This window comes from Chiroxiphia lanceolata, chromosome 1 (assembly GCF_009829145.1).
Source record: "Chiroxiphia lanceolata isolate bChiLan1 chromosome 1, bChiLan1.pri, whole genome shotgun sequence".
In the NCBI taxonomy this organism is placed as follows: domain Eukaryota; kingdom Metazoa; phylum Chordata; class Aves; order Passeriformes; family Pipridae; genus Chiroxiphia; species Chiroxiphia lanceolata.
Genome location: NC_045637.1, coordinates 12,104,219 through 12,392,576, shown reverse-complemented (window position 1 = coordinate 12,392,576; position 288,358 = coordinate 12,104,219). Strand labels below are relative to the sequence as shown.

Sequence of the window (288,358 nt, the reverse complement as noted above, 5' to 3'; positions counted from 1 at the left end):
CTGTATATTACCATTATCAATTTTATTATTACATATTATTATAATCTGTTAGAATGACATGGGCTCCACCACCCCCATCTAATTAAATTACATGATTTAAATGAGGGTGCTCAACTTATTATTGTCAATAAAGACTTTAAATTACAACTTTGGCATTAATTTAATATCTCTGCTTCTAAAAAAATGGAAAATAAGAGATGTCACCAGCTCATTTGCTTTCCCCTGCAGCACAGTCTCAAACCAGCAGCTCTCTCAGAAGACTACACAGAAGGTGGGAAAAATGGGAACAATTGCAATCACAGGGCAAAGACAATCTTATTCCCATGTGGAAAGACCTGAGTTTGATGGTGATGCTGATGCTTTCAGGGATCTCTCATGATTTCAACTCTCCTTTGTTTCATTATTCACCACTTAAAAATAAGAGGTCAGGAGCTGTAGGTATCTTACCTTTATGTTTTTCCTAGTCTAAACAAGTCAAGATCAGCCTCTGCCTGTATGAAAAAATCTGGGAACAGATTTGTTTTAAAAGTAAGCCCCCTCCAATAATTCAGTGGTGAAAGTTTCTTGCAGAAGACTTGCACCTTATTCTTATTGTGTTTTAAAATTTAGAGCAATCCCAAGGCACTCCTTCCTCTACTAGTGATATATTCCCAATATCCTCATTAGTGAGCTTTGGGAGAAATAAAGCAAAAAACCTATTAGGAGGTATAAGAGGGTGAAGACGGAAGAGTACAGAAGAAGCTCCAGCCAAAAAGCTAAGAATAGCAACAGTTTAGCTCAGGCTAAAAATATCTCTGTTTCTGGTGACGGAATCCAGATGTGGAATAAATGCCAGTTTATGTCACTCAGCTCTGACCCAAGCAAATGCAGTGAAGAGTGTAAGCAAAGAAATGACAATTAAACAGTTATAAAACAGACTCATGGGATCAGAAAGCAGTGCCATTTCAGTTCCCACGGCAAAGAAACCCAGCTAGTTGGGTTCACTGGTGATAAAACAGGCCAGTGTTTTTTATATCCGAAAGCTTTAATAGCTTGGGAATGTCAAACATGCCTTTGCCCAAAATTAATCTCTGCTTTCCAAACTCCTTTCAGCTCTTCGTGTCACCTCTGAGCTGCCGAACTCACTACAGGTTTTCCTGCTTTTCTTTCAGCAGAGAGCAGAGCCACAGAGCTACAGCAGTCCTGGCCAGCTGCCCCAGTGCTCCCCCACCCCAGACAGCTCAAAGGAATGCTGGAGAGGAAGGTTTGAGAGGGCAGAAGAGCAAGGGGAAATTTGTTTTCCTAAAAAATATGTTTGCTGACTTGCAGCTTCCCTATGCTAATGTTGTTATTTGCAGCACAGCCATGGGCCTGATGAATACAGGTCAGAAGCAACTACGGTGGGTAATAATTGCAGGGTACACATCCTGACAGAAAAGAGGAGGGCAGGAAAGGAATATAGCCTTGCTAAAGTCACCCTTGGAAAGATGTAAAAGCGAAATCTAAATGCTTCAGCTGCAAAACCCATTTGGGTACACTCATAGGGACTCCCTGCCTGAGAGGTGTGCCCCAGCAAGACCTAACAACCATTTTAATAGAGCTTTGCTTTAGCAACTGTGCCATGATACTGAGACAGAAAAATCAGAAGACCAACTGACTTGGACTACAGTGAAAGGTAGAGAGAACCCAGTGGCATGGGAGAGCTCTGCTTGCTTCCTCTTCCCTACTCTCCTAAGGAAGAAGCTTGAGCTTTTACTGTGAACTTCTATGCTCTGTCTCTGAACACATAAGGCTGTGAATAAACTGGGAGGAAAAGATTGCCCTACCAATGCACTTCTGGGAAATAGAGAGAACTTCTTGTGACTTCTCTTAGTCCTTCAAGAAAAACTTCTGGGGCTGGAAGATGATCAAAGGAGCAAGGGAACACTCGCTCAAAAGTTGCTACAAGTCACGTTGGGAGGTGACCTCTGGTACCCTAATCCAGTAATTGGACTCAGCTGAATTATATGGTGACAACTGCAGCTGTGGGACATAAACTCCTTTGCATGGACATATTCTGGAGAACTGGCTGCCTGCAAACATTAGGGACCAAAATATGGACAAAAGAGATGCCTAAGTACCACTTTTGGGATACTTAAATGCCATTTCATGATCCTTTTGGTGTCTTGTTTGTTGTTTGTGAGCTTTTGGGGGTTTACAGCATCCTGGGGTAAAGGTAGGCCCCTGTACTTATGGAAGAAAGACCTAGAAAACTGAATAAGGAGCAAGCAGGGTGCTCAGTGTAATGCAGTATCTCACAGACTAAGGACGATGACTGCATCCATCATCAGGGAGACAGGGTTGTCAGATATGTCCATGAGTCCAGTGTTGCTGTTCAAGTCATACTAAATTGTCAGTCTGTGAGCAGAATGATGCAGAGAAAAAGCTTGGGATAGCCAATAAAAGCAACCTGTACTAACAGGGAATTAATCTGGCACATCATTTCTTGCTTGTTGAACAAGTTACCTTTTAATTAGATGCCATAGAAGCTTGATATATACTATTTTTAGAGTACCTTAATTGCACAAGGAATTGTTTCTCTGAACCTGGGCATGGCCATCTAGCACACAAGATATAAACATAATTTTTTGGCTTGCTCAAGGGGTAAAGAAAACCAGAACTACGAGAACAGAGGCTCCAGGCAATACACTCATGCTGCCCAGTGTCCTCACACTTGCAGAAAGTTGGTGAGTCAAACCAAGCAGGTAACCAAGGAGCTCACAAACATCTTCACTGCCACGGTGAGACCGACTGATTTCTCTCTTCTCCATCTCTCTGAAACTCACTGCCATTTACTAAATTCCAGGCTCCTTATCTTTGTCAAGACTGATGAAAAAGATGGGTTTGAGAAATATTGGGAGGCAATGACTCCCTGGCAGACAGATGAAAATGCAGTTCCATAAGCTTTGTCCTATTAGAAAAAAGGCTTTAAAAATCCTGTCTACTACCTTCTTTGTTATTACCAAAATCTCTTCAAAACAAGATAAAAAATTAATATAAAGCAAAAGTGTCTGCTGCTTAGAAGAAGTTATGTTGGGTGTTTCCCCCTGTATTTCAAGTGACCAAAAGCCTTCCAGATTACAAGAAAACTTACTTGTTAGGAGGTTTAGGCTGCACCCCAAAAGCAGACAAAATGTGGTTCTCTCTGGTGATAAACACTGTGACTAACATTGGAAAGTGCATCCATTCTCTATCCAGGTTGTAAAATTTAGCTGCTCTAAACAGTAGCAGCCAACCCGGAATTTTGCTAATTGTAATTAATTTGTTTATACAAGAATTATATCAAAACTCTTTTTAGGTCTTTTGACCTAAATCATCTTTCCATTTACAGACATCTAAGTGGTTATTTATGGAGTTAATCATGTGCCAGAATGGTCATGAATGATATACTTCAACATAACCTTCAACGTACCTGAACAACATCCCTGGTCATAGGAGTAAGACTGCTAGAAAGCACCTTCTTCCTCATCAAATTAAACTTGATTTTCTTTTTGTATCACAAAGACTTCATTTGACTGTTCAGCCCTTTAAAATACATGAACAGCTAGTGTCAATCCCTCCTGAAGTGAATGACCCAACAAACAAGCAATTCAGCATCCTGCTAAAACCTTTAGTATTTTCCCAATTCCTCTGTTTAGCTTCTCCCTGGACACTACTGAAAACTTAATGGTCCCTCTAGGGTCTCCAAAAGGAAAATAAAGGTCAGAGTCAAGGAAACACAGAAATTTTTCCCATGTCTTCTCCGTTTTCGAGACTCCAGTATGTGAAAAGGTAAATTGTCATGAAGATCAGCACTCAGTAAGTTGACATCTCTCTTCATTGTTTCTAAATGACATATGTGTCGTTTGGTCATTTTTTCCCTACAGAGCATTTGCTGGCACAACACTTATCAAAATGGAAATTTAATAGTCGCTGTGTAGCTATTTTGAACACCTGGTTCCATCCCACGACATCCTCTATGCCAAACCATTCTCATTTCAAGCTGTTTGAAACACTTGTATGGCATATACCTGTGTCCTGGACTACTCTGACAGCTGCTTTCTCAAACAAGGGGGATCAGCCCTTATTTCTGTGGAAAGAAGGCAAGAATAGTGCTGGAAAACAGCACCAGGAGGAAAAGACAAAAAAGGCATCACTGATTATGCTAGTGCTCAGCACTGAGGCATTTCCACTTCCCCAGCTCACCCCAGGCCAACAGGCTTAAAGTTATGTCAGCCCCTAAAACTGCAATTCTAAAGGATGTTAAAGCTGCCATCCAGATTTTCAGGCCCAGATCACCCTGCCTGCCTTTTTAAGGATTGTAAAGGGGATGCTTTGTTGCCTATCACACTAGAAAGATTCAGAGGAGACAGGTAGTGCTGTGTTCAACCCAGGAACCTTTGTTCTCTGTGATCCAGCTGCCTGCCTGTAAATGAAAACATCAAAAAACCTCTTTCTTCAGGCTAAAACTGAAGATAGTTTTACAGAATGTATATATACAAGTAGGCAGGAATGTGGGCCAATAGTATTAATAATTACTGACTAATGGTCTTTGACATAGTATCAGAAGGGAAGAGGTAAAGGCTCAGTGTGGTCCATTAATCTACCCAAGCAGAGCACCCACAGCTGCAACACTGAATTAACTTTTTCTGTGGCATAGATAAATTGGGGAAGAAAAATTTCAGGCCAGAAAAATTACTGTTAGGATATAGCACTGCCAGATCATCCAAGAACTACTGAATTTTCACCTTAATAAGCAAATTGTGTATTGGCCTTTATTTAGCACTTTTCACCCTTTTGGTTTCAAAATATTTTGCAAAGTCAGCAACTTCTGAGATATCTTTAATTCAGGGAACACTTCACTCATGACTGAAATCAGGTGGTGTGTTGAATAGAGATGTAAAAACAAGACCCATAACTATGATCTCTCTCTTCCTGCCCAGGAGAACAAAGGGATACTACATAGGTGGGATGGAGCCACTCAGCTGTGATGACAACCACAACACATTCACATGATGAGCACATCATAGTTTCTATTTTTTTGGTTTTTGTCAGGCCTTTTATTTAGGCAGGATATACAGCAAGCAAGCGACTACTAGGTCAGCTTCACCCCAAGTAGTGCTCACAGTCCAGTCCTCCATCTCTGAGAAAAGCCATCTCTGGAGAATCCAAAAGTTAAAGAACTGTCCCCCAGGGTTGTAATGCAATAATTTGCTCTGAAAAATGGTTTCTTTCAACCCCATTTCGGATATTGATTTACTTGTGACACAAAATTATGAACTAGAAATCTATTGCACAAGGGGTTTCACTCTGTCTAGTCTGTTTGCAGGTACTGCTGTTATCAAGACAATTGCCTAATCTTTTCCTAGCTCTTGTTCAGTTGTTCAAAATAGCTAAGCCCTTGCGATATCTTGTGGATTCCTCTGCAAAAAGCTTCGCAGCAAGGTCAAGGATAATTTGGATTTCTGCATACTCCCTTAATATATGTCATCAATATTGCTTTCTTATGAGGGTAACAAGAAGTCCAATCTATAGAAATTTTGATTAAGCATTTCTTTTCATAGGATCAAGGATTTCAGTCTTCAGGTTGTATACTTTATTCCTACATGTTCAAGTGTCCCTTGATTCTGGTTGCTTTAGCATCTGTATTTCATGTAGACTTAGAGCACTGCAGAATGTGCTGGGCTTCCTAGAGTTGTGGAATAATTTGCTGTTCATTTCATGTCAACCATCTGCTCAGACCTTACTTTTCTCCCACATGCAGCCTGGTTGAAATCAGAATTGATAGAATCAATATCTGTGGGAAAACCAGAGACATCAGTAAAAGAGTTAAAAATGCAGGGATTCTGAAGGCAGCACAGAGTTGCTCTGCTTTCCTGCCAGCTACTTTGTTTCCACAGCATTTGAGTTATAGTCCTCAAAAACGTGTCTACAAAAACATCCAAGACCATTTTGTTCCAGACTTTTTTTGGCTATGCAAAGAAAAGTGATCAACTGGCTTTAAAATAATAGCTCTATATATCTTTTCTGAGGTATATGCCTGACTTAAGCAGAAACTAAATAGTCTGAGTATTGACTGAAAGGTGATTAAATTGCATCTGCTACAGAAATAATGCTAAACCACAACTCACAACAGGAGGCTGCCTGAGGCTGCCTCAGAGTGTCTTGAGAGTGTCTTCCATCACTCTCAAGGCAGGCTTCTGCTCTCCTTTGAGCTGGGGGTGGATGCTGACTACAGAGGGTTATTCCTGGGGTTCTTCTCTGAGCTTATTGTGCCACCTGTGGCAAACACCTCTCCCAAGTTATGGGGAGAGCCAAATGCATCAGGACTTTACCACAGAGCTGGTGGATTCCCAAGCCAGGACACAAGCATGTACAAGAGAAGCATTTTAAGAAATTAATATTACTCTGGTATAATTGTAAACTCAGAATGTAACTTGTAGGGCAGTGCACTGGGACTGTCTCTTGTGCTGGTATCTAACCACTGTGTCTCTTCAGCTGTTCCCTGTAACACTTACTACTGGGATTTTTCTTTACGGGTAATGGGATCAGCCAGCCTTGCTGTATTTGAGTTCGTTCATTCCCATATAAAAAATATAGGCATTTCAGAGGTGAAATAAGAGGTTCCATCCCCTACCTCCTAAAAGGAGAAGGTTGTACCTGCCCACATCTCTGTCACCTGGCATCATGAAGCTATGCCACTTAGTTGGATGGGAAGAGGAACTGTTGAACAGAGGCCTCTTCTCATGAACAATATATTTCTGCAGATGTCTCCTCACACAGATATTAAAGATTCCTAATAAACACCCACAGATTCCTAACAATAAAAACCCACAGTTTAAACAGTGGGTTTAAGCAGCTCATTTCATCAGTTCACCAACACTGTTCATCAGCTAATGCTATGGTCAGGGCTGCATGCCTGACTGCCATGGGCTGCATGTGGTGTTGGCAATGGTCATGTGCACAATTCTTGTCCCAGCAATGTAACAGAAGCAAAATATGCAGAAATGACACCCAGTGCAAAGGCAGCACAAATCATTTTAGTGAGTATGGGTTTTGTTATCTGCAAGGAGGAGTTACATCTTACCAAGAAATGGGCAATAAAGTGTGTGCTTCAAAGTAGCTGCCTTGAAGCTCAAAGCTGCCTTTATGGCAACACATAAAATAGGCACGTGCTGAACACTGGGGAAAGCGTATGTGTTTGGTCAAGTACCAAAAGAAGAAAAATGTTCCCAGCTGAACAAAAAGCAGAAAATAAAATAATAGGCATCAGCCTCCAAGTTTTCCAAGCTGTCTACTTCTGCTGTTGAATCAGGAGACAGAAGGGACCTTTCATTGTCTGAAACTCATTCCTTGATCTTTCAGCTGTGTAACAGGGAAGAAAGAAGGGTAGGACAAATAGATCAAGCCAGAACAATATATCAGACTTGGCTACAAAAAGTGCTTAGCTAGCTAGAAACCTCAAGGGTGTTTATGTGTAGAAAGACCACAGTTTTCATACAGCAAATTTGGGATAAAACTATATCCTTGCCTGAGTGGGTAAAAAGCCTATGGTGTATATGAGGACAGCATCTAGTAATTCTATACCAAATCCACTAATAGAAAACATTAATAGCTATTTCTAATTTAGCTGAAAATGTCATGTTTGATGGACTATCACTGGTTCAATTTGTGATTAATCCAGCAAGTACTCAGCTGTAATTACTTGTGTCTGGGTAAATTCCAGGAAGGTTCTATGTGATTAAAGGCACTTTAAGTCTCTTTCCCAATAGAGTTTCATGCTCCTTCTTAGTTTACCAACAAATACTCACAAAAGCATTATTCTGTGACCTCATTAATTTTTTTAGTTGTTGAAGTTCAGTACCACGGGGAGAGATGTTTATAAAAACTTGAGAAATACTAAAGTCTTGCTAGCGGTGAGACTAGAAATTCAAACTTTCCGTAAAACTTATTCATGACAATTTTGCTCTGTACAACAAACTTAGTGTCACATCCCATTCAGAAATCTCAAACATCTCCTGGTTTCATCCTTTTCCGTGTAAGAATTTAGTATCACCTTTATTATCCTTCCTCTCAAGTTGTTCTATAGCAATTCATATTTATTTAAAATCCCTATTGCTTTCGATTCAATTAAAAATTCTTTCCTAATTTTTGCTACTTCTCACCATTTTATCATAAAACTCCTAGTATCTGATGTTTCATTTAAAATCTCTGAAATCACATGATGATGTGAATACTTATGGTTAAAAAGACAAAAACAAAAACAAAAAACACTTCTCCCCCATAAATAAAAGAGAGTAAAACAATGAAAACATTCATATGATATGTTTTAGAACTTGATTTACAGTTGAAACTTTAAGAGGGGGAACCTTTTCCCAGCTAGGTAAATAAGTATTTGTATTAATAGAAATAAAACAAAAATATTGTTTTCCTCAGAGGTATTTTGAAAAGGAATTACTTCTGTCATCTTTGTAAATCACACCCATTTTTATTATGACCTTAATATTTGACTGGCCATCCTGTTCATAATATCTCAGCCCCTGTTAATACTGACTATAGGGAGGTCTACAATAGAAACTTATTAGCATGCTCAAGATTATTTTCAGCTCAGCATGAAGTAGGATGTCTTAGTACTCACTACAGTAGCACCCTGCTGGGTTTAAGTCTTGATTAGTAGTTGATAAAGCACTCTCAAATCTTGAGGTAAAAGAAGATGTACTCTTCCTAAATATTATTACTGATTTGCCTACTTTTGCATTCCTTTATGATCATCTTTTACTATTACATCTTTTCTTATTTTAAAAAGAAAAAGCATGAAAAGGCTGTTAAATGAGCAAGCTGAGCTCACACTTGACAAATATTGGTTGGTTTACTCCTCAATAGCATTTTATGATAACACCAGCTGCACGTTTCTGTTACAGCTATTTTGAAATACTGACTTCACCTACTGGTTTGAAGAGCTAGTTCATAAAATTACCCATAGAAGCAAAAAAAAGTGGGAAAAAATAAGTAAGATTCCTGAATAATTCTCATATGAAATGATCAATTAATGAGCCAAAGGAAATCAATCTATCAAGAAAATATTTAACAGGGTCAAAATAAGAACTGCAGTTACAGTGCTAAATAAAGCCTAAGTCAGTTTTGATTTGTTTCTCTATACCCACTCAGGTTGTAAATAGAACTAGGGAGGAAAGAAAGGTCTAAGGTACTCTCTGTATCTATGAACTCATGCCCATACCCTGGCACAAACAAAAGGTCACATTACCCAATGTCCTTACATGTGCTAGTGCTTGTGTCCTGCTGCTGCTAAGAGCCTGAATGTGTGCTAATAATAACCACACAATCTAACCTTTCCGAGTGAGACATGGAGGAAAAGTGCTAAGTACCAAACAACAAGGTCCAACATACGCAATGAAAAAAAATGGGCTTAGCCAGCCAGGCTCCAGCATCAGCACTCCAGTGGGTACCAAAAGCAGAGGGCACTATCAAACCAAAAAGCTCATCTGCAGTAAACTGATGAAATGCTGCCAACAGAGAGCTTTCAGCATCCTTCTTTCTGATGGAGTGCTTCCTACTTGATACTTTTTTGGGGCAGCCCATCCTCCTGGGACATGACTGCAGTGGGAATTCCCGGGGTGAGTGGTCTCCTGGGACACTGAAGAATATGTGTGATTCCTCATGTCTTCAGGCTGGGGAAGCTGTGCTGCTACAGCAGTGTGCCCAGATCACCTCACCAGCCTCCAGGCAAAGAAATGACTGGTATTTCTGCTCCAGAGATCAGCCACAATGGTTTGCTGTTGGGGGGCATTTGTCTTGGTGTTGGACAACTCTACAATGAGTGCAGCCATCATCAGGCATGCAGAACCACGTGGTGTGCCTGGATGCACTGCATCATGATTTTGGGCAGAGATAACAGACCAGGCACGTGAATGAGGTTTCTCTTTCCATTGCAGAGTGAAAAGTGAAATATCTCCTGGCCCTACCTCCCTACCTCTCCTCCATCTCAGGCTCTCAGTGCACATTACCATGGCTGCAGCACTGACAGGTGAGAACAAACACAGTGTGTGAAACTAAAGCTTAAGGAAACTTGTTATTCCATCCTGATAATAGCCAACAGCAAGTGCTCTAGGAAGAAGGTGGCCAGGCAACCAAATGTTACAGTGTCCTGGAGAACTCCAGTAAATTGCTGCTCAGGGACTTTAGGAGCTGAAAGTGAGGTTTGGGGGCTGTGATCCATATTTCTCTATCTTCAAGGAAACACTTGTCCAGTAACAAAGATAATAGTCTGCAGTGAGAGTCCCACTGTTCAGCTGTGTGTTGCAGAAGGTAATCTCTCTTGTTTCCTTTGAACCTATGTAGTGCTCCTCATTTGTGCTCTTAAGACAACTCAATTTTTGTTTCTTATTTGCTTCTTTTGCTTGACCCATGATTTTAGGCTTCTGTCATACAGCCCAGCAGATTTACAGGTAATCAGGGAAGCAACACTGACACCAGGAATGCCTATGCCCTAGTGGCCCCAGGGACACAAAATGTTTTTGAAAGCTTTTGGCGAGGATATTTTCCTCCAGGCCAACATACTCATCCTGGCAGTGTTGCTGTGTTAACTGTGTTTCCTAAGGTCCTCCATATTGTCATTTCCTTGGAAAATGAAGAAATATCTCAAAGATAAGAACTGTCCTGTGGCAAGGAGAGAATATGCTATTAAAGGAGCAGATGCTGGGTGATCACGGTGTGAGCCTCTGGCAGTTTGAATGCCCAACTTGTATGAACAGGATAGAAACTACTCATTTCTGTTATCAATGTACACCGTGTTTTTCATGATGTTTGAGCAGCCAAGAGAGATGTGCCACTGTTGGGGACATGGGGATGAGTCATCTCCTGATTCCCAGCAGCCAGCTGAGGGACAGGCACAAAAACCAGCAGAAGTGCTGGGAGTGCTAGGACAGCCTGCATCACACAGTCTGACGCAGCTGCTTATGGCAGGTATTATGCCAGGATGGGCTGTGTGATTTGAGGGAAACATAGTGAATGAATTTTCTGATGTGCAATGGAGACTATGATGGATATATCCTGGGGGGAAAACTAGACGACAGACGGATGTCTGAGACAACTTGTGGCTGCCCACCACCACCATATTGTAATGACTGTCCCTCAACAACCCATTCTCTCCAAGATTTCTAGGGATTTGCATAGGAAAGGTCCCTTGAGCTGTTACAGGAACAGAGCAGCTCTGTGTATGCTCATCCACTCTGTAAGCAAACACCAGCTGGGTGAAAAGTTCAGGAGGGTTTTTCCAAAGGACCTGGAAATTGTTCAAGCAGAGATAAGCCACAGCTTTTACAAATGACAAAAAGCTGTGATCCCAGCCAAGTTACGACCCTTCAGCAAACCAGGTATGAACTGGTCTGGCTGTTTTCAGAATCTAACTGCAACATCCAAATAGTGTATTACAAAAACTTGCATTCAAGAAGTTTGCAATCCTTTTTTCTACAAACTCTTCTGGTCTGGAAGCCCAGTTACTGGTTATTCAGAAATCCTTTTCTAATTCCAGCATATTTCTTTTAGCAGGAAGATATCATCACCACAGCTCTGCTGAATGCTTCACTACTGCTCTCACATCAGGGAAAGCTGATTTATTCATCTGAAATGTGTTTTGTTGGATTACATTCTTGCAAAAGCTTGATTTTTTATTTAACAAAACTGATTACGAAGTATTGACGTGGGAAGATATTTTGGCTGCTCTCTCTCCTCCTTTTACTTCTTCAGTTCTCCACTGTGCTGCCAGGTCATGCACTCAAAATTAGTGAGTTATTTCACAGCAAAATTCTTTTTGTCCTTGCCAATGTACTGTCATTTTCCAACCCAGTGAGGAAAGAAAGTGAATTTTTGGAGACTCTGAAAAACACTTGAAAATTAATGGATTCAGTGAACCCTGACCCTACCTCTGAAGGTAATTTGTCATTCTGTTCGTCTGAGTATCAGTGAGGTCCTGGCTCTCTGATGATTTGCATCACCTCCCTCCAGCCAATTCTGATGCCTTTGCCTGGTCTTCCTGGAAAGTAATTGTGTCACTGAAACACTGTTTTTTCCCTGAGCACATGCTAAGGGGAGCTAGCCACCATCTGCAAACAGCATGAGGCACAGTGAGGGACTGAAACACTTCCAGGCACCACAGATTCTGAGCAGGAAGGTTCAAGTGTGAACAAACATGTGGGTACATGGACTGTGAGGTTCTTACTGGAGGAAGACAAGCATGGCTGCTCCAGCAAACAGCAACACTTGGGGCTTGTAGGAGGCATGTTTCACCCAGAAAATGGGTTTAACATCCCTTGGCAGCACTTCAGTGAGCTGTCAGCTTGACTCAAGCTGTGTGTTCCATCTCAGGAGGACACCAGTAAGGCTGGTGCAAGTTAGTAGGGCAGGGCAAATCTGGGTAGGGTGTTATCCGGATTCCTGTAAAGAACATGCCTCTGGTACATCCATATCAAACACCTTGTAATACAGAACTGTAGATAGAAGGCATGATCCAAAACTTCTATGCACAAGAGGAAAGCAAACAGGAATATCCATCTGCTTAAGCCATATTAACAGACTGAACCGTGGCAGGTGTTCAATAAAACATGGGCCAGCAGCTGAGCTGGTGTGAATCCATGCACATTAGCATCACTGAGATCAGTGTTCCTGACCTATTGACTGTACAGATTCTGCTGAGTGTATTTTGAAGAGTTTAATGGGAACAGGATGGTAAAGAAAGACAAATATCTACATAAAGTCCTTCTAAATAAAAGCCAGGCTTCCAAGGAACCACAAAAATGAAGACCTGTAAAATCACATCCTGTAGTTCGGTTTCCTCAGTCTGCAGACAGGATCCATTTACCCTAAAAAATTTAGATATCAGAAGAAAATTCATGCTGTCCTAAAAACAGTGCTTAAATCATCTGGGGTGATGGTCCTTCAGATATACATCTGCCTCCTTTAGCTATCCCTAAAATTTTAAAAGGCTGAAGGCACATGAGATAATTCCCATGCTAAGAGTGAAACTGTATGCAGCACCTTAGCGGATTTAGGCAGAGGATGAGCATGCAGCTTGTCAATATTTTATCATTCTGGCATCTCAAGATGGTTAGCTGTCAGTGTCTGGGCCAGCAGGAGCCCCTCCTTTAGAGAGGTTTCCTCTCTAAAAGCTGCATTTTCTGTGGAAAATGTGCTGGCAAACAGGGACAGAAAAAGCAGAGAAGCAGTTTCAGCATCATTTTTCAACACGCAGCCAGACCTGGGATGACAATGACATAAGAAAGACCTCCCAAGTCTTAAACCCACAGATCCCAGAAATGTGCTGTATGTTGCCTGGGGTATTTGATGAACAGGCTTCTGATCCACAGTCCTTCCAGCAGGTCTATGGGGAACAACAGATGGCAGATCTTCCAACAAACAAAAGCACAAGGACCTGTCTGGCATGAACACCCAACAACCAACCCACATACAGCAAGAGGGACATTTTGATACTGTCAGTCAGCTCCTATTATTCTGACTCTTCTGCCTTACAGAAGAGGAAGAAACCCCTTTGTACAAAGAGACAGTTGTTTTAAGCCAACAGGAAGCACATGCCACCATACCACAAGCCTAGGTGAGTGTCTGCCAATGCCAAAGTAGCTGATGTCATAACAGGGAATGATCCACTCAAACTAGGATCACACCGCTGGTAAGAAACTTCAACCAAATAGGGCAGGATTGACCAGAAGCCTCTCCCTGACTTCCTGAGGGATTTCATATGCAGAGGGAAAACACTAGGAGCACTTACGCATCTTTGGCTATCCTGTGCTGCTAAATTGAATGCAGAAAGCAGCCACAATTCACCAGAGATGCTCAGTGCTTTCTTTCAGAGCCTGAGGCATGGGTAAGGGCTTTTTGGGGGAGTGAGGGGTTTGTGGGAGGGAGGTGTATTCTGTCATCTGCTTAGGCAAATCAAGATATCTCAGGGACTCACAGGTCAATCTCTCTTTTCATTCTAAGGAAGGACACCTGTAAATTTTAAAAAAGGAAAAGCAAGAGCCAACAATATCAGGAACTTATGCTTTATCAACAGCCAGTCCCATAATGATTAGAACTACCTCCTTTCAAAGCCTCTGAAGTGGAAAGCTTTCCCTTCATTCCCCACCTGCCTCATCAGTTCCACAAGATGTTCCCAAGGCCTGGTCATTCTCTCAATCATATTGTACAGACCAGTCCAGGTCGAAGTGGGGTTGTTTGTAGTTGAGAACATTCAGAAGCTGAATCTCTGCTGTTAATGAAAGCTTGTCCTTGGACACCCCAACCACACCAGAGCCATGTACCAGTCTGGTGTGGATACCCTGGCAAACAGGAGCGCTGCCTCATTCATACACAGGACTCCAACAGCTTTTGGCTGCTTCAGTCACATAAGAGGAAGGGGAGCTCAGTTTTCATTCTCCCAGTTGCACCTTGACCAGAAGCACATGGTCTTCCTGGAGAATCTGTTTGGCTTGGTCCCTCCAGCTCTGTGGGACAGATCTGTAACAGCACGAAGGTCTGGGCAACATGAAGGTTATGAAGATTTGCCAGTCAGCCTGAAGTCACACAAAAAATCTGATGCAGTACCTTTCCACATGGTTATTGGACTATATGATCTTCAGAGGTCCCTTCCAACCCTAAGTACTCTGTAATTCTGTGATTAATATAAGCAGAATCTGGTTCTACCTTGCAGTAATCACAGCTCAACCTGATGCACCAACCAGATCCTTTTGTTGTAAATTTTAAAACTAATTACCATGGCTAAATCTGCACTTCAATGTGGGCAGAAGTCAAATCAATCCTATTTATGCTTACAAGATTTTATCACCTGAAGGCTCTTGACTAAGGGAATTAGCCTATAGGGGGGTGAGAACAGCATTTGGGGGTCTCTGAACAACTCATGAACTGAATTGCCTGGCTAACAATTAAGTCCTTGACGATCCCTTTGGAGATGATTACCTTCCACTGTCTAATAAGACAACACTTGACAGGATTATTTACCACCTCATTACACCGATTTGTCTAATTCAGCTGCTCTGTTTTCCACATTAAGCACTATTACAAAACATCCACTTTGTGTCGTTGGTGGTCTAAAGACATCCACAGGCTTCCAGCAATGGCGTGGAAGGATGACAAAATACCAAACAACCTCTAATCAAACACAACTATCAAGATACATAAGGCTGCATTTTGGCCAAGCACCACAGTCACTGCTGGACCTCTGAGAGTATTCATAGCAGATTTAACTGTACCCAGAAGGGATTTGCCTTGCAAACTGGAAGGGAAATGAATGCCCGAGCCACTGCTTTTATGATCAATGAGTATCTTATACAGTCACTTTCCCACCTTGAGGATAAAAAAGTGATTTTTAAATCAAGACAATAACTTAAAATCTTGAGGGCTTGAAACTGCATGCCAAAGAAAGCTTGATGTCACTGGAAAAATATTTTGGTTTGATGTCATATTGCATTTGTCAAAAATATTAGCTTAAATGAATTAAAAGCCATATTGAGCCATAAATATCATATTTTTGGGTTAAAAATATCACTAGATCATTTAAAATTGAAACCCTTGTCGAGGCAAATATTCTCCTGGAAAGAACTTCAGTTTTGACAAGTATTATTTTTTTTAGCTATTTATTTATTCAAATTCTAAATGTGTACATCTTCTGTAAATTGCTAATGACCTTCACCAAAGAATCACTCTCAAATTCTTCATATACAGGAACAAAGCACCTACAGAACCTATCTGGGGAACATTTCAGAACAAAATCTGTTTTACCTTATTTGCAGTATGTGCTTGGAGATATTTAACGTGCACAAAAGGCACAGACATTTATCTTAGTAATGTGGCTGTACATTTTGATCAATCACAGTTTATATTCAAAGCTTATAAAAAGTGAACTATGTGCACTTCCTAAAAATCCCAGCAGCCAATATTTCTATTTCTGTTTCTATCTAATTTACATTCATTTTACATTGACTAATTAGTTTCCACTCAAGGATTAGAAGGCGGTGGGCTGGTTAGGTTATAAGTGTAAACACACCACGTAGCAGTATGCTGATCCCTGCTTTTGATCAGAAGCTTTGAGCAAAGCCACTGCCTTGAAAAAAGGCCAATCTGTCAACTTTTTTTATTCACACGTGCTAAGTTTCATTCCAGCTCAGGAGATATTCAGAAAGAATAATTGTTTCTTTCCAGATGTTTGCTGACTTCCACATATATTTTGGTACTGCGAGGCAGGTACTTAATGCTGCAAATGTTATATTGTTATTTCATGACTAGAGCAGAAAAGTTGTTTGGCATCTTAAGATGAGTAATTGTATTAAGGCAGAGCTTCATTTGCATTTAAACAATTTTTTTTACATACTTCGGGTATTTATTGCAAATTTGCAATAGCTGAAGAGTTAATATTATGCTGTTTTCACTGAACTCCTGCCAAACTCCTGCAGCTGGTCCTGGGGATGGAATTCATAGAGTTTGGCTCTGAGTGCCACAGAGTTTTACATTTGATCCAGGAAAATGGTTCCGTCCGGATATTTGACAAAAACATAACAAAATTATTAATAAGGCCAGCAAAATGAATGGACTTGTAGCTGAATAGTGGCCTCAGGAGTTAAGCAAGGAAAACTGAGGCTGTATTTGGGCTCTGAAACTTCAATATGAGGTAAATTAGCACAACTCAATTTTTCCTTGTGTCAGACTGATAAATCATCACTCACCTTCTCAAACGTGCTGTGGAGTCGATTGCTCAAGACAATTTTTCTAGTCCTAAGAAGCCCAAAGTGTTGTTAATGATTATTCCCACAGTACTGTCAATCACCATAAATCTAAGTCATGAACTAGGCCAGACCAAGACAGGATTCCAGGTATTCCTGAATTCAGAATCTAGTAATTAGAGTAACTTATCATACATCCTTCATCAAATCAGTTAGATCCAGATTGAAAGAGATATTTTGGTACTTCAGAATATAAATGACTGAAGTCAATGTTGAAAATGGAACTGTGAAGTTACTCATCGCAAGGCTGAATGAAGAAAAACCATCTGAATTCTGTACTTTGCCAAGCAGGAAAACTGAAGCCTATCCACTTGGGGGAAAAAAAGAAAGAAAAAGAAAAGAGAGAAACAATATATGCAAAGTACTTTGAGAGTTTAATGCAGATATACAATGTATTACCTATTAGAGTCATCACAGAGTAATACCTAAACAGAATAGACATTGTTTGGCTGAGAGCTACCCGAGACAAATGTCTGAGAGAGAATTCAGGGCACAGGCAGACATACAGAGAAAAACACAGGGGTATCTTTTCCTTTTGGTGAACTTATGAAGGATACTTATCCTGCAACAGAGAGAATTGTTATAGCAGCTGGAAACTTTATACTGACCCTGGGTCCACATGCTGTGGCTTTTGGCACCTGCAGATGCCACCTCTGAATGGTGATGGTGAATCTGCAACAGCCTTAGGAGCCAAACCTCAAATGCAAAGGCATCGGTATTTAGACCAGGACAGAGAAGGCATTCCCAAGTCACACTGAAAACAGTTTTACTTCTCCTCGAAAACTTCTACAGGACATGGTCATTGCCCAGTCAATATCCAAGTTATCCTGTTTAATAAAGAAAATAATTTCCTTTATTACAGAATCAATTACAGTCAATTTTTCATCTTCCTTGGCCCATGGAAATGCCACATGTATTACAAAACTTATCGTGACTTCATTAAGGAGAAGATCATAAGTTGCTCTGTTTGCCTGGGGCAAGGTTAGATTGTTTAATGAAGAAAGAAAATATTTTGTGTTTTAGAACCTCTCTGACAGAGTTTGCACTGTGCATACCATAATTTATAGACTTTGTGGAAAGGGATGGTAAGCATCATTCCAGAAATGCGAAATGAGACAAATCAATGGAAATGAGAAAACCAATAGCCCATATAGGTGTCAGTAAACTGCTTGATTACCTTGGCTTTGTTTTAATGAGATTATCTAATGAACAGCCTTTATCTTTAATAGCCTACTAAACAACCAACGATTATGAACTGGGTTGTTTTGGGATTCTTTAACTGGTTATTTCAAATGAAACGCTCCATTTCCTTGCCTTAAAAAAATGGTGCAGTTTTGCTCTGATGGCTGCACCATCAAAGATGGCACCAGCTTTGGGCCACGGCGGCTCACATCTACTAGCCAGCCCGCTGCTTGAATGGGTCTCTTAAGAGTATGAAACTCAATAGCAGAAGCCAGAAAACTTCAATGCAATTTCAAGGAAAATACTGCCCATTATTGATCACAGCATCATTGCTGTCTGGTTTAGCTCAGTTCATTTCACAAGTATAAATAATAACCTCTATCACCCTCTTGCTGCCCTTTCAATCAGTTACACAACAGGGCCACCCAGACATGGCTGCATTATCTTACTTCCCAAATAGTAAAGGTATGGCAGAGAGGTCTTGTCCTGCCTGTACACAGGATCAATCTTCACTGCACTTGTGCCACAGAAGCCCACAAGCTCTGAGCACATGTGGTTATGAGGCACTGCCTATCACCCATGGGATGCAGCACAAGTCCTCGAGGTCCTTGGAGATCTGCCAGCTGGAAGTAGCCCAGCAAGAAGCACGCAGACAAGAGATTGGAGTGTGTTGCACTCTTGCAACCACCCCCTGGAGAGAGCAGGCACCAGGGTTTAGCTGGGGAGGGCCAGCTGGGAGCTGGGACTGGCCCCACTGGCTCTGCAGTAGCTTGGGCACTCCCTGGGGCAAGTCCTGCTGTTTTCTGGTGCTTTGCTCTGCAGTAGATTTAAAAAGAAAAAAAAAATCCCATTTGCAGTAAAACCTTTGGCCTTTCAAAAGGCTTGCAGATGCTCCATGAAAGGCAGTGCTTGGTAGCTGAATCTGTCACCACTTCTAACGGGATCTTTTGGCCCCTTGGGAACTAATCTGATGACCTGAGATCCGTAATTGCTGCTCCCTGAAGTTCCAGTAGATAACCTTATACATAAATCACCATAGCAATCCAAACATCAGAAAAGCACCACTTTTTTTTTTTCTGCCTGTCTAACAGCTCTCCCAGTTTCCAAGCATGACATTCGAAAAGGAAGATGAAGGTCAGGACAGACTAGCAGGAAAAGAGTGTTTTTGCAGGGACTTTGACCAAAACGTTCTCACTACTAAGCTGTACAACACAAAGAGAGTTGCATTTGTGCATTTAAAGTGTTAAATATTACAGCTGGTGTCTCACTGAGAGCAGCAAGGACTGCTATGGTTCCCCTAAAGTTGCTTAAAATTATGTGTTCCTTCACAAAAAGCCAGGAAGCTCATTTGACTGATGGAGAGAAGAGAACCCAGGTTATCCCCCCTGTAAGACAGAGGCAGGAGTTGCTCCATTGCTGCAGTGGGAATTGTGCCGCCATGGCAGCAGCTGCAAGGAACAAAACCAGTGATAGCACATCTGGCTGATCACTGCACAGATTTACTTTTCTTATTAGGGAAAACCCTTCTCAGGTACATCTAAAAGCATCATAAAGCCCTTTCTTCAAGTCCTTGTGGTGCTCAGCTGCTGCTCTAGTCTCCAGGAAGCAATGGCATTGGCATCTGCTACCATCACACTCTTTTACTCGGTTCACTGAATTCAAGGAGTCCAAACACACATCAATTTGCAGCTCCAAAATCCCTTCCATCAGGCACGTATGTGTCAGATGCTCTGAAGTTTCAATCTCCTGTATATTATATTTGACTCAAGCTGCCATGGGCTGATAAGAACCTCAACAGTTGAGCAAATGTTCATGCAAAGCATTCAATTCTCTTTTAAGAGATCATTTCCAGAATAATTCTGTCATTTCTGAGTGGCCAAAACCATTAGAAGATTCCAGTGTTTAAAACCTTGTTTAATATGAGTTGCCAGTTCCTGAAATGTAAACCACCTGGATTAATTTTAATCACATTCATTTCAAGAATGTGGAGGTCATCATGGCTGGGCTTCGCGAACAAAGATTTGGGAAGGGCTCTATCCACGTTTGTTACAAGCGCGTTGGTGGCTAAAAAGGCCAATACGAGATAGACCTCTGATTGCAAAAGGCACAGCAGAAAGACTCCTTAACTGGTATATTCTGCAAGGTACAATTCTTTCTGCATTGTCTTTTCTCCTCAAGAGTGATCCTGCGTGGGTTCTCAAAAGCATCAGCAGTGTTATAGATAGTGTGTCTCCAGACCCCCCGACTGGAGCTAATTGGTTGCTAAATCACTGAAGCAAGTGCAATTCATAAATAAGTAGTAACAAGTGTTCCTAGTTACTTTGATGAGGATGACAGAGAAAAATAGAGGCAAACCTGCTTTTTTTCAGGTTTTTTTTCCCTAAGGGCTTGTGTTTTGCATGGAAAGCACATATTTACCCTGTTTACAAAGACAGTTTGTTCACTGTCCCAATATTCATGCGGTCCAAGTAATCTCTTTTGTTAGCCTGAACAGGCATATTCAATCTAATTCAACGCATGGAGAAAACTCAAAGAACACAATTAAAACAGTAACAGGGATACAGACAATCTTTCCACATCAGGATAACACTTCTTGAGCTGCAAGGCAGTTTATATGTCCAAGGTAAGTGTGAAGCAGAATCCTTATTGACAAACCAGCTGGCCAGAACTGCCCTTGGAAAACCTGACTTTACGCCATGAGATGATCTGCTCTGCTGTTGGGCTGTGTGCCTGTCTTTAAGCCAAACTATTGCAGTGCCCAACTGCAGTGGATCCCACTGCCTTCTTTGTAGGGTGAACTTACTTCTAAACAAACCAAGAAGGTAGGGGAACTAAGCACATAGTTCAATAGAGAAAAATAAACCTCTCATTCTATGCTCTTCCATGCTCTGGTATTATTAATGCTTCCACACTGAAGAGCTATTTGATTGCACACAGCCTGGGACTCTAGATGCTTGTTAAAGTCCCGACTCTTCCATAGATTTCACACCCAACACAATCCTTGAAAAATCTATTTGAAAGATCTTTAGGTACTGAAATTTCATTTATATAAACAACAGGAAAATATCAAAATAATTTGTGGTCATTATTGATCTTCAGTTGCCATTATAGATACAATTTTGCATCCTATCTTTTCAGAGTGTCCACAGTAAGGTGAGGGGCATGGCAGAGCCAACTGATGACCTCTGGAGGACCCTCCCAACCAGCATTTTGAATCTATGACAGTGTGAACTGGGCAGATGGTCATGTGAACCAAGACCTTCTTCACAAGTCAGAAACATGTTGTGGACTTCCTCAAATCCTTCAATGCCTTCTCCTATACAGCTGTTTCTGCCTCACACAGCTGGGAAGGCTTTCTGGTCAAAGTTGTCCCCTCTTTCCACAGGGAAAAGCATGCCAATCTTTCCATATGGACATGGAAACCAGCTCACCTCGTCCTGCAGGGAGACTACCACAGGCTGCCATGCAAACAGCTACTCCCAGACAGCCCACGTCACAACCAGCATCCAGCTTTACCCACTCTGTCAACAAAGTTCACAAACACCATCTGACATTAGATGATCAGGATCAAGGAATTCCTTTCCTAACCCCTGTAGGAATCCTGAGAAAACCAGCATAAGTCAAGACAATTCAGTATCACCCATCTCATTCTGAAATATTCCTCAGCAGAGAAGAAGAAGAGTAGGTTTTTTGCTACCTTCTCTTGATGACTGATGGTCTCAGAGAGGAGGGAGCTCTGATTACCCCAGCTTTCATTGCAGCCTAATATAAAATACTGAAGTCTGGGGTTTCCCAGTCGTCAGTCTCCACTCCTGAACTTGCCTGCTCTGACCTTCAAGAGCCAGCATGTCCTACCAAGCCCCACCAGCTCTTCTCATTGAAGCGATTTCAGCAAACTCTGTATAGGGTTTAAAAGAAAGAAACTGGTACAGGCATTCTTCTGATTTGTATCAACTTTTGCTCAGCTTCCTATTTCTTCAGGGCTTTATTTTATATCCTTCTACTTGCCTGAGTAGCCACATCCTATTTTATGTGTGATATATGTACAACTGCCCTCATATTCCCATTCAAACTTTTCCATTACCTTTCACACTTCTTCATTCATTTCCATCTTTTCCCTGTACATAAATCTACCCTGACCATCAGCTCAGCTTTCCTCCCCTCTCAGTTTCTATTCTGTGGAGATGCAATACTGAGTGACCACTCAAAGTGGCACTTGGGCAAAGTTGGGGACTTTCGGACACTTGAGTATGAGCAGCCATAAAATCACAAATGAAATACATGATCTAACTATAGATGCAGCTATGGTTGTGTTGGTCATCCATAACTCCCTTTCCAGTCAATACAGGTGTCTTTCTTGGGGGTCCTGTGTAGGAATCCCTGTTTCCCTTGACTGAATGTAAGGGAAGGTAGCTACCTCCTTGAGCCCATGTCAGAGACATCAGTCAGATGAATTCCGCTCAACATATATGCAGGCACTCCTCAACTCTGTTGGACACAAAATCAATAGTCTATAACTTACAATGTGGTGCTGCAAGAAATTGCCTCTTTCTCCACTTTCTCACAGCTCATTTATTTGCTCTGTAGCTCCAGACACATGGCATTTGTGGCCTTATTTGTCCTACCTGGATTAAAAAATAAAAGAGGCAGTCAGGTTATTATTTCTTCCAATCAAGTTAGGAAAACATTCTCTCCTGTCAGGTAGTGTTTGACAATATACTCACAAAGGTCTACAGCTCTACCCTCAATGTTTGGATTTACTGCAATTCCCAGCTGTGCTCAGTGAGATTGCAATTCAGACAACCAAAAGAGCAGATCATAATTCTCTTCTTCCATCCCAGACTGATAGCCCAGATTGTATCTTTGCTCCATGCAGACTATGTATTTATGCATTTTTAGTATGGCTAGATTTTTAATCTGCAAGAGAAATACAGGTCAGAAAATGCAGGGGCTGTTCTGAGTTATGATGATGTTGTTACCATTGGCAGCTCTTTGATAAGAGAAAACAAGTGTGCTGGGTACCAGACAAATATGAAATGAAAAAATGAGTCTGAACCCCACGAACTTAGAGAGACTGCTGCCACATCCTGTAAATGATCATCCCCTAGTAATTACCTTTCACTGCTCAGCACATACAGGCCTGGGTAAACCAAAAGGTGGGATTTTACCCTTTGCTAAGTTGTGCCAAGCTGTGCTAATTAGGAAGCTGCAGTTCTGTTTCTGCTTCTTCTACCAAATGACTGAGTCACCTGTGAGTTATTGACTGGTGCTTATCCACCATGTGTAAATATTCAGAGATCTCACACTGGAAGACATTTTAAAGGTAGGTATTAGTAATTCCATGCAAAACTTCAGAAAATATGAAGAGAGCATGGTACTTGGGCAAGATTAATGGCAACATTGAAGATGGGCGTTTAAGTCTTACATGTAGCAGAGGAGGGGATCCAGGTCTGCTCATTGCTTTCTGTCCTGAGTTTTGCCAGGCAGCTCTCAGCTCAGATAAATCTGAAAGCCATGCCAGGAAGGACTCATTGTAATGAGGATGCTGCCAAAATGACAAGTAGGGGATGAAGTTTCAACCTTTAACAGTAGACAGGATGACTGACACAATGACTCAAGGTCTGTGGAGCAAGGACAGGGAAAAGCAGATTCACTCCAAGGAAGTGTCAGGGCAGCTTCCTCAGATAAGTCAAAAAGCTTAAGTTTGCACAGAGAAGTTTTATGTATTTATGCATAGAAAAAGCTTCCTAGCTTTCAGGATAAGGAGCCTAGAGGCTTTTACAGAGTCGGAGAACCTTGAGAGGATGTTTAGAAACAAGATTCCTGGCATTCTCTGCTCACAGCACTTTGGAAATTTGGAAATCCAGTGCTGTATGGATGCTCTGCTGCTCCTGTTCCTGGAAAAGTGTGAAATGAGAAAATCTTTCTGGGAAGAAGAGTAATCAAATTACTCTCAAAATCACATGAAAAAGAACTTAAATTTGGGTCAGTGAATCACCATTCCTAGCAAGTGGCTTTCACATAAGTCGCTGTTTGGATGCTTTGGTTTCAGTGACTCAGCAGCTAACCTTTGATACATAGCTGAGCTTCTGCCACCAACACAAGGGAGGGACTACATAAGGCACAAGGGATTTTGCATGACAGAGAGTGCCCTTTTCCAAAAACGCTTGGATGGCAGTGATGATCTCACATTACCCCCCTTAAAGAACACATACACATGGTAAACACCACTCACATCGCAATTATTACTAGAGTTTGAACTCTTGAAAATACTGCACAGTAAAGCCTGTGCTTCTATAGCAGCTGTAAAATGTACATAACTATAACATACATTTTCCTTTGCTCCTTCCTGCCTGAGTGTACTTTGGCCCAGTCATTTCTCTGTGTCAGATGCCATTAATCAGCAGCAGTAAGTATAAAACCAGGCACAAAGGAGAAGTGCATAAGGTCAATCAGCTCTGGGTGCCCAGAGAGACAAATCCAAAGCTTTCATTGGGAGTTATAGGACTTGGCATTGTCATATCATACCAACTGCTGTGTGAGGCTGCATACCTTTGCCATTTGTAGTTCTGTGGGCCAGTGCTTGTTGGTTTATTCTGCAATATGAGCTGCACAGCTGCTGGAATAAATGCAACATATGTCCCTGATTCTTTTCCATGCCCTGCCTATAAACAGAGAAAATGGTGAGACACACTTGGCTTTTTATGAAAACAGAAAGAAATAAAAATATATTGGATATGAAATTTTATTATTTACTTGGCATCATTACCCTTCCTGTACAGCAGGAGTAGATGAGGAAAAGCATCCTTGAACTGCAGAGCAGCTGGACTGGATCTGCTAAGTGTTCCTGCAGAGATGCTGCCCACACACCACTTCCAGCCCAGGCTTCAGCCTCAGGACCAGTCCAGGGTGAGGGAAGGACAGAGGACAACAGAGTAAAAGAGGTCCATACCCTTCAGAGCCAGCTCACACTAAGAAGTGGAGTCCATGTGTGTCATGCCCAGGTCTCCCCCTTCCCCAGCTCAGGTCCATGGGGCATCTCTTGAGGCTCCCGCTGATGGAAGACGTGTAAGCTGACTAGCTACAGGCAGTGGGTATAATGTCAAGTTTGAGTATCTTTTTCCACATGTCACCACATCAGCTCCACTGTGATCTGCCCACTTGACTCATAGCAGGACAGAAGATACTCCTGACTTCCAGCTATTTAATGAACCCCATGAGTTCATGGAGCCTCCATGGAGGGGAGAACAAAACCTCAGCACTGAGCAGATGAGACTGAAACTTCTGCTACACGAACAGGTCTGAGACAAAGCACTGGAAAAAGCTCTATTTTCTCACCATTCCTTCTACATGTGAAATTTTCTGAACAGTGTCTTGCAAATGTTGCATTTCAGCATCTCACCAATTATTGAATTTTAGTTGGGTTCTTTTTCCAATCACTTCTTAAAATATCTTTGAACACTGAAGATGAATAAGCTGTTTTGGGAACACTGATGGTATGTGGCTGTCTTGAGTCAGATGTAAAACTGTTCTGTTTGTGGTTTATGCATACCTCTCACAGAATTTTCCTGCCAATTAAGAGAGGCATAAAACAGATGAAAATTTTTAAACTATATAATTTGTGCAGTATAATAATAGACCAGTCTGAATATTCAAGTTAAATCAGAGCACTGATTTTGGCAGAATAACTCCTATTTACAACAACAAAGACATGCCATGTGTATTTATCATTATTCACCTCCTCTACTGCTTTCACTTTGCTCACCATTCCTCCCACATCCGAAAGAAAGCAACCTAAATTGATATTGATTCTGATTAACTCTGATAAAAATTAATCCCTATGAAGTGTAGTTCAAATGCAGCCTGTATGTCAGTCTTCACTTGGCAGCACCATGCCCTTGTTTAGTAAAATCCCAGAAGCACACAGGATTCAATGCAGAGTTTTTTCCCATTGTTAGTTCTGGTGCATGATGAATGAGCCTGGGACTTTCACCTAAATGATATGGGCAATTTACGAACTCTTCCAGGACAATATTTATCAATTGGGTTCTTGCTCTTCTATTTTGCCATCAGTTGGTTCCTCTAAGAAACACTAGCTTTGTTCTTCTTATTTTGAGTACTAAAAGCTTTCCAGTAAAAATACAGTCAGTTTTCTTTAGGAAATATGGATGCCTGCAATGCAGACATTTACCTCTGTGTTAATCATTACCTCCTCATTTCAATTAGCACAGAGCTATAGAGTCTTTCAGTGTTCTGGCCATCTCATCATAATGCAAAGGTCTAAAATAAGTCAGACAAGCCCTTGAAGTCCCTCTTTCTCTCCAAAGCTTAGAGAGTCTTCATCAAAGATGTTTACAGCCAAATGGGAATAATCACAATATCTTTGCTCATATGCAGCAGTACATATCCATTTTATAAACACATAGATACATGTATTTCTAATTCTAGTTAATGAGATCTAATGCCTTTCTACATATATAGTTTTACTAGCAAACAGTAATAAAATAGTATTTGATTGTAATATCAATACGGTCAGATACAATGCAACAACTCTGAATCTAACCAATTGAAAATATGTCCCTCTATCTTACTGAATGTTGAGATGGTTATTAATGGCTCTTCTAAGCCTCAAATATTTTATTCCTCAGTGGGATTTTGCAGCTATCTTTTTTTAAGTATTCATCATTGATTCATTGCTGTCCAAGCCAGACTGAGCTATGATAGTTCTTATGACAGGCTGGATCAAACCAACTTCTGTTGATACCATCAAGGAGGAAAAGACTCCTGGTCCTGCTCTCAATGTGTTCTTTGATGTCTTACCTAGCTAGAAAAAACAGCATAACCTCCAGTTTTCCAGTAACACATTGGAAAGTTAATTAATTAACCTGAGCTGAGTGGAAACTAACCTGACGCTAAGCTCTGATTTGCTTCACAATTAACTTAATACACAAGTGTAAATTTATTCCATTTAATTAGTGCTCTGAGTAACTCACCTGACATCCCCTGTTTGCAGAAAAGGGTTTTCTTACACAGTCACAGGAAAAAAAGCCATCTGTTCACCTCTGTGTAAAACCTAAAAAGACACCTGATAACTGCATTAGGTTAGGGGATTACTCAGCAAAGCCTCAACAAAATAAATGTAATAGGTATTTTTATACTAACAGAGTGCAGTCAGAGATTAAAATGGGATGGTGATTAAAATGTTGAGGTTATTTTAATATTTGCTCTTGCCTTCTTCTGCAGATTTTCTCTTATTTCTTTCTTACATGTTTTTGGAGGCTTTTAAAGGTCTCTTGCCACCAGCACTCACCACTCATCAGTGAGGATTTAGGCTGTTTTAGCCTTTCCACTTGGACCCAGGGAAAAGGTCCAAAAAGTCCAGTTACATCTGCTGATGGGTAAAATCTGCAACCTCCATAAAGACATGGGAAGAAACACCCCTGTTCCCATAGTATTTAGATAAGGTGCAATTCATTTCATCTAATGCCATCATAAAATGATGCAGCCAGAGTTCCTGAAACTCCTCAGCAATTATTTGCTTCTCAGCAGCTCAACTTTTCCTCTGTTGCTTATTCTACAAGCTTGTTTGTAATCTCAGTTAATCTGTCCACATAGAAGTCCAGCTCTAGTCTGAGAGACCCACCTCAGCACCTTCCATTTGCTGATGGGCACTTCCAAAGGAAGTGGTCATTACACTTTGAAGAGAGTAGCCAAGGAATGTAGAGTTCAATAAGTTCCTATCTCTTTCTCAAAGTTATACTGGGACTATGTAAAACTAGTTTAGAGGAAATGGCTAACTCTTAGATAGCTGAAGATGGATGGAGTGTCTCCAAGCAACAGGGGTAGATAGCATCCTGTAAGGATTTAAGAACAATTGCATCTTCCTACTAACAAGTATATGGTTATCAAGGACTTTCTGGGTTTCATAAGTAGGGTAGAGCTTGATATAGGGAGACATTGCCCACCACTTTGAGTTGATGTGGGAAAGGAAGCTTCTCTCTTGCTATCAGGAGATGTGATGAGGCAGGAGAGCCTCGAGTGGAGAATCTGCCACCTGCTTTGTCCCAGCCTCTGATCTCACATATTTATGTTGTGAGCTTTCTATAGCATGGACCGTCTCTTGCTATACATAGGGGCACTCTTGTCTGCTGCAGGGAGATCCTGTTACTAGTACAGACCTCAAAGCAGTACAGTGGTTCAAATTATTAATAATGCTGATGATAATGATGACAACAGATAACAGAAAGCTTTGGGAGAAGAGTCTTTGGAAACAAGGCTATGTCCATCTAGCTTTTATGCGGAGTTCCTACAGATGTTCTCAACATCGTTATGTCAAATTTTGCCTCCTAAAATGGACAAATGAGCCTGAAGCACCGACAGTGCTTAGTGCCAACAAATCTGTAGTATAACAATCATCAGGATTTCAAAGCTGGACTGACCTGTGGGGAAGATGCTAGTACTGCTCACAGGACAGGAACAAAGCGTTAGACCAAGGGGACGCTTTTATTTTCTAATTGTGCTCTGGGAACGGAGGAGCTTTTATTCTGGAACATTGTTATCTTAGAAAATATTACTGACTTGTTGGTTGGGGATACTAAGGAGGTCAGGACAGCTACAGAGCAAGTTCATTTATAACATCTTATGAAAGGTTTTTATTTTTATACGGCTTTTGACGTCAAGTCTAAAGGAAATGTCAATCCCCACTGTAATGAGAGGTCCAGGGAATGCAGACACATCAGAAATTTCCCTATCAGCTGCAAGACCTTTAGAAGTACACACAGACTAGCAGGGCTCTCTCTGGTGCAGTATGTTAAAGATAATTAACAGACAGATTTCTTGTCAGCAACAGTGGAGAGAAAATGTTACTTGCAACATTTTTCTTTCACCTGCCCAGGGATGAGAGATGAAACACAAGTAGACACCTGAAAGAAGGGGAACCTGGGGAAGGGCATGGACTGCTCAGGAGGTGGAATATTTCAGCTTTGCTGTGTGAGCTCAGTATACCGTTTTGGTCCTCCCAGTTCTGTTTGATGGTCCCACTTGTTCAGATAACTCCCTCTTCCTGCAGGGAAGGTTTTGGGGCAGTGACCTGCAGCTTTCCCTTGATGCCAGGCTCTCCTCTTCCTACAGCAATATTAATAAGCTTTCTGGAAATAGAGTTGGTCAGACCCTGGAAGGAAATCATATTATACCAAAAGTCTCTGTCTTAGAGGCAAGTGCTTTTATACCCCTGTAGCCTTCCCCTGGCACAGCAGGTGCTTCTGTGCCAAAACCTGACCTTGTAGCACTCAGCTCTTTTTGAGAAGTAATACCAAACCCCACACTTCTACATCCCTGTGAAATAAGTAGAGCATTAATAGCCAGGCTGTGCCCTGTACAAAATTTAGCTGGGATTCTTTATGACTTTTCAAAATGTGTTTTGTATCTAACAACATCCTGAAATCCCAGTTCCCTCTTCCTGCAGCATTATCCTCTGATCTGCAAGCTGTTGACTGACCTGCTTGTTACTCTCAGAAAATTAAAAGACCATGAGTCTGCAGGGAGCTGGATTACTGGTTTCAAGGCAGTCATGTAATTAGCAGGCAGTCTACCACCATCACACTAAAATCAGAGAATGCTTAATAGGAGAGAGTTTTCATCCCAGGTCTTCAATGCACTTGGCACTAGCTTTATTTTTAAATGAGATAACAAGGCCCTGAACATTCACACTTCAGAGAAGTAAACTATCTCAGACATCCTGAGTTCCTAAAATATCTCCACAGTTCCTAAAGGAGAGCAGGGCTGTAGCTCCAAATACTTTGCTTGTTTTCCTGGCTAGCATTGCAGCTCAGGGAATTAAACAAGCAGATAGCAATGTGTGGAAGGAAAGCAGAGGCTCTCCCCAAGGATCCCACACAAGATCTGAGCTCTTGGCAGGGGGTTTCCCTCTACAGTGGGGCTGCTGAGGATGGAAGGACCAGACACAGCATGGGAAGGCTGGTCCCTGCAACTAACCTCACTCCCATCCCAGCAGAGCCAAGACCAAGAAAATGGCCTTGCAGAGGGGGAACTCCAGAAAAAAATTAAAATGGAAAGCAGAAAAAGACAAACTCCAAAACACACAAAAAATGCAATACCAAAACAACTGCTGGGACTCACTGAATGGTAAATTAGTGCTGTTGAAGGCAAATGTAATTGCTTGAGATTTGTACTAGGATTTGTGAATAATGATGAAAGTGAGGCTTCCTCCCAAATACCCAACTGCAGCAGACCCACTACAATTTGTTGTATGTGTGGAAAAAGTCCATGTCCCCTTCTCACCCGTTCTGGTTCATGACTTACCTTTTCCTCCACATCATGGGGCTTTGTAAAGACTGACCAGCCCTGACTACAGGTCAGGCTGGTGGGATTAAGTGACTCTTTGAAATCTTTGCTGCAAGCTGATTCCCTTCTCAGCACACTGGGAATGTAAGTAGATTTGGAGCTGGTTTAATTGGCAAACAACCCAAAAGCTGGTTGCCTACGTGTTCACATCTGTTTCTATTTGCGTAGGAAATACCAATGCACATGCAGACTTTTTCTCTGTTTTTCAATATTCCTGCAACTCATATCCTTGCCTTACGTAAGGTTTGCCTTATTGGCAGATGTCTGCTGAGATTTATTAGGAGTGGCACATTTTTTTTAAATTTAACTGCATCCTTTGGGATTTTTTCCGATGCATCTGGCGCTAAAATAACTCTGTGTGCATTTTGGCTTTCTATACTCAAAACAAGAGAGTTTCTTCTCTGACTTTTCAGCAACATAATAGAACACAATTACTACTGGAAATTTGTCACTTCCAAATTTAATAGAAACTGTCTGGAAAATGATTACATAGTCGTTAAACTAAATTCTTGTGCTTGGAGATTTCATGTAGAGAGAAAAGCTAAAATAGAAAAATCAGTTTATGGATCCAGAGAAAAGTCACCTTCCACAAGATTGTTTGATCTCTGTTTTTGCCTCTCTTCCAATCCACTGAATGAGTACACTTTGACTGCTTGATTCAAAAACTGACATGAATGAGGTCTCTGGTACAGAAAAAGACCCAGGTAAGGACAGGTTTGAAAGTCTAGCTGAACATGGGAACTCAGTTCACTTTTGCAAAGTGCTTTTTCCTTCTAGTGTGAGAAAGGATTTTGCTTTGCTTTGCAAAGTGACAGATAAAGCTGGTTTTAGCAGACTTTTCTCTCTTCTGAGAGTCTGTAAAAACAGACAACTTTTACAAGTGTGCATCAGGATTGAAGATCATTTAATTGTTCTTCCTTTCTCCCACTCCTATTCAGCCTTTACACCTCTTCTTTGCTTGCTTTGTCTTCCTCTTCTTCTCCTTCTTCAGCCAACTCCACCTCCCCCCATCACCCTTATGGCAGAGGTTGTCCATATTGCAGCACAGTCTTACCCTGCAGCTGCCCGGATTTCCATTTTAACTCCTTATGAAGCTTTATGAAGCAGAAGAGCATTTGCTGTTAGATTCTCATTGCTTTTCTTCCCTTTCTCCTCTTCCCCACCAACACCCAGGCCCCCACAGTGGCTTCCTGCTGCACTGAATCCACTGTGCCACCTTTAAAGGAGAGTTCACCCCTTATAGCCAGCCTTGGATCACTTGCCCCATTTTAAACAATTTCAGTCAATCCCATCAGTGCATCTCAATGTTCAACTCACAAATAACTTCAGCATGAAGGTTTCTCTGGATACCTGCCATTCACAGTAGGTATACATGGATTGCTAGGAAATGTCCCAGTATGTGACATTTAATTCCAGTGTGGAGTAGCAAGTGCCAATGGACTGGTCTTACATGGCTTACCTCAATTCACAAGTCTTCTGTAAATATTTATAAGGTAATAGGTAAGAGATATAGACTAACATTCACCTGCAGATCCATGCCATCTCACCCATTTGTTATCCAGCCCTCTCCAACTATATCTTCCCAGCTGAAGACTAGAGCAGAAATGATGCTTTATGAAGCCCTAGAACAGACAGGAAGCTTTATGAAGCCCTAGGACAGAAATGATGCTTTATGAAGCTGACCTAGTTACAGATTAGGAAGCTGGTGAAACCTGCAAGAGGGTAAGGATAATGAATGGACTCAGTGCGCAGCTCCATCCAAACCCCAGCCTAAAGAGCCTCAAGAGATCACATTAAGATGGCAATTTAAATAAGATTTACCACCTTCAGCTCTGTTCCTGGGGCACTGAGGGCTGTGAAGGCTAGTCAGTCTGCTCAAATCACTGCAGGTACCTCTGAGCTTCCTGTGTGGTCTGGTAGAAAAGCAGCATGGTGGGGGGAAGTGATTGGCAGCAGGAAGACATTTTATCAAAGAAAGGTAATGCCAACCAGGGGAAGGATCAAAGGAAAATGCACATCATCATTTATGCTGGTCCTTCATTCCTGCCAGCAGAGAAATATCTAGTGGGACCAAAAACCCTCTGGGACAGGGACTGTGACCTAGATCTGCAAATACACAGATATACTGAATTCCCACTGGCATTTCTTTGACTATTAGGGGCCTAAATAACTTGCTATAAATCCAAGCACCTAAAAAAGTTTCTTACAATGAATCTCATAAATATGCCTTATGCATATACATGTGTGTGCACATTTGCAATTTTAGAGCTGGTGATGTAAAGATGTAAAACCCCAAGGGAAACATTCCCTGGCACAGGAACTCAATTTTCCATATTGTTAAATTGTTACCACAGTCCTGGCACATTTTTGGCCCTCAGGCCAGCAAGCAGATAATCCCCAGACATAGCTCAGGGTTGCACATGGAGCAAACACCACTGTCAACACAGTCTGGATGTGGTCATGCTACACAGTCTGAAGTTTGCCTGGAAGACATGGGCCACCCCACACCAGCTGGGCTCAGCGGCAGGGAACAGGTGTCTTTAACCTCATCCAGCCAGTCACTAAGCAAACTGGCCAGGGCCCCAGTAAAAATCTGTGGCAGGAGAGGAAACCTTATGTCCAGGGCCCTTGGTATAGGCAATCCTTCCCATCATGGAGCCAGAAAGACCTGTGGGGTGGCCCAGCATCTGCAGTCCTCAGTTCACCCAGAGCATTAGTGAGAGACTTGGACTGTTTCATAATTAAGCTTTGCTGCTGTTCCAAATATATTAGAATCTGAAGCAGTCCTAACCAAGCACAAATGAAAAGGTTGATACTCCTCTGCCTTATTTATAATCTTTTTATTATCAGGAGTCAAAATGCTTTGTAAATGAAGCCTCCCATCTCCAGATGACAACACAAGACATGTGTGGGAGCCTCCATGCCCTGAGCAGCGGGTCAGGATGATGTTCCTCTGCCTTCAGCAATGCTGGTCTACTTGCTACCACATTTGAGTTTGCAGTCCTGTGTGACACAAGGCATAAAGGAAATAGATGGAGATTTCAAATCCACTTGCTCACTTATCTGAACTCTGGTCTAGAGCAGTTCTTGCAGCAACAGCTGTGACTTGTCCTACTTCACCTTCTCAGTGAAGGTGAAGTGTTTTAAGTAGTGGTGAAGCACTCAGGCTCTGACTCAGATCTGATGCTTGAACCACTGAAAAGGATTTCTTCTCATGGTTTAAAACCAGGCTGAGCTTCTCTGTTCACACAGTTTGGCTTCAGGATGCCTTTGGGCAGCTGAAATACAATGTACTGTGAGAACCAACTGATGAGATTAGCTGTTTTTTCACAACCCTGTATGGCTCCCATGTAAATGACCTGTCTGATCTTTGTATCACCACTTCTCTCCAATTTTCATCTTCTGTTTTCTTATTTACCCTTAGTGGGATTTCACTCCCCATTCTTCTGCCGCCACATGTTGGCCTAGAGGAACAGGAGCCCTAAATTAAGATTAAGCCCCTGCTCTTGCCCATTGCTATAAAGAGCTCATCTAATATAGCTCCCTACCAAGTTGATATTCCTACTGTGCTAAACAATTTGTAAAACCATGTAAGAGTTTTCTGCTCCCAAAAGCTCACAGAAATTAACTGGTTGCTCAATATTTATATACCCACAATCCTATAGAAAATGGCGAAATTAGCAGCAATTTATGCCTCTTGACTTGACTTCAGCGCTCCCACCCAGAGAACAGTGCTGCCACATGGCATGGAAAATGATGACTCCTCTCCCGTTCAAGTGCTGTCTAGGCACCCTTTGACTTTAGAGATGGAAGTGGAATAAAGGTGCACACTGTCATGATATTCTCAGGCCACTGAGTCTCTTACCCGTGCTGGTGGGGCAGGATTGTGTCTGCAGCTCTTACCTAACACACACCAGTAATAGACTCCTTGGGAAATACTTCCTTCCTGCTGCCAGACTCTGTCACTATATATAACTCCACTGCTGTCTGTGAAGTCTAGAGGGGGTAGAGTGAAAATCAATCAACAGGAGTATTTGAACTGTATGCAAAAATACCTTTCAGAAATAATTTTTGAGGCTGGAGGGGAGGAGTTTGTTTATATAACATGTTATTTTTGATTTAGCAGATGATTAGTAACAATCAAACCTGACTGTACAAGCAATCATTTTAAAGGAAGACTACTATCAAGCTTGGTAAAAAAATCAGTTTAGGTTTTGTATTTAAGGTGATCCCATGTGTTTTACCAAAGGAAAAGTGGGGAGAATCAACAAGGCACAGTGTTCAGCTGGAAAGTGAAGAAAATGGGGTCAGGAGACAGGCACACACTGGTACAGTCTTGGTCATCTTGCAAGTACATACACACACAAAGAGCAGGATCCTGGGGACGCTGCTTCCACAGCTGCCTCAGCAAAGAAGACAGGATGGAGATTCCTGGATACAGCTTCATCCCCATCAGTATCTCTGCTTATAATAATGGCAAAAGACTGGCAAAGTGCTTGGCAAAATCTTTTCATTCATTCTGTGGCACAAACTAAGCTACCAAGCAAGCTCTATTGCACACTCTCCTTGTATGGCTTTGCATTGGAAAGTCAATTTGTTCATTCAGTACAGATGGCTGGTTTGGGGCTTTTCTTTAACTGGGTGCTAGAGTTAAAGCAAACCTGTTGATAAATAACACCTGATGCAGCAATAAAGCTGGCCTGATTTTCATTTCCTGATAAAGCTCTGCCCATTTTCTCTCCTTCTACTGGAAAGAAGTTGCAGGATCTGTTGATCTATGGCTAATTTTAATTTTCTGGTAATGTCATTGCCTTATAAAAAGTGAAATGATGCTGAAAAATATTTGTATAGTATTTGATGTGTGTGTCAGATTAGGGGGAAAATGCATTGCAGCTTTCTATCTTATATACGAGATGATACGCATTTACCTACCTCTACACACCATTCTCCATATTTTATGGACTGAGTGCTTACAACTCCCATCAAATTAGTGAGAGTTATAGGTGTCCTTCACATCTGAAGTAAGTAATCTCATCAAAGGAAACTCATTCCAATATACAGAGACTTTATGGCAGCACAGGGCACTCATCAGGTCCTTTTCCAGTGACATTCCAGTAGTAATCCAAAGTACAGAGGAAAATTTATGTGCAGGGAGTTAGACTCTGTGCTCAGGTACAGGCAGCAGCTTGTGGAGCAGTTCAGACCACACAAAAGACTTTTCTGAGCTTAATCTCTTGTTTAAAAGAATGTTTTCTAGGTCAGGTAACAAGTAGGCAGCATCATGGAACCTGCCCTGAAATATTTGCTCTAATTTCTCTGAAGTCATGGCTGTTGCTTGAATTGCCTCTTCTGTACAAAGAAAACAAGTAGATCTGCACTACAGATCTTGTGGTATTCGTAAGCAGACCCAAATCTAACGCACCACCTTTGCTGTCTGTCATGGTACTGCTGAATCTGCAAGGTGCCTCAGTTTTCTGAGATATTTGTCTAAGAGAAATGTATGGACAAAAACTCACTATAACTTATTTTTCAAGTGTACCAAAATGTTGACAAAACATTTCCAAACAGGTATCTGGCAAAATTCATGTTTCCTTATTGCCTTTTCCTATGTAATTCCCTCATAGTGGCAAGAGACAGAAGAAGAGCTACATAGTCAGAGAGAAAATCCTAGCTACAACCAAACTGCAAACTTTTTGCACTAAAACATGTTGATTTTGGCAACATTTTGACATTAAAATCTTCAGATCAGCTCTCATCAGGTTTAGATGTGTAGGTTTAGACAGATAGTTGCCAAGCTTGTTGTATAACTGTTTAGCTTTCCAGTTCCCATAGGACTGTGAAAAATATAGTACACGTTAGTACTGGTTTATGCCACGTAGGTACAGATTGTGCCATACTGGTCCTGCCCCCTGTCCTGCTGGAGGCTATGGCAGGGGAAGGCTGCCTGCCTGTTTGACCTGGGAGCTTTGGTCCAGGCACCACTGATCCTTGAGCAGGGCTCCTGTGCCTGGTGTGGAGCCCACTCTGGGCTTTGGCTCGCCCATGCCAAACTGTAATTGAAGCAGAGGGATATATTTAACCCATATGATGTTGGTGAATGTGGTGTTCAACCCACAGGAGGAATAGAGGAGGAGGTGAGGTGCCATCTGCTAAAATTTGCCGACAAGAGCCTTAGAGAGAGGAAGCAGAGATGTTTCAACATCTCTGGGGAAACTAGGAAAAGCACCACAGGGCTGAAACACTGCCAAAGCTCCCAGAGAGGAAGAACATGGTGACCCCAGGTATTGTACATTCTAGGAAGGTTACCCCAGATCAGTAAAACAACAATTTAATTTAGGATCTAGATCAGCAGATCCGAGGGATCACTGTAATTCAGCATAGGTTTGTAAAAGGAAGGTTTGGGTATTTTCCCAAGAAGATTACAGATCTATACACTGTAGATATTCTTAGATATTCCTAAGACACTTGACTGTTATGCAATATTGTGCTGCTTTTTGTCTGGGATAGAGTTAATTTTCCTCATAGTAGCTATATGGGGCTGTGTTTTGGATTTGTGCTGGAAACAGTGTGGTAATACAGAAATGTTTTTTACTACTGAGCAGTGCTGACACAGACTCAAGGCCTTTCCTGGGGGTGCACATGGAGTTGGGAGGGAACACAGCTGACCCCAACTGACGCAGGGGATGTCCCACACCTTTTGGAGTCATGCTCAGCATACAAAGCTGGAGAAGGCGGCCATGGACCCATGACGAAGCCCGGCTTTCCTGAGAGTGACTGAACACCTGCTTGCCCATGGAAAGTGGTGAATGAATTCCTTGTTTTGCTTTGTTTGAGCATGTGGCTTTTGCCATGTGTGGGCTGAGTTACTGGCTGGGGTTAAACCACAGCAGGTATGTTTATTGATCAACATGCATGAGAGAGGTGGAGACATCAGAAGAAGCTTTAGACACATTCAAGGGTGGGTCAGGGATGGGTCTTCAAGTGTGCCCAAGCTCTGACAGCATCAGAAGGGACCTGTTTGGTGCAGGCTCCTGCAGAGATCAGACCCTGAGCCAGCATTAAAGAAATGCTTTGACTGTGACACAGGCTTTTTGCTGGTAAAATATGCAGCAGATGACAAGATCAGGAAACTAGGTAGCAAGCAAGAGAATGTCTTACCTTTGAAAACTGATCTGGACTGCCCGGTAAAATGGCTACAGTGTAAAAGTATACATTTGAATATGGGAAATTGTGTTTAAGGACCAGTTTCTTCACAATGGATAAGGAAAGCACATTTCTAAGCATGGCACAGTGAGATTGATGGTTCTTTAACAACAAAGCATCAAAATGTGCTGACATCTGTTGGGTGTCAGAGAACAAAAGTTACAGCTCTTAGAAATATTCCTTAGCAGGCTGTAAACTTTAGTCTAAAGGGTGAGATCTGCGGAGGCAACATGCTCCACCAAAGAGTCCCCCTTGACATTTCCTTGACAGCAAGAAGGAGCAGAGAGCAGCTGCCTGTCTTAGATTTCATCATTGTAATTGCCCCGACATTAATGAAGAAATACGTGGCTTTGGACATGTACCACACCAAAGATTTGTGATAAGTTCTTGGCTGACACAATTAACTAATGTAGAGAATTAAGAGAATGAGAGATGCCAGAAGGGCAAAAGTATATGTGCTAGTCAGAAAAGATATTCTGACTAACAAAAGCAGTTCAGAGCATGGTATCAATATTTTGATTTCCAAAGGCCCCAAATGAATGACATTAAACTGACAAGAAAGGTCTTAAACCAGCAACATTTTTAACTTAATGGCGATTTGATCTATTTACTCTGTCTTTTCCTAGTGGAAAATAAGTTTTCCAAGATTGATGATGTAGCCTGCATCAGCAAATGACCTATGATGCAATGCAATCATCATGAATATTTATCTCATAAGTAAGTGATTGGGAAAAAAACAAACTACTCCAAGTAGCATTTTAAAATATATGTTTCAAGGAAGCAAATGTCCTTTCTGAATAAGTTATTGGCAGTGGACTTCAGAACTTCCTGTCTTTGCTAACTACTGTATCCCTCATCCATGAACCCATGGTGAGAATGGAGGGCAAGTCCTCAGTATGCAATTTTCTTTCATCTCAGATTACCAAATACATATTGGCCTCCCTGTGGCACCAGGCCCAGGCATCTGGGGCCACGTGGCAGAAAGGGCTCAGTTCAGGTCAGGTATCTCTGCTGTGTCCCCTCCCAGCTCCTTGTGCACCCCCAGCCTCCTTGCTGGTGGGGTGAGGACCAGAACAGGCCTTGACTCTGAGTCAGCACTTCTCAGGAATAACAAAAACATCAGTGTGTTATCAACAGTTTCTAACACAAATCCAAAACACAACCCCATACAGCTACTATGGGGAAAATTAACTCTATCCCAGCCCAAACCAGCACAACATGAGACTCACTTCACTGAGCTTTTTATCTCTCATTCTTAGCTGTCTTTATGGTAAATGGAGGGAAACAGGCACCTTCTAACTATGTTTAATTTTAAGTATTTCTAAAAGTAGTTTAATTCTAAAACTGTAGAATGACGAGAATGAAATTCTGAAAGTTTCAGTTTTCCCCCATGAACTGTAAAGGGGATCTAGACACCTTACTCAGATCAGATGTGTTGCGGTCACAAGTCCTTGTATAACAAGGAAATAAACTGCTCCTCGTGTGGTGTGGTGAACAAAGAGACTTTATTTCAAAATCGGCGCGGTTTTATTCCTTTACACCATGTGACTTCTTTAACCAGCCAGGTTACTTATGTCGGGGCATGCCCTCTTGGGCTTTTCTGCCTCGGCACATCCCTTGTGCCTTAGACATGCTTCCCACACAGATGTACATTCGGTGGGATGAATCCCAGGAATGGGATCAAAACACAGTGCACACAAAATTACAGGTAACACATCAGCAAAACACACACCAGCCAACTTTGAAGTCAACATCAGTCATGGCAGCCATGGTGCCCTGCACAGAGGAACATCATCCCCATCACCTCCAGTGGGTGGGATGTGGGAGCAGAAGGGTCCCACCACCACCTGGGCAGTTCTTTGGCAGGACTGTGTGGTGCATCCACTTCAGCAAGTGGTTAATCTGCTCCCAAGTGGTGACACAACCCGGACAGTCTCCACACCACGCATCTCTCTCAGGGCCTGCATCTACTGCTATCTACTGCTCCCAAATGAGGCTCTCTCAGCAAACCTTGCTTTAACACTTTCTCAATTACATTAATGTGATGTTGTCCCTAAGCAAATCATCCTCAGTGTTTTCTTCTTCACAATTTTCTGCTTTTTTTGCCTAAGTTTGGTGTTACACTCACCCTCCTACACAGTGAGGAGACCAGAATTGATGCCAGGATATTCTGAGACAGCAGAACTTCCTGAATATTTCCAATGATGCATCCAAAGGGATAATAAAATGGTTTATGTGATAATATATTATAAATAAACATACCTTCTTCCAACACTGCAGACACTAAAAACTGACTTCTACACTGACTCCTTTTTAACAGGTACCTAAGCCATGCCACATCTCCCAGCTCTTCAAGACTCAAGAAAATTACCCTATAAATAGTTATGAAAGCCATTATAAACCTTGGTGCTTTTCCTTGTGTTTGGTTTTGTTGTTTTCTTTCTAGCTGAACAGATTTTCTTGCACAGTGCCTGGGGATGAGATTCCTTTATAGTATACATACCAGTTAGTTTCTTCAGGCTTTCTTTGTGGTCCATGGAGAGAAGTGAATCAGTGACCCGGGTCTGGCTGGCACACCCATGATCTTCAGGGCCACGTTGTCTACCATGGGTGAAGTGATGTAAATTTAGGACAAGGCAAGTGGAGCTGAGTCTGTCCTTTGGGGTGACTTTGTAGTCCTCCTTACCCTTGCACTCTGACACTGTGTCCCCTGGAACTTAGTGGAGGCCTTGCAAACTCTCTACCAGGTAATCCTGCATACAGCTAACGATTTTTGGCTTCAGCTTGGCTCCAGCCCATGCCTGAACAGAACAGCAGCACCAAACAGAGCACCTACCTCCTACCCACACCATGACCATCACTGCTCTGACTGACCTCAGAGACAGCAAACCCCTCTCACCATGGTGTCACTGTTAGTTAAAAATGTTTATCTATCGTTAACTCTCAGAAACATGAGAAGAGTGTCCCTTGTTCTGAGGGATGCACAGGCTTATGACAGAAGAGACATTTGTGCTCTTAATAAAGATCATTCTCTTAAAATAAAGCCCACAGTCCATCTAACCTATCAATTTTTTTAATCAAAGAACACAGGCTTTCGACCCTTATTACTCAGCATTTGAACCAAGAATGATCTGAACAAAGAAGTCTCCACCTCTGCTTTCCAGAGATGTTTCCAAAACAGTAGAACGAAGTTCCTCTATAAGAGTGAGTATTCCTTATTAATACCTTGCCATCAACAAAGGAATTTCTTCCATCATAATTAGTTCTACTCAAAATGTTCTATATAGTGCAAGGAAATAGTGCAATTGCTTATTGCTTCCTTTAGCAATTATTTTCATGGAGTAATCAGAATTATCCATATCCAAAAAGAAAATTTGTTTATGTAGGACTGTCCCCTGTATCAGTTTGCTGAAACCTCTTAAATTCTAAGAACATGAATGTATTTTTCATTCTGAATTCTGTGTTTCCATTCTCTCCTCCTGCCCCAGGGGAAGTAAAAGAAAATAGCTCAGTTTGATACCTTAGTTAGAGAAAATGAATCAAGTAGAAATTAATACAGATTTTGCTACTGTGGTGAATTGCTGAAAAAATTAAATCTGAAATTGAAATTTGTGTTCCTCTTCCAGAGGAACTTTCTGCTCAAAGTTCAGAATACATTTCTACAGATATTAATGTTTAAAATAGGCTCGCTGGGCAAGAATTTTTAAATTCTGTTTTACAGTTGAATAAGCAGAAGTAGAGAGCGACAGAAAGAAGATTACTGATGTACTGTAAATGTTGGATACATCTTTCCCCCCTTGGTAGAAACAGATACTGCATATATTTCATATTTAAGAGAGCACCAGCAGACCTGTTGTAAATTAGCATTTAAATGCAAGTGTCCCTTGAGGAATTTGGCTACTTTACTATTCAGAGACAAGAAGTGACAGGTCAGCTATGAAAGGTCACTCTTCCCTGAAGCTGATCTGAAACAAGTGACATTCATTGCTGACTTTAAGCAAAGCCCACACAACTGCACAGTAGCAAAAACACAACAAGAAATCCTAGTTTTTTTCTAACAACCTGACTTTGTATCTTCTCTATCACTTGCCTACAACCCAAATCAAAAGACATCACAGTCAGTGAGAGGGTTTCCAGTGAACATACAGGAAAAAGAGTCTATCTTTTAGGATCCTATGGAGCTGTTTATAGGGAGGAGAAAATAGAGGATGGATAGCTGTTTATAGTGAGGACAAAATAGAGGATACATGTGAATGAAGCATAGAGAGCAAAATATAGGGACAGTTTATATGTGAAGATAATATTTATAGAGCTAAGGTGCAAACAAGATCTTTTCATTTAGCTTGTAAGTGGTTTCTACGCCCTAAGAAGAGGCTGAATCACATTTAGCAAACTCATCTTTGCCAGCAAGTACATAAGTATGTGTGTGCATTTCTGTGATGCTGATTAATGTCTGGGTTAATGCCATAAGACATCTAAGAACTCTGAAATATTTTTGGTTTTTTAACGTTTTCTGCTGATGGCAGCTTCTCCCTTGTCCGACTGCTGGGTTATGGGTGAGCCATTTCCTACCCCAAGGCCTCTGACACCACAGTCTGCAAAGAAATGGTATCTGTCAACTCGTACTTCATCTCCAACAGACAATGTCATACACCTTTCCTTGGTCCACATAAAAGGTATTGAGAAAACATGAATTCAGATCAGAGGCATCTGACTACAGCAGTATTCTTAGGATAATTATGAAAATAAAGGCAGTGAGACTCTCAAAAGCAGCCGGCACAGGTTTTTGTAGTCCTATTGAGTTCAAAGAAATCAGAGTTCGCTCAATACAGACTGAAGTTCTGCTTCAGAGAGACTAATTTCAACTCGGTAAATTACTTTTCCAATCTCTGCCTGACAGATTTTGCTCATCCTCTTCCAGATTTAGGAACTAGTATTTGTAGACCATTCGGTAAATCAGAGTCTCAGAGCTAGGGCACATCCAACTACCATAAAACACAGCAAAGAGGATGGGTAACCCTGATATGACTCATCTGAGACAGAATCAGCATGAATCGAAAGAAGTATCCAATCATAAAATCACTTTGCCTCAGAGATTCTGGCAAACAGACCAGCTGCTAAACAAGAACTGCCTCTCTCCTTTTCACACTGTTGTGGTTTAAGCCCAGCCGGCAACCAAGGCCAAGGCAGCCGCTCGCTCCTTCTCCCACCAGAGATCAGGGAGACAATTAGAAAGGTAAAGCCAGAAAATTCATGGGTTGAGGTAAAAATAGTTTAATAGGGGAAGCAAAATCCATGCACCGAAGCAAAGCAAAACAAAGAATTGATTCACACTTCTCATGGGCAGGAGGGTGTTTGGCCACCCCCAGGAGAGCAGGGCCCCGTCATGCGTAATAGTTTCTTGGGAAGACAAACTCCATCACTCCAAACCTCCCTTCCTTCTTCTTCTTCCCTCCCCCTCCTAGTTTTATATACTAAGCATGATGTCATATGGTATGGAATATCCCTTTGGTCAGTTTGGGTCACCTGTCTTGGCTGTGTCTTATCCCACCCTCCCATGCACTCCCAGCTTCCCTGCCACCATGGCAGTATGGAAGTAGAAAAGGCCTTGGATCTGTGTAAACACTGCTCAGCAATAACAAAAACATCTCTCTAGTATCAACCCTGTGTTCAGCAAAAATCCAAAACACAGCCCCATACCGGCCACTGTGAAAAAAATTAACTCTATCCCAGCTGAAACCAGCACACACACTCAGAGATTTGCTGCTTTTCAAACACTCAAGTTCATTTTTTCTCTTAATATTGTTGATTGATTTGATACTGCAGATAGTGGGTTTGTAAAGAGCATTTTCTTTGTACCCCTTCCTCACATGCATCAGCCTGTTATGGTAAAAGATTACACAGTATAATCATCTGTTGGTTTCTACTCATCTTTTTTTCAACAATATGGCTGATGCACAAACCAACCCCACTTCTATTACTTCTAGGTAAGCTGATATTTTTTCTGTTCTGCTATTTTCTGTTGGAGACTATTTGCTGGTCTACTATTTGCTACTTTTATTTGTATTTCCAGGCAATCCTGGAACATCACTCCATTTACAGAGGTAACAATTTTTGGCATAGAACCGAGCATTTCGTTTGTGGGATTTGCTGTTTAGGTCTAAATTCTTCATGGTGCTCTTGCAATACCAACACACATTTAGGAGCTGAAGTCAATACAGGAAGGCTGAAATCCTGATTTGTATGGGGAAGGCAGAGGTGGAATACAGTGAAAGCATCTATAAGTTTCTCACACAGGCTGTTCCTTAAAGACAACCTCTGTGTGATTGTGTTGTCTCTCATATGAACCTAAAGTTACATATTGTTAAAATGCTCTTAAACTCCAGCTTCAGATTTATTTCTAGTAATAGGTTGTAGGTTTCCAGCATTGCACATGTGTTGCACAGACCCCATTCAGCAACAGCCTCCCAGGATCCCCATGGGATTAATACACAAGCTGAAGAGCTTCACCCACTGATCTCTGCCTGTAGCTTCTTCACTGCAGCATGTCCCATGGGAAAGCTTTTAGTCCTGACGGGCAGATTCCTAGTGATGGGGAGTGGATTTTTCAAACAAAAAAATTCACAAAACAAAAATAAAGCAGGTGAATTGGGGGTGTCAGCTGTTACCCTCAAAATTCACTGCTCCACTCTGCTACTGTAATCAGCATGTTTTTACTGTAATTAGTTCCCTGCAGCTCCTTATTCATGAGTAACCACGGGGAAAAAAAAAGAAAAAAAAAACCAACCCACTATTACTTTTGGATGCAATGCACAGGGGGCAGAAGCTGAGAGCTTCAGTGGTGTGACATAAAGCATAACAAGTTTATCCCTCTTCCTCTGTCATTTGTAGCCTGGAAATATCAGCAGTTTCCCATCTCTCCCCCTCCTCCCATCCCAGTTATTCACACTATGAACTCTTTGGAGCCACACCTCTACTTTGGTATGTATTCAGGGTGCCAGCACAGCTCGGCCACACGCACGGAGCCGCATCGGTACCAAATCCCTGATGCAAACCAGGGAGGAAACGTCATTCCTGAGAGCTGCCAGCTCACCTCTGCCCCACGCCTGCCTATCCTTGCCTCTGCAGGGCAGGTGGGGCACAAAAAAATGCTCTCAGTCTTGAGTATGAATCCCTGAGTAAGTGTGAGGTTTCTCCTCTTCCAGACCCCGCAAGGAACTGGAGGTTTTCACAGTAATTTCATTCACTTTAGATTTCAACTGAGCACCTCAAAATAAGAGTGAGAAGTAAAAATTACTTATGTTATAATTAGATGTGCCAGAATTAACCTCACCTTTTTCCTGACACTGCTTAAATTAGCATTCATTGGGCATAAACCACAGTGAATAAGCTAATGAAATGATTCATTAGTTTATTTGCCTATGCATGTTGATAACTATATGTCAAGAACCCAACGATTTTTTTTAACACCCTCATTTATTTTAAGGAAGCTGCTGTCATTCATAAAGCATTGGCCAGCTGCCAGCTCCAACCCCTCACCTTTCCCTGCTGTCTTCATAAATCTCTGATTAACTTCTTAAGCATCTTAGGCATTTTTGTGAGAACAGCAGCATCTGTTCCATGACAATTGCTACTCATCTGCTCACCTTGCAAAGGTTTCTTGGCCCCTGCCCCTTCCCCTGTCCATGAGCCATGCAGCTCATTACTTCCAGACTGCACAGACATTTCTCACAATCATTTGATGCTTTGGCATTGCTCTGTATAGGAGAAGAGGAAGCTGTAGCTCTCCTCATCTCTTAACCAAGCCGATAAGTGTAGTCATAAACCAAATCATTTGCTCTCAGTGTGTTTTTGAATGAACCTGTTATAAGTTGCCATTTTTCTCCATTAGATAGAATCTCCAGTCTCCATCAGACACACACAAGAGTTGTCCTTCTGCTACTGAATCTGGCACAGAGGCTACAAGAAACCAGTGACTGGCAACTTTCCCATTCACAAGCACTGTTGGTGCTTATCCAGCCTCTCTGGATATTTCGGAGCATCCACGTGAAACAAGTGAATCGGTGCCATTATCTCATTTTAGAAGTGGGCTCTTGAGGCACAGAGCTGAAATGGTTGTTGAAGGTCACCCACAAAGCCTGATCAAGGAATGGAGGGTGTGTTTTCCCCTCCCTCAGATTAGATCAAATCCTTCAGTTTTGGGCAGAAGTCAGCACACTGGCCCAGTCTGCTCCTAGAGTCACAGGAGGTTTCAGCAGAATGAATTGAGATGGGTCTATCTTGGGAAAATCTTCCCTGCTTTCAAAGCAGGTATCTTCAGGTTTTTTGGTGGAGCACAGTGCTGGGGTCACTAGGACCCACTGTCTCAGGTTCAAAGGAGGTAACAGTCCTAGTATACACAGAGAAGAAGCACTTCTACATCAGTTGCACAGATAAGTAGTTTTCTTTCCCTACCCTATAGGTCCTTTCACAGCCAACCTGCAACAGCACAGTACTGACGAATATGGCAGGCTCCATTTCTGCCACCACTGAGCAGCATTGTCACCATCTGCCAAACAGTGTCACACAGTTACGGGTCTTATTTTGCATTGCAGTAGTTTTCAAACTATGTCCCATGTGCCCTTGAGGTCTGTTAGCAGTCTGTAGTTGGCAGATTTTACATATTAAGCACTCACACTTACAAACCCACCAATTAGAAAGAGGTTGGATGCTATGGACACCTGGCAGTCCAGCAAATGATGCAAGGGTAACAAATGGATCAGCCCCAAGGTGGTTTGACATTGTCTGGATCTTTATGAATAAAAGAAAAAATATCTGCATCCTAGCTTGTGTTCCAGGTTTGTTTGTGTTATCAAAATATTTATAAAATAGCAGAATGATACTGGGCTATGAAAAGGAGCTGAGTGCATTATGAAGGAATGGAAAATATAGAGCAAGGGAAGAAAGGAGCCATAATGGTGGAAAATCATGAGAGACACTTGTAGGATGCAACTTTGACATCAGGTTAAGTGTTGGTTAAATCTGGTTCCCTTTCCCCCCGTGGCGTGGTGGGGGCGACCCAGTTCTAGTTCCATTTCCATCTGAGGAACCATTCTGACGTCTTGAAGGATAGGGAAAGGGAACTCCAGCATCAGGAGTTTCTTCAGGTCCCGAGCCTGGAGGGGAGAGGTGCCCTCCCCTCTCTCCACCCACGTGGCTCCATGGCAGGCACAGAGACAGCACACCAGCGTGGAGAGGAGGCAAGAGAGAGTTTATTGTTGGGGGGGGTTACATTTATAGGGTTTAGGAGGATTCACAGAGTAACCAATTAGAAGTCTCAAGGGGCTTACAGGAACACCCAATCACAGGAAGGGGTTAACAAGGTCCAATGAGAAGATCTTAGGACATCTTCCCAAGACATTCCTGCATGGGAGATAACAGTTGTTGTGGTGGGTGTTGGGAAGAAGAAACATGTGTTTGCAAAGAGACCACAAAAAGCCATTTTAAGACATGTTTAAACAACAGTTTTCCCATATAATGCAGGTTTAGTGCTACAGTTAAATCCTTATTCGTGTTTATAGGAATGAGGATATTCCCAGGCCAGGTGTACTCAGAAGCATCCCTTGGTCTGGATGACCTCAGGAAATCACTCTACACTTCAGGTCTCCAGAGTGAGCTCTTGACCTTCCCCTGGCCCTTTCCGTGCAGTGCTGTGTGCTGCAGTCAATCTGTACTTGCAGTGGCTGCTGTGAGACCAGCAAGGAAGGGTCTAGCAATGAGAATCACAACACCCTGGGACCAGTGAAAGTCTCTCCTGCTATTTTTCAGTTCCCTATCTAGGTTGAAGCAACACATGTTCAATGACACTGGTGCAGTAAGTGAGACTGGAGATTTGTAGTGATGACTCTGTAGTCTCACCAGCTCACAAATACAAGACTGATGAATAGCACTGCTGATCTTTATCCTGAACACCTCTCCTTCATGTTGTTTATCCCCCATGTGGTACGCATGACTAGGATATATTTGGAATGAGAATCAGCAACCTGCACAGTGCTTTAGCTGCTTGGTACGGGATATACAAATGTTTGTTTCTTCTTCTGCCACCTCCCAACTAATCAGTGTATAAGGCTTCAGAAATAAAAAATGTTTCTCATTTCATTAATGATGTGTTGACCTCGTGTTGTGAAGCAACCAAAGGAAAATTTAATTTCAACTGTGCAAAACTGAAGTGTGGAAAATGATCGAAGCCGATAAGATTTGTGCTGCTTGGCTTTCTATCAAATAATGTTGAAATTACTCCTGCACAGGAACAACAGCAATGTATTTCTCTTGACTCCCCTTATACTGTCTACGTGGAGTTGCTCTGGCACATGCTGGTACGGGGACTCAAATTTGCAGCAGAATGTCTCTCGCTGCTATCTTTCAGCAGCAACTGTGCCCTAAGACACTGTAGTGCCAATTCCGCAGAAAAGTTCTATCAGGATAATAGGCAGTTGGGCTCCCACATACCCACATCCAGGCTCATGTCACCTAGGGCTATTGCTTTTAGAATCATAGACCAGCTCAGGTAGGAAGGGATCTTGAAAGGTCATCTGGTGCAACATTTTGTGGAAAGGGGAGCCTGGATGAGATTACCCAGCCTGACGTCCTATCACATCTTGAAAACTGCCAGCAATGGGGACTTTGCCACATCCCTGAAGAGGTTGTTCCAGTGATTGATTGTTCCTACTGCAAAAAATTTCTTTGTTATACCAAGATGAAATGTGCCCAGTGACACTTGTTGACGGCCGCATCAGAAACCCATTGTTCTATTCATTTTTCCAGTGCGCTGCTCCTTCCGACTTCTACCGCAGCACATCAGAACACTTGGCAGACATTTGGGTTGTTGAAAGTAGCTGGTACCTGCTACTCCTGCAGCAAACAACTGGCTTCCATCTGGCACCACTCCTACAGCAGGGTTCCAGGGTATGCAGTGAAAATAACTTTCCAGCACTAAACATCAGTGCAAGATTTCTACAGTCACATCTGCATAGTTTCATTGTCATTTCATTTTCAGACATAAATGCTTTTGTTTATGGAAGGATCTGGACTGCCACTAGTTGCAGCCCATCTGCCCAGGGACAAAAGCTCAGCTATACTTCCACACACCACAGCCCAGCTCCTTCCTAAACCTCTTCCTGCTTGGATGCTTAACCGCCTGCATTAGTGTCAATGCTGTGCACAAGGACAGAGGGGAGGAGCTCCTCTGGCAAGGACAACAGCAGAGACACCAGGTGCTTGTTCACATCTGCCTTGTGCTTGGGCCCCCTCATTGTGCCATGTCCCCTCTGTACAGACGACAACTCTGCCTTCTGCTACTCCTACGTCTAACGGGGCAGCTGTGGCTTGTCTGACATCCCTCCACTGCCACAGCACTGACAAGGATCAGAGACACATTTAGGTTATAGATGTGAGTTGTGACCATCACATTAATAGGGCTAATTGATAATCTTTCATCAAGTGAGCAATCAGGTGAGCCATACATTAATTAGTCTCCTCTACCTGTCCTGGTGGTACTTGTAGTTGGTTCCCGGTGGTGACAAGTTTTGGCAGCCCACGCTTACCAAAAAGCAAAGGCTGTATCCTCCACCCAGGGTAAGCTTTTCTGTTTTACACAGAGGGATATAGGCTTTCCATCCTTGCCTAGTAAATCAGATCCTAAAGCAGATTATTAGAAAGCTGAGTTTTAGTATTTTTAGAGCTCCTAGAAGGACTCATCTCTATATATTTCCCAATCTCAGCAGCCGGATTCACGTTACTAAGCAAACTAACATCACAGCAAAAAGATACAAGAGAAAGTTTTGGTAAGGAATTTTAAAGTCCATCCATTTTCCTGTGAAATAAAATGGAGATGTTTCTTTAGGAGCACCCATATAATTGACGTCAATAAAATATTTATGCCAGATACATATCTGAAAAAGAGAAACTAAACTCCTTAAATTTAATGGAATTCAAATGATAACTGAATTCATTTGAAGTGGGTACCAGTAAAATGCTTTTTTATGTGATTCTAAATGAAATTTTGTTTCATTTTGATAGCTAAATTTGCCTACAGGCAGGGTTTATCTCACTGAGATTTAGTTATTCCAAAAGACAAGCATGAGTCTGATAGTTATCTGGGATCCTCCAAAAGCAGATGTTGCCCATCTTAATGCAGGGACTCATGCAGGTGCAATAGCTCACCTCTGGAGAGGTCTACCTTCCTCCCCTAAATATTTGGGGAGGGGGGAGGGTGATGTGGTGAGACACCATGAGTCTAATTTTACCCTCAATTTCAAAAAAGTAATGACAGGCAAACATTTTTTAGTAACAGCAAAATGAGCTTGAAAAGCATCTTCCTTGAAAAAGCACAAACTATTGATCAAAGGTGTTATTGGTTCATTTATTCCTTTGTCTGCCTCTGCCAGTCCTGTAGCTTTGTTTGACAAATTTAAAAAGTCAGCGTGGTTTCCAGCATAAACCACCAAAAGTTGTAATTGTTCTCAGGTTTTAAATTATAGAGAGTATTACCGTGCTGTATTACTACTGATTTAATGATGATTCATACCCAAAAGAGATTCTGACTCACTACAGTTCACCTCAACCAACCAGATGACTTTTATTTAACAGGCTAGAGAATTAAAAAGTGAATTTCAAGGAAATAATTTATAACAGACATAGTTCAAGCATTAAATCATTTGGATTTAACAACCAGAAGGATGGTTTCTACTTATAGAAATTATGCAGGCTGAAGTACCAAAAGCACAAGGCTAAGGCAAACCAAATGTGACCTTTCAGGAAGACCTTTTCCATAAAATACCTGCCACTCCTGCAGAGTAAATAGTGAAGGAGACTCTTCATGACACTGTCACCAGGTCTGTTCAGAAGCTGTCAGCAGCAGAGAAACAACTTCAGACAACAAAAGCCAATGCTACAGATTTCATGCAGAATATGTCAAGAGCTTAATTTCCATAAGATGACATCAACATTCAGTGAGTTTCTGCACACAACATCCTACTTCAAATCCAGGTGGAAAAGGTCAGAACAGTCAAATTCTGAAAGGCAGCAGAAGAAAATAAACAAGTCCTCAAAGGACATTAACCCCACGACTGCCTTTATTTGGCAAGGAACACTCTCACCATTGCTTGATTTCCTCCCAGTCTCTCCCCTCAGCCCACTGTTGATGAGAGCAGCCAGAGGGTCCTGTCACCCTCACAGGATTCATGGAGGAGAGCACTGCAGCAGGGCTGGCAGGGGGGGTTAGGATTGGCCTGTGTGGATTGATCCATAAAAGAAAGACAAAAGAAAAAAGTGCACTGGGAAAGTTTCATCATATGAAAACGAACTGCAAATAAACATCTTATGTTTAAACTGTTTAAACTATTCATCCAGGTAGGAAAAAAAAAAGAGACAAGTAAAATGCTGGAGGTCCAGCATAGACAAAGGACTTAGTATTTTGAGAAGTTATCCCAAGAGTCCATCAATCAAACTTTGCCTTTGAAACACAGAGGTGATTAAATCCAATGTTTGCTCATAATTTTTAATGGCATAATAATAAGTCATAATAGGAAAAGAAATTATTATTTAATCTGAAAGGAGTTGGCAAAAGACTTAAATCAGACTATTTAACAGGAATTCTTTTCTGTATGGGTGACCACAGAAAAGCCAGATTAGAATGGATTAGCTATATTCATGTTTAACTTGAAAATTTCATTTGTGAGATGTGTTTAAACCCTATTTAACCTACAGAAAAACATTTTTTGTTTTGTTATTTAACAACCAGTTTAGGGCCCACGTGATAGGTAGCTAGGGAAACATAATGAAATACAGAAAATTATTTTGGTTATTTTGACTATTTGGAATGTTTTTAGTGCATAATGCACTAAGCTCAGAGCAGAAGATTTGAATCAACGAGTATAAGGTATTTAAGGTCACCTTCACCAGAGAGAAAATAAAATTACAAAATTACAGATCCTTTTGAGAAAGTCTTCTCAAAACAGCCAAGGTCCTTCTGGGCAAGAGGCCCCAGAAAAGCTGAGCAATGAGATCTTTGTTTTAGGTGGATGTCTAAGAGCTGTAAAGTGGACATGAGCAATATGCTGAGGAGTCCTGAATGACAGGTGTTAGCAGAGTCATTTGAGATCCAGTTAAAAAGTATAGATTTAGCACTGTTCCTTCAGACCATGCCAGAGATAACTGCAGCACCTTATCAGCGTGAGAAAGGCCAATTACCCACACTGGCCTCAGCCCCGCTGAACGGGCCACAGAAATCCCTGGGGACTTCTGCAAGCGCAGAAGTCTTCCTGTGTGATGCCCATCACCTGTTAGGAATATGACAGTGCAGGTCTGGAAAGACCTTGAATGAAATCAGCTGAATTTAATCTGACTTTTGCTGTGGCTTTTTTCAGCAAGCTCTGGATGGGATCCATTAATATCAGGGAGGGCTTCACCCTGGGAAGTAGAACTAGTAGAGCCAGAGGTCGGTAGTGTTGTCACTGTATCACAAAGAAAGGAAAAACAAAAAAGGAACAAAAGGGCACTTTTATTTCCCAGTTTAATTTAATGATTAACATACAATGTTTTGTCTTGTTCTACAAACGATATTTTCTCACCCAGCAGTGATTTCCCCAAAGATACCATTTATCTCTGACCACCTCAGCAGCACTCTTCCCATTTCCAAGTTTGACAGCTTGCACACATGCCACTAAACATTGGGAAAGGGGATACCTTTTACATCGACCACCAGTTCAAAGAGACATAAACCTAACCCGAAGTTGTGTATTTATGCAGTTAGAGAACATGCCATGGCTTCTGAGAAAGCAGATACACATTTTAACCTGTTTTCATTATTTATGTTTTCTTTCATTTAATACTGTGTGCATAACTGGCCAGTTCACCTTCTCCCGTTACAAGAAAATCCTTACAGTTATATCAGGAAAAACAAGAAAACTTTTTCACAACGGATTTTAGGAAATTATATATGAATTCAGATGTTCATCTGGCAAAAGGCAAGTACATGCTTCACATTAATTGCATAATATTTATGCCAAATGAAGATGTGACCCACTCTGTAAGGAAAGCTTTAAAAATTCAGTAACCCTGAAAATAACACGTATAATCTTTTTTTTTCCCCCAAGGCATGGAGTATCTCTTTGAAATTCTGTAAATCTCATTTGCAGGGTAAATAATGTTCAATCTTTAACAAACACCAGATGTATGCTACAATCTCCGGACATGAGTTTCTTACTGCCATTTAAATTAAACATCCACCATGGCTCATGCCACCATCAGGAATTCCCAGACTCGTGAGGAGGATCAGTGGTGAAGCCAAACCACACGCACTGTCTCCTCCTCATGGCCCACCTGTTCACAGAGACTGAACCACAGTCCCTGTGAGCACCCACTGCTCCTTGAGTCATCTGCTGCTGGTGATGCTCTTCAGCAGCACCTGCATCTGCTGGCAGCACCCACAGCATGCAAAGAGGAGGCAGCACCATGTGTGTGAGCAGAGAGATCGTCTTGGTATCCTACTCTTCTCAGAAGGAGATAATTGAGACATTTTCTGCTCCATGAACAGACAGAACAGCCAGAGCAGGATGGTCCTGCTGCCATCTCAGCTACCAGCACATGCCACACGACTTTTAGACACCCTCCCTGAGCTGCTGGAAATGTGGAAACAAGCTGCAACACACTATCATGCAGTCATTGATCAAGAATAACCATTGATGTCTCATTATATACATATTTTTATGCATCAAATGTTTGTTTTCCTCTACCAAGCCTATAGAGAAAGAGCTGCAACAGCTAGAGGGCTCTGGCTTTGCAGGCTGTGGTGTGTGGTAACTTAGTGGTGCTGGGTTTTCCACACTTGTTCAGCAGGCTCTGAATAATTCAGTGGTAGCTTTGCTTCTTGTGAATAATGTACTCAGTCTTGAATCTGAGCCAGTAAAAACTTACATTGCACCACCGTGAATTTTCTGCTGTGCACAATACCAGCACTGATGCTTACAGATAAATGCCTAATGGGTTTAGGGCATGAATTTGCTCTGCCTGTACTCCAGAATAGTAATACCCTTACAAATAACACCTGCTTACCATTATTTAAATGCTCACATGACACATTTGACTAGAGCTTTTTATACCCCCAACCTGGTTGCCTGAGGTGGCCTGGAAATCCCAGAATTTTCTGCTCTGTCCTCTTCCTACTAAATCCTGGGCACCTCCTCTTGTTTTTTTGACCACTATTGATCAACCGAGCCAGTGTCTTCTCTACACAAACTATCACAGCCCAGGTACATCACTCCTCCCTGGTAATGGTCAGCTAAGAGCCAAACAGTGTGTACATGACATTAGGACTGGTTTTTGCCACATGTATATCCCTGTACAATGACAGGTATTGAATCTCATGGTTTTCTGCCCAGTCACGGTGCCTCCAAAGATCCTCCTGGATTCTTCACACATAGTCTGATTTTTTTTACCGCCCCAAAAACTTTACTGCCATTATTATTCATTCCCCTTTTCAGTCTGTTTTAAATATATTGAACAAAGCATTCAGGTGCCTGAGCCATGAAATCATTCCCTCCTTCCTCATGTTATTCATTCCTCCGCTCCATTCAAGTCAAAAGAACTGAATTTTGGAGAAAGATGAAAGACAGAAATTTCAAAGTCAAGGTGTAGAAAAAATATGAGCAGAAAAAAGATTGCATGCAAATAAATAGAGCTGGGAAAGGAGGAAACTTTCCTCCCAGCCTTATCCTGTCTACCTGGGACACAACTGGGCCTGGGTAGATCCCATGTGCAACCCTTCTTGTGCTGTGGTGAGACAGCACAGAGCCACCTCTCTGCAACCCAGCTCTACACACGTGTTCATGTGTGCCTGCAAAGGGGACAGCAGCATCTCAGTGCACCCGTGAAGGGGGGGACCTTGGTGCTGAGCAGTGTCCTGAAAGGGAACTATCCTGCTTGCCAGCAAGTGAATTAATTTGAACAAACAAATCCACATCCTGACCTCATCCAGAGCCCAGCGTCTTTGCAACACTAGTTGCTTGGGGCTGATTGCTGAACGTTGTCCCTTTGGCATGTCAGGTCCCATGTCTGCTTCCTGGTGGTCCAGAGAAACACTCAGTGGCCTCTGAGACCCGGAGGCTGAGAGAAGGCAGTCTCCAACAAAGCATTTCTGCACCACATTCTCCATGGCAGGAGGCCTGGGGCCCTCCACTCATCTCCTCCACACCAAGGAAAAGAAAGTGGAGGTAGATGAAGCTCTGCAACGTGTGCCAGATTCCTCCTCTGTGCCTTGGAAAAGCACTAGCCTCTCACATGCATCACCTTGCTCACTTCTTGCATTCATTCATTCTCCCCCTCTGTGCCCAGGGTTTGTCTGCCATGATAGTGCACCCCAATCTATTCAAGCTCCAATAAAATGCATCAAGGGTCAGTTTAAGGGAATAAAATACAGAATTTAGAAGAGAATAATAAAATGAAATTCCAGGAATTTGTAAGATCAGACTATGTAACCTCACAATTGCTCCAAATCCTTAAAGATAAAGCTCCCAAATACACCATCAAGCACCATCACAGCCAAGGTACGTTTTATTTATAATAAATTTTCCTAAAAAATGTATTATTAATCAGCACAAACATTGCCAGCAGTGTCTCTGACAAGAAACTTCAACACTTTAGGTTTCCTCTTAAATGTGCATTTCTTAGGGAATAAAGCCTGCCTCTGCTCTTTCTGGTACTTTTCATTTGCATCTCTTCCACTCACTCAAGTTTGAATACCATATTACGCCAAAGGGAATACGATAACCTCTTTACAGACCTAAGTCTAAATGAAAGACTTAAGCATTTCAATGGAAGAAAAGAGATATTCCAGTTAGAGATCCATAAAAATCAGCAGGTATCACGTAAACATTTCCATTTTGATGAAACCACACTCTTCACTGGAAAAATATTCCACCCAAAGATTGAATTTATTCTAGATAATAGTTAAAGATATCTGTGAACTGCTGCAAAATACAAAACATTTAAAATGCCCACATGCAGGTGATGACCATTTAGTTCTGGTCATTCACCATGTGGGATGTCTGCCTTGCAGCATAAATGCAGGAAACACCTGGATCACACCAATGAAACCTGCCCATCAATCTCAAAAATGTGGAAGAGACTCTCCACATCGGATTTGCGGGTGTGCTGTGTTGTCTGTGGGTCTGTCCTGAGGGCTCAGCTGCTGAGCAGCCCTGGTGCAAATAGCCTTGTATTCCAGGAGAACCTGCTAGTGAGACCCAGTAGACTGCTCTCTCTTCCAAAACTGTAACTAATGGTTTAAGATTTTCATTTTGCCCTCCTGTTTGCTATTCAATAATTCAATTTTATACCAAAAGCTCCCAAGCCATGCCCAAGATTTTACTGCAGCCCTCTCAGAGGTTACAAAAAATAGGAATAAAATCTAATTGCTCACCAAGCTGCATAGTCCTCATTTTCCTCCAAATCGTATTTGTTCTCAAATCCACCTTATGTAAAAGGCAAGAGATGTGATGGGCATCTCTACCAGGTTCAACTCAGTAACACGTCTGTGTTTGGTCTTACAGTGCACTGAAGACATTCTCTCTGCCAAAGAGCAGCTGCTCTGAAGCGATCTCTGGAAGTCTCCCTTCACCTGGCTCCTTTCCCTCCTCCCGGCTTTCAAGCCCAGGCTGTAACCAAGCCACTGACAGACAGGCATCAGCACACTGCTCTGCCATTCTGCATGGCTCACTAGATGCCTGACTTCTCTCAAATGACAACTAAGTCTCATTATTCTCTTTTCTAATCATCACAGACAGCTAAATACTTCTTCTATCAGCATCCTTATTAGAGCAGGGTGGTCTGAATGGGTGACTCCTGCTTGTGGTTTCTCTGTAGGTAATGCTGCTGGTCTTGTGGGCTCTCATTTCTGGTCTTTGTGTTTCTCTTGACCACTGCTGGGGTCAGGTTCAATGACAACCTGAAAAGCCTCTGTACAAAGCACAGCAGAAGATACCCCAAGTATGAAATCCTTCATGAAACGGGAGGTACCAACAGCCCGAAGAACTGATTGCAACACAGTTTTGATTCTCTCTAAGCCTAATATTTACATTTACTTTTACAACCACAGATAGGTACCTGGCTCCCTATCATCTCTTGTTTGTTTACACATTGTTGCAAACACTTGTCAGCAACAACTTTCCTGCGTTTAAAGGATCAGCCTAATATCATGCTGAATTTTGAGTGTTCAGAGTCCAAGGCATCCTCAGACACCAAGGGGAAGGAACTGTCTCCAGCAGTTCAGCTCCCATAAGAGTGAACTCGTCAACAGGAAATATCAGCTCTCCCTGTGACTGCTAATGGAGGCTTATGCTGAAGCAGTTGGCCCCCGGGAAACTCTAAGGTTACAGACAAAAGCCTTCGTTAGCTGAAGTTCCTCTGAGTTTCAAAATTTCTGGAAATCTTCAGTTTTCCTCTCAATTTCAAGTTTAGGTCCTTGTGGGTACCCAGAAGTATTCAGGATCCAACCCTGACCCACCCTAAGTGAGCCTCCCACCAGGCCAACTATTATTCATAGCAATCACTGACTGTTTCTCCATCCTCTGTTCTCCTGCATTTTGGACCCTGACTCTTCCCTTTTACTACCTCCGGTACCACTGCTGAGTCAAAGCCTCCCTCAGAGTCCAGCCTGAGTCCAGAAACAATGGCTCTCTGTGTCAGCTTGAATGTTATTTGGGGTACCAAGGTGGTGCCATAGTGTTGAGCATCAGCACAGTCTAAGGAAACACAGGGAAATGAGTCCATCCTGAACCCACTGGAAATGACTTCTCATCACTCATCCCTGGAGCTACTGGGCCAATGGCCTGTCTTTGTCATGAGTGCTGTGAAAGTCAGGGAAGAAAGGGTCCACCTCCTTTCATCTCTGCAGGAGTAGCAGGCTTTCTTTCTTGATGGAGTAATCTAACCCTGCATCCCCAGGGGCAGGGATCAGCATAAAGTTTCCACTGCTCACCCGGAAAATCCTGCAGAACAAGCATCATTTTATATACTCCCAAGGTATATACTTCAGGTTTACTGCAGGATCTCTGCTTGAATGCAGACTCTGGTATAGTGAATTCACACTATTTCCAGAGGGGTACAAAGCCTTTGACTGTAAAGGAACCTGAGATCCAGGAGTCTATCACACAGCTGGAAAAAGAAGTGTTTTCATCATGTCAGAGTTGTGCATTGCCCAAGGTCACCCTGTGGCTCGGAGTACAACAGTTTAACCAGAACTTGTCAGCACAGCTGTCTGATGGCCTCCCCCACACTGCACAGAAAACTTAAAGCAGAATTCCAGGGGAAATGAGGGTTGATTTGAAATTAAATTAACAGCCTTTATGTTTCCAATAGTTCCAGTCCAGTAGTTTTTACATCTCATTGTGATGGCTGTCTCTTATCTAATATTTGCATAAAGCTAATAATGTGCGACACTTTTATTAATAAAAAACCACCTCCTCTCCATTTTTTATTCACAATGATAAATAAATTTAGAAGAAAATTCTTTTCTCCAGCTGCAGCCCCACAGCCCCCTCACACCCTAATTACACTGAGAGTGCCTGTAACCCATTATTACTATTCAGCACATGGTACTTCAGAAGCTCCTGTTGCTAACATTCTTGTTCACCTACTACAACCAGTCCTTTTCCTTATGCACACTACCACTCAACTGCAGATTATATCCTCTCCCCAGACCCTCTTAAATTAATACCAAAGATTGTTTAGAATAAAATTCTTCAGTTTTCTTCTCTCCTCTCCAGACAAAAAGAAATTCCCACTCCCATTGCTGCCACCTCCAGTTCAGACAGAGCCCTCAACACCTGTCAAGTTATTCTCTTCAGTGATCAATATTCTCCAGTGTTGATTAGAAGAAAATGGCTTCAGATGGAGAGAACGGCCCAGAGGGTAGGGATAACATTCAGTGGTTGCACTGAGATAAACTTGGCCCTGCAGGAGAAGAGCTATTTCATGCCAAACTCTGCAAGCTACTAAAGGATTAGGCTGCATTTCTCACGTGCGTTCCAAGAAACTCATTCCAGAGAGATCAGACCCTGCAGCTGTTGTACCCCCTGCCAAGTCAGAGCCAGCCAAACTAAAAAGCCAACACCTTTGGGCATATACAAACAAAAAGGGAAGAGAGCAACAAATGAGATGTGCATTAAAAAGCAATAGAGGTCCTGGTCTGCTTACTGCTGGTAGGGAGGCACAGAAGTGGACAAGCTCTTCTAGGAATAAACCCCTGCCCCAGCTGTGGCATATCACACACAAAGGTAACACCATGTACATGACACATTATTTGCAGGAGTTCCTTCCTGCTAGGAAATTCAAAGTAACTTTTTCCAAACCAGGCTCCACCACCAATACCCTCCTAATGTAATTCAAAACAAGTACCGTCATTCTCTTCCAAGGCCAAGTTGGGTGGGTGCCCTGAGCAACCCTGATCCAGGGGGTGGCATCTCTGCCCATGATGGTAGGGGTGGAACTGGACGATCTTAAACATCTCTTCCAAACCCAAACCATTCTCTGATTCTCTGACAAGAACAGAGATCCTGTAAAAGGTTAAAACATGGACTTGACCGTAGCAATGTTCTAACTACCAATGGACTTTTTTAGCTACATAAGTGCTTTTTTTCTCCTATTCTCCTATTTTTCACTGAAATCCTCTGAACAATTGCAGTTTCATTCCAGTGAAGAAATTTTTTTTCAACAGGATAACAAAAATATATCCTACTCACAGAATCACATCATGGCTGGGGTGGAAAGGGACCCGAAAGATGACCAAGTCCAACTCCTTCTCAAAGCAGTCACCTAGAGTATGTGCTCAACTCTGTGTCCAGTCAGGCTTTTGGTATCTCCAGGATGGAGACTCCACAACCTCTCTGGGCAAACTGCTCCAGTGCTCCATGACCCTCACAATGAAACACTGGGGTTTTTTTTATGTTTAAATAGAATTTCCTGTCCTGACATTGGGAACCATTGAGAACCATCTGGCTCTGTCTTCTTTACCCTCACCCCAAAGAAATATTCACATGAGCAAGGTCCCCTTGAACCTTCCCTTCTCCCGACTAAATGAACCCAGCTCCCTGAAGCCTTTTCTCATATCACAGGAATATGCTGAATTGGAAGGGACCCATAAGGATCATTAGCCCTGCAACAGGACAGGTGCTCCATTCTTATCCATTTTGTGGCCTTTTACTGGATTTGCTCCAGTAGTTCGTGTCTCTCCTGCACCGAGGAGCCCACCTTTGGGCACAGCTCCCAGAGGTGTCTCACCAGGGCTCGAGTAGAGTAGAAGGAACACCTCCCTTGACCTGGGGGCAATGCCCTGCCCAGGGTATGATGGTTCCCTCTGCCACAGGGCAATTACTGTCTTATGTCATCTTGGGGTCCACTAGGACACCAAGAGCCCTTCCTGGGGTCAGCTCTAGCCTGTAGCAGTGCATGGGGCTATTCCTGTGCAGGAGCAGCACTTGCCATATCCCTTGGTTGGACTCCATGAGGCTCCTGTCAGCACATTCCTCCAGCCTGTCCAGGTCCCCTGGATGGCAGCACAACTCTCTGGTGCATCAGCCACCCCTCCCAGTTTCATATTATCCACGAAGTGGATAATTCAGATAATCCACAGAGTGCTGACAGAGCACTGCCCAATAATCCAGGGTCATTAATGAGGAGGTTAAAAAGTTCTGGCTGCAGTATTAAACCCTGGGCCATGGGGCAATAGAGACTGTCCTCTGGCTGCACATGGCTCTGGGACCAGCCATTCAGGTAGTTTTCAGTCCACTTCACTGTCCACTTGCTAAAGGCAGGATATACAACATCCATCACCCTCTGCTGAGCACATCATCTCTGCAGAAGTTTAACCAATTCAGTGAGAACTAGTGAGAAGAGACACATAGTACACAGGACAAATTATGTTATTTTAAAGTTTAAATAAAAATGATCCTTGGATTGTGACTTAGTTTTTTGTTCATCTACAACAATACATATTTATGCTTTGCCAAAGACAGCTACATAACATCAGAGTGAGGTTGTATTACAGTCAGGTGAGTAGCTATTCCTCCCATATCTCCCCTGGAAAAGTACATTTGCTGGAGCTCCAGCAGGGATGTCATCAAGATAAATGTGTTCTTCAGTGAAAAGAATATACCACAGCCATTCATATGCTGACTTAGCCTTGTGCCTTAAATCTATCATCTATATTAATGATGAAGACTAAGTATGTGTTCTGAAATATGGCATGTTAATGGAGGTGGCTTCATTTGAAACCAGATGAGAGGAAATTTCTTTACTTTATCTGCTATTCAGCTATACAATTTTTTCTCCCCCCCGTTTTATTCAACATCCATTTTGAAATGAAAAAAAATGCATTTCAAAACTTGTCCGGCAAATTAAGTCATAGAACATTTCCAAAACAACCCTGAGATCATAAGGAAAACCATGCAGAGTGCAAACCTTTCAAGCAGAAGAGACAAAGTACAGTCTCTGAAGCTCATCAACCAAAGCATCTCTGATTTTCTCAGCAACACCCCACCATCAGAGCCCAAAGAGTACTTGAAAGGTGCATTGACTGCACTCCTGCTGCCTGCCTTAATATTCATAAAGGACCACAGACCCCCATGAGGTTTTAATATGTTGGTTAATCTGATAACATTTTTGAAGCAGCTTTTTCTTTACTTCTTTCAATTTCTTAGAAGTGAATTTTCCAGTCCTCCTTCATTTGTCTGCTCTCGATCCTGCTGACTCATCACTTCCCTTCCTCCATCTGCCCAAACACTATTTTCTCTCTCACACCTCCCTGTTTGACCCATCCATCCTTTGCACTCCAAGGAAAGGCTGACAGCAGCATCCATCCCTCACGCACACATCACATCCCTGTTCAAAGACGCTTAATATCCCATTTCAACCACCATGACTTTTCAGTGCTACTTTACTCCTGCCTCCCCCCTTCCCCACTGGCTCCACTTCCCTTTTTTTTTTTGCCAGATGTGGGCTTCTGACAGTTCTTTAGGCATCTCTCTGACAGCACCAAGCATTCAGCATGAGCAGCTGGACATTACTACTGTGCTACTACGACAGTTTGTTTTTGTGTCCAGTGTCAAAATGATTTTTAAAAGCATCAACAGCTCCCTGTTGCAGCGTTGAACCCAAACATCTCCGGGTGCCAGATTTGGCTGGTATCAACCCTTTTGCTGTCACTGATGCTGTCTGCCAGCAGCCTCCCTCAATGAATGAGTTCTCCAGCAGATTTCTTCACCCGCATGACTAGAGGCCAAAACATCAGGTCAGCAAAAGGGTCTGCAGCTGTGAGAGGACAAGTCTATCCAGGCAGCGGACCACCTGAGCCGGCAACAGAGACCCTGGTTCAAAGTCATGACAGAATCTGTCCCACTTTTCCCTGTCATAAGGAGAACCTCTTATTTCATTTGGTTAAAATAATCATGTGCCCACAGTTAAGTCCTCATCTTCCAGATGAAGGAACATTCAGACCTTTACTTGGTGTTGGTGCTGTACCTCATACACCATGAACCCCTTTACCCCAGAACATTTCTGCAGGGAGACATTGAACTCTATCTTCCCACACCTGACGATTCCAGCCTCCCAGACTGTACCCCTAGTAGTTACATATGTATTTTGATGTTAAAAGCCTAGTGAATTGACAAATAAAACACCTATACATTGCAGAGGGCAAGAATGCACTGTATCTATGGTTAGATGCTGTATCTATGCACACATCTTATAAGCCCAATCAAACTTAGCTAAAGGGCTTGCCACCAGAAATAAATGTGCAGGGCCTCAGCACAGCACGAGTTCTACCCCAGGCAGAAATGTCCTGTGCACAACACAGGTTCTCATCATGTTGGCAGCTGCTCAAGTCTAATGGAGCTTATGCTCCAGGAAGAGGAGGTCTCCCCACTTACCCCAGAAACCCATATGTGCCATATTGTCATATAGACAAATACTGCCACTGCTATCTGTGCATCTCACATGGTGGAGAACCAAGACCAGCAGCCATGGACTGAGGCCCTGCTGTCTATTCAATGAATTTCACAGAACTCTTTGCAGTTTCCATTAACTAGTGTATTCTGAATACAGCCCTGACAAATCTGCTTCAAACTGCCTAGAAGGCAGCCTGATACACCATTGCCAGCATCTGTTCTGGCCCAGTTTCCCAAGCTGTACAGAGAACTAGGGGCTGGGAAAGCAGTTTAGCAAAGAATCTGAGGCTTTCCAAAAGTCACTTGATTTAAAACAATGAGGCAAGTCTTCAGTATGGATGAGGAACCATATTTTCTTCAGGCCAAGAACGTAACCGTCTCTCTCTTTTCCAATGAAGGACAGCAGCTCTTTTGATGTCTGCCTACAGAAATGCCAGCTCTGCCAATCCCACAGCACAACCAGAAGTAATGCCTTTATTTTCAATTTAGTAGTGTCTACTCCTGAAGGTGAAAGACTTTATTATGGCTTGAGTTTGCTCAAGTTTGGAACACAGTTGTGTTAAAATAAATTGTTCTCATCCACCACTATTATTTTTTCTCTTCATTTGCACTGAATTGCATAAAGTCATCATCTTCAGACCCTACAAGCCATGTATCAAACCATCATACAGCCAAGAGTTCCAGGAGTCAGGGGAGGATGAATGTGGGACAGCCCATAGGAGGTATTTATCACATCTGCGAATGCCCATTTCACTGAGCGGGTCATCGCCATGACTCAAATGTGCAATAGTTTCTTGCTGGCTCACCTTCTCCCAGGATTCAAAACAGGGAGAAGCGCAAACGTTCAAACCCAGCCCCCACAACCTGAGTGCTGCGAGCACAGGATCCAGTCTTGAGGAGCCAGAAACTGCCACACAGTTCAAAAGCACAAGGTGCCAACACTGATTTCTCTTACTCCACCCACAAGTCAAAAGTTGGGGTATAATTCATGGTTAGTCAGCTATTCTTCCTCTTGGAAGCAGAGGGCTACACATCCCCAGGGATGCCTGTCTGATTCCCCACATGGCTCAGCGGGATGTGCAACTTCTAACAGCCCACAGTTAAGTGAGACAAATCCTACCCTGGAAACAGAATGAGAAGCTGACATGCCATAAGCCCCTCCAGTAATGTTATTAAGTGACAAAACTGCCAGTTTCTATAAATTGATCACTAAGATCAGCAAAAGCAGAGTTTGCTCTCATGGGTTGAATATTTAATAGTTCTTGAATGTGATGAGAAGAAAAAAAAGGAAAAGAGAGGCACAAAGACTGTGGAGAAAACTGCAAAAAATATTCAGGGTTTTTTTGCATGGGTGGCCAGTAATGCCAAGAATAATGACAGTTTGACTAACTGGCATTTAGAAGACAGGAAGCAAAATTAATAAATAACTAAATAATAATAAATACACTTTCCACTCAACTACTGCTTATTTTTGCTAGTGATAGGATACTGTAAGAAGGATTCAAAGAAGTTAGGAGGAAATTCAAACATTTTAAATATGAAATAAAATTCAATTGCACGTGCTGAAAAAACATTCAGAACAACACGAATGTTCAGAGTAATCAGTTTGAAATTCAGACATGAGAGAAAAATGAAGACATTTGCTCTGTGACGTCATGGAGGCTGACAGTTTTGACTGCCCAGACAGTAGTACTGGAGGAAGGGAAAGTAACATTAGTAAACCTTTCTATTTGTTATAGCTATCTTGTGGCAATTCCTGAAATACTTCATCCTGTGCTTAAAGCACAGGAAAATGATCTTCTTTACTTGCAGAAAGGATACATGAGATTAATGGATATATAGAAAAGAGCAGTTATGTTCCAACTAAGTGTGGCTAAAAGAAGAGACATCTTTTCAACATATGAATATTTTTCAATGTGCATAGACATGTACCATGGGGAGGACTTAGTCAGTATGACACACTGAGGAGTACTAATTCAAAGCAGCAATTGGAGAACAGTTCCAAATGAAATTAGGGGGAAAAAAAAACAAACAACCACAATTGAAAGCAAAATATATCAAAGCTGTAGACAACAGTTGCAAAAGAGCTACGGCATCCACCATGCCTGCAATAATCCAACACGATACTGTCAAGTGGAGCCAGAACAGTCATTCATGGACAGCAGCAGCAACAGGTATGGGTGGGGGTTTTTATTTTTTTCTAACATTCACACATCTCCCAGATCATCCAGCAAATTAAAAAGCATGTGAAGCAAGGAGAACCTTCTTTCACCTTTAGTTCTAACCCTCATGGCATCACTGCTCCATCTGCATTTCCTTAAATGGAGGAAATGAGAGCAATCACCCATCACCAACATAACAAAGGAATTTACCAAAGATAACAAAAGGACGTTACCAGCAAATTTACCCAGAGTAGGATTAGATAAGGATGTGAGATAAAATTTGCCAAAATCCACAGTGCGTACTCAGACAAAAACAGTTAAGACACAGGCAAGATCAGGACACAAACCCTGGTACGTTTGGTGTACCACCACTTGTCCTGCAGCCGACTGTTTCTTTCTTAAATAGGTGCTTCCTGGCAGCAGGAACTTTCCAGTCTCTGAGTTGCTGTCCTTGCCCTCTGCTTGGGCTCTGCTCACCACAGACTATGTAAACTATACCTGAGTCAGCAGTCATCAATGTATCCAGGAGTCAGACTCGATGACCCTTCAGGGCTCTTCAACTCAGGATATTTATGATCCTCAGTGGCAAACCTCAGGGCCTGCAGTGGCACTGGTACAACATGGACATCATGTTTCCTGTCTGCTATGCCCCAGCCTACAGACTGCACATGTGTAACAGTTCCAACCCATCCTCTCACAGAGCTGGGTCAGATGATTTCCTTAATACTTCTTACAAAAACTACAGGAACCGAAACAGGGATTCATGACTCGACTAGACCACATCACGAGCGTATCCAAGAGACTTATATTTAAAGGGCTTTCATCAGAACTTTTTTAACTTGATTTGCACCTCACCAGGACATACAGAAGATCAATGCCCCAAGAAAAGGAACGGGAGGCTGCATGTTTAGTTCAGAGAGCAAGAAGGAAATAGAATTTATGAAACCACACAGTGAACAAGTTGCTACCATTGTATTTTCTGTCATGGCTGAAGAGGTCTTTTGAAGTAAAAAGTCAAATCATAAAGTGCACTAGTAATTGCCATCACCTACTCAAAATGAAACATAGACTGTCATTAATGGGGAAAAGAAAGTGATCCTAACAACTATTCCCATTCTTGATTCAGTAAGCAAAGAAAATGTTTATGTGTGACACCATCTTAACAGCATTTATACAACTAGGATCCATATAATAATAGTTTCAAAATATGTTCAGTATTATGTTGTCATATAGGAAAAAACCCTACACTCTATTATTCTCAAAAATCATTTACAATAAAACATAAACCAGAAACAGCAACTCTTGCACTTTCACAGGCTGCTTGCACATATAAGAAGTTTCCTAATTTACTAAATGGGAAAATAGGATTAAGAAATAAACCATGCAAAATCCATAGTTTCTGTTTACTAGGACTCAGTTTAAATCAGAGTAAAGTCAATACTGGACCTGCCCCAAAGGAGTTTTCATCATCTGATACTCAGAAACCTTTTACTTTTGCAACTATCAGTGGGACTGCCAGAAAGAAAGTACTAGTTTCGACTGAAATACTGCTATTGTCGTTTATTCAGGTATTTTAATGAAATTAATAATTTGTTTGTATTTCTTTGAAGGGAAGGTTTATTTCCTTTCTGTGTTCTCTTCTTTTGCAATTATATTTTTCAATGTTCATTATGTGCCCCCACATTGGCATCAGAAACCACATGAGACTAAGGGGAGCCATAAGAAAAACCCGCACTCAAAGGGAGCAGCCTGCAGGTATTAATGAAAAAAGTGATATTTTTTTTTTTTTTTTGTTAGGACACAATTCTTTAATGATTCATCAGTAACACTTTTTTGTACATTACACCATTGGCTCCCTTGTGTAACACTAACCTTCAGCAACACCAAGCTGACAGATTTTAGCAGCAGGTTAATTGTAAGTATGCTTTAAGTTCCTCTTTGTTGGACAATTTGTTTCTTTAGCAGGCTTGCATTTTTTAAGCAAAGTAATTTACAACAGAGATCCCTGCTGCTGTGCGACACGCAACATTGGATCATTTGTCACGGCAGCTGAAATAAACCAACACAAAAAAAATAATTCTAATTGCTGCCGACACGGAATCAGAGAGAACAGCCATGCAGAAAGGAGCAGCTCTCCCTGCTGGAGAGTTTCTAAAGAAGTCATTGTTTCCCTGTCACCCCTCTTTGCTACCAAGCTGCTCCACTCGCAGTTAAAAGTCGGTGTTGCTTTACAACAGTAAGCAGTTTCAATCCAATGAACTAGTTATTTCACGTAGAATAAAAAAACTCTTCCATTTCACGTACAGACTGCACAATTAATCATTCCATTGACAAAAAGCAACATGGTACAGGCCAGCTCAATCAAACCTGTGCAAACTCCAGGCAAAAGGCAGGGCTGAAACTCCAATTCACCCCCAAATACTGACCATAGCTTCGAGAATATCAGAAGACAGTAAGAATAACATTAACACGCATGTTTGGTGGAGAGGCTGTAAGCCAGTAACCTCCGCCTGCAGCATGTGAGCAATTCCACCCTGAACTGCAACACCTACATCAGACAAAATACACTCTGCAGGGCTGGTTCTACCATACACAAAGGGATCACAAGGTATGTAACACAGATGAAATGGCCCAGTTGCAAGATGGAAATCCTACACTTAGGCAGATAGATCCCATTTCAGGGAATCCCCCCAAACATATGAAAACTGAGCCTTGAAGCCTGCAGGATTATCCACAAGTGACTGAGTTCACAAAGTACCCAAACCCCTCACACATCATCTGGGTGACCCATAAAACACAACACACCTTTTGGCTTTTCCAGGACCTTACAGTCTGCCAAAACATACAGCCAGAGACAAGGAGATGACTATCCTACAAGATGTTAAAGGTTCCAATGCAGGTCAGGAGGAATCTCTTCTTTTTTTAACATCTGCATGGGGGACAGCCCTGTTCCTCAGCATGTCAGCACAATAACCCTTGCCATAAACTAACACAATCCAGCAAAATAACTTCTTTTCCAAGGGGATCTATCACTGTCTGCCTGCCTTTACAAGGCAACTGAGGACTACAAATGAAGATGAGACTGCCTCTCACAGCATAGGCTCTCCTTGGAATGTTTTCCTACAGTGGCTCTGGTTGCTGACTCTTCCCTTGACCTGCCATCCTTTAAGAAGATTTCAGGCTCTCAGACAGCAAAGTGTATAAAAAGTAACCCTTAATAAAAAGTGTATAAAAGTAACCCTTCAATGTTCCTACACAAAATGAGGCAAGCAACTAACAGAGGAATCCACGCAGAGAAAAATCACTTGCAGACCTGCATTACAGCCTATCTGAAACTTCACCAAAAGGGGCTGTAGTCCGTTCAATATCCAATTGGCTTTTGATGTGGTCTCTGGTAACTTGGCAGTTGTATATCAGAGGTAAATCACCTGCAATCATTCTGCTCTTCCTATTCAAGGATGTCTGTGTTCAAAAGGGCGCATTTTACTGTAATTTTTCCTTTGATAGCTATTCCTATGATTCAATAGCTGAGCTGTGCAGAAAAGCCACTCGGAGTGTGTGGGGGGAAGCCTTATGAGCTCTTTCTTCCAATCTTTCTGCAGGCTAAAAGCACTGTCAGGGCATAGGGAACAACAGGAAAGTACCATAAATACAAATCATAGGTTTTTTCTCTTTTAATAGACCATCTATGCATCTCCATGTAGGGAAAATGACCTGGAAGAATCTCATTCTCCTCCATTTCCTCTTTTTTCCAACCTGGAAGTAACAAGACATTTCCAGCAAAACTAGATAGGATCACCATGCTATGAACAGATCACCCTGCCAAATCCAAGCAGTATTGCTGTGCAAAGACAAGTTGGTACTCCATGTTATCGTCCTAACCGGCTCAGTGGCAACCTCTGCCCAATAGGAATGGCAGCTCTAGGTCTAGTATGGCAAATCTTACACCCTTTGGATCCATATTTTCTAAGCAGTGAATGGTCCCATCCAGTACACTTCATATTCCACAACAAGATGATCTATTTTCTGATAGATAAATCAATATGCTCATGTTTGAAAGAGCTTAAACCCTCCAGGTAAAAGCATAAGGTCCTTTTCAAAACAATAGACAAGCAAGACACTCTGAGAAGCACAGTATCAAGAACAGAACATAAAAGAGGCACAAAATGCATTAAGTTTAAAGTCTCAAATAATTTAGGTATTTCACAGCAACTCATGAGGCTGTGGAGCAGCATTCAGAGCTGCAGTGTTCTTTAAGCCAGTTGCTCACATACCATTGAACTACTAAGGTGAAGACTGTTAAACCAGAGCTGTTTTCTGTCTGCAAAATGTTTTTATCTTGGCATCATCTACTTACAGAGAGGTACTACATCAGCACTCCAACACACACACACATACACCTGTCTTCCAAAATAAAACAAAAAATCCTTCTGCCTGGCTTTTAAATTCCAAGTTTGCGCAAACCCCTCCACCCACATCCCCACACTCCCATCCCCCACAATACTATTTGGAAGCAACACTATGGATGACAAGGGTCCTGAACACTGAGACAGGGGTAAAAGCCTTAAGAAACTTTAATTAAAGACTAAAATAAGAGCTTGAATTCATGTTATGAGAGCTCTAGCTATTTTTTCTTAATATTTTAGGTTGAAAAATTCTGGAGGCATATGACTCTCAGAGCAAGACGATAATTTCTCAACTTTATTAAGCTCTTTAGTTTATATAGTGATGCTCTATCAGTTTGTCACTAGACCATGTAAAAGGTCAGACAGAGAAGAGGGAAACATGTTGAGTAGAAGTGTGGCAGACTCTCTGAACAGTATTTACAAAGAGTTCTACAGCACAATGCAACCAGAATAGAGTAAAATAATAGCTAACCTATACAGGTTGTCAAAATGAGATAAGACCATCCTTCCAGTACAGATGTTTCCTCACAGCACTTCTTCATGTGCAGACATCCATAAAAGGGACTGACCAGGAAGTGAAAAAAATGTGAGGAGCTCCAAAGTCCAGGAAATTCAAAATGGCTTACTTTGCACACAAAAAAACCTGTTAATTCCAGAAGTTCAAGTGCAAGTGACTTCTAATATTATCACAAACACCATCAATTTACCATGCAAACATTTAATTATTTAAATCACTCTCTTCCAAGCATGAAGAGACAGAAGTACCACTCCATGGTAGTATCTCCTGTGACAGTGACAAAGGACCACCTTCTTATAACTTAAATAATAAATTCCTGTTTTGTATAACTGAGGCTGAATACCCACAGGTATATTATTAACATTTCCCCTCCAGCATCTGGTCTAATAAAGAAACACAGAACAGCTTTGCTGTAGTACAAAAGTTTACAGAAAGTTCAACAATTTAATTAAAGACAATACAAAGTATGTTGTCTGAATTCAAATAATTTATGTAAAAGTACATGCATGAGAAAATATTGGCGAGAAGATTTGGGTAACTGTGTTATCAGATGTTCTTTGTTCCTGGAGATAATATACAGTCAAAAATACATTTATATTTTAAGTTACAATAAAAGACAGGCATTTTAAACACAATTTTCAGGTCTACCGCCCTTAAGGAAAAAAAATTCCTGTTAACAGAGGATAAACCAATAGTATAAAAAAAAAAATGGAGCAATGCTGAATTCACTCTGAAAAAAACCTGCAGTGTTTGTTTTTTCCTTTACCAAGGAGGGAGAAGACACTAGAAACAAAGGGGACTCAATCTTCTCTGTTAAGTTTTTAAAAACTGTGATCAGTGATTACACTCATCCATACACCCCAGAAAAAACACCCTCCTTGTGAGAAGGCAGGGTACAGATCAGGCACAGATCTTCCCTTCCACAGAAGCAGTACCAGTCCACACAAGCGTGGATCCTGCTGGCAAAGCAAGCTACCCCATGGTACTCAAAGGGGCAGCCGGGCCCCCAAACACCCTTTCTCAGCCTCCAGCAGCACCACCAATCCTCCCAATCACAAGTTTTTAAATTCTTCACCTTTGTCAAAACCCTAAACACCTGAAGTCACCTCCTTGATTATGTACCTGACAATAGCCTGAAATACCAAAGATTTCTACCATTGGTCACTTGCACTCCACATTTTTGTGGTCAGTTAACTAGTTTAACAAGACAACACATGATTAACTTCTTTCAAGATATTTTAGTTCATTGATTCGCAATAAAAGCATTGGTGCAGTACACACCGTTTGACATACAGCAACAAAAGGTATCAATTTACAATGCACAAGCTATTAACAATAATACAGTCTGTTGCATTATGAAACAAACACTACTGTGACAGTTGGCACAGCCTTCCAGTTGCTCTTATGAGCTCTAAAAAAGTGATGAAAACAGTGTTCCAATGGTACAATGCCAAAGAACAGAGGTTTGGCCACTGCTGAAAGATTCCAATCAAGATGCCAGTATCATAACAGGAAACAGTGTTGGAATTACTGTAAAAACAGCTACAGAAAAAGTGATGCAAAATTTCTTTGATTTGTACTTCAATTTAAGAAAAATGCGTGTGGGAAATACACAGAGCTTTGTATAGAAACAAAAGCATATGCAGAAGCATGTTTAAGGCAAGACAAATGTGTGGATGAGTAAAAAAAAAACCAACCTCTCATCATTTAACTACTATAAACCTGTTGGGGTAAGAGTGCATAATTGCCTATCTGGATTGGTTTTTGTGGTTAGAGGGTTTTTTTGTGGTTGTTTTTTTGTTGTTTTATTTTACTTTATTTTAATAAAGCTTCCAACTTTGAAAGTGCAAGACAAAACTCCTCTGCATTTGTGTTTGATGCCTGGCTGAGCTTTTGTTCAGCTTTATAGTTTGGTCCAGATTGTCATGGTGTAATGTACAAACTACAGCACATGCTACTAGGACAACTCACTCCCACTTTTCAAAGTCTGCTTCGCAAGAAACAGAGACGAGAGTGTCACCTTCACTATAAATCAAAGTTTCAGTACTGTTGTTAGGGGCTTCTAGAAATGAGAACAGAGAAGTCAGATTTATGATAATGAGCTTATGTAAAACATATGCCACAATAAGACTTTTCCTACAGCATATAAAGTCATCAGGGGACCTTAATTTTTTGTTAAACATTTCTTTATAGGTTTCATAAGTGCTAACAATTCCAGCAATAAACTTTCAAAATGTCCTGGCTGTGCCTCTTTTTAGTGTCTTTTCCAAATGGTATTCAAACAGATAAGAAATCTTCTCCTCTAAGGGACATTATCAGTTTAGCATTATGCTATTGGCAAATCAGATCCTGAAATATTATAATATTCCATAGCTGTCATAATTTTATCCATGTCCCTATAAAAAAAGCACAGTTACATGAGACTGCACTGTCAGATCTATAACACACCAAGTAAGACTGCAAAAATAAAAGGCAAAAAAGTAAAAAGGCCTCAGTGTCCTTTTTTGTTTGGTTTCTTTTTACTGTCTCACAGCAAAAAAGAAAGTAGCGGAGGCTAATCTTAAATACAAAGTTATCATCAGCAAATCAGGTCCTCTAATCCAGAATGATGGTACACTTATCATTTCAACCAAACCACCCATTATAAACTTGCAATGCCAGCACTCATTCATACCTTGAAACTGTTCCCTGGCCTCATCTACCCAATCAACTATTCACACCTTATTTTAAGCAGAACAATTAAAAAGTTGTTTGTGGTTTTGAAAAACAGTTGGTCTGAATTCTTTAATATCACACTCAAACACAAGAATACAAATTTAAGGATATCTCAATTCTCAAAATACTGTTTACAAAGGAAAAAAGAGGCATGAATATGGAAGTACAGAAGGTGTTAAAACACCACTTTTAATGGACTTGGTAGAGACCCTATACTGGAGACACTTACCTTGTCAAGCAATCAACCTGATCTCTCAGAAGACAATCAGAGACACTTAGAATGGGGAAAAAATACAAACTATACTGTCAAGATCACTGAAATAACTCAGCTAAAGGCAGTGCAAATGATGGCTAGTCAGGGGCAACCAGTCATCTTGCAAAGTGAGGGACTTCAAATTACTCATCAATGACCTCCATAATAATCTGCATTGAAGGACCTGATGAACACAGTGATATTTCTGTCATGCAATTACAACTGTTAAGCAACCAATATGCAACCTCAAGAGTGCTACTGTCATCCATGGTGGATTACTGAAGGTAATAATCCATTAAAGAATAAGATCTAAGGGGAAAGTGGTAAACATCTTGCCATAAGTGAAAACACTTCAAAATTTACAATTAATAAAAGTTAGATGATATAAAAAGAAGTACTGAACAACAACAAGCCACAATAATTAGTGTTTCCATAAAACGACATGCTGAAGGTTTTGTTCCCAAGTCTATACATTTTTTACTGTCTGTTAATTCCTAAATATTGACAGCATAATTGAATATTGAGGTACAGTAGTTTACATTTGTATATTTCTTGTAAAAAGGTTATTATTTTTCTTCCAGTTTTTCTTCCTCCTCGCCAAAGAACAACAAAGGAAACATTCCTAATATGCAGCCAATGGTCACTCCAATAGCTTTGCCCTAGAGAAAGGGGGAAAAATTAAGTTTCTCACTGATCAGTTGCTACTCATTGCCGTGTACCACACAACCAGAAAAACATAGCCCTTGTTCTAGTTTCAGCTGTGAGTCACATTTATCTTAGCATGCAGACTGGAAATACGATCCATGAGAGAAAGACAGTTATGACAATGTTACAAACAGTGTTTGCTGTGATAAAGACAGTTCTGAAGAAAGAGAAGAGCTGCACAAGTCATAAGGGAGGAGACTGAGATTCAAAGGATTAGTAGGATGGCCAGAAAGACAGGGAAAAGAAAAAAACTAAACCAGAAAAACCAAACAACACCTGCACACATTTTAGGTGCAATTGTAAATGTATCTGGTACTGCAAATTATCAAGTCAGGAATAAGGAGTGCCTTGCCAACATCATGGCACAAGGCACAAGCCAAAGACAAAAATACAAAAAATGGAAAACATTTCACAGTTGACCTGGATGTATAAGTCAAGAGGAGAGGAAATACATAAGAGAAGCAACATCCAAATCACATCACCAGCAGCAGGTGGAGAACGTTTAGAAAATTGAGACAGCAGGTAAAAAAATGAAAAAAAATGCTACCATAGCAAAGGTGCTCAGAAGAGTTTTCACAGAAAAGTGCTGTGGTGAACTGCAGTGCAATGACAGGGTTTGCCACAAGCTCAGCTTCCACTGAGAAGACTCTTACACTGGGACACTATCAGGCAGCCCCTTGACAATATGACAACCCTTTGCTGCTTTGATCTATCACTGCTAAACCTGACTTTTTTCCCCTTAACTTTTCCTCAGCAAGTGCTTTTTTCTTCCCTTAAATCTGCATGAATATTTTCCTAATGAAGGCTCATTTTGGCAAAGTGAAAGAAATATCTGTTCTTTTTACTCGGTTCTGATAATCTGTTTCTTTAATCAAAATAAACTGAAAGCATTTTTCATTGCCGAAACGTCTGACCACTTCAAATGTTTAAATGTTAATTAAGCAACCACCCTGAAAATGCATCTGCCCGATGAGTGTCCGGCAACTGTAAACACAGGCAGTAAATATTACTGAAATGCTAAAATCTTACGCAGGGGAAAGCTAATTTTATATCCAAGTTAATTATAGAATACTAGAAATTAATACATACCCGTGCAGGTATATAATTAGCAAGCGCTTGACAAAAAATGTGTAGGAGTAAACTACTAAGAAGTCATAACTTTCAAGTAAATTATCACTATAACCAGTGCTAAACTCGGTATCTGCACAGCATACATGAAGTCATTGCAGAGATTTTCCACATCACAAGCCATTTGTGGCTCACTGCATTAAAAAAAACATCGAAGCCCAAAACAATCCAGTCTCATGATGCTCCCTGATATGGGCTCATAACTCAGCCTTACAGGAAATGTAAGCACAATGCTGGCGGTCAATGAGTTAATGGAGAAAGTGACAAAAAGGATTTATCATTTACTAGTTTAAGCAGAAAAAGCTCCATACCAGCAGTGCCTACCTACAGGATACTCACCAAGTGTGCACTGAGACGCGTTTGCCACATGTCAGCTTGTTTGGGTGTCAGGTCAGGGATTGACAGACCCAGTCGTGAAGCTAAGGCTTCTACGTAACCTGCAAGACTGGAAGAACAAGAAAACAAGAAAAAACAATTGTGAATCAGATAGTGTTTTCTAGTGAGGATTTTGAAATATTTGAACTTAAAATCTATAGCTTTTCCTTCAGCATACTGATAAAGACATTGACAGATTAATATGGGAAAGAGTTTAGACTTCTAAAGGTCACATTTTGCAACATAAGTTAATTATCTCGCTGATTTAATATGAAACATTTCCATAAAAACTTTATGCAGTGCAACAAAACTAGTGTGATTGTTACTGCACTTTTGTAGAGTTTGTAAGTAACCTTTAGTGGAGGAAAGGTCACACACAGGCTAGTTGGTAATAAGCCTTGTTATTTGCAGAAAACAAAGCATTAGAGGGAAAGTGTGAAAAACAGGCATAACAAACAGCTTTACTTTCAGCAATTACACAGAAATTTCCTTTAAAAATAAAAAAGTCACTGTATCTGTTTATATCAGAAATAGGTATGTCTAGATCTAAAGACATTTCAGATATATAACTGTTTTATCTGAGGAGAAGGAAATGTCTTCATATCTGGCCATAACAATCTGAGGACGTATATTAAGTACAGCAATATTATATCACCAAAAAATGTATTTTTCCACATTTCATCTCAGTAAATGCACTTAATATTCTTAATACAAGCGCATACATACCCCAGTCCAGCTAAATCTGAAACAAGGTTTCCTAAAGCTGCAGCTGGAGGGAGGAAGAGGGAAGAAAAAAAAGGCAAAGGATTACTTTAGTTGTGAACAAAACCAAGCAACTCCTCTCCCTCCCCTCCTAGTGACCCTCACTATTCTCAGTATATACAGGATGAGAGACTAGAACTAGGGTCCTCTTATTTTAGAGTTTTTATTCTGACCTTATTACAGTTTAATAACAGCAAGAGACTAAAATAATAGGAAGTGCAACTGTTTTTCTTGACTTACATGAAGAAAACTTGACAAATATAAAAAAACCCAACACTAACACCTGGAAATCAATATAACAGCTTTTCAGATGAGAGTTAAGAACAGCTGTGTGTGGCTGTCACTTCCATGGAGCTACTGCTGGACACCAAGCAAAGCCTTCCAAGTGCCTGAAGAGGCACAGGAGCAGTGGAAGTAGAAGGAGCTGTTACTCAGGTATGTAGCTTTGATAAACATTTCAACAAATCCACAAACTCTGTCAGTTTAGCAATGGATACTGTCCATGAGTGAACAAAGCTATACACAAAATACATGATTTCACAGCAGATCTTACTGAGATAAGCTTGACTGTGACTGTCTCACACTGCAACAGAGGACTGCACATTTCCAAACCATTAACTCACTCTGCTACAGACACTTTCACTTGAGCTCTCTACATGCTTTCAAGCAATGCTGCCCCTGCAGTTAGTGGACCCACGAGCAGGTTTTTACCCTCTGATGTCGCAGAGGCACCAAAACTGTCAAGCAGAGCTTATCAGTTTTGGCCCAGTGCAGGAGCAGGGTTGCTCCTTGGTCTTCCCTTATCTCATGGAGGCAGAAGTGCCACCAAGAACAGCAGCCAACACAGTAAAAGGACACCAACACTGATCTCCACTTAGCACTGCAAGCAAACAGCAACGTACAAATACATACATAGACACACATCAATACGGGACCCTGGGGAACTTAAAAGCAGTTCCATTACAGAAATGCAAATACACTTTCCCAAGTGACACAGGATTTGAACTATTAGGTAAAAACTGACAAGAAGCATTTCAAAAGCTATTTGAACTGAAATTCCATTTCTGCAAATGGACTATGTCCTTGTTTCACCCACAGGTTGCTTCCTTATTAGGAAAGGCAGCTGCAAGACTGAGGAAGAGCCATTTCCAGCCCTGTGTGCCACTTTCAGCCTAAAATATAGGAATGTGTCATATTAGTCTAAACATGCTGCATTTTTAATACTTGCCTGCCATAGTTGAAATTCCTAAGACAACTCCAATTGACAATTCTATTTGGGTTCCCTGAAAAATAAACAGTTTTGTCATTATTTGAGGGATTTGGAGTTAAATTATATTGATACAACTGACAGAAGTATTGCTTAGTGCTTGCCTATGTTAAAACTGAAGGGATAAATGGACATTACTTCTACTAGATCTGAACAAATCCTATCCTCCTGGTATATATAATTTCCCCTTGGGAAAAGAGCCTACTTCTGATACTCTTTCAGTATTTTATACTAGTTCGTAAGAGGCACTTAATGGACAAACCTTCAATCCCTATCTCTGCATACCATTCTTCCTCACTGTAATTCTTAGCTGAACATATAGATCTGAATGAAAACTTCTACAAATACTGAGCAAACAAATAAAACACAGTACCACAGCTCCTTACGTGTTCAACTGAAGAAACAAAATCACAGTGAACTGCACTATGAAACAGCAGTACGTGGTCCAAAGATGAGAGACAACGTGCATGAATTAAAACAAGACATGTTCCAGCTGGATATAGCAAAACATTTTCCACTGTGAAGAAGCTGAGCACTGAACAGGTTGCTCAGACAGGCTGCCCCTGGATTTCACAAGTCCCATAATAACATGAACAACTTGGTCAGACCTTACAGCTGATTCCGCTTTGAGCAGGAGGTTAGACTATAGACCCTGAGAAAGTCCTGAGCAAGAGGACTTTCTAAACTAGACCTCATAGTCTAGTCTATTCTATTCTCTTGAACAATATAAATCTTATTGACTTGATCAAGGAATTAAATAATGAACTTACCGCAGCAATCATAATTGCGTTATCCAAAAATCCAAACCCTACAAAAGGTAATGCATTGTGGAAGAACACTAAAAGAAACAAGTAACAAAGAGAAAATAAAATATTTATAAGAGAGTTCACCAATTCACAGGAACAACTGAAATGTCAGTCTAATACTGCCTTTAAGAGAAAAAAAGACAACATACACAAAATTCCTTTGCTACTCATTCTGCTGGGGACCTTTTTGTTACTGGCAGGTGCAGTAAAACCCTCTGCTACACAGAAGTGTTACTAACGGCTTGTGAAAAACCAGCTAAAAAAAACTTATTCTGCAAACACTTGTACAATTTCAGATGGAAGCCACTCATGCCTACTCGTGTGTAAGAGAAATATTTAAAGCTACACAAACTTGAGTAAGATTTACAGACCTTCCAATGGGTGTTGCAGTATCACTGAAGATGGCCAACTGTTTCACCAGACTCCCTGCATTCTTCTCTTGCATGAAATAAAGGCCCTTTCTCTGCAAGTCCCTCGCTACTCCTGTGCAAGAGTTCCATCTTCACGTATTCCTAAAAATTTGTATTTTAAGAGCATTGCCTTGGAGCTGGACAATTCTTATCAAAACTCCTTCAGCTAAATCTGCAAATGCTAAGGTGGGTCTCACTAGAGTGTCATACAGTGTTATTTACCCCACTATTTCAACCAAAACTTCTGTATCTTGATTTTGTTTGTATACTATCCTCAGAGCAAGTCAGACTTGAAGCTGCTCCTTAATACACTTCTTAGGAAATCAAGTTTCACCTTTAGTTTCATGCATTTTTTTCTTTTCACTTCTGAAACCCCTGTTAAATACTTTTGAAGATACTTTCTATTACAGAAACTTGGAACACATTGGTCTGAATAATATCTAAGAATGAGCACAGTGCTACTGTACCATTCCTTTTTGTCCTGCTTCATTTTCTCTCAGGTTTTAGAGTCTAAGCTGATGGAGGTGGGACTGAATTTGCACAGCATTGCCTCCAGCTGAGTTTCAAGTGCTCACTTCATAAGACTAACTACAGCACTGAGGACAGACTATGTGACAAAAATACAGCTTAGAAAGTTAGAAATTTTCATTTTTTTTTAACATTCAAAATGCATCAGCTGTTCAGTTTGGATTTGGTTGGTAGAGTTTTTTTTTACTTCAGATGGTACTATAATTCCTACATTTTATAAACTTAAAGAGATGCAAACATAGGAAGAGGGAAGAAAGAGGAGTGCATGAACCTCAGTTGTGAAAAGAAACTGGCAAGAGCACCTTTTAGGTTTCTCTCTCACAGACAGCATGAATCCATGATCACACAAGAAAAAACAAAGCCACACTCAAGATCTTTCTTAGGTACAAGAACATGAATGGACATCTGTAACTACTTTCTAAGGAGACACATACCTTCTTAACTGCACAGGTAAAGGACTAAAGCACAAAACATATGAAACTTTCCAATTTTTTGTTTTAAATCACCACAAGACAAAAACTCCAAAAACATAAACAATAAAAAAGCACACAGATATGCCTAATATTTTCAAAATGTGTGTATACAAAACTCTGCAGCTACAAAAGGAGTTCAAGTTCTTAGTGAAATGGGCAGAATTTTGGAATTCATGGAGTAAACAGAATGCCAGGGACCAAGCGGAAAAAAAACCCCAAAAACTAAGTGTAGATACTTACAATAGGAAAATGTTTGACTAAATAAATGTGGTCACTGGAGAGTATAAAGCCACAAAAATAAACTAATTTGGAAACTAAATCAGAATTTGAATCATTACAGTATTATAAAGAATACAGAGTGTATTTCCAATTTCTCTGCAATTTTATACCACTTCTCAGTCCTTTTAAAACAAAAACCCCACAAGGTACTGCAGCATCAACACTGTTTGGCTTAGAAAAATAATGTTTGCTGCTGGTTTTGAGCAGCCTGCTCTCATTTGGGCTTTCTGTCCTACTTTCACTAAATGGTGCACATTCTCCAGCCGAGGTGTTACAAAACAAAGGCAGCAGGGTGAATGTTGGTGCTTGTTTTGGTTTTCTGTTACTCCACTAGACAGGGATGAGGACAGACCAGTACTTGTAGAAAAAGATGAAGCCAATTCAAAGAGAGACTGCACAATTACTGAACCACATTCAACAAACATTCTTCTTTTACCATGTCTCAGTTGTCCTGGAGATGGTGGTGCAACCTCCAGCTTCTCTAGAGAAGTCAAAATAAATGAGAAAGTTAGCTTGTTCATCACAAATTCAGTTATTATAAAGTTTTTACCAAATTACTAGCCAGTAAAAAAGCAGTTATGTTTTTTTAACAGCTTTCAAATGGGAAGAAAAATGCTTCACACCTACATTTTTATTATTTTTACAAAAGATAACACGTTATTAAAAGCCAAAAAGTCTTACTATAATATTACTAGCTTAAACTAGTATAAGTGATTAAGCAAAGTAACAGCATACTTCAAAAGCAGCCATCTTTATTACTGAAAATTAGAAAAACACACTAAAATTAGAAAAATCAAGGCATCAAATTTTAATTTTTTACAGGTCCTCTAAACATGCAGCAGACAACATTCTTTCCCCCAGACACAGTCTGCAAAAAAATCCTACCATTTATGTTCTCACAGAAGGCATCTTTTAATCGCTAGTATAAGAATAAAAGAAAAATAGAGACCACTGATTTTGGTAACAGCAGATCAAGTTTGGTCATTTGGTGCATATTTCAGGTATCCTGGACTCAAATCATGAAAAGCTTGCAAGGACCAAGACATCAGTCCTGAACCAGACAGAGTACTCAATGGGACACTAATGTGCTTTATTAGAGGTGCTGTGCAGAATGCAGCAGGATACTCGTACTTGGAGAACTCATTCAACAGGGGCAAGGGAAGCTACTATTTTAGGCTTCTGTTGTTTTGGGTTTATTTTTTCTTTTAATGTAGATATCAAGCATAAGAACACCCGTTTTCAAACAGAAAAAAGCATTGCCCCACTATCTTCCAGTATTATGAACCCTGAGCTTTTGATACTTCCATACTTCTGATGAGGTAATTTCTATAAGTAAAGGTAAAAATGGAAAAACATGTATATCCTACAACACTCAAGTATTCAAATATTACTTGGGGCAACCAAGAGATGGAAAGACTGTGATTCATTTGAGCATCTGTCTGAGCAGTGCAGACTAGAATGAGTATCCTTGTATCAAAGTCACTTATATTCAAAGCTATTGTAAAGAAACTAAAATATTCACTTACAGTAATTTTGAGAAAAACAACCAAGTTGGATCATAATACCAGTATTCAGCCAACCAGGACACTGACTTCCAAAATAATTTCATTAATTGAAGGTCTTTAACAACTCTCAAGCTATAGGAGTTTCTGAAGAGCTGCTTCTTCCCTCTGCCCAATATACACACCAACAAACACTGTCGTACTTATGCAAGTGGGACAAGTACAGCCCAAATACTACAAATAAAGATTATTTTGTTTTCCCCTCAAGATGCCAAGGAATTCACAGATTCACAGCTCAGGCTGGAGGAGGAACAAAAGAACATGGTGAACAGATGGGAGCCCATTGAGAGTCAATCTTCTGAAGCCTCAGGCATCACTGGTGCACGACAGCCAGAAAACATCAGACTAAAATTTTCAGCTTGTGTTCAGGAAGGATGGGATCAGGGATGAGATCCATTTTCATATGGTCTCCTTCCATCCTCACAGGTTAAGCAAATCTTCTACAGAAGCATGGACAAAGAAAGAGCTATCTATATATATACCAGTACTGCCCTTTCAGCAGCTTTTCTCAGAGACAGCAAGTTTGTACAACACTGGGGAAAATCAAAGCCACCTTGAATCAAAGAGATTAGCTGAGGCCACTTTTTCCAAGAGCTCCAGATGCCCTGGGGGTGGCCAGGCAGCCTAAGCCAACACCATCACACCCCTGACTAAGCTTCCCTAAACTCAGCTTGCTCCATCCTACTGAATGCCAGAGAGAGAACAAAATGCCAGAGAGAGAACAAAAACCCCAAATCAGACCCCAAATCAGGTCAGAGAGTGCTGCCCTGCATGGCTTTCTGCTCTGACAGGAAGCTATCACACCAACCAGTGTGGTTCCTGGGCTTCCTGTGACATTGCCACTGAAACAATCCCTGCTGCAGCACCATCTAGGCTTCAGATCTCGTTCTCCATATACAAGGATTTCATGATAAAAAGCTGTAACAGCACAGACAAACTTCCAGGAAACTCTACCTCTGAGGAAGACATCTTTTCATAGATGAATATCTGATTGTGATAGTCAGTTAGGTTAGATAATTTCCATGTATTTTAGGCACCAACACAATACAAAAGACTATTCAGTTTGTCACAAAATACCACAAAACTCTAGAACATCAGTCCTGTGGATTTAACTACAACTGATTTTTGAGTTTGATAGCACATGTCAGTCTACATAATTACACTCTATTCAGTGTAGCTAGACAGCTATTAAAATAAAACTAAAAATAAAAGCCCAGTGCATAATTGATTTTAGAAACTTAATACCAAAAGGAGGAATTGAGGGCAACCATTTGGTAGAAACAAAAAGAAATAAAAATCTCTTACATCTATGGATAATGGGAATTCTGAGTCACATTAACTAATAAGAACAAATTTCTTCAGCACATAAGTCAAAGACTACCTTGGGGGAAAAAGAAGGGAGGCTGAGGGACACTACTTTGGGCTTAGAGGAAAGATAAGTTCGTGCAAAGTAGAGGGAAACAGCAGGGGATCAAATATAAGCAAAAACTACTTAATTATTGACATAACCTGTTTAAGTAGTGTGAGGTTCCTGCTAAACAGCGATTTTATAAAGCAGGGCATCTAAGGTGCTTCAACACTACTAGGGCAAATGTTAAAAGAGAAGTCACTAAGGACAGCATGGTAGCACCACGCTGTGGAGACCAGACTGCTCCTGTCCAGCCATAGGGAGCTCTTGTGTCAGTAACAGCATCTTCCTGCTGCATCTTTCCTCATCATTAAGGTAAAAATTAATCTGTGAAAAAATCAGGTGATTACACACATTAATGAGACAGGGAAAGGAGAAGTCTGACAGATGAAGTTCAAATAACTGCTGCAGGTCAACCCTTGCACACCCTGGACAGGGAAACTCCCTCTCTGCCTGAGCCAAGTCTTTGGCCTGGAGAGAGCATCTTCTCCCACCCCAGCACAAAGCAGGGCCAAATCAAACCAGGTTGCTCAGAACTCTGTCACACAGTACCTGCAGGACCAGGCTCATGGAAAAATCTGTCCCCTATGGAGCACCAAAACAAGACTTTAAAACTGCAGATGACTTCACTAACAGCTGAAGTACTCTTGGCCACTGCCAGGTATAGAGCACTGCCCGCCACAAGGAAGGGGCTAGTCCAGCTCAGCACTACTTGCAGAGGCCAAGGATTAGTTTAAAGCTGGGACTTTGGGAGGGGAAAAAAATTAAAGCAGAAAAAATTAAATAACCACTGTGGCATGAAAGCCAATAACCTTTTTACAGAATCACTTCCAATACCATCTCAAAATAGGGTATTTATTCATAGGAAGTTGTTCTGACTACTTGAATTTTCAAGACTCAGCAGAAAACAAGAGTAAAAATATTCAGAGAGTACAGCAAAGGAAATATGTCCTTCACTTGTTTTACTAGAGGAAAAACAAAAATCCAAATTACAAAACCCCCTTTCAAGAGCTCAATTCAGTCTGAATCCAACAATTCAGAGTTTAAATGTCTGGGGGGAAAAAGAAAACAACCCTAAAGTACTTCAGTATTGCATTTCAGATGGCCATTCACCAGTTCATCCTGTGCCACTCTGCTCAATAAGACACTAGAATTCATCTTATCGCAAAATGAATAAAATGAAATGTTGCAGTAAGGAATACTGTTATTTTCTTACTGACATTCATTACCACAAATGAGGTTATAAACCAAGGTTCAAGTGCAATACATGTCATGAATCCTGAATTAGCAAAGTCTGGGGAACAGAAAAAAATTCACTGCTTCTTAAATACGTTCTTGATTTTTTTTTTTTGATTTTACAGTATCACTTTTTTCCTAACTAAATATTTACTTTTTTTGAAAAAATAGTTTGATCCTGAAGGTGGGGTTAGGGGAGGGAATATAAAACCATCAACATAAATAATACCATTATCCACAACTTGGTCCAAATCCAGCAAGTTAAATTCACTCTGCCAGTTGCAGCCAAGTACTTGTAATTTAGTTTTAAGATTACTATTCCTAGCTGACAAAAAACCTCAACTAACTAACATGTAATGGGCATGCATTTATTCAGATGGTTGGTAAAAAAAAAAAAACAAAAAAAAAAAACAAACAGCCAAAAGCCAGGAAGTTGTCATCATCAGTTATCAATTTTTTAAGAACTGGCATACAAGAGAACTTTCAAGCCTAAAGGCATGTATTATGTTTTGTTGAAATTGCAGCTAACACTGCCATAACACTTTATAGCTAAACGCATTACTGTCACCCAGGGGCAGGAAACACTAACACTGGTAGCAGATACCATGGCCAGAGCTACCCTATGAAGATACATGCTACTGCTGAGTATTGTTAAATCTGAGACAAAAATATGAGCATTTTTTTATAGATTTTTAAATAGTGATCGAATGGTTAAGATTAATGATTTAACAATGAATATCAAGAAGGAAGAGGAATATGAAAAATATTAACGATCTAGATCCATTGTAACCTCATTTTAGGCTCTGAAGGTGTCTAATCTGGAAGCTACAGAGTGTTTTGTTTCAAATTCATCAATCTGTTTCCTCCAAAAAGCCCATCCGGGTCATTTCAGCAAATCATTCAGATACACATCACTGGAACAGGAAAAGCATCACTTGCATAGAATAAGAAATCAGAGAAATTGTTGTGTCTATTAAAAAGAGGTACTCCTTTACATGTGAGTTCATAAGAGAATTTTTATCCCCAGCATTCTCTATTGGAGCTTAGAAATGACATGTGTGTTATTGCTTGTTCAGAGGTGGATCCTCAAAAATAAATTCTGACCCTGATGTATGAGTTCATTCATGGAATAAGCTCATAAGGCACATCCCCGTTGTCCTTTGTTCCTCCTCAATGTTTTCACCAAAGCTGCAAAATTCTCAGTACATATAGCAAAATATGGACTTGAAAAACATTGTTCCATTGATCTTCAATTGGATTCCTTTAATATTCCATATGGGAAAACAATAATCCATGAGTTGACAGCAAAGAAAAATTCTGCATCATTTGGTATAACTCACAAATGGTTTTCTGTTACTACAGCAATTAGGCATGAAAGGATGCTGTCTCGTGCAGTGCTAAATATAAACTTGGCTCTCAGCCCCTTCAGTCACATGCCCACCAGAAGGGAAAGCTGGCAAAGTGCTGGTATGAGGTGAACAGAGGATGAGATAGAAAATTTCTCTACTACCCCAAAAAACTATGTCCAAACAAATATTCTGTATAAATACAAATAGAGTAGTATTTTTGTAATGTTCTCTGTAGCATTGTAGACAATTGCACAGTGATCATGTTCTATCATCCTCCCTGAAAAACCCTGACGTAACAGAAGAGATTATAATCTTTATTTGAAATTTCTGTTACATCTACTGGACCAAGTGCTGAACAAGCTATGCAGGAGTGTCATTTGCTCCCTGGCTTCAGTCAACCAGTTCCCTTCTGAACAAAACCCAGGAGTGATTTCAGGCATTGCTCATTCCTAGGACCCCCTATGGTGACTGTACAATACATTTATCCTATTATCCTTTCCAAAAATGTGACAGGGCAGTCATATCCTCTCAAAGATGTTTAACAAAACAGAGAGACCTGAGGTGGAAATCCTCACAGGAAATCTAGGAAAAGCATAAAATGCAAACAGGTATCCAGAGGCTAAAATCACTGTCTTCAACATTTAAGAGGGCTTTATCCCTGATCTAATCTCGATCTCTATCAGTGCCTTATAAATGTAAAAATCAGCATTTCCACTCAAGCAGGTTCATGCCAAAATAGGATTTGCAATGGTTTACTTAAAAAGGTCTCAAACTGCAGTTGAAAAAAATTAGAAATAAGATGCTTGCCTCAAGATTCAAGGGGGTTAATCAGCTAAAATGATGACAATGCAGAAAGGACTTGCAGCTTGTAACAGCAATGCAGGGTAAGGATAGAAATACAGAATTTGAGTTGTCTCCTTCAGAAAGAAATGGAAAATGTCAGAAAAACAGCTGAAGTGTTAGTATAAAAGTGCCAACAACATGGTAACATTGATAGGAGAGTGAGTAGGAACAATAATGTGGTATTCTGATCTACGTGTTCCAGAAGCAAATGATTACATTATTATTTAATTAACATATAAAAAATAAGGTACTTGAGAACTGTCAAGAAAAACTTGCTATAGCAATTCCCTGACTGGAAAGAGCCATCCTCAGAGTCAAAATTCTCTGCCTCAAAAAACCAAGTACTCATCCTCCCAAGAGGTTGGCTCTTCTTCCCTCCTCACCCTCTCCATTTCAATGCTGGAGGACTGCAGTGAGTTCCCAGGAGCCAGAGGAGGAACACCCCCCAGTGGCACAGCAAACTGTTCCATCTTCAGATGAATGAATCTTCCCCAGGGATTATTAACCACCTCTCCACTAGATTTGGAAACAATGCCAGGTGAGTACTTCTAACTAACATTCGAGTGAAATTAATTTAATCCAAATATACTCGTCTAACTGTTTCAGCAAGATGAGGTGCCAGCACTTCTCTATCAGCACTGATTTTTCTTGGGCCTCTCTGGTTCAAGGCAGGAATCTATCCATCATTTCACCAGTCTGCAGTTGAGCAGAGCAGCAGTGGAGCAACAGTGCTGAACTGGAAACAAGACCACGGTATCTGTGTATTATCAGGGTGTGAGATTAGACTTCTGCCTGTCCTCTGTGACAGGTTCCTGTAAGAGGACAAGAAAAGCAGTTCTGTGGGACACCACCAAAGATTTGTTAACTAGAATTATCAGCACTCTGTGCTCAATCTGATCTGATCTATTAGAGGACTTTCATCGCCTTCAAATAGAGCTGTGTTAGGCATCACTGATGTCTACATGAGTGCTCATGAAATATCTAGGGAGTTATATATACAATTATAATATCCTTTATTTGATTATGTCCCCCCCCCCCCGGCCCTGTTTCAAAAAGAAGTCTGAGAAGCTGGCGAGAGATGAGCTTATTTATTTCCACCCCTCCTCTTCCCTATGCCCTTCCCCCACCTGCCCAAAACTACACTTGTTTCCCTGGGAAGGAAGGGGAGTGAGGAAAAGGTATTAAGAACAGTGTATTGTATTGACTGTCAAGCCCAGACATAGTGGATCTGGTACTTGCAGCCACCAGCATATTCCCTTGGAGGGCAAAGCTCACCTGTGCAGCACCCAGGGTAACCACAACACTCCCTTCTCCACTGCCCCGGCACAAAACTGAGTGTTAGTAGCAACATGAGGGGCTTGTGCCTCAGAGCAGACATAGTGGACCAGGTCCACACTATATTCTCTGGATTTTTCAAACACGCTTGCTGTTTATACCGTCATTTTCAGGCACAGAATGTGAGGGTTTACCCTTTGCAGAACCCAAGGGTCCTGAAGTGAAAGAAAGTCATTTGGTTAATACCACAAGAGATGCTTACTGTCAGAGCAAATCCAAGGCTGGCAACAGCAGTGCTACCCACAGTCCCTGGTACCAGAAGCACCTGTACTCAGTCAGACAACAAACCTTCCCACAGCCACCACCACCCGCAGCCTGCTGCAGCAGTGCAGGAACAGTAGGTGGGTGGCTGGTAGATTGTCTTTGGTGGGACTACTTTTTTCCTTTAAGAGAACTCTACTATGATGTTTACAGAAAGCTGAAGATAAACTGCTAATACATCACATACCATTAAGTACCAGCCTTTTCATACGCAGGAAGTTTCATTCCCTGCCTGAGGACGACCTTGGAAGAAAGCACAACTGCAGAAATAAGCTCCTCTCTGAAATAATTTCAAATGCATGTAGAGTTTATTGCTTTTCATCTGTCTCAGAATTAAAAGAGCTACCTAGAATAAAAGAGACAGAAAGATAAACTGAATGATGTTCAAACATTTTGTTAAAGACTCACATTAAGTGTAATTACATTCCTCCTAATTTTTCATTGCATTGGGGCAATAAAGACAAAGTATGAGCTGCCCTGAAGTCCTTAAGAAACTATTCATACCTGTCAACCAAAGGAACACCATAAGAAGCCATTGGCAATTTAAGTTCCAGCTATAAATTACACTCAGATAATTTGTACCTCTCTATATACATGCCTAGCAATGAAGCTATTCTTAACCCTTCACTTGCTGCTACAGGCAGTGCAGTAGATTCATCACTTGGATACCTTCTTCCCTTCTTCCCACATAACTTAGCAAAGCTTCATTTGTGAAACTAGTCTAACTTCCCCATTTGACTCTGCATAGTCAAAGCCAAGCCACAAGAAAAGACTGTTTATCTTTGGCAAACAGCTGAAGGAGTGAATATAATGTAAAAACAGATAAAAAATCACTTTACATGGAACTTCACCTAAGGTATTTTCTTTTGGCTTTTATGTTATAAGCATATGGAATATCTAATGGGTTGTTATGCAGCTGCATTATGCAATAATTTACTCTGCACATGAATTTTAAGTTCTAATAAAAAAACCCTGTTCATAAAAATTATCTGAAAGTATTAATATTGCTGATTTTGTAAATAGAGTAATATAAGTAAGGAGAAGCAGAAGATAAAGACCACTGTGCTCTACTCTTCCTATAAGTAAGTGAACAGTTCTGACTAAGGTCACTTTTAATTCTTTCAACCAATTGCCTTTATTCTGCAAAACAAAAAAGGAAAATCCTTCTCTGGATCAGTGTTTCTGCAGCCTCTGGGAAGCACAAGACCTCTCCCAGGAGGATTCGGTTCCAAATGCACCCCTGCAGCTTCCAGCTGCAGAGCCAACGCAAACTTCAGTTCACGTCACACCCCTGCAAGTGCCAGCTGTGCACACACTCCCCTAAAGCTGCTTCGGGACCTCTGCTCTATGAAGAGCTACACATCTGGCCTGTCCATTTAATCCCACTGTTTCTTAACTTTCCCAGGAAACTACCCAATGCCAGTTCATGCAAGACAGTGCTCCTCCACTTAGGACAGTCTTTGTTTTTCAACTTCACTTTTCCACTGCCAGGATTTTTTCACCGGTCCTTTTGTCACAGCTTCACTGTAAGTGTACAGCAAACTTCCACGAGTGCTGAAATTATGCCCTTCTCCTCCAGTTCTGTTAATCCACTTCAGAATCAGTAAACTACGAATGTGAAAGCACAGCTGATTCCAAGTTTTCTGCACACATAAGCCTGTTTCATTTTCTACATGTGAGAAAATCTGGAATCTAATCTATTTAACCCTTTCCCCTTGGCAGTGGAAAGTATGCTGTGGCACTAGTGTACTGCCTGCATCAGTGACACAATTGCAACGCCACTATTTACTGGAGAACTAAACCTACAACCCTCCATTTTTTCATGCTGTGAGATGGAGGCTGATCACAGTATGCCTCCAGCATCCTCCTCTCCTCCCTCCACTTCTCCAAAATCTGTGCAATGTTTACACAACCCCTTTTCCAGCAGCAAGGAAGGGGATGGATCCAGGCTGAGGATTCCTCTTGCAACGCTGAGGCAAAGTACTGTGAATTGTAGGGGGCAGCCACTCAGACCAGGACGAATAATTCTGGATAGAGGGTCAGAGGAAGGGAGAGACAGCTCCCTTCCTAGTCACAAGACAAATTTTGAGGTAAAAAATATAATTGCAAGTACTTGATAAAACTACAAAAGTAATCCAGGAGATCACAGCAGTATTGTTCACTTGTGCAAGTCACTGCACGTGCTGTCAGTGACAGACCCCAGAACAGACTCCCGCCTGAGGCGCAAACACCCTCATGGCACTTTCCATGAGAAAACAGGAAAAACAGAACCTTAGAAGGCCAAAAACAAAACTGCACCTGGAAGTGATCTAAAGTCACGTTGCTGCTGCAATGGGTGATTTGATTCTTTTCCTCCTGTTCCTAAATTCCCTCCTGATTATTTATTTGGCATTTCTTTATTGTGGCACTTGAGCTCAGTGAGGTACACAGTCAGGCCCAGAGAAGAACAGCAGTGCATGGAAAGCAGAACCGAGGCTTTCACATCAAGAGGTTTTCAGGACAAGGGGGAAGAACAGAACATAACACGGTGAAGCCAGCGGTAAATCTCCATGGACAAGTCACGCCTTCTACACATCACCTTGTCCACAGCTCATCTAGGCCTGCTCTCACACCCTGTGGGAAATCCAGGAGAATGTTTTTCCTCCATGACTGGGAAAGAATAATAAAAGTGAGATTTTGTTTTTGGGGTCTTTTGTGTTTTTTTTTTAACTGAGCTTTTAACACAGGGTCAGACATAAATCACAGTAAAACTCAGCCATATTAGTGTGCAACTGCAAAAACTGATATAAGCATGGAAACAAGGCAGAAATGATAGGCTTCTAGCATCCAACCCTGAGAAGCAATCCAAAAGTGAAAACTTTACAAATCCAAAGACTGTATTTCTTTCTTTGTTTCTGATAAACCAGACCCAACAAATGAGGAAAAAACAAGTTACATAGATTTCCTACTGAAAAAATATTCAATCTGGGCCACTTGTACTTTATCAGAACTACAAATGCACCTTTGGTACATTCCTTCTGTTCAGGGAGGGGGACTTTGCAAGAAATCTGTCTGACATTTGCAAAAGGAGAAGGTCACCAGGCTGATTATTTGTAACACCACTGTCATTTTTGCAGCTGCCTATTCACTTTATTTACTTTATTCCATAAAATAATAACTGGGAAAAGGAGGATGGATTTCAAGCTGCTCTCCCATCTCTTCTCTCTGGCAAAAATCTTTATTAGGCAAGATGGGTTGTGGATCTAGTTGAAAATTCTTACAACGCTTAATCTTAAATAAAACAGTTAATTTTACATTTGTAACATCACATAACTTTATGAAAATCAGCCTGTTGCCAGAACTTACTGAAGCCAAGAAACAGCTGGATAGAAAGGTTAAATGTAACCTGAAAATACAAGCTGATGGTATTTGAAAGAGCAGCTAGCTAAAGAAATTGGTTTGTTCCACACACATTTCTCTCCAGTTTTCCACAGAATCGAATAAAACCAATAAAACACAATTTCTACCCATTCAGATTGTTATGAGAGATAGGATAATATCCTCATGGAGACTGACAATTCACACTTTCAGTATAAGACAAGTTATAGCAAAAATTAAAAGTCATGGGAAAACAGTTACTTTAACAGTACAATAACCAGAAATTGATAATGTCTAAAGACAAGAAGAACTTAGTAGGTCAAAATGCAACAATTAATTGTTGGTTCACAGGAAGCATTTGGACCTGAGCTTTGTGGCAATACAACTTTACATATGGCAACACAACCCAAAGCACAGACCTCTGTCCGTGGCATGGACAAGAGTCACATAGAATCACATACGATGCCCTGTGTCTCCTCCCAACCCTCTGAAGGCTTCACAGAATGTTTTGAAAGAACTGCTGGTGCCCAGCCAACAGGTCCCAGGGTATCTCCAAGAAATGAACTTTGGGAACCAGAGTCTGGGCCACTGCAGACATCCATATCTGGCTCCTCTCAAGTTCCTCCTAAGTTCAAGTTAGTCTTACTGTAGAAGACTTTTTGTCTTAAACTTTTCCACTCTTTCTGAAATTAAAAAGATTTTTCAAAGCTTTGTCCTTCCCCCAGGTCATGCAGGAGCCTTTCACCAGGATCACTGCCAAACAGTAAGGTACATTTTAATTCTGGAAATGCCTGTGCTCCTGACATCCTAAAAGCCATAAAGTATTTAAGAGCATTGAGGAAAGGTTTTATCTCTAGATATAAGCAGTAGGAGAGAATAAAACAAACCACCTGCTTCTTATGACTGCTTTAAGCTAATAAGAAAGTTGATACAGAATATGCCTCATCTCAAAACACATAATCTTAAATATGTTCCTATCTGTCCTTTTAATTATTTAGAGAAAAATATGCGAGTTAAAAAAAAAAAAAAAAGATCTGTTGGAATTTACCAAAAGAATCTCAGTTTGTCAAAATAAAATTTAATAAAAACTCAAAAAAAATACCCAAAATGGAATTAATATGATGAGTCCATCACATACAAATGGAAAATGGCAACTGATGCAGCAAAAAACATGTAGCAATATTATGTATTATGACTGGTAGATATTTTATTAATTAACATATAAATATCTAAGAATCCAAAGTAAATGAACACTGGAAAAAAACAGCTACGGTTTTATATCCCATAGTTTTGAAGGAAACATGCACTCTGCTGGATTGAAAACAGTATTTTGTGGGCTTTAAAATGCTCTCCATGTTTCAGAGGAAGCATTTGTTTCAGGCATGGGTTAGTCACATCCCAAAAACTTCAACGAGCTCATTCAGTGTTAAAGGAAGTTCTCATACAGAGCAGTAAAACAGAAACCAGAACGCATGCTTTCAGTTTTTGAAATAAAAAACACAAACCAGAACGCATGCTTTCAGTTTTTGAAATAACACCGTGCTAATTTAGGGATAAAGAACGGAAGGGGGGGCATGAAGCAGCTCACACATTCCTGTCCAGCTTTCCCCATATGAGCCACTCTTGTAAAATAATAAACAACACCAGAGCTATCCAAGATAGCTTCCTTAAGTACTCTGCTTGCATTATATACTTATCCCATTTTTCCATTTAGTTCTTGTTTTTAGAAAAGATTTTCTCCCAGAGACACTGCCTCTGTAGTTCCATATTTGGATTGATTAAATAATAAATAAGACTGACTAAAGCTATGAGTTTTCAGTTGAATGAGTCAGCCTTAAATAATTTCTTCTTTAGAGAAACTGGTAGACTTCATTTTCTTTTAATTTATGTTACATTCTGGAACAGTACCTCTGTGCTCATAGAATAAACACGATCCATTTCATTCATGTCTGTTACTGGGAGAGCTAAACGTTTTGAATCTATCACTCTGAGAGGTTTACATGGCATTGTAAGTAAAAGCTGCATTTCAAGTGATCTTTCCTAAAAGGACAGAAATCAAAAGCACCATTTGTACCAGATAGGATAGTTATTGGGAAACAGATTTTCCTTTTAGCTATAAAACGTATTATTTTAAACAAGACACAGTTGAAGAACAATGGGTCAAGATTCAGATTTTTTTTTCTGATTCATGATTTAAAAGTTATTTGTACGTGACACCTATTTTGTACTCATCACATGCTTAAACACATGCAAAAGACAAAACAAATTTTAATTGGAGCAATCCTATTTTACATTTTGTAGGGAAGGGCAAAGGTAACTAACTAAAGAATGACATTTTGTAACAATAATATTATTTCTGCATTATATTTGGACTATGTATTTAATGCACACCACTTTACAAGAAAAAAGCATAAGGTAGCTGACACTGAGCTTCTTCAAATAAATGAAGCTGTTTCAATCTGAAATCTCTGATCAAATTATTAACTAGAAACTATGGTATAGCTCAGAAGTTTCCACAAGACCTGGACTTGAAATGCTTTGGTCACATTAAGTCTCTGAAGATGTGGATTACTGAAATTCTTGAGAAGGAAGGCTTTACATGAATATGAGCAGAAACTGTGTACTTCTATTTCTTGCAGCACTCCATGCCAACTGCACCACAACAAGCAAGCGGGAAGTCTGTCAAACCAGCAGCCTGCTGGCCTTATGCAACACAGGTCTCAGCAAACACACTCTTCTGCTTGGGGTTTTTTTACTGTACCAAAATCATCAGTCGTCTCTGGTGACACTACCTCCTCTGCTGGCTTCTCAAGTGGTACCAGTGGTTTAGGATACCTGAATGCTACAACGATTTTTCAAAAGCAAAACAGTAATAATTCATTATTTAAAATCTTCCAATCAATACTGGAGTGTCTGTCAGCAAGGAAAGATCCTTTATAAATATTAAGACTGGATTTCTCTAGGTTTTACAACAATTTCACTTGAATGTTTGCAGGCTTTCCTCTGAAAAAACATACAGCAAGTTTCTGCATGTAAGCAGAGAACTCAGACTAGAACCTGCTTTAAGTTACATGAGCAAGTAAAATTTCAGAATAGGGAAGCAAATCAAACCACAATAGCAAAAACAACATGAACTTCAGAAAACAGTACCTTGCTGCAGGTGGTTCAGAGGTAGCCAGTTACATCTGACATTTTCAGAAATCAGTTTCAGAATAGTTTTACCATCAGTGACCAAGCACCAGTTTTCTTGTTTATGACATTAAACCTCAGCCGCTAGATTACAGGACAGTTTGGGTTTGAAGGGATCTTAATGATCATCTAGTTCCAACCCTAAGGGACACCTTCCACTAGACCAGGTTGCTCAAAGCCCCATCCAACCTGGCCTTGAACACTTCCAGGAAAGGGGCATTCACAGTTTCTCTGGACAACCTGTGCAAGTGTCTCACCACCCTCACAGTAAAGAATTGCTTCCTAATATCTAATCTAAACCTACCCTCCTCCAGTTTAAAGCCATTTCCCCTTCTTCTATCACTATATGTCCTTGTGAAAAGTCCCTCTCCTGCACACCTGTAAATACCCTTTATGTACTGGAATATGCTGTAAGATATCCCCAGAGCCTTCTCTTCTCCAGGTTGAACAACTCTAACTTATTCAGCCTGGAGAACAGGAGCCTGAGAAGAGACCTCATCGCAGTCTGAAGATTCCCCAGGAGGGGAAGAGGAAGGGTAGGCTCTGATCTCTTCTCTGTAGTGACCAGTGACAAGACCCAAGGGAATGGCCTGAAGCTGTGTCATGATAGGTTTAGGTCGGGTATCAGGAAAAGATTCTTCACCCATAGGGTGGTTGGGCACTGGAACAGGCTTCCCAGGGAAGTGGTCACAGCACCAAGCCTGACAGAATTCAAGAAGCATTTGGACAATGCTCTCAGGCACACGGTGTGACTCTTGGGAATGTCCTGTGCAGGGCCAGGAGTTGGACTCAATGAACCTGATGGGTCCCTTTAAACTCAGAATATCTATGATTCTGTGTTTCGTGAGGTTCACATGTTAAGGAAAATGATCAATAGTGCCAGCGCAACACTTTTCCTTCTGCGCTCTGCCTTCATGAGAGGGCTTCATGACTTTGGGCAGGAGCTGAGGGGTATATTAAAAAAAAAAAAAAGTTTCAAAAGCAAAAAGAACTAGCACATCTTTCCATCTGAAACATGACATTCCTTTCACCACCAGATATTTTTGACTCAGCAGTGAGATTAGCCCTAGTCCTGGTGTACCCTGTGATGGTTTAGAACATAAAGGGACTCACACAGGCAGGCTGGCAAGAGTTTGTCATTTTACCAGCTTGACAGGGCACTTGGAACTTGTGCATTAGAGACGCTTGCCAGTAGTCTGCCAGAAGACATTTTCCTAGAATAGCAATTAAATACTAGAATTAAAAAAGTTTCTTGACCCCTAGGTCACAGAAAGGGAGAAAGAGGTAGATGATCTTCCTTCACACACAGCACAGAGTTTGCCTGCATATTTTGGGTCTGTAAAGGAGAGAGCGAGAGAACACTCTCCATCAGGTGCCATGGGACCTGTCAAAGCACAACAGCAAGATCAATTCCTCTTCTCCCAGCTCAAGGGGTTGGGCAGTCCTCACAGGAAAGCTCACATTTGCACTTTGAAATCACTTCAAACAAGACAAGTACTTCCATAAGGACTGAATCAAGCTTTGGTGTTTTAGCACAGATTAAGTTCTAACAAAAAGAGGTACTAAAATCCAAGTGGTTCTGAACCACCAAGGCAGATGAACTGGTTTGCTTGTATTAGCAAGAAGCATCTGACTCATGCAACAAAGGGAATCTTTTTCACAGGAGATTATGTTTTGAGTGTCTAAAAACCTGAGTGAAATCCATTTGTCTTTGATGACATTTGCAGTCTTTTCAATTAACTTTTCTTTATAAAGCTGTGGAAGTAGAGGCATGTAGGTTCAAACACTCCCTCAGCTATTCCAGTAAACTGGAGAGCTCATTAATTTAACACCAAATCATAAGCCAGAGAGGTATAATTACTTACCAAAGTAAGATTTTATCCAATAATGGCTAAAACCTTGCTAATTCTCTCAGAGATTCTGCCCCAGCTGTCAGCTTGACTGAATGCACACAAGTGGAGCCTTCTACCTGCACACTATTTTGTTTTTTTTTAACAAGAATAAAATGTAGCAACTTGAACTTATGAACAGTTTCCTACCAGAATGTGCTGGCTTGGTCAGATTATTATGTATGGTATGACATACCAGTGCCTTCAAAGAGAATCTAGCTAGAGACTGTATTCTCCAAGACCTGCAAATTAAACAACAAAATCAGCTGTCAAGACTGCATTGCTATGGTGTTTTTGCATGTCTTCCAATTAATACTAAACCTCAATCCACAGAGAAACAAGAAATTCCATGTCAAAAGATCTTTTATTTAGAGATCCCATCACAAAAGTCTTCCATTTAAAATATAAAATACAACTGGGTGCTTTCAAGAAATTGTGTTCAATGTACATACATCATGTTAAAGACACCCATTTTATGTATTATATACACACATATATATAGTATATGTATTTTATGTACATGTACACAAAAATAGGAAAACAGGAATTGTTTTCCCATATTTGCAACAGAAGATGGGAAAATAATGGATTCTGTCGCTGTCAAGATCTGAGATTTCTAAGAGGCCCTAGACACCACCATGTTAGTATTATTAATGAAAATCAGTTATATCTGGGCTCAAGAATATTGTAATACAGCACAGGTAAGACTAATAGTACCCTAAGAAGAAATAAAGGCACAGCAGACATGCCAAATTCAGTATCGCTTATGTAAACAAGTCAAACTCTTCTGTATTTTTTCCCCTCGTCACCAGGTTTGCTGCACTGCTTACAAGTGCAGCTTTCTTGAATCATCTCATATCATACACTGGAAACTAAAGGTAGAAACCCCCTATATAAGCTCCTTAAGAAAGAAGTTACATCTGCTTCCTAATACCACTTCTGTCAATGAAATATTGCTACAGAAGGTTAGAGGCATTAAATCATTCTTTGTACTGCCTGTAAGATTTTACACATTCATCTCCACCATGAAAGAAAGAAACAACTGCAAGGAAGATTTGACTGTCTGTTGCCAACAAAACTAAGCCTTGATTATGGGGCATCACCTCTACAAACAGTAAGGCAGTACTATCAGATTTAAAATGAACTCACCTACTTACTACTTCAGCGTTCCTGTAACTATGAAACAGAAATATACAAATTACTCGGATTCAACATGTCCACATGTATCATCTCCTACTACTGTGGCTGGGTGTGGCTGACAGGCTTACAAGAAACACAAGCTAGAATTTTAAAACTTTGTTTCAAATCTCTTCCTGGGAAAATGTGAGACCTTATTCAGCTTTCCAAGATTGGAAAGGAAAAAAAAAAAAAAGATACTTCAATGCAGAAGGAAAACTAAATCCAAGTGAGAAGGATTCGGAGCTATCTTCAGAAAGAACAGCTCAGTGATGTTTCGACTACACTTTAAGATAGTAAGGTACAGATTATAGTCCAAATCAGGAGAGTTTTCAAAACATTTTCTGAGAACTATTAAATCAAGATTCAGTTTCACAGTCTTCCCCCCAGGTTCTGCGCAAAACACATCTATTAATTAAACTCAGGCTCTCAGCTCTCAGCCATCACATGTTCACAGATAGAGCTCCGTCTACTGATGCACTTAAATAAACAGCAGAATCCCAGTGTTTATTAATAAGCTACACTGTTTAACCAGCTGCTATGCCCAGTATCTGGAAGCTCTGTAAACATCCAGGTAAGACAGGTGACAAGTAATGGTAGGAACAGTCACAAACCTCTCCCCACCTACAGTTTTTGTGACTACAGTGCAAACAGATGTTTTAGGTTTCAAAAACGCTTCAGAGACTCACCTAACTTACAGGTTAGAGCTACGACTCACCTACCTGAGGACTGTCCTTCAGCGTAGCGGCCGCAGCAAGGGATGGGTTTCCCTGCAGCCTCTGCCATTAGTGGAGGCCACAGATAGTGTGTCCTGTCATATTTCGTGCTAGGGCAATTAGGTGATGGAACTGCATCCTTCTGGTGGTAGGCCTGGGAATGGGCTGAGGAACTTGCCCCATTTGGTTCTTGATGTGCCCAGGTCTCCCCATATTGCTGACAGCTTCCCCTAGCTGATATGGGGTCTGTTAGGGCACAGAAGAGGTAGTGAAGGAAGAAGGTCAAAACTTAACCCAGTAAGGACTGTGTTATGAAGGGTACGGACTAAGACCTCACTTTCCATAAAGAATTATGAAAAGATCACAGGCACAAAACAAGCTTAAGCACAGTGGCAAGACTGCATAGGCATTTCATGATCAAGGAGAGACTGATTTTTCAGACTCAAACAGGACATGGGAATTACTCAGTAGGAAGAGGAGAGAATTTGAAGGCTGCATTTGGATCATTTTCATTGGAAAACAACACAAAAGTATGACTAGGAAATTCAGCTAAAGAATTGGCTACTGAGAGCTACAGCATGATGCCACTGAATGAGAAGATTGAGAAGAAACCCAGCATCTCAAACCATTTGACTTGACTGAACTCATGAGTTCTAAAAGCCAAAAGTGACACTAATCAATTGGAGAAAGTACTTGGAAAGCAAGGCACAAATACTTCTCCCTTCATCTCCTACTCACACTCACAACCAGCATACCGATTCAGATCATTCCTAGACAGTCACTATTTCAACAACAGGAAAGAACAATCACACAAAATATTACCTAAACATAATAAAGCATTTTGAGCACACAATATGAACATGTAGCTCAGAAATTCTCTAATTTTCTTTCCAGAACAGTCCTTCTATCCACTTTCTCTTCTTCTGGCACTCCTTAGTGTTGAGAGTGATGATACATATCCGACAACCCACAAGAGCCTGGCTCTACATGCACTGCCTTTCTTAACATAAAATCTGAATTTTGTCAATATCAATCCTCTACAGAAAACGGCTATGGGCAATAGTTTCAAGATAAGGTTTTTTTCCAATTTCTATTCAACAGACTTACTAGAAGCCCTTCTAGGTTATGATTTTTCTTTTTCCACAACAGAAGAAAAAACAGAATTTCTGAGATTTAAAAGCCGACAGCCGTTATCATTTTGCAGTCTGGTAGAAAAAAAAAAAAAAACAAAACACAACAAACCACAAAAACATGAATGGAGCTGGCTAAAGCAAAAGGTTATCTACAAAAAAGCCTTATCAAGCTACTAGATGGGCAGATCAAGAATCTGACTCCCAAGGACTGAGGTCCGGTGGCGCTGCAACACTTTGTGAAGCCTTTACCTGCGAGACTACGGAGCCCAGAACCAAGATTTTGCTGAAACGATCTCTCCAGTGAGATCAACATTTACAGTTTCTGGCACAGTGAATTGTTATTTCTACTGGTGGAATAAATTTGCAGTTTACTAATGAGATCCCTTGCAGTAAAGTCTCTAAACTCAAACTAATGCTTTTGGTCCTTTGTGCTTCTAAATCCTGAATCATCAGAAAGTCAGAGTATGTTACAGAAATAGACTTTCATATTATAACTAATGGCATCTGAGCAACAAGATATTAAATAGGACCATCTGTTGATTAATCTCTGTATAAACCTTAAGACATTATATTGAAATACATTTTAAAGTCTCATTTTGATATCCACCACATGATCCTCTGGGTACATAGCTTCCTCCTGTTTCACCTGAGCAATAACTGATGAGACAAACTCACACAAAAACCTCATAGCAAGAATCCTTCAGAAGCTGAGAAGGATTTACTAGGGAAGAGTGTTAGTTGTTAGTATTCAAAAGTTAGTGTCAACTTACAGCTCAAAGCACACTATCCTCTATATTGGAAAACAAATACAATTGACTCGCTGCAGAACAGAAGCACTACTCCCAAAATGAACCGCTTAAGTGAACTATTCTTGCTCTGACTAGAAACACCAGTGTTTACATGCAAGTGTGCTATAAATGAAACCGTAGAGGTACCTGAAAGGTGTCTGTCTCTTCACAAAAGCAGCATTTCTACAGCTGACTGCTGGACCTGTTCTCTGCCCACCCAAGACTTCTTTCAGACAACTACAGAAGAGCCACCAGGCACAGAAATGCCCTTTCCAAGGGCATGCCACTATCAAAGTCAGAAAGAGGCCTAGACCAAATGCACACTGACCTCTTAAGTACCTGCTATCATCTTCGCTGCAATAGGGATTGTAAATTACAGCTAAGGATCAGAACCAGGAGTAAGAAGGTTGTAATTAAGAGGATTTGATTTTGTCACGTTTTGATTTGTTTAAGGAACAGTGTCAAGTTGGCAAGAACTATTGGATCAGAGGAAAAAAAATCACTGTGAATTACTTCAGTTGGCGTTGGTTGCATAGCACCGTATTCAGAGATACAACTGTAAATCTCCCCAGCACAAACACACCTTCCCGCACAAGAACCAACACTTCCACGAGGCAGTGTTGGCAGCTCTCCGTGCGGGGAAGTGTAACTCATGAATGAGTTCTGCGAAACAGCAGCCGCCCAGAGCCTCTTCAGAGGTCTGAAATCAATTTACTGCTGCCCTGGTGTCAGGAGGGTTTTATGAGACACACTTTCCTACTCCCATTCCGAAACAATGGCCACGCGCGCCTCTCCGAAACACCCGGGGAGATGACAAACACACCGAGGATTTGGCACGCTGGGTCCACTTCTGAAGGTGCTGCGGATGCTTCTGGAAACTAAATTTCAGGTCGTGTGCCCCATTTATACCCGATTAGGGTAACACGCATGGGCGTGCGCCTCTCGGTGCCTTGTCCTGCTGGAGTTTCCTACTCGCCCGAAGGAGCCGCTTGGGCGAAGGCGGGAGGAGCCCCAAACTTCGGGGGCTCCGTCCCAGCTCCGTCCCGGCCCTCCCTTCCCCGCCGGGTTCGGGGCGGGTAGCGGCTCACCTTGGGCGATGGCGATGGACTCGAAGCGGTGCAGCTCCCGCAGCAGGCAGCTCCGCTCGGTGGAGTGCAGGCTGTAGATGAAGTCGCGGGCCCCCTGTGCCGTGTTCAGCGCCTCCATCGGCTCCTTCTTGGGGTGGGTGCCGAGCGCCCGCGACCCCCGCGGCAGGAGCAGCCCCTCGGCGCCGCCCCGCAGGCTGCACAGGCGGCGGCGGCAGCAGCACCGCGGGCCCCTCAGCGAGCCCAGGCAGGACCAGGGCACGGCGGCGGCGGCACCGGCGGGGCCCCCCGGCCGCCCCAGTAGCAGCGCCGCCCGGCCGAGCCACGCCGACATGGAGCCGGGCAAGGGCGCGGCGCTCGGGCCGCCAGAACCGCCCGCGGCCGAGTCCCCCCGGGCCGCGCTCCCGCGGCCGCTCCGCCGGTGGGGCCGCGCCAGGCACCGCCCGCCGAGCGCCCGCCGAGCCCCCGCCCGCAGCGGCGGCGGCGCCGCCCCGCCCGAGCCCCGCCGGGAGCCGCGGCCGCAGGGCGGGGCTGGGGCCGGGCGGGGGCGGTCCCGCGCAGGCGCCGCCCGGGTGGGCTGAGGGGAGCGGCGGGGAGGCGGCGGCGGAGCGGCGGTCGCTACGCTCTGAGGGCCGCACCCGGCGGGGCTCCCTCACTAACCCTGCTCGTTACATCTCTTTTTCAGGTGCCTGTAAGCCCACGAGGCTTCTTCTCAGCGCCAGCTCCAGCAGCTCAGCGAAGTAACACAAGCGAGATTTTGCTCGTCTTTCCCATTTTCCCGGCCCTTGCCTCAGAGTGTTGCGGTGTTGCATCAGCCGCTTTTAGGTTTAGTGTGCTTTGCCTGCCTATAGCGTTTGTGTCCTTTGTAATTAATTGCAGGTATTGTGCCTGACGCATACGGAACAGTTATTTAAACAAAAATAAATAAACATATTCAGGACACAATTCATGTCTTGAGAGAACAGAGGATGCTTTAAAACCCAAGGTTTGGTTTTAAACCTCACTTGGCTTTACTGGTATATGTACCATCCATAGGTATTAGTCCACAATCCTTTGCTGCTTTGTCAAAACACTGTATTCAAATTGTATTAGATTTTGTAATTAGGCTGCAAATAACCTAAATAACCACAAGGGACCATATTATATACCCGGCTTATTATATGCCTGGCTCATTTAACACGAAGGTAAGCAACTTCTGGAGGCACTGAAAATATATTGCTGTATCCTCAGCTCTTTAATGCCAAAGTTACCAGGCTTCTGGATGTCCATCCATCTGGTTTCTTCAGCCAGGGTGGGTCTGCTGCCTTCTTGGAGGGAGGCAAACAGAAAACTTTAACTTCACAAGAAAAGCAGAGTTTTCTCCCCAGTTCCGCTGCTGCAGATGTATTACATGGTATAAAGGCAAAGATCTCATGATAAACAGAGGTGTCTTGTCTTATCCAGACTATGCTTTCAATATTATGAGTATTTACTGAGTAAAATATGTGTACTGTAGAGAGGGAGCAGAAAGTGAGTGCTGAAATGCAGAAAATAAGTCATAAAGGCCTGGATATATGATGTCATAATTCTCACCCTGCCGGTGAAATACCGGAGGTAGATGAGTGTTAGCTACTATTTCCAGTTCAATGTGTTTTTGCCATACCCCTGATAGAGCCTGCTTCTGAGAGGAGAGATGTTGTACAGTTCTGTCTCTCTTTCTTCCAGTGCATACTCCTCATATAGAGTCACCAAGCCTTTGATGGTGCTCAGAACTGTGCTTATCTTCCCAGACACTTTATTGAAAAAGTGGTGTCTTTTGCTACTCTTCAGGGGCACTGTGGCTATCAGTAGTAGTTTTCAATCCCAGAGATCTGTAATAACCGAGTTCACAGAACTGTTCAAAGATGCTGTTAAAATCTTGGTAATCAGACTGCTTTTTCAATAAAAATGCATTGCTTCCATGCACAAAGGCAGGGCATGCAGTGGGACTACCAAACACCTGAAAAAACACACCTAAAAAATAGGAGAAAACCAAACGTTACAGAGGTCCAACATTTGATACTTCAATTTGACATATTTCTGATTGTTTGTATTATATATTGTATTTAATTTTACATTCACACAGCTGGATTGCACCTGACTACAAGGACAGAGCAAAGAAGGAACACTAGTAACTGGCAAGAAAGGAGACTTTCTCTCTTTCCCCCCACCACAGCCCATGCCAGCCACACTGTACAGCCATTGCAAACTTGACTGCATTTGGATTATTCTTGGGGTGTTTTGATGTGACTCAAAACACTGCAGGTGTTTTCAGACACTACAGGGCAATGAACAGGGATTTTCTTATGTAGCCTTTTGGCATTTGATGTATAGGAATATCAACTGTATAGAGAGGTGCAGGGACATTATTTAAGTAGACATGATATAATACTATTATGAAAATAAAAGTCATTACTTGTGTGTCAAGGTAGAGATCAGGGTGTACCAGACTGTAAACCCTTCTGTGGGCAACACCTGTGGCTTATGCTTTTCCAAGCCTTTAAACTGCATTGAACAAATTGGAATAAAAATGTAATTGGAGGGACTATTCTGCAAGGACAGGAAATGAACTAAATAACCTAATAGTTTTCTCCATAATTCTTTTTTGGAACTTCTGTTTTGTGAAAAAGTGAAATTGAAGCCATTGGCTAAACCAACACTTTAATTAATCAGACTGTCTATTTAGCTCTATTCAGCAGGTGATGTAGAGTAACTTTCATTAGTCCCTGACACTCCAGCAGGGAGAACCTGCTGAAATACATATTTCTCACAATCTTCTTAAAAATGCAGAAGCTTCCTTTTGTTTTCTCAAGTTTTTTGCTGATAGATTGATATTCTCTTAATGTGATTTGTTTTATGAGTGACTAACCTAATAAAGCTGGTTTAAACACCAGCTGACAGGGCTAGGAGGAAATTGGTAAAGATGTTACACAGAAAATTTGTCAATGTTCAGCCCTAAAAGCTGGAAGAAAGTTTATGTAGAAGTAAGCAGAAAAATACCAACCATCTAGAAGAGAATTTCTACGAGGCCTTTTAGAGACTGCAGAGCTGAGAGAAAAATATTTTTGTGGAGATTGGCAGGAAATACTTTGCAGCCATCATCCCATATAAATATTGGGTGTACATTTAATACCTATATTCTTATGTGGTGGAGCAATAGAATATTATTTATTATGAGCTTTTTATTAAGGGAATAGTGTGATTTCTCTGCCAAGTGTAAAGGTAAGTATTGATAGCTAAGGCGGGAGCAAGATTTAAAGGTTGATAATTGTTTATACCATAAATTGCAACTTTGCACAGTTTATGTTTTACCAGTTAAGTACTATATTTTTATATTAAGTACTTTATTTTGACCTATGCTGGTCAAAATTTGTAGCAGACTTGAAGATTAATAGCCCCAGAGAGGCAGGGACAAGCTACTTCTCTTTTGCCTCGTGTTTCTGAAAAAGAAGTGGCCCTTCTGATCCCACTAGCCCAACCAGGGGCTGACCCTACAATTGTTTGTGTGCTGGCAGGTGGAGGGATCCACAGAGAATGAAACACAATGCTCGCTCTAAACAGGAGCCCTGGAATATATTCACCACCTGCTAAAATTCAAAATTCTATCTACAGTCTAAAATATGAATATAAGACAAAATGAGGAGGTTAAATTATCATTATTTATTGAAATAGAGCAAAAATGAGTAAGAGCTTGTCATTTAGGAAAAAAATAAGAGCTTACAGTAATCTTAGAATCATAATCATAGAATGGTAGAATGGTTTAGGTTGAAGGAACCTTAAAGATCATCTCATTCCAAGCCCACTGCCATGGGCACAGATGCCATTCACTAAGGCCCCATCCAACCTGACCTTAAACACTTGCAGGGATGGGGCATCCACAACTTCTCTGGGCAACCTGTTCCCATGCCCGACCACCCTCTGAGCAAAGAACTTCTTCCTAACATCTCATCTAAATCTCTCCTCTTTTAGTTTAAAACCACTCCCCTTTGTCTTGTCACAATCTGCTTGTGTAAAAAGTCACTCTCCCATCTTGGGAAGTTGTAGGAGACCGAGTACAAACAGAGGATCTTCCTGAACATCACCATTTCCCTCCTTGTATAGCTTTGTAACATCATATGCATTATTATATTGCTAAACACTTATAAATGATTTCAAGACAATTTTTGGCCTAGGACTCTACTGGCTTTGGTGGGGACAGAGTTAAAGTTCTTCACAGTAGCTGGCGTGGGGCTGTGTTTGGGATTTGTGCTGAAAACAGTGTTGATAACCCAGGGATGTTTTAGTTATTGCTGAGCAGTGCTTACACAGCGTCAAGGCCTTTTCTGCTACTCATCTTGCTCATGTAAATCATTCCATGTTTTTAACATTCAGGAAGCAGACAGGCACATTGTGTGGTTTAAACAAAGATGGGGATCATGGCAGACAATCGCTGAAGTAAACTCCCTCTGGAGCACTATGCCTGAAAGGGATCATATGTTTTTTGGCATTATAAATATGGGGTTATCAAACACAAGATGTGAAGTCACAGGTTTTCTGTCTTTCAGGGTAAATGCTTTTACAATATTGTATCCAGCTACAGTGAGCTCAGTCTGACATAAATTGCATGGAGCTCAAAAAAAGGCTGTGAGAGTTAATAAAGGTTTGGAAAAATGCTTGTTAGTAAGAGACTCCAAAGATCAATTTATTCTCTTTATTAACTGGAAGTTTGTGAGTTTAACATAAACATAGTCTCTAAGCAACTTTATTTATAAAAGAGCATTTTCAGCACACAACAAGATTATACAGCCATCAATGTATATCAATGTATGGCAATTTTGATAAGGAAAGTAGGCAGAATCAGAGTACTATACAAAATTTTAGCAGTGAAAGTAATTAGAAAGTAGAACAACTTTCTAAAGGTTATTTGTTTAAAAGGTGGGATCTGTTTCATAGAATAATTAAGTGCAGTCTTAGGTTAGACAAGCTCTTAGCTCTTCTTTAGACCTAGAAGAGCCAAAAGTAGGTGTTTACTGTAATTCCTCCCACGTTTATAATATACAGATGCACAAGATTTCTTCAAATGAGTCCTGAAATTCTTCACGCTAAACATGATGGAAAAATTTGCCCTTTGTTCTCCAATATTTGTGTTCTACTTGGAAAGAGTAAAGATCAGTATATCCTTTGAGTTAAAAAAAATTATTGTGTTAATAAATTGGATGAAGTGAGAGGCCTGAACTGTTCTAGTGAACTGCATTAAAATGTATCAGGGGGAATGTATGAAAGAAGATAAATATTCCAAAGAGGGTAGGGCATGTCAGAGAAAAGCACTTACATACAGCTTACATTTATTGGGCCAACTTAGCAGTTTTCTATTATATCTCTCTCAAAAAAAAAGAACTAGGTGGTCTGAAATTATCTTTGGGAATTTCCACTGTACAGAGGGTCTCCCACATCAGTGTAAAGCTGAGACTGACATCAGGTGGTACTTAAACATCCTTCATCTAAGCACTGGGGTAGCATATCATGCCAAGGATATTGTACCTTTGCCTTTCCTTTGAAGCATGGAAGAAAGATAAAGGCCTCAAAGCATTAGAATGAGCTGGGTTAGGACCCTGGAGACATCCACCACTTTGTGGTGTAAAATGGATGAGATGACCTTTGGCGACCCCATCTTGCTGATCAGTGGTTCCCTATGCTTTGTAGCACATTGCCATCACCATTATCCCTGCTGTCCCTTGATCCTGTTTACCTCTATTGAGCAAAGCTAATTAGTCACAGGAGATAAGAGTTAAATACCATCAAAAGGGCAGCCCAAGCTGTTGTTCAGCCTGTTTACACATTCAGTGAAAGAGGTCATGAACAAGAGCTTTGTTACTTCTCACTAGAGGCTTTCAGGCAGTTTGTCATCACAGTTTCCTTTGTCTTCTTTGTTTTTCCTCTTCATCAGTTGCTTTTCTCTTCCTCACTTTCTTCTCTAGGAGTGTACCCTGTTAACATACTCAGCCTGGCTGTATCCAATCTATTACTTTAGATGGGCCCATGGCTGCTTTTTGGAGGCTTTCCCCAGTCCATTGTTGCTACTTGCTTGTCCCCTCTTATTCCAGAAGTAACCATAACAGGTTAAATAGCTTGTGCTGAGGTCCTCAGTACAAGGTTTTTGATCTCTGTTTACTAATTTCTTGATAATTACAGAATCACAGAATATGCTGTGTTGGAAGGGACCCACAAGGATCGTGGAGTCCATCGTATCCCTTCCAGTCCTGTGTCCAAGTCATTTATGAAGATGCTGAAGAGCAGAGGGCCCAAGATGGAGCCATGTGGAACCCCACTAGTGACAGGCTGCCAGTCTGATGTTACCTCAGTCACTGTTACCCTCTGTGCTTGACCTGTGAGCCAATTGCTCACCCACAGCATGATGTGTTTATCCAGCTGTGTGCTGGACATTTTGTCCAGAAGGATCCTGTGAGAGGCAGTATGGAAACCTGTACTGAAATCCAAAAAGATTACATCAGCTGGCTTCCCTTGATCACCTAGGCGGGTTACCTTGTCATAAAAGGAAATCAGGTTGGATAAGCAGGACTTTCCCCTCATGAAGCCATGCTGGCTGTGACCAATGGCAGCATTGCCTTTCAGGTGTTTTTCAATACCTCCCAGAATAATCTTTTCCATAACTTTATCAGGCACTGATGTGAGACTGACAGGCCTGTAGTTTCCAGGGTCCTCCTTCTTGCCCTTCTTGAAAATCAGGACAATGTTCACCACCTTCCCAGAGAAGCTGAGACTTCTCTGGATTCCCAAGGTCGCTCCAAAATCATCAAGAAAGGTTTTGCAATGGCATCAACCAGTTCTTTTAGGATTCTGGGATGAATCCCATCAGGCCCCATAGATTTGTAGGAATCCAGCTGGAGCAGAAGATCCTGCACAATTTCAGGGTCAACCGGGAGTTGATAATTCTCACAGTCACAATCCTCCAGCTCAGGGCACTGAGACCAGTTCCTCTTTGAAGCTGCCTTGTTATACAAAAGCAAGTATGATTATACACCGTGATAATGTGATGGATCCTCTCGATACTTGTAAAATTTCATAGCCTCAAATCATCTTTGAAAATTCCATTTTAAAAATCGCATTATGAGTTCTGTGAATACAAATTAGGATACCATTCAATTAACTGATTCTAACACATAGATAGTTTTAAAGAAGGAAACAAACAGGTGTGAGCTGCCAAAAATATCTAACATCTTACTGTGAAATTATTTGTATCCTCATCGTCTGGAAGCTTGAGAGTCATCTAAACAAATAAACAAACTGTTTTCTGAACAAGGTCAAATGTGTGTGTCCCTTCAAATCAAAAAAAAATTACCAATGCTCAGAATAGATTAGAATCCACATTTAGAACCTTCCTGTTGAATAGCTGCTGTGCAGATTTAACTGCAGGAGTAATTCATTCTGACAGTGGCAATGAATTTTTAATTACTATTTATTTAAATTTCAGAATGCTTGCACTGTTCCAGTGAGATCTTCAAAAGTTCTGTTGCATACAATATTTATTTAATTGTTTATAGAGTATATATAAATCTGTTTAAAATAGAGATATGTACAATCACAGAAAGATGAAAAAAAGGAGCAGAAACAGGTGGTGTTTAAGATCCTGATGATAGTTTACACTAGTATTTCATTCAGCAATGGAAAGGAAAAGCTACAGGTAGTTCATAATAACTACAGAGATATAATCATCTTGCAAGTGTGCAAGTGACTGTCTGATGCTAAATCCACCATCACACCAAATGGTCGGGTTTAACATGTTTTTATGTCGTTGTGGTTTTGTTTTTAATTAACTGCTTAATTTCTATATGGATGAATGAAGATAAAAATTTCAAAAGTCTTGATTCCGCTTTCCTTTAGCAAAAAGAAAATAACTTCATAAGAATAAGAGTTACAAGGTAGAAAACTTTTATAGTTTTTATAGTAACTAGCCACTCACAGAAAAGAATGTGTGTTATGCCTGCATGACTGACTCCTGTGCAGGTAAATAATGATGAGTAACTCCAGCTGACTGTTTCTAATATTGTATTCAACGTACTATCAAATTGGATATGAGAGGAGGCAAAGGGTTTGTTTGTAAAGAGAAACTCCTTCACCACCAGAAAACCGGCTGCAAATGCAAAATAAGCCTGTAATGATCTTTTTGATCACTGCTTTGCAATGGCTCAGTCCATACCACAGCCTGAGCTCCTTCCTGAACATCATTTTGTATCAAACTAGAAACAATCTTAATGGTCAGGTGTAGCTGTCTGGATACAGAGACAGAGCCTGATGTGTTGCTTCACTGTCACTGAAGGTTCACTGCTACCCCTGAGAGTATTTGCTGTACCCAGTGGATAAACAAAGCAGTATCACCTGGAGTGAGGTATGAAGCCTTGCTTTGGCACTAAATTCCAGAGGACCCAGTGAAGCTGATATTCAGCTGTTACAGGCAAGGAATGACTATTGCACATATTTTATAATATTAGCATGTGTTCTGCAAAAGTTAGTATCTGTTATGTTTTAGTATTTTAGGTGATAACTGTAACAATTTTCAGTATATTTTTAAAATAAACAAAAGAAGGAACATGGTTTTCTTCCCAAACTTTGGATACACCAGCCTTGTCCAGGAGACCTGAACAAGCAGCCGACAGATGGAAATCTCCTCCTAATCTCACAGGCAAGGGCAGAAAACTGTCAGAATTCACTGTACCTAAGTATAAGATTCTGGGCAGTGTATCTTGGCTCCATTCCCTGTATTCTCTTGATGTCCTCACCCCTGTTTCCCCTGTTACTGGGAGTGCTACTATAAAACAAGATGCAGGGTATGAAATCTGTCCTGTGCAGGCCGTTAAGAAAATGCTCTGAGAGAAAGAAGAGTCAGAACAAGGTACGACACTTAGCAGAATGGTTATGAAAATTAAATGTGAAAAGGTTGGAAAGGAGAATGAACATTATGAGTCAGGAGTGAAGCCAAACTCTAGTCATGAGCCTCGTTCTATGGAGAGGAGGTTATTCCATACCTACCTGATGTGGGTTTCTTATGTTCATGCAAAGGTCAGATAGCAATCACTGTCAGAGGTGAGATTTGTGAACTATAGGGACAACAGGCTGCATGAACAATGTCAGAACCAGTGTTTCTGGTCTCTCTTGCATGCTAAGCCATTTCTTTGGAAGACGTTAGAGTGGATACACAAGCAAATAGTCCTGTTAATAAAGGAAAAGTGCTGCCACTCCACTTGTGTATACTTGTCTATATCTCACTTGTAAAATCCAAGGAGTTACCTTGCTTTTAAACAGTTTGTATTTCATTTGAATTTTTCAGCATCTTGGTCACCCGTGGAAGAATGTAGTCTGAATACACTGACCCATGTTCTCTCAGACAGAGCAGTGCCATTGTTGAGGGTGGCTGAATTGTTCATTGCTCTGATCAACCTTGAGTCTATTAATTACCAACACCACAGGCCATTATCTGACTCTTGTTTTTCTCTTTTGCTCTCAGTCTACAGCAAAGACCCTTAGAGTTAACTTCTTTACAAATAGGGGCTGAATAAATGTACAAAATGGGGGGGGGGGGGGGAAGCTTACAAGGTGTTCAAATCACTGAAAATATGTTTATTGATTTATTGACCTGTTTTCCTCAGGGTCTTAAATGCCATACAGGAATTATTTTCAAGATTTTTTCTGTGAAAAGAAATAACATATGGGGATGGAATAAATTGCCTTTATAGGGATTTGTGTGTTACATAGATATTTGTATTTGATAAACAAACAGAGGGTTTGAGCCAAACTTTTAGGGGCCTGGAGGTAAAGAGGCTCAGTGGAGTTATGACACTTCTATCACCCAATGTAATGCTCCATAACCATTCAGTTTATAGCCTTGCTTTAGCAGCAAAATGAACCACAAGTTTATATTTCTATTTTTATTTGTTTGTTTATTCGACTGTCTTTTTATACGCTTGCACAACTACAAGAGATAAAGATATTAAGTTAAAAAAACTTTGCCCCTAACAATGCTCCTCAACATCTAAGACTGCTTGCCCGTAGCAAGGACAGTCTGTCCTGCCTGGTTTCTTTACAACTGTGTAATCCAAGAAGCTATTGATTTTATTTTATCACTCTACTTCAGTATTGCTCAGACCTCAGTGATCTCTGCCAGGCATTGGCCTCTTGCTGCTTCTTGGAAGTTCACCTCCTGTTCCCTGGAGCCTACGTGGTCTGGAGCAGCAACATAAACTTTTACAGTTTTGACCCTCTGCCACCCGTGTATATTTTGTACCAGTCTCCTGCTGATCTGCAGTTTCCCTCCAGGGCTTTACTGCCTGAACTTCAGTTTTCCATGGACTATAAAGAGAGAGCAGAGCAACCGGCTCAGATTTAGACATCTAACTTTTCAGATATCCATGATGTCATTTACAGTGTAGGTGTCTGTGTGTAGGCATCTGGCCTTCCAATATAGACAGGGAGGAATACAGACACCTCTGGAAGGCAATTTATTTGGCTTAGCTTAGAGGACTGTCCAATGATGACTCTAACCACCCTCTACTTGTGCCTGGTTGTCAGCACAGACTGCAAAGTGAACTGGGAATGACTACGACTTAAATGCTTAACTTCCAGATGCATAAACCTTAGCAGATGAGGCTTACTCAAAACTACCTTTAAAGCCCAGATGCACTACCTTATCCTCAGATGCTGCTTTACTTATACTTACTCTGCTTTTATCACTGCAATCCCTGGGTAGATTTTAAACCTACTCAGGTCAGCAGAGTGCTTGCTCTCTAGCAGGAAATAAACCCAAAGGACAACAGGACATGAGCTCAGTGCGTGGAATCTCAGCTGGTCCAGTGATTGGTGCAGAACAAGGCATCCTGCATCTTCTACCAGACGTGTCAGAAGGTAAATCCCACAGTCCACATTTATCCCATTCTTTTATACTCTTCACTCTCAAATTAATCCAGCATATAAACTGGCCTCACCAGTACAAATTATTATCTGAAGAACAACTGATATTTTTCTCAAAACTATGTATTTGGGGCAGAAAAAAAAGCCCCAAAACTAATAGGCCTTTGCACATGAACTGCAACCGAGATAGAAACAACTACTTTTCTAGAAGTTGCTAGTCATGATGCACCAGAGGAGCTATTTGTTGATACCAAGCATTGTTATTTTCTCTTGTATTGCCAGTCACAAATGTAATTTTTAAGTGGTTTACAAAATTACTCCTTGTGGAGGGTTTCAAAGCACATTGTGCTTGACAAATGCAGGTGGTAATGGAGACACGATGTTAAGGACTGGAGGCAAATGTTCATCTGTAGACATATTAGGGATATGGTGTTCTCCAGAGAAGCAGCCTCCAAACCAGAGATTGCAATGCCAGTTAGAAATACAAGTGGAATCACGAGCAGAAGTTTTGCTCTTGGCATTGCTACAAGCCAAATAAATGATCAGTGACGTAGCAGTGGTAATACCAGCCACTGCAACACAGTTTTTCCAGATTTCTGTCTCTCCCGTACGCAAGTTAATTTTGTTATTATATGAGGAGAAAGAATCAACTCCCCCATATCTGTGACAAAAAGTGCACTGTGTGTTCACTTGTGTTCATTGTGTCTATTACCTCTTCCTCTTTGCAATTCTATAAGCTTACTCTATTCTCTTTTAAATAAATACTTCCCAAGGCACAGAAACAAATGAACTGGATATTTGAAACTTGGCTGTTTAACATGGCACATAACCCACAAAACAGGATATGAGATGACTTTTTTACAATATGCAATCTGAGGTCTAGTAATAAACAAGACCTTTTTTTATTAAATAGACAGTGTATATCAGATAGCACAAAATGGGTGTGAAGAATTTTGGATTCCCAACGGTGATTGCCTTTAGTTTTCCACAGCACAGAAAGTTGTAGTTGTTGCTTCCCTGGCTGGGTAGTTTCATTACCAAAGAGTGCTTGGCCAGAGACATCTATAAATATAGATATTGGATTTTGGGGATAGAGTACAAGAAAAGTGATTTGTTAACACATCTGTAAACTGGGAATAGCTTCAGAGAATTAGCATCAAAATAGTTCTATAGTTTTTTATGCCAGTTCTGTCTCGTTTCCCATGTAGCTATAGCTCTTGCTTACATGCACTATAAGGAAGACATTGGACATTTTAAAATGAGCCTACAGACTGCACCTAAGTCAGAGATTTCCTTACAAATTTGTACTGCTTCCTCTTTACAAAACACCTTTTAGGTTAGGTTCCCTTTTTATTATTCTTGGGGAGTTTGGGGCTCGTAAAGTACATTCTGTCAGTGTTTTCAAGGTTTTTCTCACAATTACAATGATGAGAAACTTACATAAAATGACCAAAAAAAAAAAAAAAAAGACTGTTGTATAAACTCAAAAGCTCTCAAAAGCTCCTCTCCACTGTCATCATGAGAATCATTACAACTATTAATGATTGCCCAGACTGGAGTTTTACTGTATGGCAGGGAGACCTTGAAACTGCTTGCTTTTAGGTTTGCTTAGTGTTACAGTCCTCATCAACTTAAATGACATTAGGGGGATTCTCAGCACATCTGAATGTCAGATAGCAGCTGAGACACTGGAAATTTAGGTGTATGTGTACTCTAATTTACATTTAATGTAAATGCAATGCTCAGAGGTACTTACAGAGTAACCTGGTGCCATGTGGCAATTTTGACTTTACAACTCTATTTGTTGTTTATAGTCAAATAAATTAAGCTTTCTACAAGTGTTTTGAACAAACTATGCCAGATTTCCAAACTGTGTAGATAATTAAACTTTCCATCTTAATGGATTTCTGTGTCCATTTGCTCTAAAATACAGATCTAGGACAGATCTAATGAAATCTCCATGGGCTTTTTCAAGAGGTCTGTGCAACTGAAGCATAACCAGCCATGATTATCCAGAAATTTGCATTTCTCATATAGATTATGAAATATGCCTAAAATATGTTACAGAACTCGTTTTGAATTCCACTTGTGCATGCACTTTAACTCTGGGTGTGTTCTGTCTTGTTTTGGAAGATCTGAATGAAACTTCTCTTTGTCCTTCGTATTCTCAGGAAATTATCAGGAAGGGAATTGCTCAATAGCAGACTTTGCAATCAAAGAACTTGGCTCAGTATATAGAAAGATATTCTGTATGGATCCAGTTACACAGAAGTATAGAATTAATGCCAAATGGGTAAAATTCTGTAGGCTGAAGTATGGGACAACATAAACATATTCATGAGTATGTAATACTTAATCATCTGTGTGGATTAAATTACAAGCACTGTTTTTTGTATTTGTGTTACTGGTTCAAAATCTCTGCAGAGGTCTGATTGCTGCAGCAGCTGTGAGGGAATAAGGGAATAAGGCCCTGACCCGAAGAGCTTAGTGCCACAAAAGTCTGGCACTGATCATCCTATCAATAACCTTGATACCAAACTACTATGAAATGGTAGAATACACAGCAATCAAATAGTCACTGGTAAATTTTTCTCCTGCTATTCTAGTAACACATTCATATAGCAATTTGTATTTCTAAAGGGGCAGATAAAAACCAGTGAATTAATTCTTTCTAGAAGGAGGTGCTCTCACTTTATTTTACAAGCAGTGAAAACACCTAACAATGAATCACTGATTTAAGACCTGCCCAGTCTCATGCACTGCATGTGAGACTTACTCACTTGATTCCCTTTTCACCATCCTGTGCTGTGGCACTTCCAGGTCAGGAGCTTCCTGTGCAGCTGCATCTGCTCACTCCTGCTCTCTGAGCCCAGCTGGGTGCTGTGGTCTGTTTGCCAGCTGCAGCTGGGAGCTCTTTACCAGCTGCAGCTGCTGTGTAGGGGCAGCTCTCCCAGAAGCCAAAGCGCTCAGCTGTAGATTTGCATCATGATCTGTGATGCAGGCTTACCTTGTTGTGTGATCTGACACATGGGCATGTAGCCCAGCCTGGGACAAGCTAATCCTGCTTTTACAGCCATTGAAGTCCCAATGCAGGTCATGTGCCAAGCAGCCTGAATTGGCTTAAAAGCCTTCTAAAAATGGCTTATAAGGCACTAAAGCTTTGTCTACACAATATCCCCAACTGAGTTTAAAATTGAGGAAGCATCTCCCCAGTGTGCAGTAGGTTTTAGAAAACTAATAGTAGCAATTACATCTACCATGATGTAATCTCAGCTTTGCCATCATTCTATACAGAGTTCTCCAGAGGCCACCACCTCTCTTTAGCAACAAACAGAGATGTTAAGCACAAACGTACAGTGTCTTGTTTTGATCAACTCACAGTCTTTTCTACCATCCTTAGAGAGGGTTAGATTTGTTCTGGCCACACAGACATTCTGTGCTCATGCTAAATGAGGTCTCATTAGCAAAGTGATCTCTACCTCTTTGCTGAAATCACCCCTCTGAGCTGATTATTTAATTTACATCTAAAGCGCATCTTCAGGCAGACACCCAACTAAACTCAGTGGGGCTTTCCTCAAACCTGAGGCAGCACAGCTCCTTGTGAAGTTGATGAAGGGCAGCTCTAGCACACAGAGCCTAGCAAGGGAAAGCAGAGCTTTGGGTAAAGGGTGACAGAGAAGAATATGATTTAATAATTTCATTCATTTTTAGGTCCTTATGGTTTCCATTGGGGAGTATGCACAATAAATCCCATACAAGACAGATACAGGCAAAGGAGGAGCAACTGCTGTAAGTGGTCTTCAGTACAGGAAAATCACGATCTTAAAAGCTGTCAACCCTGTCCAAAGAAAATATGTATTCACATATAAACACAATAATACAACGCAAATAAAACACAAATAAAACACAAATAAAACTCAAATAAAAAGGGTGCAACGTGCCCTACAGTGACACACAAAGACAGGTCTTTTGATGAAAGTTTGGAAATTCCCCTCTTCCCCATTTACTTTACCTGACATACGTTATGCCTGTGATAATAATGGAGATTTTGGGATGATGAACATGTGCTCTTAACTTTAATAGACATTTTCCACTGTGTTATTTTTATGTAGTCATGTGATGGTGATTTGTAGACCATGAAGTTTGGAAGATCATATCCTCAACAGATGTGGGAGAAATCTACATTATTTTACAAGGAGCAAATGCTTGTGCATGCCGATATTGCTAAAGGAGTGCAAGCTCAAAACTGTCTGTAGAATTATCCCAAATTCATCTGTTCCTGCTATATAACTCCATCTTGCATCTGTAAATGATAGGGAAACTTTTTTCTGAAACCTCTGAAGTTCATGAATGAAGATAATTATCTCTCCTTGACACACAAGATTCTTTCACTGACTGTCTTTAAGCAACTCCACAGACACAGTGTTTGAACTCAGCATCTTTCTTAACAGTCTTGTCCCCTCACTTCTTTTATCTGTGACTAACGGTATCACTGTTCTTCCTGCCACCCACACTTTCTAAACTGGGTGTCATTTGTTTTTTCCTTTTTTGGAGCACTTCCTTTTCACCATCATCTTCATTAATATAACATTTCTCATTCCCAACTTCACAACCTTGCAGAAAGCTCCGTTAGCTTCCTTTCCCCCTTCCTGCATTCACTGACTTTGCCAATTACTTTGTGTCGTTTCATTCCCACAATTCAAGCCTCAGTATTGCACCTAAAGAAGCAACCCCACCAGCACACCAGAGCTCTTCTCTGATGACCCACTCCACTCGCACTTCTGGCCTGCAGCATCAAGAGAAACAGCTGGATTTAGAAATATCTTTTGGCTTGCCTGCATGGTCAGCCAGACACATGTGCGGGCAATAATATGTAAACTGGTGGTTTACGTGGCTACAAATATTTTAGGAACAGCAAATCACCCTTGAATTATATTGATGTTGTGCTTAACATTTCATGTTATTTTTGTCAGTTCTGGAGGAGGAAAGATGGTGAGGGGGAGTGAAACCTACTGTCAATATTTTTCCTGTGAAGGTTCCTGGTACCTTTGCCATTAACTGTCTTTGAACATTCTTAATTTTGCTGTGTATTGTGGGCTGAAAGGAATGGTATACCTTTATGAAGACTTGATTAATTATTATGAAACTCAGAAGCTTTTGTACTGTGTGGAGGATTCAAACTTGCTGCCCTCTAAATTTCCTTGCCCTAAATATATTCTAATGTTGGACTGTCTTTGCCAAATTTTTTTTGTGTTCTCTCATCAGAATCAGGAAGATCCCACTAAAATGCAGTTTTTCAGGCTTAGTTTTTGATGTTATGAAGATATTCATTAATACCTCAGCAGAATTCAAACCCAGAAGACAAATTTTGGTGATACATGAAAATGAGACTGTTCAGTTTTCATAGTTCCTGTTAGTTTTTAGGACACCCTTGTGGAGAAAGAAGAAAGCAGTTTTCTCAGCTTTTGCTCTGGACATTCAGTTTTAGAGATTCTAAACTGGTGGAATGTTTTCCTGCTTGTCTGACAGAAATATCCCGTACCAAATTAATTTACTCTAAATTTCTTCCATTATCTGCCATGAAGCTTGTTTTAAAGCCAGTGATATCGTATTAGCAACTCATACAGTTTAAAAACAAAAAACGTGGGATTTTATGCAAATTTATTCTCACTACTTGAAGTGGTTTAAGTTGTTATTTCTTGGAAAGTAACAGAGGAACTGGAATATGGTACATTAGACAGGATATCTGTGGCACAGATGAAGCTGCCAGGTGAACCTCTGTAAAAATTTTATTCACAGTTAAGATCAGCCACATGTTACAGCGAAGAATGATCAACCTCTTTTGTTCAGTCATCTCAGGAGGCTGAGGCTGTTGCATACAATTACTTCTGTTGTGATGCTGGAAGGGCAGTGGAAATACAGGATCAAGGAGGATTCCAGCCAGAAGTCTTTCAGACCTCAGTCCCAGCCTGCGGTAGCTGAGATAAAAAAGACCCTGGGCAAGGACTAAGAAGATGCAGAAGCTTGTGTGGGGCATATCTAAAGCTGACCAGTGCAGACTGGTGACTCCACTCTTCAGAAGCCACCCAACAGACCAGTGTGGACACAGCTAATGACACAACTCAGGTCTGCTTCTATCATCAGCCTCCAAAGCCCAAACAGCTGGTGCAGCTGCAGAGCACTGTGCCACAGAGCTCTGCTGCCACTTGGCAGCCACTGGGCATGTTCCACGGCCTTGGTTCTATTTTAAAAGCAGGTAAAGCCTCAGCAGGGTTTGGTTTTCTCTCATGTCAACAAGCCTCAGCCAACCGAGTTTTTGCAACACCTGACAAGTTAATGAAGACGATGGGTGAGAGGCATTAGAACCACAGGTTATCCTGAGTTGGAAGTGACCCACAAGGATCATTAAGTCCAACTCCTGACCCTGCAGAGGACAGCCCCAAGAATCACACTATGGGCCCGAGACAATTGTCCAAACGCTTCTTGAATTCTTGTCAGGTTTGATGCTATGACCATTTCCATGGGGAGCCTGTTCCAGTGCTCAGCCACCCTCTGGGTGAAGAACCTTTCCCTAATATCCAACCTAAACCTCCCCTGACACAGATCTGTGTGCAGCCATTACACTGGTCTGGAGCAGAGGAGGAAGGCTCTGAAGGCTCGTGTTCATTGAGTGACATGGAACCACACTGCACCATCAAGAGTCAGAGCTGCAGCTGTAACCCTCTCATCCTCTCCCAGGAGAATGACCTTGTCAGAGCTGGCTCCAGCAGGCAAAACAAGCGGTAGCAATGGAGGGAGACATTAATACAAAATCCTTCTCCAGTGAATTCAGTTGCAAAATTCTCATTACTTCAAGGGACTAAGATGTCATACATTGCACTCAGCTATGGGAGCATTCTTAAAATGATTAGGAGAGGCTAAGCATTTGCTTTCAATAGCCCATTATGGGATAAATTAATCCTAAAAATCTGCTGGCTCCCATCTCTTGCTGCAACTGCTTGCTTAAGCTAATCTTCCAGCTTTACATAAGTGAAGATTGAAGACGATGGTAAAAAGCAGCTAATAGCTAAGGAAGGAGGTTTTCTTTCTCTTCCTGGTTACAGTTCAGCTTATTTTGTTACCTTATTTGTCATCTCTAATGATGTCTAAGCACACATGGAAATGGAGGACATTTAGGAACAGCAAATTGGTCCTTGCTCCAACCACCTCTGTGTACATGGTTGCAGAGGTGATAATGTGTCCCAAAACGAGAATTTAATGGACTTGTCTGGTGGAATATTACTTTTTGGGGACAGAAAAATGAGAACAAAAGGTTTCATATGGTTAATTGCTTAAATAATGTGAAAAGTAGATGAGTTTGAAAACAGGCTGAATGAGAAATTGTGCAGTCAAAGAGAGTAAATGACTCACTTTGCTTCTCTCACATCATAGTGAAAAGCTGCCAGGTATATGCTGCTAGAAAGTAACAGTATATTGAACTTCGCAGTGGCTGATTAGAGGCAACCCAGCTTTGTGGAACACAGCATTTACTGTTGTATTCTGAGTTCTTGCACACAAAGTGTTTGGTTGAGCAGAGAACAAATTCATACTTATCCTGTGCAGATACTTAATGTATTTACCATATAAAGTAGACATCTTTCTGGGAAATAAAGCGTAAAATATCTCTCCACATAAATCACTGGGAATTTTTCTTTCAACTTCAGTGAAGCAATCCAAAGACATTAGAAGATGAAGAAAATTAGCATAATGAGATCATGCTGTTTAATCCCCCTAGTCCAACCCAGGAATGTTCTCTATGTGCTACTGGTTAACACTTTTATCCCAGCCAGGTTTAGATGACCTGTAATTCTCTGCTCCACTGGCTGTTGTAACTGTCAGAGAGCTCACAATGTGTATCTTGGATTTCATTGAAGTTTGCATGTATTGCACACCATATATTTTAAAAGTGTAGTTATATTAAGTGTAATGGAGAAAGAGCACACGAAAATATGGGAACTACAGAGGAAAATGCTTTCAAATCTGATTGTTTTGTATGGTATAATACATGTATATTTTCAATTCCTTCCTTTAAAAGAGCTGTTAAGATTTGATAGTGACTGGAATGATGACCAGGATGGGTGTCAGTGATGGATGACAGACTGCAGAACACAACAGGAGAAGGAGGACTTGTAGTAGGAGATTTTTCAGAAAATGAAGGAATCTGTTGAAAGCTGTGGAGTTTCCATTGGACAGCATGGGCATTGAACTACCACAGGTAAGAAAATCATCATCTCTTAAGCACTTAAGTAATGCTTGTCATCTGTCTCTATGATGTTTATATTAGAAACATAAAGTCCTGTCAGGCTTAATTTCAAACAAAAGAGCTCTAAATCCTATCCCTCAGTTCAGTTGATTTTCATTGACTGAGGTGAGATCACCCCCAGGAAGCTTCCATCTGAAATGAACTGAATGTGCACTGATTGCAGACCATGCAGTGCCTGCCACAGTATTGCTAGAATTTATACAAACTGCTGTCATTAATGCAATGCCTGATGTTACAGTAGAAGAAACAAGGCTGTAGTTCTTACCATTTTCTCCCAAGAGCTGAAGAAAAACATTTAGATTTAGACACCTCTGCTTGATTTTTGTGTCATTAAACAAAATAATGCCAGCTCTGTAGAAACTTTCCTCATTTCATGGACTCAGCTGGTTTCCTTAAATCCACTGAGCTCAACAATCTGACAATAGCTGATAATTTGTCCTTATGGCTAAATGTTATTCCATTACATAAATTATGGATGTTATTTCAATATGCAAAATCTAAAAGATGAAAAGGTAAAAACAGTGTATTATGCCAGTTGCTGAGACAAAAATCTTGACAGAAATGGAATATTGATTAAATCTGGCAACATAACTAGGTGGGAACAGGAATAGGTGGTTCAAAATGGCTCTTAGAATGCTGAACAAAGATGAAATGATACCAACACTATAGGTGGTCCCTGTATAGCAGACTTTGGGCAATGGCTACAATTACTTTGTAATTTCTAGAGATTAATTTGGCCTTGGAATATGCAAAGTTCATAAACACACATACCTATGAATCATTTTCCACTGGCACATTTCTAATTCTTACAGCTGTTGTCTTTCCAACACAAGAAGAAAAACATTCCTGTCATGACAGCTGCTCTTCTTAGACAGGCTTAAAGCGAAAAAAAAATGCAAACAAAGTGTTGCAAGATAGAGAACAATAATAGGATGGGCCACTCAGCCCCGGACAGTCAGATGCGTTACTCCGAAATCTGCTTTACTAAGCTTTTTTCATGGCTTTCTCCTCCCTCCCACCATCACCACAGGCACGTGTGGTTAAGAGTATGAGCCAGTCAGACCATGTTTTTTTCATGTGAAGAGCCTCACCAAAAGGGATTAATCAGGGTTTTCAGGGTTGGGGCTGGGTTTATTTCAATATTTTGCTTTTGTTAAAAAGTCCAATCCTGACTCCTAAGAGATAATGGAAAAGCTACTGAAGCTGTTAGATCCTACAGTTACAGTCTTTACCATATGTGAACTGCAAGTTTTTGGGACATTATGAAAAACAGTGTAGTTTCAAAGTTTTCAAAGGATGTCCACCACTGCTCAATGAGGTGGATCTGTCCTTACCCCTGTTTCTGGTGTGTGATTCCCATCTGCTTCCTCAGGCCAGCAGTTGCAATCGTGTGTTCAAGGGGTAATGCAAATCAGAAAAGTAATCTTGGAGCCAGTGTGGGGGAGAAGGATGCTTAGTCCATAGTCTGGTTCACTGTGTAGCCACACAGTGGCTACATGAGCTCCATGCTGGGATGAAGGGAGGCCAAGGATAAAACAAGGAAACACCCATTTCACCAGCAGCAAAGAATTCCATTGGTTCAAACAGATCAAGAAAGTTTACCCAGATAGGCTGACCCAAATCTTGCTAAAGCCAGTGTAAGCCCTCCACATCATCTCTGCCTGGAAGGATTTCAGAGGTGGTTGAGCAGAGAGAGCGTGACTCATACAGCAGCACTGGGACACCCTGGCCAAAACACCTGGAAATAGGAGGAGGGGGTGTTCAGGAGCCAAAGCTGCTCCTGGAATCATCCATCACAACTTTGAAAAGGTTTCTCACAGCACTGAGTAGCAGGAAGTGAATCCTGCTTAACAAGGCTCTCCGTAGGGGCCAAAAATTTGGCTCTCAGAAAGGAGAATACAGCATAAATAAATCCTTTTGTAGGAATTGTCATGCCAGACTGGGGAAAACTGAGGGTGCAATTCCAGGAATATTTCTTCAAAAGCAGTCCTGGCACATGGCTTGTGTGTAAACACTGAGCTGGACAGAGGAAATGCCCAGCCAGGAGAAGGAAAATATTTTTTTCCTTCCACATTTTTTTCCAGCACGATGCCTTTTACAATTCAATGCACCATGCAACAATGCTGTGCAATAAAGTAGAATAGATTAGAATAGAACAGAACAGAGCACATCATGATGGCACATAAGTTAGAAACACTTCATCATTTACTATATAGATATTAATTATGAATGTTCAGTAAACCAACACACTGATGCAAGGTATTAAAATCAGTATTCATAGCTATTTCTCTACCATGCTGTTATAAAATCCATCAATGGTGGAATTTCCACAGATCACTAGGAAGCTCAGCACTGTGCTGAGCCACCTTTGGAGATGGAAAGCTTTCTGTAATACCTAATTGAATAATCCTTTTCTGCATATTATGTCATCTGCTTTTTTCCTGCTGTCAAAGGTAATGCAGAAAATGTGATCCCTACTGGGCATTTTTTCCTCAAAAAAAATCAACATTTATATGAATATGTTTTGGTTTGAAGGCTGCAGTGCTTATAACTAAAAGAAATAAATCTTTCCTTAAATGAAGTAATGGAGATGAGGGGGTAATACCTTCTTCCTTGACAGGAATATTTGAAACTTCTTGTAAAACTGCTGTATTTTCAAATAAGCAGAAGAAATTTATCTTTCCTGTATCATTTCCTCACACACTTGACTAGTGATATATCTAAAATTTCTGTTTCATTCCTCATTTCTGACATTCCTGGCTGCTCAGAATATGCATATGGAAATCAGGTTAATAAAAGTGTTAGCCATAATGGGAATGCCTGGGAAAAACCCCCTTTCCCCTTTTTGTGGTATGTTCTATTTTGTTTGCATCAGCCTTCTTTCCCATTCCTTAGCTCCACTGCAAGCAAAGTCATAGAACCATAGAGTCATTAAGGTTGGAAAAGACCTCCAAGATAATTGAGTCCAACTGCGTCCAGAGTGATTGGAGTGTTTGGGCAGCATTAATGTTTGAGCCCACCCTTTGCAGTGATGGAAAACAGAACCTTTTATAGGGGATCCGTTCTCTGTCTGGTCCGTAACTGAATGTAGCCCTCATGACCTGGTCCAATGATTCCAATTCAAGCATCAGGAATACTCAAATTGCTCATTCTGTGCCACTGCTAACAGCCACCACAGTGGCTTAGTGTGTGCAGGATGCAAGTGAAATGTTGTCTGAGGCCCCCAAATCCACCCCCAAAACAGTTCACAGTAGCGGAAAATGTTTTGTGCCTTTGAATCTCCTGTTGAAAATGTACATCTACAAGTAATCAAATTAATCATCTGTGACAGTGCAGCCAGATCAGAGCAATACAGGTCTGACCACAAAATCTTTGACCAACGTCTAATATTGCCTCATCTCTTCACAACCCTGTCCTTTGCTCCCTATTACAGTTGCCATTACAAAATGTAATTAAGTTCAAGACCTCCGCCCCGACCCTTAGGGGAACCAGTGACCTGTGCCCAGGATGTCTGAAAGATCAGTTAAAGCCTACAAATGAAAATCACTGCCAGCAATTCAGCTCCCTACTACAGCAGAGTACTTTACTAAACAACTACAGTAAGGCTCCTTGGTCTAAAGTCACACTTCTTGCAGCCTGGTCCAGAACTATGACATGATCTCCCATAAGTTCAGAAATATTATGAGCATCATGACATTTTCCCCTAAGGAATATGTGTATTCCTTCAGCTTAGTCTTCTCTATGAATGCAGAGTATTTCCACACTGGGAATGGCAGGTCAGTGATCAGAAACTTTGTAGAAACTGAATGTTCAGCCCCTATTGGAAGCAGGTACTCTGCTTTCTTGAATCTGCACTTCCAGCCAACTCAAAAAATGAGTTGAGAAACTAAGAGCTTTATCCAGTTACCTATGGCTGAAACACCAGGAAGAATTATTTTACGTCTAAGAAAGTAAAAGGACTGCTTGCCATTCTGGAAAGGATTCGGGAATTGCCAGTCTTTGGTAGCTGAAAGAGAGAAGTGTCAGGCTGTAAAGCAGTATCTAAATTCACTGCATTCCAGTCCATGCCCCTCCCTGTGCCAAAGGTATAGAAGGCAAGAAGGAAATAGTAGCAGAGCAAAGCAAATAATTAACAGCAGATCGTAATTCGCTATAATTTCACAAGGCAAGAAAAGACATCTCCTGCCTTTTGTGAGAGAGGATGGTGGGTCAGAAAGCCAAGAGCTGGGAGGAGATGCTGGGTACTGTTGATGGGGGATTTCTCTGTGTCTGTTTCAGAGCCGTTCTTACACAGCCAGACACCAAATGTGGGGGCAGCACAGGTGCAAGGATGGCATTGTGTTGTGTCCCTCGGGATCACATTCCACATAAGTGATGCCAGTGGGGTCAGAGGGTTTTGCCTCCCTGAGCACTTCCTCCCTCCCCCTGTGCAGATGCAGCTGTAAGTTATTGCAGGTTTTTCCTCTTTTGTTGTCTTACAGTTCAACCATTACAGGGAGCGTACGTTTCTAGTCTTGACTGTGAATTATTTGATTCTTACAACACCAGAACACCTGTCTGCCTGGCACACTTCCCTTCTCCCACAAAACACGCTTGCCATCTTCTGGCCAGGACACCAAGCATCACAAGGCTGGCTGGAAATACACTCTCAAGTGTCTGTACTGCAGGGGCTTTTCCAGTTGTTAACGCAATCAACCAAACAAACAGGTTGAAATTTGGGATATGAAGTTTCCCTATCACAGAAGAATTTATCTTTCAAGCTGTGCAAAACTTCTCTCTTTGATTCATCGGGAGGTGCATGAGTTTTTTCTTCGATCTTCATACCTGTAAATATACTGAGACTTTTATTTATTCAAAGTCTAAAGGAGTTAATATTATTATGATGCTTTTACATTTAAAACAAGTTTCAGTGGCTTTTATAGGAAACTAATGTTGGTCAAAACTGGAATTACAGTTTTCCATGAATATTTATTAAACACCAACATTACAGTGGAAGGTGGGGCTGAGCAGAGTTTGTGTGGATCAGGTTCTAGCACAAATATTGCTACGGCTGTAATCAAAGCAGTGGTAGTGTTTGATGTCACCTGATATCCTCTTCAACCAGGGAGGATCTTCCAGGAAGATCACATTTTCTGCCATGGCAGGTCTAGTTTCCAGTGTAATTCTGCATTCTCTCGCCTTTGTCTCCCACATGTGTTTGTGAACATGTATCTCCCAGATCAGCTCTTCTGAAGACTGAAATCATCCTGAGAAGTGTGTTGTTTCAGATAAACCAGAAAATTATTCTTTCCGTTTGGGACTGTATATGCAGAGGACAGGGGAACCAGGAGCAGGATTGTCCTGTAGTGGACTTCAGAAAATAGAGCTTTTCCACTGCAATTTTTTCTGCCAAGGCTTGTACTGACATTGGAGTTCAGGGAGACTGGGAATTAGAGTGTGAACCTCAAGACTGGAAATTATGAACATAGTTCTACTGAGAAGCAGAGGCAAGCTCTGGCAGGCTTGGTAGTGACAGGAAGACATCCCACAGATGGGATTTCCTCTTCGAGGCAGGATTTTTCAGGAAGACCACATTTTCTGCTAGTGGTATATCTAGTTTACAGTAAAATTCTGATTCTCTCCACTTTCGTCTTTCACAAAACAAGTAGCAACAAATGGTAACAATGAAGGTTGAGCCCCAAGTTGAAGGAATTTGCCTTGCCTTTTGTTATTTCACTATGTAACTCAGGGGTTCTACAATTACATTCCAAATGTTACTAAATATCCGAGAGAAAGAGTCCTGCAAAGCCTGCATATATTGAATTAGAATAGCCAGATCTTTCCTTTCAGTGGTACAAACTCCCTGCATGCAGCCACCCATTACCTCCTAAGGGAAAAAAAAGTTTTCATTAGCTATAAAAAATGACATATAGGGCAAGGCTCTATATGTACAGCTGCTATTTAATTTGTCATTTCAAAGGGAAAAATTTTCATTTATGAGGTTAAAAATTAACACTGGGTCTGCATTTTATTTCCTACCTTTACAGCTGTCTAACACAAAGCATTGCCGAGGTCAGAGAAACTGCTCTGATGATAGCATGTGCTATTCCATATGCTCCCACAAAATATCACAATCATTTGCATTTCTCCCTCTCAGTCAGGCACACCATTTCTGAGCTGCTGTCTGGTAATTGAAAAACTGAGCTGCACCAGCTGTCAGAGTGTTCCAACTTCCCACCTGTTTTAGCAGACACATTTTTCTTTGAAAAAATAGATCTTGAACTTCTATTATAAGAAGTAATAGCCAAGAACAGCTTCAGAGCAGAAACTAATACTCAAATGCAGAGAAATAAAGCATATCAATTCCTAGGACAAATTTCTAGCATCTGCTCAGAGATACTTTTAATGTATTTTACTACTTTAACATTCTAGAATTGTTTTTGCTGAGTATGTAACTTATAGTAAAGCTTGCTGTCTTTTCTACTATGGATTAATATCAGGATTAGGGGGACTGGGAAAACTGCTAAGAAAGGGGATGAGACCCAACAGGCAAGTACATAATACTGCCTGTCTCAAGCAAGATGCACTCAAACACTAAAAAACCATGGCAGGAGACAAAGGGATACATGGCAATAATAAAATAAAGGATCTTTATTCATTCTTTCTTTTTGCTTGCTTAGTTATGTCTTCAAATCAGGGCTGGAGTACACAGTCAGCAGCTCTGGAAAAGAAGGTGAACCTCCGCAGCAGGAGCCACAATGTGTGTGTGTGGTGACTTATGGAAGACAGACATTTCTCCATGTAGTGCCTGGAAAACAAAAGAACAATAACAGTGGAGGTGAAGGATCAGGGAGGAGCGATCTCAAGTGGTGCATTTCCCAAAGGCCCTGACACAGAAGGGGTCTGGAGCCAAGAAAGCCAGATGGAAATGCCTGCCCTAAGCATGGTGCCTTGGGCAGGAGCTGGGCAGGGCTTGGCTGGCAACCCCATGGAGCTGTCCACGTCTGCCTCCCCACAGAGAAAAGAGGCTGTGGCAGGTGTACATCCCTTCTAGAGCAGCAGACATGTCAAGGAGGGGGCTGCAGTCCTTAGACATATTCCTTGTCTGTCTCTTGTCTCCTTGCTAAGTGTGCTGGTCAGAGTTAGGAAATGGGACAAATATGCCAATGAGAATACAATTTATACTGTTAATTAACTAATACTGTTAGTACAATTTGTTCTATCTCCCCTTTTTTTCCCAGAAGGCAAAAGCCAAAGGCTATTTCTACAGTTTTGAAGAAAATTGTAAAGCCCCATCCAACTTGGCCTTGAACACTTCAGGGATGGGGCATCCACAGCTTCTCTAGGCAACCTATTCCAGTGCCTCGCCATTCTCACAGTAGGGAATTTCTTCCTAATACGTAGTCTAAGGCTACTCTCTTTTAGTTTGAATCCATTCTTCCTAGCCCTGTCACTACAGGCCCTTGTAAAAAATTTCTCTCTGTCTTTCTTGTAGGCTCTGTTCAGGTAATGGAAGGCTGCAATTAGGTCACCCCAAAGCCACCTCTTCTCTAGGATGAAGAATCCCAATTCTCTCATCTTTTCCTCATAGCAGAGGTGCTCCATCCCTCTAATCACCTTGGTGGCCTCCTCTGGACTCGCTCCAACAGGTCTATGCCCTTTCTGTGCTGGGGACCCCAGAGCTGGATGCAGTGCTCATATGTTACAGACATTGACACTTCACGCACATGAGAAATCAAAATCAATCTTTCACACGAACAAGTGTAAAACAATTTCTTCTGCTAAATATTTACTTTAAGTAAATTGCTTTCTGCTTTCTTAGCACTTTTTAAGAAATGCTATCCAAACCCATGGCATTTAGCTGTAAAGAAGGAATAAAACCCAAACTTCATACAATAACTAATCTTAACCGCACTAATTTTTATATGGAAATTCTTAATATATTCAAAAGGTCCCTATGTCCATAACAATATTTACAGGTTTCAAATGTTTTCAAATGTTACCTTGATTTGTTTTCTTTTTCTTCAGAAGGAAGAGACAGATATAAACTATTCTTGTGTAAAGATTACTGGTGTCTTTAATTATAATATTAAAAATAGTCGCATGAGTGCAAATTGTTTCTACTGAACATTAAGCAGCAATACCTTGGTCTTTAAATATTTTGCCAGTACCACTTTGGAAGGGCCACACACAAAAGTCTGTCTATGACAAACTTGTTCAACGTTGGAGAGTCTGTGCATCTTTCTGCATGAGCTGGCACTTCTCTCCCCTCGCAGAGCACAGGCTGCAGGCAGGGCTGATGGCACAGACTGTTCTCTGCAGCAGGCAACGAGCAGCTTCACCCAGGCACAGCTGGGTGCTGAATCCACCACAGCCTACACTAATAAAACATTGATAAATTTGGCTTTTAAAAAATGCAGATGGGTTTCTTCTATGCTGGAATATCATCCTAGGAGAAGAAAATCCACATGAGATTCCTTTCATGAGTCTTTGTTTTATGCTTCAGTCCAAAACACACACGTCCTTAGTGACCGTAATGAAAAAGCTGTTACAACAAAATGTAAGATATACTGTACAGAGCTTTATTCTTATATAGGGAATGAAAAATTGTATCAGAGAATCAACTGCAAAAGGTATCTGGGAAGGAGAAATGAAATTTGGAAATAGCTATGGATTGCTACATTCATCACAAACAAAAATGCATTTTTACTTGCACATTTGCACTGTTTTTCTTAGCAGCCAACAGTTTTCATTCTTACAGAAGTTATTGTTACTGAATCAGGCTAAATTTACATGTGGTATGTCAAGGCAAAGGTATCATGAATATTTAGTTTTTTGGGATCTGGTAGTTAGAAAAAAAAAAGCCAATACTTTTAAAACCCTCCCTGCATTTTTATTCTTTTTATTTATAAAAGTGTGATTTTTGCAAGACCATGTGATTTTGCAATATCTAATGTGAGTGCTGGTGTTAATCCAATAAAGCCTTTGGTTTGATGGGATCATGAGAGCACTTAAGCAAATGGAGTTTTAAGAACTCCAAAGTTGTTTTGCCAAAACATGGTTTTAGATTTGGCCATAAAATATGGGCACAGAGCCTAAGCATGGCCTTGGCAGACTGGTATAGAAAATAAACAGTTCTACCACTCTGGAAGATAACAAAGATTCCATTATGTCCAGTTAATTCAGGGCATGCGACTTACACAACTGATAATTTGTATTTATGCAGTTCCTCTTGCTCTAAAAATCTCAAATGGAAAAATGTTAACAGCTTTTGAAAAAAAAAATATGAATTTTGACCTCTCTGAGCTGTCAAAAATACCCCAAAAATCATTTTAACGCGACACAGTAAAACCTCAACCTTTTGCCACGTACCATACAGAATCTCAGAGAATTCCAGTGGCTTGTTATTGACATAGACTCAGCCTGTCTGACTCAGCCTGATACAGGAGGTGATTCGAATTATTCCAAAAGCATTTTTGAGTATTAAGTTCTTATTTATTATGCAACAGCTCCCCGGGGCTTGTTCTTTGTGCTGCCTTGTCATGGGCGTGGGCTTGACATTTGACACCAAGTCAGGGCAGGTACACCCGGGCACAGTGACACGTGGAACAACCTTCATCTGGAGTCAGGACTGTTTGCCCTTAACAATTAATCTATACAGACAAGTAAAGGAGCTTTCCGCTTAATTTGTGTGTTAGTTATGAAGGAGAAATTGCAGAAGTCTTCAGCCATAAGAACTTTTTTCTTATAGGAGCATTAATATCCATATACTGGAAATAGTGTTTAACCCCCCACTATACAAAGAACTAGAGTAAGTAATATGCCAAATTTCCCTGCATTTGTGTCTATAACTGAAGTGAATTCAGTAAAGGTTTGCTAGTGTAAAAAAGCTGAATTTGGTTTATTATTCCACATCTGAAAGTGTGTAGTGCAAATTGCAAAATGAAAAGTATCCAGTAGGTGTCATCTTCCTGCATCCCATGTGGCTGATAATCCAGTTTATATTTACTTTTTTTAACTGAACTGAAATCAAAAGTAGGAGTCCTAAACACTGCAACAAGTTTTCTGAAGAACATGTGTAAAAAATGTACTAATTTGATCTGATATTCCTTACTAACAGTAGGATTTCTGGAATGTTTGCAACCTGGAAGTGTTCAAGCACAAAATAATTTGCAGACATCCGTGACTGCACTCACATGCCCAAATAACATCTGTAAAATATGTTCGTAAATACTCGTATTTAAACCTGAAAATCCATTTAATGGATTCCATTTAATCCACATGTCCTTAAAGCAACAGAAATATGTACTACAGCATTGCCTCTGATCCAGAAGCCTGTACTGCAAAAATAGATTTAAGATGCTCTTTACAAATGAGAATATTAAATGAAGTTGAAAGGGCCTCAGGAGGGCAGGGAATTCTGTTTCCTCAAATGGTGTTTTAAGTTGTTTGATTTCTTGAAATTACACCTCATGCAAATAAATATTTTCATGTGGATTACTGGGAATTATCAAGTACCCAGAGCTGCTTGATATACATTGCTTTTAATTTCAAATCAAATACTGTTATTTCTATTCAGCAGCTTTATACTTAGTTGAGGAGTAAAATTATTCAGGCAAGTCTGAATCACTTTGATTCAGCTATCTTCAAATGTAAGTAAAATAAACCCTTGTCACATTTTAAACCCTGACCTCTATTATTTGTCATGGGGAGACTTACTAGGTCAGAGTTACGCCTTTCAGCATGTGATTAAAACATGTCCATGTCCATGGATTTTGTAATACAATCCTTTAGCAATCTGGCAACATTTCTGGCTTTGTTAGCTGGGGCATTGCTTAGGAAAGTTCCTGTGCAATACTGCTGTGGTCTGATCCAAAATCCTTTGGACACAATAGAAAGGCTTCCAAGGGCTTAAGCCACAGACAAGTGAGGCTTACAAAAAGGCTGAGCCCGAGCAGGTGAAGTAGGAGGCAGACACTGGTGGGAAATCTCAGCGTGGCGGATGCCAACAGGCTCACAAGCCCATCTCAGTTGTGGCCTGGAACCTGCTTTTAATTCCCACAAGCGGTGAGGTGGGAAATGCCCCTGTTTCAGACAGGTAGATATTGTTACATATTGAATTCAATTTAGTATTTTTTTTTTTTAGTAAAAATCATAGAATAGTAGAAAGTTCAAGGGTTGGAATGGACTGTAAAGATTATCTGGTCCCAACCCCCCTGCCATGGACAGGGACACCTCTCAGTCACCGGGTTGCTCCAAGCCCCATCCAACCTGGCTTTGAACACTTCTAGGGCTGGAGCATCCACAGCCTCCCTGGGCAATCTGTTCCAGCATCTCATCAGCCTCATAGTGAAAAATTCCTTCCTAATATCTAACCTAATTTCCCCCTCTTTTAATCTGTACCCATTATTCCTTGTCCTATCACTACAGTTCCTGATGAAAAATCAAGTAATCTTGAAGTTTCCATTACTCCCTGTATCTCTGGCTTCCGTGATAATACACAAAGAAAGAAAGAGGATTTAAAAGGAAAATGCCTTTTTTTCCTATGACTCTGATCTATGGTTATGCATAAAGCCAGCTGAAACCCACAGGCTGTGTTTTAGCAGGTAAATCCACTTGATATCACTGGTAGAGAAGAGCAAAAATATGTTTTTAAGTCACTACTTCTCCCAGGCTCAAAAAGGAACTTTGTTTCCCCTTCTCTTTTTTCTTTATTTCTTTCCTTTTTTTTTTTTTCTTTTTAATATTTCTTGAACTAAAGGACCACCTAATGGGTGGAACAATACCTGGAACATCATTTTTACAGCCACATACAAAGGCTCTGAAGGCCAAAGAAAGTCTTCAAGGTCAACAAAATTTTTTAGCAGAGAATAAAAAAGGCACTTGTAAAGGAACATATTATAGTGGATCTCAGAGGTAGAATTACAGGAATATTTCCCACTGTTTCCAGTAATATCGGCAAAGACAGAGCTTGTGTATCCTGCTTGAGAGAACTGGGAATTCTGATTAAAGCTCATTAGTCCTTCAGCATGCACCACCATCCCCAGACAGTGCAGATCAAGGCTGCAGCCATGGGGAAGCACTGAGGGACCGGGGCTGGGCTCTCCCAAGGGGGCTGCAGCACAAACGCGCCTTTTTATGGCTGGCAGAGGATCCCTGTGACAAAGCTGTAGGGGCACTTTAGGGACATGCGGGGCTGAGGGGCTCCCGGGGCCAGGCCCACTGCCATCCCACCATTTGAGCCAGCAGTGTGCCCAGATGGCCAAGAAGGCCAGTGGCATCCTGGCCTGTATCAGGAATAGTGTGGCCAGCAGGTCCAGGGAAGTGATTCTTCCCCTGTACTCAGTGCTGGTGCAGCCACACCTTGAGTACTGTGTCCAGTCCTGGGCCCTTCAGCTTAGGAAGGACATTAAGGTGCTGGAGCAAGTCCAGAGAAGGACAGTGGAGCCAGTGAAAGGTCTGGAGAGCAAATCCTATGAGGAGTGGCTGAGGGAGCTGGGGGTGTTCAGCCTGGAGGAGGCTCAGAGGAGACCTTGTTGCTCCCTACAACTGTCTGAAAGGAGGTTGTAGCCAGGTGGGGGTTGGACTCCTATCCCAGGGAGCAAGGGACAGGATGAGAGGAAATGGCCTCAAGTTGTGCCAGGGGAGGTTCAGGTTGGACATCAGGAGGAATTTCTTCCAGAAAGGGTGATTAGACATTGGAAGGGGCTGCCCAGGGAGGTGGTGGAGTCACCTGGCCGGAGGTGTTTAAGGAAAGACTGCACGTGACCTTTAGTGCCATGGTCGAGCTGACGTGCAGCCGTCCGGTCACAGGTCGGACTCCGGGATAACCCCAGTTCTCTTCTCCAATCAGACGGATCCGGGCATCCACGGCCCGGTGAGCGCGCCCCGCGCATGCGCCGCCCCCGACCTGGCCCCGCCCCCCGGGCGGGCGCGCGCACGAAGATGGAGGCGGCGGCGGCGCGGGGGGCCCGGGCGGGCCGGGCGGCGGGCGCGGGGCGGTAGCGGCTCCCGGCCGCCCTCCCTCCTCCCCTCCCTCCTTCCCGCCCCCTCCGCTCCTCCAGCGGCGGGAGAGGCGGCTCCGCCTGCCCCCCCCCCCGCGCAGGGCATGGCGGCGCCGGGCCCTCCGCGGCTGCCCCGGCTGCGGCTGGGCCCGCGGCTGCGGGCCGGGCTGGAGGTCGCGCTGCGGGTGCCGAGCCTGTTCCTCATCGACGCCATCTTCAACTCGGCCCCGCTGCCGGGCGGCTCCGTGAACGCCGCGCTGCTGGGCGCGCTGCTGCGGCTGCTGGGTGAGACACCTGCCCTTTCTCCCCTCCCGAGGCACGGACCGACCCCTCGGCCCCGCTCACCCCCGGCACGGCCACGGCCGCCTGCTCCCGACTCTCCCGGCCTGTCTCTCCTCTTCCCTGACCCCTTCGTGCCGCCCCCGAGTCCCTGCTCGGCCGCCCGGGCTGGATCATCACCTCGCCCGCTCCGTGCCCGCTTCCCCACCCCGTCCGTCGGCTCCCTCCAGCTCCTCCTGCCCCCGGGACGGTGCAGGGACACGGCGGGGGCTCGGGGCTGTGACACCCCCCCCTCCCTCCTTTCTCCGAGGGCTTCCACGGCGGAAAACATGTGACTTAGTGGGTATAGGGTTTTCTTGTGGTTTTGGGTTTTTTTAAAACACTTTGGATAGCGTGATGCCTTCCTGAAATATGGTGTTGAATCACTGTTTTAGCAACAGCAGTTCAGAAATGCCGGGAATTTGGTTCCCAAAGGAAAGAGAAGACTCTTGAAACTTGCCAATGGTTATTTTTAAGCTTTTTTTTCTTCCCCGGGATGAAGGATGAAAATCACGGGTATAATAACTAGGTGATGGTTGTTTTCAGTATTGCTTGTTATCTGGGGTTCTTACGTAGCCTCGACTTGATGGGAGCCCCATTCTGTGAACTGCTGTGCGGGTGACACTGCACTTCGTGTCACATCTTGGAGCTGGCGGTCCTGAGGCGGGGAGGAAAGGATGACACAAAACACAGCAGATTTGATTTGGTTTGTTTTTGCAGGCCTAAGACAGGTTGATTTTATATTTTATTTGACGTTTATAGTGGAAGAAAAACAGGAAGGAAATAGGTGGTACGGCTGTTGGGGCAGGAAGCAAAGCGAGGCTTAAAGGAAAGGTGCTCGGTGAGAAGTGTGGTGGTGACAGCGAGAAGCGGAAGGGAAAAAGTAAAGGATAACCTATAGCAAGACAGCAAGTGAGAGGAGAGCGAAGGGAGAACAAAACAAAGCAAGTGGTTCATTTTGTGTTTTTATGTTTATTATACCAAAGCTTCTGCTTTGGTAAAGGGTGGCGGGGGAAGTCGCTGCTCACATGAAGAGGCCCTGACTTGCCTCCTTTGCCTGAGGGACAGCTCTGGGATGGGGAGAAGAGGTTCTTCCTCCTGCTTCCTATTTCCTTGATCCTTTGTTCCACACTTATGGAATTGCTAAGAGAGCTTCCCACTGATAATTCCTTTTTAAAAAAATGGCATTGCAGTGCCTCACCAACTTAATTTTAGGAGTCCTTCATGGTGTGATCCAAACCCTGTAGGAAGTGCACTGAAATTAATCCCACCCACGTAAATGAGAGTGGTGGATGTGTTATTCGATGATCTCTCTGAAGTGTGTGATACTGGGATTAACAGATTAAGGCACTTTTGAGGATTGCATTTTTATGATCACTTTTAGGGAGGGGGTTGGGGGGAGCAGTGGGTAATTTTTGCCCTCTGCAAAAAAGCTTCGGAAGTGCTTTATGCCAGGAAACTTATCTTGTACATTTAGACAAGTGGTCTGTGGTTCTTGGCTTTCCAAAATTGAAGAAAAATTAAAATGTAACCACTTGAAGATGATGTTAAGACCTGCCATGTGGTTCAGACAATGGAGTGCTTTTGTATCTATTTTTTCCTCATCTGAATTTAAGGGTTGCAGGGTTGGGTTTTTGCTGCTGTTAAGAAGCTGAAATAGTTATTTTGGATCATTCTGTGTTTAAACAGTGGAGAAGTTGTCCTTTTAGTTACCATTTGCAGGTGTTGAAAGACTGATCCAATTTTTTCCTGTACCACATACTGTTTAGCACAGGATAAATGCCAATTTGTTCTGCAGATACTAAGATTGGAGCTCTGGAGAATTGATGGCTTTTGTGGGTGATGTTGTACAGTTCTGAAATATTCTGGGAGTACAGTTCTTTAGGAATGCTAATAGAGATCTGCGTGGGTGCTGCAGGATTCCTTGGTCTGATTCTTCCATCACTTATTTTCTACACAAGTACATAGAGTTACACACAGCACAGAGCTGAGTTCTACAACTGGAGTGTATTTTTTCTTTAGTCTTTTGATTAACCATTGCTTTGTCCCCAACACAGTTTTTATTTTTCCTATCTTTGCATGGGTTTAAGTATCTTGATTCCAGCAGAACCACCACCCCAGGAGTGACTGTTACCTCAGACAGCAGTCCCTCCTCAGTGAGGACACTTGAGTTTTGGGAGGGTACTATAAATACTGTAGTCTGTAGAAAGATGTGGAGCAAATAGAATGTCTGAAGCTAGGGAAGAATAATCTGGCATTTCCACGATTGAAATGCTGAAGTGTAAAGGTAATTGCACCCTGCAAGTGACCACAAGTTGAATCGTGGGTAGTGGGGCTACCATAAAGATACTGCCAAATTGCAAGAGTTAAAGGGAAAAAATGAGAGGGAGAGATTCATTGCAACACAAGACATTATTTTAAAAGTAAATAAGGTGTGGTTTGATTCAGTGCTGTGTTAGAGGCCATCCTGGGATGTTGGGGATGGAATGACAGAGTGGGAGCCAGGGAGGATGAGCAGCAGTATATACAGAAACATGAGACAACCTTATCAAAGGAGGCACTGCAGCATGTTCCTAGCAGAGGGAAAATGGGAAAAGATTTACTGCTTGGTGAACACGTCGCAAGGCAGGGGGAAGTCTGGTGTCAAGATGGACTACGTGCCATAAATGGAGATGGGCGAGAGGAGTACCCACCTCCCTCTCTGAGATTTGAGTTACGTCTACGGTCTTTTGAGGTCCTTTTGGGGGGTCTTGACTTTTCCCCACAAGTGTTAACAGAGAAAATGCTTACCTTTTTTAGTCCCTCTTCAGAGGAACCAGTAAGTCGAGCTTCTCTATTGACTCACTGTAGTACTGTTTTTAGGGACTTGCATGTGAAATTGTCAGTGTTTTAAGATGACCTGAGTATCTAAATACAGGCATGTTACTGCCACTGCAACGCACAAAAATAGGTTTGTTAAGGCGTGTTTCAGAGTCAGCCTGCTCATGCAAAATGCATCTCCGTGGCTCAGATGATCAGAATTACATAAATAATACCTGTACAGGCATGTGAGCTTTTTCTGTGACTTCTGAGGAAAGACAAAGGCTACAAACTTAGCAGTGTTGGCTTTCCCAAAGGTGTCTGTGGTGGTTAAGTATGATAAGGCAATGAAACTGCCAAGCTTATTTTGTAAAAAGTTCTGCATGTAACTAATACTCAAGTTTCCCTGGAAGAACTGAGCTACGATACATTTTCTGCAAAATGATAGAGGCTTTTCCTCAGACCACTTCACAAGGTTACCAGGTTAATGATTAGTTAAGGAGAATGTGTTTGTATCAGCCAGTGCTGCTGGCAAGGAATACTGTTAAGCTGTATTAATGACTTTATTTGTAGTCTGCCTTTTGCTGTTGATTCATGTTGACCCCTCCTTTCTTCTCAGGCCTCCAGGCTGTGGGGGTTTTTTTGTTGTTTGGGTGTTTTGGTGTATCTTTGTTACTGTTTTTCTTTATACTGGTGAAATCAAATGCTGCTTCTTAGCAAAGTTTTTATTTCCATGATCAAGATCCTATGGCTTAAAATATTTTTTAAACACTTGATTAGGGTGGATTTAGAACAATCTAAAATACAGTCGTCAGCAAAGACTGATGCTGTCCTGCAGCACAAAGAGGATTATTTGTGATTTCATTAGTTTTAGTATAGAGATTGAAAGCAATTTACAATCAAATATAAATTGTAGAGATTGCAGTCTCACCAAACTGGTTTGGATGAGAAGGTAGTTGCATAGAGTGGAAGCTGACCAAGAAGTCCAAAAGAAAGGCAGAGTGTTTCCTGAAGAAGAAAATGTTTAAGGGAGTGACTCTAGTGATAAGTGCTGTTTAACTCCTTTTAAGGCAGAACCCTTACCTATGTAGTACACAGGGATGAAATTCATAAGCTACTCTAGAGAAGTTTACTGCAGGGACATGTAATCCCAAGGTACTGTAGTTGCTCTGATAGAATTTCTCATAGGAAGGTGGAGTCATGGTCAAGATGTGTTCATGGTCAGTATGAGGGAGGGGTTAGCAAACAGGAATTTCAAGGTCTAAATCTGACTTCTAACAAGACAGACAAGTTTGCATTGGCAAAGAGGCAATTGGTGCAGTTCTGGATTCTGTGTACAAAAGCTCTACACTGCAGAAAGTCTTCCCCATGCAACTTTTGTTTCAGGATGCCTTGCCAGAAATGAAAGCGAACTGAAGGGAAATGGAAGAAGGTGGCCTTCTCCCTGCAAACTACAGCAGCTTTTCAGTATTTTCCCATTAAAGGGTTTAACTAAACTGTTTTGGTTACTTATCTTCAATACTCCAGCTTGGACAGCTGTAGTTGAGTGCTTTGCTCAAGTGAATTAGGGGACTTACTTAATTTCACTCATTTATTATGAACTCGGCATATAAAGGCAGTGCCATATATGGTTGGGTTTTTTCTGTTTTTAGAACTTGTCTACCCTTAGATTTCAAGACTGAGGCTGAAAGGCTGGGAGGTGTCACTGCTCTAGTCTGAAACTGCAGGTGAACTTCATAGTAATTCTGGCTTAGAGCTTTCAGTGGCTTTGCATCACAGCTATAGTGCACAGATTAAATGCAGTGCTCTGAAAAGGGCACCATTGGTAATGGAAAGTTACAAGTGACTAATGGGGGGGTGATACATAAAATAAATGTAGCTCCAAAACTAATAGGTTAAAATCTACTGTCGAATTTCTGCTGAGAACTAAATTATTTCAATCTGATTTTAGGTGTCTTTGTATCCAGTGTTGTTCTGGTCTTACAACAGCGAGCACTTTTCAAGTTCTATATGATTGCCTCGGCGTTTCTGCTGGCTGCCACCTCAGTGTTGGTGAATTACTATGCTTCTTTGCACATAAACTCCTACAGTGCCTACTACACCGCCGCGTTCGGAATTCAGATCTTCCCACATAAAGGACCTTCACTATGGATGGCACTTTCCATCCTTCAGCTAACCTTTGGGATTGGATATGTTACATTGCTAAACATGCAGTCCATATACTCTCAACTCATCATCCTGGATATACTGATTCCTGTAATTGGCTTGATTGTTGAATTACCTTTAAATGTCCGGCAAGTACTAGTTTTTATTTCAGGCCTAGTTCTGACACTAAATACCACAGCCATTTTAGTTACCAAAATTAAATGGTTCTATTACTCGGTACGATATGTTTATCTGCTGGTGAGGCACATGTATCGCATTTATGGATTACAGCTATTGATGGAAGATACATGGAAAAGGATTCGGTTCCCAGCTGTACTGCGTGTCTTCTGGCTAACAAGACTTACAGCACAAGCTGTCGTATTAACATATGTTGTAAAGATGGCTGAAAATAACACAGAAGAAAAATTCTTCTTGATATCGTGGGATAACTGTTGGGAACTGATTTGCAGCTTGATCATAAGTGGGTGTGACTCTACTTTAACTGTGTTGGGCATGAGTGCTGTCATTTCCTCAATAGCTCATTACTTGGGACTTGGTATCCTGGCCTTCATTGGATCGACAGATGAGGATGACAAAAGGCTTGGGTTTGTAGCACCCGTCTTGTTTTTCATTTTGGCTCTGCAGACTGGTTTAAGTGGACTGAAACCAGAAGAACGATTAGTTCGCCTGAGTCGAAACATGTGCCTTTTGCTGACTGCAGTCCTGCATTTTATCCATGGAATGACAGACCCCGTGCTGATGTCTCTCAGTGCCTCCCACGTGTCATCGTTTCGCAGACACTTTCCTGTACTGTTTGTCTCCGCTTGCCTTTTCATCCTTCCAGTTCTGCTCAGTTACATCCTCTGGCACCACTATGCACTAAATACTTGGCTTTTTGCAGTCACAGCGTTCTGTGTAGAGCTTTGCCTAAAAGTAATAGTTTCTATCACTGTTTATATATTGTTTATGATTGATGGCTACTATCAATGTGCTATGGGAAAAACTTGATGATTATGTCTACTATGTTCGCTCAACTGGCAATATATTGAGTTTATATTGGAGTAATCATGTTTGGGAATGGAGCTTACACAATGGTTTTTGAATCAGGAAGCAAGATTCGCGCTTGCATGATGTGTCTACATGCGTATTTTCAACATCTACCTTGCAAGCCAAGAACGGCTGGAAGACTTTTATAAATCGCCGGACTGCTGTTAAGAAAATAAACTCACTTCCAGAGGTGAAGGGAAGCCGGTTACATGAAATAGATGATGTCTGTGCAATCTGCTACCACGAGTTCACACCTCCGCACGCATTACCCCGTGCAACCATTACTTTCATGCACTTTGTCTTCGGAAGTGGCTGTACATTCAGGACACGTGCCCGATGTGCCATCAGAAAGTGTATATTGAGGACAAAGAAAATGCCAATATCTCTAACAACAACGGGTTTGTAGCACCAAATGAAAATCCTGTACGGGTTGCAGAAGAAGCTGCTGATGCTGAAATGAATAATGAAGATAATGAGAGTTCTGACAGTGATGAGGAAGACGGCGGACTGTGTGGCACAGCACTTGAATGAGACTCTTAATGTTGACTCTAACTCTCTTGGTGATTAAGATGTCCTTTACTAAGCCGTGAGGTATTTGTTTAAGATTGACTTCAACAGAATAAAAGTATCACTTTGTAGTTATTGTACTTAAGCACAACAGCAGTATCTCAATGTCGAGTCTGTGAATGGTGGTTGTTTACTGTGGTGTGTGCTACTGTAAATATACCTCTAATTTTTGCTGGTCTCTTTCATGACCACCTTAAAGTTATGTACATTATTGTACATGGAATAAAATGTTTTCACATTTTTAAGATGGTTGGGAAACACTCTTTAATTGATGTAGTGATAATGCTGTGCCAAAGACTGTATACCAGTAATCCCTGATCAATGTCTTCTGGATGCAAATGAAAAATACTGGTGAAAACAGACTGTTCAGCGGGTCAAATAGGAAATGAAAACCCTGAGCCAAAGCAGCTTTACTTATAAATTCAGTATTAGCAGAGCTTTATCGCAAAAAAACTAGTGAGCTGTGTTTTTAAAAAATAAAATAATTAAAAATTTAGGTTGTTAGACTTAATGTTACAGCATTTGCGTATATGGAACAAAAGGCAACACTGCCTCAGCTTTCTGGGGAAGCAGCAAAGCACATGGCATGATGTGTTCGACCCCTCTGAACTGCAGCAGTAGCTTGAAGTGCTCAATGCACCAACGCAGCAGCCTGGTGCTCATCCTGTGATGCATCCAGATGTTAACAGGAATTGCAGGCTTGGCCTGGCCTTGAACTTGATCCTGAATCTTGACGAAAGGGGAACAGGGCTGAGAAACTGCACAGATGCAGACCACCTTTTCAAAAGCAGCTTTAATCTTGTACCATAAAAAAAACCAAAACCCACTACATATTGGCTTCCATTGATTAGGATTTGCAGGTATGATGATTTTTAAGTTTTTGCAATATATTTACTGAAGTTATGCTGAATAAATGTAAGAAAAACAACTTTATATATTTGGAAAGAAGACTTTAATAGTGTTGTTATATAGAGTGTTGGCCAACTCAAGCGGGTCATCTTCTCTTACTGCCGCCATTATTTCCAGTATTTGTCTAAAAAAGAAAGATTGATATTAGAAGACTGAAACCCAGTACTAAATGTACTTCAGACTGCTGCATGTGTGTGTACAAGTCACCAAGATTAACCTGGAATAAAAACCTATGCTGAGAGCAGTAGGGCAGGGTGCTCAGATATGCAAATAGCTTCACTTTTAAGTCACTAACTGCCATTTCCTTTACACTGAACACTGGTTGCTCACTGGTACAGATTCATCTTTGCTCTTTTGACTCTTGTTTGGAGGTAATTAAACAGCTTTCTGTTTCGAAGAAAGTGTCATTTTGTGGGTGTCTTTATCAATGGTCTTCATTTTTCAGACTAAAACTCATTAGCCTTTCAAGGCTAAAGCTGCACTATAAATAGACTGGTCTATGGCAAAGATTAAATTCCAGATACATCCTTATCTCAACACAGCTGCCAAAGTAACTTGCTCCTACTTCCCTGTTCTCTAGCTTAATTGTGATTAATGCGGTCAGGTATTTGCCATAAACACTAAATGAGCATGGTCTTGATACAAGCCAGGAAAAGGAGGCAAAAGAAAGGGGATGGATACTGTTAACCAAGCCACAAGCTCTTCTCTGCACTTATTTTCTTGATTGTGTATCAATCTTTCTTAAAAAAAGGAATATTCTCTACACTTCCTAAGATGTGTCATACTTAATTTTTCTAGCAGTAGAACGGAACTTCACAGTGAAGAGTAAGAATTTGAAGCTCGGTAGGGTTTGGTGCTTTTTGGATCTTGCCTCTAAAGTGACGCAATAGCTAAACTTCTGTTTAGTAAGGAAGAGAGAGGAGAAAAAGTTGCTCTTAATAATTGCTGAAATGAAGATGCAGAATTAGCAAAATAGCTTCTTGATTTAAGGGGCTGTTACAAATGAGATGGGGTGAGATCAGGCCTACACAGAAATAAGTAACAAATACCAAAGAATTTCACCCTGGAAGACTCCTGGTAGGGTTTACATATCTCTTCTCACTTGGATGCAGTAGAATGGCATGTGTTACTGTAACACTGTGTATGTGAAACTGCTGAAGGAGAAAAAAGGTTCTTGTGGCTAAAATTTTTTAAAAAATATCTTCCGAGGGAAGTAGTGCAGTTATAAATATATATATATATATATATATGTATATATGAAGCAGAAATATCACCATCAAAATTGAAAGGTGTCCAGCACCAGTAAAAGACAAGTGGAAAATTCCTCCTGCCAGTTGAGCTGTATTATAGTATATATACCCTAAACATTAAATACACTTTGTGGCATGAGTAACTTTCTCTCACACCAGATTTTGCTACTTCAGAAGTCACAAGATATCAATTCTGTTATCATTCTTCATTTTTCTTAAGGTTTAAGAGATTCTCAAGTTACTAATTTACAATTAGTACGGCTTGTAATAAATGTTAAAGGGATGGTAATTTTGAAGTAAGGTTCAAACAAACAAGAATTTGTTTTATAAAGGAAAGCAAAAGCATTTTTGTACCAATCTAGGATAGATTCTGCGCATTTCCAGTTCTAGGGTTTCTGAAATAATCCTGTAAGCTACAACAAAGGCAGCAGACAAAGATGTGGGGGTGTTGTTAACACACAGGCTTGCTGAAATAGTAACAGTAGAGGCCCTCTGCTTGTGATCAGAAAACTGTTTTCAGTTAATCTCTTTCCCCACTCCAGAATCATAGACTGACCCTAGAAAGTCTTAAAATAGCCCTTCCATGCTAACATGTGCTCTTCACATGTAAAAGGTGGATAAAACCAATTTCAAAGAGTGTTACAATTGACCTAATTGGACAAAATGTATCTGAACACTGGAGCTGTCACTATGTAAGCTTAAACTATGCTTTTAGCATCATCAGTGGTTTTCTAAGTTTCTTCACATCTCTCCAAAAGCAGAATTCCCTTCAGTTCTCAAACTTTAGAGACCTTGCTGATCCTTAGTATGCTGGTGCCTCTGGGGGACTGTTCCCTGATCCTCAGGGCTGGATCAGTTTTAAAAATTACCTGAACAACAACTGAATGAAATGAATATTCAAGTCAGGTTATTTTACAGGGTTTAACCTCTTCTCCACTGTATCAAGTGAAAGGATAAAAACAGTACTGGTTTCACTTTCAGAGAGTTTTTTACGTCCAGAATTGCTGAAGTGAGAAAATTAGGTCTTTGTAATTTTTTCCACAGCCTATAAAGTGAAACCTTGCACAAGTTTCAGTACATTAGGAATGAATTTCTATTTACTACATTCCTAGTAAACTGATTCTTTTCTATTTTTTTTTCATGTGAGATTTGAGGTACTTTAAATAATAGTATAGTAGTACACTTACATTATGTGGCAGGGTTCATTTCTGTCCTTCAAGCAGTGCCCTTTTTCCCATTTCTTTTTTGTTGGAAATGTAGTTTTAATGTATTTGATCCAGCGTGAGTATTTTTCACTCCACACCAAGGCGCATCTAGTTTCATATGAAAAAAAAGGAGTATGCAATTGTTTGAGAATAGCATGAGATAGTTTAATCAACTATTTCTACAGACAAAGTTCTTGCAATCTTCTTCTAGTATGACTTCCAATTCAAAATGAAATTAAGAGATTTGGACAATTTAACATCTTTACAGTCCTTGCATTTTATACCATTGCCTTCAGGATTTTACATTTGAAAAAATCAGCAATAGTACACAGTACATAACACTAACTCTAATTTCCCCTGAAATGATAGAGATAGCCAGATACACTGCCTGCATTCCACAGAAACTTCCTGTATAACAGGTCTGTACTTCATGTGCAAATCAACTTAAGGATTTAGGCAGTTTGTGGTTTTCCTTTCTCAGATTCAGGAAATTAAAATAAATTCTGTAACAGCCAGTATTGATAACTGAAATAAACATGAAAAAAGAAAACATGGCATCCCCAGTCAGTCCATTAAAATGACAGCTCAGGGGGCTGAAAGGGGAATTCAACCATTCTTCCACCTATTCCATTTAAAGAGCAGTTGTTTCCAAATGCTGTTACTGCTGCCAGTGGCAAGCTCATAGCCATTTCCCTGTGCTTGGCACATCTCCAGCAAGCTACATTTTAAAAGATATTCAAGCAGGATTCTGGTACATTTAAAAATCTGGGTTTGTCAATTTGTCCTTTTCATCTTCCTCTGCAATGTCAGGAACTGACACAGCAGCTTATTCCTTCCAGCAGAAGGCTGAAAAGGAGTATTTCTGGAGCCTGTAAACTGCTTTCCGAAGTAGAGAAACAGCCTCCTTAGGTCTCAATTCTCCTTTATTGTTGCTATACCAGCATATTTCATTGCCCAATAGTGATGAAGTCACAAACTGAACAAGATACAAAATCTTACCAGTCTCTATCATTAATCGCTCACTAGGAATCGATTTCAGTGTTTCCAAGTTGGCTTCTGTTTTCAGCGAACTAGAAAATAAAGAGTTAGGTTAAAGAAAATATAAAACATGTATAAAAGGAATTACTTTGCCTGTTGAAATGTTTTGGAGCAAAGGCAGCTTCAGAAATAATTTTGTTAATGAGTAAGGTTTGCTTTGTTTCTTAACAATGCTGCCTGTAAATTCAAACTTGCAGAAAACAGCAGGTTTTGAGTTACTGGGAGAAGCCATCTCACCCCAGTAAGCTGCTGAATCCCTTCCTGGCCTGGTGACAGCCCCTGCACCTCACAAAGTGGTGCTGGCTGGCACTGGGCCAGGTGACTGCTGAGAATTCTGGCTGCATAACCAGGAGATGCAGTGCTCAGGTTACATTTGCATTTCTCCTGAGTTTGACATGGCAGCTTAAAATCAGGCTATTTTTTAAAGGCTCCTCAGGACTCCTTCCACATTCAACAACCTTATTTATTTACAAACAAGGACTGACCTCAGGGACAGTAGACTGGACCTAACACTAGATTAGCTCACTGAGCTGCAAGGTAAGAACTTTTTATGGCTAACAGGCTAATGAGAGTAATTCTAAATCTGTCAGATGATTAAGAGTCTAGTGAGCTTTGAAAGCTTGACCTCATTGTTTAAAAGAAAGCAATGAGTTCACTACAGCTGCTATTTTTGAACAGTTGTATTTCTTATAAAGTACTTACCAGCCATTTATTCCAATATAAAGATCCAAATCTATTAGAGCTGCTGCTTGTTCCTTTGTGCCATCAAAAGAATGTACCTAGAACATATATAAATACAGATGCACAGATACATACAAATATAAATGTGCTTTTATTAAAACTCCAATAATTTAAAAGTATGTATTAGTTTTTATATGCATCAAATACTTTTAACAGTATGCACTACACATTAGTACAAAGATAAAGACGGGACATGGCTCAATTGATTCTGAATTTGGGCAAAGTTCAGGCTGAAGTCATCTGAATACTGTACTGAAAGTGGTCACATGCTTTATTAGTGATAAATATGAGCAGAAAAGGCCTATCCAGAGATACTCTTTTGGCCCAGGAACTTCCTGTAGCTGATAGCTGGGAGATCATATTCAGAAAATAATCCTGTGCATGATTAATTTTCACACTCTTTCCTCACTATTCCCTACAGGGCACTGTCAGGGACACCATAAGAGCATAAGAGTTTGTTCTCCACAGATTTAGTCCACTGGAACTAGAGAGACAGTCTGTTTGGTCATTCCAGGGCCTGGAGAGGCAAGTGGAGGGTCACAGTTTAATGCATCTGGGAACTGCAGCTTCTCAGCCTGAGTAAAGAGCCTGTTTGCTCTGCTTCCCCGTGCTCTGAGGGGGACAGACAGTTGCAGAGGATTCCTGCTCATTTCTCCCCTGGTTACAGGCTGTGCAGAAAAAAGAAAGGAAGGAAGGAAGGAGAGACTTTACAGCATTATGTAAGAATGGAACATGCAAAGTACTGAGCATGGGCAAGAGTTTTGTGGTAAAAAAGGGCAAACCTGGTGACTGAGATATTCTTGTAGGAGGTGTGGTCTGATATTAGGATAGAATAATTCAAGCATTTATTACTTTTGGAAAACTCAGCCGTAATGGAAACCTGAAAGAGCATTGCTGGACTTCCTTAACCATTTCACCCAAAGCTTTTCCTGTTATTGAATTAAAATTCTTGTTTTGAATTAAAAAAACATGATCTGAATATCTAAAGACATAAAGTAATCAAAAGTTACATCTGGATCTAACTTAAAAGTGATATCTAACGTCAGAAGCAAATGTTTGAGGTTATGGCCTTCACTGGGAACATGCATCTAAATTATCTGTGGTCTGAATGCATTGCAGTTACAGACACTGACGAATTGGGAAAAGGCCAATGTCAATTATCAGGTGCTTAAACTGTCCTTCTGACAGGCCAAGAAAAACTGCTCATGTCAGCTGCAGAGCTTTTCTCAGCCTATCTTCTTACCTTGCAAGAAATTCTGTTGAATAAGCAATGGAAATAAAAATACTAGAAGGGACTGGAAAACTTACTGATTAATAATAACTTAATTCATGTAACAAGAAGCCCACACAGATTCCATGACAAACAAGAAATTGCATACTAGGCAACAATATTCACACACGTTGTAAAATGAATGCTACATTGAAGTCCATACTTACCACCCCTCCTACAAATCTATCTCGGTTTCTTCTCATTATCTCTATGAAATAAATAAAAATGTAAGACAGCTTTATAACAGACAAAGGTGAAACATTTTCATATTCAGAATCTGCTCTGAATATGAAATTCTCAAACAAAACCCACCTAAAAATTCAGAATGTGAATTTCTGCAGTGGAGAAACATGGGCAGTTGCATCTGTTCTGACAAGTCAAACTGTTTCTCAAAATACCTGTAAAACAAAAATCACCTTTAAACAGAAACTCTGTGTAAGAGCAAATAAAGTCAGTAAAAGTTTTTTCCAGCTTCTGTCCTCCAGAACTAAACACAGAATTAATGGATTTGCCATTCAAAAGCTCCTACCTGCCAAGGACTTAAAAGAAACTCTTTCCCATGGTATACTGCTGTAGCAGTGGTGTGTGCTGGAAGACAGGTGAGTGGCCAAGAGCATCAGTACTGCAGGAGGCACAATGTATGTATATGCTGAGCATGTGCTCTTGTGTAATGTGGGAGCTGGAGTTCGGGTTTATTTATTTATTTTTAGTGAAACAGAAACTGACTGTTTTTTCCACAAAGTTTTGAAATGTCAGGAATGGGAGACTGTGGATGACAGGAGACCACTATTTCAAGAAGGACTTATAAAAGCAGTGAGGGATAACTATTTCTAAAGCCTCAAATGGCCAAAGCTGCACCAGAGCTGCTGACCTGGAAGCGACAGTCCAGGGAGGGCAGTCTTTCCTCTCTTGGGTGGAACAAATACCAATATTAGACATCACACTTCTGCCCCATTCTACCTATTATCTTCACCTGTTTTCTGTCCTCTCCTTTGTGTGCCTGCATCCTTTCCTTTTCACTCCTTTTTATCCCTCTCCTACCTTCTACTCTTAGAGTTGCCTTTGAAGGAGTGGGAACAGCAAGGCCCCGTCCTACCAATACACACTAAAACGTGGGCAGGGGGAAGGTAACCAGGTAGCCAAGTTCCCCAATGCAGTTTCCAAAGGAAACTAATTAGCACTGAACTAACCTGTGCTTGTCATTTGCAGCTAGTTCTGCTCTGTGAGCATTACCACTGAACATCTCTGCTGCCACCAGGCATGCAAATCACCAGTGCTCAGGAAACACAGTAGAGGAACTTAGGCCTGGCACAAGGCCAACAGTGCCCAGGTGACTCAGTGTCCACATGTAATCGGAAAGAGGATGTTATTTGGACGAGGCAGGAGAACAAAACTGCCCGTCCCAGCAGGCTGGGGCTCTGTGCACATACTGGACTTCTTCAGGTGTTGCTGCTAAAAACAGTTCAGGGCACTGGGGAATTCCCATTTTCAGTTATCAGCCACATTTCAAAGGCAAACTTCAGTGACCACATAATGCTGTGTATGAGCCACATATCAATCAGGAGAAAGTGGCAGCAAACCATTAGTTTGATTTACCATTTTCCTAAAGAAACCCCAAACAAACAAAAAAAATGTGCAACTGGTCATTTCATTTCATGCCATTTTCACTATTTTTTGTATATTATAGGTTGATATTTCTCAGATCAAAGTTACCTTCCTTGTTAATCAGTGCAAATCTTTGAGATAAAACAGGTGAAACAGAAATCAGCTGAAAACTGGCATGAAAATGAGAATTACACCTACTTTCAATCTTTGTCTAGACACCGTGCTTAGTTTAGCCTGTTTGACTAAATATAAATTAATTGCAACTCATGATTGCTCTTGTGGTTAAATAGCTACAATTGCCTGATTTCTGGTGTGTTGGTTGTTTTTTTTTACCAGAATACTTGTTTCATATGGGAATGAGGTTTTAGAAACTGAGCTGCAAATAAGCACCCTAAGTAACCTAACTGGCCAATTTCAATCTAATTTTGAGAAGGGTAGTGGCCTTGAAAGTACAAAGTTTAGTGTCCCTACAAATGAAAAGACAACTCAAGCTTCTTCCATTCCTAGCAACATTGAAGCCCAACACATGTTGCTCCTTGGCCTATCAAAGAGAAAGGGGAGATGAAGTTATTGAAGAAAAAAAAAAAAAAAAAAAATTTAAAAAACACAAACCCTAGAAAAGCATGAAGAAACCAGATAAAGTGAACGGAATGATAACAAAATTATTCAGTAGGAAACTAAACCTGACCAGTTCCAGTGCTTAAGGAACAACCTTTTCTCTTGGGCAAATAAGACTGTCACTGAACATATGCTGATTCTATGTTGCTTCTGGAAAAGTTTTGAGAATAGAGAAGAATTCTGAGAATAAAAAGTTCTTAGGAATGCTACAAAGGATTTTCATCTTTATTAGATTATCACCTTTACTAGCTTTTAAATCCAAGAAAAAGGATTGAAAATAATGTTCATTTTTTACAGGTGAAAATTATCCAAAAGAAAATGCAGCATAACTAATTAGAAAAATAATGATTAAGTATCAAAACAGAAGTCATGCTCCGATATTACCCCCTGGGAAACTACCATATTGGTCTTCTGTGGGGGATCTCTGCAGCTGCTTGCCAGCTATCCCTGGGACTGCTACACCTGAACTCCGGAGCAGCTGAAATCCAGTGAAGTGCCTCCTTGCGTTTCGCATTTCACCCTCTTTTGTTTAGTTCACTTATCAAGCCTGTCACCTCTTTCCTCAAAGCTCAGTTTCAGTGCACCCAATTAGAAGTCACTACTGGTCTTCAGCTGCAGTCTATTGATACTTTTTTCTCCCAATAACATCAAGGCAGTAAGCATCTTAAAATCTGATACTCCATCAGTGTTCATCAGAGAAAAGAAACAGGTTATGCTCCAAGGTGTGCTTGCTGAACTTCGTGTATGCTGAATTCTACCAGGAAAAAAGTCCTGTTCTCTTTGCTGAGTATTTCACTGTAGCACTATGAAGAAATTAACTCCACCTCCTGCTAACATGTAGCAATTAAAAGAAAACACAACCAGCCACTGCCCCCCAGTGACTCATTTACTCAGAACAGTAATGTGCAAGTGCAATTCATTAATCACTTATTGATTATTTGAATTTACAATAATTACAATAATTACAACAATAATAATTACAGGTGATTATCTGAATTTATCACCTGTATCTTTCAAGGAGTTCCCTGTCTAGACAGAAGTTCCAGATACAAGAATGTAGACAGAAGTTCTGCATACCAGAATGCAGGCTGATTTTAGGGGCCTTTTCTTTCCATTAAGTATCTAAGCCACATGTGTTACTTCAATGCACAGATCTCTCCACCTCCTGAGATTACCTTTATGATCATCTCTCACTTATCTGCTCCCAGCTAACACCTCCCTTACTAAAAGCTCATTTTTCCCCACTGCTGACTTATCTTTTTTGACAGTTCTGTTTCCTTCCCCATGCCTTCATTCAACAACCTGATTCTTTCACATGCTACTTTTGTTATTTTTTCCCACAAGTCTCTTTGAGAATGGACATCTGCCACACCAGAAATTCACAATTTCTGCTCAGTTTTACAGAAAAAGACATGCTAAGTCAAGACCAGGCAGGTAGCAAAATCTAGGGCATAGCACAACTGGAATGTAGGCATATTTCTTTAAAATTCCATTTCTGCCAGAAAAACTCTGGGCCCAAACCTGCAAATTGTAGGGTCTGTACCTGACACAATGTTATATGGTAGAACACAAGATAGAAAACACTCCTGTAAATTGCTACAAGTCAATTCATAATCATCAAAAGTTTCTTACTTGAGTTGGATGTCCTTTGGGCAAAATTCTAACCTATCGAAATCTATGAAGAGAAAGAACAAAATACCCATTTAGTATTTTAGGATTTTTTTAGTATATGTCTAGAAAAACAAATATTGAAATACTAAGAGAACACTTACCTAAGCCACATTCTCCAACTGCTACTACCTTTGTCTTATTCTTTTCAATCAGATTTTTTAATTCAGATAAATACTGTTCGGGGCTACTCTGCTCAAATTCTCCACAGCGGGTAGGATGACAGCCAACTGTACTGTAAAACATGTCTAAGGCAAGAGAATATTAGGAGGTTTTAAGAAAAAAAAAAAGAAAATTTATCTAAAGTATATATCTGCATCTGGAGGGGTGTTTTAATGCTCACAATTTTAACAGAAAACTCCCTTTGAACATCTTTATCTTGATAATAATTTTATGAGACAGATATTTTCTGCTTTGAAAATGTCAGACAGTGTCTCCAGTGGGGGGATGTGTGTGTCTTTTTAGTATACATTGCTTAGTGTACTTCAGAACCGCAATTTAAAGCTGGACTGCTGTGGTGGAGCAGCCCCCAATAAATCATACAATTGTTGAGGCTGGAAGAGACCTCTGGAGATCATTTAGAAACACATCTCATTCAACGTGCATCTGGTTATCCAAGCTCTAAGATCTGCAGAGAGTGTGCAGTTTCCCTCATGTGCCCCTACATAAACTGTTACAGAATTTCCCAAGTCACATCTGCCTGATTTCCCAAGTATCTAATCTAGACTACCTTGCCAAAACTAACATTTCTGCTAAGTGCCTTTATGGATAATAGAAAACCATGAGAGAAAGTTAAAACCAGGTAAGACCCTGAGCAACTTGCCCTAATATTAAAGCCAGTCCTGCTTTGATGGAAGTGGAGAGGGAGACTGGGTTGGACCAGATTACCATCTGAGGTTCATTCAAACCAAAATTATTTTATGTTTCTGTTAGTAAACAGTACTTTAACATGTGCATTAGTTCAAACACATATTTAAGTCATAAGTGGAATGAAATTTGCCTGAAGAAAAAGAAGAAACATATTCCCTTCCACAGCAAGAAAGGAGAACTATAAAAAGAAAGATACCTCTCTTGATCAAGCTGATCATGACAAACAAAAAGACAACAAAACCCAAGTATTTCACACCATATAAGCATTCTAGCTTATTTCTAGAATAGAGACTTATATCAATTTTTTTATTCCAGGAATTTCTTATAATTTTATTTTATCTAGAAATAGAAATTGCAGAAAAGAATTATTCCTTCCAATATCGGGGATCTACAGAGCAACACACAGAAACTCATATACAATGCATTCATCCCATCTGAAATTTAATTTCTCCTTTTAATCTGAGATTCTGTAAACACCTCTGGGACAGATCCTCTTAATTCTGAGAGAACTCTTAATTCTGAGAGAAGAGAAGGTTATATTTTTGACTGACAATACAAGTTTAATGTGAAAATACCATTTGTCTGTGCCAGCTGCAATGCATCTTTACTATCTTCTAGACTTCCACCTGTAATCAAAAACTTGAAAGAAGAAAAGTACTGTCAGTGTGTATATTCTTTGAACATCAACAGAATGTTAAGAAAACACTCAGATACATGAAGAATCTTGACAGAGAACATCAGAAGACAATTACTAATATATATAACAAGATTTCGTAAATCAGCTACAAACCTCAATGGCCCTCAGGAGCTAGTAAATACACTTGGAATAAAAATCTGATTTTTTTTCTAACTCAAGTATCTTCTATGCTGAGAATTTAAACCATTAAACAAACAAAATACTTATATCTGCAGCAATACTACCTTCATTAGACTCAAAAAGCTATACTTGCGTTCAAGAAATGATACTCAGAAACATTCTGTCTTACAGGTGGGGAAAATAAAGACTCCCAAACACTCAGAACAAGACATGAGTAAGTAAGTAATTAAACCAAAAAACAAGTCTGTATCAGAGTTGGGATTACAATTTCAAGAATTTCCGGCTCTGATCTTTTATTTTTACCTTAAGCTCAAAGTTATCACACCAGAATTGTTGCTCACAGTGCTTTTTTGAACTACCACTTACAGAATATCTCACCCTAGGTCCTAATAAATTCTGACTACGTTGCTTTCGGACAACTCTTATCCCTACACATGCTGTACACCAGACTCAGTGAGCACCAGGTCAGACATTCCTGCAGGATGCTCCATGACTGACGGACACATCCCAACAGTGTCACCAGAGAAATGTTAAGCTGAAAATGAATCGGTTAGATACAACACAGGGCAAAACTTCACCAAAAATTTACCATAAATCAGCAGCTATATGGAAAAATAAAAGTATTTTACAATAAACACATCAAGCTTCTAGGCAAGTAGGAACAATCTGTGATGGAACAGGCTTCTGACACTGTACAGAGCAGTAGGAGGCCTGAAAACAGCTAAGGACAGGGAACTCCTGAATTCCACTTCTGAATCTACTGTGCATCTTGAAAAAGTTATGCAGCTAATCTATTTTTGATCACAAAATAGGAAAACTGCCATTTATTTTCAGAGAGTGGTATGAAGATTAAATAGCACTTACACAGCACATACAAAAGTGACCTGGATTCTGTATTTGCTGCAGTGGGGTAACTTCTCCATCACTGGAGTTTTCTTTTTTTGTCTCCCAGTTCATTTCCCGCTCTTTTCAGATTAGACTTTTTCAACAAACTCCCAAGAGGCTTGTTCCTCTTCTAGAGAAGCGTTTATTTCTTTATTTCTAATCTAGCAGCCTTATTAGTGCAGTAGTACAGTTTGTGACAGTATGCATTGTATTCTATGTTAATTCATATTTTTGTCAACAATTAGTTTAGAGAGAGAGGGAGGGGCAGGCTGGAGTATTGTAACCAAAAGAGTAACTGAAAAGACCAATTTCAAGTTAAGAGTTACAAACCCTCTCACATAATGGTGCTGCCTTAATACATGTAAGCCAGTATTTACCAGCAGACATTCACATGTCTCAGCTGTAAGAGTTTATGGGCACTGCCAGCTCTTCTGCAGTTACCAATTTCATTTACAAACAGAAATATCTGAAGGATCTCAATCAGAAGAGTTTGTGAGTTTTGATCTGCAGCAGTAACTGTTGATTAAGAATCACAGAATAATCAAGGTTGGAAAAGACCTCCAAGATCATCGAGTCCAACCTTTATCCGACCACCACCTTGTCAACTAAACCACAGCACTAAGTGCCACATCCAGTCCTTTCTTGAATACCTCCAGGCATGGTGACTCCACTACTTCCCCATTACAATGTTTAACAAACCTTTCCGTGAAAAAATTCTTCCTGATGTCCAACCTGAACTTCCCCTGGCACAGCCTGAGGCCATTTCATCTTGTCCTGTCACCGGTTGCCTGAGAGAAGAGGCTGTTTACAACGTCCTTTCAGGGAGTTGTGATAAGGTTCCCCCCAGGGCTCCTTTTCTCCAGGCTAAACACCCCCGGCTCCTTCAGCCACTCCTCATGCAACTTACTCTCTAAGAGTCACATGATACCAGAAGAAAGGAATGGTTGCCCATAATACAACTAACATGGAAAACCAATTGCAGTAGCTCAGAATTGAACACCTTTCTGTTGAAACTGTACAAAATAAATTCTACATACACATCACCTCAATACCATTGAACTTAAATAGTCATCTAATGATCCATGCAAAGACAACACTCTGCAAAGAACACTTTTGTTTTGTGCCACTGAAGGAAGTTACTGCATTTTCCATTGCAAATCCCAGAAACATTTGTTTTAGTAGGAGAGCACCAAAAAACCAAATATTAGAAAACAGTTTAAAATATTAATGCAATTTTATTATAAGAAATTACCTTTTTAATGCCAACTTTGACTGCTCTCTCTATCACATCCAGAAGGTCATCTGCAAAAATTCATAAAAATTACGTAAGTTGAACTTAAGGTTTTACAACATAATTTAACTATTTTTCAACTTTCATGCAGTCAGAATTCCTATCATTAAATCTTTAAAACATACTAGATTAATCTTTAGAAGACTATTAACAAAACACAGTAACTGGAGATCCAATTTAAATCCAAGAAGTCAACAGAAATTTTTCCACATACTTTAGGAGACTCTCAGTTTTTACATCTATATCTAAAGGCCATGAGAGCAGAAAACCCCCACATTATGATTAATAACTACGATTCGGCAATGCAATACTTTGATAGGCTATTGTTCATAATTCCCACATCAGTTTTTCCATGCAATCCTAACATAAGTAGATCAGCAATTGTCCATTTTGCTCCTGAAGTAGAGTTACCTGCATGACAGCTTAACAGCAATGAAGAGAATGTATTTTGCTTAGGACATCTAACCTGTTTTGTCACACTTTCTTCTTCAAGCCTTAGTAAATAACCATCCAGTTCTTGAGGAGAAAAAAGAAACTCTAATCTCACATTCTGACACATAAGAGGTTTCTATTTTAGCAAGAGGATTCCTGTCTTTCAGCAGATACAAAGAAAACATGGACCTTGATGTTTTTGTGTTCCTCTGTAGATTCCTCTGAACATAGGATCTGTGAGGTTAATACCAATATCTATGGAAAAACCAAGATAGAAATTAGAAGTTTTAGTGGCTCTACATTTTACTCTGAGCATTAGTCAACTAGAGAAGACAACAGAAACTATCTCGATGGTCCCTGACCAGCACATTGACAGGCCGCATAAAGCTGAAGTTTACTTGCATAATTTGAGAACTTACTCCTTACAAGAAGTGACAGAAAAATTATATTTTGGCCTCTGTGCAACTCCAGACTTCTACGGGTGTATTAGGCACATAATCACCAAAGCAAACACATGTATACTGCTCATTGCAAATAAATCTGAAAATACAAATTTATGCAAACAAGCAGTAAGAAGGAAGGGAAAATGCAGCATCTCCCATACGATCTTCACATGGGCGGGAGCAGGAGCTGCAGAATGCCTCTTAACAGCTGCCTGTTCTCCCTCCTGCTGCCATCCCGGGGCAGCACTGATAGGATACCGACAGGACACCTGCAATGCAGGTACTGCTGGAGCTGCCCCAGCCCAGCCCTCCTTACTCAGCTCCCACGGCTTCCTCTGTGTTGCAGCCTCGCAGCCAAGGACTAAAGCACCGGCTCCAGGAACAGCCACCCCTGCAGCTGCCAGAGCCCACATTCCCAGCCGGGATTCTAGCGGGAAGGGAAATTTTCCAAGGAAATATTAGGCTGCTCAGCCACATATAGAACTTCAGTATGAACCAACCAAGTTACGTACATGTTTCCTGTCGAATTTCCTAAGAACGTTAACATTTTCATCCAAGCCAGTTCCATACAATCCGAAACAACCACGACTAATGCGCCAAAGCGGGACAGGCGACGAGGGGCGGCCGAACCCCCCCAAATTCGGGGGTAACAGAGGAACAGCAGCCCCAGTGCCCAGACACAGCACAAACCTTCCCAAACGCTTCCGAGGGGCTCCAAGGCCGCCGCATCCCGGCCCGGGACGCCCAGAGGGACAGCAGGAGGTGACAAGCCCTGGATGAAGGGCTGGGACGGGAGGTGACGAACCCTGGATGAGGGGCTGGGAGAAGCCCTGGATGAAGGACCAGGACAAGCCCTGGATGAGGGGCTGGGGCGGGAGGGGACAAACCCTGGATGCGGGGCTGGGACAAGCCCTGGCACTACGCATCCTGAGCACCCTCCCGCTACGCGCAGCCCCTTACGGAGCGGGGCGGCGGCGGCCGCCTCAGCCCGGCACCCGGTGAGGAGCGGGGGGGGTTCTGAGCTGGGGACACGTGAACAGGGACCCCCCGCCCGTCCCGCCGCCCCCTCACCGATGAACTTGGCGCGGTTCATGGCGGCTGCGGGCGGCTCCGGCAGCAGCGCGGGCGGGGCCGCACCGCCCTCCCGGCAGCCCCCGCGCGGAGGGGAAGGCGGTGCTGAGGGGCGCCATGGCCGCGTACCTGACGCACCAGCAGAAGGTGTTGCGGCTGTACAAGAAATCCCTGCGGCACCTCGAGTCCTGGTGCATCTACCGGTGAGGGCGAGGGTCGCGGGGAGGGAGGTCCATCCGCCCGCCCGCCGAGCGGGGCCGCTCAGCTCCGCGCTTGGCTGGGCCTGGGCTAGGGGGGGGGTGTGTTTTCCTCCTCACTGTGCGTGACCTCTGTCCGCAGGGACAAGTACCGCTACTTCGCCTGCCTCCTGAGGGAGCGCTTCGATAAGAACAAGGATGTGAAGGACATGGTGAAAGCCACCCAGCTGCTGAGGGCGGGCGAGGAGGAGTTCTGGGCCAACCAGCACCCCCAGCCCTACATCTTCCCCGATTCTCCCGGGGGCACGTCCTACGAGAGATACGAGTGCTACAAGGTAAGGTGGCCTGGAATGTGTGAATTGTTGTACTCGCTTTGCTCTTCTCTTAGCGAATATAATGTGAGCAGCTATAGGGCTGCAGCTTGGCTCAGCTGCTTGTGTGGGAGGGGCTGCCCTGCTTTTCTGATCCTTGAAGGTGGAGTTTGCTGATCTGTCCGAACACAGCTGGTTGTGTGCTGGTTTGGGGGTTTTTTCTGGGATAGTAATCTACCGTTTTGCCCGGTGGAATCTGCCCCGCGGTGGGTCAGGCGGGCACAGGGAAAGGGCTGGAGCTGAGCTGTGGGAGGGAACAACACGGAGGAGGCTGTGCTGCCATCTGAGAACTGCCTTGGTTTCTCTCTGGTCTGCTCAGGTGTCACCTTGGCTGTGGGGGGGACTTCCCTTCGCTCGGTCCCATCATTCTTCCAGCGTTTTCAGTAACGGTACAAGTTAATAATTTCCCCTGATATGCTGCAGTGTTTGTGCGCAACTGTGTGACAGGAGCTGTGCCTGAAAATAGAAACCTTATATTTAGTTTTAAAGCACTTCTACAGGCTTTGACCATCTCGATTGTTCTGTTTAGGAGCAAAGACACAAGTTTCATAGAAAAACACAGAGCTTTTGCTCTCTTGGCATCAGCTTTTTAATGCTTTACAAGAAGTTAATACTAACCTGAATTGGAAAAAAGTGCTGGCACAAGACTGGATCTGATCAGATCTTTATGCATAAGAAGCCACATGAAAGGAAAAATAGGATGTAGATTTATAAGAGGCAGTAGAAAGAATGTCTGATTGAAAAGGGAAGAGAAAGACTTAAGCTTATGCCAAGGTCAAGGGCCTTAGCAGTAGTAGAGGTAATAGTGAGAGAGAATCTGGTTAGAAAAAGGCCCATTGAGCCGTAAACGGTCAAGATTAGTCTTCATACAGAAATAAAAACTGGATTATGCTCTCTTTTCTTTGCCCTGTTTGCTGTGCTAAAGTTGTCTGTTAACAAAATGGCATCACAAGGATGGTTGTATCTGATATATCGGTGACTGTCCATCGTGGGTGCTGCTACAAAATGTAATTTTTAGATCTTGGGCTCTTTGATGGTTGGTTTTAATTGTAGTTTGGTGTATGTGGATATTTTTTTACAATAGCAGCTCTGCTATTTCTGTTCACTCAAAGGTTTACTCAGTGATGAGAATTACAGCAGGAAACTGAAAGTCTAAATATCACTGAATAAATGATGATACTGGAGCAACTTCTAAATTTTTTTTTTTTTAAGAACTTGGTCTTTGGTGGCATTTTGGGGTTGGTTTCTCTTAATCAATGTTCTCGTCTTTAAAATGTAAACATTTAGTGATATCCTGCTGCAGAATTTTGAATTTTGCTTTTTTTTTCTCGTTGTGTGAATACCTTCGTGGTCAGACCATTATCAAGATTTTAAAGACCTAATAAAAAACTGCTCGTTTCCTAGAAGTTGTCGACAGGCAGAAATAAACTGTAATCTTCTGTCTTTGTCAAGTAAAATAAATCAGTAGTTGGAGAGAAGGATCTCTCTAAGCTGTTGCCTTTAGGAGAAGTAAGGGAAGAAATGTGATATTCTCTTCCACCAGAAGGAATTATTTTGAGAACTTCAGAGTAAACTGAGATGACCTGGGATTTGTTTTGGGATGCTGTGATGTCTTCCTGTAAGTCCTGACCTCTGCCATGTGCCTTGGGACTTGTAGTAGTCAGGCAGCTCTTAAATGGTGTTTTTATGTAGTACTTCACAATGGATAAAAACCCAGGAAGTAATACTGGCTTCAGTGATTGCATTTCCTTTTTCTGTATGTGTGTACTAGATATGATTTCATATACAAAAATAATATATATATATATAAAATTATATTTTTCTTTAACAGATTCCTGAATGGTGCTTGGATTTCTGGCATCCTTCTGAGAAGGCAATGTATCCTGATTACTTTGCCAAACGAGAGCAATGGAAGAAGCTACAGCGGGAGAGCTGGGAAAAAGAGGTCAGTGCTTGCTCTATGCAAAGTAAAGTCTCTTTAGCACACAAGTATTTTGTGTATGTGTTCTTGGAAAAATTATTGAATGCCTGCTGCAGTCTCAGGCTCTGCTGTACTGGAACCCGTCAGTGTGAAACACTGACTTGACCTAAAATACCTACAGAGAGATCTCAGAGCTTCTGAATGGCTGTGAGGGAAATTCAAAGTTAAAGCTGAACCTGCAGCTGTGTTTCAGTTACTGAGGGCTATTGTAGCAGTTTTGTGGAAAACGAAAACAAAACAAAACAAACAAAAACCCCAAAACCAACCAACCAAACTCCAAAGTGGGATGAGAGGAGATTAATGACCAGAGAATTCCTCTTCTGCTGCTATGGAGCTCTGACACTTTCTCTTTGCACATTGGAATGTGACTTGCCACAGCGATCCATCGATTGGGAATCGAGACTAATTTCTGGCCAGTTGGGAAAAGTTGATGTTCTTAGAACAGTTCTTTGATTCAGTTGTAGAGAAACAGTTGGATTTTATGGAGTGTGGCACTCTAGAATTAACACAGGGGCAGCCAGCACTTGTGCTGCTTCAAGAAACATGCTGAAAACATGTGAGGGGCTGTTGGTGGCATGCAGGAACACAGGTGTCCTATGGACTGCTGGGGAAGTTGTTCTGCGCTTGTAATTATCTGGCAGCTTCCAAAGCATCAGGGTAATTCAGCCTGTTTAGTGTAGCAATGGTAGCCATGAGTTACATGGAAATAATGACCTTCTAAGTAAAATTTCTGTTGTAAATCACTTCTTTCTCCTAGAAATTCCTTCTTAATTAGGTAATATGAGCCTGCAGTGATTACTGAGTGGAAGTGAATGTCAGGAAACCTGAACCCTCTCTGTCAGCCAGAGGCTTTACCTCTGGTTCTTCCCTGCAGAAATGGGGAGCTGGTTTTGCTCACTGCCTGGGCACGTTACAGGAATGTGTGTTAATGTGCTAAAGCAATTTTCTCTTTTCTTACAGATTAAGCAGTTGGAGGAAGAAACCCCAGCGGATGGTCCAAAAACTGAAGCTTTGCCTCCAGCTCGGAAGGAAGGGCACCTGCCCCCGCTGTGGTGGCAGTACGTCACCCGGCCCCGGGGAATACCCATGTAAAGCCACGTTGGTCTGCCTGCTGTAAGCAGTTCACATGTCAGTGACCATGTGCTTCTCTAAGTAATACAGAATAAAGCCAAATAAACGTAACAGAGAAAGCATTTTTCCTGCACACTGCCCTTCCCTAGCACACTCACACTTCACTGCCAGCCTGTGGAGAAATCCTGGCAGGGCACTGACACCAGAGCAAGTTCTCTTGCAGCTTTCAGAGTTAGAAAACTCAACTAAGACTGAAAAAAACTGGCCACGCTAAACTCATGTTCCCAGAGAAGGAATGCAAGCTTAAAGGGGTGGGAGAGGCAGATTTAGTGGGGAACTTGATCAAATTATAAGCAACTAAACTGAGAATAACTAGAGCAAGAGACTGTCTCCCACTGTCTCCAGCAAGAGACTGGATAAGGTGGGAGGGAGAGGGGCCTGGAGGGAGTGAATGAAAGCTAATAACAGTTCATATGAGCTCCATAACTTGGAATGTGATAGTAAATACAGGCAAGGTGTTAAAGCTGGAGTTTCAGGATGGTGACAGCAGCAATGTGCTTTGGGTGCTCCCAGGTATTTCTGACCTGGATTTGGGATAAAGACATCTTGCCCTCCCCACTTCTTTAGGCGCTTTCCTGCATTTTTCACTTGGGTATCAAGTCTCACAAGACATAAACCTTCCTTACAATGTTGTGCTTTCCTGCATGGATAACAGTGCTGTGGAGCACCAAAAGCAAGCTGATCCCCCTATAAACTGAATCCCAGAAAAACACTGAGCTGTACCAGTTAACACATGTGGGCTGCTGAGGAATATGGCTCTTGTGTGCTCATTCACGGGCCTGCATGACAGTGAACTAGGGACAAAAAGCTGTTTGCTTCTGGCCACGTTCCCAAAGCATCCATACAAGACACAGGAAGTTTTGGTAACACTTTCACTTACCACCCTGTGAGAGAACAGATGGGATACAGCCACAGAGTGAAAGTTCATAGGAAAACCTGGCTCTTCAGCTGTTTTCCCATTTTTAGGACTAGAAGAGAGGAGATTTGAGTTGCCTAATCTGACACAGCCTCCTTTGAGCATCCACCTGCTCCACCATGGGCTCCTGCACAGGCTGCAGGTGGATCTCTGCTCCACCATGAACCTCCATGGGCTGCAGGGGCACAGCTGCCTCACCACGGGCTGCACCATGGGCTGCAGGGGAATCTCCACTGGTCTCCTTCCTCACTGACCTGGGTGTCTGCAGGGCTGTTTCTCTCACATACCCTCCAACTGCTGTTGCAGTGACACAGCAACTTTTTCTCCTTCTTAAATCTGTTATCTAGAGACACTACCACTGTCACTGATGGGCTCGGCCTTGGCCAGCAGTGGGTCTGTCCTGGATCCGGCCGGCATGGGCTCTGTTGGACACAGGGAAAGCTTCTGGCAGCTGCTCAGAGAAGCCAGCCCTGCAGACCCCTGCCATCAAAACCTGGCCATGCATACCCAACACAGTGACAAATGGAAACCTTTAGAGAAAAATGAACCCATCACAGTGGCAAGGAAATAAACTGGGCCACTGTGTGGCAGCTGGAAGAGGGAGCAGCGTCCTCCCCACTGCCTTTGTTGCTGGGAAAGGTGAATTAAAAATTGTCTTCAGTCACTTGGGGGCCTGTGGGAGATGGTGCTGGTGGTGTGTTTGATGAATTCTGGCTGTAGCACAGGCAGTGCTGACAGCAGCAATTTCCCTCCTCTGGCATAAGGAACTGAGGTCCAGCACTGAAGCAGATGCACAAACATGCTGAGTTATCTGTGCTTCCTGGCCAGGTAAGAACAGTGAGGTGCAGAGAAACGGCATCAGTTTCTATTTCACTGGAATTTTCACTGTTAGCACTGCACTTCTGTCCTGCTACTACCCTGCCAGTGCAGTAAAACACAGCTACATGCAATTTTATTTACTTATTTTTTAATTCTCTGTTGCTTCTATTACACGCAGATGGAACCTGTGCCATCCTGAGAAGTCTGAGGAAGGGCACCATTGATATACAATGGTCTGGAAGCAGAAGTCTGAGGAAGGGCACCATTGATATACAATGGTCTGGAAGCAGAAAGCCTTTAAGAACCAAAATACAGAAGTTTTTTAGCAGTTCTTTATTTATAATGTAGGCTTAAGCAATCATTACAATGTAGAAGGGAGACACACTTACAGCAATTATTTATACCAGTTTAGAACAAAAAACTGCACAGGGAGAGGTCAACTCTCAGTACAAACTAGCAACTAAACCACAATAATTTACCATTAGAAACATTTTATTTTTTAGCTGTGACACTGCTTTTACAATATGCAAAAACACAAACAATAGAACTATCCAAAGTGTTTTGTCACATTCTTTCTACATTGAATTTGGCAACATTTTATATTAAATTTTACTGATTATACTAACGTTTAAGAACTAAACAAGTGAAAAGCTGTACTTGGGTACAGTTACATCCATTTATTTCAAAGGTTTAAATAACACTTTTAACTATTGAGATTATCTCCTAGCAGTTTTTGTTTATGCAAAAACCATCTCAAAGCCTCATTTGCACAATGCATCAGCTACTGTATCAAGATTGGTGGGCTACACCACAGGCACTACTGTTTATTATATTCTGTTAAAAGGAGCTTGTTTTTCAAAGAAAGGAAGGTTTAATATTTTCTAAGAATCATGCTTTTTTTTGCTTTTAAGCCATAACAAAAAAAAAGGTTAGCAAGCACAGCAGTGTAAAATGTCATATAGAACACAGTGACTACACAGTTACTAGAAGTTTCACATCCAATGCATTTATGTAGTAAAGCATAAGAGGTCATGTAGGCAAATCTAGAGCCAACAGAAATCTGCAGAGCATGTGGTGGAAACCAGCCCCTTATTTGTATTATTTGGTGCATTTTTAAACAATCCTGGATCCGCAAGTCTGGTGTCCATCCACACGTGGGTCTGTTGTGGGTGGGCAGACAGCATCCTTCTGGATTGTCTGATGGGAACACGTGTCATGCCAAGGGGTCGGCATATTTCTGTTGGCTTTAGGAGACGGGTATTGAAGCAATAACTTGCTTTTACTTTAAGGAAAAAATCCAACTCTTAATGATTCTATCAATAGCGTTCCAAAAAACATGACTTAAAGTACAAAAAAAGAGAATATAGTGGTCAGACTCCCAGTATTATCAAAAAACCAGTATCTCTCCCCACCCCCCACCCCTCACCCCTTTCTTTTCAGTATTTAAGAAAAGCCAATCAACTGCCATTTAAAAGAAGTTAAGAAAAACAAGCCCCTGTATTGGAAAGAAACATTCGCTGTTTATTAGATCACAAGCTGGTTACACCTGTCAATTTTAAGTGTTTTCTCAAAATAGTTGGGCTTTCCAAAGTGCCCAGCCTGCTGGGCACAGTCAGAAAAAGGCATTTTGATAATATCTAAGAACTCCCTGCTTGCATTTTAAAAATGTTTTCACATTTGTAACTGCCTTAAGCCTGTTGTCCTGGTTTGTATTCAGCAGAAGGATGAGCAGAATGAAACGTGAAGGTGGAAGAACCAAGCCTACACAGTAAAGGCTGCATGCATGTGACTGAGAGTTGTTGCTGTGCAGTCAAAAAAGAAATGTGGAAAAACCCAGTCTTAAAACACCCTACAGAAACAAAACACTGCAATCCAATATGGCTTATTCTGATGCATTTACCATGAAGCTACTAGTAATCCATCCTACTAGGCTACTTTTGTGCAACAGCATCTGCTATTTTGATGGCATCTCCCTCCCCCCACTACCCCCCCAATAACTCTACCAACTGCAGGTTTCTTCCTTGCATTATATATTGCTTTCATTGTCAATTTTTATTCTTCCTTGTCAAACTTTTTTTTTTCAATACTTAAATTTGAGGATTCATTCCTTACAGCTTGACTTAAACTGTAGGAAGTCCCACTGTTTTGTTTTTTTAACCTCACTATTACAAGGAGCTCTACAAAAGCTTGCAAAAAAGCCAAATTTTCATTAAATCCCTTTGCTGAAGTTAACTACTCGACATTTTTTTTTCTCCTATGATTTAAAACTTTACAAAGAGAGTTATAAAAAAGGTAAATGGGATTTGGCACCTTCAGAAAAAATTAAAAGTGTAACTTAGATCAAAAAAATGCAAGAAAACAAAATCATTGATATTTACAAATTAAAACACCAGTGAAGATTATGCCTTATTATGCTCTTTTGTTTTCTCTTTTAGAGTACTTTCAGACTGTCTGTTACCGAGTATCTTAAAAAAAAATCACTGATTACAGATTGGAATGAGTAGAGACAAATTGGTTTCCTCACAGTTCCTTCTCGGCGTCTGGTACTCTGGCAGCTTCCTCACTCCTAGGAAATACGAGGTGCTGAGCGATCATTCGTGGTTGTCTTCTTCAGTTTGACACCGCGCCGGATGGCGTTCAGCATATCCTCACCCTGCGGGGCGTCCCCAGGGCTCAGCTCCCCGGGATCCAGCTCCGCCTGGCCCACAGGCGCCAGGGTGCCGACCCCATCCCGCTCGCTTTCCTCCCCCTCGCTCTCAGGAACCACCTGCCTCTGCTCCTCGGCCACGCTCAGTTTCTGGTTGGATGACGGAGGGTTGACAGACGCTTGTCCGCTCCACGAGGGCACGCTGGTCACACCTTGCCCACCATCTCCTGCCGCCGGAGTCTCTGGACTTTGCTCGGGACACTCTTCAGTCCCAGCGAGGGCGCCAGGCAGTCCGCCCGGGATGTCGGGGACAGTTGGCGTTTTGACAGGAATCACTGGCGTCTTGATGGGAATGGGCCCTCCCCCGATGGTGCCGCGTCGGACGGAAGGCTTGGTGGAAGGGGTCCGTCGGATGGTGGCGACGCCGGGGGTGACGATGACCGGTCCCAGCGTGGTTGGCAGACCTGCGGTGGAAGCAGGACGCTTGGTTTGAAACATTCTGCGATAGGACTGGCTAATGTCACTGTTTCTTGGGATGGTGGAAGATTTGTCAAACTCTTGTTGTTCTGCCTCCTGGTCACCACTCACAGAGAAATAATCATAATCTGAAACTGATGCCAAAAGACAGAGTTAGGAACACACTGGAGCAGAGAGCTGAGTCACGTCAGTAAGTCTAAAGTGTGTATATATAACCAAAAAAGCCTGGAGATCAATAAGCATTAAGAGTGGTTTCACCTTCAGGAGGAAGAAAGCCTGAGGTTCCTGTGGCCAAGATCCACAGATCGTATGACTGAAAGCACCACAGCAGAATGACCCTACAGCTGCAGGGTGCCTATGGCTCTTGTGAAAGAAAACGAGAACTGTACACACTCAGTCCCTTCTCCAAACTAATTAAGTAACAAAGACTCAGTATCTGTTGCCAGCATGAACATGCCAAAACCAGCATCCTACAAGCCATATACACCACTTACAAAATGTACTTTCGATTAGGCAAGTGGGGCTCATGGGACTGTGTACCAGTGATTTCAGCAGCAAATGTGCTTATTTTACAAAGTAAACCCCAGCTATCAGCTCTGAAAACTCAGCCTCAGCTTTAATAATTGCATCAAGTTCCTTCCTCTTCACCTAAGTGCTGAGCCAAGCTTGGCCCTCCGCAAGCCCTGCTGCCTCCTGTGACTGCACAGCACAACCACTGCAGCTGAGCAAACAAGGAAGGTTTGAACTGCAAACACCAAAATCCTTCCCTCTCAGGTTGCTGCTGGTTCTGAAACAGGGTACAAAACCCAACACCTTACTGCCGCCTCCCAGCTACACCCAAATTACAGTCTCCAATGGATTCTTTTTCCAATTACAAAACTTCTGTTTAGGCAGGAAATAAAAGGTCACAAAGAGAAACCAAAGCAGATTCAGAGTGCTGATGGAACACGAAAGCAAAGCTCCTGAGTGTGTATTTGCTGAGACAATAGCTCACAAAGGACACTACTACCACAAGAAGTGTATGATGCAGTACCAGTGTCATTCCACTCAACCTATCAAATTTAATTTCAGGACCTTCTTCAAAATGGTGGCATCCTTAACCTGAAACTCATTTGAGTAATGTACAAGAAAATACAATCGTTCAGTACACTATGAAGCAATCCAGATTTTTTGTAGTTAATAAATCCAGGCAGCATTTCAAGCTGGAAAAAACTTCACAGCAGAATGTTCAGCCTTTCTCCCCAGCTGATGACAAAGCTGCTGGAATAGAGCTCCTTGGCACCATGGGGTGAGTGTATGATGGCCAGGTGGGAATGCTCTAAAAAGGAACATCTCTTGGATGGGTACCTTGAGATGGGATCGTGTCCTCTGAACAGCACGGAGTTGTTGTCTGGGTGCTGTAGCCGCTGGAGCACTGCAAGGAATCCCGACTGCTCCTCTGGGTGTCCAGCTGCAGTCCCCTCGACAGAGCCAGTGCCAGCTCCTCACAGGCCTCCATCTCCTCACCCTGCTGCTTACACACAGAAAGAGACTCGTTACGCCTGTCACCTTCACCCATGTTTAGCTGCCCCTCCTCCCCAGAAGAGCTTGTCACCATCACAACCCAACAGACTGTGTCCAACCATTTACTTGGGCTAAGAAACAGACGCCTCTTTGGAGGACGTTGCCCTACAAATGCTAACACCCAACAGTGCATTCCCTCACGCCCACAGGATTCCCACTGACCACACCACCACCACAGCAGTACCCCTTCCTGGGTGAACATGCGCCAGCATAAAGCACATCGGGAGTACTGGCAGGAGCCAGCACATCCGTTTCCCTTGCACCAAGCATTGTATTTGAAATTAGAGCTTCACCCTTGTGGCAGCTGAGACCGTCATGCTCCGAGGTCTCTGGGCCTCGTCAGGGGTCACAGGGGCCCCGCTCTGAGCTCCTCCATTGAGATCTGGTTCGCGCTTCTCTTTGCGACGTTGCAACGTGTTCACCATCGGCTGATCATACGGGCCTGGCTTGGCCCAGTCCTAAGGAAACGCACTTGTTAGTGACAGCTTCCATCAGTAATCGTGCTTTAATTACATGTGAAACTACGCAAAAGGACAATTTTAATGCACCAGATTATGTACCAAACTGCATATGCCTTTCTGAATCAGGTGAGGAATAAATTAATTTTAAGGATATTAAAAATCTTCATTTATAAAATCTATTTCCTTTATTAAAGGGAATCTAAATTTCCTATTCTACCTAAATGTTCTTATATGAAGATATTTAACATTTTGATACTACAGTCATACTAAATGAAATTCTGTTGTGGTAAAGCCTACATTTTCAGAATTTCAAGTACAAAAATCACTTGCATATAGCAGAAAATACACATGCATGTTCAATCACCAATGTAACTGCTCTAGATGTACACAAATTCTAGTATTACGTGCTGTTATGCATGTCTTTAGGTCTGAAAAATTAGGCTTGAACAGATTTTTGATACACATTAGAGGAGGAAGTTACTCTGAGTAATCTCTCAGTTTACTTAATAGCCAAAATTGAGTTTGTAATGATGATCTGTACCAAGGAAAGACTAACTTTACTCTGAACTACTGGTACTAAATTTGAAACAGAAATTCCTCAGTGAAGACAGTATTCACTCAGGGCTCTATTAAGCAAAGTCCTGAGGGTGTCCAGAACCCACACATTGCACACAAAGAGCAGGACTGATCTATGTCCTGTGCTGGGAGGCAGAACCACTGCTAAGCAGTAGCTCCCCAAACACCAGCTGCTGCAAGGGCAATCCCAATCCTAAGAGAGTTTTCCTTTACTGAGACAGGGGCTGCTTTAAAAATAAAAGAAACAAATTCTGCATGAGAATGGGCCCCACACCCCCCCAGCTGCCTGCTGGGCAGCTTCCCACAGCCTTCCAATTCACAATTAATAATGGGCCAAGACCACATTTTGGATTTTTACTGACATGTGACTCAGTCCAACATATGAGAAGTGCACGGCAGCTGAAGTGACAGACACCCTTGCACAAACAGGTATTTTGGTTTTATTAACACATATGAAACTCTGCTTTACCTTAACATCTGTGTCTCTGCTCTAAGTATTTTGCTGTCAAATATACTGGCAGAGTGCTTCTAGCACAGACACAGCTAATGACCCTGAAGCCCCAGGACCACTGTGCCCACCCTGTATCTCAACAGTCTCCAGCTGCTGGAGAGAGAGAGTAGGGGGATCTGTAACAAGATATCTCAATTTAGATGTATAAGCAGGTCCCGTGGTGCATAGGCAGTATTACACAACCATCCACAGGCACTTAAATCCTGCATAGCTACTGTCAACTGCACATCAACCTTGTGAGGATTCAGGGCAACAGAGAAGAGACCTTCTCTCCTTGCTCTGGGGCAGAGTCTCCCAGGGGAATGACCTGGCAAGGATGAAAGTCAAGACTCTGGCAGAACAGAGATGTTTTAGTGCCAAAGAAGATCCCTGCAGATCCAGCTGGAGCAACTCAAAGAAGCTACTGCACTCTCTTTCAGTGGTCTCCACTAAGAGAACAAAACGAGCTGGGTGATCACTTCCAGTTTGTGGCAATAAAGCTGGGACAGCTTCAGTCATCACTTGGGTTTCCCTGGTGCTGAGCACCTTCTTAAACCACTCCAGCTGGATCTTGGAGTGTGCCTGCCCATGGCCAAGGTGGGGGCCCAGCCCAACCACCACAGGGAGAACACTGGTGTCTTCAATGTGGCCTCACTAAACTAAGCCAACTGGATGCCAAGCCTGCCTTTCCGTGCTCAAGTGAGAGCTCTGACAGAGCTAAACAAGCTTTTCTCGCTGAATAGAGCCCAGTGTGCTTTCACCAACGTTCCAGAGTTAAACTATTCCTTCCTACCTACACATTGTCAGCTTTAATACGCTTTAGTCAGTGCCAGAACAGAAAAGGTCATTGAGAAACACCCCCTGCCGGAATTTAGCTCTCCGATTTTCCCCATGCAGTACCCATTCAGAGTGATATTAAACAGAGCAAATCAACCAGTAATTACATGGACCAAAAGGTAGCAACAACTGCCGTGTGCATGCTGTTGGTATGAGCAGGTGAGGACTGCCACAACAAAAGGAACACAAACCTTCCAGCTAGGGATCTTAGATGATGGAAACATGCCTGGCCCAATGGTGTAATAATGAACGTAGTCTGGAAGGAGGGCTGAGGGAGCCCGAGTCCACGCGCGGGAGACAGGCGGGAAATGAGGGAAAGGACCTGCACCAACTGAAGCTACGGATGGGTCACTTGATAAACTACAGTGATAAAACCCATTAGACAACTGGAAACGAAACAAATAAAAAAAAACAAAAACAGAGAAATTAATATAAACAGAATGAATACGAAAATACACTGTGACTGATGTTGTAGGGAGAAAACTTCTGTGTCTTAAAACAAAAGAAAGAAAACTCTTAACTCTACTGCAAACAAAAAACAGAAAATTGACACAATGCTTGGTTCAGAAGCAAGATTGCTTGAAAATTGTTATCTGGTATAACAAATTTCAGGCATCAATCTAGTGGTCATTGTCTCCCGGCTGAGCAGCTTTGCCTTCTGTCCATGAAAGCAGCATACCGTGAAAAAGCCTTTGCAATTTAGGAACCCTGCAGACTGCAGACATAGAACAAAACTTTTCCAATCCTGGAGGCATTTGCATTGGTGGCATTTAGTCTGTGTAGCTGGACAGAGAGGAAAAGCATACAGCCTTCAAACATGGCATGTTCTGTGTGATGATATGGAACAAAAACCAACAGCGAGGATTTACCAGATGAGAATGGAGACCGCTCTCACTTCCTCCCCCAGTTCAGAGTGTATCCCACTTCATTTATTCCAACAATGTGTGTTTTGTCTTCCTTTTTGGTCAAAACACAATCCCAATTAGTGTAATGTGTGCTACCTAATGGGAGAGAGGGGAGAAGCCACAAACAGCACAACTTGGGCAAGAAGCTCTTTGTCAGGCAACCAGCTGGCTTTGGGCAGCGTTACACAATCTCTTCGAGTAGCAAAGGTGGACAATGAGCTTTTCTTGGAAAATTACCTCTGTAAAATGCCGAATTTGTAGCTTCTCCTATAAGCGAGTTTAAAGGAAAGTGTGGTCTATTCAAATAGATTAATTCCTAAAGGAGAGTGCAACAGTTCCTATTCTCATCTTCAAAAAGAGGAATCCTGGCTGCATCCCATGCATTGTTTTTTGTCCAATGTTGCAGGGTTTGGATAACGAGCTAGTAGGTTTGTATGTGTTGGAGATGAAGTTTTTCACCTTATCTGTGGAGGCCCAAGCCCCCATGGTGGAGCCTGAGCTGACTGAGGTGGGGGAACTGCACTCGCTCACTGACTGGCAGGTTTCAGAGGCTTCTGAAGAGGCAGAGCTGGACGAATTCTGCAGCGTAAAACAGCACCGCAATGCAGGGAAAGGATACACAAGCCACCAAAAAAGGAAAAAAAAAAATCACAAACAGAAAGAAAAAGACAAAAAGCACATACACAGAGACACACAGGAGAGAGGGAGGGATGAGAGAAGCAAAGGGTTAGGGTTTTAAGAATTAATTAGAAACCGCTCAAAACCATTCCTAATGTTCAGGAAATCTATGAGAAACAAAATAAGCCACTTGCTTAATGCGAGAACTTGCCACACCGCTTAGGAATGAGGAAACTGAGGCAGTGATCTCAACTCCTCATTGCAATTTCAGCATCTCAATTCTGTTAGCTGTCTCACAGCAAGAAGCTGAGGGAGCTGAGGGCACCTGTGGTCCAAACATGCAATATACTGAGACAACTGATTTATACAGGAAAGCAGATCATCAGTACTTCAAAGACACAAAGTTTAGATTTAAAACATGGAGTAGCAAACATCACTTACATTCACAAGTTCTTGGATATTCTGATCTGCAAAAGTGCTTGTGAAAAGCTCATCTGAGTTCAAATATTATGGAATAGAGAAAGTTAAGTAATACTTACCAAACTGGAGTTTTCCAAAGTGCATAACTTGTATGCATGTAGGTAGGATGCATACACCAAATGCATACACTCTCACTCAAACCTTTATGCCCAGCAGCCAGTGTGAAGGTACATGTGCTCTGCTGTGTGCAGAAATGGTGGCATGTACTTGCCACCTGCTTTCTCTTAACAGCAGAGCCAGAAAATACCAGGGGCTTGGATGGAGAGCAAAGGAAAATGCAAGACATAAAAGTGCCCATTGAACATATCAAACATTTTGCTTCTAGGTAGGAACTTCTCCTCCAATTTTCAGTGCATGCCTTTATGTACATTTGCTGCTTAAGACCTCTACAACAGACTCTAATTCAACCACAGGCAGGCCAAGGGGACCACTTTGCCTACTACAGTGCTCTTCTAAAGCTCCCCCTTGAAGAGCATCCTGCTCCGTAAGCGTGTGTGTCCAGGTCCAACCGAGTGCTTGGAAACAGTCAAGAATACTGGAAGAGTTGCCAGGGCAGTGGAGAGCTCTATTCACTGTCATGAAATTCAAGACTACCAAGATTAATTCACCCTTTAGTAGCCCAGGATCTGGGAAACAAGTCTATCTAAGGATATCCCTGCCGTTTTACGACAACAGAGAGAATGCACTCTTGTATCAGGTTTGCGTAGCAAAGCCATAGATTTTAAGATGTTGAAGAAAAAGGGAAATCTCACTTGAAATAAAATTTCATCAGTTAACGTCAGGTGAGATCTGGGGTGAGTTTGCAATAAAAAGACAGATGGATAAGAGGCACTGTAGAGGACACAGGGTGTTTCACTGCTCACCAGAAGCTACATATGAGAAATGTACAGCCAATTGCCTGGGTAAAAGGAGATGTAGGTCTCTGAGATGGAACACTGTCACCATACGGATTTTGGTGAAGGCTAGTAGGGCTGCTGAGAAAACACAGTATCAGCATCTTGAACTTACTAGCAAACTGTGATTTTAGTGAAATTTTGCAAAGGCTCTTTAAAATTTTTTAGAAAGCATGTAGTGTGATGGACCATTTTATAAAAATAACACATCCCATCTATGCTGACATGGGATCAGATCTGCGGGTGACCTGTCAAATGTGCGCAGGGTACAAGTATGCTCAGCTAACAAGGCTTGTATTCAAGGTGCAGTAAGAGCTGAGGTGAAGGTAAGATCAGAAGAAATTGCAACAAATGACTGTTAAGGAGAGCAGTGAAGAGTGTGCAGTGGGGCATCTGATGATGCAGTGGCTTCATGTTTTGTGGAACTGGTCACATTCTTGATTTAATGCAACTCCTTTTACAGGAGAAAAGCCTCTAAAATAAGAATATCAACAAACATGAGCTGTAGTTGACTCCACCATCAGACATAACCACGGTGCACTAAACGGAGATGATCCTATTGCTTCTATCCTTAGAGAAAAATACATTATAGAAAATTAGCTTTTACACTAAAACTCCAGACTTCTGCCTGATGTTCCAGGTACCTCAGAAAAGAAATCCCATGAGAATACTCACATTAATGTTCTGGTTTGACCAGGAAAAAAAAAGAAGAGAGAAAAAAGTAATTACAGAAAATTCTTTTTTAATAGCCTGAATGACCCTCCTGGGTCTGCATACTCTGCACATGGCAGGACAGACAGTGAAGAGTCTGAGCTACAAGCATGGTATCCCTCATGCCACATTGTTTTCTGCAGATGCCTCAATGGGGACAAGTAAGAATTTGGAATTTACACCTGATAAGACTATTTGTGTTTACAAGACAGAAATTTCACAAGATTATGTCAAGTAATGGTAAAAATGGCCCATAAATGAGGTTTATTAGCAACAAAGATGCATGCAGCAAACAGACAGAAAAAGGTCAAAAATGGAAATTCTCAAGATGCAAAGAATTGTTCAATTTACTTGGTGTATGGGGGGAAAAAAGACTAGAACTGATGAACTTATTTTTGCAATAAAGTGACTACTTCAAGGTGAAAAAAAAAGAAGACAAAAAGGACTCTCCCACTAACTCAGTGTGTCCATTTTCAGCAGGAAAAGCCAGACAAAGGCTGAACCAAGATGCCATGGGGAAAACACCCTGGTAGACGAAGGAAATGCAAGATGTGGTGGTACAGAAGAAGAGTCTCCTCACCTTCAGTAACTTGCATGGTACAGAGAAGGTGAGCCTCTGGTCTTGCTAAAAAGCATTACAACAGTGAGCAAACAATGGAGAGGGAGGCAGAAGAATACTGAATTACTGAAGGAAAAACGTAAGGAAAACATGACTGGCAGCAGGTCAAAGGCTCTCTGGATGAGACTGCAGAGCCACTCCCGAATGTTTAGATGAAGGTGTGGGAAGCACATACCACTCTTCATTTCATAGCAGAAAGTACATGAGGGACTGAAAACAGAAACTATACAGTTACTGCTTGGGCAAAAAGTCCCCAAACAAGTGCTTGTTTTAGATGCACACCCTCTGGCACATGCACTCCTGCGAGCACACGCACTGGCCAACACTGGGCAGAGCAATTTCTACTCCACACCCCGTAGTGTGAGAAATTTGACTATCAGATTTTTTGAATTTGTTTTACTAATTATTTTTTTTAAAATGATTGTTTCATGTGAATCAGTTTTAAAATCAGTTCTTTAATTTTAGCTATTTTAACCCCGGGAGATTTTTTTCTTTTCCCCATAGCTGCAATAATGGTGGTTCTGCTCTTCTGAGAAAAAGCTAAAAGTTAGGAGTATCAGCAGAAAGCTAAAACTGTGCTCTGCACAGCAACATGCAGTGTAGCTTGATGTCTGGTCTCTCAGACGTTGTGCCATGGCTTGTTCTTGGATAGCATCCTGCTGCTTGATGGGGTATGTATAAGTTCCAGCAAGCATATAAAAAAACCAGAGCTGTATTTTGGGCTGTTGGACTGTGCAATTATATTTTCCATCTGCTGTCCTACTAACCTATTAAAGGACTATGGTTATCTTGCATCCTTTCACACCTTTCTTAACCCCTTCCCTTTCCCAATTATGAGACAGAGCTTCCCAGACAAGGGTTTCCCAGAAGATCAAATCCTAATGACAATGTCCTCTACAGTCAGTGGAAAATGGTCTCAGCTACTTTTCAAAAGGTTTTAGATAGTGACTCAAGGTCACCACCTCTCACTTCCAGGAACCTGTCTCTACTAACCCTTCTTTCTAGTCAGGGATAAACTGCTGGGAAACATAACTTAGAAAAGGAAGTTTAGGAGAAACAAATTCCTGGTGAAAACTTAACAGATGAGTTTCAGTTTGGAGTTGTTTTTTGGGTTTGGAGGTTTTTTTGTTTGTTTTTTTTTTTGGTTTTTTTCTGGATTTTTTAATTATTATTTGGGAGCATTTCTTAATTTAAATAGAAAACTGAATAGTTGTAACAATGTACTTCCCCTATTCTAACTTTAAGCTATTTCAAGTGATGGAATCTCCTCAAAAGCAGAATCTTTCCAGCTTGCAAAAGCAAGTTCACATTCAGTTTTCCTCTACTTCAGTGTTTAGGGAAAGCCATTTCCAGCGTATTCTCACACTAAAGACTTATCTCTCTGCTCTTTGACAGCACATCAACATTTTTATCTTCTTACCTGGTTCTTTCTGTCCCTTTGCTTTCATCCCCACAAAGTCTAAGCAACCTATGAAATTCAACTGCAAGTTGAATTCAAGTGCTTCCCCTATGCATGTTCACTCCAAATCCAGTGGATCCTTCTAAAATCATCCCCCTGAATCAAACATAACTATACTTCTACCATATTATTTCACCACAGATACTCCCAAGACCTCAGTTTGTCTACTACACAGGACAATGTGTGGGTTTAGCAGCACCAGCCATGTCCAGTGTTCACCCAAGAGCCACTCTTGGTCTGCTGTTCCCAGCAGCAGGTCTGTCAGAAAGACTTTGTTTGGGGTCAGTATGTGCCATGGGCAACATTGGCCATGACTGATCTCACATCTGGCATTTAGAGAAACTGTTCCACTCCAGAAAGAGACCTGTGATGCTTTCCCATCACAGGATGTGCTGAGCTACACCCAAACATACTTGCATAATTACAATTAAAGTATTTTACAGCGACCTTCCCACATGTATAGCTACGTGCTACAGGTTAACACTTCTGCTGCCAGGGATACTAAGAGCAATGCTGCAGAAAAGAGATCCTCCTAAACCAGTGAAAAGGCAGTGTCTGGTTTGATAATTGCTCTTTTTCCTATCTTCTATGTAGAATGTGATAACTGCAAACACTTACTACTCAGCAACTACAGGCTGGAAAGCAGTCTTCATTTCGTCAGTCATCTCTCCTCTGGTATAGTCTGTATCTTGTTTAAATCTCTAGTTACTCCTTGTTTGAGATTCCCACCAACCTCCCACCCCCATTTGTGTTTTTGAGGAAATTCAGTTTAATTTTCAGTGACACTTGCTTGTATAAAATGTAGGGAAGCACATAAAAGCTTCTCATAGCTCATATATTCCCAGTTCTATAATATGGGAATTTTATGTAGTCCCTTCTACTTCTTTTTTCTTATTATAGAAAGAAAAAGGGCTTTGTTGATCCAGCAGATGCCACAGCATGTAGCTAGCAAACATCAGCAAGTGTCCACCTGCACAAGATATACGGTTTTTAATTTCCTTTGTTGGTTCCAGAGCTTGCTTTTCTGCCTTCTCAGTGTCACTACTAGAAACAATGACATCAGTGTTCCAGGAACAGCAGCAGCTGCTGCTCCTCCCCACCCGCCACGGAGCCTCCAAGCACAACCACACGGAGATCTGTCAGTTGGTTAGAGACACACAACACAGGATAACGCTGTAAACTGAACAGCTCCTCGGTAAGCTCACAGTCACAATCATCTGTCAGCACAACACACATGATTTACTTAGTGCTGAACATACAAAGCAAGACACTTAAGCAAAGATGAAGCGGCCAGGCAATGATCTGTTACCTTTTCCTCTGTGTAAAGGTATACAGAGCCAGAGACATACAGAGCACATACCTATTTGTTATACCAACACACTACACTTGTCACACTGCTGCAGCCTTCTAGAGCTCATGAATAGCTCAAGTGATGTTTGGATCAGTTTGCAACTTTATGGACAGTTTCTAAAATGAAGTGAAAGCACATGAACTTAGATGGTGTAAATCAGTGTGACTCCCATCAACTTTCAGGATGTTCTGCCACCTGATACCAGCCTAAGTTCTCTCCTCTGCTTAACAGGGGAACTTGCAAAGAGAGATGTTGAGGTTTTTTCCATGCTAAGAGCAATTGCAAAGTGACATCCTCATCTGCAAACACAGCATCATCATGTGGATTACTGCCCTTTTATGCAGGTGCAGTGGATACTATGAAAACCAAAGATGATGCTGGCATGTGTAACTGATGTATGTATCTTAAAAGTTAATTTCCTTACCTTGTTACTATTCCAGTTTACTTTATTATTGCTCATTTACTTTTTTTGCATTTCACTTAGGTTAGCCATAGCCAATCTAAACAAAACATTCATTTTATTAGTGTGCACAAAGTTCTTCAGGATGTCACCTATAAAAAAAAGCTCATGTGTCCAGACTGGGGACAGTGCAGAAGAGGTATCATTTGAAAATGATCATCATCATTAAAATGAAAGAGGCAAATATATTTAAAAACGGTTGAGCTTCCCTTGAGAATGTGTTCCAAGCCTAAATGAACCAGTTTTATTTTGGATGATACCTTAAAATTTCATTAGGGGTTCCACTCACTAAATGTCTTGCGAAAGTAAGGGGCTGTGTGCTATCACAGGTGATCTAGGAGTAGTCTATATGGGCAGGTGACACTTGGAAATCACTAACACTTGCTGCTTGTTGACTGTGAGGATTAAAACTCCCCAACCATGCCTACAGAACTATCTACTCCCCAACATATGAAAAGGAGTGCAACAACATTTCTTAAAGTAAAAGACAATCTTCTCCAGTGACCTCAGGGTGTATTAAAATGAGTAATACTGAACAACAGGATATGAGGTCCACTTTGGTTTGTGACTAAGATTTATGATGGGATTTATAACATGAGATGGTAATTCAGCCTTGTTTAAAAAATACTGCAGCTGCTGTGTGGTTTGTTAAAAAACCCAAACAAAACAGCAGAAAATTCAGGTGCTGGAAGATAGAGGCCTTGGAGCATTGCAAAGCTCTGCCTGCAGGTGGCCAGCTAGTTTTTAGAGGAATGATGCCATGAAGAAATAGAGCAGCAACTTCCTTCTGCAGACCCAAAAATGCTCTGGAAAAATTTTGCCTATATTGATAGTGAAATCCTCTTAGCTTTACTGTGTTTAGGATGTTACCATATATGACTACACAAACACTCATTTCTTATGAGTTCCATAAAGAATTAAAAATACCTCTCGTTTTCATGCAGAAACCTTATTTCTGCAAGGTGCTCAACTGAGAACCCAAAAGAGCAAGCCTATCCACAGAAATGGATGTAATAAAAAATGGCAAAGCCAGTTCTGTGTGATAATGCTGACAGCATTTTGAGTATCCCAGACCCTTTGCAGGGGAGGAATAAAAGAAGTCTCTCTGATGTCAAAGCCACCATTACCAGTACTATGGCTGTCAAAAGGCTGTTCTGGTATCAATATTTGCCATTAAACAGTAAACAGCCACCACATATTAACAACTTGCAATCTTTGCAGGATATTAACTGCTAACCTCAGCGGGTAAAGTGAGTATTATTCCCCCCTGGAAGGTGAGACTTGTTGTTCTTTCTCTTCTGTACGTATCTGAAAAATAGGCATCTGGGCTCCCTCCAGGGCCATCAGGAAAACTAAATCCCCCAAGAGTGACTCATCCTTTTCTTCAGTGCTAACTGCAAAAGCAGCATAAATCGCTCAAGCTAGAGGCCCAACTTTTAGCTGAATGAAGTGTAGTGACACAAACCTTACTCTCACTGTTTAAACTGACTCCAAGGTACCCCAAAACCACACCAGATTCTTTCTGTGAAAGGTGAGCCAATTTAAAGAGTCCAGCTCACACTCAGGTTTTTGTTCTCATGCTTGCACGTACCTGGTTAGGTGCTTCTGGTGGCATGGGGGATGGCGATTTGGACTGGAAAGCATCCTGGGACATGAATCCAGAATCATGGGAGGACACACTGGACAGCCTCATGGGTGCCTGCTGAGGCAGATTGGAGCTGCGATAGCGATAGTGTGAACTAGGTGAGTGCGAGTGCGAGCCACTGGACCGGGAATCACTACTGTTAACGCTGTTCAGACTGCTGTGAGAGACAAAAGGAACAGAGAAAGGAAAGGGGAGAGGAAAAGACACAAGGGTGGGGTGGGGAGAGACCCATATGCAGTACAATTAACATTCCACATGTCTCTAGCAACAGGCAGCATAAACCGGAAAAGAAAAATATTGACAAATTAAATATATATATATGCACATATATATCAGTAAAGAACTATAAGCAACTGCAGTATCCCTGGTGACCAGAGAGAAAATGGCATTTTACCTTGAATTTCACTCACATGACCAAATCTGTAACCACTCAGAGTTCAAAGCTGGGTTAGGGATGGAGGGATTACTACATGCCCTCCCTAGCATTTGCATAGCACTTGCTCAAAAAGTCTCTGCTGACAGCCCTCTCCTATTCCTGACTTAGACCTTGTTGCCTTTGCACCATGGTCCAAATATGCACTGGAATTTCTAGCAGGGTGACCAAAGGCACTGCAGTTCATGTAAGAGTCTGTCCCTAGGCATGTCACTGCAGACAGTCAGCAGGGCAACGTGTGAGACCATCACCAAACCCCCCACATTCCAGAGTACCTGGGACAAGCTTTGCTCACATGAAGGCTTCCTACCAGAAAAAAACATGTGATGGCATATTGAGTGAAGTCAAGCCACTAGGTATGGAGCTTTAGTTAGTAAGACGGTCAGAGAATTAAAACCCCAAATTAATATCCGTGTTAAAAAACCCAGTGTGATGCTTCAAACAAAGAGATGTATTTTTAACTCCTCAGTATCCATGAATGACAGTAAGGACATGCCAGCCACAACACGGGAGCCTGTGAAATTTCCTGCTGGGGTGGCTGAGCAGGACTAGCAGGATGTACCTGTAGGCAGCTTTCTACCCCAGGCAGGAGCCTGGCCGAAGGAATGGCTCCGTAGGATATCTGGGTGAGGCCTGCACCTCCTGTTCACAAATGCCACGTACACAGAGGATGTACAAATGAGCTTGGAGCAGAGAAAGAGAAGATCTGCTGAATTTTATCCACAAATACTAGTCTATGCCACAGAGGTTTTACTGCATAAGAAGATGAGGTTCATTAGGAACAGATGATGAAATTTTGTTGGTTTGGGGGTTTTTTTGCCATTTTCTTTTATAGCTTCAGGATATTGCATCTTTAAGCCTGTGCTCATTGCTCTAAATATGCATGTTTTCACATATATATATATAAAAGTACTGACTTTTTTTATATATATCCGCATGCAGAGACAAGTAGGTACATAGAAGTGGTGTTCACTTGCTCTGACATGCTGTAGGTAACTTTGCTCATACACAGAGAACCTGTAATACATTATTCATAAAGCAAACTGAAAGGTAATCATTTGACAGCAGCTAGAGAGGTGTTGAGCAGAATACACAACAGGATATCTTCCTTTTCAGTAAAAGGAAAGAGTAAATGTGGACACCAGGTATGGGGGCAACATGCTAATAAACTGTTTTATGAGAAAAAACAGTTTTTACAGAGAAAGCATAGACAGAATCCAGTGTTTCAACATATTTCAGGACAGCATTAGACAGCATTAAACAGTCAAAAAAACTTGTATCAAAAAAGCATTTCCATCTACCAGACTCATAGGGCAATTGCCAAGGATGTTTTCCCTTTTCAAACAGTTTAACTTACTGATTAGTAACAGCTACTTAGAATAATCTAAAAAGTCATCACATGAAAAACAGAAAAGGAAATTATGAATGAACAATCTCAGAGTTTAGATCAGTACAGTCTGCTCTTTGATCCAAAATGGATTCAAGAGAACTGAACCAAAAACATCTTCAAGTTGTCTTGAGTTCAAAAGTTGTTCAGTCATGCCCATCCTTTTTAATATTCCCAGCACACACTTAAACGAGTAACGACCACAAGGGACTGATTTCAGTAATACTTGTTATTTAAGATTTAAGAATGTATACAAATCCATATCACAGTTTGAACTTGCCTCCTGTTGCCCCCAAAGAGGTTAAAACTAAATATTACCAATCGACTTACCTGCAAACACTAGATTTTCTGGACATGGTAGTACTGGGAGAGGATGGAGGAGTCTGGTAAGACCAGCTGTAATCAGAACCTTTCAAATCTAAAATTACCTGATGAAAGATAATCAATAGCATCAAGGATGTGGAAAAATTTTACCCCTATAAACAGAAAACATCTTGTCATTCGTCACCACTACAAACTTGCAGTGCCAATTGACTCAGCCTCAGTCCCCTTCCAGAATTACACTGTGTCTATAACACAGGAGAGTCAGCTTCATCCTTGGCTTTCCAGGAACTAACATACTTCAACACTAGGGCTGCTATTACAGAAGGAAAGTCACATTTGAATGGAAAAATCTTAAAAAGTAAACTGGAGATTTATTTCATGCATTCTGGAAGCTGTTTTGTTTGGGGTTTTTTTTTACTTTTTAAAAAACTATTATGGCCTTAGAGTTGAAGAACTGTTGCATTTTAAAAAATTAGCTGAAGATCCAGTACTCAACCACAACAGAGCTTTACACTTCTAAGTCAATGGTATGACAAGAAAACTGAGTTAACACACAGCAAGGCTGGAGAAAAACATCCTATTTGGATTTACTTAATGATACACATTTTTCTATGCATTTTAAGGACCGCATGGAAAAATGCTCAAATGTTAGACTCCACCAAGCTATCCAATCCCAGCAATCTTGCAACTACATAAAGACAGGGATGTTCAAATGTAGGGTGAGGAGATGACACTCATTCCTCATACACTCTCAGCAGAAATCTGGCATCTTCATATACTTCCAAGTGTACCAAATACTTCAGGGGCACTAAGCTGGTACTTCAAGATCATTTTTTTGAATTGCTTATGTTAAAAATGACCTTGCTGCAGAGAAGCATCTACAAAACATAACATTAAGCCACTAAACACCAGTACTCAATATCCCTCATAACACAAAAGGAAAACTGGTGCAAGCTACAAATGAAAATATTTTCCAGGCAACAAGAGCTGACCTGTTCACTTGAGGATGGTAATTTGTGTGGATCCATGGTAAGACTTTTCAGGTCATCTGATATGGTTTGTAAATGGGTTATTTCTCCTAGCATTGATATTTCTTCTTCCTGAAAAGACAAAAGAGCATGGCTAATCACAGCCTTGGTTTTAAAAATTAGACCCGTAACTCAACACACCACCTTTTTCTTTTTGCTGATGACTACAAGGATGCCCAGTGAAGCCACCTTTTCTTTGCCCATTAAGCAGTAACTTCTTATGAAAGAAGCCTGAAAATATTAGAGTTCTGTAACTACTTTAAGATTGCTGTAAGTTCTGAGGCCCACAAATCTTTCTCTCATCAGCAAGATAAATAAGTCTCAGCCTTCTTTTTGTGACGTGTTCAGAAAAAGAGTGTCAGTTTTGCTGCATTTGACAAATTTTAACTCTTCTAGGTATAGGCACTAATGTGCCCTAAAGATTTTAACCCTGAATGTAAACAGGGGTTAAACTCGTACTCTTTGCTAGTTTTTGAAACTTAGAGATAAAGGCACTATACAGGTACAGAGCACTAATATATCTATGATTCCTTCTGGCTCAAATTACATCAACAACTAACTCAGATGATTCCTGGACTGTAAACTATACTACCATTTCCTCCAGGTCCTCCAGAGTCTGGAATTCGCCTCCTCCTGCTCAGCCATCATCTTCCTATTTCTCTAACTACAGTTTTCTGTTGAGAGTGGTGCTCTTTGTAAACAAGCACTGAGAACATATTCCCAGTACGCTGGTGACCCTTCAGAAATGCATCGTGCTTGCACAAAGCCACAAATGATTCCTTGTCGGGCTTCAGACAACCTGAGATGATGAAAATATACTGAAACCTTTTCAATGAAGTGAAAACCTGTCATGTAGCAGGAAAAGAGCTATCAAAAAACTGCAAGGAAGCAGCCTGCAATCTGTCAGATAATGTCATTATATAAACAGGGGAGGTCTTGAAACATTTATCAGTCCTAGCACTGGAGTAGGAGTGAGGAAGATTTATATTAAAATGTGATGTTAAGAAGAAAAGCAGTGGAAAAAACTGCATTTGCAATGTCTCAGGTTGAAATTCATAGGGAACACAAACTGACTTTAGTCTTTGTGCCCACTGTTTACCCATCAGTCATCCTGAAAGTATTCAGTGTCTTCTATCACTGAATTACTACAAGCGCCTACAAGAAAGGCCCAAATTCTCACCACTTGCTCGACAGAGATGAAGCTTAATTTTTGCTGTAGAAATTAATTCCCAAGACATAAGAAGATACTCTTTTGAGAGGTTTTTGGCCACTTATCTAATCTGTGAATTGTACTGACTCAAAACGAAGAGCTCTTACTATCACAGGGCGCAGCATCGAGATGAAAGCACAGAATCGTCCGCGCTCCTCGATCAGAGCCTTTCTGACAGCTTGCTTCTCAGTTTCTTCAAGCAGCAGGTACTTATCATTGACATCTTGTAAAGCACTATCCAACTGGGGCTGAATGTCACCCCGTCCTGTATGCAGGAAACAATCAAGAGTACATTTTGTCAAAACTGTGGATCTCCATAAACGACCTTATTTTCAGCCAGCACTGTTGCCAGATTGTGCTTTTGCAATTAATGTCTCAACCAGCATTTTATCTTAATTCAAGTTAGTAAGGTTCCCCCCCCCAATTAAGTCAAGCATTTCAAAGCATTTATTTTTTCCCCTTTTGCACAGAATAGAAATACAGCTCAATTTAAAAGGTTTCAACAAGCCAAAGACAGCATTTGAAAGAAGGACTTTCTCAAAGCATTACTGTAGTAACTGTTCATATCGTCCTCGCTGAAAACCAACATCTTACTAACAGGGAGAGTATCAATCACTAATCCCAGGTAAACTCCTCTTCCTATTTTTGTGCTTAACAAGGTCCTAATGACAACCTTGTGGAGCCACTAAATGAATGAATCAATCTCCTACATAAGATACTATTATGACATGTTACTGATCATTGGACCACTTGACTCAAGTACTCTGCACAAGCAACTGCTGCAAGTTTTCTTCATTCCAGGGTTCAAACAAAACCAAACCTATCAACATGGGTTATTAACGTATGTATTAATGTCCAATATCTGGCAATGGAAATAATAAAATTCCAACGTTTTGCAAACAAAAAGCTTCACTGTGTTAATTACAGTCAACCCATAATACCAAAACCTTCTGTGACAGGTAAATATCTTATTCTGCACCAACTGCTTACTCTGCATCATGTCAAAAAATATTCCTCTAGGAATGAAGAGCTGCTGCCTAGACATACTATTACTGAACCAATAACATTTCAGTTGCAAGATATTTTCATGCAGCTTACACTCCTAAGTATTTTGAAGAACTTTAGTTGTATAAATTTGTTGCAAATCTCCCAGGATCCAGGTACATATCCATACCACTGTTGCTAAATACCAGGGAGATAACATTGAAAAAATGGTGAGTGAGTTACAAGCAGCTACCCAAAATCAATTTTTATGGACAATAACCCTTCTGCATGGAGAATTTAAAGCTATGAGCAAGAGGAAGAAGAAAGTCTCTTGACTTGTGCAGTACACAATGCAGATGACTTAATGTCAAGGTTACAAAAGAAAACCTTTGCCTTATTATCATATGTATTTCCTTAATACTCCTTTTCCAGGCAAAGCCATCAGCTCCCCTGCACTGATGCACAGCCAGAGCTGCAGGAAAAGAGAGCAGCAATGGAAACAAAGGGAATCACGCTGGCTTAGTGGCATTACAGGCTGGATATATCCAAATCTCCTCTGTACAGAGTTAGACATAGTCCAGATAAAACTGCACAGACCCCACATGCAGAGAGCTGTGTGATGGATCCTGGAAGAATCACATGGAGTGCAACATGGACATGGCCACTGCCAAGGCCACCTGGGTACTAGACCGCCAACAGAACACCCACTGCCTGATCCTGCAGATCAGGCTGGCTGCTGTAATATGGTCATGAAACTGTTTTGGAAGTAAATAACTTTAAGAGTAACAGACTCTGAAGGTGTAGTCACCTGCTTTCTCTCTCAAAATTAGCATCTCCCAGAAAAAAGTTATAAGAGAGCTTTGGGTAACATCCTGAAGGTCCTGTGCCTTCTTGTCTGTCACTCTCAGGAGACATACTGGGCCTTCCTGCTTTAAGACCATTCTGTATGTTTCAAGTCCCTCCCCATACTCTCCTTTGCCATTAGATGCAGCAGTTAAACATTTTATACTTCTCTGGAGTTGTTATTTCAAATTCCTTATGGAAGAGACTTGCATCATTGCTCAGACTCCTTTTGAGTGTTGCCTGGAAATTATAACAGGTGAAACAATCTCCTGTTGTTCAAACCTAGACATTACCATGGATGTACCAAATGCAAAATATATTAGTTGCAAACTAAATCACACACTCATTAGTTCAGCTCTGGAGAACTGCTGTAAATGTTAAGCTGCTCCACCATATGATCATGCACGTAACACAGTAAATCCTTGTTAAATGCATTCACTTGTGCACTGAGAACACACACACTTAGAAAGTAACCGGACTCCATTGATAAAGTGGGTTCAATTACAGTGAATTCTGGTAATTTATGTGGACCTCACAGAGCACCATGTCTTCAACCAGAACAAGAGCACCCAAAACCTGGGGCAAAAATAAACTCAATTTCCACCTGTGTAACTCACTAAATTCAATAAAGTTATCAGGATAACATTCAAGATGGTATTTTAACCCCTCAGCAAGGGCACATGTAAAACTGCACCCCTCTCCAACATCCTCTGTACCTCTACGAAATTTCCTTTCTTTCAGTGAGTCAGTACATTAACAGACACACCACCTCCTCACTGCTACTTCCGCAGACCCGCTTTAATGCTCTGAGGCACTTGGGTAGTCAGTGAAAACACAGAAGCTGCCTGGGGTATAATTCAGAGCAGGAAACAAGCTTAGGAGAATCATTTAGATGAGGCTCTGAAGTCAGATGTTTACATGGCATGAACACAGCTCTCTCCCAATGACTCCTTGCAACTCATCTTTTAGGAGCAGGAAAGCTTTATCAACATCCTTTGAAAGCTCCACAAAGCAGACATCAATCTAACAAGTCTTTTGAAAGCAAGCATAGCTTTTCACATTCCCTGAATTGTCAGCTGCCTCCCATGGCACTCAGAGAGCTCATAAATTTGAGTGATGAGATCTCTGCCCAGTTAAACCAGTTTCCTTAGCTAAGCAGAGCAGAGCCAATCCCCTTGACAGCACTCCTATACCCAGAGGACACAGAAGGTATGAGGACCAACTGCTCATCACCTCTGCTCCTCCCCCACCTTTGGGTCTCCACTGCTTTGAAACTGCTACTTATCTCAGAAGGGAATACTGACCATAGGAGAGCAATGAAGTTCTTTTCCCCTTTGAATTATGAGAGGAAGGCCACCTGTCCGTGGCATCTCCGACAACTGATTGCAATATTTTTACTATGGACATGAGGCACATTTTCATAAGGAACATCAGCAAGCGATTATTTTTTCCAGCCCACATTCTCTGGCCTTTAGGTTATGCATTCGGAAACATTTCCAAACCAACACAACCACAGTAATGACATCAGATAGTTCCAGAACTCATCATGGAGCAGCTGTAAAAGTGTACCTGGAAGGACATTCCTGCCCCAGCTGCAGGCAGGCTTGAGTGACCTACCACATCAATCTGCAACAGTAATGGCCAAAAACATCAAATGTAGTCACAGGTCCCTGGTCTGCAACCAGCCAGATGTGAACAAGGTGTAGGGATGGTTCTGCAGAGCATGTCCAGCTGCACTCAGAAGAACAAGTCAACAACCTGAAAACTGAGGAGGAATTCAAATCCAGCCTTTCTCAAAATGGAGCTCTGGCAATGCAGAGAGGAGCAGAAATGCAAGACCAGAAGTAGTGGACTGAATTCTCCAATAGCCTGGGGACTTGGGGCTGGACCACAGGCTAGTAACAGCTAATCCAGTGCAGGGAGTTGAACTGCTTCTCATTAAAAGTAACATAAATCTGCTGCTACTTCAAGGACAGTTTTAATATGTTACCTTCAGAGCAGGTGCTCCACATCATCACCATGACATGCAAGAGCTTTAAAGGACCAACATGCATTAAAAGTTCCATTTTACAGTGCTTTGTGTGAATCCCGGCTGAAAGCCTCATGCAATTTCTGAAATAGCCACCATTTAAAAGGAACTTCAGTAAAGGGAAAGTATTAGGGAGAAAGAAAAAGCCAAATCTCATTTTCAACCCAATTTCATGTCTATTTTATAAGATAACTTAAACTAGCAAAGCTCTCAGCAACACCAAAGCAGAACAATGATCTTTAAATGCTCTCAGTGCAAGTCAGACTGCTAAAGTTAATGCTGTTATTGACAAAGTAATGCAGCAAATATTGGTGAAACTATTATTTTCCATATTCTCACTCAAAGATTGCTTCCTTGCACTTTTTTAAGTGTCTGCACAGAACTTGAATATTCAATATTGGACACTTTACAGAGTGGCAGAATTTACACTGTATAAGATAATGCTGAGCACACCTCTACTTGTACAAATCAAAGCAGGCTCCAAGTCATTCATTCCCAAACCACCTTCTTTACAAGAGTACACCTGCTCCAGCTGCCAGGATGAACAACCCCTCTAAGTTTGCACAGTAAAGACAACAAATCAACTAATACGGATCTGGGCTGAGAATGGAAGAATTCTGCCGCCATTTATAGAAAGGTGGAAAACCACATAGCTGGGATTAATTTCAGACTCCTTCAGAAACCAAATCCGAATCTTTCTGTTGGCTACTGGAGATCTGAATCAGCTGCTAACGTTCAAAAGTGCAAAGGCTTCCTTTAACAGAAAAATTCCAAGTTACTAAATGAAGCTTCAAGATTGAATTACAAACCAGGAAAACCACAATGTGTAATTCAAAAAAAGGAGACAAGCAGCAGCTCCAGGAGCCCAAATGAGGCAACTTGGTTGAGAAGCCATCTAATCAATCCAAGCAATCCAGAGGCCAATCTAATCAATTCAGGGTTCTTCAAAGGGAACAGCTACATCACTACGCTTGCAAGTGCAGGTATGATTACTTCTCTCAAGTTCAGAATCACGGCACTTCATTCACAAGGAGATCTCAAGGCAGCTACTTTAAATTTGCAATACAACTGAAACAGAACCCCAATTCAAACATACTTGAGGTGTGATCAGGCAACAGGAGAGGAGACAATCGTGATGCTGACTTCCAACCCATTCCCCAGCATGAAGTAAATATAGTGATTTCTTATCCATCAGGTAAGAAAGATGCATGCGATTTTCAGAAAAAAAGGGGAATTTGGATCACAGGTTACAAAGACCAACACTAAGGACTTTAAGCTCTAGACTTTAAAAGTCATATTAACAATAAGATACTCAATTATTTAAACATCACCTTGATGACGTGTCTATTCCATTTAACTTCTCTCCCAACTGTGACATGATTTATCTGTCCATGTTAATCCCTTTCTAAAATAAACCAGAGGTTTATCTACAATAGTGATTTTCTTCTTTTACCAGTGTTCCAATTAGATGCCAAAAGAAAATAAATCAAAAGATGCTTTGTTCATTAAGATTAGGCAAATTTTAGTTTCATTAGAAATTAAAGTCTAGGCAGTTAGTGGAGACCAGACACCATAAAGAGGCCACAGCAAGGGCTACAATGAACCAGCCACCAGGGTCACAGCATGGCACAGACTTACCCAGAGCCTCAGCTGTCAGGCAGGTGCGCATGGTGAGAAATTGCAGGACACAAAATTGACACAGAAAGGAAAATAAAAAAAGTCAAACTGGTATTACAGCATTCCTAGAATTTAGACATTATCATCAGCGCCAAGAAAAAAGAGTGAGCAGTTTGGACTAGGCTATTCTGACTTCTTCCATTGCTGATAAAGACAAATGCATTAGCTTTGTTTCCTGGTGAGCTGTTGTAAGTTAAACTTCTGGTTATTTACCATATACAGTTTTACTTTAAGAGATTTAAACCAGTTTAGACTCCTCGGTGAGAACACATTAACCTGTGCTTCAGAGAAAGTGCACAACACAGATAAACGTCAGACTCTAGTCAGGCTGATGAAGTGGCAAAAAGCTCATCACCCTCACAGGGAAGAGGGAATTCAACTTGCAGAACTCTGGGCAGGTGCTGCGTGAGTAACCACAGTGCTTTTTGATGTTCTCTACTGCAATTACATTAACAGATTGTTAATTAAATTAAAAGCTAATTGCTGATGCAATGTGGATGAACATCAAAAAGATTAACTATGATATGTGTATTTTAATTAAAAAACTTTTTATTATATGAAGTTTTGCAATAAACCTGGCTTGCTGTCAAAAAGAGGGGAACTATCAAGAGGCATTCAAAACTCAAGGAATGAAAGTAAATCAAAGAAATGTCTTCAGTCACTGATTTAGCGATGTGTCTTCACTGCATTTTTGTGAAGTAGAGCTTACATTACAAGCTTGTAGGGAAAAAAACCCCAACAACAAAACACCAAAAAGCCCTGCAGGCACCACGGCCTCATTCACACAGGACATTTTCCCTGCAATAGACAAGGATAATTTGCTCATTAGCTTCCCTCCTGAGCTGCATCATATTGACTCCACAGTGAGTCTTGGCTCTCACTTCCCTCATCATGCCACACTTGATCAATTTAGAGGAACGAGGTTATCTCCTGCAGAGGAAGGGTCTGGCCAGGGGTTCCCCCTCCCCAGTCTGTCACTCCAGATGGGGTAAGTGCCAAGTACAAAAAGAGTGCAAAGCACTTGAATGAGAAGGTCAGCATTTGCTTCAAGAACTGAGACATCCTTCAGTTATAATGGTGTTGAAGAGCTTTATGTTTTGCAGTTAAGAGTCACAGGGTTTCCACAACCATCCTTGAGAGGAGTATAGCAATATTACAAAGATCAGAGTGTAACCCAAAGCAGCTGCGAAGGCCCTAAAACACAAACAGGTCATCTTTGCTAATGAGGAGAAGGAAGAAAAAGCCCTTTTAGCAGTATTACAGCAAATTAATAATCACGTTCTGCTCTCTCAATTTCATTAGAATCACAAAACACTTTCCAAGACTGCTGCATGCTCAAAAGGAGAGGCTGTCAGTTTGGATACCCAATGGTGATGGGACACAAGAAGAAATGTTGTACTGAATGTTAAGGCAATTCTGCAGAAAGTTCTACAAATGGCATAGAGATAAAATTCAGTTTATATATTAACATGTGTTATAATATTGCGAGTGTTACATATAACTCTTCTCGTATCCGCTTGGATTGAAATATTTTCCTCAAAGCTCACACACAGTGTCACATGAAGAACCTGAAAATGAAACCTACCAGTCATGTTATAGGCAGAAGGGAAACCTGTCCAATTAATCATTAATAGCCAAGCTGAAATAGAGAAGATAAAGCCAACATGCACTCCAGATTTTACATATACATTGAGATATATTTTAATTTGATCCTTTTTAGTTAAGCTAAGAATCATGCATTTTGTTAACCTTCCCAAATGGTTACATGCAGAGCCACAGCTGCTATCTCTCTTCTGAATTCAATACAGCATCAACAGCTTCTAGTAGCTATGGATCCACTTATGAGGCCCTGACTCAGCAGAAACCTAAACATAGAATTTATTTTAAATGTATGCATAATTATTCTGCTGACTCAGGTTAGCTGGGCTGACTTCTGATGGCCAATGTTTGTCTGAAAACAAAGAGCAATTTAGAAGATGTATGCAGTTCCATGCACTACACAGTTTTATCTGTTCAGACAAGAGCTAAGTTTCAACACTGAGATGCTGAGGCAAGAAGCCCTACAGGCCTGTTCCCCATGGGAACAAAGGCCCTAAGGAAAAGGAGGTACCTTGAAGATCACCATGACATCCTCAGGGACTGCATGCATCTGGTTGGTACACCAGAATCCTATTTAGACCATACAGATTTAGCTTCATATGGACCTTTTTTTTTTAATAGTCAAAGACAACAAATAGAATGTAAATTATCTCTATGAGGTCTTTTGAAATGCAAGACCTTAATTTACACATAGACATGTCGCTTTACTAGATATACTCTAGCAAACTCCTCAAAAGGACCCCGAACATCCTTTTGTTCTGTTTGGAAAGCCTGGTGTTTTCTCCATCTCTTCAAGCTTTGGAAACACCTTTACTGCAATTAACACACTTACTCAGAAAACATAATGTTTAATAAATGATATTAAGTGCCCAGCCTGAACTTTCAACTTGGCCGCATGGAACCAGAACAAACAGACCACACACAAGCCAGGGCACAGGCAGACCCCCCCATGTATTCGGCCCCTCAGTAAGGTGTCCAACCTGCAGTGTTCCTGCCACAACAAGCCACGCAGCCCAGGGCCCTCTCTCCTAAATGTCCTTGGGATGCAGACAAGGAGCTGCTGTGCATGCTGCAGCCATCACCTACGAGAGAGAGCCTCCGCAGCTCAACGCGACAGGGTGAGAGGACACCCCTGCTGTGATGCAAATGAGGAAAGTAGAGGGTTATATTTGAGTTCCTACATCTGAAGCTGCCCAAAGCAAAAGAAAACCACTTTCTCATCCAGTCACAGCAGAATAAGCTTGAAGGACCTTTTTTAGTAGCATGCACAGTATTGAAGCAAATCCGGAATTCAGCAAACATCTCACTTGCCCACAGATGATCGTAAGGTTAATTCAAAGATATTCTTACAAGTGCTAGGAAGGGAAGGAATTGGTTGTTTTAGAGTTCCCATAGGTGAGTCAGTAATTTTACAGAAAAATCAAAAGGACAGGTCCTGCTTGAGGAAGAACAGAACAAAAAAAGTAAATCTGAGCAACAGGGAAACGAGAGTTGAAGACACAGTAAGACATTCATGCACTCAGCCACATGCCTGTCAGGAGAGTTTCACCCATAGCTCCCTGTCCACAGTTCAAACCTCATTTATGACCTAAAGCAGAATCACTTCTGCACTTGTGTTATGAATAAATAAACCCCTTCTTGATTATTTTTATCCCTCAATAATAGCAAAAGCAACATACTTCATCACATAGGACATTGAACAGATCTGTCAAGATGGATACATACAAAAAACACTTTCATGACAACATCTGACATTGCATTCAGACCAACACTTTATTTCCTCAAGGTAGGGATCAAAACAACAAAGAGGGGGAAAAAATCTGCTGTGTTTTTTTTTCCTCTGTATTTAAGCGCTGTAGATAACTTGCAAGAAGGCAGGGAGAACCTCCTTGGACCTCCTGCCCACTCGTGCTGGGAACCCACAGGGCCAACAGCTTTGGGCATTCATACTCTCATCCATGCCAGCCTCAAGGCCTCCCTGCATCTCTCCTACTCAGGGGCCATGAGAACAGTGCTCAGCTCCTCAAAAATACTGCAGCTCCTACTTTCCCCTGTACTGGCTACCTGTGAGTCTTCAGCTCTTCCACCTTCCCCATACACGTCCCTCTGTGACCAGCTTTAATCCCACCTGACTCCTATTGGGTTTGTGCTCTGGACCTAAACACCAAGTGTGGGAGAGCAATTCCATGGGGGACAGCACAGAAACACAGCACCTTCAGTACAGCTCCAAAAGTATGTCAAAATAGCAAAATTAAGTAAGGAATTGACATTTAAAAAAAACTATGAAAGAAACAAGAAAACTTCAATCACATCATGGCTGCTGCAACAATGATGGCAAAATGAGGCCTGTTCCACTCCCCACTCAAAGATGCTTAATCCTGAAGGAGGACAAGACACCAGTTTGCTAACCCTCATCACAAGACTTGGCTCACATTTGGGGAGGAAGATATGAACCCAGAAACCCAAGGACTATGTCTGCTTGCTTTAACCACTGCTGACAGATGCAGGTGGCATCTGCAGTATGAGAACAGTGGGTTCGGTTTTTTTCCAGCAGCTTTTAAGTTCTTTTCTCTCTGCTTCACACTTTACAGAAAATTATGGCTCCTTCAACATTGCAGATGGATTTATTCAATACCCAGAGGGGAGTTGGAGCCAGACAGCTGTCATTCCATAGAAACAGGGTCAAAAAATGGCTCCTTCTTCACAGATCCCAGACAACCACCCAAACCATTCTATGCTTCAGTATTTTTCTCAGTGCTCACCTACCATGCATTGATGGGTTGTTTGTAACACACATGGACAAGAAGATATGAGACTAGAAAAGGAGGGAGAGACAGCAAGAAAAACCGAGGAAATATTACACACTCTCTACTGATGTTGGTCTGAAGTCTGACAATTCATCACAGAAAATGAGAAACATGTTTACACATCACCCAAAATCAAAATCTTATCTCAAAAAGTCATGTTCCTCTAATGATCACCATTCTGATTTTAAACACTAAACTTTTGACAGACAGACATACAAAGCCTAATGAGCTAAGCTCCCTCTTGCTGGCCTCCACCTCTCCTTTCCTCATCTCTCATCTAACATCAGCTAAAATTCAAGAGCAGTTTTCCAGTCATGTGGCTTTCTACCAGTGTAATTAACTGACTCACCTATTAGGAAGGACAGTCAGAGACAGCTCACCTGTTCTGGGTAACACTTACACAATTTCAAAATTTCAAGAAACTCCCCACCCTAGTATTTATTTTGCTTATCCGTGGGTTCACTGATTTTAGGCAGGAGGGGAAGGACAAGTTCCAACCTGCAGGCTGAGAGCTGCTCAAAGCACATCTCCAACCCTGCTGCTTCCGACCCACTGTGGAAAAGGGAACCAGGAAGTCTGCTTCTGTACAAGCTCCCTATCATTGTTCCAAAGCCTGGTGGGGTTTGCACTTGGCCAAGTAGAAGCCTTAGTGATGGCAGTGTTGTAGCTACCAGTGATGCTTGTTTCCATTAAAATGACGATGAAACTCCTGGGACAAGATGGAGGTGGGAGAGCAACAGGAGCACAAGATTCAGGTACTAAAAAAGACAAACTGCCTTTGGGGAGAACTCCCTTTCTTTTCTTACTCATGTTTAGTTTTCTATGGCTGCCAAGTGCCCACCCCTTGATAACAACCCGTGCCACCTTCTCACATTTTGAGGAATAACGTAAGGTTTAGGACATCACAGACTGTCAAAATAAAAAGAAAAAAGAAGAAAGGTGGTAGAAAGGGAGAACAGTGAGAAATGTTAATAGTTAGAGAACATTTACTTAATGGCTTTTTTTATATTATTCCAAAAGATTCTAGAAAATTTTACAGTTAGCAGTAAGTTAGCAGTAAGGGTTCTATTTTAAAACATGATTGACTTTGTACAAACAGTTTCAAGGCTTTTGCGTGAGAACATTAGATGGCAGCTTCAGAGTATGATTTAAATGACACATAGTAATTCTATCCTGGTGTTCAAGTAGGTTATCAGGAATACACTAGAGGGGACCGAATTATTATAACAGAAAGTCCTACTGCTGTTCAGTCTTTGTCAATGAGCACAGCCTAGAAGTTTTTTTAACAGTATAGTATGGAGCAAGTTACCTTTCTTTGCTTTCTTCTGTAGCTTCAGTGTGTCAGATGATTTCTTTTTTATCTCTTGGCGGGCTTTTTTGTATTCTAAAAAACACACACAGTCTCTATTATCAACATACTCAGTGTCAAAATGAATGTTTTTCACAGAAAAGGCTACGGTTGAAGACATTAGACTACCAGCTTTTAGAGGACAGCTACTATTAATCAAAGCAGCTTAGAACTCACATTTTGTAGTGCCTATACATTTGGCTTAATATAACATTTTAGGGTGTGAGCACATTCACATACCAAAATCTTTTCCAAATAAACAAAGCCTTTACAGAAATAACAACTGAGAACACAGTACAAAATTAGAGTGTTTTTCACTTCAGACTCATCCACTCTCAGGAATGGAAAACAGAGATGACAGGTTTCTCGAAACATCTGTGTTCAAAAACAAGCATCCAGAAATGGTAAGGCAGAGAATATCCTGTGATCCCTCTCCAGCATGAGAGTCAGGCAGAGGGAGAGAGCGCTAAAACTTTGCCCAAGGAAGGGTCACATTGCTAGCTCTTTCTGATGAAGTGGAACACACTGTAGTTGTCCTCATTTTTAGATGATCTGCAAATCCTGGGAGAATTAAAATCCCAGAACAAAATATTCAACCTCTAGTGCAGGGACACTAAAGGTACCAGATACAAAAGCTGATATTTAAAAAAAAAAAAAAAAAAAAAAAAAAAGGCATGTATGCATGTATATACATATACACATACACTTTAACAAAGGAGTCAATGTTACTACTCTTCTAATAGATGGAAAAACAGAAGCAGGCTGGTGGCAGGCACAACAACTGTACCGAGGCCAACTGCACCCCCAACACCCAAGTCTGCCCACTAAACCCTAAATCTCACTGCCATTTTGGCCAGGGTCACCCCTACCTGTAGGAACCGAGGTGATTCCTCCCTACCTTGCTTAACACTCTCTGCAGCACAAGGTAGAGATTTTATCAAGGACTGCTGATTCAACTGCTTCTATGTGATCACAGTAACAGTGGAGCAAGAAGCAAATCCTCTTTTGGAGGCCAAGCCCACTCCTTCCCATCAGTTCTCACCCTCTACAAAATAAGTTATGGTGCTCTTGCTTCTTTCAGACATAGCAAAAGTCGTCAATTTTCAAGTGGTGAACTGGAACCTGCTTTCAAGCACCTGTGCTAGAGGGCCACCATCCCCAATTAAAGTTTTGCAAAGCCAAAGGCATCTACCTATGCACTTGCTATGCAAGACTGCTGTCTCCTGCTCATTCCCCCAGGAAAGCCTCTGGAGCCATCATCAGCACTGCAGCTCTGGGCATTCCATGTCCACGACACAGATCTCCTGCTCCCCAGGTGCACATTTCTGTGTGGCATCAGGTATAAAACAACGATGCTCAGTGTTTTACAGGGCTGTGCATTCTCTAGAGGATGCTGCGTCTGAGGCATAACATGATCTTACAATTTGCTTTTAACAACACCCCGGGGCTTTGACAGGATAGATGTGGCATCTCCAGTCCTCAGCACTATCGGAGAACACACAGTGAGAGCAGGCTTACAGAGTTAAAACTAGTCACGGCTTATCAGTCAAGGAAACAACCTACCCCTTGGGGTCCTGCAAACTAAACCTTCAAAATGCATAGCAAGGGTTAAAATTTTGTTAGGCACTTTGGGAGAGGAGTGTTTTAGAAGCGAGAAGTTGCTATACATATTTAAGCACATCATTCAGTTCCCCAGTACAAACATGAAAAGAGGAAGAAAAACTGATATTACAATCTTACTCCTATTAAAGAATTCTTCCTCTGTAACTACCTTTTGCATGGTCTTTATCCAGCTGATTGGCCACTTTCTTCCACTCTTCCATCTGTTCTTGAAGTGGGTTTATCAGACAGTCAATTAAAGCACTAATTTTGTTGGAAAAACACAAAGAGCAATCAAATCCTGCAGATGCCCCTATTCTTACAGAGAGAGCCAAGGTCAATATTGGAGTATTTTTACTTTTTGCTGTGACAGCTACCAGTGTCACAATGTAAATATCAGAACATAAAAATGTTTACACTGGAGAAAGCAAAAGAAAGAACTGGATCAAAAAAAAGTAAAAATCCACATCACAAGATAACCAGAATTACTGCGCAGAAGTTCAGGACAGTGAGGAACAGAGAATAAAGCAGAGGAGTGACCCAAAACAGGTCAATGTAAACAGTTAGATCCTACTCAGCTGTCACACAGTTTAAATGGATACTCTGGAGACCAGAAAGGTTCACGAAGCCATGAAGATTATAAACTTAAATAACACATTTATATACACAAGAAGACAGAGCAGTTGTACAACAGAACAACATCCTGGCCAATGATGGGCCTCACCTCGCACTAGTGGAGCCCATGATACAGCACCAGCAATCCTGCACTAATTAATGAGACTGGGATCAAATCATTTAAATAGCTAACTCTCGGGTAACTGGAGACTAAAGTTGTCTCTTCACAGCCAATTTCTTAAAAATCTTTATTTTAAAATAATCACAGAAAAATCATAGAATGGTTTGGGTTGGAAGGGACCTTAAAGGTCATCTAGTTCCAATTCCCCTGCCATGGGCAAGGACACCTTCCACTAGACCAGGTTGCTCAGGGCCCCATCCAACCTGGCCTTGAATACTTCCAAAGATGGTGGAAAAAGGGAAAAAACAAACCAGGTCACCAGCAAATGGTGAAGCATCATTTTTTTTCACCTCAGGTTAAGAATAACTTGCAAGTCTGGTTAAAAAGCACACATGCAAACTACGACTTGTACAAATTGTTTTTGTACAGTCCAGCTTACATATGAGCTAATCCTCTCTCATTACCTCTACAGTCTAACTTCAACAGCAAAAAGGGAATGGGAGAATTTGCCTTTTCCACATTCATTTGCTGAAAGTTTTTTTCTTGGCCACAAGCTGTTTGGGCTCTCCAGTAAGCTGAGGAAGCAGCACAACATGTTGCTGCTGTTTCAAAACTTAGTAACAAAGCCTGAAGTCCTGAAACAAAGACAGGTCAGTTGGTCACATCAGCAGCCGCCTGCTCAGCACTGAGTAACAGGAACTGACAGTGGGAATTTGCAGCATATAGAGGTGATTTGAGGTGACTAGCCCAGCCCCCAGAATATGCAGTGAAATCCTGCATGTTCACAGTACCTAATGTGCTGTGGGGCAGAGAAAAATTGCTGTTCTCAGTGACATGGGCAGAGATCAGCTGAGAAGCCAATGCTGGTGGACAGCTTTAGGATCAGAAAGATGAACCTCCAGTGCCAGGCCAGGTAGGGAGCCACTCACCTTGAGAACTGCCGGAGTTTCGACTCTATACTTCTGTGCCTCATACACATCCTGGTGAGAGCAGACCCAATCTCTCTGGTACCACCTGAAAAACAAAAAACAAAAGGCAGGTGAGACCCCGATGAGATTCCCGCCTGTGGTGTAGAGGCATAAGAACCAGGAGGCAGGTGCCAAGTCTTCCAGAGCAACTGTAAAACAAATTGCTAGTAACTGTAGAATCGACCAGGCTATTAACGGGGCAGACCTTGGGGGTATCTGCCACCTCGGGAAGAGATTAATTCCTGTTTACCAAGAGACCAGAACGGAACAATTAAACATGAATAAAACGCAGTTCTTCCCAGCACCTTTCTGTGCCATGAGGTCCAACTCCATGGCAGAAGAGTTAAAAGTGCCTGAAAGATGTCAAGAGCCAAGAAGCAAAGCTGGCACAAGGGGAGTGGGCATCTGTAGAGAGTTTATTTACACATTTTGGAAATAAACCTAGGGGATTCAATCCAATTTTCCCATCTCTGGATTCTTTAGATCCAGTGCCTCAAAGGCATTCTGGCTCCTCTGGGATATGTGCCCGATCCCACATGCCGCAGGTCCCGGCATTGCCAGGAGGTGGCGCCGTTCGCTGCAGCCCCTCACGCATCCCACAGGTGGGACAACCAGCGGTTTTCCAAGTGTTCCTCCTCCTCCCAAGTTGTGCCTTCCGAAAACACACATTCCTTCATTCCCCACTTCGATCAGCATTACCAACTCTGACCAGCCCATCAAATTTCGATATAACTTTGTTTTGGTTAGTTGCTAGGTTTGGTAATTGCTTGGTTCCCATTTGCAAGTCAAATCTACTATTTTCAGGGTAACAAACATCAACCTTCGTACAAAATGTTTCCAAACTGCAGTGCTCTCTGCAACAGTGAATATATCAGCAACTATTTAAAAGACCTATTTGATTATTAGAATAACTTTGGACTTGTATCACAGACTAAAATCTTCCTTAGGCTTTAAAAATGGCATTGCCCAAGTAAAAAAAAAAAAAATCTTCCCAAGAAACTTGAAAATTTTTGATCATTTGAGTTTTTTAAACATGAAAAAAAGTCACCATCTTCCTGCATTCTTGTGAAATTAAATCCTGCGCCCACAAAATGGCTGTGGAACAAAGACACTAAATAACTGGAACAAACTGCGGCTATTTGGTATTTTCCATTGTTCAAAAAGATAAACAGAAAGTCCTTTGTGACTTGCCCAATTACTCATGTTTTTATAAGGAGCTATTGAAATAATATTATTTAGTAACACTGAAGAGCTGTAGCCTCTCTGCATACGAGTGGTTGGGAATAGCATACGGACTCCAGCACGTGGAAGAGATGGATCCAAACCCATCTCTTCCAGTGATGATGCACTTGCACACGCTGTGACAGACTCTGGTAACTTGAAAAGCAATACAGAAGATGGAGAGAGGCATAACAGAGAGAAAACAACTGGAGAAAGAGGACAACATCCACAACAAAACATCTTTATCCCAAAACATGGGCATTTTTCTCTGGAGCCACTGCCAAATAAAAGTAATTTTATTTCAGAGCCCAGTATGGCACAACTCCAATGACAGAGAAGGAGAAATGAAGCAAAAACTTCCATGGCCATCAGCAGAGTAATTCTGAATCGAGTTTCAGCAAAAGGTAGGTTTTTCAGGTTAAAAACTCACTGACATACTGGAATATTAAATACTGTCAATAGTTAACTGATACTGCTTTCCTAAGTCTGTTATATGAAAAAGGAAGGGTCATATCAGAACAGTGATAAGGAAATAAGGCACCGTGTGTTTTGGAGACTAGGAAACGAGGGCTAGTTACTGTTAATATTAAATTGCAAGATAACAGAATTTTACCTGAAACACCAACAACCAAAGTATAAATATATCTCCTCAATATACAGTACAGATGGGCAGCCAAGGGCAGCCAAACACCAATACAAAGTTTGGCCTATACACTGGTAGTTGAGCTGGTTTAAAAAACAAACAAAAACCAAACCAAAACAAAAACCCCAAAACAAACCAAACAGAAACGAACAAAAAAACCCCAAAAAATAACGAAAAAAAACCAAAAAACCCAAACCAAAACAAAAAACCCACCCCACAACAAAAATAAATAAAGCCTGGAATAAAAAAGTTATTACATAGAAAAAAAACAAACTAAACTTGTTGGGAATGAGGGGGCTACTGGTTCTTCCCACCTTTTGAAACTTCCTGTTAACCACGAAGTGTTTACAAGAATATGGAAAGATGAGGTGTTAATTTAATTCTGTGAATAAAGATTATTCTAACAAAGTGAAAGTAAAGGGGAAAAAATGGTTTGGAGAAATTTTTAATGTCAATTCTGGAAACAGGGTGTTCCAGAAGATGGGTTTAGGATTCTGCTCAGGAAAGAGAATGAGGGGTGCTGCTGGAAAGTTTGGGAGGGCTAAGCCAGCACCTCAGCTTGGTCAGCATGGACTCAGGGACGGCTGTGGGGAGTGGGTCAGGGCTGGCAAAGGTCACCGGACTAAAGGAAGAACAGTACGGGCCCATCTTGTCCCACACCTGAATCCCACTGCTTCTCCTAAATGTATTAAGTACTCCAACAGCACTGGAGTTAAACAGAGCTTTACCTTCCTGATCCCTACTATATTAACTGTCACGAATAAAAATGCTCCTGAGAAAGCAAGAAAAAATTAAATACAGGCCTCTCAACACCCTTTGATTTACTGAGCTGGAGCACTGTGGTCATCACCGATGTAGTCAGCTGTTCTTCCAGGAACACCTGCAGTGCAAAGGATTTATCTCAACTTTCAGAAGGAGATTTCAGCAAAGGCTAGTTCTCACAAGCAGAACTGCACTGATGTTCCTGTTTCCAAATCTGGGATCAGCTGGCTACACAAACCGGCAGGAGGGAATCTGTACCACTGCAGTGGTTTGAAAATATCCAAACATAAGAAGGGATGGTAGCTTGGATTTGTTTCTTTCACCCAATCTCAGCTGCAGTGAACAAGAGTAACATATGCTTTACATAAATTACTCACAGCAGCAGCAGGTGGCCAAAGTGTGTACTCTGCACACAGAGATGGACCTCACAAGCAGCATTAATGTGTGTCCAAGTCCTGGTATTGGCTACGCACCCAAGTAGTCAAAATCTAGGAAGGAGTTTATTGCACTAGGCAATGCCACGGTCATACAAAACTTGCTTCAGCCTCCAACTTAATTTATTGTTTATATTTTCAAATATCTGCTCCAAAAGTGACCAATTACATACTGACTCAAGGACAGAGCCGTGAGCTGGGCAGGCAGAAGACCAGTGTAGACAACTTCTTTTTCTGTGCCATCAACCCACAGACGCAGTGGCAAAAAGAGCATCTGAGAGAGAAGTCCATCAGGATTATGCTGAACGCACTGCCCAGTTCCACTTCACTTACGAACTGGTCTCTGGAAGAAAGTTATGGCATTCTCTGGTATTCTCCAACTTCCCGAAAAGAAATACTGAAGCCACACTAGTAAACTTTTCATCAACCCACGAGTATGTTGGAGGGGTGACCTGGGCTCCATTCACTGCTCTGCAGCTATGCAAGTCAAATTGCTGTGCCTGGGACTCTCAGTTTATGAAATGAGGCTGTGAATTATCTCCTTCTCTGACATACCGTAATAATTCATCCATTAAGGCAAACAATGCCTGGGAACAGTGTAAAGTAATACTTCGAAACCGGAGATGAGAGCTGTATTCATCAGAATTCCCACTCAGAGAAAGTGGCTTAACAAAACGCTCCTGTCAAATTTGATTAGAAAGTGGGTGATAACATCAGCCTGATTTCTCATAAGTAAAAGGTGACTCTGCAAGGCAAAACGTGCTTTTGCTCTCACCTGCTTCTTTCTTTCCTGCCTAAGCCTGTAAAAGATCACAAACTTTTTTCATGTAAGATAATTAAATGAAAGTCTGTGGATCACTACACTACAATGAGTCCACTATAAAGGCAGAAATGATTTTCTTTTGATGCTTGTTTGTCATTCAACATTGCAGAGAGACAACAGGGACAGATTGTAGGAAAGAGACTCAATTGTTTTATTGGAGTCATTATGTTTGTGTTTAATGATGATCATATATCAAGGAAATGATTATTTGATGAAATGTGCAGCTGTACAACTGCATGGCCTCTATATAACAACTCACTACAATCAACCTCTTATCTTCCTCCTCTCCCTTCACTGCTGAGCAACCCCAGCAGGCTCAGAAGATGCTGCCTTTCAGGAAGTGCCTTTAAGACTCCAACTTGTTAACGAGTTCATCTTTGTCTTCAAGGGCATAGTCCAAATGTTTCAGCTACTTCCCTCTTTTCAAAAAGGGAGAGAATGATGAAAAATGGGTGTAATATGTTTGTAATTTCAAAGTTATCAGAAGATGCTTCCCTTTTTCAGTAAAGATTAAAGCAGGAGCAGAATGGAGGCTGGATTATTAAATACAACTCTGAACAGGGAGGCTATGACAGGATGACTAACAGTAGGACATTTTAAGTTAATGGCCATTACTCAACCCTTATCCAAATTCATGCTGGTAGAAGAGCAAGCAGTTTCCATCACTAATTACATGTGACATGGACCTTGATCTTACAAAACTTTTTATGCGGATGTCTCCATGAAACTCAAGAATGATGGGATCAGTTCCAGGGTGTTACAGAAGACAGAGGAAAAATGAGGGGTTTTGCCTAAAAGTGACTAGCACAGGGGAAAGTCACTACTGGGACACAAGTAAGCAATCACTACTGGGACAGAAACCTGGAAGTGGAGCTACGGGAGCACTTTATGTTTCAGGGTGTCAATGGCCTCCAGGTAAGGCTTGTAAGTTGGAAAAACACATCAAGAACTGCAGAAAATAAAAGGATCTTGTTCCGCATCTACCAGTCAGAAAAAGAAAACAGGACATCCTTAGTCCTATGAGCCTTTATGAGCAACACTTTATATTAAAATTTCTGAAAGCTGCTGCAGCAAAAAACCCCTATTTACTGAACTTTTTTTAAAATTTAATTTAGACATCCTTCAGAGGAGACTGGATCAACAAATGCAGATTCAAGGTCAAGCTCACCTACGAATTTTAGACTAACCAAATTTAACAAAGAAACTCTGGCAGGCCATTGTCATGTACCACACTGCTGTGGTTGCCATTGCAAAGGAACAGATTGTTTGCAATGTTCAGTCAAGTGCCTTTTGGGCAAATTACTCGGAAAACATATTTACAGAGGCCCGCTATGAAGTTATCACATTTGCCAGAGCCCCACACAGTCCCATTGAGAGGAAAACGCATTACAGGGTTTATTTTCTTGTTTGCAGAAGAAACTAGCATTTGTTCATGGATGGGACTAACATTTTCTCAAACTGCACTTTCACTGATCTTAAAGGAAGGGGATCTTAAGGAGAAGACTGGCAGTGGCAGTTAGTTAAAGCAGCAAAAGAACCAAAGGAACAGGAAACCTGAACCACCCCTAGCCCGCAGCCTGCCCTGGCAACCACCAGCTTTCGGAAGTCCTTAAAACAGACTATGACCATGTTCTTTGCTAAAGAACATTCCAGAAACTCTTGTGACTTTTTCTGATCTAGCTTATTCCTCTGCTAAGCAGCATTTTTGCTTACACTAGCTGTTCTCCAAGCAGAGCACTGGGCAAAATCCTCACCCCACAGGAGTCAACATGCTCTGATCTCTGGACAGTTTAGGTTTAGCCAGCCTTCGGCACATGAATGAAAAGCTCTCCTGTGGCCCTCTGCTTTGAAAGAGGATGTCACACAGACAGGTGGCCAAAAACGCTTTGGGACAGTTTAAGTTATCATAGGATACACTGGTTCAATTTTTGAGAAACTAAGAAGTCTGTCATTGATTCACAAAATTGTAAGAGACACAAAATGCATCACTGAACTGTGATATCCTGTTAGGGAGCAGCAGAAGTCCAAGCAGAAATATTTGCCAGTAACAAAATCCTCAAGTCTGAGGTGTTTGTGTCAGGAGTGCAAGCTGGATTGGTCCCTCCTCCTCTCCCTTTCACAAACAGTGCTGCCAGCACAGACAGCAGCATTTTTCTTCTGGTGATTTCTTTCAAGAATTAATATCCATCCCTCCTCACAGGTGCTTGTTGCTCATTTTTATGAGCCCAGAGTTCTGCATCAAGGTTTAACGCCACAAAACAATGCATCATTAGAAACATATTTGCTTAGAAGACCAAATGCCACACTTGTGTTTTCCAAGGGCCATTATTTACATTTTATTCTTTGGAATACAAATAATTTCAGTACTGAAAATGTACAGGGCCTGCTAAACACCTGTACTCACAATGAAGTTGTGCCCACTAACACTGTCCATACCTTTTCCTCATTTCTTTTCAAATTTATAGAAAAATGTATTTCCGGAATCATTCTGTAAACAGCTCCATAAACCTAACAGTCTTCATGTGAGCAGATCCAACTGCATTGCTCTGAATGCTACACCCACTAATGGCTCAAGGAAGGCAGGTGACACGAGTCACCAAGCTCGCTCTCCAATAAAAAAAGGAGCACGCTAATAAAAAGGACTCTGTGATGAAAAGGGAATTCCTGAGGCTGCTAAAGAACGTGAGGCCAAGCCTGTGCACTATCTCAGAGTAATCCCTCACTTATGAAGCATTCCAGAGCTGAGCCGCCAGCAAATGAGTATCCAAGGGCCAGCTCCATCAGCCAGGGATACTCACTGCACTGAGGACCACACTACACTGCGTGCTCCAGATGGTGGAAAGATGGAGATCTGGTTCAGGCCTATTTAGATAGCCAGACTCATTGATCTCTATACCTTCATGAATTTGGCTCTAAATGAACATTTAATGTCAGCCCAATATGTGAAGAAGGCAGTAACTCACGATACTTATGTTCTTCTGAAGTACCAGTCTTTATTTCGTCTGGGCCCAGTGATGAGCTGTGATGTAATCTGATTAGAGGCCAGCAGTATTCAATGAGGGAAAGGGATAATACACTTACAGCAAATGGCTTGGAACGCCAAGTGCAATTCCACTGCACGCTCAGCAGCACATGCACTGCTTATTTTGAACTGACAACTTCCACGGAGGCTGTAAAAAGCCTTGAAGCTCTCTCTCCTCTGTGTTTAGCTACTGGCCATCTAAACATCTCTAGCCCCAGAAGCCAAAAGCCCCTTAACTCGGCTCTCCTGACCACCTGTGCTGCTGATCCCAATCCAGCAAGGATTCCAGCTACTACCAAATGGCTGCTGCCTCCAAAGCAAAATCAAGCACCACCAGGACAAGCAGGTGCAAAAAGCAGAAGAAAAGTTTATTTTTAAATCAAAGTCAGCAGATCTAACTGAAACCCCACAGCAAGCAGATCTGCAGAATAAGGCAGTGCTATTTTTATATGCACTTCTTCCACCACAGCATGCTTCCTTTAGTGAATGGAGGGAAAGATCATGGAGGGACAAAGGGAGGTAAATATCATTAAAACCAGCACAAGAAATTATCAGTTCAAGAAATTTTAGAGAAAGTCTGTTGTTTTTCAGTTAGTTATACAGAGACACATTATCATCGACCCATCAAAAGACTCAATGCACACCTAAGAACTGAGTGCAGCATCTCAGTCCCTGGGCACAAGAGGAAGCTCTAGCCCTGCCCCAAGTATTCAGGGATGTGGTTCCCTCTCACTGAAGCAAACCTGTGCCTTTGCTCAGAGTTAATGATCTCTAACTACAACAGGCACATACATATGGGGGGGCTGTACTGGAGGTGATGCTTCAAAAGGCAATACATATATCTTCATTCAGGTACTTTCTCAATGCAGCTGCTCTGTGTGCTCCAAATTTAAAAACTGTCTCAAATATTTATTGGAATAGCCATGGCTTAACTTCATCCCTACTGATTGATTCAGTGTGACTCCAAACTCATTTCAACATGGCTTGGTAGAAGCCTTCTTGGTAGAAGAGATTAAAAACACACTGACTTAGCAGACTTCTACTCTCTACCCCAGGAGACTCGTCAGCGCATGGAGAACCTGTGCACCTCTTTAATCAAGTGGCAGATAATGAGAGGGTAAGCATGAATACATGGCACTGGTGTTTGCAGTTACTCGGACTGCCTCAAAGCTCATATTGCCTGGTGCTATATACACAGACAGTTGTGCTGTTTACTGGGTCAGCTCTCAAACAGTTAACCAGCTTTAACCCCAGTGACAGGTTTGGGGGGTGTTTTGGCCACACTCGACTAATTTTCAATGTCAGCTTCCTCAACCTTGCAGAAATATAATGAATTTTCACAAAAGCAAAGGAGAACATCACTGCATGGGTTTGACACCAGTTGGCTGCTTGAGCCTGCAGTACAAAGGAATTTGATATACAACAGCGAACTTGGCAAAAGACATATTCCACCTGTTAGGGAAAGTGAAATGAGGACAGTTTCATCTGCAAGCAGAGGAACCAGAGACCTTTGTGCTTTTGGCCATAAGCTCAATAAGCACACGCTCTGAGAAACACAGCAAACTCTGAATTCATACTTCTGAATTCAGAAAAGGTACGGACATTTTCTCCTTTACTTTCAAGCAGTAAGTGAAGTTCACACAAGGCTTGCATGCAGATCAGGTGAGACAGCTTACAAGCACCGGGCTGTGCTCACCAGATCTTTGCCTGCCTTGAATGCACAGATTCACATGTTCCGATGGCAAACTCCTGTTTATCCCATAAATCCTTCTGAACAATCTATGCTGTCAGCCTGCATTTAAAGTGTTCCTGCTTAAATCACAAAGAGTACAGCAGGAGAAAAGCTTCAATTCTTTGATTCACAAAAAGAAAAAAGCCCATGTTGTACAGAAGATCAAACGAAGCTGCCTCGGTGTACGGCATTACAAGCACGGTGTACAGCACCACTCGGCAGTGCTGACTGGCATGCAAGCACCAAGGACGTGCTTATCTCTTTCTGCCAGGACAGAGTAACTGCATTTCTTCTTCCAAACAAGCCCTGCTGAACTGTAGCAAATGCATCTCGACCACTGAAACAGCAGATGCACACAATTTGGCTGAACTTGCCTGTTGTGACCTGCACACAAATAATTGCACACCAGGGTTGTAAGACCTGAGCAAGAAGGCCAAGTTTTGAAATAGCACTTGATCACCCTTACTAAGAACTGCAAGAAGCTTCTGAAAACCAGGATTTGAATCAATGAGAAAGATTAGAATTCAAAAGGCAGAAGGAAAACAAAGATTAATTAAGAACAGGGCTTTGCAAATCTTGAAATTTAAACCCTGCAAGGGAGAAGAAGCTATCCTCCTTCTCCACTGTTTTAGCCATTCTCTCACTGCAGCACAGAACACCTCTAGTACCTCCTCCCATTGAACATCCCCCAGAAGAGGACTAGGAAGGGATTCACAGCTTACACTCCACCCAGGACAAACCTTCAGAGCACTATCACTGTTCTAGTCAAGTCCTGCTCATCACCTGAACCTACAGTCCTGAATCACCAAACCAACTGGGGCCGGGCAGCTTTAAACAAGGCTGCAAGCCATATACAGAGCACTGCTAAGGCTCCTGTAGCAGTACCATGAAAACCTATGTTAATACCCTTCTTAGGGGATATCCCTCCTTCCACCGTAGGGGAAGTCGATGCACATGGACTGCTCCCCTCCAAATACTGGTGTAACACATTTGGTTATTAGTTCTTCCTTTCAATATCTCACTCAGTTAAAATCAGGGAGACAAGACTGGAAGGGGCCTCAGGAGGCTGTGTGGTCTGCTTCCCCAATAAAAGTGAGGCCAACTTCGATGAGGTTTCTGGGGGTCTGTCCAGTCCAGCCTTGAGTGTCCCTAGGGGTGGAGATTCCTGGACTCCTCTTCCTAAGCTGCTGCTTAGTGCCACTATAAAATTGTTTTCCTTACCTAAAATCCAGAGTCCACTGTCCCAGCAGTTCAAACCCACTGTTTTCCAAGCACCTCTGACACTGCTTTGTCAACATAACACAGTAAATATATGTAGAAAGTGTTTATTTGTTTTATGCAAGTAAAAGTTTTGATGTCAAAGGAATTCAAACATCCACCATAGGTACACAAAACAGCATTTTCACAACCCAATCTGGGAAAGTCTGTGGTATTGTGAAAATTACAAAAAACGAATTAAGGACCTCCTACAAAAAGGAGTCACCCCAGTCGCTAACTTGCTGCATTTCTTCATGTTTCTCAAAAATTAATTCACAGTACTTTACAGTTAAGTTGATTTTAACAAAGAAACATTCATCTGGTCATTTGACACCTCTGGTAATGCAGGAAATCCATCTAAGCCTTACAGCTCCTCACACGCTCTGATGCTTCCTTATTCTTCTAACAGACCTCATCAACCTGCACCTACAATACACAGCTGGTTGTGACCTATTGCTATTAATTTAACCATTAAAGACAAAAGAAAGTGTCAAAATTGGATGAGGATTTCTGACCTAGGCTTTAACCACTGTAATGCACAGGACTAGCACACAAATTACAAGTTTACAGAAAGTGCTTGGAAAGGGTCACCTTCTATTTAGAATTGTATTATCTACTCGCCCCCAGAGACCACCTTGATTTAGCACCATGTAACCCACATTCCAACAGTTCACAGTGATATTGTTACGTGAAAGGTTTCCCCTTCCTTCCATCCTGCTCAGCCATGTGAAGCAGAATCAATTCAACCAGCTCTTCTCCCAAAGACGGTCAATTTGAGGACAGGTTGCTCAGAACCTAAACACACACATACACACAGTCACAAAGAGCCTGAGGAAACCCACACTTCTATTTCTGTGCTGGACATGCTGAGGAAGAAAGTCTTAGATCACTCAAGTCTTGCCATGTGGTCTCAAATGAAGTTTGTAACAGAAAAAGCCAACAGAGATGACATGATTTTATTTTGCTAACTGAAGTGAGAACCTTTGGAAGCTTTAATTCTTGGGCTCTAGTTCTACACCCCCAAGCGTAAGTTTGACTCAAATCCACCTGCTGCTCACCAGCATGGTCAGCTCTGTCCTAGACTGAAAGGCTGAATTCTTGCAAGACAATGAAAAATACAGGCTGCAGAATAAGGATGCAGCTGCTCTGAAAAGGTGGGCAGCAAAGGGAGTTACTGAATTGCCCACCTTCCCATGACGGGTAGCAATGCTTTAAGGCACTGATCCATGAACTGTGGGTTTTTTGACAATGGTGTGCACCCTACCACAAATCCACAGGCAGTGCAAAGCCCAGGCTGCAACACAACTGTGCCAAAATTGTGCAACCAAATGCTGTATAGAGCAAAGCACCTTCCCACTGTTCCCAGCAACAAGGGACCCCCACAAGAGCTGCTCCACACCACTGATGTGCCTGTGTTTAACATCTGCACTGAGAAGTAATTTATGATTTTAAGGAGAGCTTCTCAAAGAGGGCAGAGGTGCCTCAAATTGTTTTCCCCAGAGTAAAATGCATCTGCAGATAGTCCTTGAGGAGCAGCTAACACGTGGGTGTTTAATAACACAATGCTGTTCTCATTTCTTGACAGTCTCCTGGGCATTGCAGGGTCGACACAGGCCAAAACTTTTACAAATTTTATGTTGCAGTTGAAAAGAAAAACACACACACTTTTCACATCATTTACAGACTAGACACAACTTGTTCCAGAAAGAACCAATCTGTTTTTCCCGCTTGTACAAATACCCACCAACCAACTTAACCACATTGAACAGCCAAACACTTGTACTGGTAACTAGTTTTGTTACCACAACACGCCAAAGTGAAAACGAACCTTAATAATGTGACACAAGCAAGATTTAAAGTATATATATTTTTAATATGCTCGTTTTTCATGTGGTCAACTTCTGCATTTATGCTCTGGTAAGCGTGACGTATCATCAGTCTTAATAGACTTCCAGTACAACAGCAGTTTCTGATTTATTTCTCTCCATCCCACATCCTCTTCAGAGTTCATTTCTATTTCAAGCATCAGTACCCAATGCCTGCAACATCTGCAGGTTGCCAAGCCAGTTTAGCTAAGGAAAAATGGATACAAACTACTTGCCAACAGAAGAAAATACACCCTGCACTGCAAACTGGCTAACTTGTGCTTTTTCCATCTATCTGTAAATAGGGCAATGTCAGCTGCTAATTAAAACAGACAGGTTCAAATGGTGTAAAAGCTGTAATTGTAATATGACGTGTAAGTCTCTAAATATGTATTAAAAAAACAAGGCTAAAAAGCCCTCCAGCCCAAACCCTGAAAACAGCTCAGCACTCGCAGTGTTTCACACTGCATTAAGGAGAACAGAGAGCTGCTGATAGAGGCTCCCCTGTGCAGAAGGGAAGCACAAGAAATGCACTAAGAAGCACAGAAAACAGAGACCATGACATCTGCTGTTACACGGCACCGAAGCCACGCTCTCCTCAGGCTCTCGACGAGCCCTTCGGCTGCCGGAGTATCTGCTCGTGACGTCAGCCAACAGCAGCTGCAATGCAGCACTCGCACGGGTGATGAGCATCTCTGGATTCCTCTTCCACTGCCACCCATCCTGAGAGAACTCAAGGGCACGCCTTCGACAGAAATAATTGCCAGGTTTAATCTGTCCAGCTGCAATCCATTCCAGATACAACCGCCTGCGACGGGCTCTAGCCTAGATTTTTGTAACAGTTTGTTTAAAGTAGGGAAAACAAATGATTCAATTAAAAAGACAGCCCCCAAAGAACTGGTTTTTGGTACGGGAGTAAGGGCTGTATAATTGGGTCTTGAAGTAAGCAGTGTTTCTCTGGTTAAGAAAAAAAATCGGTTCAAAGAAAGTAGTTAGTCTCATTAATCTGCCATTCCCAAAAGGATCAAAAGGGTGTGAAAGGCATAGCTTGCAGGTCAGAATATAATAAAACAAGAAAAAGGTACCTCAGTTGGCAACCCAGGATAAACCAGCAATACACGTGGGATGTGCATTATTTTACTATACAGAAGATGTGGCAAAAACCTATGGCAGCAGAGGTGGGAAGCTCTCACTGTGGGAGACTGCTGAAATTGTAAACATTAACAAGAACAGAATCCCATTGAAGGAGCTCTGGTTTATCTACTAACAAAGCTTTATATCAGGTTTGCTAAACTGTAGGTGAGCTAGGGGCAGATGTAGGCCTGAAACAACTAAAAAATGTGTTGAGCTCCAAAGAGAGAAACGGCAAATCATCTGCCATGAAAACAAAATTAAACCTAACACTATTTTAAAGCACTTAAGAATGTGACTGAAAACAAAACAGCTATAAATCAGCATCGGTAATTACCCATCCAATGATTGCTCCTCTTACTAGAGGCAACTCTTGCAAGTCAAGTCAGCAGACACAATGGGAAGGAGGGAGTATCCCCGCAGATATTTTTTCTAGCAGTGACTGAACATGAGAAGACTCCACCTTAGGTTTAACCTAAAGTGCATACAGAACATAATACAATACGTCTTCCTTTGAAGCTTGACTGCCTTTTGCAAAAGGAAGAAAAAGTGGCATCGAAAGAAATCAGCTTGCAAGAAAAGGTGAAGAGACTTTTTAGCAGAAGCTCTTTTCCAACAGAGTACCACCCTCCTTCAGCCTGACCTCTGCGCGGAATCATCTCCAGGGAGTACCATGGACAGGGTGCTCCTCACCCAAATGTACCTGTTGGTTAGTACCCTGCTGACTACTAAAAATGCACTTTTGCTTTAAGGTGCTGTTAACAGAGTTGCACTAGACACGTTTCAAACAATTTTGCCTGTGAGAAAACAGTTTGCAATTTCCAAACAACTTTCAATGGGACTTTGCCGGTGAGAAAGACTGACCTATCTCTAACATGGAGATGTTAGAGATGTTAGAGACCTATCTCTAACATCTCTAACTAGGGGTACCTCAAACACTTGGGGCAGGATGAGCACCTACCTCAGCCACCTCTCTGCCAAGCCACACGTCAAGAAAAATGTTCTGACAAGCAGGCAGAGATCAGAAGTACAATTTGCTCATTTAAAAATATATCTCCTATCAATTTATCCTGCCATCTGTTAGCAGGGTCAAGCATCAATCCAAAAATCTACACAAGCCATGAGCCCTCGCATGTGAGGCATCCTTCCTTCTGCAGCCAGCAGCACACAAGTGTTTGATGGGCTCAGGATCTCAGCCCAGCTTCCTCTGGTTCTCTGGCCAAAATGATGTGGTGCACATAGAGCAAGGCTGTCAGGGACAGACTTCGGCACACTGCAAACCCAGGCACAAATGTGGATCTTTGGATCTGCAGCAGGATGCTGTTATCCACCCTACTCCTTTAGAAATTTTGGGCCCTTCTGTTTCTATGTGACTATCATCAATATCTCCCAACAGCAGTTCTGGAGCCCAGGAAAAGGCCACTGGTGCATCAAGGATCCCTCCTAAAAATAAGGACCACTAGAGATGACAACACCCACCAGAAAGATGGGCATACAGAGAGAAAACAACACAGGTGCATCTCCCAAGACCTCATCAGATGTCAGAACAGGGTCCATCCTCTCTCAGTTCACAAGATTGCTTCACGTGGTTGCTGGTCACCAAGGTGTCACAGAATCATAGAATCTTAAGTTGGAAAAGACCTCCAAGATCATCAAGTCCAACCTCTGACCTATCACCTATCCTGTCAACTAAACAATCAACAGCCCTAAGTGCCACGTCCAATCATTTCTTGAACATCTCCAGGAATGGTGACTCCACAACTTCCCTAGACAGCCTGTTCCGATGTTTAACCACTCTTTCCGTGAAGAAACTCTTCCTGATGTCCAACCTGAACCTCCCCTGGTGGAGCTTGAGGCCATTTCCTCTGGTTCTGTCTAGTTGCCTGGGAGAAGAGGAGAAGACACTGATTCCCACCTGGCTACAACCTCCTTTCATGTGGTTGTAGAGGGTGATAAGGTCACCCCTCAGCCTCCTTTTTTCCAGGCCAAACACTCCCCGCTCCCTCAGCCACTCCTCATGTGACTTACTCTCCAGATCCTTCCCCAGCTCCACTGCCCTTCTCTGGACTTGCTCCAACACCTCAATGTCCTTCTGGTAGTGAACTGAACACAGGATTTGAAGTGCAGCCTCACCAGTGCCAAGTACAGAGGGACAATCACTACTCTGCTCCCACAGGCCACACTAGTTTTGATACAAGCCAGGATGCCATTGGCCTTCTTGGCCACCTGGGAACATGGGCTGGCTCATGCTCACCTGTTATTGACCAGCACCCCCAGGTCCTTTTCCACTGGGCCACTTTCCAGCCACCGCTCCCCCAGACTGTAGCATTTCATGGGGTTGTTGTGACCCAAAGGCGCAACCCGGCTCTTGGCCTTGTTGAACCTCACACCACTGGCCTCAGCCCATCAATCCAGCCTGTCTACATCCCTCTTCAAGAAGTTGGCAGCCAATAGGAAACATGTTGTTCCGGCACTATACTCTCATCCCATTCCAAAAGTAAGGAAACGGTCAAGTTCCAAACGTGCCAGTGGTCCATCAATTTAGTACAGACAACGCTTCCGAAAGGAAAAACTTCCTGGCTAAAGTCCCACACAGTCTTTAACCCAACCTCTCAAACTGACTAATTCATTTATAGCAGGATACACTTCCTGCATAAAACATCCATCTGCAGAAAATATTACAAACTTCCTTTAAAATCTATATTTAAATTGGAGTGATAACGCACTACTACTATGGCTGCTGATATTCAGTGCACATCACTGACTTTTTAAGTGGTCTAGACTTTAGATGCTTTAGTATGGCTTTCTATTATTTTATCTGCAAGTTTTCCTCCGTCACCATCCAAATGCTCCTTCAGGAGAGCCGCCAAGACAGACACCACCTGTCCTGGTGACTCACAGCAGTCAACTGGATGCAATCTTAGGAGTGTGAATCATCGAGAAGAGCTAGTCCAGCATTTTGATAAAAAAAGTGTATCATCTTCATCAACCTGGAAGGCTCTTTTACATCAGAGAGTATGGGAAGATCCACCAGGCAAAGAGCCAAGTCCTCTCTCTACAAAACCTTCCTGACTATTGCTGCAGGGACAACCGCAGGGACAGCAATGGTAGTTCTGTCCAACTGACACAATTCCCTTGCTCACCCACATGGACAGGTTGACTCCAGAAAGAAATCGCCTGTTCTTTCTCAACCAATGCAGTAAGACTAGAAAGGTCTACAGCCTCCTTAGGCAGAATGAGGAAAACTCTGCCTCCTATAAAATGCTCTTTGTCCAGTGAACAATAAAGCACTATTAGTTAGAAAATACGAAACCTGCCTGGCTGTGGGAATAGGGACCTGAGCTCCACTTTTACTCCTGGAATTCCCTTTGATGAACAAGAATGAACCCCCCAAATACCTACAATTAAAAATTTAGGATAATTTGATTCTCCACAGAACACCAATGCCATACTGGTGGTGTTTTGGGGAAATTTCTGCAAAGCCGATGTAATGTTTTTCAGCATGGCCTCTCTCATCAATGAACACAGAGAGAGGTCTGCAGTGTGAGCCTGAAAGATAAGCATGCTGAGTCTCATCTTCAGTACACAGATCTCCAAGGAGTACCTGCTCGATTTCTCCCAGTAACTTCAGATATAATGCACAGGGGGGTTGCATGGAGCGGGAAGGCAACACTATTACAATTTCTATGACTATGACCTTTAAATGTTTAACTAGCAATCTATTCTTTGCAGTCAAGATAAAGCAGCAGGTGATTGGCTTCACTATGAGTCATTACACTCCTGTAGAGCAGTAATTCAATTAGACACTTTAACAGGCTTCAGTTTTGTTCAGGATCTGCTTACTAGAGACACAGTCCCCTAGCTACAATTTTGTTTTGCCTTGCAAGCTAAGCAGGGTCAGTCCAGGTCAGTGCTGGCTTGAAGGAGGTGTCTCGCAGAAAATCCCAGCTGCTCCAAGAAATGGGGCTGTTCCTGGAGGAGGCTCTGTGAACAAGAGCTCTGGGAGAAAGTCTGGAGCTTGTGCCTGGATATGAGCTGCAAACTTTCAGTGAGCTACAACTGAGACCTTGACCTCTCCTACTCACTGATCTCAGGATGCACGTATTTCACTTGCTATCCATTGGACACATCTTCCCTTGTAGCTGCTGCAAATATTCTCTTAAGGAGCTCTCTCACATCTCCAGAAATGGCTTCAATGTTGTGTGTGGTGTGTGAACACCTGCTCACCTTTACCCTCTGCCTGATCCATTCCTCAGCTGGTGTTATGGCATCAGGAAATTGCTGGAGCAGCTGAGTAAAAGTTTCTTGTGACATATATAACACATATCTTCATTGTCTTTCAACCACATCTGGATTTCAGAAGTTATACAGTAAACAGTCTGCAAATTCAAAGTGCCTTCTTGACAGCCAAGGCCTTTTCTGCTCCTCCAGAGTAATTTCTTTTTCCCCAACAGCTTGATAAGCAACTCTGAAAAGAAAAAACATACTTCCCTCCTCCCATAGCTGAGTCAGCAATGACAACAGCAAATTCGCAAAGCATGCATGTACCCTGCTGATCTCCGGACCTCTAAAATTGTTTCACTTTCCCTCAGCACTTGAGTTCTCCAAGCCCAGGCATAGGCACAATGTACTCCAGTTGCACTCGTGCTCACAGGACCAGCCCTTGATTCCTGCTCACAGTCCAAAGGGTTACCAAATAAATAAAAATTAACAGGAAGGGTAAATCTTTCTTCCATCAACCCATGGTCAAATATACTACAAAAACTGAACTACACACAGTATGTCGTGTTCTAAGCCTGCACCATGGGGCACACAGGTTAAGTTTAAAAATTTACTTTTCCAAGTTTTAGTTTAAAAATTACCTTTGGTCACCCATTACTGACCATTTCATAAGGTTTAGGAATCTGTTATTGGCTTCAAGCTAACAGATAAGTACTAAACCTCACAAAACATCTGTTCATGGATTTTGATCCAGAGATCCTGGGTTCAAACTCCACTGCTGTGGTCTGTTTACCTGAGTTGTACAATAGTAACAATTAAGAAAAAACAAATTACAACCTTTCAAAGAGAGTAATGAAACATTTTTGTTCTACAGCAGGTAGTTTGATCAAAGCCTGTTATTAAATATTCTTCCACTTCCTAAACCAAGTGTTCTGCATTATGGAAAGGGTTATTTTTATCTCATACTTACTCTGGTTGTATTTATAAGGCCACACTGAATATGATTTTTTTTTTTTAATCTAGGATTAGTCTCACCAAGACTCTTATCAACACATCACTCAGGGGTTTGCAAGGAAAATATCTGTACCTAAAGCTCCAGCATATATGCACATAGCTTCATTAACATAAACACTTTCATCTCAATAAAACTGTATTTTCATTTGGCATTGCACTGTTATTCACAAAGGTGTCAAAGCAGAGTTACTGCTTAATGGGCCTAATATTACTGTCACACAGGGAAGCCCTAATGAGAGTTTTGCAACACACTATTGCAAAAGGGCTCCAGAACCAGCTATGGCAGGAAGATCTATGCCTGAGACATCTGTATACCTGTACGAATGGGAGGTGTTTAGTTTTACAGGGGTAAAAAACTAAAACTGTGACCCTGTAATAGAAAGTGAATCAAGACAAAAGAAATTCATCTTACACAGCAAGAAGATAAGCTGGCAAAAAATAAAAGCAGGTAAAGAGTGAAGTCATCTATCAACCTTGTGACTAGAAAGCAAGAAAGATGCAATCTGTTTGGTTTACACTTAAATCCAAGATCTCATATTTCTTTCTAAGAAGGCCTTGAACTGAGACGCTTTTCTGCCATTATAATCTTGTACTTTGGTTTGCACAGTAACTGTAAAGGTGCAGCATGTAGGCACCACGATTTTTCTGTTTCCAACTCTTCTAAAATCACTTTCAGTGCTTCAACCCCTCAATGCTCTTACAAGAAAAACCCCACTGAGTCACCACAAGCAACTGAAATGTTCAAATACCTGTGACCTGTGCAGAGCTGTGAAGCTCTTCTACCTACAAGACCTCATCTCCTCAACAGACACTGGCTAATTCTGAGATGACAAAAATGCTTTCAAAACTTGAGCTGGTGACTTAAAAAGCTTTCTGCCGAAATGAGGTACACGAGAGGCATCAAAACTGGAAGTTTAGGGGGGAAAAAGTCTGAATAAAGCATATGTTTAACAGCTGGGCTAGAAGAGGCCATAAACCTTTCCTTTTTAAAATCAATGAAACCCCCACACCGCATCCCACATCCCAGGAATGTGGGAGCAGATACGTCCCTGGCCTGGCACTCTGAGCTCCCCACACTGTAACTTGAGCAGCTCCTGTCTCTGGTGGGTAAGATGGGAAAAACTGTCAGCCTGAGAAGAGACACGCGTTGTACTCGTGTATGCTCAGCTCAGGCGAGGTGGTCCTTCCCTCTGAGGAGCACAAGTGACTGACATTTGGTCAATTAGCTCTCTATTAACATGCAGCCAGGGACCTGGGAACAAGAACATTTCTTCCTCTTCCTGATTTGATACAAAAGACAGAGAAACATGTTTTAACCTGCAAGACAGACTGATAAAACCAGCTGCCCAACAAGACAGGCTTAATTCTCCTTGGAGGGCTTGAGAGCAGCTTTACTGCCTGCTGGATGAGTCGTGTTTACAGCAGATCCTCCGAGCTGCTCAGCCTCCTGGATGAATTTAGAAATCAGACCAGAGGGTAGATTTGCAGAGCAGTAATTAGCAAAGGAGATGGTGGAGAAGCAATGGAGAAGAGTAATTTAGTCTGTGTCAACATAAGGTCAAGATCTGGGGGGCTTGTCTGAACTTCTGGGCAGCTCATGGAAGAAAGGCAAGGAAAAATGAAACAAGGAGACCTGCACTCCAAAAGCCCAACTACTCCCCACTGATCAGCTTGAGCAGCCTTGATCAGCTTTGTAACTCTTCCTCCTTCCCACTTCAGGGTTTTACATTCTTTTTTTTTAATTTACTTTGAATATTTTTTTAATGTTTAAATAAAAAGGCAGGTTGTGGGTATCCCTGACAGGCAGCCCTGCCGTGTTGCCACAGTGACTGTAACAGTACACGGACAGTTGGCAGGCAGAGGATTTCCCCACCACTGTATTTCTGCTAATGAGTCAGCAAGTGCTTTAACTTAAATAACACACCACCAGCTTGATCAGGCTTGTTACTGTGCAACTGCACCCCAGAGCAGAGCAGATGGAAGAGCTCCTGTTGTACCAGCTGGATTTAACCCTCCTACCCTCTAAAGCTACTTCCAGAAAAAACCAACATGCATAACTCCAGCCACCATTTCCACAGAGCTCAGCATCACCGTTTCCATCTTGGATGGACTGCATCAGCATTGAAACAAAATAGAGAGATCACTAGAAAAAGTTAAAAAGATGTAAATATGAGCTCAAAACCAAGACTCGGGTCAGAGGAAGGCCAGGAATCACCAGGCAGTACAGCTTCTTCTGGGTTCTCCTGTTCCAAAACTCGTACGTTACCTCTCATGTACAAAGAGAGTAGAGAACATGTCAAACAAATTTCTGTAGGGAGGACTGGTTTATTTCTGCTTATATGTATTCCCAGAAACTAAGCATCTTCTTTTTTTTTTCAAGTCAGTAAGAACCTGTTACTGGCATTCCAGTCACTGACAAAAAGCAGTACCAATAGTGTCAGTACTGACACATACTCATCCAGTTACTGCTAATATGTTTCTGCTCCAGGAATTAAAGAGGTGAAGAGAAATCCCAGAGTACACACAATCACTGCACACTCGAGAACATAGAAACTAGCAAAAAGATTCATTTACCTTATGTATATAGTTCAAATAGTCATATTCCTTAGACCTTAATACATAAAACAACACAAACAGATTCACAACAGAGTTAAAGACAGAGTCACAGACAGATCAACTAAGACGTGGATGGGTCTTCTTGCCATGAGTATTTACTGACTTTCTGAAAATGGCAAATGTACATTAACTCAAGAAGTAGAAAGTGGTTGAAGAAGAGAAATAACACCACAAGTAAAAAGCAGACCAGAACCAGCTCTTTCCAGCTTCCAACCTTCCTCTGCCCTCTCTCTCATTTTCCAAGGCATTTCCACCCCTGTCTATGCCTGGTCGAGACAAGCTACTGCAAGTCTGACCCAGCAGACAGTCTGTGCTCTGCTCCCATTTAATGAAGGTACAGCAATTCCCGAAAAAAAACCCACCAGGGCTAAGAATAAATCCCAGTGGCCAGAATAAGTAAATGAACTAAGTACAAGGCACACATAAGAAGATTTATTAGGTCTCCCACTGTAACAGCACCATGAATCATTATGATGCCCTCTTTGCTACCAGCATATACCTTTAAGTCAATGATAGAAGTTCACCTTGCACAGTGACGTCCCATGAATGGTTCCACCTGCAGTGGTTTACTTCTAGCCCTTTTCAATTTACTTGTGTTAATCCGAAAACCGGCTATTTTGGTGGAAAAGATGGAGAAGTCCCACAGTGTCTCCAAGTTGGTGAGCACACAGCACACAAGCCATATACCAGGCTGGGACTGCCCCACTATGTCCAGCAAGTTCAAGATACACATTAGACATGTGAGTCAATGACCACAGGAACACTACAGCAGGTGATGGTATCTCCAAGAACTCCTTTTTACTTGGAACCTGCGATCCAAACCCTGAAAAATCAAGCCAAGTGTTCCATAAATGGCTGCTGGTATCACTGTTAGAGTCAGCCTGCAAATGCTGCTGGACAAGGTGCCTTGGAGGGGAAGATGGGCTGTCCTGGGCTGTCCTGTTTGCAGGTGTGCCAAAAGAGACAGCAAACAAACCCACAGAGATGCCACAAAGAGCAGGACTGTTACTACCAGTGGTAAATGGCCAAAGGAAACTACAAGGAGCAACAGGAGGAAGCAAGAGGGGAAGGCAAAGTGCCTTCAGAGCACAAAGCCACTGACAGTAGGTCTGTTTTTAACTCCTGTTTTCCACACAAAATGACTACACGTCTGCCACCACAACCAGATGCTGTGCATGGCAGGCTCACCATCTTTCCTCTTGGGGCTATAGAAGATTTGCATATCTTACATTACAGAGCACATATCAGCCCTCTGGTGCAAGGTATATTCAGTGCTGGGGACACTGACCTTCTAAGGAAGTCCCATAACCATCACCCCGCGTCCTTTTGTACAGCCTGGCTTTCAAGACTAAATACAGGCAGTAGGACAAGCTTGTTTGCTGTGTACAAGCTTCTGTACTGCTCTTGTTTGAAGCAACACCACCACTTCATCTATCTAAAGTAATATCCACACTTTAAGTTCAGAAGCAGACACTTCCATTTAGCACTAACTTTGGAGCCGGCTTCTCTGCTGGGAGCACATCTCTGATGTGAAAAGAATGGTAAACAAGGTGAAGCAATATTCAGTCACAACCAGTGTGCTCCCAGTTAAACTACAAAGTACAGCTAAAGGGCCTTGCAGCCATAATTCATCTCCTAAATCACTAGTTTCCTGATAAATCATTAATGTGCATAAAGCAAAAGAAACGACAGTGAAGTTGTAATTGTCCTGCCCATCCAAACACACCTTGCATTTGCTGGTCCTGCATCCCAGTTGTGGGAACTTGCCTGGGATTACTGGGGAAACAAATAGATGTAAATGTTAGTTCCAAGGTCTACATATTTTTTCCATGATGAAATGGGTCCCTTCAGGTCTGGTTCAGACACAAACTACAGGAGGTGAGGAACATCCTGGCCAATGCTCAGGGATCTGTTCATATTCACTGCATGTTCCTTCGTACATTTGCCTGCAGTATCTTATTTCACAAGAAGTCCTTCTATTCGTACAAACCTCACTCAACCTTCGTTTGCTGAGGACAAACAAAACTGAACAGACCCCCACAGTGCTCCCAGTCAGCCAGGACACAGGTCTGCCTTTATTTCTCCTGTTACACAAAGATTTAAGATGACGAGCTCACGTGAGCAGTCTGGGAAAACAGTGATCTCCTCTGGCATGCAGTGCAGTCTGCAGGTCTTGGAGGGACCATTTCTGCTCGAAATCTCCCAAAGTTGAACAGGGAGAGGCCTGATTGTGAGGGGCTGGAAGGCAGGGAGGGGGTTTTGCAACAGCCTTGAGCCCAGAACCACTGAGAGTGGCTCTGCAGTGCATTCAGGATTATTGATTATTCTCTCCTAATCCCATGATTGAGTGCCTAAGGCAAAAGAAAAAGTTTCATACTATATACAGATAGCTAGCTATTTAAAATCATTAACAGCGATTTTTATCTCTGAGCTAGTCTTCTGTTCTCAGGGGAAACCTGACAGCTGCATAGTAAGAGACTGAAAGCCACAAAAAAATGAAGAAATGAGCTTCAATAAATCATTAAGCTAAAGCTTGTAATGTTTATCTGCAATGTCATGTCCTCACAATCTACAAAACCAGATGTATAACTTTTTGTTTTTCTCTTATCGACTATTAAACTGTCATGTAACTATTACAGAAGATCGAAACTTTTTTTAAAAAAGCATTGAACATCAGGGACTGCAGTTTCTTGTCTTGGAGGGCACAGATACTTGAATGCCAATCCATACTGTGCAAAAGGAACTGGAGGTAAGATATATGAAAATAAAACTTTGAAGGTGAGGCTGTTCACCTTCTGCTGATGTTCTGGCAGCTACATGTGCTCAAAACTTCAATAACAAGGCAGCTCTATGTGATGATTTTTACCAGCTCAGTCCCATCTTCCCTCATTTGTTCTCCTTTCAGTGTACCCCATCCCTACCTTTCCAAATATATTATACGTACAACAAGGCAAAGGAAGCACCAGAGCCAGCTCGAGAGCCCCAGCAATGAGGGCAAGCCCTGTGTGCCGCAGCCCTCCCGCCCAGGCGAGGCAGGAAAGGAGGGGAGCTCAGGCAGAAAGGCTGGACAAGGCAGACCCACTTCAACAGCAGAAGGAGCTTTCGGGGTCAGCAGTCGCTTCCCTACACCCTCCCTTGCAGCAGCACTGCTCCTCCCCCAGCCAGCTCTACTGTCCTTCCCAAGCCCCAGAATAGCTGGGGAGATGGGAAGAGCCAGGCCTGGGCACTTGTCTGCAGGCACAGGGATGGAGGAGAGAAAGGACGGCCCTGCAGACACCCCTGTGGGACAGGCACCCAAGGCAGGGGCCAGCTGAGGGCAGATGCAAACAGCTGTGCCCCCGATGTCCTCCTCGAGACCTGCAGGGCACCCTGAGGAGATGTGTGGCCACGTCCCCAAGGCTCAGCAGTGACCAGGAGAATGGGCAGCCAGTGCTGCATCACAAGCAACGTGTCTGCACGACCTCTCTGTTGAAAGCTCATCTCTTCCCAGTCCGGGTAGTTTCCATAAACAGCTCTGACATTTTCCAGCCTTGCACTTTTAACAATCTACAAAGACCCTTCACCTCCCTCCTCTCAAATTGTACTACAGCCACCAGCAAAGAGGAAGGAGAAATCAGCTTCACAGGTATTTTAGGCATCCAAATAATTACGTTAAACCTTGTTTCCATTTGTTTAGAAGAACAGAGCAGGAAAGCTCCATGCTCCCTTGGGCTGGACATCCAAAAATTAGCATTTGTTTTACAGAACAGGACTTGCTCTATCCAATTTAGACTCAATCTGTTAATCTAGAAACAAAAGCAAAAAAATACTGAAATTGTGACTAAGGGGGATTTCAAGAAGCCTACACTTTGCTGTATTTTTCTGAGGCATTATGAATACAGTCTTACATTTATTCTACTGTATTTCCTGCTGGCACATCTGTAAAATTCAAAGCTGTTGTGCTGCTTTGTCTGCTGCTGCTGATGTACAGTGTAACCACGTGTTCAATACAGCCTGGGAGGGCTGCTCTTTAAAAGCTAATTTGAAGCATGATTTCCAAAATCCTGACTGTATGAATCCGCGAGCAAATCTCTCTACCGTTCTATAAAAACCCTCAAATTACTGCTATGCTCAAGTCCTTGAAGTCCACCAAATTAACAAGCTCTAGCCCACATGACTAAGGTTCACAGAAGTTCAACCCCGGCTTATGTAAGAGAAAGAACTGGTGTGTTTGCCTTAAAAAAAAAAACGCACCAAGATAAATACTAGGGTCAGCAAACATGCTGTGCAATATTTAACAAGAAAAAGCTGTGACCTTAACAGGATTTGCAGCCTAAAACTGCTCCTGAAGGCAACAAACATGACATGATTATTCTGACAGCTGTGACAAATTAGGTTTCATTTGCCTGAGAGCCAGCCATGTTCATTTAACTGCAATTACTGGCACACCATGATCCCCATGCGGGGGAACGCACTCATCCAGCCAGCCGGCCAGAGAAACAAAGCATCTTCTACAGATCAACCTGTTTAAATGGTTCTTCTGTAACAACACCAAGTCTTCAAAAACAAACACTTGTTAATATGCACCACTAGCTTCCTCAGGTGGTCTCTCAGCTTTTTTTCAACCTGTGGAACAACAAAATCTGGTTCAGATGTTTTAAATTCTGCATCCCTTCCCTGCTTGCCTGCCTGGTTGTCAAATCCAATGCTTGCAGGAGAATGTGCTATTTAGGGATGTTTACTTTGTCTGGTCCAATATAGGAGATTTGAAAACTGTTTCATCGAGCCTGAAATACTATTTTGAAAGACTAAACATATAAATTAACTCTTTTTTTTTTTCTTTTTTTTTGTAACTTTTTAACTTCTCTTTATGCCTAATAGCATATCTGGACTTTGTGATCTTTTAGAGCAAAATGCTGCACACATATCTACAATTTCCTAAGAACCCTTTCCTTATCTGCTTATACTTCAGCCCCACCAAAGAAGAAAGCTTCAGTCAATTATATATTCACCATTTCCAACATATTTAGTTGGTGAGTTAATTTAAAGGGAAAAAACCCACCTCCAGGATGTGGCCATCAGCTTCCTTCAAAATTCCTAGATAACAGATCCACAGCATGTCTAATCCTTTTAGTCACACCCCAAAACATCACTCATTTTTTCTTGAAGACAACATTTATTTATTCCCAAGTAGGACTTTACAAGCCTATGCATTCTGTAGGCAGGAATGCAGGAGCCCTGCTCCATCCATCCGTCCGTCTGCCCATTTGCTGCTGAGGCACCAGCTGCCAGCAGTAACAGGTGTTTCCTGGTTTTCTTCTCAAGAGAAAGTCCCAGGCACTATCTCCAGTGGAATGCAAAAAACCAGCATGACACATAGGGCCCAACATGGAGCTGCATTCCTCCCCAAGCCAGCAGGCAAGACACCCTCCACCGCAGCGCCACTATCTCAGATGCTTTCCTGGGGAGTGAGCTGAGTTTGGGTATACACTTTCAAAACATTCACTCAAATCACTGCATGATCTCTCTTCTTCCCTAAGAAAAGCTTGTTTATCAACAGCTGTGGAGCCCAGCGCATTAGTGCAGTACAACACTAATTAACAGGACAGGGTCAGCTCTTAGCTCACCAAGGCTGAAGGCTCTGCCCTGGCAGTAGATAACTCCTATTCAATGTTTCTACGCAGAGTAAAAATCTTCAAAGGTTATTTTCGATAACATATTTTTTTTTTCTTTTCAAACTCTCCAGTGTGCCAAAATAGCTCAAATTTCTGAGAATAAGATACAGAGGAGAAAAATGAAAACAGCAGAATTAAGAAAAACAAGTGGTGAAGATCAGGAAAAACATGGAAATGGATTCGTGATAAGAAACTGCAAAATAACCCATGACCAAAGCAAACAGCCATGCAATGTGCCACCAGCATCTTCTGAGAAGTACTTAGCAGCAAGGCATCACACAAATTTCAAATTAAATAAAGCTTGCCTCTGATCTTCAAAGGCTAATAAATGTGTTAACCTTTACTCACTCTGTGTAGCCCTGAATATTTACAGTGAATTAAGTTAAACGTGGGCTTAAATAACTGTAATATTCCATCTTAAATCACTCCTACATGGAGTTCTTCTCATCCTGTTGTACACTGGGCACTTTTAGACAGCAGCTTTCTCATGGTGGAGACACACAACAGCATCTAACATACTCCAAATGGGAATGTGATACAAGCAATAAAGCAGCCGCCCAAAATCTAGTCATGTTGCTCGTGTTTACAACGTAAAGTTATGTTTATCCTCATAAACACAGCTTTTGAAAAGGTTATTTCCCCCCTCCTCTGCAAATAGAAAAGGTTACCTTCATCATCTGCTGCACAAACACATCAAACCATGCTGCAAAGGAAGGAGCTGCAAAGAGCACAGCCCTCCTGTTCCTCTGTACTGAAGGACCTCTCACAGCATCCCAGCAAAATGCTCAGAAAACCATCCTGAAGTTATACTCACCTCAAATTCCTCTGCCACAGCCTGCTTTGTTAGTAGACTCAATTTTTACAGCAAGCCTCTGAGGTATGGGTTTATGGACAAGTGTTCAGACCAGTAAATTCAGAGGTAAAACCCACCTTACCTTTGCACTTAGTGTAGTCATTAAAATTAAGTGACAGGACAGTTCCACTCTCTGCCTATTTCAGATTAACTCCACCAACACTGCTAAATCATGAAAATTTACTTATTCAGTCATAAGTGATCTCTGTACTGCTGAGAGCTGACTCCAGCTCAGCTTTACCCTAATTCCTTGAATTATTTGGGTTTTTTTAATGATAGCACAAGGACATCAGCACTGTAACGCTAAATACAGCAGCACTCACAAGCTCAACTGCTGCCTGTGAGGCAAAGTTCAGAATAAACATTTCATCCGCGGGCAGGTAAGATGCTCAAAATGTAAGAGGTCATTTCAGCGAAGCCCAGAGATGCAGCAGCTGCAGCTCCTTTGACAGTTGCCTGGTAATGCTTTGTTATCTTTTATTCATTTATATTATTTTTAATACACTTATACTTATCCCCAGGTCTCACCCAGGCATTTTCTATCATTAGGAGAAGGTGTCTGTTTACTACAAGTCTTCTGGAAGCGACCGAGTTCTGTGTAAGACATAAAAGAGCATAGGACACAAGAGCTTTCCAAGAGCAGATTTTGGAATGGGCTGTCTGCTCCTTCCAGCCTCAGTTTTGCATCACAACATGCACTTTGGCAGGTTGTTTCTCAACAAGTACCTCTCACAACTGCTACCTTTTGTCAGCATCCAGCCAGCCACTCAGTGCATGAACATAGGAGCTGAACAAAATCTATTAGCTAAAAATACCAGTTAATGGGAAGTTACTGCAACATTAAAAGCATTTTTATTCTTAAAAAGCATTCAAGTTTATTCCCTTGTCAATAAAAACAAGGTAAACTTAAAATTCAAGAGGACCTTGATTTACCAACTAGGTTTTCCAAATGAAAGAAAAAAATATTCAATTATTTATTTCTGGCGAGAGAAATCTCCCCCCGTCCCACTTCCTCACCTAAAGAAAAAGAAAACATAACCAGTGTCCACACAGAAAACACCCTAAAGCCTTTTGAAGAAGCTATTTAGAATAAGGAACATGGGCATTCTCTATCCTTCTATTTATAATGAGGCTCCACCATCCCCAGGAGCTAAAGCAGAATGAAAATGGGTCACATATCTAATTAGCACTATTGAAGCATGACGCCCAAACATCCCTGAAATGTAATAGAATTCTTTTTTTTTTAATAACTTCAGCTTCATTAGAATATCCCACAGTCACCTATGTCAGATGCCAGAAGCTTAAAAAAAGAGGCACCATAAAGCAGGCGTGTATCCGGCTTCATGCTGCTTTACTGCTCAGGAAGGGAAGACAGTGGTTTTGACAAAATCTAACCCATTAACTAAAAAATGAAGCAATCACTCAGTCGGCCCAGCACAGCCTGTTCTTTAATCACTTTTTATCATAAAAAAACCCAAACACCAAACAAAACAGAGTAACACAATCCTCTTGACTACAACAACAATATACAGAGCCACTGGCTTGGATGTTGATGAAGCACGTTCGAGAAGGGCACTTTGTAAGGCAGACAGATGGACAGAAACTGGTGGTTTCCCACTCCTTCTCCCAGCAAAGATGTCAGACACTGTCCTACGCTTTGTCCCTTCCCTCAAGTTTATTAGGAAGCTGGCGAGGGCTCCCCAGCAAGTGCCCCCCTGCTCTGCACATGGCTCTGCTACTCATCCTCACCTCACACCCATCCACAGGTCCCACACTGTCCAAGTGCCAGACACCACCATTGGGCTGCCACAGACAATGTGTTTAAATTACAGGTGAGTGCTGGCAGAGAGCACTGAGGAGCTGCTCCTGCTTGCCAGAGAGCAGGCACAGAGGTGGAAGGGAAGGGAGAAGCCAGCAAGTGTTCCTCTGTGTGTTCACAGGGCACGTGGCTCAAAGGGGCTGCATGAGCACCTGCACATCCAGCTGACATCCTTTGCTTTCCCCTCTGCCTCTGTAGCCAGCTCCTTGCTTTTGCCTCCCAGGGCTCACTTTGACTCAGAATAGGCTCAGTCTCCTACCCCCAGCATCCAAAATTTCATTGGCTTTGGGTAAGATGGACACCAGTGAAGCTGTGGGGAAGCACCCTGGGCAAGCACCCAGCAGCTCAGGCCACCCACCCGAAAAGACATCCAGTGAAGATTTTCACATGCAAACCTGTTCTCATTTTGTACAGGACTCTGCGCTTCACTTCGATCAAAGTCAACAAGCCATAAACACCACTCACCCGTGAGGGTTTAGAAGTCACTACAGCCTCCTGGGGAAAAAAAAATACTATGAAAAAAAATCAGAGGGGGGAATTAATTGAGCCTGCAGCTGTCTGCTCTACATATCAGACGTCACAAAGTTCATGTTGCTGCATGAGATTTTTTTTTGTACAAGGCGAAAGCAGGCGAAAGTAGCACAAAAACCAGAACAAAGTGTTTACTCTGCTCATCCATGACCAGGCTTTCACCCCACAGGCTACTGTGTCTTTTGCAGGACTTGGCACATGAGCACTGTGATGCATCTTCTGTGCCAATTTTGCACTTCTCTTTATTACAATTAAAGGGTTTTTATTGGTTTCCTTTTTGTTTAAGTTACTTTGTCACAATACAGAACAAGGGACATCACTATGTGGGATTGAATCACGAAGTATTTTATTTGGTTTAAGCTAGTAACTTTACCTGCAAATGGAAACAAAGACACTCAGATTATAGAGACATGTATACAAATTCGTATCTTTTTTTTTTATTACACAGTATGGCAGTTCACAAACCACCAAGCTCTCCAAAACTGCTCAGGTGCAACAGACATTAAAAGCCAAAGCAGAGCAAACAGTGATGGATGATCCATGTCAACGGTGGACACCAGCAAAGGCTGGAGACCCCCAGTCCAGTGTCTCAAGTCCACATCTCACATTATCATGTCTGGAGTAAAACAGTCACCTTTTTTATCACTTGTTATTGGCATAATTTCTATTATATTACTAAAACCACAGCTTATACCAAAAGCTACTCTTCACGATTTCTTCTGTAACCAAAACTCACTCTGGCTGCAAGGAGACTCAGCCACTAGCAATCTCTAAGTGAATCAAACTGTACAATGCTTGCTGTACCTACTTTCCCCCTTCCACCCCCCTCCCCACCAAGGAAATTGTCCAGCAATTTCTTAAGTGCCTCCAGAAGCCCTGACACCATTTCTGAGAAGCTCAGCTTCCACTGAGGCTCTCCTCCACCAGCTTCGGCAGCTCCACACGCAGTTCTCAAAATGTGGCCTGTGGTTTTAATATCCAACCGGAAGACAACCTGTGATGAGCTTCCCACCATGCTTGATATTGGGACCTCCAGGCTGTGAACACCGCCTTTTAGTGGATTAAATCCATGTGCCAGCACGGCCTCCTTGAAGCCCAAATTGCACGTTTGAGGTTTCCCATCCAGGGCAATGGACGCAGCCTGTGAGGAGCCAGGATCAGCATCCTGGGCCTCTACCACCAGAAAGCCCCATTCACTATCGAACAGAAACAGCAGAGGGGAGGCTTTCAGTGGAAAATGTGATGAGAATAGAAAGCAAGAGAGTAAAAGCCCTGTCAGCACATTTCACAGACAGTCTTTTTAATGAGGAGATAAACAGATAAAGCTTTCAATACATGTATGGAGATTTTTTTTTTTTTTAATTTGAAAAGAAGCTAACCAAGCACACGGGATTCAATATAAAACAAAGAACAAAACATTTTCTGACGAGATCTAAACAATCTGAAAATTGTCAGTTCTAGTGCCACAGAGGTCCCCAATCCCTATCCACCTTATTCATTTTTTTTTTAATTATCTTTTCCTTTCAGGTAGCCGACTATGCAGTGAAGTTAAGTACATACAAAAAACATCCCCCCAGTTCTATGTGGGACCCCCAGTTTTGCTGCAGCAGCACTGGAAATCAGGGCAAAGACTAGGAGCAAGTTAACCTTCCCTTCTGGAATCAGAACCATGCCACACAGCGTGGATCCAGACCTCCCCAGATGCCACAGAGCTCCACCAGTGTGGCAAAACTTCCTTCCTATTACACAGTTCCCAACTATAGTATCTGCCACCCTCTACAACCATTTCATGCGCAAAGAAGCTGTCCTGACAATAACATGCTGTTTCTTAATCTGATGCAATACATTTAAATCAGGTGTGTAAGTGGAAAATCAATGTTCAAAATCCAGCCTGAAGCTATTATGCAACAAGAGAGATTTTTTCCCATGAAGATGATTTTAAACACAGAATTTAAAAAACATGAGATGGGACTCAGACAACCCACTCTGCAAAGGAAAGCCCTCTCTCTTAATATGCCATGCAGGAACAGTAGAGTACTCTCTGCTCTCCCACTGAGATTTCTTCCACTGTAACCTGGAATGGTAACCTCAGATGGGGGGGAGGGGGGGGGGCAGTTATGCTCTCCTAAATAGCCTGCAATAACTTCAAATTTCACACATGGCATCTTCAAATTAATGATTTAGAGGGGGTTTCAGCACAATCAGAATCTGCCCTGCAAGTACCACCACAGCTTTATCCCTGCTGTTCTAAGAAACTCCATGCATACATATAGCGATAGATTTTTCCCTAGACAAGGTTATATATATACATAGATATATCTATACAACCCTCTACACATAAAAATTGAAACAAAACCAGTTTAACATACAAAAATCAAGCTAAGGGACATGCATACTCCCCAGAAAATAAATTTTGTTCTGGGGGGTTTATGTTTCAGAAGTTGTATTTCAGGTTAGCAGAAGAAAACCGTATCCTAAAGAGCCAGCCACAGAAACCCATTACAAACACATATACACTTAAATATGAGACACTGCTGCCAGGTATTTTCAACAAACTGCAAACTTACTGCAGATTCAACCATCCTGAATAGTCCCCGGGGATCATTTTCTGTGGTCATATTAAAGATTTGGAAGTGTCGCCACGTAGGAAGGAGCACAATCCTGTAACTCATTACCTACCTTGTACACACCATGCAATTTAAAGCATGAGGGTTTTTATTTTGAAGCAGTGAAGCAAGGCTAAAAACTGCCTCCTGCATACAGTTAATAACACAGAAAAGTAAAAATTAAATAACTGCCTACACATCAGATGAAATAAAGTCTAATGTGGTTTCTAACAGCTGGGCCAAAATCATCTCTAGACATTAAGGGTCATGATCAGAGCAGCGACTACACCACTGCAGCCCTCCAGAGGGGTATTTCAGATGGCTGCACTGCAAGGCTGGTAGCTCCCAGCTCCCTGTACAGTAGAGCCTGTTTTCAGACCTGCAGGTGCAACAGCCCAACCCAGGTGCTGTGCCTGCCTCTGTCTCTGCCTGCAGGCCTGTTCCACAGGAAGTCTGTTTTGCTCCGTGTTCTCCTGAATGAATGTGCCATGGTACGTGACTATGTATGTCTCTATCACTGTGTAATGCAGTCTGAGGACACCCCAACTCTCCCTTTCTCATCTGAATTTTTTCAAATGGCTAGGGAGAAGAGTGTTCTTCCCAAGTGACAGTGTGAGTGAACATGTGAGTCTAGGTTTTATAAATTCCTGCTATCTCACTTTACTTAGCAGAAGCAAGATGGGCCAGATGAACCAGTGTACCAAGGAAAGCAATAAATTCATCACCATTCAGGCTTCCAAATCTGGGAGTTGAATAGCCTGCCCAAAACCCAGGAAGATCTCATTACAGGAATTCTTATGTGAAATTCTCAGTCTGAACTGAGTAAGAGATCAGATCAGATCACAAAGACATGGACTGTTCTAAAAAACGCATGCTCTTTGAATAAATGCAGAAATTAATATATTTTCTTAGGACTACACATGGATACATCAGCTGCACTGGTGATTGCTCTTGAGATCATGGATTGAGCCTAGATGAAGGCAAAACTACAAAATTAAATACTCACAGCAAGGTCCACTATCACAATTTATTATAATAGTTGGCCAATCCAACAGGAATTATTATTAATCTTTTTCTTGCATCTTAACCCTAACTTTTGAAACACACCCTGTACTGCCTTCCTTCACCACCTTTTTTTAATTTGAACGCTGACTCTGTTATTGAAAAATCTGCATGTGCTACTTCATTTTTTTGAAAAGGAATTTAACAGTTAAGCATTTTTTTGACCTGGGTGTTTCAACTGGTCCAGAGCATTCACCTCTCACTCCCATCAATACAGGAATTTGTTAACGGACTTTGTTTCAGTCCCACTCACTTTCATGGTATACATCCACAGCAAAGAAGTTTTTACACAGATGGCAAATTTCCAGCATTTGCTTTCAGGCTGCTCATCATGAAAGTACAGATAAATTCCTTAAATATTATATGAATCAGAGCCAGAACTCAAAGCCAGAAATAATTACCTTCTCTGGACAACATTCAGCAACCCATTCCCTTCTTCCCCAGCCTGCCAGCTATCTTCAGCACAAGCAGACATCCTCCTCCTTTTAATTGTCCATTCGTTAGTTTCTTGTGGGTTAGTCTTCTCCCATTTTTCTCCTCATCTTTACCCCTCCAGCTTTCTACAGGAGTCATATAGGGCCCTATCTCCCAGGCTTTTTGCTCTCTGCACTCTGCTCAGCTTCGTCCTGGGGGACCAAACTCTCACTGAAATACTTTTATTGTGATCAGCTGGAGTAAAGCATCCTCAACCCTTGAAGAAAAATATGTGTTTTCAGTGTTCTCAAACATAAACATAAAATAAACAACTTGACATGAATGACTCAAATTAGCTCTCCCTTTCAGTCTTGTTCCCCATCTTTAACATCTTGGAATCACTTCCATTCTTTAATGAAGTTCAGGCACTACTTTAAGTGAAACACTGCTAAAAACAGGCCGATGCAAAGCCCGCTGTAGCCCCATTTCCTGATCGCTGGAGACACAGCCACCCGACTGACAGACCCAGCCACAGGGGGATGCTTTCTGCTGCTTAACTCTCTCTCTAGATCCTTAGGTCCAGGCTGTGTTTGTGGATTCCTTCTGAAAGCAGCAAAGATGGCTTCTCCCATCCATCCTAGCATTGAAGCTCATAACTAAGTCTGGGTTTTGGTAATGCCAATATCTCCTTATTTGATACATGCATCCTGTTGCTTTGTTCAGACTTAGCTTTCCTTCCCCTAGTCCAGCATTATCAAGGACTCTTAAAATCATTGCTTTCATTCTGGTTTTCGACTTCTTCGTCCCTTTCACCAGGCTCACACTATTTGGACCTTGACAGACTGACTACACTGTGCTACTGAAGCATCAGCTCCGGTCTCAGGTTGGCCAACCCCTCCAGATGTCACTGCTCACATGGTAAGCCTCAACATACACCATCATCATGATTTCTTACTAATGAAATTCACTGTTCATCCTGTCATCTACAAACACACATCTGTCTGTCCTCCCAGCTTTTTTGCATTTCACGATCAGTCAGTTTTTGCCCATCATATCAATACTATTGTCATGGTTTTATATATACATATATATATATATAATATATATGGTCTATTTCCATCGTACACACTCTAAGTCTATGGTGGAAAAAAACTTTCACTGGAATCAGACTGTACAATCTTGACTCAATACCAGCCAAAATAACCCTACATTTATTAAAAACTAGCCACAAATAGCACAAAAATATTCCCAAATATTATTATAACTGAAAATGCTCCCAACTATTTCATAAAAAACATTCCCTGTCTAATTGCTCCTTATTTCTTTGGAAGTCAGTCACTAATAGCAACATTGATACTAGCATATGGAGCAGACTGCAGCATTTCAAAGTTGCCAACAAGTTTAAACAAACAAATTGCAGAAATTAAAGTTTAAGCAAAACTTTCTTCCCAGAAACAAATACTGACACTGGATACAAAATATGAAAATGCCAAGCCAATACAAACACTGAAGAAGACAAAACAAAACCAGGCAGGAATTTCATTTTGGCATAAGTGACAGCAGTTTTATGCCTGGATCACAAAGGAGCGGTTTCACTTCTGAAAAATTAAGTGTCTGTACCCTCAGGTAGGCAGTGAAGCACCTGGCAGGGCTGGGGAGGATGATGCAGAGCGCTGCACTCCCTCTGCCCAGTGACTCACCACGTAAACGCTTCCCAGATCTTTTCTGGCAGTTTTTTCGTAGTTTCTCAAAGGGCAGACTGGCAGTTCCCGGAGGTACATTTTTCTAGTAAATACTACACCGGGAGATTACAGACGCCACGAGTGGACTGCCTTGGAGGCAAAAACCTGGGTGTGCAACTTCGATGATAGAGACTTCCTCTGAGGTGACCTACAGGATTAACAATAATCCTGGTGTAACTAAATATGTTATTTGCCATCTTTTTTGCCCATGAAGGAAAATTTAAGGACACCCCTACTTCTTTCAGTATTGCAGGCCAGCAAAAGACTGGACTGAAGGTAACATGCAATACACTTAGACCCTGTTGCACAACAGCCGATTACTTTTCTCCTTTGTTTGGATGCTGAAGCAAAATTTTAACTCTCAACACATTAATAAAAACATAATCCAACCATCAAGAAATTAATAAAAAAAAGCAACCTAGGCACCCTTGCTAATATTTCCTCCAAACAAAAGACATTCTGTAGTCCTCAGCTCCGTGTGAACTGCTGTCACACACTGAAAAAAGCATCTCCATTTGCCTATGCAGACACTGCACAGACAGAAGGGAGCCCTCTCTGCACAGAGCCCTCTGAGTTACCCAACAAGAGCCACTCAAATTAAAATACCCATAACAAAAGCAACTCAATCGTAAGCACTGTCATTAAAGTTCCAAACTAAAATGAGAAGTCTACATATCTGAACAGGGAGCTCACGCTGAAGTAACCCATTATCAGAAAAGGCTTCTTTAGGAACATGCTCAATACAGCATCAAGTTTTCTGAAGCTCTTTTGCTACAAGACATAATCACTTCAGACTAACATTAAATGTGGCCACTGCAAATAAAGGAGCAAGCAATAGTACAGATCACAAATAACCAAAGCTTACTGCATGACCTTTTCAATAAGATGCTAAAAAGCAACTTATCTCTGTGGCAGAACCTTGATATCATCACAGTTGCTCCATCAGATTCTTCCTACAGTCCAGTCTAACATTACATCAGCAAGTCAAGTGAGGACACAGCCATTTAACTTTCTCCTTTGACTGAGACTTTGCAAAAGAGGAGCAATTCCTTAGGGCTTTTTGTCCCTTCTCAGAGGAGACTCTCATATTCACACTTAACTATGTGAAGCACTTACAGCCCTAAGTGATCCAGGACAGGGTTGTCTCAAAGACATTCCCTCTGGGCAGTTCTACATTGCCTGTGCTGACTAGGGTCTGGGCACTCTGCAGGAACTAGCAGCACCTCATCCAGATGTTTTCCTTCTAACAGTCAGTATGCAACACACTGGTTTAAGTTCCTTCTGGTCATATTTTCTAGAATTATTTTTCAGAACTCGGGGCATAGAGTCCCACCTACACATATCTTGGCTTTGCCTCAGCCCAAATGGTACAGGCTGAGAAGCTTTGGTTGCACACAGTTGAGCAGTGGATGTGAAACCGCTCACTTCAGGCAGCACTGCACCATTACTCAGGAGCTATTCAGACAGCAGTGAAAACCAGGACCATAAGATCACACAGGCTCCTGAGCCCAGGCAGATACTTTTCAACTTAATTGCTTTCCCTGTTCTTCAGATTACCCCAAAGTCATCTGTCCCAGTCTGCATTCCTTCAGCTACTTGCTCATGTTAAGTACCTGCCTACTTAGCTGTCCTTGGTCACGTACACAGCTCACACAGCTCTGCCTTGCCTGGAAATAAAGCAGCTCCTTCTCAAGCTGAGTTTGACTAATATTGCACTCTACCTCACAGCTAAAGGCAAACTCCTACAGAAGGTCTGACAGGCCATAAGATGGTTTAGTGGAGGAGAAAACAGCACCCAGGGTAAAAAGGTTAAATTGCCCTAAAAAACCACTTTGCAAACTCCTAGGAGGAAACTTCTGTTAAGTATTAGAGGCTTTAAGTAATGAGAAGTCACATGCCCAAAGAACCCTGTGGAGTTTTACCCTCATGCTGAGGCTTGACAGTTTGAGCCTCACATTGCAGCACAGTTGCCTTCTTGCACAACAGCAGACTGGTCCTGGGCAGGAAAATCAGCTGTGCCCTACCCATCTCAAAAAGGAGGAGACGCTATGCTTAGTTTCTCAGGTTCGAGCAGCCTCACAGAAGTCCAGATTGGAGGTTCCTATCAGAAGCCATAGGATTTCCTCAGTATACATTGGTCTGTTATCTATTACAGTCAATGACATGAAATTGGGCACTATATTTACAGGATGGGCACTGGCTGCAGAGCAGGCTGCTCTCCACTGTTCCCAGCCTACTGAATGATGAATAAAATACCAACTGCTACACATTTCTGTACCTGATAAAGCTCCCAAGACACAAAATCCCAGTATCCACACCTCTTCACTTGAGGAAAGTGAAGGAATTAATTATTCATATGCATGTAAAAACTTTTTATTTTTTTTAATTACCAGCCTCACATGGCCATTTTTGTCAGAAAGCCTAGAATAACCCAGATGCAGGAATTAAATTCACTTTCACTTCTCCCTTGCTGTTACTCAACATTAAGTCCTGCTATTAGTCATACACAGAAACTTCATTTTTCATAGAAATGCCTGGATCTTCATTCCCATTCATAGCACCCCAGTGGCCACAGCAGCTACAGAAGGACCACCAAAGTAGAGAGGACATAAAACTTTGATACCACTAACATACAGCACATCATGCATTTTAACAAGACTAAACAACAATAGCTACAGCAAAACCCAATCTCGTGCCCATTTATCACTGCCTGCATTTAAGTCTGTTGCAGCCTGTCAAGTATCTGGAAGCTCTTCCTGCCATCTGTTTCCTTCCTCCAAGGGTGCTGCAGTTTTCCATGATTGCTCTCTGTCACACACACACACACAGAGAGAGAAAGGTCTTCATTTTTGTGAATCTTAAGAATTATTTTTTAAATGGGCTATGAATTTTGAACCTGCCTATGCAGAGTGTAACTTGTCATTTGCTTGGATTGGTAAACTTCAGTTACTCACCTCCATCCTCACAGAGACATACCAAAATCTATTTTCTTCACCCTTTCTTCGTGAACTGGTAATATTAAAGCCAGCCAGTTACAATGGCAAGAACTTAATAAGCTGTTTCCAGAATACAGTGGCTTTTTGCTCCCATAGAAAGCTGTCACAACAATTACCAAACCAATTAACAGCAACTAAACAAGGGGACAGATTTGTTTAAAGACTTGAGTTTCAGTGCTGAGTGGGACTCTTATCGTTGCCCTTTGAACACCAGAGTTTACGACAGATTGTTAATGGTACCTTTTCTGCAGTGCTGAGGTTCCAGCAGATGAGCATCTGTCTCCTCTCTATATGTAAATATTGCCCTTTTCCTCACTTCCTACAGAAGGCACCTAAGGATTTTACTGTCTCGGGAAACAGGCTGCCCTAAATATTTAAGGATCCTTTTGGAGTTTTAAAGCAAATAGCCCTAAATGTTCATAAACATCTACCTGTACTTCTAACAAAGTCTAGTTTTTCCATAATGCAGGAGGTATATTACACAGTAATCTGTCCTTACATCAACAAAAAACCCCCAGTACCTTAAATTATAAGTAATACCCTTGCAGAAACAGTGAATTAGAACTCTTTTAAATAATTTATTTTCTGCAGCTACTAGCTTTGATAAACAAAAACCAGAGAATCGCTAGCTACCTAGCATTCATTTTACTTTTTGCTTTATACTGCAGTCCTCTTGCAGAAGGATTATGGGATTTCTCACAGGAAAACATTTTAATTTGGAACCTGAGGCTAAACGACTTGTAGTGGAACATTTACATTAAGAATACCAGTGCAAAACAGTCAGCAGAAATACTATGGTGTTAATATCAAGTTTGGAAGTAAAGGTTAAAAATCTCTCCAGAGTATACTCTGCAATAAAACTTCAGGAAGCAAAGAGGAACACACACAAAATGTCTTGCACCACATGCATCTCCTGTATTTGAAAGTTTTAATAATAATAATAATGGTAATAATAATGTCTTTACATAATCTTACTGGAAAAAACACCAGACCAATCTGACCTACATGCTTTAAATAACCTGCTTGCTTCTACTTTATGAAGAAGCTGGTATGAAACCATTAAGCTAATAGTCAGAGCTGACTACTGTTTGGCTTTTAGTAAGATCTGGCACAGCTGATAAAGTAAGTGAGAAAGAGCTTTGCAAATGGAAGCTTTGCATGAAAACCTGGTCATGGTAACACCAACTCCATTTCTCCTCTTAAAATACAGCCATAAAGCCAGCACACTAAGCTGATTTGCTCTGTCTGTTAGAAGATATCAATACCCGCCTGTATTCTAGCAGGTTGTGGGAGCAAAGGCATTCACAGCATTGCACTGTTTTCTCAGAAGGGTGTAATGCTTTGCTGTTCATATAAAGAGAGGTGAGTCTTATCCCAATTCCCCATGTTCTGAATACTGAAGACCTACTCAGCATGAAGGACATGCTACCTGCTTTGGCAAAAAACAGCAACAGAATTCAGCACATCTGCCTCCAGAAAGTGCAGAAGTGCATGTAGAAGCCAGAGCTGAAACATTGCTAATTGTGAAATTGTGTAGGAAAACTAGGACGAGGCTGTGTTGTCAGACACACACACACACACACACAAAAAAAAAAAAGGGCAAGCCAAAAAGACCCCAAACATGCTTTAAATTAACTCCAAACTGCCAGGCACTGCTTGCCTCCCTTTTTTCCACCCTCGCAAGCTCCTAACTGTGAAAGAGCAGCCTCTGTGCAGCCATCCCTCTGTGCCTCCCCCCACAGCAGTACCAAGGATGTTTTGTATCCTCCAGGTCTCTACATCACTCTACATTACTCCTTTCTCATGAACAGAAAACAGCAGCAATTCACAGCATCAGTAAATAGCACACTGGAGTATGCTGGACAAATGAACACTGTGAGATTGGGAATGCTAGGAGTGCAAGATGACCCTCACAATTCAATCTGTGATCATGGGTCTGGCTGAAGCTGCTACCTCTGCTTATTAGATGAAAGGGTTCTGTCTGCTCTGTCCTCAAATTCCCTTCCATCTTCTACCTGGTCTTTCTCCAAAGCCAAAACGATTCTTTCTGGACAGCAATGCCTAAGATGTTCCCCAAGGGATTTGTTCCATGGCAATTTTTGAGTGCTGCAACTGCCCAAAGAGAGAGCACTGAGCTGAAGGCTCAGCTTGCTTAATTCCATCATTTTTGTAGCAAAGGCTTACTTTCCTACCATGCCTGCAGCACAGCCCGTGTCAGTGGTAAAAAGGTACTACAATTTTAAAAATCGAGCTATCTTCTAGTTTTCCAGTGTTTACAGCACGGTCAGTTCATGTTTCCAGGTTCTCCTGTACTGGAATTCTTTTAATCAAATATTTCATAAGATTCACAAAACAAACCTAAAAAACATGGAATGTATTACTTGAATACAAGCCACTAACACTCCGCATTTGCAACATCCCACAAAGGCCACCTCAAAAAAAAGACTCTCTAAAATAGCAAGCAAGTAGCATAGCATTTTTAACTCCTTAAAGGCAGATTTGCTTTGGGTTCAGATGCTTGGTTTGAGCTGTGCACAACCCTAATCATTGCTTGCTGTCTGAATTTCCCTTGAGGAATGTAATTAACATCAAGTTAAAACCCCACCTCCAGCATCAGGGAGATAATTGAAACCTAGGCAGTCCCAAGACTCTTCTCAAATTAAGAAATTGCTAAACCAAAATGTAAAGCTGTAGCAAGATGTTTATATTAATTATACTAACCAACCACCAAGGGGCTCTTATCTGAGGGTACTTTTCCATGGATAATTCATGGCAACTTTTGAATGATGGTCCATAATACACTGTGCATTCCTCAACAACATGAACAAGCTGTTACAGCTACTTCAGGCTTCCAGTATCACAGTGCAGTGGCTGCTGAACTCCCCAGAGGAACTAATCTCTCAAATATTATCTTTTAGTGACTCCTTTCTCAAAACAGAGATCCATTTCATGGTTTAGTTTCCAGGAAAGTACTGCCTTGTAACACCCTCGAACTTTCACCATTCAGTGAAGACAGCTGTGAGCTAACAGTCTGAAATTTCAGGCAAAAAGATCTCTGAACTTGTTTTTAAAAGATACCTCAGTGTTCAACTGCTTTTCACAATGCCTTCCCTATTAGATTTTGGTCACTTTGGGTTTTTCCCACCAAAGCTTTTCACAATTCCTCTATACAAAACTATGCAGCAAATTACACCAATACAGTGGGTAAAAGTGCCCCCTTATATGAGTAGATCAATTTAATTGACTAGCTACCAAGTTAATCAATTAGATTAACAGTTGACCTACTTAAAGATAGGGACAAGTATCTGATACTTATTTTTTAGAAAATAACATGCAATAGAGCATCACCATATGAACAGTCAGGTAGTTCAGATAAAGCTGAAGGCCAAGGACATGCACAGTTCTGGAAGAACACTGGGCTCAATGGGATGCAAAGACTCCATTTTATATTGATGCATTTACACGATGTTTGCAGTCTTGAGGGGCAAAAGCTCTCTGATATATGGAAAGCTATCTGCTCAACACAGATTCTTCCAACAGGGGCAGCTCAATGATCAAAAATTTCCCTTATGGATTTTCTCAGACCTCTTTGAAGTTTGTGGTTTAATAAGCAGAGAAGAGAGGAAGAAAACGCTACAACTTCCTTTTCCATGGTACCTCTCTCAAACAGACAACCATTGGGAACTCCTGGGAGCCCACATTTCACACTGTTGCATCTGTGCCCTACTAAGCCACCCATCGTGCAGCAAACTGCAGCAGGAGAGGTTTATCTGCGTTCACTCTCTACTGCAGTCAGCAGTTATCTCGCTGCACAGGCTGCCAAGAGCCCCTGCTTCTGCCTAGGGATCAATTTACTGACATCTGATTTTCTAACCCACTTTTTCCTACCCATCTGACAGCATTTTGGGGACATGCTGTATGAACAGCTGACTCACAGCATTATTCCAAACTGTTTGTTACACTGGGGGAAAGGTGTTGCCTTTTTTGGGTTTGGAATAAAAAGCTTCACTGGGAGAAATAGTGTTCAGACAAAGGTTAGGTTGATGCTCCACAGCTGGGCAAGCACATCAGTTTAGCTAAATGAGCCTCCACACAACACTACAGCTCCTCAGTCTGCTGTGTGGCTTCACACCTGCATCACTGGTAAAGGCAGTGACTCTAGAGAGCAGAAAGCCCATTCAAGTCGTTTGATGAAAGGATCCTGTGGTGGTGCCATGCTACTCAAAAAGACCTATTTGTACTGAATGCTGGAGCCAGAGCAATCCTAATAAGTCATTCCTTCAGCTATTTGTCAATCAACAGGCGGGTACCCTGACGAAGGCTGTGCTGTCTCCTAGTGAAATGTGCTTGCTTTCTGTGCAGTCAATCTGAAAGTTGTAATTCTAGCTCCTATCACACTACGTGTAACGTCACTTATAATTAACAAACCTGAAAATCAGCAAATAATTCTGAGAGACAACTGAACAAATGATGTCAGGTTCTATGACAAGGCAGTTGCGCCAGAGGCGATGCAACAAACAGCTACATGACATTAAACTTTCTTCTGAAGAAACATTCGCCTGCTTTCTATTAATTTACGTACTTGATATTTAAGGACTGACAGCACTGAAAAACGTGTCATTCCATTAGACAGATAGCTGTCCTGCCTCCGGGGGAAACGCTGAGAGTGTAATGGAAAGAGTTTTAAGGCTGGTGTGCCGTGGGGTCGGGTCTGCCCTGAGCAGCTGTTCAGGAACCCTCACCACCATTCCTCAGGAAACCACAGACTCAACAGCATAGGCAGAAGTTTCCAAAAAATGAAAAGCATCTCTCACCCCTCAAGAGAACACGGGCAAACGGACAGAAGAATGAAAAAGGAGGAGAGGCAGAAGGAATAGCTGCGAGTCAAGGCCTGCTTCTACTGAATGTCACTTGCATGAGACAATTCCAAGTGGGAGGACATATGGAGAATGACTCTGTTTTGCAAGGTAAATCAAGACAATTCACTCATGGTTCTTGAAAATATGTACTTCGAAGCTAGTCCAGCATATTTCATTCACTATCTAATATACACAGAAAAAAACCCAGATTTATTATTTGTATTCTTATTTACTCCCAAGAGTATCTTTTCCTTCCAGTTATGCAAAAATAAAGAAAATAAACTGTGGGTTTGGTGACTTATTTTATTAACTTTTTTGCCACTTTTCCCAGAGGCTTTTCCTTTTTGTCAATCTTAGATGCCTTCAGCTGCATACTTTCCCTTCAGTCCCGGTCCCTTCAGTAAGTTTTAGGGTCTTTTCATGAGAAGTTGTCACACAATTTTGTTCCCAGAGTCACCTAAACAGTAGCATCGTGTGAGGACAGCAGCAGTCCTTGGGATGGATTAATTTCAACCCCCACTAACAGCAATTTTAACACTCACAATGCAAGATGAAAGATAAGAAGCAGAAAACCAAACACTTGGGGGAAACTGGTTACAGGGGAGTCCAGCTACTGATGCGAAAGTGAAGCCTCCTAGTATTTCCCTTTGTCAATACATTCAGTGATGGCAGATCTTCCCCCTTCTTAGCGAGGGTACTGCTACTCCCTGCTGAACAGAAAGTATGTGAGATAAGAGATCCCAACTATTGGGTTGCAGGCTGTACATTATTCCCTAATCCTTTCAGACAAACTGACCACATCGATGCTTTTCTGATGCCTGGATTTGTTTCCTGGCACATACCTATTCCCTAGCTTGGACGTGTGAAGAAAGCTGGGTTTGATATCTTGAAAGCAGCATGCCAGTGCTTCTCAGCCCTTCCCAACCCCTCTATCTCACAAGCAGGAGCGTTGCTGGTGGAGTGCCATCCCGGCCAGCTGGCCCTCTCAGCACTCTCTGTAACTGTCTAATATCTTCGTGTGACCTTCACGGCACTAACCAAGTGCACCAGGCAAACAACTCAAGGAAGAACACTAAAAATATCCCAAACTTACATCAGTCACAGGACTAGGGCCCTGCTGAGAGCACAAGTTACTGCTCAGTTGCATTGCAGCCCTGCTTTTCCGGCTCAAAGGGATCTGCACATCAAGTAAGCTCAAACTCTTTCATTTCGGCTATTTTAAAAAGGCAGTGAAGAAACAGATCTCTACTGCTGGTTTTTGTCCCATGACCAAACCAGAGTATTAGGAGGCGGCTCACTGATCCCAATCAGCAGTGGCATAACTCAGTGTTCAATAGGTTCCTTGTGCCAGTGCATCACCACATCAAAACTCTGCCAGGGTGGGTCATCCTCCCGTGATTTACTGAAACCAGGCTTCCTCTCACCAGTTTATCAGAAGACTTGGCAGAGGAAAGTACTTGCTCAGTCCTTAACATGGAAAGATATTCCCTGCAGACACAGCAACCAAGCCATACAATCTCAATACTGATCTAGGGAATACCATGAGCTACTGGAAACAGCCTTTAAGTGGAATCAGCTACTTAATGCCCATCTGGTTAAAATAAAATGCAGTATTTAGGATGGATGGGGGCTAAAAGGAACTTAAAGAAAATAAATTATAACTTCCCAGGCCAGACAGGCTTCCAGGGATTAAAAGGCGAGCAAAGCATTGAAGACAGGAGGAAGCTGACAAATGGATATGAAACACAGCATGAAACCCAACTTTTCCACTAATGTGAAGGTTGCCTGCAAATGAAACCCTTTCAACACTCACAGAAAAGCTGGTTATAATAGATAATGCATCTGTATCTTACCCTCAAGTTTAATGCTGGTACACTTCCCAAGCACACCAAACTCGAGTGCTCTTTCAATAACCTGCAACAAAGCCTCCCAGACAGCCAGTGACCCACAGGCAGGAGGGTCGGAGAAACAGGAATGTGTGGGTGCACGAAGGCTTTTCTCTGTGGCTTCCCCAGCAGCTGGTGCTGTGGAAGGGTGGGCTCAGGGCAGCTGCTGTAGGACATAAATAGGCAACAGCTGTTTGGCCATATGCTCAATGGGTTCCAAAGGGTTAAACTCTGTCATACCCTAAACCCTTGCACATGGGCACAAAGCAACACACTTGCCTCTGCCTGCAGCATCACTGCTTTCACCCCTTGGGGTGTGGGAAGGGGAATGAGAAGGAAAAAGGCTGTGTCTCAATTTCTCAATATCCTGTTTTGAAAAGAAAGGCAAGGAAAACCTCTGAGGGAAGTGAAAACTATTGGAAAGTGCACTGAAGTACTCGGAGTGCACTGAAAGCCATTTCTCCATCCCATTTGTCACATGAAGGCACTAATGACACGTACATGTCAGTGCTATTTCAGACCAACAAATTCAAGTGAGTTTCAGTGCATGGTGACAGTCATCTTCAAATATAAGAGACACTTTCTCCTGCCTATCACTGCACAGCTGGAAGCAGCTCCAAACCCCAGTGCAAGTTTACAGCATACAACTGAGCCTTGCACGCTCAGCTGTCAGTCCCCCACAGAACGCTGGAGTTTTCCCGGGCACCCTTCTCTTTTCCAGGGGATGGCCATGACCTTCCTCCACCTCCCACCATGGTCCACAATACTCCAGTTTTGGCACACCAAGGCAGTGGCTCTTTTTGGAAACAAGCTCCTTGAGAAGAGTTGAGAGCGCGACCACAAACTGCAGCTTCACAACAAAATCTAAAACAGCCTCAGCCTGGCTTTCCTGTCAGCCACAAGCACAAGAAAAGAAGCATTTTGGGGGAATCCTCTCAGACTGGGGTGAGACAGACTGACCCACTCATACACAAATATAGTACTGTGTGGAGTGTTATACAGGGGCAGAACAGAGCCTAACGTGGTTTTTAAAATTGTGAACTTTAATCCTTCTTAAATCCTTCCAACGCTGTTGCAAGGACGGCTTATTTGCTGTTTGTTGAAGTCAGAGACACAGCCCTTCCCCAGCTTCACCCTTCCCAAGGGGCTGGGATGGGGCAGACTGAGCTGCTGCCACAGCACTGGACATCCAGCCATGGTTACTTACTGTCCCAAATAGTTTGCATTCTACATTTAATGCCAGGAACGCATTCCTCTCATCACTGCAATCATGCAAGATTTAATGAAGACACACACCACACCTGAAAAAAAGTGACTGAAAGAAAGGGATGAATTATTTAAACTCCCAGCATATCTCTTTTCCCCATTGAGAGCAATTACATGAGTACCCTCCTCTGATTCAAACCCTGATCAGATAACCAAGCTTTCTGGAGCAGAGACCAGGAGTGAACTCTGCTCTTCCCCAAACTGATACAAACATTAAAAAAGCAAACAACACACCAGCTGCCTCCCAGAGCGCCGGAGCAAGACCCACGGACACAACACACCACTGTACATTAACAAGAGCTGCTATTTCTGGTACAAGCCTGGGCCCCTCGTTTCCTTTTGCCAATTATGATAATAGTATTTGGCAACAGTATCAAGGCTAGAACAAAAACACGACCAAAATGTTTATATAGAGAATTTACAGAACATTTGTAACCTCTGCAGATACTGATTTCACCAAGCCAGTAGCATCCCCACAGGGCTGAGAAGCACAGAGCACAGAAGAGATGCAAGGAAGCAGAGTTAGGGGCTTGTGGGGGAAAGGGGCATCACACCACAGGTTTACAGTCAACTAAAGCAACTCCATCCTGATGTTCCCTTACATGCCAACTTCAGCTGCACTGAAAATCTTAAGGACAAAACACCATGCAAAGAACCACCCTAAATTAACCAGGAGGAAAGCCTGTTTTCCCTGTATCACCCCACCTTAACGTGAACTCTGGCATGTGGGACAATATTTTAGTTAAAGAAAACCAAACAGATGGTGAATAGTACTGCAATGTTCCTGTAAAAGAATCCATGGGAAAATGGCAATGTCTGGATGCAATAAATACATACACACATATATACATACATACATAAATGAAAACATGTACTATGGCATAAGGTGGGGTTCTCATGCAGCAAGTGCAGTAATTGGAGAAGAACAAGGACAGTACTGTAGAAATCACATAAATACATAAATACTCACTCCCCTGTCACTACCATTTCACACTACTTGCTGTGTTAGCAGCACAAACAGAGCACGTGTTCTGCAATAAACACCAGTGCTATTTATTCTGGTGCCTTCTCCATTTTCAGTTTAAATACACCCATGATAACGTGATCACATGAGAACTATCCAGCTTTCTAAGCCTTTTTCCCTGTCCCACTGAAGTTCCAGGCGCCTAGTGCAAATCACTTTGACAAAACTGGATTTTCAATAAAGCCATGGTAGCAAATCTGTTTATCTATAATCAGGCACTGCACAGGTATGTGGACTCATACATGTGGAGTCATGTCCTTAATCAAGTGCAACTCCTTTTTAATATCTTTTTGAAAGTTAATGAAATTAACTGCTGTAAGGACACAGACCAGGCACTCACCACCCCTTACAGAGCAGAGAGCCATCTTCAGCAAGTAAGTCAGGCAAGGTGAAAAAGAACACTGAGATACATTAACTCATGCAAATCAAACCCTGCTAGTCTGTAGGAAGCACATAAGATAGTTAAATACCAAGGCTTTTCTCTTGTGCTTAAATATTGTGGAGTTCATACTCTCTCCAGTTTTACTATTCACGGTGTTGCTATATTTAAAGGCACTGGGAACCGTTTCACCAGCTAAGAGCCTCCCAGGAGGAGACAAGTCAGGCTGCAGACAGCTGGCATCAGCCCCTTGGCAACTGCACACCCAGGCATTTGGGGGAACAGAAACTGAGCTTCTTGAAGATAGGCAAGGATTTTCCCTGGATTCTTCATGAAGTGAGAAGTCTCAGCAAGTCAAGGACAATACACTTGCATGGAAGCCATACTGCCTATTTTAATCCTATTTTAAGAAGCCAGCAGTACTTCCTTACAGCTGGTTGACATCAACAGGATGCAGCTTTCTGCCAGCAAGCGCAGGTTACCTCTATCCAAGGGGTGTCCTCCAGAATACGTTTCATGCCATTTATGCACTCACATTTAGATTAATGTATTCTGCGTGCCCCATTGTTAAAACTGTTTCTCCACAGCTTCCTTTCCAGGAGTTCATCTTCCTCTTGGAAATAGTCACAGGAAAATAAAATGACCCCTCAGAACTAATGAGATATTCAGTAACTAATCTTTAAAACAGAAGAGCTATTTGAACCCTCCCTTTTCAGTTTCTGAAAATAGTTCTTATCCTTTCACAAATTAAGTAATTGGGTAGTAAAAAAAAAAAAAAGCCTTTTGTCCTTTTTTTTTTTTTGGGTAAACTACTACTGGAACAGCTATACTGTACAACTGTATTAATGGTTACCAAGTGTCCCTTTTTATGGTAGTGAAAAAAACCAGTTCCAAAATCCAAAATTAATGTTCTTATTAGACATTTGTTTGGCTTGAGAATGGAATAAGAAAACGTAAGCTTCCAAGTGGTTTTCTATTTGAGGCTTCGGTGACTAATTATGTATTCAGATGCTGCTTGATTTAATACCTACTCAATTCCCATTCTGTTTCTGTGGGAAAGAGACTCAAAATATTTTGGAAGAAAGTTTTCCTGACCATGAACCAGAACTTTATGATGCAGTATTTAAAAAGGAAAATTTAGTTTCACAATTGGAGTAACATAAACGAATCTGCCTCTTGGCAGAGGAAGCCAAAATGTTTCTGGTCGCAACATGTGAAAATGGATAATGACAGCAAAAGTGCAGCTGCACCCAAATCCCCCCCCCTTCTTAATACTAACTGTGCCACTGTGCTACCTCAGCATTATTTTAGTTCTGATAAAATATGTATAAAGAGCAACAACTGAAAATCAGCTACCCCAAACACCGAAGTTTTCCTTTACTGAAATATCAAGGATTACAGATCCAACAGAATATTGAGGGGGAGGCTGGGAAGAACCCAAGTTCAACAGGAACTTGAAAACTGAGTTTACATCAAAGTAGAAAGATTGAACATTCCTTTTACGTGCCTGGGAAGCCTCCAAAGTAATCCCCCAAACTCTGATCCTTTGTCATATGGTTTGATAACAAATACACTCTGCCCTGCATGATTGACATGAACCTCAGCCTCCCATTCAAGCTCTGTTTTTCAAATGTGTCAGAGACTCCAGAAACCCTTTTTGGTTGTTCAACAAGTATCCGAAACAATAACAGGCAAACACCTATTATACCTACGTGGGTGTGCAAATATAGCAAATACAGTTATTTGCAGGGACTTGTCTCTGGAAAAAATATAACCTAAACATGTCTGTTACTGGTTACTTTACTGCAAATAAGAAGTTTAGTACACGGCTATACTTAATGAGTAAGGCAGAGCAAGCCAGCTATTTAATTCTTTAAAAAAACCTGTTACCACTACATTCCTGAATCTGTTTAACTCTTACGTCTTTTACTCTCATATGAGGATATATGAAATACATCTTTCTGTCTCTCTATTTAAGGTGTTGATAGTTTTAAACTTTTACTATTGGGTGGATGCAGGGAATGAGAAATCAAAAGAATTTGTGTTGTCTTAATTACACAGGTACAGATGTGTGTTTTACTTCCACGAAGACTAAATTACAGCATTTCCTCCAAAACTTAAGATACCGGATGTCAGATTGAGCGTCCATGTTACTTTATGGACTGTCATTTATCTCTAAAAATGGCACCAGCAAACAAGGGTGTGGCACCAAGGCATGCTCTCAAAGGGTAACTTATTAAGGCCCCATCTAACATGCAGCACAGCACATCCATTGTCAACAGCTGGTGCTTAATCCAGGAAAAGACAGGTTAAGGCTTGAATTTTAAATTTTTACTCCTGCTTACTAATTTTTTAACACACATGTGAACCAAGTGAGCCAAACTTTATTTTCACAGAAACATCAGTGTTGGAAGAGACTTTCAAGACCATCTAGTCACCATCAACCCAGCACCACCGTGACCACTCCTAAACCAATCCCAAGTGCCACATCCAGATGCCTGCTTAACACTTCCAGGGGATGGTGTCTCCAACACCACCCAGGGCAACTTACTGCAATGCCTGACCACTCTTACAGTGAAAAATTCTTTTCTAATATTGAATCTGAACCTCCCCTGGCACAAATTAAGGCCATTTCATCTCGTCCTTTCACCTGAGACACAGCAGAAGAGATCGACTCCCAGCCTCACTACAGCCTCCTTTTAGGGCATTGTAGAGGACAGTGAGGTTCCCCTGAGGTTCTTCTTCTCCAGACTAAATACCTCCAGCTCCCTCAGCCACTCCTCATAAGACATGTTTTCCAGATCCTTCACCAGCTCCATTGCCCCTCTTTGGACTCAACTCCAACACCTCAAAGTCCTTCCTGAATTGAGGGGCCCAAAACTTTGCACAGGATTTGAGGTGCGGCCTCACCAGTGCCAAGTACAGAGGGGCAATCACTGCCCTGCTCCTGCTGGCCACACAGTTTCTAATATAAGCCAGGATGCCATTGGCCTTCTTAGCCACCCCTGGGCACACTTCTGGCTCGTATCCACACAGCTGTCAACCAGCATCCCCAGGTCTCATTCTGCTGAGCAGCTCTCAAGCCCTTCTTCCCCAAGCCTGCAGTGATGCATGGGATTTTAAAGCCATATGAACTTCAATAAATTCGAAGCTATGAATTTACTGTTGAACTCGCCTGTTTTCAGTGCAGATGGGACTGCGTGATGTGAAACACCACAGCCCATCTAGGGCACTGCCTATTCCAATGTTTCCTCTCTTGCAGTGTAAAACATTACAACTCCATTAGAATTTTCTTTTTCTTTCAGGCACCCAGGACCAAGTTCACACTCAAGGCAAGTCAATGTTGAGACCTGCAATGAATTTTCTGTCACTTTGACTTCCTCCACCTTCCATCAGAAGGTTCACTTGACTCTTGTTTCCTGTTCTGTTCAAACACTGGAAATCCTGAATTCCTCCTCCCAGTCTCACCCTACCCCTCAGACACTGCAAAGACCACAGCAACGTTTGCTTGAATCCGAGACACTCATGTCATCTCTTGGCACACATTCCCAGGTCAGCTGTGCGATGCTGCTTCCTCTTAGAAGAATGGGGAAACATTGCCAATCTCTTTTCCTCCTCTCATTTTTAGTTACTATTTCACAACTTAGCACAACCCACATGACACTTAAAAATAAAAGTGTCCAACCATCAATTTTCTCTTCCTCCCACCCAAAATGTGTTTGATATGTTTCTCAAATATTTAAATTAAAAGGTTTTCCTGTGCCTGAAGTAGTCATATTTCGGCTATTGCTGGTATTTTTACAAGATGCAGGTGTACTAAAAGTAATTAGCTGTTAAAAACAGATTCATCATTTACCAGTTATTAAGAAAAACTGAACAGTGCTATTTAAACAGGTAACATCCTGCTATCAAGAAAATATCATTAAAAATGTATGCTAGTGAAAAGGACCTCATATATTATTACAGAAAGGAAACAGTGGAAACAATAACCTCTGCAAAGTGCCCTTTTAAAAATAGAGACTGTGTTGAATACAATGCAGATTATCTGTGAGGATATGCAGATACCACAAAAGAAAGATGAGATAGGAATTTTCACTGTGACAGAGAGAATTTATCGAGAAGTTAAAAAATAAATTCTTTGTCAATTGAGAGAAAATTGCTTGAACAACTCTGGCATCTGATACCAGTTCAAGGCTATTTCGATACTATAGGATTCTCCTTTTTGTCTTGGTCTGTTTTAGAGACCACACAAACATTCTTCTGCTATAAGTATTTGTTTCTTAAAGTTATTATTAGCCATGAAGATCTAAAGCAGATCTGTTCTCAGCTACATTCATAACCCAGATGTGGATATTGTGAGGACTCTGCATGAAGAATCAAAGCCAAGATTCCAGAATCCTTTACAAGAGACCCACAGGAGATGAAAAGAAGGCTGTCTTCAGCATTTTCATACTACAAGCTATTTAAGGGACTATGACTTCATACTTTTTTGTTCTCAAGTAGCACAGATGTGCTCTATCAATTCACAGAGTTGGAAAAAGATGTGCAGAATGAGTGTAAAAAAAAAAAAAAAAATCACTTTTCTTTCACCAGAAGTTAAGCAGTACAAACACGGAACTGATAGGATTTTCTGCATTATCACCGAGGCACAATGTTTATTTACATAAATACTTACATTATATTTTGTCTGACCATCATGTCTGAAGAGATTGTAAAGCCAACAAAAATCTATAGCTGGAAAAGCAGTTATTTTGTCCCTGTTTTCAGCTAGTTTAATTTGCAGGAACAAATCCTACCTGAATTAGCAGAGAGCCTTTCTTTTGACATGCATGTTAGCTGCAAGGTAGACATTTTGTTCAAAGTTTGTTTTATTTCTAAATCAAGAACTATCAATTTTAAACAACACATCCTGTCTTCAGAACTCAGACAGAGAAAAATTTAAACAAACACCAAACCTTATGGCTGCACTCAATGATCTCAGAGGTCTTTTCCAACTTAAGTGATTCTACAATTATGTCCTCTATAAGACTTAAAGTATTAGCAGGTCCAGTAAATTGACTTTCTGTGTCATAAAACAACTTCCAAGTATGCTAAAGAGGGTGTAGCAAAATTCCTTCTTATGTAGCTATAAGTTTGCAACACCTTCTGCCAATAACATTTATGGGAAACTATTTTAAAAAGCAACCAGTAAATTTCTCCTTTCTAAGATTTTTCAATCTCCCTTGCACATATGAAAATTACATTTGCTACCAAGTAGAAAGCATAAAACATGCAAGCACAAAGATCAAAATGTGTGATGAATTCAAGAATTTGCATTGGGATGTCCCTGAACACCAGGACGCTGCCCCAGAAACCATCCTGATTCACTTGAGTCTTCTAGAGAATATCATACAGCATCACATACTCACAAACAGAACTGGCAAAATTTAAGGGATACATTCTTAATGCACAGCCCTTATTCCAGTCACTGGCAAAAATCAGCAAAGGAGGTTCCTTAATTGCAAAGTGCTAAATTTAGGATTGCAATTTATTATTCATCTCAAAGGGTCACAGCCATGTTGATTCCAGCAGCTATAAAAATCCACCTTTCATATGTGTGTACGATTTACACCATGTAACATTTAGTTTTTCGAAAAAACCTGCCCTCCACAAGTGTGAACACTCCCTCCCATTTCTTTTTCCTCCCTAACTCTTACTTCTATTGAAATAAGGTTAGCTAAGAAAAACTCTATTCATAGGAATTAAGAGCTAAATATCCAATCCGCTCTCCCAATGAACAAGTAGCCTCAGTAAGTGTCTGTGCCATAAAGCCGCTCTGGAGGTTTATAAACAGGCCCTGTATTTTTAATTTGAATGAAACATGTCTGAGCTATTAGAGATGCCCATACCAGCAAGAGCTACTGGAAAACTGTAAGACCTGTGTTCTGCATTATGCTAATGGAAACAAAACACTGATGTTTTAAGATTTGTGGATTAAACGAAATCGATGCTTCTGGACTAAATTTTTATACTTCCAGTTATTTCTGTGGTGTAAGTGTCTCAGGAACTCGAAGAGCTAAGGGTTCTCAAGCTCTTATTCTGCTGTAGGCACAAAATCTCTCCTTCCTCCAAGACAAGCCCAGCCACACACAGTGCTGAGCATGCAGGCACTGTTTCAAAGGTCTTGCAATCAGAAAGTTCATTAAAAATACTGTCAGCTATTAACCTCCAGTTACTGACCTGCAACTGCATTGTCACTCAGCTCCTGTGCTCTTCATCCAGCTTTAAACACAGTTTAAGCCTCATCTTGTTTTCGAGACATTTTGCAACTGGCAAGGTCAGGGCCCTGACAAAGCTCAAAGCATGGCAGATGTATGGATCTAGCGCTAGCTCCTCCTGCAGAGCATCCCATTTAAAGTAAAGCACTGAGCCTCAATCCTGAGACAAACCTCTGCAGATCTGTGCAATTCTCCCTTTGACCAACCAGCTTCTTGAATCAACAGGATGACCACGATTTACTGCCAAAGAGGTCCCACGTGCCAGAAGCAGGTGATTATACAGGAGGATCACACTTCCTACTTGTCTCAAACCTTGCATATGGAGAAAAACAATAGTCCAGCTGGGTAATGAGTATACTGGGATCCTCCACATTTTACATACTGTCTTGATCCACAATTTCTTCCTGCTTATTACAGTAATTAATCCCAGCAGATCCATGAAGCCACCATACTAGTAATTTCCATTGGCTAACTTGCAAGAGCTACACATCCTTTCAATGAAGCCTTAAATAGCTCATTTCCAGTCCCTAGCAGATGACAGGTGGTACCACCTGCAGGCTTATGATCCGCTGGGAATGTATGATGTGAGACACTTGAAGCAAATTTGCAAGGTTTACTCCAAATATAGTGGACACATCCCACCGAAGTGGTCTGGAGTGCAAATCAAAATTCCATGGTACTAGCTGCTGGATAGCTGTTGCAAAATGATCTGTTAATTCTTTCAAGTCTTGTTAAACAGAAACTCTCGCAGCCTCTACCAAAAGAAAAATCGCCCTGTAGTAGTTGATATAATTAAATTTAATGCAATAAAAAAATTACCCGAACTATAGGACTGCCCCATAAATATGTAAATTCTGTTGTTATGAAAAGACTAGTCAATCCCCTCCATGAATATATAGTGAGATACTGACTTCTTTATATTGCTAAATCCCCATCACTTTTGCCCAGATAGTTGAAACTGCAATTTGCAAACATACAAAGCTTGCTGAATAAAGGCCAGCATCTCATTTCTCTCCAGCTAAAAAAAGAAATTGCTGAATGTAATCAGCATGTTTTCTCTCTAGATGAGAATGACAAATACAGTCAGTAATGCATTGTGCTGCATTTCTGGTCTTACAGCTGCTTAAGGCCTCTACTTCCAAAACAAACTGTCTCAAAAGTAGACAGCAGTGAACGTAACTTGCCCTATGCAAATGTCTTCAACTTTAAAAAAAAAACCAGTTCCCTCAGTGTACAACTCCTTCTTGTAGTGCAAGTAACGAGGAAAGGAGAGGAAAGACAGTATTCTGAGATTCCTGCTCTCTGTTATTTCAGGAGGCTGTTTGGGAAAACAGCTGCTCAGGCTCTGCATTTTGGAGTAGCCTGAACAACCGAGCCACCAGCAAAGGGCTTCCCTTCAGCCAAAGATCATGCTGCTTCCACACACTCTTCAAAGCTCCTCCTGCTGATCCTCATGACCATTCCTGGAAACTATTATTTGTGCAATCCAGAGCACAGCTCCAAGTACATCTCTCTAGTCAGAACAACACATGCCTAACTTTTATAAACCACTCTGCAAACAGTGCGAGGTAATCCATGCAGCTCCAAGGCATTTTGTAAACAAGCAGACATGCTGCATACCAGACAGAAAAATTTAACAACATACGGGAACTAGGAATTTAAAATACATACTGGACATCGCTGACTTAATTATGGCAACCATCAAACTTTTTTTTTCATTTTTAAACACTTAAGCTTACTTGTCCAACTTATTCAGCTCTAAAAACCTCAGAGCAGGGGTACAGAAGTGGGTATTAACTACATTAATAAGCAAAGCAATATGCTGCTGCTTTTCTTCTCTTTGTACATTTTATGCAAATAACATTTGCAACTTTTCTTCTATTTCTCCACATCTTCCAGAGAGCAGAGGACAAACCTGCTTAAAGCAACATGGGAAGAAAGTACCTAAAAGACTGAACACCCTGGCAGGGTACTGCCTTAAGCCTGATGTAATTCCAACTCTTACACTTTCGCAGACTCCTGGCTAACCCGAGAGGCAGCAGAAACGGGAGGAAAGCCATCCTCAGTTACTCCTGCCATTTTGTATTCTTGATCTCATTTCTAGGCAAGTGGACTGTGAAAAAAACCACCACAAAGCCTCACCACAGATGGCAGTTTGTTATCCTCCAGCCAAGCTCACACCTGCAGCTTCCACGACCGCTGCTGCAGCTGGGCTTTTTGTCTCCTCTCACTGACAAAAACTGCAAAATACGCAAGTGTTAAGTGACCCAACCACCATCCATTTCATTACTGAAATAAGTCCCTAGGAAATCAAAAAGCAAACCTCCACTTTTGGCTCTGTTCCCGCCAACACAACTTGGCCTGTTCCACAGGAAGGGGTAACCTCCAGGCACTTTGGTTACAGAATCATTTGCCATAGGGGTGGGGAAGGGGTGGGTATTTTAAAAATCTGAATTTTAGAGAGGAAGGAACAAAGGAAAGCATATAAAACTGACAGTTCTGAGGAGAACTTCACAGTCACCAATGCCAGCATGAACCACAAGAGCCCTGTGCTAAACCAGCGTCATGAGCCCTGCAAGGGCGAAAGCTGATTTTCACTGCAGTTTCACTTAGACTCTTGCAGTTAATGACAACAAAATGGGAGTCACCAGCGCCTACAAAACACCTTACTCTCTCCTGGTCATGACATTTCATTCCATGCCATGGCTTGGCACAGCTGTTTCCACAAGCACCAGAACAGTCACATGTTGTAGAAGGCAGCATGTTTTCCTGCATGCCCTGAGATATGGTAAGATGATCTCTCCCTTGGTCTGTAAATTTTATTTAAAATCCACAGATGATGGACACCACTAAACCCAATGTCTGTATTTCCTTCAGAACTCAAGTAAAGGAAGGCAATCCATGCAAGACTTCTTATGGGTATTGGTTTGGTTAAAGTTTTTTTACATATATTTTCATACAAAAAAGATGCGCCCAGAGCATTTTCCAGCACACTTGCCACTCCACAGACACTGCCTGTTCCCACGCCTCTCTCTGCTGGAGGGCTCCAGCCATGGCTGTGTCCAGCACAAGACTTGGGGCAGACTAAGCCCTGACCAGCCCTCCGAAGATAATCAGGTGAGATGATCTAATGGTCCTTCTGGTCCTTAAAAGGAAAATTAGCTGTGAATCACTTTGATGCTTTGAAGCTCTGGTCCAGTTTCTCCCACAAATGGAGACCAGCCACTGCAAGATGAAACTCAAATCAAAGCCAAGTTTTACTTTTGTGGTCAGCAGCACAGACATATTTCAAAACCAAGGTGAAGCAGATGACCAGGGAAGAGAAGCTAAGCCTGACAGGCTTCTCTGTCTGTGGGACATGGAGGCATTCAGTTGGCTAAGAAACAAAAGGGTAGGGAGACAAAGAGCCTAAGGGGCTTTCTGGCCTGATGCTTTCCATATGTAAATCCTAAAATGGCAGCCACTGGTCCCCACTATTCATTCACTCACCCACAGTTATCAAAGCACAGTCCTCTCATCAACTGGACAGAACTTGCTACCTCTGCCTCTTGGACAGGTAACTGGAGTGAATAATCCTCTCATCATGTTTCACCATAATACTTAAAAAAAAAAATATCTGAATTATGCACTACATAGCTATTAATAAGGATAAATCACATGGCTTTTTTTGAGCTTAGGAACTACTTTTTCTCCAAGACCTACCTGTCCAGTTGTCCACACTAAGGTGGCTCACACATATTTAAATCATACAAGGCTACCACTGTTCAGTGCTCCCAGAGACCTTCCCAAACATATTTAATTAACCAATAAATTACATTGAGAACATATTCTTCCAACCTAGGGATGCTGTTCCTCGTGTTCGTGCCAAAGCAACTCTACTCCTACTCTTCCTTCAGCATAAATTAGTCTAAAAATAGCCTTATAAAAATATTAAAATGGCTTTCATTACAGCTTAAACTAGTGAGATGGCTTTGACAGCTATTCCCACAAAGCAAACTCCCTGTAGACCCTTTCTAAATATTCTAAAAAGACTTGCAGCTCTACCTACAGAATTAAAATCTAGAACAAGTTACCAGAAAACAAAGGAGAAGGTAATTTATAATAAACAAAGTGCAGATTGCTGCACAGAAAGGTCTTTGTTCAAATATACTGCATTTAAGAAATCTTACTATTGTGTAACTAAACCCTGAACTAATATGGCCAGGGAAGTGGAGCTTTAAAAACAAGGCTTTCAGGATTGTCTAGTTTGACACCTTCCTTACATGGTAGAAACAAGTTTGTCTGCCTTAATCCTTCCTATACAGCCATAGAAATGTCTGTATGTGCTAAAAGAAGAGCACTTGAGCTTTTCAGGCATCAAGGAAGAGCAACATAACCTTAGCTAGGCCTAACCCCATTTAAACAATCAAGAACACTGCATCTTGCTCATCCCTTGTTATTATGAGACCTCTTGCGAAATGAGGGTATTGTTCAAGATACATATTTCCAAGTCCTCCATCTTAATGCAAATATGCTGAAAATGCTGCAGGAAACATGCAGGGCCACAGTAATAATGGAAAAAGAGCGGAAATCCACAGAAGTTGAAAACAAAAAACCACAGGTAAGCCTCTTTCCAGTAAAAACAAGAAATGCCCTGTGCGCCGCAGAACAAACTGAACCAGACAGGGAAATCCAGATAGAGCCATGAAACACCAGAAAACAAGTTACAGAACACTTCTTTAAAAAAAAAAAAAAAAAGGAAAGAGAAAAGGGAAGAAAGCAGGGAGGAGTGTAAAACTCTAGTTGCCCCCAGAATCCTGTGAACAGGTATCCATCTGTTCAACCACAGAAATGTTTTGGCGTAGTTCCGGGCATGCAAAGCAGCATATGTAGGATCCTAAATAACATTTCTGAAGGAATAAGGTGCCAGGAAATCCAGACCCTACATTTTTAATGTAGTCACCTTGCAGGAGTTACATGGCATTTCATGCTGGATCTTCAAAGCCACAAGTAAGTAACTTGCACAAACTTCACAGATGTTAAGACCAGAAGAAATTCTCATTGCTATAAATAGGCCGTACAAAATAGATGTGCCTGGCAATGTTTGACATCCAAGTCTTGGGGTCAAACTACCACTTCACACCTCCATCCCAGGGGATGTTCAAATCTCTACAATCCAGGCCTGCTCTTGGAAGTCTATTTTATTCTCCCTTTAAACAGAACTAAATCTCCCTTTAACTAGAAATTATTGCAATTATGCAAATTGCTGTTATCACACTACTTGCTTTAAAATAAATAAATAAATAAATAAATAAATAAATAAATAAATTCTAAATTATAAATTCTGTTCATCTACTTACCAAAACTATCATTTGAGGCAAGATAAGTCATTACAAGAAAAAGCTAAAGGAAGAGACTCCTATTTGCTTTGTGTCCCTTCAACCTTTCCTAACAGTTGGAAGCAGTGAATCAAAGGTAAAATGAACTGACTTGCCCCAGTTTGTTTCCATGCAACTTAAAGCTGAATCGTTAATGTTTAATGTTTACTCCCATTGGTCACAAGAAGCTTTTTACATACTGAATGTGTTTCATTTAAGAGACCTTTTCTCCTAAAGAAAGTGAGAGATGAAAGCTATTCATACATCCTTCAGCTACTGAGTAGACCTAGAGGGCACAAATTTTGAGTTCAGCTTCTCCTTCTGGACAAAAAAAAAAAAAAAATTCACACCTGAAAATTACTCGGAACCAAACTGGAACTAACTCGAAGTAAACAAAAGTTAAGCAATAACGCAAAAACATACATTGTTTATCCATGACAATCATGACCTCAAAAACAGAACTCCAGAGAGGCTCAAATTCTGACCAATTTCAAAAGATCAGGTAGCAGTCAAAACAGTAGAGACAGGGGAGCTTTGGAAAGGGTACTGAATAGATGCTTTTTTTAACCTGACCATGCTTTAACCTTATTAACCAACCCTTTACAGGGCACAGGACAGACTTCTTGCCCCTTCGGCTCAAAAATCCCTTGGCAATATTCACAATGGGCAGATGGGTGGTCGTATGCACTTCTGAAGACATTATCTTTTTGCCTTTGAGAGAACCCATTAACCCTAACATAAACCTTAACAAGAAAGCTTTTTTTATAACAAATATATTTGGTTTTAAATGCTTCCATCTAAACTTTCAGCTTAATTACATTGTGCAGAAAATCACTCCCTAGTAAAATCTCAACCACCTTCTTCACTATACCCATAGATGCACTACAGAAGTTCCACCCGAGCTGGAACATACACCGGGCTCTTTCTCCCACTCCTAGCTTTGGAAGTCATGTTAAATTATTAAGGCTACCAGCAAAGAAAATACGTTATGAAGAACAAAGTGTCTCTGAAAACAGCCACTTCAGAAAGAACAGCTAAAACCCTTGTGAAAGTGCAGCTTTAGAAACACAAGAGTTCGTAACTGCAAGTGAGGCCAGCCTCAAGTTTACAATGAAGATTAAAATCTGTTCATCTAAATCAATTATCCATCCTGAGTGCACATGGTGCATTTGAACTGAACAGTCTGGAGAGGGCTTTGCATCACGGTACGTACTCAGTGACAGCACTCATTTCCCTGGCAGCAAGCTAAATTTCAGCTTAATAGCTTGAACATTCCCTTGACTATATTCATAACCAAGGCTCCTGCCTCTGCAGTAGCTCCAGAAGAACTACATATGAACTCTTTACCTTTGAACCAAAGTGACTAACACTCACCCAGAGCTGCTATTCTCCATGCCAGATAACCCAGATTTAAAATAGATACACGCTCATAACAGCATCCAACAGAAATGTGCTCTATTGGACTCCAGTGATTTTGCAAACTAGCAAAAAATGAACAAGCATTAAAAACAGGGATAATCCATCACAATATGCACTTTAAGCATTCACTAAATGTACTCTGGATTTAATTTATTTATAGCAACTCAGTGTTCCAGACTTGCATCACTATATTATTTAAATATAACAAATTTTCATTCTAAGACCTCATTTCAGCACTCTGCTTAGTACCTGGTTCCAAGACAGGGAGATTTTTTACTTCTACATAAGTACTAAGAGGAGGATGATTTCTCAGCAACGAATCATTATATTCTTGAATGATAGTCTCCAATTCTGCTTCTCAAACTGTTAATCTGGAAATATCTCAGTGCCAAACTATCTCAGATTATTCAAATGCATCATTACTCTCTTGACGTAAATGGTTTAATCCAGTAATTTACTGGAGTTTTTTTAAATCACTGTAATACTTTTACCATGCTCTTGCGTACGTAAATGGTGACTATAAAAGATGACCCGAACAGATTTTTTTTTTTTTTAAAAGTCTTATTTCTTCATGAATATATACCAGAGGTCCCTAAGTATTCCCAGCACAACACACACAGTTCCTCTTTGTCTACCATCCACTTCTTCCTCACTCGAGTCTCCTTCCTCAGCCCTCTCTAGCATCCAAATTACCAAATGAGTAAGAGGCTGCTCTTGGGGTGGCCATGTAAAGGCTCCCCTTGAGCTGGCTGAGCAAACAGCACTCCTTGCTTCCCCAGGTGAGTGCATACACGTGTCCATGTCTACAGGTGCATGAGACATGTAACTTCACTCCCTCCTCAGAGATGCCTGGCTTCTGGGGCAGGAGGTGACTTGGGAGACAAATGGGGGAGCACATGCTCAAACACATCTCTTTTTCTAGCACAGGCAGGAAAACTGACCTTAAGTCATACAGGAAGACATCTTCAGACTACTTCATCAATACTACAAGTTTGCTTCAGAGATCAAGTCTGGCCTCAATACAATTCTGGAGAACTACTGGTGAGGGGAAAAAACAGACCAAACTATTGGCCTGCCTAAATCCAATTTCTGTACTGAGAGGACTTCTCTTGACAAGAAAGCACTGTTCTGCATTCCTTCCTTGCCTCCATCACAGGATGGAAGTTTTACTTTGAAAGGGACTCTAAATGGAAGATTCAGTTTCATTTTCATACACCTGACCCACCATGCAAATGGTACAAACCAGGCTCTCCATATTGCCTGGCACCCTGAAAGCCTACAGGCTATACGAGCCAAGCTTCAATGCTCTCCAACCCCTTCCCTGCTTAACCCTGCAAAAACAAATACATTTAGCAGGTGTGTCTGGTCTTAAGTAAGGGTAGAAGGTGGTCCTGGAGATGAAACTGCATTAGCAGTGATATTTATCATGCTCAGCAGAACAAACACCAGCTTTGCTTAAAACAGAACAGTGGTAACAGCAATGGCTGTCACTCTTGTGAGAAAATGGACCCAGTTTCCAGGATTATACTTCACTTTGGGGGCTGAAGTGACTCCAGAACAAACACTCATGAGTGTATCCTTGAGTATTTCTATTTGGCAGCTCTACTGAGGGAGGGGGATGGTGAAAGACAAAAAAAAAAGACATCTTCCCACCTCACCTCCAACTCCATTTTGCAAAACACCTATTTTTATGCCCTCAGTGTACATGCTGAGGTGTACAACACTACTACTGTAGTAATGACAGCCATAACCCTTGACTTCTTGTTTGCCATCCGTCAAATAGTCGTACAGGGTTGTATTGAACTGCAAAATACGCTCAAATACAGCTCTGAAGTGAAGTCCCAGCCAGCTCCTTGATAGTAGTTACTATAGAAACCAGTCCCTTGGCACAGGCTCTCACAGCAGGAAATCATGCAGATTTCAATTTTACATAGTAATAAATGCTGCAGGAGAGGAGAATTTCACAAGAATTGCAGGGGCTGATTGTACAAACCCAGACCTCTTCTACCCCATGACACCACCACGCCACAGATGAACGTGCCCACGCACAGAATTGCCACTGCTCTCAGTTTTGAAGTGGCTTCTACAAAGCCTGAGTTGGGGTGGCTGCTGGAAAGGTGGCAGCATTTTTCAATGGCTTCCTTGGATTAGAAACCGTACTCATTTTTACACGTAAGAAGCCCAGATGAAAACAACAAAAAAAGCACCAACTGCAAAGCAGCAGAAAGATTTAAGCATGTATGTAAGAACACAGAGTCCAAACATTTTAAGGAAGTATTGTCAGGTCACAACCCAGGGCTCTTTTAGAAACAGTTGATCTTCCTTTCCTTCTCCACCCTGTCCAAAAAAACCAACCCGAATGGAGGGCAGGTCACAGATTAATTTGTAGAAAAAAAACTGCTGTAGAAAGTACAAAGACAATAGGGAGGACTCTCAGCCCTGAAGTGAAAGAGTGAGGTAATTATTTTAACTTTTCAGAAGCAGTTCTACAGGTTGGACTCCATCACACATGGGAGTGGAAGAGGAAGACACAAAGCACAATATACTTCTTGATAATTTTCTTTTGAAATTCAAGAACCAGTGGGGACTCTTCTTCACCTCTCTAACTGAGCCCGTAAGCCTGAAAAGTGCAAGTTTGGCTACATCAACATGGGAAGAAAAGAGCAGGGAACTGCTTCACTGAAGAAAACTAAATGAAGGGAGGAGGGAAGGGGTGAACAGCTTGCACAGCAACAGGGACAAACATTTGTGCTGGCAACACCCGACAAATCATCAAGCAAACAGAAGGACAAGAAAATGAAGGAAGCTGGTCTATTTTTAAGCAAGACCTCATTATTCTCATTTATTACCATGAACATGCACTGCTTCCCAGGAAGCAGCAGGTATGCAAACATGAGATGAATCATATCACCAAGTAAATCACCTGGCAGTAGAATGCTAGTTTGCATGGACACACACAGGGTGAACACATACAATCTATGCCTCTGACACCTCCGAAAATGCGTTGGAAGAGCATCCTTCTGGGAGGTAAGCCTGCATTACAGAGAGCAAAACACTCTGTTAGACAATGCAATTGTCACTGCTGCTTCTGCAAATGACTTTTGTTAATGCTTTTTTTAATGATTAGACAGAGCTCCTTGTTCTGGACACCCCACTCTCAATTAGTCTGCTGGAGCTTGTAATTTCACTTTTTGTATATCTCTTATGTCATTAGAAACAAATCTAATTTCTGTCCAGCTATAGTAAGAATAGACTTAGGGAGTTGGAGAAGACACTCTAAGTCAAACCACACATTTTATACCACGGCCTTTGTACAAATTGCCTTGTTGATACACAGGAACTTCGCAAGTGGTTTAAGGATCTGTGGACTGGGGTGCAGCGAGGTTCAGGTAACTGCTGGATTCTAGTCAGGTCCACACACACCTCCCTAGAGGTCTGGTGAGTTTGCATGAAGCCAGCTGACAGCATCAATCTGATCCTTCACCAATTTATTATGTCTTCTGAGAAGCCAACATGTGAGGTGGTCAACAAAAGGACAAGCTTTGAACCTGCATTTCCAGACAGCTGTGAGGCCCAAAGGATAAGCCTGCAGAAGGTTCAGCAACTTGTTTGCTACGGGCAAGGTCCACTAAGCAAGAAGCACTACCCTACTTCCCAGAAACCTGGCTTAGTCTGAACTGATATATTAATTCTCCTCTCACACAACACAGAACTTCCCTCTCTGTCTTAAGGCAAAAAGATACTAAATAAAACCCAATGGAAACAGATCTTCAGCTACCTTTGCTATCCAACTGGTGACAGACTAAAAATAAATAAATAAAAGCTGCAACAACTCTCTTGTTGTGGTTACTATAGGATTGTTGCTATGTGCCAACTAGTAATTTATCACATCAAAAGGCTGACTGAATTAGCCTGAAAGGGGATCTCCCACCACAGGAACATGTGCTACACTGGGAAAACCAACCGCCAACCAAAACCTCAGCCTCCACTTTCAAATCCACATCCCATCATCAAAAGGATGCTTTTACATCTTTGATTCTAACCTAATATATTATCTGAAGGAAATCCTCAGAGCCATTTATGATTTATCCCCATTACTTCCCAAACTGGATGTTTAAGACATCGGCAGTTTGGTTCCATTGCCAAGACTGAGAAAACTCTTTGCAGCTTCAAAACCAGTATTTAGTTACTGAAGCGTAGGTGCTCCTAGTGAAGATGCCCACAGAGATATAAAGTCATCATGTAGCTGGCAACAACAATCGATCCATCCATCCCAAGCCTGCAGAGAAACCAGGACCTAATATTCTATCCTCCTAAAAGCAACAAAGCTGCATAAAGAACTATGACTAAATGTATAAAAAATTAATTATGAGCTGTACCCCCTCCCCACACTCCCAAAGATTTCTGATTCAAATAGCGAGCAGACTTACATTCAGCCACGTAAAAAGAAGCCAGCCACTCCTTCTTGACACACTTTTCACTCCTTGGACAAAGTATTAAAGAAGTATATTCGCTTCTTCTCCACTCATCGTTATCTTTCTCTCCTTCACAGAAGTCTCTCTCGCATTCAAGTTTTCTGTTTTGGTTTAGCATACACAATCACCTGGGAGCATTATCCCCTTCCTAACAACACTTCAGTCTCTTAGCAAAGCACCTTAAGCTCAAAAATTACTGGGCTGAAGGGTAAATACAAACTCCACTCCTGTGTCTGTCTGTGTACCATACCAAGGAGCAGCTGACTATGTAAGTTATTATAGACATTATTTTTGTTTATTGCCCTGAATACTTCTCCTTAGGTAGGGACAAAGTAGCAGAAATGTTATCAATGAGCCTGAGCTAGATTTCATCTTGACCTCAAGAAAAAAAATAATATCTCTTTACGCTGCAATGCCTGCATTCACCCAAAGAAAGGGTAATGACAATGCTTCACCTCTGGAGCACCCCTTTCAACCCACTAAATATAAAATCTAGTCATTAATCACCAAAACACTTCTTGTGTGTTTGGGCATATAAGATGTTCATCCCATTCTGATGCTCCAGCCAAATGGGCTCACATCAGCAGCAGAATTCTCAGGGTGACACACTTGCTTAAAGACACGGACTGACATTTGCTAATTGTCTAAAGAAAGACAGGAACATGGAAACAGCAATAACGCAGCACTGCCCTTCTATATGTGTTTTGTAGTTTTAGCACTTCTAAAGCAGCATATCCAAGTCCCAAAAAATCAACAGATGTGTAATATGCATCCAGCTTCAAAATTATCTGCCAACAATTCTGAATTGGCCCTGTGTTTTGCATCATCATCATGAAAGTATAATGGAAGACTGGATGGTTCATTTAAATAATTTTCTTCCTCATTATTTTATACATGAAAATCCAAAAAGAAAAAGCCTGGACTGCATTATTATACTTCAAAGACTCCACAGGAGGAATAAGCATTTATTACCAAGTCTTATCTTAACTGACAGGAAGCTCAAACAAAGGTTTTGTTATTTGAGTATGAGCATCTGAAATTAAAGAGGAATCAGAAAAACAAAGGAATTGGACAATGAGAACCCCTTTCCTGTTGTGCCCAACTTTGTTTTCACTCTGAAATTAGGCACAGATCACCATCACAACTCCCCAGTCCATAGCCAGGAGCAAAGGAATTTATTTCAAAAATGTTGCACAGCTTTTAGGTCTACTGCTATAGATTGTGGTGTCTTTCCCCTCCCCAGTCTCCATTTCTGTTTTCTCTTTCATTTTTTTTTTTAATTAAAATAAACGAACTAAAAGCCACCTGTCAGTACTGCCCATAAGATTTTGTCATGTCACCAAGGATTTATCCCTTGGGTTACACTGTGCCATATTTCCAGTGAGTGAGACAGTGGTTCAGGGGGCCTAAGCACACTTACTTGTAAGATAACAAGATAACAGATGTTATCTTAAGCCCTATGACACTTTGCGCAGCTTGTCACCTTGGAGAACCACTGCAATACATACCATACAGATCCTGGCCAACATAACAATGGAACACCCAGAGTGAGGACAACCCGAAGGTGTACTCACACAATACCAAGAGCAACACAGATGCAGAGTCTGCCCAGGAACACAGATCTGCAGCAAAGGTACTATTTTAAGCAGCTTTATTAAACATGAAGAGCAGTCAGAACAGTACAGTACAAGAGCCACCTGAGGCAGACACTCACAGATCTCAATCAAGTTTATTGTTGTAAGTAAAAGTGTTAAACCATACTTACATTTTTGCATGCTGATATAGTTTAATGAAGCCTGAAAAAAGTACAGGCACTTTAACACAGCACTTCTTCCAAACTGATATATCCTGCCCCTCAAAAGGGTAACATTAAAACAACTATGCTGGTTTTGGTACCCTGTCACTGCTGCATGCCATGCAGACTTGGGCTGAGTTTTGCTTCCAGGTCTACTCAGTGTGCCTTGGTAGCTGGCTGACCATCCACAGTGCTTCCCTCCCTCTCAACTGGAATTTCCTGCAACTCTTGTCAGTAGCCTTAAAATCCTTAAAGTCCTCTCAGATGTGCAAAATGAAAGAGATGGAAAATGTAAATACCACCAACCAGCACGAGAGATGTCAGAATTACCAACGGCACGGAAAACATACCTTTAGTAGCGCTTGCCAAGATGACTTGCCAAGAAGAAACTTCAAACATTACAAGCATTACAATCTATGGAATCCAACTGGCCAGAGAAAGCCTTGTGATAAAGTGAAACGTATCTTGAAGTGATTTAACTAATCTCCTAATATCAAACACACCTATGTATATGCAAAACCCTTCAATATGAAGGAAAAACAAAAAACCACAGGACTGGGTATCAGCTGCCTCATTAACAATCTCACTTTGAAGATCAATTTTAAGCTTGGGTAAATCAAAGCTTTTAGATCATCTTTCCATAAATTTTAATTTACACCCGTGCAGATGTAGGTAGGCAAGACTGGGGCAGGTTTTTTTCCACGGAAGCTGCTGATGGTGTATTAAGGGGATACAGAAGACATGTACACGTCTTCAGATTAATCTCCCTCATAACACAAGGAGGAGAATTAATTTTCACACCTACTTTTTCAAGTTCCTGAATTCTAGCACTTACCTACAAAGGACATTCAAATGCAGTAGAGGCAGAAGAATAACAGCATTCAAAAAGCAAAGCAGTTTACACACGTCTTTTTACATCTGTTCAAACCCAACTTACAGTATGTTTATATGTGATATATGTTTATATTTGGAATGCACGGTTCTTGCTTTCATAGAGAATAAATTTTTAATGCACAAAATATCAGGTAAACAGCTATTAAATTAAATTAGACTTAAACCTCTTCCATGCTTCAGTTAGAATTGATGCAGATAAAAGCATTCAAAATTTCAAATACTGAAAGACATAAGCCATATAAGAAAAGCCTGAACTAAAACTCATGAGCTCACATCTCCCCAAAATGAAACTTCACTTTTAAGGTATTTAAGGGTTATTATTAGATTATTTAAGGTATACTAAGAATTTAAAGGTATCCTGAAGTACCTACTTCATTTAATATTTTATGACTATTCTCTTTAATAATCACAGTGAGAAATAATACAGATTCCACTGCAGACTAGAGTTCTGCCAGGCTGTATGCCAAACAGTTCTACCTTGAATAACACAAACTGCTACATAGATGTGTCTACCTTGTCAGAGTTCAAAAGTCAAAACATCGAAAGGAATTCTGCTTTCAAAAATCTCTAGTACCAGCAAAAAAACAGCACACACTGCTATACAGCATTATTACAGAATTAGCAACATAACTTGACAACCTCCTCCATTCAAATGATATTTTTCAGATGACCAGACTCACAGAAATACAACATTTTGGTGATCCACACATCAGAACTACTTTTCCAGCGTTTTTCCTGGTCAGGCAAAAATCAAAAAGCATTGAACTGAGGGAACTGACTGAGGAAAAAGGAGAGACTAAACTTTGGGTTGACACACATTTAAATAGAGTGGCAGTGAAGAAGGAAGCAAAAGCTGAAATGAGCTGCTTGGGAAATTAATTTGTGTACTGAGTTACCACAAAACACCAGGTACTTCACATTCAGGGCTTCTCCTACTTCAGAAGCTACAACGTGAAGAAAATATGGCAAAATACAGGTTATCCAACTCATCCAACCACGGCTTTACCATAGACAGAGCTCCAATTATGCCTTCTATTTGAGTTTCAAAAGGGAATGTTAAGATTAACTTCGTTACCATTGCAGAGTTAGAAGGAAGTGAATGACATGGAAAGAACGATGCACCAAAAGGGAAAAGACAATGCCTGGGAAGAATAATGGCACACAAGGTAAAGAGATCAGCTGGAACAAGGAATGGCATTGATGGAAATAAGCTCTCATTCTTGAACACTCAGTGACTGCAAAGGAAATTGTCTCCCCTTGTATGCATGTGGACATGTACATCCACGTAAATACTTCTTCTTCTTTCAAAGCTAATGCTGATGCAAACAGATTAAAGAGTAGCCAGAGAGTGCTTCTGCTGACTGATAAAATGCTTTCATCAGCTAGATGAGTGGGTCTTAAAATAACAGGCCATTTTCTGTAAAGCTATCAGCAATTACAAATTAAAGGCAGCACCCAGCTTCACGACACTTCAGTCATCCTACAAAGTTCCATTTCATCCTACACAAACTAACACTGTCCCTCTGAAACAGGTGCCTGCTCCAGCATTTTCATATACAGTTAGTTCCCAGAAGAAGCATTTGGCTCACGCAATGATAAACCAGCCTTAGATTTAAAATACACCAACCTCCCTTCCTTTGTCATGGGAAGTGCTACACAAGTCTCATATATCCCCAAAAACTGAACATGAACTTTGCTGACTTTGGTTAATCTGTTAACTGTAAACTTTGGTTTATCTGTTAACCCTCTAAACAGTGTGAAGCATAGCCAGGTGTTTGATTAGACAATCAAATACATGGCTTTATAAACTGGGTAAGTAACAGGCAAAATTTAATGAAGAATTGTTCAAAGTAGGTAACTCCTAAAAGGGAAACCTGGGAACCCATTAAAATCCCCACATCAGAGAAAAAAACCAACCAAGTGTGTTGTATTTTGGGTTTGGAATGTAAATCTTTATACTTACAGCAAAATACATTTTTTATGGAATTGTGTCCTAGTAAGTCATAGAGAGCTTTGCCACCACCTTTAACAAGGCCAGGTGTTCATCTCTGTCCACAGCAAGGTAGAAGGAGCTGTATTTCTTAAAGAACCAATGTGCAACCTCAGAGATATACTTGAATGGGCACAAATGGAAGTTGGGTTGGGAGGCAGATCAGAACCACCAGCTAACTTGGAGTTTTGATTCATTGCCCAGAACATCACTTTCTAAAAATAAAAAACAAAATTCCCTTCTATCCTTTCAGTCAGAGAAGGCAGAAGACAGAACAGAAGAGCTATACAAATTTGGCATGCCTGGATTCACAGAGCTCCTTTTGTAAAGGATGTGTTCAAAGAGATAAGAGACAAGACACGACACTTGTTGGACAGGGTCCAAATAACACAGCAGAAAGTGTAAAATACCCTTCAAAAACCCACACAAGTAATTTCTGTTTGAGAATGGGAAAGTTTCAGTCATTCTGGTATCTCAATGCAAGTTCTATAAGCCTGCCAGCACAGCTAGAAGACAAGTCCCAAGGATTTTTGGAAGTTTACTTTGTTTCCCCCAGAGGAAGAGAGAAGAAATAGAAGAGAACATGCTTGAAGGAAAGACATGTTAGAAATCAAAGTGAATTCTGCCTTGGGTCTCATCCTGAGTTTATTCCACTTTCTGTCATGTTTATTATTTTACATGAGTAGATTACCCATAATTTACAGAAGGTACGCATATAATGAGGAACTTCTTATCAGAATGTAAATATTAGCTTTAGACAGGAAAAAAATATTCTTCCCTCTTGTCATTCTATGGCTTGATACTGGCTCCAGCAGCTGCTACCACTCCTGTTAGCCAGAAGTGAAGGGAAACACAAGTCTGGCTGAGCTTGAACTCTGCTAATGCAAATGCACACTCTTCACATCAGCAACATTACTTTCTCCCTCTCCAAATCAAATGTCCAAGGGCACATTGGGACTTTAAAAAAAATGTTAGAAACTTCTATGGTTAGAGGTGACCAAAAGCCGCTCACTCAGCAGTGCTCTATGCACTTTGGATTTACTCTTCAGCAATAGTTCAGGGATCCAGTGACCATGGGCAATGCCCTACTGCTGCAGGGACATCTGCATGCGATGCCTTGGTCACTGGGCATCCAACATGAGAGAGAGTCGGCCTTTTGTCTCCTTCCAACTCAGCAGTCTGGAAAGAAAGCCAGCTGCACTACTTTGGCTCTCCATACTCACTAACAAGCTTAGATTGCTACCCAGAGAAGTCCACAGCCCAGGAAAATTAATTTTGACTTGTAATGTCAGACCTAAAGGGGAAGGACAAGCCAAGATTTTCCTCAAAGACATAAGTACAGGCCACTGTCATCATTACTGGCAGACCCCAAAGGCCATAGGATCAGCTGGTATCTCTCCTCTGCTCTGTCTCCAGCAACCCTACACTTATTTATACCAGCTGAGTATCAAGCTTTTTACATTTACACAAGGTACAGAAGCATCAGTGAATACAGATTTCAGTAAATCTTGCTTTCTAAAATATTATTCATCAACGTATAATTCAAATGGTAATTAAGAAGTGTTCACATGATTGATGACACATTTAAATTACAGGTTTCCAGCAATTTTTTTTTTTCTCTAAAGAAAAGACAACTTCCTTTTTCACGTGCCGTTTAGCGAAGTGCAAGTCCATCTAACAGATGTCTCACAGATCTGCTTGTCAATGTAACAAGTTAAGACTTTTTTTTTATTACGACAAATGGTATAAACCACACAGCATTCTGTTAAACTCAATATTGACACATCTGCTTACCACGTGTATTAGTAGCCATGTCAGCCACTTTCTGAAAGGCATCCAAAAAGGCAGCAGCTGCTACTACTGTCGTCCTGAAATGCATACAGATAACAAAACATTAGCAGTGTCTCATTGATGCCTATTTAATTACTGCCAAAAACATTTAGGCTTATAAAGAACAACACTGTGAACTTGCAGAGGCCACAAAAAGTATCCTCTTTTATATCTGAATTTAGCCTTTTCCCTCCTTCATTTCTTAATCCCTTCCTCGCTTTGTATTAGCACTATGGACTTGGAGGCAGTCACGCTAATTCCATGCTGAGAATTGCACAGGACAGGTGCTGTTTCAAAAGAGCACAGCCATCCTTCTTCTAGCTGATTTCCTCTGATGAACTAATATTAAGCAGTCAAACATGAAAAACAAATCTAACACACATTATACTGCACCCATTAGTGTACAAATTATAGCCACTGCTATTTCAAGGGAACATGTATATTTTAAGAATAAACATGCAGGAACTTCCTTTTATCTAGGACCCTGGCCAAACAATTTCCTGAGTTTTTCATCTAGGGAGCATGAGCATCCCTTGAAAAAAAATAGTGACTTCTTGGAAATCAGACTAGTCTGGAGTTCTTGGGCAAATGGAAAAGTGGGAAGAGAATCTCCACCTCAAGGGAAAAAAAACCCACAAAACAACCACAAAAACACCAATCCCCTAAATAAACAAACAAAACCCCTTTCTGTTCCAGTGCTCCTCTAAACAGGACTGCTCCTGAGAGGTACACCAGCAATCCCAAAGACTTCACAATCCAGTGTCAACCCCACTAGCCCAATCTCCCTCCACATCTGGAAAGCGCACACAGACCACGCATACGTTCAAGTGCACAGCAAACATGAGTTACAATTTTCCAAACACATTTGTTCTAGATAAGCAGGTCCCCGAGCCCTGAACACCTCAGGTCAGTCCAGATTTCTGAAGGTTTATAGTCTGCTCAACCCAATTAAAGTGGAAGTAGGCCAGGGCTCTACAGGTAAAGCACAACTGTGCCCTCTCCACAGTTACCTCTGTTTCCGCGCATCTTTTCTAACAGTAACTCTGATTTTCTCTCCTGATGGTATCAGTCAGCCTTTCCAAGCAAAATCCAGAATGGGGATTACCAACTTCATTTTGTTTCAAGAACTCCTTCCTAGCCTGAAAAAACCTGGCAGACCTGCAGGGAAGCTGATCCTTGGCCAGAAAGACCACAGGACTGCTTAATTAGGTCAGATTTTATGCGAGTCTCACTCCAAATATGCTCAAGATACAGAGGACATAACTGGCAGCGTAGTAAATGGCCTACTGACAGCACAAAAGATTTGAACACACACACAGAAAAAAACACCCCAGGCATGAAAGGACCAACCAAATGCATAAGGACTCTCCACATGCCCAGGAGATTAAAGGGAGGGCAAGAAAACCCCCGACAGCTAGCTAGCAATATTGAGCCCTGAAACCAGATAACCTTTTCTGGGATTTTCTTTAACAGTGTTTGAGTTCTTCATCTTTCAAACTTGTGGGTCACGCTGTTATTCATGTACCATGTTGTTAATTATTAATTATATTGCTAATAACAAAGTTCCATTTCTCCAGTAACAAGATCCAGGAAGACCTGGCTCCAGCTCAGATGACATCTGCTGTCCTTTATCAAAGCACACAGAAATGAAACAGAGGCAAAAGGCTCACATTTGCTAGAAACAAACAGCAAATCCTCGAACACAGGCTTTCAAGCTGCCTATCTGCATGTTCCTGTAGCACTGCATTGATTGAATGCAACAGCACAGGACTGGGAAATACACAAAACTATCCTTCATGCCACCCCAGAAGGCCTGTTTCTAAAGAGTACAAAAGGCTAGGAAAGTTCTCCATTTCTCTTCTTTCTCTCCTTCCTCTGCATCTTCCATCCTCAATGTGACCTAATTGCTGGAAAAGGATAAACCACGTGCAAGTGTGGCACTTCAGGCTCAGTGTGGCAGAACAGCATACTCCAGCTGTTTAGGGCAAATGAGGCTAAACTCTAGCTTCTTCAGGAGCAGTTCATAACACAACACAGAACCACAAACCAGACTGCCAATAACCTGTTCCTGCTGCTGGGAAAAAAACACTGAAGTTGTGGGGAGCACAGTGAATATTGTGGTTTGGGGAGAGTTGTGAAGAATTGGAACTTGTATTCAGATTAGCAAAAACCAACTTTACAAGTGAATGAATTCTAGAGATAGCAGAATTGTTCTGAGTGTGATACTAATGGTACTTATTAAGTAATCCAGAATGCTGTTTTCAAAGTGTATCCCAATAACTTAAAATAAGTTTTAATCATTACCAATACATGATCCAGCAAAGGAATTCCCTTCATTTTTTAAGGTAGAAGAAAGTGCTGTTAAGACTCCCAAAGATTTTTTAGTATTTTAAACCCTCTTCTAATATAACCCTTCTGTATTCTACACTAATAATAAGAGCAACATAGGGTTAACTCCAAATGTGTGCTCACTAAACAACAATAAACTATCTTTCCAATTTTCCATCAAAATCCATGAAATTTAGCTCATTTTGTGTTTATTATGTACAGCTGTTGGTAGATTATGAATTTTCATAAATACATTAAAACACCAGTAGTAATGTATGAAAAATTACATGCATGGATGTTGACTATGAAATATGCACAATTTTACTAGCAAATTATCCTGGCAAAAGCTGCATTTAATCTTAATGTTTGCACATCCAAGGAACTGTAGGGGATCTTGACTCTGTAACACAAAACTTACCGAAGCTGAGACTGCAGCTTCCCAGCTTTATTTATAAAATCTTCCCACACTGGGTAACTTCCCTGCAAGAAAAACAAAACACAACAATGAATACCTAATTTGAGCATTCTGGTTTGGATACTACAGATCAAATGAAACTAGATATAAAGCAATAACTAAGACTGTGCTAAATCCTTATCCATTAACACCAAAATAAGTTTTCCCAGAAAGTTCTCTCTCACATCCTTAGACACCAGTTCCAAGCAGATGAGATGTCAACTGGTTCTGAACCCAGATGAAACTGCAGGTCCTCTGATGAGGCTTTAGAGAGTTTCCAAATAGAAACACTGGGCAAAAAGAAGCAGCAAAAAGAAATGCCTTACTTTGGATGGATACAGCAAAACCAAATCCATTAGGAGGGGGTTCTAGGATATTGCAACAACATGTACACAGAAGCTCCCAAAATCAATGGCAGGATCACAGTTGTTCTTCTCTACCAACTGATTATCTGTGTTTTTACCAGGTTCCCATCCTCTTTTTAAAAATTAAAATAAAATAAAGTAATTTTTCAAAGCCTGTATAATAAAAGTTTGGCTTGACCAAGAAACGACCTCAAACACTGCCCCACAGTAACTCAGCAATCAGACACAGAATAGGCACGTGACAGCACAAGACAACAAACTTTTCCAACAGCTGCCTTGTCGCTGCAAGACCTGATTCCAAAACAGTCCTGAATGACCTTGGAGACAATTTCTGAACTGAAGCTGATAAAGCAGCGTGGCATTGAGTGTATGCAAAGTGTTTAAGAAGGTTTAATTTTTCCTGACCTTAAGTTTCCTGTAAAACTTTCCCCATTTTTAAAAAACTGTGTTAAAAGGCCAGAGTTGTTGTTTGTTTTTTTTTTTAGAATACGGACACCACATGTTCTTGCAAGTTCTGATCTTTATTTTTCCAAGTTAAAAAAAAAAAAAATTTTTTTTAGACCAGAAAATGGTTAACTTGGGTTAACATGCAGAGCAAGTACAAATTTTCTACTAACAGCAGAAACTGTGGTAAAAACAAACTTCAAAATTTCCCTTTGATTGGAGTCTAGAGAGTAAAACAAAATATCCCTGCTTCCTTTAATAAAGGTGTAAGACTTGCTGTTACCAGAGCAACAACACAATAAAACCCAGATAAGGCAGGTCCTCAAGGCTAACCTTACCCCAGCTCTGACTGGAAGAGGTTGTAAGCAAGTGCACTTGCTTGTAACAAACTTAATCCACCCCCATAAACTGGTCTGCTTTTCGTAAGTAAACAAAAATCCATTGCCCACACTGCCACGAGAGGTAATTTTTTGTGTAGGGCAAAGACAGACCCTTCCCAAAAAGCTGGGAGATTCCAGCTCCTCAGTACACCCCAGAAAGGCAGCTCCCAGGCACTTGCTGGGAGGCCTACTGGTACTCTACATATTTTTCAGCAAGGCTTGTGGATTTTTTGCTAAAAGAAAATGAAAAAAAAAACCCAAAACAAAATCGGGGGGGAGGGTGTAAAACCAAACAAAGCAAACAGGTGTTCAAAAAACCTTGCTATACCTACACACGACGGAGCCAGTGGGAGATGCAGATGGGGAAAGGGAAAATAGCAGTTATCTGGGCGGCAAGACCTAGAATATAAAGTGCCTTGATAAGCAAAAACTGTCAGACATTTTAAAAATGAAATAAACCCACCAATTATTTGAAAGAAGGGAAAAAACCATTATTTCCTTAAACATATTAGTCTTACTGCAATCCCCTGCTCTGAACCCGGCCTCTCAATGTCGCCTGCACTCCATGTATGCATTATGCATGTGTATGCCAGGAGCCCTGAGAGCCCTGACAAACAGCAGCAGGGCCCGAGGCTTTACTGGATTCTCCTGCAAAACGCAAGCCGGCAAGCAGAGGATACCAAAGCAGCCTGATTATGTTTCTGTCCCGTCTCTGTATTATCCAGCTAAACACTCCTGATGGCATGCAGGAGATTGACACCAGCCCGGCCTCTAGCTGCTTCCCTGGGAAGCTTAAGACACTCCTATCAAAACACAGCTCAGCAATAAAAAAACCTTTTTTTTTTTTTTGTGCTCAGCCTGGCCACAAAGCAAGCAAAATTGGAAAAGTCGCCAAGCATTTCCACTATTTAGTCCTTGCCTTTAAAAATGCTGTTCTCTTAAAGCTAAGCCTGCTCAAATAAACTATAATAGCTCACTTGATCAAATAGTTCGCTATATTTGTTTGGTTGAAATCAATGCAGTGCATTCACCTCGGCTCTCCTATACTGGCCAAGGGCACCTAATCTCATTTTGAACAGTAGAAACAGTAGAAAAATTGAGTTTTTTGCGTTTTTTAACGTCAGTGAATTAATACTTTGAGTGGCGGATTTTGCTGGGGTTCTTTTTTTGTTTGTTTTTCAATTTTTAAAGAAAACCTTTCAGCAGTCTTAAACCAGTGATGAATTTCTGCATTATCTGCTAAGCTTGCCACATCTTGGTCTGTCTGCAATTCCAAATTCTCTCTATTGAACTCTGCTGAAAATTAAGAGGCATTTATTTTATGTGGGTTCCAGAAGAACTTCCTTTTACTTTTCCATGCTGGATCCACATCCACAAGCTCATCTCTCCCTCAGGAACACACAACTGAAGTCACGCACATAAACTGTCATCCCTTTGAGCTTTTCCAAAGAACACTTCCACCATCACATCCCTGCTGAAACCAAAACCCCCTTTACTCCTACCTATAGCAGAAATGCACACCACCTACCACTTCACAAGACCAAATAACTGAAGGTTTATCGCACCTCCAGCACCTAGGAAAGAAGAAGCCATTTAGTGATGCTTGTGGGGACAAACCGAAGAAATGACAGGAATCAAACTAGTGCTGTACATCTGCACAGCTTCAGTGCCCTGGGTAGCAACTCCTTCTCCAAGACCTCTTCACGTGCCACCTCGGAACACAGCAACCCAGTTGTCATTCCATGTCTCACTTCCACGTTTGCAGCAATTAGTTCTTACTTTTGTCAAAGAGGCATCAAGAGAAATGTTAACAGTGGTGGAAAACACACACTAAAAGAGCCATAAAACTTCATCCTTCATTTAATATGTGTTACTTTCTCAATTTAAACACAAAGAAACAGCAGATGGAATTAAACGCCTTCATACAATAAATCCATTTGCAACATAAAGCCACTTTTGAAGAATAACACCACAGTCTTTTTAAATGCTGCCTCTCCTGGAGTTCTCTCTGCTTCCTCTACAATTTCTGATTTCAGCCAGCTGATAAAAGAAATCAATTTTGCCCCCTTTAAATGTCAGGCTTACTAAGGCCTGGCATTACCTTTGAAAGAAGGAGGCCTCCCCCAGCTCCAGCCCCTCTTGGAGAAGAGCTGCAGCAGGATTTTGGGTCACAAATCCCTGTTTAGCTTCTTGTGGGTTAAACCAGAGATGGATTACAGTGAAGGTTTGTTTCAATAATCTTGAAAATTGATAATGGATTAATCTGAGGACTATTTCCCCCAAAATAACTGTGTCTGATTATTTTTTCACCACTGAATGAAGAAAGTTGGAAGAAAGTTGATGTATCCTTCACGGAATGGGTGTATCCCATTGCTGTATGGCACTCCATGGCGTCAGGGTGCCTGGAACTGCTCAGTGGGGCTCGGCAGCCCACCAGCCCGCCCAGCGAGGCATGTCACCAGTAAGCCCTAACATGCCATTATCCTACACCATTTGCTCAATTAGTGGGTTTATAGGCGATTAGTCACCTGATCCCAGGGCCCACCTCCAGCTAATCTCAGATGAACACAGGCAGGGAACACCTTTCCGCCTCAGGGCTGAGAAACAAACTGGTGCCTCGTGCCTGTCGCTCAGGTAGCCAGTCCGCAATTAGGGACATGAAACAACTTCCCCTCAGGGACAGCAAGTGTCTGAAAGGCACCAGGCTGAGCTGGCAAATCACCCACAGGTGCCAGACACCAACACCCAGACCCGACAGCACTCAGCCTGACGCTGTCCTCCAAACCCACAGCTCCTGGACTGCCACAGGGGAAGGGGGAGGACCATCACCATCCACTGAAATCCCATCCAGACCCATGAACATGGGCAGATGTGTTAATTTTTGACAGTCTTCCTCATCACTGAAATCTATCTGAATTGGCAATACATTTAATCTTTCCCAGTTGAGTCTGGTTTGCTTGTGACAGTAACTAGTAAGTGACTTCCTTGTCTTTGTCTCAATCCATGAGCTTTTTCATATTATTTCCCTCCCCATCATGTTGAGGAGGAAGAGATAAAGAGTAGCTGGCCAAGGTCAGCCCCTGACACCAGGAAAAAACAGGTAATGTTCAACAAAATGCAGCTTTGCAAGAAGAACTAAAACGTTGGGTGGAATTTTTTTTTTTTTTTTTTTTGTGAACCAGCAGAGCCACCCTACACAAAAACAACTGTACAAGACGTTTACAGGACATAGTTTTTCCCTCTCTTTCAGGCCAGCAATCCTACAGTAGGAGTGAGAAGAGACTCAGACAACAAACTCAAGGATTTCTCAATAAAGGAAGAGTTAGATTTGCAGCAAAGGATCATATTTACTGAAACTGTTACTGATTACATCTAATGGCAAGAATAGGATTCCAGATTGTTGTATTTATTTAAGATTACAACTTGAGTATCAGCAGCCCTTGACAGCTTTAAAATGTTCTGTCACTCCTTCCACCAAGAAGTTATGATTCTTGTCTTTCCATTAAGCAAAAAGACACTTTATTAATTTATTTCCATGCACCCCAATTCCCACAGATGAGATGCATCACATCTTCAAAAAACCCTTGACAGAGTTCTTTTAGGTGCTTTCATTTATCAGAAAGGGTTTTCAGAGCTATTATCAGCTCTTGCAGGTACATCAAGTACAAAAGCAGCAGCAACAGTCTGGCATCTTGTTCACAGCAACAACCCACCTAAACTTTTGGGGCAGGGGGAAAGAGACAGAGAGCTGCTCCATAGCAAAGCAAATTCAGAATCTACTTTCGGCTATTTCAGCTAGAGAGGCAGGAGGAAAAAGAACCGGGCAAACAGTGCCTTGGTTTCATCTCACAGGTTATCAAAGCAAGAGCTGTATGCCTTCCAGAAAAGTACTAACAATGACTACATGCAGACTTCAATAAAATGGGAAAAAAACCCTACACAGGCTACGCAGTTAGGACTTCTCCACCTCAGTGTAGTCGTTCAGCTACGACAAGCTAAAAAGTTGAGTCCTAAACACGCAGCGCTGTTGTAGAGCTTCACACCCTAGTAACACATCCAAATGCCATACATCTAATTTTGGAACAAAAATTGTAACTTGGCTTCTGCTTCCTCCTACCCCTCCAAAGAAAATTATGCTGAAAACAAAAGATTTCTTTTTATAGTTTTACCAGATAACAGAATCACACAGATTATTATGAATGTCTCATTTCTGTGGCATTCACTACACTACCTCCAAGTAGCAAAGAGATGCTATTGTGCTAGACACCACACAAAGTCACAGATGTTACACACAAAGAATGTCCTGGATAGGCAAATACGATTTGCGCATAGAGACTATCACTTTTCCAGGAGTCCTTCAACAGGCAAAACCAGGAAAAAAGTGGAGGGGAGTGGGACAGGAAAACAATAACAGATTAAGGAAAAAAAAAAGGGGGTTCTGGCCACAGATGTCTCAACACACCAGATGATACAATGGTTGACAATCAGAAGTTCCCTTCTCAGGTAACATCTGGCACTGGAAGTTCTTCCTCTTTTCTAGAAGAACCAGTGTTCAACTGGGGGAAAGGGTACTTGGCCAGCCATAACTGCAAGAGTTACAAAGTGCTACCAAACACTAATATGTCACTCTGTGCAATCCACCCATTTAGCCAAATCCATGATTAATGGACTGCCTAGATCTTTAACAAGTCACAAAAGCTCTTGCAACACACACGTGAGCACAGAATTAACAAACATCATCTTGCCTGAAGTTCATGATTGCTCTTCTCCATCCAAAAAATTCTGCTTGTTGGCTTTGCCTCTTTTTAGACTGAAAAACATCAAGAGCCTATCTCATGAATGCTTCTAAGCTGCATCCATTTCCCAATCAGGAAAGGATCACCAGAGTGGTCCTTAAATCTTTCAACAGACTGAAACAGAAATTTTGCTGGCAGGAGAGACTTCACTCTTGTTATGAAGACACAGAGGTGCACACAAAACCTATTCCATTACTTCTTTGCTTTCACTCACCTCATTTCAAATATAGAGAATCATAGAATGGCTTGAGTTAGAAAGGACATTTCTAACTCATCTAGACAGAACATCTAGACCAACCTCCTTGTCATGGACAGGGACATCTTTCACTACATCAAGTAAGCCTCATCCACACTGAACACTAACACTTCCAGTGATGGAGAATCCGCAACTTCTCTGGGCAACCTGTTTCAGTGTCTCATCACCCTCACAGTAAAAAAATTTTTCCTCTCCAATCTAATCTACCCTCTCTATCAACTCCCTATTTCCTACATTCAAAACCAGAACTCAATCAGCAAAGTTCCAATACTGATTTCAAGAGCATCCCATAGACTGATAGTTGTCCATCATCTGTTTCCCAGTGTTGCAGGACAAGAAATAATCAGTTTTACTTGCAGCAGAGAAACTTCAGATTGGACAGTCCATCTAACTATAAGACCAGATAACAGGCAACTCTGAAAGGTCTGGAGCTTCCTTTCACTGGAAGACTTTCAGGTAGAGTAACACATTCATATAGAGATCTTACAGGAATACTCCCAAGGGGCAAGGAAATGGACCATCTGACTGCTAAGTCCCATCTGTCTTTCTATGCTAAAGGTACTGCAGGTCCACAGGGGAAGTTTGAGCTTAGTTCCATCAGCAAAAGGGACTCAATTCGTGCTAAACCCTTGCTGGGCTAGGAATGAAAACTCAGTATCAGCAAAAGACAAGATATGAACTTCACAGGATTTCACAGCGAGAGCTGAAGGTACACATTACTGAATGGAGGAGCAGACAGGTACAAACTCAGAGTTTGAGAGACTAAAGTGCATGCAGGTGAAATTAAAAGCATGTCAAAGATCAGAGTGCCATTTAACCAGTAACTACCCTTCGGGAAAGACAGCAGCGGTAATTAAAACTGAAGTCTTGTATTCATACATCTACTTCCATTATTTCTGCCACTTGTTCTGCAGGATTAGAAATGCATTTCCCTCAGCATGTACAGTATAGATAGGCATGCCAAACTTTGCTTTCCAAGGTGATATATTATCACAACATTGAAAGTTATGCAACAAAAACACTACTGAAGACATCTCATAGGCTATTAAAAAAAATCTGCCAAGTGGCTATTTCTTCTATGTATCACAGAACCACTTGTTTAGTATTTTCAAAACTGCTTAGTTTTTAGTCTAAACAGTACGTTAGGACATGAAAAAAAATCCAGATAAATAGCATGATATCCTGAGAAAATCGAGACTAAAATCCAGTCAGGAAAGTCCACAAAAGGGTATTCACCCCACTGCGGAAAAAAACCAAAACAACAACACATAAATAACCAGTTCCTTCTACATTCCCAAACCATCTCAAGAACTCTAAAGAATGCCCAATTCCCTGTGCACTGAAATGCAGCACTGCTGCACAAGAATACAGGTAGTTATTAGACCTCACTAATCATTTAAAGGAGGAGGGAACTGAAGTCTGGTACCATTCTGTTGTCAGAGCTCTGGAGTCTTTAATTTGTATTATAATAACACCTGCACTGTGCTAGCCCATATTTAAACATCCCTAGTGAAGGATACCAGCTGCCCCACGGTTGTGACTTCAATATGTAATTCAGCAAGGACCTGTGAAAACTCATGCTGGCTTACCACCCAACCCATGAGCCTCCTTCTCTGTCAATAGGGACCACGTCAAATCTGTACCGTCCACAGCTCAATTTCATGGATTGTAATATGAAGAAACTCAGTTCCAAAGCAGCCACTTCATGGTTTAAATCCAAGATTGGGTAATTAACAAACAAAAGTTATACTCATACTGTGAGAAAATACATCATGCATAAACATACAGTCTCTCCCTCTCTAAACATAGGAAGTTATTCACAAGGCAAAGGGGGGTTGTGGGAAACAACTAGCCACAGCTTCTAGAGACGTTTTATTCCATGCCACATTAAAAGAGTTGGACATTAAGCAGTCTTCCAGAGGAAGCATTTAGTTCCACATTCTTCCCTGCAGATCTGAACAAGTTTGCAAGCCTGAATAGCAGATTTCTCCTCAGAGACTCATCAATACCGCCTTTCATCCACTCAATCATTAAGTGGCCGCTGTACACTCTCAGCAGCTATTTTCTAAACCCACAACATTTCAGCTGGATCAAAATTAAGATAATTAAAATATTGGGAGGCAGTCATTCAAGTTAATACCTACACAGGACAGCCTCAAGCCAACGGCCCTGTGTTGGTCATGTCATCAACACCACTGGGGTCTCATCACTTCTTCCCAAGCAAGCAGAAACCATAATTTCTGAGCATTCACTTGGCACAATCTCCATCACACAAGAACTCATAACAATCCCCAGGACCCAAAGTACTGACAAGCATTTGAGATGACCACAAAAGTATTTCACTGGGAAAAAGGCAGCAGCCAGGTACCCAAGTTTTTAATGCTTAATGAACTTTGCCTCTTGACAGACAGCAAAGTAGGCTGGTGCAGGGTACTTTCTCTCCATTTCACTCAGGAGAAGACAAATAATCCCTTCCAAGCTCCAAATTAGACACCTGGTTTGCTCATAGGCAAGGAGTATCCATGAGGTTTGCCCATGGATGATTTCATTAGGAGGCATCTCATCACAAATACAGCTTTATCAACAAAAAATCCCACACCACTCCACAAAGGGCTTCAGAGACACTATAAAGCACACATTTGACTTTTGTGGCAAAAAAAAAAAATTCTCGAATTCTTAACGATCAACTAGCTTATGGTTAAGATACTCCAGTCAGACTTCTCCACCAAAATCTGAGATGGCTTGTAGTTTCAGCTACAAGACTGGAGTTCAAGACACTTGAGATATTTGTAGATGTCATCTCTTCCGCCAGCAAATACTGGGTCATTGCAGGGGGTGACCAACAAGATACCTTAATCAGTAAAAATGAAGTGGTGTGTATGTGAGGAAAGAAACTACTGGGAGCTTAAAAAACATCCCCTCATTAACTCCATCCTCTGGATGCACTCAATTCCTTCTTGTCCTAGGGGAAGGGAGTAGAAGTCACTAAACCTGCAGCCATAGTTTGCTTTTCTGTTAAATGGGAGCCGTTCTTTGGAGCTAAGTCACACAGAGAGCACTTTGAAGATGAAAGCTAATATGGTTGTAACCACAAAGCTACCAGACATTTTGTCTCCAATCCTTCCAAACATCTCAGCATCCAAGGTATCTCACAGCCCAGCAGGAAGAAGTCAATCAATGTCCTTAAAGGTCAGCACCTTACAGTATCAAGACAGACATCATTTTCAAATTGAAAACATACACTTGAAGAGGGAAATGCATTTCTATGTGCAGCCTAAAGAGGCTACTCTAATGCCTCTAATGCCTTTGAGTTAGTTAATGGTACTAACTCAAATCTCTCTGTACGCATCTTTTTTGCACGCTCTAAAGTAGACCAAAAAGTCTTTTTAGATACAGTTCCTATTCTGCTCTCTGCCATGTACTGCTTTCTGCTTATCTTCAAGACCACACCGTCTCTGGGTAGACCATGAACCTCAAAAATGGTTTTCAGAAGCTGAAAAGACATAGGCTGTGAAGCAGAAGATGGAGTATTCCTGTATATCTGTAAACAGCATCAACTGTTGCAACTTCTGTACTTAAAAAAAAAAAAGTCAAAAAACTTAACTTTTTTAGGTATTTTATAACAAAGATTTTGGTACAGCTCATGCAAACTCAGAACTGAGGAAGGAAGAAGCAAACTCTACCAAATCTGACCCTCTGTTAAGTATTAACCAGTACCAAGCATGTAATTACACAGACTTCTAGTCCTCCAGCATTTGTTCAGTCAATTGTGTTTCATGCAGCACTGCACAAGTCCTTCCCCACTTAAAACCTCGCAAACCCTATTGTGCAGCACTTGGCGTCCTGCCAGGTCCAGAAGGGAGTACTCTTAAAAGACATTAAAAATCTTTGCCCTGGGTATGTCACAGAATAAGCCAGCCTCGTACACACTTACTCAGCTAATGTTCAGCAGTGGTACAAATTGTTAACACTCACACAAGAGTATCTGGATCAAGAAAGCACATGTCCCTAAAAAATAAACTACTTGTGAGTAAGTATGTTCCCAGCTATGCCCTGCTGCTTGAACCCCAGTGTTTAGGCAGGCACGCAATGGCTCTCCTTCCTGCACCATCTTTCAGCCTTCACTGCATGTCAATCCCTCCCCCTCTGAGATGTTTACAGAAAGACACTGCAGCTGCTTAGAAAAGGCAAGGAATTTCAGTGTATGCAAACCTACTGTCTGAGCAAGCAGGTTGTTGGGAGGCAGCTGGGGGTAAGAAATCAGCACAGCCAGCTATGGTCCAAATGCCTTGGTGGCAAAACCTTCAAGGAAAGAAAAGTAGGAACAAAAGCTGCAAATGATCTCATTTCACACTTCTGGGGAAAGGGGAAGATGGGTCTATTTGGTAGGTTTTAAATAGTTGCCCTAAAGACCGTCATATAAGGGACAAGCCAGTGCAACACAGCACATGTGGGAAAGCAAGGACAGAGATGCCCTTTCCACTCCAAGCCTGTATCTGTCTGTTGCACACAGAATCACAGAATAGTTTGGGTTGGAAGGGACATTACAGATCATCTGGTTCCAACCCCCCTGCCATGGGCACTGACACCTTCCAGTACACCAAGTTGCTCACAGGGCTCCATCCAGCCTGGCCTTGGAACACTTACAGGGATGGTCATCCACAGCTTCTCTGGACAACCTGTTCAGCGTCTCACTATACTCACAATAAAAAATTTCTTACTTATAGCTAACCTAATCCTGTCATCTTTCAGTTTGAAACTATTCCCCCTTGTCCTGTCACTACATGTCCTTGTCAGAAGTCTCTCTCCAGCTCTCTTGTCACCCTTTAGGTGCTGACAGTGCAGTAAGGTCTCCCCAATTCACATAGTCTCATCTCTCGGGACTGTACAGGTCCCTCTGTATGGCATTTCTCCCCTCCAGCATGTTGACTGTACCACACAACTGGGTGTTGTCATCAAACCTGCTGAGGGTGCACTCGATCCCACCATCCATGTCACCGACAAAGATGTTAAACAGCGCCAGTCCCAATACATCACACAGTTGGTTTTCCTTACAATAGTTACCATCCTTAGCAGTTGGATTGAAACTAGGCCTTAAAATGATTCAACTGAACATTCCTAACCTCCACAGAGATCTCAAGCTTCAAATAAAGCACAGCTGTGGAAGAGCTGTCATACTACGACATGTCACGGTAAAATAAATATGCCCAGGTTCTTTGGTACATGTGTGCTGTCCTTTCAATTTACACAAATGCTGAAGACTTGCAGCTGTACTTGCTGTAGTAACTGTCTCAGCATTTCTATTTTTTCCATCGCATATTTTTTTCCACTCAGTTTATATTATTTGTGTGAATAGCACAAGGCCATCCCTCAAAAGTAATCAGGGCTACTTAACAAACAAAACTCTTAATCCCTGATGTGGCCACCCCCTGCTCCCAACTTCTGCAAAAAAAGAAGACTAAAATGCTGCTTCTCACCAGTCACTTCCTAACAGGAGATAAGGGACTGCAAAAACATAAATGTTTCTCATGCCCATATGTTCATGTCTCTCTACTCTGCTTTAACCAAGTGTTTTGCATGGCTGAAAGCAAAGGGGCACCACTGCCTCGTCCAAGAGCCCCAGCAGCAGCAATGGAGTCCAGGGTTCACCTCCACTACAGTATTAGAGGTCACTGCCAGAAGGAAAAGGTTGACTTTATTGAGTTTTAGGCTAAAACAACTACTAATAAGTCACATAAAATACAAGAATTTCTAAAATTTTCCAATCTTACACCTCCTTTGGGAACCTTGTTTTTGTTCACTAACACGACAACAATATCTGCACATCTCTCACATGTGGGGAGATGAATGAGACTAATTGGTAATCCAAATCTGACCCATAAAAATTTAGTAAATCCTCCCACTTGGTATAAATGAAGTCACAGTGTTCATTAAACTCATGTTCCTCCCGTGCCCACCCCATGGATGTGAAATGCTGTACACATACAGCAAGCCCCTGCTCTGTCAAAACACATGCTGGCAGAAGAGGCAAGACAAATAAAGAACATGCTACAAGCCAAAGAAACACCATCAAGCAAACTACAAACACTGCCAATTTCAATGTTTTCAGAGATGTAGTCTTTTTCTTCAGGATAGCAGAGAACAATGTGATTAAAAGGAATGTAAAATGAACTCAAAAGGAAAAACAGCATGACAGAAAATCTCTGCATGAGAAGACAAAGTCTTTTAAAATCCATCCACAACAGGCCCTCCCAAAAATTATCTGCACTGATTTGCTTTGCACTAAAAGAAATATTGAAAATAACAGTACATTACAGCATCTCATTTCTCAATTGCAAAAATGAATTACAAACCATTCAGATCAAATACTTCCTTCCCACGAGGAACCACAGAAAATATGCTGCATTCAAAGAGAAACCGCACAGCGTTTGCACGCAGCACACAGAACTAGCCCTCTGAGGGAACAAGCACTTTTTATTTTTGCTTTTATAAACTTTGATTGCATTGAAAAACATCTTGCATAAGACTATAACAAACCATAAGTGTCATGTACTCAGTGATGTATTGTAGGAAACACCAGGGCTGTGACAATGGATCAAAACTTAAGGATGGGATGGGCAGACATTTTCCCACCTTTATGATTCTTTAATCTGATCCTGAAATCTCAAAGCATCGAAATCCAATTCTAGAGCACAACGGCCAAGTACAACTTCCACTGTGGACTTTCCACAAACAACCCTGTCATCATGTACACCACCATACTACTCAACAAACATGACCCTTGTTTTGCATGGAAAAAACAGACTTCCCCTGTCAGGGGATTGAAGTTCCAGGTGTTCTGTTCAGCCTGAAGAAGAGGAGACTGAGGGGAGACCTCGCTGCAGTCTACAACTTCCTCACAAGGAGAAGCAGAGCGGAAGACACCCATCTCTTCTTTCTGGTGACCAGTGACAGGACTCGAGGGAATGGCATGAAGTTGTGTCAGGGGAGGTTTAGGTTGGATATTAGAAGGGGTTCTTCACCCAGAGGGTGGTCAGACACTGGAACAGGCTCCCCAAGGAAGTGGTCACAGTACCAAGCCTGACAGAGTTCAAGAAGCATTTGGACAATGCTCTCAGGCACACGGTGTAATTCTTGGGGTATCCTGTGCATGGCTAAGGGTTGGACCTCATAATCTCTGTGGGCCCCTCAGAATATTCTGTGATTCTGTGATGTACAATAACGTGCTGTATTAATGGGATGTTTATTAACCATATCTATATTTACTCAATAACATAATTTCTCTAATTCACTAAGTTTTACACTGAGTTATTTTGGAGCATACTTTGTTGAGTATTAGGTCCAGAAATACTTTTGGTAGAGGGTGGAAAGAAATGTGGGGTTTCTGGAGAAAACATTAAAGACAGTTCAAGAAATCTCAGCCAGCAAGACATAATCTTGCTATCAAAAATGTGATATGTTAGTCACACATATATTCCCCATATTAAGTTTCAAAGTTAACGCAGTGTACAGAAAAAAATGGAAAAAATCACATTGTTCAGAATTATAATTCCCATTTCTGTAACCCTGTCAAGATCAGGCAGAGCTCAAAATTAACAACAGGTAGACCTGAGCTAGTTCTGTATTACTGTGAACAAAGAGAAAAATCAGTCCACTTGTATTGTATCTTCATCACCTCAGCTGCAGCACCCATCTGCATCCACTGGCAAGACTTCAGAGTAATTTACACTGTTGATTAACCCTACCATCTTTACAACAAAGTTTGAGGCAGAGCAAGACACGATAAAAGAACCTGCGAACTGTTTAGCTAAAAAAAAAGGCGGATGCTGCAGCAAATCCCTCAGCACTGCAGGGCATGTGGGGCCTTGATCACAGCCTGTGATGAGAAATCAGCACAGATAGTGCACTTGGGTAAGTGTGGGCAGACCCCTACGCAACATCTCCAAGATCCTGCCAGAAGCCTGCCCACACAGACCTGACTACGTGAAACAGCATTTAAAATGCTAATTTTCCCTTTACTACTAAAGGTATGATTAGTTGAAAGGTTCTGGTTAGCTATCAAAAAATAGCTATTTTTTCTTAAAAATTGTCATGTTCCTTTGTGCACAATTCACAAAGAATCCTAGCGCATCTCATCAGCAGTATGGCATCAGCTGCATCAAACCAAACTACAGGTAAAAATTCTTTGTTCTACTCCTGCTAAATAACAAGCAGATTTTCCAAACCATAACAACAATCATGCTGCTAAAGATCTACTGCGATTCCTTCCAAACCTCCCCCCTCAGTAATTGCCAGTTCACAAAACAGGTTCCACTACTATGGAGCATTAAGAAAAAAATATTCACACCTGTGCCCATCTCCATAAGCTCATGTCAACATGTTTCTGATGAGCAGCATTTCCATGCAAGTAGCAATGTGTAGAAGAAAAAATAAAACCACATAACAAAGGCCCATTGGCTTAAGAGCAAGAAAACCCAAATGCATCACCCATGGAAAGAAGGAGAGAATAAACATACTCAGTGTCCCTCTGTGATGAAACCCAAACCACACTGCATCTGGAACAGAACATCTCCTGCGTGCTCCCTGCACAGCCCACTAAAAGGATTCCAGGATTTGTGATCGTTTCCTGCTTTCTGGGAGGTTTATTTTAAATTGCAGTCATTATTAAATCCAAGGGGGTTGAGAGCCCGAGGACCACCACCTCCAGGACTGCAACACTGTCTTGACAGATACACACACACTCTCCCTCCTCTCTGCAATCTGCCTGCTCTTGACAAGTCATGCTTTTAATTAAATGTCTCCTCATTAGATGTGTTGAGAGGACAGTGCATATGAACCTTGCCAAAAAATAACTTCTAGTGCAAAGAGCTTCTCCACTCCCCACAAAAATATACATTAGAAGCCATTCACCTCTTCCAGGTTCCCTCCTAGAGCAGATCCTGTCCTCCTCCAACCCCACCTGGCAGCTCTTTCTCCCGCAGCCCTCCCTGCTCACGAGCCCTGCATGGATGAGAACATCCAGAGAAATCCCGAGCCCCTGGCTGGGAGCAGCACCGCGTGCTCGGTTGCTGCCTTGAAATTACGGCGGCCCCCCATTACCTGACCCGTCCCTCAACATCTCCCGACAACTACATCCTTCCCAGTCAGCCCTGGGATGAAGACAGGCTGCCCTTGTCCAGGGGAACACTGCAGTATTCTGCAGTAGGGCCGTCTGCCGGGGGCAGGGCGCCGCGGGCCCTGGGGTTTGGGGAAGGCATGACTGACAGAACACAGCAAGGCTTTTACGCTGTTTATTTCCACGAGAGAAGGGTGGGAGGCACCCGCTCACCCACAGAAAACCCTACAGAAGTGCCCTTGGCTGCCAATGATATATTGGGAGCGCCCCTCTCAAAGGGACCCTTTGGCAGTCAGGATCGGCACACTCAGATTTCTGGTGGATGGTGGAGAGGAGAGCCGGCGACTTGAGACCTTTGGATTCACGCACAGAAAGAAGCAAATGCCACCTCCCTGAGCATACACAGCGTGAAAATAATATCGCATAAGCGACCGAGCCGCAATTTTAATCCAGGCACACATCAACTTCTGAGCATCTCCAGGCTGAGATTTTTCTCCACCGCTCCCATCAGCCTGACACCGAAATCCCCACTGCCCTTCCCAGCCCCACCCCAGGCTGACATGCTCCATGCCCGGCTCCTCCGCACCGCGCTCCCGCCTCGCTGCATCCATTCTGCTACCGCTCTGACAGCCCAAACCAGGGGAGAAAAAAGGAGGAGAAGAAAAAGATGGTTTAAAAAAAAAAAAAAAAAAAAAGAGGCAGGCTTGGAAAACGCTGACCCTGGTGCAAGGTAACAGCTTGCATGTTTGAGCAGGAGAGACAGCGAAAGGAGGGAAGGAAGAGAGAGGGAGAGGTGGTGTCCTGCAAGCAACTCGCAAGCCCCAAACCCTGTTTGGGTGTGAAGCATTTACAGGGGCCCCTTTGCCAGGCTGCTCCCAGCCCCGGGGAGGGTCCCCCAGCGCCACGGGGAGAGGTCGCGCCGCCACCAGAGCCCGATGCGGCTGCACCGCCCGGGGCGAAGTTTCGCCAGGCCAGGTGAGAAGACACCTCCCCGTCCCTGTGCCGCCCCCAGACCCCTCAGCCTCTTACCTTCATGTCGCTTATGATGGTCTGGAAGAGCCCTCCGAGCGCACTACATTCCTTCTCTATCACAGCCTCCATTTTCCTGGCTCGAGCTCACTGGAGGAGCAGGATTTCACCGCTACCACTGCAACTGCACTGCTCAGCTGGAGGAAAATCAGACACCCCGGGCTCCCACCTCACCCAAAACAAAACAACAACAAAAAAAAAACCAAAAATGGGGGGGTAAACAAGCCGATATAGGCAATGAGGGGAAAAAAAAACCAAAACACCCCGACACACCTGTACCCGTCTGCCTGCACGTCTACAACGGGAAAAAGGATAAAATCCAACCTCTCTCCTACACGCGCCTCCCCGCCCCGCTCCGCGGCACCCGGGCACTCAGCGCCGAGCGGGCACTACGCGCCCATGCGGGGGCAGACACAGGGCCCATCGCTGCGCATCGCGGCCCCGGCCCCCCGCGCCTCCCGGCACGGCAGCGCTCAGGGCAGCGGGCGCCCGTGGCGCTGGGCGAGAGCGCACCCCCAAAAAATTAAGTGGGGGAAAAAAAATCGGTCTCTGTATAAAAAGGGGACGAGATCACGCCGATCCTCGTGGCGCAGCCTGGGGAACGGGAGAGTCTCTGCCAACCCCAGTGGAGCAGACTGCAGCTAAAGCACCCGACCCGCTGCCTGCTCTCTCCGGGAACAGCCCGCTCCGCCCGCCCGAGCCGCTCCCGCGGCGGCAGCGCCCGGCCCCCGCCGACCCCGTACCGAGCGCCCCGCCCGCCCCGCCGCGTCACCGGTGCGGCCGCCCATTGGCCCCGCGCGGCCGGTGCACTCGGGACCGCGGTTCGAGTCCCGCTGCCGCCGCGTCCGGGTCCTGGTAGTGGTGCTGGTCCCTACTTCAGGGCAGGCGCCGACTGCGTGTCTTCGGCTCGGCGAAGAAGCGGTTTT

The 288,358-nt window shown here is 41.7% G+C and overlaps 5 protein-coding genes and 2 long non-coding RNA genes across 27 annotated transcripts; 3 read left to right on the top strand and 4 right to left on the bottom strand.

Moving 5' to 3' along the window:
* The first annotated feature begins 13,675 nt into the window (after nucleotides 1-13,675).
* On the top strand, nucleotides 13,676-17,661 carry LOC116792258. The gene is made up of 2 exons (XR_004359038.1): nucleotides 13,676-13,894; nucleotides 17,450-17,661. It is a non-coding gene; the product is annotated as an uncharacterized LOC116792258 (long non-coding RNA).
* Nucleotides 17,662-69,569: 51,908 nt separating this feature from the next.
* On the bottom strand, nucleotides 69,570-101,004 carry TMEM65 (transmembrane protein 65). Of its 3 annotated transcripts, none has more exons than XM_032682432.1 (8): nucleotides 100,647-101,004; nucleotides 97,644-97,883; nucleotides 79,753-79,797; nucleotides 77,591-77,658; nucleotides 76,782-76,836; nucleotides 75,518-75,560; nucleotides 74,756-74,861; nucleotides 69,570-73,242 (listed from the first exon to the last, which is right to left on the bottom strand). In XM_032682432.1, the coding sequence occupies exons 1-8, from the start codon at nucleotides 100,975-100,977 to the stop codon at nucleotides 73,150-73,152; spliced, it is 981 nt and encodes a 326-aa protein (XP_032538323.1). In that variant the 5' UTR covers nucleotides 100,978-101,004; the 3' UTR covers nucleotides 69,570-73,149. The 3 variants fall into 3 exon arrangements, with proteins under 3 accessions (XP_032538323.1, XP_032538334.1, XP_032538342.1); XM_032682443.1 differs by lacking the exon at nucleotides 97,644-97,883 and adding an exon at nucleotides 93,429-93,509; XM_032682451.1 differs by lacking the exon at nucleotides 97,644-97,883.
* Nucleotides 101,005-132,906: 31,902 nt separating this feature from the next.
* RNF139 (ring finger protein 139) lies at nucleotides 132,907-141,030 on the top strand. The gene is given in 7 exon segments (XM_032705063.1): nucleotides 132,907-133,133; nucleotides 137,917-139,094; nucleotides 139,096-139,163; nucleotides 139,165-139,261; nucleotides 139,264-139,405; nucleotides 139,408-139,661; nucleotides 139,663-141,030. Coding segments are annotated over 7 exon segments (1,983 nt in total). The 5' UTR covers nucleotides 132,907-132,952; the 3' UTR covers nucleotides 139,726-141,030.
* Nucleotides 140,503-155,910, bottom strand: TATDN1 (TatD DNase domain containing 1). Its single transcript, XM_032705179.1, is given in 13 exon segments — nucleotides 140,503-140,757; nucleotides 143,071-143,158; nucleotides 143,161-143,196; nucleotides 144,088-144,158; nucleotides 144,829-144,905; nucleotides 146,305-146,345; nucleotides 146,450-146,535; nucleotides 149,993-150,035; nucleotides 150,133-150,276; nucleotides 151,474-151,537; nucleotides 153,853-153,902; nucleotides 154,513-154,578; nucleotides 155,838-155,910. Coding segments are annotated over 13 exon segments (891 nt in total). The 5' UTR covers nucleotides 155,860-155,910; the 3' UTR covers nucleotides 140,503-140,654.
* A 44-nt stretch (nucleotides 155,911-155,954) lies between these two features.
* Nucleotides 155,955-159,478, top strand: NDUFB9 (NADH:ubiquinone oxidoreductase subunit B9). Its single transcript, XM_032708500.1, has 4 exons — nucleotides 155,955-156,040; nucleotides 156,177-156,369; nucleotides 158,237-158,350; nucleotides 159,347-159,478. The coding sequence occupies exons 1-4, from the start codon at nucleotides 155,955-155,957 to the stop codon at nucleotides 159,476-159,478; spliced, it is 525 nt and encodes a 174-aa protein (XP_032564391.1).
* A 2,670-nt stretch (nucleotides 159,479-162,148) lies between these two features.
* MTSS1 (MTSS I-BAR domain containing 1) lies at nucleotides 162,149-288,132 on the bottom strand. Of its 19 annotated transcripts, none has more exons than XM_032703127.1 (17): nucleotides 287,706-288,132; nucleotides 287,433-287,601; nucleotides 271,012-271,073; nucleotides 268,230-268,303; nucleotides 196,378-196,462; nucleotides 194,885-194,976; nucleotides 193,075-193,149; nucleotides 187,321-187,332; nucleotides 181,934-182,091; nucleotides 180,581-180,688; nucleotides 179,595-179,692; nucleotides 177,391-177,601; nucleotides 169,668-169,787; nucleotides 168,495-168,689; nucleotides 166,233-166,397; nucleotides 165,724-165,886; nucleotides 162,149-164,510 (listed from the first exon to the last, which is right to left on the bottom strand). In XM_032703127.1, the coding sequence occupies exons 2-17, from the start codon at nucleotides 287,502-287,504 to the stop codon at nucleotides 163,819-163,821; spliced, it is 2,382 nt and encodes a 793-aa protein (XP_032559018.1). In that variant the 5' UTR covers nucleotides 287,505-287,601; nucleotides 287,706-288,132; the 3' UTR covers nucleotides 162,149-163,818. The 19 variants fall into 19 exon arrangements, with proteins under 19 accessions (XP_032559018.1, XP_032559105.1, XP_032559697.1 ...); XM_032703214.1 differs by having other exon boundaries at nucleotides 287,433-287,569; XM_032703806.1 differs by having other exon boundaries at nucleotides 162,149-164,363; nucleotides 287,433-288,132.
* Nucleotides 245,053-255,135, bottom strand: LOC116795314. The gene is made up of 3 exons (XR_004360022.1): nucleotides 247,186-255,135; nucleotides 246,676-246,678; nucleotides 245,053-246,327 (listed from the first exon to the last, which is right to left on the bottom strand). It is a non-coding gene; the product is annotated as an uncharacterized LOC116795314 (long non-coding RNA).
* Nucleotides 288,133-288,358: the final 226 nt, after the last annotated feature.

Bases quoted from the DNA above. Each gene is read 5' to 3' on its own strand.
- TMEM65 (XM_032682432.1), bottom strand. From the start codon at position 100,977: ATGTCGGCGTGGCTCGGCCGGGCGGCGCTGCTACTGGGGCGGCCGGGG. The intron at 79,798-97,643 runs GTAGGTGAGTCG...TGACTTCTCTAG, and splicing joins CGCTGAAGGACAGTCCTCAG to AGAAGCTGGAGGTTGCACCA. The intron at 77,659-79,752 runs GTAAAAGAAGAA...TGTTTCTTTTAG, and splicing joins TCCAGGACAACTGAGACATG to TGTTCTTCCACAATGCATTA.
- NDUFB9 (XM_032708500.1), top strand. From the start codon at position 155,955: ATGGCCGCGTACCTGACGCACCAGCAGAAGGTGTTGCGGCTGTACAAG. The intron at 156,370-158,236 runs GTAAGGTGGCCT...TTTCTTTAACAG, and splicing joins AGAGATACGAGTGCTACAAG to ATTCCTGAATGGTGCTTGGA. The intron at 158,351-159,346 runs GTCAGTGCTTGC...CTTTTCTTACAG, and splicing joins GGGAGAGCTGGGAAAAAGAG to ATTAAGCAGTTGGAGGAAGA.
- MTSS1 (XM_032703127.1), bottom strand. From the start codon at position 287,504: ATGGAGGCTGTGATAGAGAAGGAATGTAGTGCGCTCGGAGGGCTCTTC. The intron at 271,074-287,432 runs GTAAGAGGCTGA...TTTTTCTTGCAG, and splicing joins CCATCATAAGCGACATGAAG to GGAAGTTACCCAGTGTGGGA. The intron at 169,788-177,390 runs GTACGTGCAAGC...TTTACGCTGCAG, and splicing joins CACCAGAAGCACCTAACCAG to AATTCGTCCAGCTCTGCCTC.